This window comes from Salvelinus namaycush, chromosome 41, assembly GCF_016432855.1.
Source record: "Salvelinus namaycush isolate Seneca chromosome 41, SaNama_1.0, whole genome shotgun sequence".
Classification (NCBI taxonomy): domain Eukaryota; kingdom Metazoa; phylum Chordata; class Actinopteri; order Salmoniformes; family Salmonidae; genus Salvelinus; species Salvelinus namaycush.
The window spans coordinates 15,574,696-15,863,053 of record NC_052347.1 but is presented as its reverse complement, the minus strand read 5'-3'; the positions used below and the strand labels follow the sequence as shown (position 1 = coordinate 15,863,053).

Sequence of the window (288,358 nt, the reverse complement as noted above, 5' to 3'; positions counted from 1 at the left end):
AACTTCTTGGGCCGTGGGTTGTCTTCGGGGCATCATACAACTTCTTGGGCCGTGGGTTGTCTTCGGGGCATCATACAACTTCTTGGGCCGTGGGTTGTCTTCAGGGCATCATACAACTTCTTGGGCCGTGGGTTGTTTTCGGGGCAACATACAACTTGTGCATGTTTTATCTATCCCCACAAGATTGAAGTTCTTGTGCTTTGGAGATCCACCACTCATTTTGTCGTAGAGTACTCTGTGCCTCCTTCCGCTGCTACACACACACACACACACACACACACACACACACACACACACACACACACACACACACACACACACACACACACACACACACACACACACACACACACACACACACACACACACACACACACACACACACCAGCACACATGTACATTCTTCTACCCTCATAACTATCACTGCTGTCAAGCCCTAGATCTTCTTTCTTTCTCTTCCTTTTTCTCTCTCCAGCCTCAGTTCTTATCTTCTATCTAAATCAATCTTTATTTCTCTTTCTCTCTCCAGCTAAAGTTCTTATCTTCTATCTAAATCATTCTTTCTTTCCCTCTTCTCTAATGGTTTTGCTACAAAGGTGACTTGAAATGTGGGGTTTTGTTTCAACCAGGTTTGAATTTGAAATCATGCCCAACTGCAAATGATCTAGTGTCATTTTGGGGTCAACATTTCTTTGAGAAGGTATTGTTCAAGTGGTCGAGTGGTGTACTGTCATGCTCAAACTAAAAGATATAGAAAATAGAATACTACTATCTTGAAACAAAAACTGTCACCAGGTTGAAACAGTGCTTTTGCTCTGATATGAGTAAGTGTACTGCTGCTATGTGTGGATGTGTGACTATGTCCTGATGTCCTGTGTGTGTGTGTGTGTGTGTGTGTGTGTGTGTGTGTGTGTGTGTGTGTGTGTGTGTGTGTGTGTGTGTGTGTGTGTGTGTGTGTGTGTGTGTGTGTGTGTGTGTGTGTGTGTGTCATCCAGTCTTCTTTCGTACTCTTGTGTGTCGTAAGTTGTGCCTTTACACTGTACTTCACTGTACTGTTGTTATTGCCGTAGTAGCATGGTGTTGATGGGTGCTGTTACTATGGTGACTGTGGTGTAGATGGTAGTGTTGTTGCCATGGTGACCTTGTCTATAACACTGTCTCTGGCTCTCCAGTGTCTGTGCGCTACTGTGGTAAGTGTTGTTTCTCCCCTCACCGCTGCTTTTGTGTCTAACCGGGTTCTCTCTCTCTCTCTCCTCTCCTCCATCTCACCTCCCTTTCTTTTCGGGTTATCCTCACCCATATTTATCCCCCTCTCCATTTCTCCCTCGCTCTCTGCCCACGCCTCCCCCGTTATCCGATTTTCACCCCCTCGCCTTACCTTCTTCACCCCTCCCTTCAATATTTATTTGCGTATCCATCCCTCTCTCCTTCCCTGTCCCTCTGTCCTCTTCTGTGTGTCTGTGTGTGCTCTACCTGTGCTGTATCCGTGGCTGTGATGTGTGTGTGCGTGTGTGTGTCTTCTCTGTGCTCACACAGCAGCGAAGGAAAGGGAGGCAGCGTGGAAATAACCTCAGTGTATGTACCCTGTCTCCCCCATCTCTCCCCCTTTCTTTCTCTCTCTCACTCACTGATTCACTCACTCACGAAAACCATTTCTCTCTTTCTCTGTCTGTCTCCATCTCTGCCTCTCTCTCCTCATGTCATCTCCTAACATGGTTGTGAATTTCTAAGTCAGTTAAACACATAGTTCTTAGCTGATTCAACTGGATTTCATAAGTTCAGACAATTTGATTAATTATAGTCATCTGGACTTTTTTTGTCAACACAACTGTTATGTTGCTTCAGTTGATATGACTTCATGGATGTGAATTTCTAAGTTGAGGACACACATAGTGCTTAGCTGATTCAACTTGATTTCATACGTTTAAAAAAATTGCAACTCAACAAAGGTTGTTGACTTGACTATATACAGAGGGGCAAAAAAGTATTTAGTCAGCCACCAATTGTGCAAGTTCTCCCACTTAAAAAGATGAGAGAGGCCTGTAATTTTCATCATAGGTACACTTCAACTATGACAGACAAAATTAGAAAAAAAATCCAGAAAATCACATTGTAGGATTTTTAATGAATTTATTTGCAAATTATGGTGGAAAATAAGTATTTGGTCAATAACAAAAGTTTATCTCAATACTTTGTTATATACCCTTTGTTGGCAATGACAGAGGTCAAACGTTTTCTGTAAGTCTTCACAAGGTTTTCACACACTGTTGCTGGTATTTTGGCCCATTCCTCCATGCAGATCTCCTCTAGAGCAGTGATGTTTTGGGGCTGTTGCTGGGCAACACGGACTTTCAACTCCCTCCAAAGATTTTCTATGGGGTTGAGATCTGGAGACTGGCTAGGCCACTCCAGGACCTTGAAACGCTTATTACGAAGCCACTCCTTCGTTGCCCGGGCGGTGTGTTTGGGATCATTGTCATGCTGAAAGACCCAGCCACGTTTCATCTTCAATGCCCTTGCTGATGGAAGGAGGTTTTCACTCAAAATCTTACGATACATGGCCCCATTCATTCTTTCCTTTACACGGATCAGTCGTCCTGGTCCCTTTGCAGAAAAACAGCCCCAAAGCATGATGTTTCCACCCCCATGCTTCACAGTAGGTTTGGTGTTCTTTGGATACAACTCAGCATTCTTTGTCCTCCAAACACGACGAGTTGAGTTTTTACCAAAAAGTTATATTTTGGTTTCATCTGACCATATGACATTCTCCCAATCTTCTTCTGGATCATCCAAATGCTCTCTAGCAAACTTCAGACGGGCCTGGACATGTACTGGCTTAAGCAGGGGGACACGTCTGGCACTGCAGGATTTGAGTCCCTGGCGGCGTAGTGTGTTACTGATGGTAGGCTTTGTTACTTTGGTCCCAGCTCTCTGCAGGTCATTCACTAGGTCCCCCCGTGTGGTTCTAGGATTTTTGCTCACCGTTCTTGTGATCATTTTGACCCCACGGGGTGAGATCTTGCGTGGAGCCCCAGATCGAGGGAGATTATCAGTGGTCTTGTATGTCTTCCATTTCCTAATAATTGCTCCCACAGTTGATTTCTTCAAACCAAGCTGCTTACCTATTGCAGATTCAGTCTTCCCAGCCTGGTGCAGGTCTACAATTTTGTTTCTGGTGTCCTTTGACAGCTCTTTGGTCTTGGCCATAGTGGAGTTTGGAGTGTGACTGTTTGAGGTTGTGGACAGGTGTCTTTTATACTGATAACAAGTTCAAACAGGTGCCATTAATACAGGTAACGAGTGGAGGACAGAGGAGCCTCTTAAAGAAGAAGTTACAGGTCTGTGAGAGCCAGAAAACTTGCTTGTTTGTAGGTGACCAAATACTTATTTTCCACCATAATTTGCAAATAAATTCATAGAGAATCCTACAATGTGATTTTCTGGATTTCTTTTTCTCATGTTGTCTGTCATAGTTGAAGTGTACCTATGATGAAAATTACAGGCCTCTCTCATCTTTTTAAGTGGGAGAACTTGCACAATTGGTGGCTGACTAAATACTTTTTTGCCCCACTGTATATGTATACAGATAGGGCTCAAAACAGGTGGGGCTCTGAGTTGCACCCCCCTTTTTGTACCCCCCAGTTCTTGACCCAAACTGGTGCGCCTGGCACCTACTACCATACCCCATTCAAAGGCATTTAAATATTTTCTTACCCACCCTCTGAATGGCACACATACACAATCCATGTCTCAATTGTCTCAAGGCATAAAAATCTTTTAACCTGTTTCCTCCCCTTCATCTACACTGATTGATGTGGATTTAATAAGTGACATCAATAAGGGATCCTAGCTTTCACCTGGTTAGTCTATGTCATGGAAAGAACAGGTGTTCTTAATGTTTTGGATACTCGGCGTCTACGCAAAATATAAGCAATATTGCAATAGCTCCACCCTGCCCTCTGATAAGCCAGATGGATTTTTGCCATATTACTTACATCTTGCCTGGTGAATGTGATTATGCGAGGTCAGGATGTTGGAACAAGGCTAATTTACTTACCTCTCTAGTCCTTGTGCCAAGTGCCAAGCGGGTGGGGTCAAGGTGTTGATTTGGGATTGGCAAACTCTGCACCCTCTCTCTGTCTCTCTCTCTTCCTGCTGCTGCTGCTCTGTGTTGGGAGTACCATGTGTGTTGCGTGTATCATGCCTGTGTGCTTGTCTGTGCTGATGTCATCAATGTGCTGCTGTATTGGTGTTGGTGTTGCATGCATGCCAGGAATATGTGTGCCCTTGTTGGAGTGATTTTGTGTGTGCGTGCATGCATGTGTGTGTTTGCGTGTGTGTGTATGCTTGGTGAGTGTGTTTGTTGTGTGTGCTTGGTGTGTGTGTGTCCATGTGTGTTTGTGTGTGTAAGGGTATCCTAGCTACACACTGTCTGCTGGTTTCAGTCCATTATAATCTATTCTGGTTTCAACCTGGAATACCAGGGGAGTTAACCTCTCTAGGGTACGTGAGACGTTAGCGTCCCACTTCTTCAACAGCCAGTGAAAGTGCAGGGTGCCAAATTCAAAACAACAGAAGTCCCATAATTAAAATTCCTCGAACATACATGTATTTCACACCATTTTAAAGATACACTTGTTGTAAATCCAGCCACAGTGTCCGATTTCAAAAAGGCTTTACGACGAAAGCAAACCAAACGATTATGTTAGGTGAGTGCCTATTCACAGAATAACACAGCCATTTTTCCAGCCAAAGAGAGGATTCACAAAAAGCAGAAATATAGATAAAATGAATCACTAACCTTTGATGATCTTCATCAGATGACACTCATAGGACTTCATGTTACACAATACATGTATGTTTTGTTCGGTAAAGTTCATATTTATATCCAAAAATCTGAGTTTACATTGGCGCCTTACGTTCAGAAGTCACAAAACATCCTTTGATTTTGCAGAGAGCCACATCAATTTACAGGAATACTCATAATAAACATTAAAGATACAACTGTTATGCATAGAATTGTAGATGCAGTTCTCCTTAATGCAACCACTGTGTCAGATTTTTTTTAAACTTTACGAAAAAAACAAACCATGCAATAATCTGAGTCGGCGCTCAGAGCCCAATCAAGCCACAAATATAGCCGCCATATTATGCAGTCAACAGGAGTCAGAAGTAACAATATAAACATTCACTTACCTTTGATGATCTTCATCAGAATACACTCCCAGGAATCCCAGTTCCACAATAAATGTTAGTTTTATTCGATAATGTCCATCATTTATGTCCAAATTCCTCCTTGTTGTTCTAGCATTCAGTACACTTTCCAAACTCACAACGCGTGGGCAGGTCCAGCGGAAAGTACGGACAAACCTCAGATTTCTCACTTCCTGGTTGGATTTTTTCTCAGGTTTTTGCCTGCCTGATGAGTTCTGTGATACTCACAGACATCATTCAAACAGTTTTAGAAATGTCAGAGTGTTTTCTATCCAAATCTACTAATAATATGCATATTCTAGCTTTTATGGCTTTGTAGCAGGCCGTTTACTCTGGACTTGCTTTTCATCCGGATGTGAAAATACTGCCCCCTACCCCAAAGAAGTTAACTCAACAGCCAAATGATCCCTTCGTTCAATAAAGAATCGGAAACCAGCAGACACTGGCGGACTAGTACTGAGCAGGCCTGGTATATACAGTATGCACTATGCAGGTGTGTACCAGTAGCATTATAGGCACTGTCCTGGTGTCCAGCAGCCCTAGGAGGTCAGAGCGGCTCCCCGTGCCCCAGAAAGAGAGCTCCTGAGTGGGGCTGAGGACTCGGGACAGCTCCTATGTGCACGCTGGCAGAGGGGGCTGGCAGAGCCTTGTGCGCAGCCTGGATTGTGTTATGATTTTGGGGGAGGGATTGGGTGGGGACGGGTGGGTTAGTCTTTTAGGGGGATTAGGAGACACTGACCTATCTTTCCAGATGAAGTCCTGGATGCATGTCAGGCATGGCCTATTGCCTCCCTCTCATCTCCCTTTCTTCTTACTTTTACTGTTATTTGTCTTCTTCCTCTTCTCTCTTTTTCTTCTCTCGATCTCTCTCTGTCTCTTTCTCTCTCTGTGTCTCTTTTCTCTCTCTCTCTCGATCTCTCTCTGTCTCTTTCTCTCTCTGTGTCTCTTTTCTCTCTCTCTCTCTCTCTCTCTCTCTCTCGGTCTCTCTCTCTGCCTGAGGCAGCATGATGTATATATGAAACTAATACAGGCATGTGTGTGGAACAGTATGGGGGGGGGGGGGTTGTCATGGGTTACCTGGTGCCCACCTCTACAAGGTTATACTGTATATGGTAGGAATGTAGAAGCACACACATGTAAAAGTCAGGTAAACAACTATACAGTACACACACACACACACACACACACACACACACACACACACACACACACACACACACACACACACACACACACACACACACACACACACACACACACACACACACACACACACACACACACACACAAGTCGACAAGAAAGTCTATATAAAATATAGAAAGGAGACACGAGGAAAGAAGCCTGCTGTGTGACTACTCTTTTCCTCTCTGTCTCACTCTCCCATCATCCCTCTCTCTCTCTCTCTTTCTCCATCCCACTCTCTCAGACTATAACAGATAATAGTCCTATGAAGCGCTCGGCCTCCTCCCTTGGTCACAGTCGATCTGGGAGGGGCCAGAGGGAAAGGGGAGGGGCCGATGATTATGCAATGGAGTATGTGATCCCTGAGGAGGGCGGAGCTCCGAGGCACAGCCACCGACGCCGCGACCGAAGCCACCGGGCCTCCGAGCGGTCACTGTGTCGATATACAGACGCAGATGCAGGTTAGAGACAGAATGAGTGTGCATGCTTTGGTCAGGAACGGTTCAGAATGTGTGTGTGAGTCAGAGAGTGTGTGAGGAGAACGTGCTTAGTTCCCTGAGTTGCTACTGTGTCAAAGTGTGTTTGATGTTGTCATGTTGTCATGGTTACAAAGACATTAGAGATACCATGATGACAACAATAACTGGCCTCCATTCTGGCAGGACTGGGCACAGACTTGAGCACCACCACTCAGTCAGGTGACCTGCCACCCAAGGAGAAGGAACGTGACCGCGACAGAGACCGCGGTCGGCAGAAAGACCGCAAACACCACCACCATCACCACCACCATCACAGCGGCTCTGTGGACAAGGAGCGCTACACACCAGACCGTGCCGACCGGGGGGGAGAGCACGGTGGTCACAGACAGCCCCGAGGAGACAGAGACCACGACCGGGATAGGGAGCACGATCGTCGCTGGTCACGGTCACCCAGCGAGGGCAGAGAGTGCATGACACACAGACAGGTGGGCTTCTATGATGTGTGTCAACAGTGAACCACCTTCCTAACTGTTTTAGCCTCAGGTTCTCCTTTTAGTTTCTGCCTTGAGTGTCTCCCCCATCTCCTTGGCCTAAATATCTTTAGGCGGCTGACTGTCTCTTGTGTTTCCCTTTTTGACACTTCCATACATTGTCTTTTCATTAACTATTGTTGTTTATAGGACTCAGCAGTTTAGACACACACTTACACACAGAGGTGATTGGTTAACAACCTAGATTCAGATAAGAGACAGACTGAACAAGGCAACAACACTGAAAGAGTGCATTGTGGGTACCTTCACAATCACCATTTTGAGGCCTACTGTGTCAGATCTGATCTCTTCTTTTCTTTTCTCCTGTTGTTTTTGTGTCCTCTCTTTATTCTTCATGACTCATCGCTTTTCTCTGTTTTCTACGGTGTATGCTGACTCCCATCATTTTCTATATATCTCTTCTCTTTCTTTCTTTCTTTTTTATGTCTTTCTTTTCCCGGCATCCTTCCTTCCCCTCACACTCTCCTGATTGCTCTCTTCTTCTTCTTCTTCTTCTTCTTCTTCTTCTTCTTCTTCTTCTCGTTGCTGTTGTTGTTCTTGTTGTTATTGTCTGTTGTTCTCTCTCTCCCTCTCTTTATTTATCTCTCCTTGTCTTTATCTCTTTCTCTCTTTTTCTCTTTTTCTCTCTCCCTTTCTTTTCCCTCCCTCCCTCTCTTCCTTCTTACCTCTCTCTCTCTCGCCCTCCCTCTCTCCCTCTTCCTCCCTTTCTCTCTTCCTCCCTTTCTCTCTTCCTCCTTCTCTCTGTTCGTGTCGTCGTTAATTTTATGGTTCTTTTTTTATTTGCCTTCAATGTTCGTGTAGGGCAGTAGTTCGGTGAGCGAAAGTCCCGCTCCTTCTACCTCGGGGACCAGTACCCCGAGACGAGGCCGTCGGCAACTCCCTCAGACCCCGGCAACGCCCCGCCCACACGTCACCTACTCTCCTGTCGTCCGTAAAGCCATGGCCACACCTCCCGGAGCCCAGCCCCTGGGGCGCAATCCCGCCCCCGCCCCTCACCGCTTTTCCCCTGAGCCCCCCCAGGGACCTCCCCCGCCCCACCATGGCTCACCCAACCAAGCCTGCCACCCTCCTCCCCGCTGGGGGGACGGGGGAGGAGGAGGAGGAGAGAGTGGGTCGCTGGAGGGCGACGGCTGCTTCTACAACCAGGACTACCAGGATTACGACCGTGAGCACCACAAACCGCCTCCCTACGAGCAGAGCCCCACACAGGGCAACCCTCACAAGCCTCACCCCCTCAACCACCCTACTCTCCCCGTGCTAAACCATCCCCCAACCCCACAGCAGCAGCACCCTATCAACCCACACCCAAACAACCCCCACCCCAACAGCCCCAACTCCCGCACCTCGCCCAGGACTTCCCGCCACGCGCCCCCACCCAACACCACCCCCACCCCCCAAGGGCAGCAGCCTCCCCCCACTCGACGCCTCCCCAACGGGTACCGCGCCTCTTCCCCCTCCTCGCAACACCACCACGGCCCCACCCACCCCGGGCCCCATAAGGTCCCCCCTCCCCAGCCTAGAGGGCCCCGCACGAAAGGCCTGCACGAACCCTACAACAACACGGATGACAACAGGTGCTAGCCTCTGGGGACTATGGAGGGATGGATGGAGGGAGGGAGGGCTCAACCACACTGTCTGAGTTATCAGTCCCTCCCAGCCCAGGAAAACACACAACCAGAGCACTGACCGCCATGAGACAGGGGAAACCAAGGCATGATTCTTTCTTTCCTTATTTCCGTTTGTTTTTCTTTTCGTTTCTTCTGCTGCTCAGTGTTTCCCGGGGATGGAGGGAGTGAGGAAGGCGTAGTTAGAATAGAGGGATGAGGAGGAGGACCACTGAAGGATGAGTGGAAATTAGTGAACAGTGTATGGAGTACAAACCAATTCCTCCTCCAAAAACTATGGAACCCAGCTCATCGGATGCAAGGAGACAAAAACTCAAAATGTAAAAAAAATTCTAAATGGATGATATGGGGGACGGATGCTTTTCTCAACGTATCATGATGCTACGCCTCTGGAAACAATATTAAAAACCGCCACAACGACCAAGACGTCATCACGTAATCAACGCAAAAAACTATGACATTGCGGAGAACTAAGTGGAGTTGCGTTAGTTGCAAAAACCAACCACCAACCCCGATGATGGGGAGATATTGATGAGTTTTATCATCTGTGTTTACTGTTAATAATGACATCAGTGATGATGAGCCTTCCACCTGAGTGTGGTGGGGGGAGTGGGGGTAACAGGTGGTGGGGGGGACACCGGGACACACACCCTAACTCTGAAGGAGGGAGGGGGTTATGTAGGCGGAATCTATCCATTCCAATCCCCCAACCCCCAAAAAAGATTCCGCCCCAACCGAGTAGAGAAGAGACATAAAAAAGTGGATGGTGAACAAAAAAAAAGAAACTTAAAAAGAAACATTTTCTTCAGTATTTCTTCTTCTACTCCTGCGGCTGCTACTTTTTCCTCTTCCTCTTTTTCTTCTTCTTCGAAACATTGAAGCTTGATTCTTCTGTTGCACCCGCTCAGCTTCGTTGGAACTTGCAGAGTTTCAAAACCTGTGGAATCCTGCATGATTGATACAAAAAAAATGATAACAAAGAGAAACTACTGTAATGTGGGGAAACTATTCCTTGGTCCTTTCTATATTAGTCTGTGGGGTTCTCTCTTTTTCCTGTAATCCCTTTGTTTCTCTCTCTTCTCCCTGAGGCGTCCCTCTCTCACTCTTCCTGTGCTGGAGGTATAATCAGGATAGTTAGGATGGATGGAGAGATGGGGCGATGAGGAAGAGAAGAACAAGGTCCAAGCCTTTTTTATGCTGAGGGACAGGATGATCTATTTCCCACTTTGTTCTTATTGAAATGCTCTGTGCCAAATTATAACTGTTGATGTGGCTGAGATTGCACAATCATTTTCAAGGAAGTAGATATTTTGTTACAAGGCCAACTTTTATTTCATGGAAGGAAAGAAGGCAGGAAAGTATGAAAAACAGACCCCACATATTATAGGTTCATATTAAAAGGGAGTTGAAACTGGGGAGGAAGTTACAAGCTCCATGGTCCTTATTGGCTCTTCATCTGCTGACGCACAGCCTCGTTCAAACCAGAGATATGTCTCTCGTCTTCCAGGGTTTGTGTTTGAAAGAGCGATGAAAAGAGAGAGAGAGAAAGAAAGGCCGATGAAAGGAGGGAACCTCTTCATCTTTTGTTTATTTGTTAATAATAGTGATAATGGTTCTATAGATACTGATAACAATACTATTGATGATTATGATAATGACGATGATGATAATAATAACGATGATGATAATGGTGATGATGATGATGACGATGTTCATGCTTGTGAGAGAGAATTATTTTAGTCTTGTATTTGTGTTTGTTACTTTCGAGTCGGTTGTGCTCAGCGCGTCACCATCTTTGTTTAGTGAGACTGGTTGGTGGTCCACTGGTCCGGCTGGTGGGCGGAGCTTTGTCAGAGAGGTGCATTGTGGGAACAGTAGTAATCATAGTAATGACTCTGATACAGTGTATTACGGTGGGGAAGGGAAAAGGAACTTAAAAATGAACTTTAAAAAAAAGAACAATGTCAAAAGTCATACAGGAAATCATGTATCTGACATGTATACTTGTTGATCAAACAGTTGTTTACATATATGAATCATTTGGGTAAATATAGGGCAGCTAAATGGTCACTTTTGCTTAGGTAACGGGGTCTACAGACTAAAGTAGACCAGATAAAGCAGTAATGAGACAGAGCTCCTCTACCAGTTTGGCCCTCTAGGTGGCACTGTATGCAATACATTGCACCCCTGTCCTATTGTATCATTGTATCACCCCTTCTATTTTGACTGTCTGATTCCAATGTTTTCGTATCTGTCTTTAAACTGGGAGCATAAGGTTTAAGTGTTGTCTGTCACTGGTGGATCACCTCCTTTGTGTTCAGGACATGTAACACAGCCAATCACAAATGCACAGGACATGTATCACAGCCAATGAAAATGCATGGGAGAAACAATGACTGGGTCTTTTCTGGCAAACCTCTGTGTCCTGTGTCACCCTATTCTCTTTTTGTGTGTCTTTGTGCGCCTCAAACTAACATCCATCCTAATACCTACCACTGTCCCGTACAGTGTCTCTCTCACAGTTGCCGGACTTTGAGGATATCCATAGTGAACCATTCATTTATTAGAATGATGTCATTATTATTCTTATTATTACACCCCATGTCAAAACCATTAGCGTCAGGTAACAGTGTTTGTTCACGGCTGCCATAGATATAGCGCAGTTAGATCTGCACATATCTGGATTCTGATGTACTGTAATGACATATCCCATGATTCTATGTACCACACTTTGACCAGAAAGTGCACAGGCACATTGCCTTTACAGTATTCATCTAACGTAGGAATGTCATAGACGTGTATAAGTCACATCACAACACTGATAAGATAGGAATACACAGATACACTCTCAGTATGTAGCTCCTGGCTGTAGCAAGTATGCGTGTACGTGCGTATGGCGTGTGTGCGTTTGCGTGTGTGTCTGTGTATGAATGCGTTCTTTTATAGCAAAAATGTGTGTGTACATTCAATGTGTGTGTGTACATCAATAGCTAGCTGTTTTCATTGGATATTTCATTTCATTTGTTTATTTGCTTTGAATATTTTGTGAAAGCACACTGATGACATTTGAGTTGGTGAGTGTTTGTGTGTGTGTGTGTGTGAGTTAGCCTGTGTTTGTGAGCGAGTGACAGAATGTTTGTGTGACTGTGTGCAAGATTAAATAAGATGTCAATCACCCTCCAATTCAAACTATGAGAGGCCCTAACATTCACTGTCAATCATTGTGTCCTGTACTGACCAACCATCCACTAACAACACATATTCTAAATAACCCCACCGTTACTTCAAAAAGCAATGTATGAGCTGCTATGGAAAACATAGAAATAAAAGCATTTTAAGTACCAAAAAAATACAAAAAAAAGGGAAAAATATCTACTTCCAGAACTGCATGTGCTATGTGCATGCCACACCGTGGGTGAACAGTCATCTTCAGGAATCCAAAAAATAAGAATATGAATTCAGATTAAAAAATATATGAATATAGATAGATGTTTTTACTAAGCAACATGTTTTCTTTTTTCCTTCTATTTTTGAGAACAAAAAAGGTTGAAAAAATCTATTTAAAAAAAAAAAACATCAAAAGAGCGACATGATGACTTTGGTAAGAATCAAAGTTGGTTTGTTTATTTATGTTGCCAGCTGTTAACTGTAAACATGGAGGTGAGACACTACACAACCATGTTCAGGACACTACAAAAAAAGAGAACTCCTGTTTTAAAGAAGAGAATCATATAAAAAGAGATGGGGATATCCCTGCCTACTTTGGGTAGGGCCAGGAGCCAGCCAAATCTGATGATGTAACCCTTAAAACTCTGGCTGTGGGATCTTTTATCTCTCACTCACTCCCTCTCTATTTCTCTCTCACTCTTGTCTCTCTCACTCTTATCTCTCACACTCTCAACCTATCTCACCGCTATTTCTACCAGTGCATTTTGTAATTCCAGACAGAATTCTTCCTAATGAATAAAAACCAGAGAGAATGCACACTGTTGGTCTGGAGAGACTTCCGTTTCTTTTTTGTGTGTGTGTGTTTTCAAGTGTATGCTTGAATGCGTATGTTTGAGTGAAATAGTGTATTATAGTGAGAATGATAGTGTGTTTGCGTTGGGGTTATCGATTTGGAGAAGTAGAGACGTTTGATGTGTGTAACGGAGTGTGTTGTTATGTGTAAGGTAGTGTGTATACGCGCATTTAGGAGTGTAAATATTGTGTCTCTGCTATCTCCCGTCTGTTTCTAGTGTTCCCCCTGCCTGCCCTGTCCCACTGGGTACAGACATCAATTCAACCTCTATTCCAACTTAATTTCATTGAAATGACATGGAAACAAAGTTGATTCAACCAATGTGTGCCCAGTGGGTGTGTTCTGGTCTGTTTCTAGTGTTCCCCCTGCCTACCCTGTGTGTTCTGGTCTGTTTCGAGTGTCCCCCCTGCCTACCCTGTGTGTTCTGGTCTGTTTCTAGTGTTCCCCCTGCCTACCCTGTGTGTTCTAGTCTGTTTCTAGTGTTCCCCTGCCTACCCTGTGTGTTCTGGTCTGTTTCTAGTGTCCCCCCTGCTTGCCCTGTGTGTTCTGGTCTGTTTCTAGTGTTCCCCTGCCTACCCTGTGTGTTCTAGTCTGTTTCTAGTGTTCCCCCTGCCTACCCTGTGTGTTCTGTGTACTTTGGAGAGGACAGCTTCAGATCAGATTGCTGCCGGAAACATTAGCAGTACAATCAATGGGCCGGATGTCACATTCCACACCTATACTCCCCTCCTATTTTCCACTCCTTCCCCCTTTCCCCATCTGGCCAACAGGCAGCACCAGGAAAAGGGAGGGATGGAGAAAAGGGAGAGAGCGAGGGGTTGTGTACCTCTGTCAGTTACATGACATTTCAGTAGCACAGCTAATTGGATTAATAAAGGAAGCAAAATAAAACTTTAGTTAGTTATCCTGATAATACAGATTTGTCCTATCAATTATTGGAGGGTTTTTTATGAGCCAGTTTCAGGGTTTCCATCTCACCTGCACAGTAGTTATTCCTGTGTTCTTCCAATTTATGTATAGACAATGTCTCAATAAAATAGATAGGTAACAACTGAAAGTCTGCATACTGCTTTATAACTTGTTATACACATGCATACGTTTTTATGATGTCTTACTATAAGGTTTTTAATACAGTTGTCACCTACATATTCACTTTTGGATGAGTGCATCATACAACAGCAGAATGAACTGAAATGTGTGAGGTGAGGAGAGAAAAGGTGAGCAGAGAAGAAAGATGTTTTTAGACAGGAGGGAGGAAGTACAGCAGAGAAAAAAAGGAGGAATGCGGTGGAGGAATGTGTGAGGAGAGAAGATATGGACATAAGGTAGGAGAAGAGAGAGGTAGGTTGAGGGAAGGATACGTGGCATTGGGGGAGCAGAGAGAGGCCGGTTGAGGGAAAGAATGTGGTGGGCTTAGGGAAAGTGAGCCAGGCGGATGTGTGAGGTGTTCTGTTCTAATGTCTGTTCTATATATAACCCCCCTAATACTTCCCCACCCCCCTGCCACACACACACACATCCTCCATCCTCCCCCGCATTCTGCTGCCAGCTCCACTTCCTGCATCCTGCCCCCCTCTATTTCCCCCGCTCTCTCCCTCCCCCTCCCTCTCTCCTTCATTTCTCTCCCCTACTCCTTCCATACCCGGGCCAGACCAAACACACAGCTAGGGTGAAAGGCAGATTAAACAACATTGTTCACACTCCATGGGCTAGTATAGCCTACTCTCCAAGGGGCCGATTCCGATATAGGAAATGTATGCCTTTCCTACGCACACCTTTCAAATCAAATCAAATGTTGTTGGTCACATACACATATTAGCAGATGTTATTGCGGGTGTAGCGAAATGCTTGTGTTCCTAGCTCCAACAGTGCAGCAATATCTAAAAATTCACACAAATCTAAAAGTAAAAGAATGGAATTAAGAAATATATAAATATCAGGACGAGCAATGTCGGAGTGGCATTGACTAAAATACAGTAGAATAGAATACAGTAAACACATATGAGATGAGTAAAGCAGTATGTGAACATTATTAAAGTGACTAGTGTTCCATTATTAAAATGACCAGTGATTCCATTTCTATCTATATAGGGCAGCAGCCTCTAAAATAAAATATAATAAATGTTAATTGTATTTGTCACATGCGCCGAATACAACAGGTGTAGACATGACAGTGAAATGGTTATTCACAAGCCATTAACCAACAATATAGTTTCAAGAATATATATATATATTTTAAATAATAATAATAATTAAGGAGCAACAATAAAATAACAGTAGAGAGGCTATATACAGCAGGTTCCGGTACAGAATCAATATGGAGGCTATATACAGCATGTTCCGGTACAGAGTCAATATGGAGGCTATATACAGCAGGTTCTGGTACAGAGTCAATATGGAGGCTATATACAGCAGGTTCTGGTACAGAGACAATATGGAGGCTATATACAGCAGGTTCTGGTACAGAGTCAATATGGAGGCTATATACAGCAGGTTCCAGTACAGAGTCAATATGGAGGCTATATACAGCAGGTTCTGGTACAGAGTCAATATGGAGGCTATATACAGCAGGTTCTGGTACAGAGTCAATATGGAGGCTATATACAGCAGGTTCCAGTACAGAGTCAATATGGAGGCTATATACAGCAGGTTCTGGTACAGAGTCAATATGGAGGCTATATACAGCAGGTTCTGGTACAGAGTCAATATGGAGGCTATATACAGCAGGTTCCGGTACAGAGTCAATATGGAGGCTATATACAGAAGGTTCCGGTACAGAGTCAATATGGAGGCTATATACAGCATGTTCTGGTACAGAGTCAATATGGAGGCTATATACAGCAGGTTCTGGTACAGAGTCAATATGGAGGCTATATACAGCATGTTCTGGTACAGAGTCAATATGGAGGCTATATACAGCATGTTCCGGTACAGAGTCAATATGGAGGCTATATACAGCAGGTTCCGGTACAGAGTCAATATGGAGGCTATATACAGCATGTTCCGGTACAGAGTCAATATGGAGGCTATATACAGCAGGTTCTGGTACAGAGTCAATATGGAGGCTATATACAGCAGGTTCTGGTACAGAGTCAATATGGAGGCTATATACAGCAGGTTCTGGTACAGAGTCAATATGGAGGCTATATACAGCATGTTCCGGTACAGAGTCAATATGGAGGCTATATACAGCAGGTTCTGGTACAGAGTCAATATGGAGGCTATATACAGCATGTTCCGGTACAGAGTCAATATGGAGGCTATATACAGCAGGTTCCGGTACAGAGTCAATATGGAGGCTATATACAGCAGGTTCTGGTACAGAGTCAATATGGAGGCTATATACAGCAGGTTCCGGTACAGAGTCAATATGGAGGCTATATACAGCATGTTCCGGTACAGAGTCAATATGGAGGCTATATACAGCAGGTTCTGGTACAGAGTCAATATGGAGGCTATATACAGCATGTTCCAGTACAGAGTCAATATGGAGGCTATATACAGCAGGTTCTGGTACAGAGTCAATATGGAGGCTATATACAGCAGGTTCTGGTACAGAGACAATATGGAGGCTATATACAGCAGGTTCTGGTACAGAGTCAATATGGAGGCTATATACAGCAGGTTCTGGTACAGAGTCAATATGGAGGCTATATACAGCAGGTTCTGGTACAGAGTCAATATGGAGGCTATATACAGCAGGTTCTGGTACAGAGACAATATGGAGGCTATATACAGCAGGTTCCGGTACAGAGTCAATATGGAGGCTATATACAGCAGGTTCCGGTACAGAGTCAATATGGAGGCTATATACAGCATGTTCCGGTACAGAGTCAATATGGAGGCTATATACAGCAGGTTCTGGTACAGAGTCAATATGGAGGCTATATACAGCATGTTCTGGTACAGAGTCAATATGGAGGCTATATACAGCAGGTTCTGGTACAGAGTCAGTATGGAGGCTATATACAGCAGGTTCTGGTACAGAGTCAATATGGAGGCTATATACAGCAGGTTCTGGTACAGAGTCAATATGGAGGCTATATACAGCAGGTTCTGGTACAGAGTCAATATGGAGGCTATATACAGCATGTTCCGGTACAGAGTCAATATGGAGGCTATATACAGCAGGTTCTGGTACAGAGTCAATATGGAGGCTATATACAGCATGTTCCGGTACAGAGTCAATATGGAGGCTATATACAGCAGGTTCTGGTACAGAGTCAATATGGAGGCTATATACAGCAGGTTCTGGTACAGAGTCAATATGGAGGCTATATACAGCAGGTTCCGGTACAGAGTCAATATGGAGGCTATATACAGCAGGTTCTTGTACAGAGTCAATATGGAGGCTATATACAGCAGGTTCTGGTACAGAGTCAATATGGAGGCTATATACAGCAGGTTCTGGTACAGAGTCAATATGGAGGCTATATACAGCAGGTTCCGGTACAGAGTCAATATGGAGGCTATATACAGCAGGTTCCGGTACAGAGTCAATATGGAGGCTATATACAGCAGGTTCCGGTACAGAGTCAATATGGAGGCTATATACAGCAGGTTCCGGTACAGAGTCAATATGGAGGCTATATACAGCAGGTTCCGGTACAGAGTCAATATGGAGGCTATATACAGCAGGTTCCGGTACAGAGTCAATATGGAGGCTATATACAGCAGGTTCTGGTACAGAGTCAATATGGAGGCTATATACAGCAGGTTCCGGTACAGAGTCAATATGGAGGCTATATACAGCAGGTTCTGGTACAGAGTCAATATGGAGGCTATATACAGCATGTTCCGGTACAGAGTCAATATGGAGGCTATATACAGCAGGTTCTGGTACAGAGTCAATATGGAGGCTATATACAGCATGTTCCGGTACAGAGTCAATATGGAGGCTATATACAGCAGGTTCTGGTACAGAGTCAATATGGAGGCTATATACAGCAGGTTCCGGTATAGAGTCAATATGGAGGCTATATACAGCATGTTCCGGTACAGAGTCAATATGGAGGCTATATACAGCAGGTTCCGGTACAGAGTCAATATGGAGGCTATATACAGCAGGTTCCGGTATAGAGTCAATATGGAGGCTATATACAGCATGTTCCGGTACAGAGTCAATATGGAGGCTATATACAGCATGTTCCGGTACAGAGTCAATATGGAGGCTATATACAGCATGTTCTGGTACAGAGTCAATATGGAGGCTATATACAGCAGGTTCTGGTACAGAGTCAATATGGAGGCTATATACAGCAGGTTCTGGTACAGAGTCAATATGGAGGCTATATACAGCAGGTTCTGGTACAGAGTCAATATGGAGGCTATATACAGCAGGTTCCGGTACAGAGTCAATATGGAGGCTATATACAGCATGTTCCGGTACAGAGTCAATATGGAGGCTATATACAGCAGGTTCCGGTACAGAGTCAATATGGAGGCTATATACAGCAGGTTCTGGTACAGAGTCAATATGGAGGCTATATACAGCAGGTTCCGGTACAGAGTCAATATGGAGGCTATATACAGCAGGTTCTGGTACAGAGTCAATATGGAGGCTATATACAGCAGGTTCCGGTACAGAGTCAATATGGAGGCTATATACAGCAGGTTCTGGTACAGAGTCAGTATGGAGGCTATATACAGCATGTTCCGGTACAGAGTCAATATGGAGGCTATATACAGCATGTTCCGGTACAGAGTCAATATGGAGGCTATATACAGCATGTTCTGGTACAGAGTCAATATGGAGGCTATATACAGCAGGTTCTGGTACAGAGTCAATATGGAGGCTATATACAGCAGGTTCCGGTACAGAGTCAATATGGAGGCTATATACAGCAGGTTCTGGTACAGAGTCAGTATGGAGGCTATATACAGCATGTTCCGGTACAGAGTCAATATGGAGGCTATATACAGCATGTTCCGGTACAGAGTCAATATGGAGGCTATATACAGCAGGTTCTGGTACAGAGTCAATATGGAGGCTATATACAGAAGGTTCCGGTACAGAGTCAATATGGAGGCTATATACAGCATGTTCCGGTACAGAGTCAATATGGAGGCTATATACAGCAGGTTCTGGTACAGAGTCAGTATGGAGGCTATATACAGCAGGTTCCGGTACAGAGTCAATATGGAGGCTATATACAGCATGTTCCGGTACAGAGTCAATATGGAGGCTATATACAGCAGGTTCCGGTACAGAGTCAATATGGAGGCTATATACAGCAGGTTCTGGTACAGAGTCAATATGGAGGCTATATACAGCAGGTTCTGGTACAGAGTCAATATGGAGGCTATATACAGCAGGTTCCGGTACAGAGTCAATATGGAGGCTATATACAGCATGTTCCGGTACAGAGTCAATATGGAGGCTATATACAGCAGGTTCCGGTACAGAGTCAATATGGAGGCTATATACAGCAGGTTCTGGTACAGAGTCAATATGGAGGCTATATACAGCATGTTCCGGTACAGAGTCAATATGGAGGCTATATACAGCAGGTTCCGGTACAGAGTCAATATGGAGGCTATATACAGCAGGTTCTGGTACAGAGTCAATATGGAGGCTATATACAGCATGTTCCGGTACAGAGTCAATATGGAGGCTATATACAGCAGGTTCCGGTACAGAGTCAATATGGAGGCTATATACAGCAGGTTCTGGTACAGAGTCAATATGGAGGCTATATACAGCAGGTTCTGGTACAGAGTCAATATGGAGGCTATATACAGCAGGTTCCGGTACAGAGTCAATATGGAGGCTATATACAGCATGTTCCGGTACAGAGTCAATATGGAGGCTATATACAGCAGGTTCTGGTACAGAGTCAATATGGAGGCTATATACAGCATGTTCCGGTACAGAGTCAATATGGAGGCTATATACAGCATGTTCCGGTACAGAGTCAATATGGAGGCTATATACAGCAGGTTCCGGTACAGAGTCAATATGGAGGCTATATACAGCAGGTTCCAGTACAGAGTCAATATGGAGGCTATATACAGCAGGTTCTGGTACAGAGTCAATATGGAGGCTATATACAGCAGGTTCCGGTACAGAGTCAATATGGAGGCTATATACAGCAGGTTCCGGTACAGAGTCAATATGGAGGCTATATACAGCAGGTTCTGGTACAGAGTCAATATGGAGGCTATATACAGCAGGTTCTGGTACAGAGTCAATATGGAGGCTATATACAGCAGGTTCTGGTACAGAGTCAATATGGAGGCTATATACAGCAGGTTCCGGTACAGAGTCAATATGCGGGGACACCGGTTAGTCGAGGTAATTGAGATAATATGTACATGTAGGTAGAGGTAAAGTGACTATGCATGGATAATAAACAGAGAGTAGCAGCAGCGTAAAAATGGGCCGTGGGGTGGGGACAATGCAAATAGTCCGGGTAGCCATTTGGTTAACTGTTCAAGAGTCTTATGTTAACTGTTCAAGAGTCTTATGGCTTGGTGGTAGAAGCTGTTAAGAAGCCTTTTTGACCTAGAATTGGCGCTTTGGTTCTGCTTGCCGTGCAGTAGCAGAGAGAACAGTTTATGACTAGGGTGGCTGGAGTCTTTGGCAATTTTTGGGCCTTCCTCTGACACCGCCTGGTATAGAGGTCCTGGATGGCAGGAAGCTTGGCCCCAGTGATGTACTGGGCCGTACATATTACGCTCTGTAGTGCCTTGTAGACGGAAGCCAAGCAGTTGCCATACCAGGAGGTGATGCAACCAGTCAGGATGCTCTCGATGGTGCAGCTGTAGAACGTCTTGAGGATCTGAGGACCCAGAGGGGGAATAGGCATTGTCCTGCCCTCTTCACGACTGTCTTGGTGTGTTTGGACCATGATAGTTTGTTGATGTGGACACCAAGGAACTTGAAGCTCTCAACCTGCTCCACTAGAGCCCCGTCGATGAGAATGGGGGCGTGCTGGTCCTCCTTTTTCTGTAGTCCACAATCATCTACTTTGTCTTGATTACGTTGAGGGAGAGGTTGATATCCTGGCAGCATACTGCCAGGTCTCTGATATCCCTATTAGCTGTCTCGTTGTTGTCATTGATCAGGCCTACCCCTGTTGTGTCATCGGCAAACTTACTGATCGTGTTGGAGACATGCTTGGCCATGCAGTCATGGGTGAACAGGAAGAAACAGGATGGGACTGAGCACGCACCCGGAGGGGCCCCTGTGTTGAGGATCAGCATGGCAGATGTGTTGGTACCTACCCTTACCACCTAGGGACGGCCCGTCAAGAAGTCCAGGATGCAGTTACAGAGGGAGGTGTTTAGTCCAAGGGTCCTTAGCTTAGTGATGAGCTTTGAGGGTACTATGGTGTTGAACGCTGAGTTGTAGTCAATGAATCGCATCCTCACGTAGGTCTTCCTTTTATCCAGGTGGGAAAGGGGAGTGTAGAGTTCAATAGAGATTGCATCATCTGTGGATCTGGTGGGGCAGTATCCAAATTGGAGTGGGTCTAGGGTTTCTGGGATAATGGTGTTGATGTGAGCCATAACCAGCCTTTCAAAGCACTTCATGGCTACAGGCGTGAGTGCTACGGGTCGGTAGTTATTTAGGCAGGTTACCTTGATGTTCTTGGGCACAGGGACTATGGTGGTCTGCTTGAAACATGTTGGTATTACAGACTCGGTTAGGGACAGGTTGAAAATGTTGATGAAGTCACTTGCCAGATGGTCAGCACATGCTCAGAGTACACATCCTGGAAATCCATCTGGCCATGCGGTCTTGTGAATGTTGACCTGTTTATAGGTCTTACTCACATCGGCTACGGAGAGCGTGATCACACAATCGTCCGGAACAGCTGATGCTCTCATGCATGTTTCAGTGTTGCTTGCCTCGAGTGAGCACAGAAGTTATTTAGCTCGCTGGTAGGCTCGTGTCACTGGGCAGCTTGCGGCTGTGCTTCCCTTTGTAGTCCCTAATAGTTTGCAAGCACTGCCACATCCGATGAGCATCGGAGCCGGTGTAGTACGATTCAATCTTAGTCCTGTATTGACGCTTTGCCTGTTTGATGTTTCGTCAGACGGCATAGAGGGATTTCTTATTAGCGTCCGTGTTAGAGTCCCGCTCCTTGAAAGTGGCAGCTCTATCCTTTAGCTCATCGCGAATGTTGCCTGTAATCCATGGTATGTACGTATGGTCACTGTGGGGACGACATCATCGATGTACTTATTGATGAAGCCAGTAACTGATGTGGTGTACTCCTCATTGCCATTGGAAGAATCCCGGAACATATTACAGTCTGTACTAGCAAAACAGTCCTGTAGCTTAGCATCTGCGTCCTCTGACCACTTCCTTATTAAGCGAGTCACTGGTATTTCCTGCTTTACTTTTTGCTTGTAAGCAGGAATCAGGAGGATAGAGTTATGGTCAGATTTGCTAAATGGAGGGCGTGTGTGGAGTAAAGGTGGTACAGAGTTTTTTCCCCCCTGGTTGCACATTTAACATGCTGGTAGAAATGAGGTAAAACGGATTTAAGCTTGCCTGCATTAAAGTCCCCGGCCACTAGGAACTCCGCCTCTGGATGAGAATTTTTCTGTTATCTTATGGCCCAATACAGCTCGTTGAGTGCCGTCTTAGTGCCAGCATTGGTTTGGGGTGGTAAATAGACAGCTACGAAAAATATAGATGAAAACTCTCTTGGTAAATAGTGTGGTCTACAGCTTATCATGAGATACTCTATCTCAGGTGAGCAAAACCTTGAGACTTCCTTAATATTAGATTTCGTGCACCAGCTGTTATTTACAAATAGACACAGATCACCACCCCTTGTCTTACCGGAGACAGCTTTTCTATCGTGCTGATGGACCAAAAACCCCGCCAAGCTGTATGTTATCCATGTCGTCGTTCAGCCACGACTCGGTGAAAAACATAGGATATTACAGTTTTTAATGTCCCGTTGGTCGGATATCCTTGATCGGAGCTCATCCATTTAGCTATCCAATGATTGCATGTTGGCTAATAGGACTGATGGTAGAGAGGGTTAACTCACTCGCCTACGAATTTTCAGAAGGCATGGCCTTAAGATAGAAGCTGTTTTTCAGTCTCTCAGCCCCAGCTTTGATGCACCTGTACTGACCTCACCTTCTGGATGATAGTGGGGCGAACAGGCCCACTATCCAATTCATAGTTACAGTCTAGTCCCATCGCTGCAACTCCCATACGGACTCGGGAGAGGCGAAGGTTGAGAGCCATGCGTCCCCGGGAACACGACCCCGCCAACCCGCACTGCTTCTTGACACACTGCTCGCTTAACCCGGAAGCCATCTGCACCAATGCGTAGAAGGAAACACCTTACAGCTGACGACCGAAGTTAACGTGCATGCACCCGGCCACCACAAGGAGTCGCTAGAGCGTGATGGGACAAGGACATCCCAGCCGGCCAAATCCTCCCCTAACCCGGATGACGCTGGGCCAATTGTGCACCGCCTCATGGGTCTCCTGGTCCCGGCCGTCTGCGACACAGCCCGGCCGTCTGCGAGTGATGCATCTAGCACTACGATGCAGTGCCTGAGACCGCTGTGCTACTCGGGAGGTGGGGTGGTTGATATCCTTGATGATATTTTTGGCCTTCCTGTGATGCTGCGGCTATTGGATGCTGCAGGTAGTGTGCACCCGGTGATGTGTTGTGCAGACAGCACCACCCTCTGGAGAGCACTGCGGTTGCAGGCGGTGCAGTTGTCGTACCAAGCGGTGATACAGCCCGACAGGATGCTCTCAATTGTGCATCTGTAAAAGTTTGTGAGGGTCTCAGGGGCCAAAGCAAATTTCTTCAGCCTCCTGAGGTTGAAGAGGCGTCACTGTCTATGTGGGTGGACCATTTCAGATTGTCAGTGATGTGTACACCGTGGAACTTGAAGCTTTCCACCGTCTCCACTGCTGTCCCGTCGATGTGGATAGGGGCGTGCTCCCTCTGCTGTTTCCTGAAGACCATGATCAGCTCCTTCATTTTCTTGCCGTTGAGTGTGAGGTTATTTCCCTGGCACCACACTCCCAGGGCCCTCACCTCCCTGTAGGTTGTCTCGTCATTGATGGTAATCAGGCCTAATACTGTTGTGTCGTCTGCAAACTTGATGATTGAGTTGGAGGCGTGCATGGCCACGCAGAAATGGGTTAACAGGGAGTACAGGAGGGGGCTGAGCACGCACCCTTATGGGGCCCCTGTGTTGAGGATCAGCGAAGTGGAGGTGTTGTTTCCTATCTTCAACACCTGGGGGCGGCCCGTCAGGAAGTCCAGGACCCAGTTGCACAGGGCGGCATTCAGACCCAGGGGCCTGAGCTTAATGATGAGCTTGGAGGATACTATGGTGTTGAAGGCTGAACTATAGTCAATGAACAGTATTCTTACATAGGTATTCCTCTTGTCCAGATGGGATAGGGCAGTGTTAAGAGCGATGGCAATTGCATCGTCTGTGGATCTATTGGGGCGGTAAGAAAATTGAAGTGGGTCTAGGGTGTCAGGTAAGGTTGAGGTGATATGATCCTTGATTAGCCTCTAAAAGCACTTCATGATGGCAGAAGTGAGTGATGCGGGGCGATAGTCATTTAGTTCAGTTACCTTTCCTATTCAATTCTCAGTAGTTAGTATTCAGACTTACCTTATGCAGGTGTGTAACGGGCTTTGCAGGCGTGGTTCCCTTGAATACATTTAATTCAAGTTTTCATTCAATAGTGTTATTAGTACATTTATCTTAAGCCATCCCTTTAAATACGGTGTACCTTTAATTAGAATTTTGTCAACTGACTCACTAGAATACATTGAGAATAGAATACAATGGGTTCAGATTATAGGGATCAATATATTTGACTCTGTTTCAGCAACTGGTAGATTTCAAAATACTCTGATTTTGTAGATTATTTAGGCAATTTTTGGGGTTAGGAGAGCCTTTACACATGAAATATATTGATTAATCAAAATACATTGGTTTGATTCATCCTGAAAGTTGTCATATCCAAGTTCAAACCATGAGATATTGGAAGGTGGAAACAAGTGTACAATAAGGGTTGAACAATAGTCCTATAATCCTCACGAATCATGGAACTGTTTATGGAATGATGTGAAATGTAAACTACAAATTGAAGAAAACAAACACTAAAATGACAGTTATAAATTTATGTGGGTATTACTGAAGGTGCCTCCCGACCGTGGCTAATATCTAACATGATAAAAATTGTAAAATAAAACAGAGAAAAGCCCAGGCATAAAATGAAAACATTCTATAGCACATCAACTCGGTTGGTCCAGCCCTACAGAAGCCTATAGTTTGTGTCTCCAAATTTCATCAATGCAAATTATGAGGGCACAAAATTAAAACATATATTTTTTAGAATGTCACAGGGGCAACCATGCATGTCATGTTGACATGATTTTCAGTTTGCTTCCATATGACTGGTTTCACATTTGCCTCCAGGGATCATAAGGAAAAATAATCCAAAACAATTGCTTTTTTAAATTGCAATCCCTTCTCCAAACGGATTACTCATTTAACTAGCTCTTATCAACAGCTATGACACTGCATTTGTAATGTATTCAGACCCATCCCTTTTTCCACATTTTTTTCCCTCATCAATTTACACACAATACCCCATAATGACAAAGCAAAAACAGGTTTTTAGAAAAGTGTGCAAATTTATTACAAATAAGAAACAGAAATAACTGTTAACAGTACCATTCAAACGTTTGGACACACCTATTCATTCAAATGTTTTTCTTTATTTTTTACTAATTTCTACATTGTAGAATAATAGTGAAGACAATCAACACTATGAAATAACACATATGGAATCATGTAGTAAGCAAAAAAGTGTTAAATCAAAATACACTGCTCAAAAAAATAAAGGGAACACTTAAACAACACAATGTAACTCCAAGTCAATCACATTTCTGTGAAATCAAACTGTCCACTTAGGAAGCAACACTGATTGACAATAAATTTCACATGCTGTTGTGCAAATGGAATAGACAAAAGGTGGAAATTATAGGCAATTAGCAAGACACCCCCAAAAAAGGAGTGATTCTGCAGGTGGTGACCACAGACCACTTCTCTTCCTATGCTTCCTGGCTGATGTTTTGGTCACTTTTGAATGCTGGCGGTGCTCTCACTCTAGTGGTAGCATGAGACGGAGTCTACAACCCACACAAGTGGCTCAGGTAGTGCAGTTCATCCAGGATGGCACATCAATGCGAGCTGTGGCAAAAAGGTTTGCTGTGTCTGTCAGCGTAGTGTCCAGAGCATGGAGGCGCTACCAGGAGACAGGCCAGTACATCAGGAGACGTGGAGGAGGCCGTAGGAGGGCAACAACCCAGCAGCAGGACCGCTACCTCCGCCTTTGTGCAAGGAGGTGCACTGCCAGCGCCCTGCAAAATGACCTCCAGCAGGCCACAAATGTGCATGTGTCTGCTCAAACGGTCAGAAACAGACTCCATGAGGGTGGTATGAGGGCCCGACGTCCACAGGTGGGGGTTGTGCTTACAGCCCAACACCGTACAGGACGTTTGGCATTTGCCAGAGAACACCAAGATTGGCAAATTCGCCACTGGCGCCCTGTGCTCTTCACAGATGAAAGCAGGTTCACACTGAGCACATGAGCACATGTGACAGACGTGACAGAGTCTGGAGACGCCGTGGAGAACGTTCTGCTGCCTGCAACATCCTCCAGCATGACCGGTTTGGCGATGGGTCAGTCATGGTGTGGGATGGCATTTCTTTGTGGGGCCGCACAGCCCTCCATGTGCTCGCCAGAGGTAGCCTGACTGCCATTAGGTACCGAGATGAGATCCTCAGACCCCTTGTGAGACCATATGCTGACACATCCACATTTGTTATTATTTCAAATTTTTGATTCTTCAAAGTAGCCACCCTTTTCCTTGATGACAGCTTTGTACACTCTAGGCATTCTCTCAACCAGTTTCATGAGGAATGTTTTTCCGACAGTCTTGAAGGAGTTCCCACATACAGTTGAAGTCGGAAGTTTACATACACCTTAGCCAAATACATTTAAACTCAGTTTATCACAATTCCTGACATTTAATCCAAGTAAAAATTCCCTGTTTTAGGTCAGTTAGGATCACCACTTTATTTTAAGAATGTGAAATGTCAGAATAATAGTAGAGAGAATGATTTATTTCAGCTTTTATTTTATTCATCACATTCCCAGTGGTCAGAAGTTTACATACACTCAATTAGTATTTGGTAACATTGCCTTTAAATTGTTTAACTTGGGTCAAACGTTTCGGGTATCCTTCCACAAGCTTCACACAAGTTGGGTGAATAAGTTGGGTGAATTTTGGCCCATTCCTCCTGACAGAGCTGGTGTAACTGAGTCAGGTTTGTAGGCCTCCTTGCTCGCACACGCTTTTTCAGTTCTGCCCACACATTTTTTTATAGGATTGAGGTCAGGGCTTTGTGATGGCCACTCCAATACCTTGACTTTGTTGTCCTTAAGCCATTTTGCCACAACTTTGAAAGTATGTTTGGGGTCATTGTCCATTTGGAAGACCCATTTGCGACCAAGCTTTAACTTCCCAACTGATGTCTTGAGATGTTGCTTCAATATATCCACATAATTTTCCTCCCTCATGATAGCATCTATTTTGTGAAGTGCACTAGTCCCTCCTGCAGCAAAGCACCTTCACAACATGATGCTGCCACCCCCGTGCTTCACGGTTGGGATGGTGTTCTTCGGCTTGCAAGCCTCCCCTTTTTCCTCCAAACATTACGATGGTCATTATGGCCAAACAGTTCTATTTTTGTTTCATCAGACCAGAGGACATTTCTCCAAAAAGTACGATCTTTGTCCCCATGTGCAGTTGCAAACCGTAGTCTGGCTTTTTAATGGCGGTTTTGGAGCAGTGTCTTCTTTCTTGCTGAGCGGCCTTTCAGGTTATGTTGATATAGGACTCATTTACTGTGGATATAGATACTTTTGTACGTGTTTCCTCCAGTATCTTCACAAGGTCCTTTGCTGTTGTTCTGGGATTGATTTGCACAAAGTACGTTCATCTCTAGGAGACAGAACGCGTCTCCTTCCTGAGCGGCTTCATTAGTTCACATCACCTTCATTTCTTATATCTCCACCACACCTTCATTTCTTACACCTCCACCACACCTTAATTTCTTACATCTCCACCCTGAACAAATTGCAGGTGCTAATCTCATTCAATTCAAGGTCAGAATAAGCATAGCGAAAAAAGTGCATACAAAGGGAATTACTTTCCATTTACATGCGCTTAACTTGGTTCGGAATCGGCCCCCAACAGCGCAAAAACAAACACCAATTTGTAAACCCTAATGAAAGCAGCTCCAGGCAGCCCCTTATTGCCATTTCACACTGTCTTTTTGTCTGATTATCCGAACAGAATCTTGGTCCAGATGCATGGGCCAGTCGTGCAGTCATGCACAGATTGTGATTGGGGTGGTCAGGCCGATGCCCCTGCATGCCACTGGGAGAACAGTGTCCCATGTCTGACCGTACTCCACAGCTGCCAGGGTGGCACAATAGACCCTCTCTCTCAGTTTTCCCGAGGTCAACAACAAAACTGATACATTGTACCCATTCCGTATGTAATTTGATGACCGGGAAATAGTGTTTGTCCTGCGTCTCTTTCTTTACAACAGCGCAACTTCCTGGAAATATAACCATTGTGTGTGTGTGCGCGCGCGCGAGAGCGAGAGGATAGCGATGACACAGCGTGCTTCCGACTCATCACACCCATTGCCGTTTCCTCCCTACACGCTCCATAGGGCAATATTCCTACTACCCTTGTTTCTTTAGTCACGCGGACTCCATACCACACCCACATCCGCCCAACCACTGGGTACAGATGTCAGTTCAACGTTAAGTTTTTATTTACGTTTGGATGAGTTGTCCACTAACGTGAATTCAACAAAAATGTGACTATGTCATCAGGATTTTAGTTAAACGTTGTGTGAAAAAAAATCCAATCTGTCTTCCACGTTAAAACAGATTTTTAGGGGTTGAAATGAAGTGGAAACAACGTTGGCTCAACCAGTGTGTGCCCAGTGGGCACCCATGTCATGATGAATAGTTTCCACAAGGCTACAACAAGTTAAAAGGAAACGAGTCAAGGTTCAAGTTCATTATAAAACGTTTTAATAAATAAAACGGAGGTAGTGTCATTGGAATGGTTTGTTTCACAGTTTTGGTTATCAGTGTCGATACAATTCATTTTGGTTCGTATGGAAGAAAAGTTCCACAGTTTAACCAACTAACGTACAATTCCAAATTAACAAAATATACATGTGAATGTATCACACGGGTAGAACATTCAGAACATTTAATGGAACAATGTATGTAATAGGTCAAATGTTTGGATTACTGGGACCCACAACAGTGATTAATAGCAAATATTTGGTCTAGTATTTTCAGCACCATGGCGCACGTGTAGGCTATAAAAGTCCGTATAACCAGCACTATTCAGTCGGTTTAGGCGTGTGCCGTGTATTGTATTCAGTCCTTTTCGACCAGGCCCAGCCCTAGAAAGTATTAGACCAAACAATGTTTTTCCGTCTCCCTCTTTTGGCGCACAGCCAGCGGGGAAAGTCACAGTGGGAGAACAGGAACTCTTTTACGGTAACGATCAGTCACCTCTCACAAAACAAGCTCCAAGTTTCGGAGAAATCTCCACTGAGCCCGGGACAGCCCCGTTTCCAACATCAGAGACCACAGCATTTTATAGTGTCTGAACGCATATGCGGCCTCCTCTCTCTCTACCCGGCTCATAACCGGATAGTGTTGCCCATGGCGCATTCCTCCTGCTCGGTCACAAAATTGTATTTATGAACCCAAATCAAAGCAAACTCTTCATTGTCCCTTCAAAACGCTGCAATGACTCTTAAAATGGGCACCGATGAGGCCAAGGAGTCCCCACTGACACGGTAGCAGTTCACAGAGCTCCGTATGACGTTATTTCTCCCTTGCTCCATTTTCGCTTTCTTGCAGGGGAGGAAGTCGGGCTCCGCGGCCACCTTGCCCCGTCTCTTCCTGGCGTTACCGTCAGGCCTCGACGGGCCCCGGTTCTCCTTGTCTTCCCTACTTGCTGTTACACTGCAGTGTAGCGGGTGTGAGCTCGTTTCGTCCTCGGAGGATGAGGCACTCTCCTGGGGCTGGGGGGTCACGGGTAGTCCAGACAGAGTCGAGGAAACCTCCCTCTCCAAAGGGTCTCCAGTTGTTTCCTCCATCGGCGACTCTTGCTGGACCGGCTCTGCTGCTGTCGTGGTTTCACAACTGGCCTGCGATGCGTGGTAGATATCCCGGGCGGACTGCATTACGAGCGTGAGCAGCAGGCTCCGGTGGAGACGGTGTCCCCCGCGCTGGGCGCGCGAGCTGTATAGTTTGCCTAGAGCGTGGACCATAATCCTCTTGGCCTCAGCGCTGACCTCCATGTTGTTGCTTATTATTGATCTTAAGACGTTTAAAGACTCGTTAATTTGATTGCCACAACTTTGGACCTTCCTTTACCGTTAGGGCCTAGATTCTCCAAACTTCACACACACACAGACATGAACGTGCCTGTACAACCCGCTTTATTATAACTTCGCTGACGTCAGTGGCTCGCTGTCATCTGAGAGGTGTAAGTTCTTCCATGAGCTCCTCCTATGCCAAAAGCCCCACAAGAGCTGCGGATAAAGTGTAGTAGCCTCCTACACTATATTTAGACTACTATTTATGACTCGACACATGTGTAGGTTGTGTTAGGCTGTGTTTATTTGTTCCACATTTGTTTGCATATTTGTGTAATTTGAACAACCGAATATGAATGCAAATCTGACTACTGTTAACAGGTCATACACTGTATACTAGGCTAATGAAAAAACAGAAACTGAGAAACCAATTAAATTCATAAAATATCGGTGACATTTAGTTGTTGCATTGTCTTACTATCACTAGGCTAATTGTGTGTGTGTGTGTGTGTTTGGCATCTATTATTAAGTTGAAGGGAATTGCATTTAGTTTTCTTGTGTAAGTGGACTGCTGCTTTCTTGAACATGTCTCTCTTGCAAAATAGATTAGCCTATAGGCTAATTAAAGGTTAAATAAAACATTTTCATTTGAGACTGTTCCAATTTTTTTAATGAATCCTTTGAACAAAAATGATATGGCTAAAAGGCTAACAGCCATGCCTCAATAGCCTTATATTTAGCTACTGGTATCAGGTCAAGACGACCAAAACCATTATATAATGATTTTCTTCTGGGAAAAGCTGTGTTGATAAATGACTCTTGACTCTTCATGTTGTTCTTGCTTCACATTACTATAACATTAGTCCCACGGGGGCTGTTTTTCAGAGGGGTTATCAACAGATGCCCATATAAAGTACATCCGACGGGTAACCGAGGCGCGTGCGCTGCAGTGGAAAACCCGTGACGCGCCTAGGAGACCCTTGCTTCCATTGGCCATATAAAGTGCGAACCATTAGGGATTGCGTCAGAACACATCTCCTTATTTGGTGTTGTCAAGACTGTGCGCTCTCCTTCCCTGAGCCCAAATATGGGCATCGGGAGCGTGCTTAATCCAGTGGCGGCGCGTTTGGGGTCAATTCACTCATCTATTTTGGGATGCACATCTGGCAGCAAAGATGCCGCTGGAAATCTGACATTGATGAAAGGCGCAAGCAAGCCATGGTGCTCAGTGCTAATCAAACTATCAGTCAACTGTCTCTGGATTGGCAAAGAAAACTTTCTCCCTTAGCAAGCTTTCATTAATTTCACAACTTGTTCTCAACTGGCCTACCTGGTTAAATAAAGGTACATTTTGTATTTTTTTTGCATTACTTTTACATGGTTTCTTCAAGACCTAATACTTTATATTCCATGAAAGGTAAACCAAACACTATGTGAAATATAATGGTGCAGTTTCATATATGTTCATCCATGACAATGACAGACCTATGCCTTGTTCTATTAATACAGAAAGACAGGTTCAGATTGTGTTATTGTAATTTAGAGACTTTCTTTTGTATTCCATCAATCCAAAAATCACACCTCTAGTATTTCCTGTCCTATCCTCCATCTGGACTCTTTGGTTCAATATGTCCCTGTCCAATATAAGTTGTGTGCATCATTTCTAAGTCAAGGTCCAAATGGAACCAAGAAGCATTCATTTGATGAGCTGTGATTTCATTCACTTACTATGCATTCCCTTGCCCACATTCCATTTGGTGCTCTCTAAAGTTAATTGCCCATCTTCATTATTGCCAAAATCCCCACAAAAGTGAACAGACCTTTGATAATGTCTAATTACAGCAGGTAGCAAACCTATAATTTACAAGTCAATCTTGTCAGTGGTACAAATATTCAGAAAAAAAGGAGCAAGGCCACAAATCATTTGTTACAAACCTTTTATTAAGATAGTTTTTTTTAATCCATGTTGACATTTATCTTAATGATTTTTCTTTACAGTAGTTAATGTGCAATTACCTTGAATAATATTGGGTCACAGTTAAGGGGTTTCACAAAGTTATTGGCACTTGGAAAACAATGAGAACAGAATGAGCACTGGCGCTACAGGGTCACAGAGGGCAAGGAGCAGGGGCAGAGACATTGGGGACGCTACTGCACTGGTTTCAATAAGCGGTTTGTGGGTATATACCTCATGCTGAGAGTGCACGACTAACAATCCAACTTCTTTAGTGCCTCTATGTATAATATACAGTATATCTATACATATATTCATATTTATATATGTATATGTGAAAAAAGGTCCTTCTCCAAGCCTATATACGCCTTTGTTTGTCCATCCTCTTGAGATGTGTGTGTTGGGGGAGGAGGGACATCTACCTGTAGGGATGTAGGATGAATCAGCTTGAACTGTCCTGTCTCACACAAACAAACATTCCTTTCTGTTCCTTTAGTCTTGTGCTTCAGAGCTGAGAGAAGTAACCCTCTCCAAAACACAAAACTGAACTTTGATCACTTAGTAACCAACTCAGTCATTGACTATGGTCTGTGGGGGAAATACTGTCATCTGGTGGTGGCTCTAGGCAGTGCACTGGTCTGCAGTACCACATGTGAACAGCAGGTGGTGAACAAAGAGTGGATCTGACAGTGTCCATAATATCCTGGGATCTGTTCAGCAGGGTGAAATCAGAGCCTGGTGTACAGGTTCAATAACAGGTGCAAAGTTTGTAATTCAGACCTCTATAGCTCCACACACACACCCACTACTACCCACCCACCTCCCCAAAAATCATTCCCCCCAATAGACAAGAGACAGTACAGTGCCCTAGTCTTCCCATCACCCCCCCCTGGAAGAACCTCTCATGGAACCCTCATCACAAACAATGAAAAAAATATACAGTTCTCTGTCTAGCTCTCGGTGCTCTGTCTAGCTCTCGGTGCTCTGTCTAGCTCTCGGTGCTCTGTCTAGCTCTCGGTGCTCTGTCTAGCTCTCGGTGCTCTGTCTAGCTCTCGTACAGTTATCTTTCTTTCCTTTTCAATTTTTTCTTCAGCAAGAAGTTGGTAAATCATTCACCACCTTCAATTAGTAGCATTTCTTTAAGGTCTTTACAGTACACGTTTCTTTAAAGAAAAAATAAAACAAGCAATACAAGAAAAAAAAAGAAAAAACATTTTAAAAATTAATATTTTTTTCTGTACAACATTCTGATGGACAGACAGTCTGCAGCCACGACACCTCTTCCCTAAACATGACCCCACCTCCCTCCCTTCAGTCACACCAACTCAGTAGCACATTAGGCCAGTACTTTAAGACCAAAGCAAACATCATCCTCCTCTGACCTGTAGGCCAAATGCATGCTGGGAGCTCACACACACACCAGTCTCCATGACGTCTCGACAACACGCGAGACCAAGTAAAAAAAATAACAAAACATATATAAAAAACGGTCCTCTTTCATCGCTTCCACACTTTTACACAATCACCCTACATAGGAAAACGCTAGACGAGCGTAGAAAGAAAATCAGCTCAACGGTCCCAATATTTACAACAGGAGTCATCCCACATCCACAGATCTGAGACGCAGGCTATGTTCCAATACTCTCTAAATGCACCCTTCCTTTAGTCCCTTCCCTGAAGTACTTACATCAAGGAAAGGGGGGAAGGATGCAGCTTAAAAATATTTGAACAAGGCCATGCCTTTGCATGACCCTTGGGTTGATTCTCCACACAACCCATCAAAACCCCTTAAAGGTGCAGGAAACATGGGTTCACCCCATATAAAAAGGTGCTTCACCTCCCCTTTAACATGTCCATTTTGGATTTACCGAGCGTGAGAGTTAAACAACAGTAATCGGGACAGAAATACTATGCATAGAGTGGACCTGCTTCTCAGCCGTATGGATAAAAGTGAATTGTGTCCGCTCTATACCTCACTTTTCTATCTGAAGGTGTCTCACATCTTTTGGATTGCAAAGGTGTATGGAAGATGGTGTAGGTCATTGTTCACAAAGACAAGTGTCCCAGCAGAGAGTCTTAAACCAATCCAAAACACTACCAGGTGGAGGACATACACATACGTAAAAGCACACTCACTCACACACGCACATCCACCTAAAGCGCACTCACACACATCAATCGCACAGGAACAAATATACTTTTCAGTCACATTCGAGGAATGAACACAAATGCTTGCTCTTGCACATATATGAGACTGTTTAAAACATACCAACATACTCCACCGGAATGCCAATCCCCCTGTCCTCACCCCATCTCTCTTTGGGACACGTGTGTGTGTGTGTTACAACTCTGTCTCAAGCTGAACGACCTGCCACCTTTTAAAGCCCATTCTACTCCCTCCTCCCAACATCAACATAAGCAGGACCCACCCCTGCATATCCATGTCGATTAAAAAAAGGCACATTCCATTATTCCAAATGTTTTCCGGTCCTTGAATCACCACCTCATGATGTGTAATGATGTCAGTAGTCTGCTTCGGAGCACGTCACTAACCAACAGAGGGGTTAGCTAGCTAGCACAATAGTTGCAGCAGTCAACCAGTTGATTCAAGCTGTGCATTTTTTTACATTTTTAGCCGTGATTTTCGAGTAAGCAGTATAGCTAGCATAGTAACGTTGCTAGCTCGCTAGCAAGCATAACATAGTCAGTCATCGTTGTCAACAGCCACATAGGTAGGCTTCCTTGACAGTTTCCATAGAGAAAAAGGACAAGAATAAGATACGCTATATTGGATTGCCGCAGGTAGAAGGTGCCCAGTTCTGTCTTAAAAACAGATATTTTTCAGTTCAATAGTTTGTCAAAACAGAAAACTCAAAAGGCCCTACGTTAAGACTTTTCTGACCACTTGATCAATACCATATTTTTATGCAAAAATAGCACTTTAATTTATTTGCTTTTAAATCTTATTTTTCGGAGCAGGACTTTCTTTGCAAAAACAGCTGTTCAAAATACAATAAAACAACAGAGATTTAAAACCAATCCCTCTCTTTCTCTCTGTACACACCCACGGTTGTATAAATACATATTCAAAAAAATATGACCGTCTTTTTCTGTTCCCCTTGGATTTCTTTACAATTATGGTACAACCTGTAGTCCTCATCTCTGGATCCATGTTACAAACAGAGAAAGGAGCTGTGATCATAACAGCTACAAGAGAGACAGTACATTAAAACCGAGGGCATAATCCTTTTGTTCTGGTCACAGAGGGGTGTGGGGTTGGAGGACTGGTGGGGTAGGGGTCTTTCTATCGCTCCCTCTCTCCCCTTTTCTCTCATTCTAGAGAGAAACTACAGTCTCTCTCATATCCATAGAGTAGTTATCTTTCTGTCGGTTTGTTTTTCCTCAAGAGGTTGGGATACAATCGTTCAGACTGAAATTGTGCAATGCTGCTGACATCTACATTCAAAACCAGGGGAATGTGTTTTGATATGGAGAGGCAGGAATTTGGTTAAAAAAACTAAAAATGTAAATAAATAAAAATACTGCAACCCCACAAACCCATCACCCTTTCTCTTCCCCCATACTAATATACAGCAGAAACCATATTAGAAGTTACGATTGCTTGGACTTTCGCTTTCAAAATTAAAGCATAACTTCCTGGTTAACATCCTGGTAACAACCCCTGTTTCCCCTAGCAACGTTTCAGAGTCACATATCGGAGGATCAAAAGGCCAAAGGGTCAGGGGGATGGGCCACACCACCAGAGGAGAAGAAAGAGGGGAGTACAGGGAAATATAGGTATTCATCATCATCGTCTTCTAAACACTTCTGTACTCCACCTCCCCATCTAAAACAAAGTGCCTCCGTCGCTGCCCACCCCCTGCAGCGACTCGCCGGACGAGCCGCCTGTCTCGGCGCCCTCCAGGGAGTTGGGTTCAAAGCCTGGCTCCGCCCCTAGGGCGTCAGCCTCCATCTTGGCGTCAGGGAGGAAAGCGGAGTACGCGTCGCCCTCGGCCATGAGCAGCTTCAGCTTGGGGATCCAGCTCTTGCGGACGACGCGGCGGGCGTTGGTGCACATGTCCGCCGCGATGGCGTTCATCTCGCTCTCCTTGAAGCTCGTGGCAAAGTTCTGGCTGTAGACTGATGGAGGAGAGAGAGAGAGAGAGAGGGGAGGAAGGAATGAGGGAGAGAGGGAAGGAGGGGAATAGAGAGAATAAGAGAGAAAAGAGGAAAAGACCAGAGAGTTAGGATTGATGAGTCCAATCATAAATCAGCCGTCCATTTGTACTAACAAAAAGGCACTTGTGTTTAAGTGAAACACTCACATTTGACTGCGTGCAAGACTCTGTTGTCCAGGGGCTTGCGGCTGGGGTCGTTAGTGGAGGAGCGGATTCCTGTTCCACAGCTGTTAGCCAGAGTATTCCTGACAGGGAGAGAGTATAATGATACCTTTATAAACATACAGACATCCATCAACTGTTAACACACACACACACACTGGCAGGCAGGCACACACGACAGGTCAGACGTATAAACACACACACACACACACGTATAAACATACACATCAGACGTATAAACACACACACTTGTCAGACGTATAAACACACACACACGTCAGACGAATAAACACACACAGACACGTCAGATGTGTGAGAGAGAGAGAGACACACTAACCTGTCGAAGAAGGCAGCCAGCAGCCTCCTGAGCAACACCTTGTGTCTGGTCCCTGCACTCACATGACAGTTCATCAGCTGGGCTCGAGATATGAACACACATGTACCTGCAGACACACACACGCACAGACATTAGTGAGAATCAACAAAAACAAACACACAGAACAGTGTTAGGATGGACTACTCCAGACACCACCCCTATTGAATTTATACACACACACTGAACAGTGTTAGGATGGACTACTCCAGACACCACCCCTATTGAATTTATACACACACACAGAACAGTGTTAGGATGGACTACTCCAGACACCACCCCTATTGAATTTATACACACACACTGAACAGTGTTAGGATGGACTACTCCAGACACCACCCCTATTGAATTTATACACACACACAGAACAGTGTTAGGATGGACTACTCCAGACACCACCCCTATTGAATTTATACACACACACAGAACAGTGTTAGGATGGACTACTCCAGACACCACCCCTATTGAATTTATACACACACACAGAACAGTGTTAGGATGGACTACTCCAGACACCACCCCTATTGAATTTATACACACACACAGAACAGTGTTAGGATGGACTACTCCAGACACCACCCCTATTGAATTTATACACACACACTGAACAGTGTTAGGATGGACTACTCCAGACACCACCCCTATTGAATTTATACACACACACAGAACAGTGTTAGGATGGACTACTCCAGACACCACCCCTATTGAATTTATACACACACACTGAACAGTGTTAGGATGGACTACTCCAGACACCACCCCTATTGAATTTATACACACACACAGAACAGTGTTAGGATGGACTACTCCAGACACTACCCCTATTGAATTTATACACACACAAGCCTGGATATACCCCCATACACACCATCCGTAAAACACACACACAATATGAAAGAAAAACACACACACTGAAACATAGACACAAACACACACATCCTGGGTCTGACTCGGCATAATAAACAAACAAGCAGCAGGCCAAACAAATGGGAATACTTGACTGTAGTCCACATGTAGACTGACAGTACACTCTAGGACAAGGTGGCAGTGGAACGTAACATAGACATGCTCCCAGAGAGGCCTTGACGTGGCTAATATTAACCACACTGACACATGCCTCATCTCTTATATACAGTTATCTCACAGTGTACTGCAGAACCAGGCCACGTCCCATTTCACTAGTCATGTAAGGACCACTCTCAGTGTACTGCAGAACCAGGCCACGTCCCATTTCACTAGTCATGTAAGGACAACTACTACAGTAGACTATACAGTGTGTGTATAGTATACACTAAGAGTACCAAACATTATGAACACCTTCTGAATATGGAGTTGCAACCCCCCTTTTGCCCTCAGAACAGCCTCAATTAGTCGGGGTATGGACTCTACAAGAGGTCAAAAGTGTTCCACAGGTATGGTGGCCCATGTTGACTCCAATGCTTCTCACAGTTGACTCACGTTGGATGGTGGACCATTCTCGATAGAGACAGGAAACTGTTGAGCATGAAAAACCCAGCAGCGTTGCAGTTCTTGACACAAACCAGTGCGCCTGGCACCTACTACCATACCCTGTTCAAAGGCACTTAAATATTTTGTCTTGCCCATTCACGCTCTGAATGGCACACAATCTATGTCTCAAGGCTTAAAAATACTTGTTTAACCCGTATCCACCCCTTCATCTACACTGATTGAAGTGGATTTAACAAGTGACATCAATAAGAGATCATAGCTTTCACCTGGATTCACCTGGTCAGCCTGTCATGGAAAGAGCAGGTGTTCTTAATGTTTTGTACACTCAGGGTATAAGTTGTGTACTATCTTCAGTTGAACACTCTGTTGTTGCAGAGAAAATGCAAACTAGTGTATTCAAGGTTAAAAAAGGCTTCCATTTTAACATTTCAGACTTGATTCGCCTTAACGAAAAATCTATCAACCCCTACAACATGTCCATTCATTATAATCCTCATAATAATTCACATTTCCTGTTGCTGCAGGATTAGTTTCCTGCTGTTCAAATTAAGATAGCACATCTTTAACAAGGCCACATTTCACTTCGGTCCCTAGACCCTTCTCTGACCGTTCTCCTACTCCAGTTCTGAAATGACAGAATGGATCCACACACACTGACCTGAGACAAGCTCAAGTTTCTCTGCGGGGTCCCCCTCCTCGTATAGTTTGGGGTGGCAGCGGTTGCCTATCTGTGTGATGAGCTCAGCGGGGAGAGACGACAGGTCCTGGCGACCCCGCATACGACCCCGGGTCTCTGAGTGGTCTGGCAGGGCCTCCACACGCTCACCAGCTACCAGAAGGAGAAAGACATGTGTTAGATCTGACCTTTATATATACACACACACACACACACACACACACACACACACACACACACGTCGGTACCTGCGGCGCCCACGTTGAGCATGCTGTACATGGTATACATGTTACAGATCTGCCTGTACTGCTCCTCCGTCTGCTCCTCCGTCACCTCCTCCTCTTCCTCCTCGTCATGGTAACTGATAGGCGAGTCACTGGTGTAGGCGCTCATCGTGCCCGGGCTGGCGCCCTCCGATGCCACGTTGCCCATGGAGACCACACTCCCGTTGGACCCGCTGCCGTGACCCCCGACCCCTGATCCTATCCCCGCCCCGCTCTGGATGGCACTCCCTCGCACGGACTCCTGGGAAAAGCGGGCGGCCTTCCTGGACCCACCTCCACCTGAGCCCCCTCCACCCCCGTCTCGGCTGCTGCTGCCCTCCCACAAGCGCTTGGCCACAGGGGTGCACACCACTGAATAGGGCGAGGCTTCTGATTGGTTGCCCTGCTGCTCTGTCTTCACCCGCGACACGAGGGGGAGGGGGGTAAGGCAGGAGGCGGGGCGACTGCCAGTCCCCGCGGCAACGGTTTGAGTGACGGGGCTCTGGGGTTCGGAGGTCGGAGCCTCCTCGGCCTGCAGGCCCTGGGAGTCACAGCTGGGCGAGGAAACCTGGAGGAGGAATATGGAGAGAATACATTTATCAATAGTTTATTATGGAAATATAAATATACTGTATATGCAAATACTTGCAATGATTGTGATAAGTGGTTGTTTACACATCTCAGTTGAGTGTACTGTCGCTCTGGAAACGCCTGGTAGAATTCTGCAAAATGTATCAGAGTTTCTGAACATGTGGTGCCGGACACTTGATCAGCAACATTTTAATTTACCGGACATTTGAGAAATTTACCGGACACATTTGCATTTGGTGCATAGCGTGATTAGGGTGTCCATCCACGGTGCTCAGAATGACAGCAATCCCATTTAGAATATGGTCATTCATATTAACAGAACATGCAAGTCGAGGATGCAACGATGTGCGGTCCTTCTGATGTGCACTTCAAACACATTTACTTTTCCTCAGCCAACAAGATGAGTAACCCACAGCAAAATCACTAGCCTATGTCAATCTACTATAGTTTAGGCTGCCTATTCTATTGGTCAGCTTGTTGAGAATAAATAGACTATTCCAAACAGACTCTGGGACAGTTGTGGGCCGATAGAGTGAATGCAGTAGAAGCCAAGGTAAGTTGCTAGCTAGCATTAAACTTATCTTATAAAAAACAATCAATCAATCATAATCACTAGTTAACTACACATGGTTGATGATATTACTAGTTTATCTAGCGTGTCCTGCGTTGCATATAATCGATGCGGTGCGTATCGTTGCTCCAATGTGTACCTAACCATAAACATCAATGCCCTTCTTAAAATCAATACACAGAAGTATACATTTTTAAACCTGCATATTTAGCTAAAAGAAATCCAGGTTAGCAGGCAATATTAACCAGGTGAAATTGTGTCACCTCTCTTGTGTTCATTGCACGCAGAGTCAGTGTATTTGCAACAGTTTGGGCCGCCTAATTTGCCAGAATTTTACGTAATTATGGCATAACATTGAAGGTTGTGCAATGTAACAGCAATATTTAGACTTAGGGATGCCACCCGTTAGATAAATACGGAACGGTTCCGTATTTCACTGAAAGAATAAATGTTTTGTTTTTGAGATGATAGTTTCCGGATTCGACCATATTAATGACCTAAGGCTCGTATTTCTGTGTGTTATTATGTTATAACTAAGTCTATGATTTGATAGAGCAGTCTGACTGAGCGGTGGTAGGCAGCAGCAGGCTCGTAAGCATTCATTCAAACAGCACTTTCCTGCGTTTTGCCAGAAGCTCTTCGCTGTGCTTCAAGCCTATCAACTCCCGAGATTAGGCTGGTGTAACCAATGTGAAATAGCTAGCTAGTTAGCGGGGTGCGCGCTAATAGCGTTTCAAACGTCACTCGCTCTGAGCCTTCTAGTAGTTGTTCCCCCTTGCTCTGCATGGGTAACGCTGCTTCGAGGGTGGCTGTTGTCGTTGTGTTCCTGGTTCGAGCCCAGGTAGGAGCGAGGAGAGGGATGGAAGCTATACTGTTACACTGGCAATACTAAAGTGCCTATAAGAACATCCAATAGTCAAAGGTTAATGAAATACAAATGGTATAGAGAGAAATAGTCCTATAATTCCTATAATAACTACAACCTAAAACTTCTTACCTGGGAATATTGAAGACTCATGTTAAAAGGAACCACCAGCTTTCATTTGTTCTCATGTTCTGAGCAAGGAACTTAAACGTTAGCTTTCTTACATGGCACATATTGCACTTTTACTTTCTTCTCCAACACTTTGTTTTTGCAATATTTAAACCAAATTGAACATGTTTCATTATTTATTTGAGGCTAAATTGGCTTTATTGATGTATTATATTAAGTTAAAATAAGTGTTCATTCAGTATTGTTGTAATTGTCATTATTACAAATAAATAAAAATAAAAATCGTCCGATTAATCGGTAACGGCTTTTTTTGGTCCTCCAATAATCGGTATCGTCGTTGAAAAATCATAATCGGTTGACCTCTAATCAAAAGGGCACTACACATGCGAGCGGTTTCATGTAACAGATGAAAATATCAGTTATAAATTTAGAACGAGAGGAGATCTAATAGGCTACTTTGAAGCAACGTAAGACATGCCTCAATGTGTATTAAAACGTTAAGGTTTCAAACAATTAAGAATATGTTTTCAAAATGCATACTGCCTCCAGCTCATTGCAAAGTGGTGTGTGACGCACTGATGAAGCCTGTCTTCTGTTGCCGTTTGATGCAGATGCAGCGTTCAAAGCAACTGGGAACTGGGGAAAAAACAAGCTCTGACTGGGGAAAAAGTTTTGAACAGTCATCCAACTCGGAAATCCAACTCTTTCCAGAGCTCCGACATAATAATTTGACCTCGTATTTTAAGGTACTGTACATACAAATATACTGTACACACGTACCAATTTACTTCTACTAAATTATGCAGATTACCCAATAGACCAATAAGCATGACCAGTCAAATGTATTTCCATTGACCGGTATTTCCATCAATAAATAGGCTAAAAAGCATTACTTCACAATGGGATTTTCTCTTCTCCCTAGCAGTTGGCTGACACAAATGTTATTTATCTGCATTTTTTTTTTTTTTTTTACGGACAAAAGCAAGCTGTTACAGGCTAACAGAAACCTTGGAATGTATGTGTGTATTATTCTAAGACCTCTGAATAAAGAGCACCGCATAACGACACAACCTGTGGTCACTGTGTGTGATTGTGTTGCAGGACAAGCCTCCCCTTTGAAGGAGGCCTTCTATCCACCTCAACCTTAAAGGAAAACTCCACCCAAAAACAATACTTTGGTCAAATGTTTTGCAGCCGGTATCGGCAGGGTAGCCTAGTGGTTAGAGCGTTGGGCTAGTAACCGAGAGGTTGCAAGTTCGAATCCTCGAGCTGACAAGGTAAAAATCTGTCGTTCTACCCCTGAACAAGGCAGTTAACCCACTGTTCCTAGGCCGTCATTGTAAATAAGAATGTGCTCTTAACTGACTTGCCTAGTTAAATAAAGGTAAATAAAAATAACATGATGCAAAATGCATCATAAAGTCTGTATTTTGAAAGTTATATATCTTGAAAACTTGATTGCTGACATGCAAAACATTTTTGGACTATATCAACAATGGACTAATGAAACAAATACCAAAATATTGTTTTTGGGTGGAGTTTTCCTTTAAACATGCTTGGGTTGTTAAAAAGGCTATATAAAACCCATGTATTATTACCTTGAGGAAGAACTCTGTGCCCTTCTCCATGATCTGCTGGATCTGCAGGAAGCCTGCGGTGTACATGAGGAGGAACTGGTCTCCCACTGTCATGCTGAGGCGGCCTGTGTAGCAGAAGGCCAGGATCTGCTGGAAGCTTTGGGGCTGGACGGCCGGGGGGAGCTCCACCACTGTGGGGGTCTTGGAGCCGCTGCCTCCCCCAGTGCTGAACAGGTCCCGGAAGTAAGAGCTGCTAGCCGCAAGCACGGCACGGTGAGCCTGGAGGAGGAGGGAGGAGTAAGAAGATTCTATAGAGTTATGAGTAATATAAGGAATGTTTCCTTTGTTTGAATGATACATTTATTTTAAAACTGTGTGGTTGATCTTTTGGGAGGTGCAAAATGTCATGATTCTGATCACTCAGATTCTGATTCAGTGATTAGATTTTCTGTTATTTTTCTAACATAAAAAAATGTTGACCAATAATGGCAAGTTATGAAGGGCAACGGGATAATAAACTCATAAAAATCAAGCTGTTACCGCCGGGATAGACTGATAGATAAATAATTGGTCTTGCACATCAGAACACTAAATGTACATTATAGTACACAATCTACGCAATTCACACAGTAATATCCCACCTTGAAGGCGTGTCCCTTGACGACCACGGAGACATCACAGTAGAGCCCCTGGAGACGCTGCTCGTTCAGACACTCCAGGACGTTGTTGCCAAAGTTAGGAATCGCCATCTGAAGGGTCTGGGCCATGGTGCGCTACGCACACCACCACAGGGTCTGGAGGGAGAGATATCAGCAACATATTTTAAAAGAGCCAATTCAATCAGTTACCAATCTTCTGCATGAGGCTGACCCGTTTGTCCCCAACCTAATGAAGCAACAAACAGTAATGCCCTGTACTTAACCTATATCATGGATTCCAACACCATTGGTAACTACATTGAACAAAAATATGTAAAGTGTTGGTCCCATATTTCATGAGCTGAAACAAAAAAATCCCAGGAATGTTCCATACTTACAAAAAGCTTATTTCTCTCAAATGTTGTGCATACTTTTTGTATGTCTCTTTTAGTGAGCATTTCTCCTTTGCCAAGATAATCCATTCACCTGACAGGTGTGGCATATCAAGAAGCTGATTTAACAGCATGACCATTACACAGTTGCACCTTATACTGGGGACAATAAAAGGCCATTTAAAATGTGCTGTTTTGTCACATAACACAATGCCACAGATGTCTCAAGTTTGGATGGAGTGGGCAATTGGCATGTTGAATGCAGGAATGTCCACCAGAGATGTTGCCAGATAATTGTTAATTTCTCTACCATAAGCGGTATGGTAGAGAAATGAGAATTCAGAGAATTTAGCAGTACGTCCAACCAGCCTTACAACCACAGACCACGTGTAACCACGCCAGCCCAAGACCTCCACATCTGGTTTCTTTACCTGCGGGATTGTCCGAGACCAGCCACCCGGACAGCTGATGAAACTGAGGTGTCTAATAAAGCCATTTTGTGGGGAAAAACTGATTGGCTGGGCCTGGCTCCCCAGTGGGTGGGCCAATGCCCTCCAAGGCCCACCCATGGTTGCACCCCTGCCCAGTCATGTGAAATCACTAGAATAGGGCCTAATTTATTTATTTCAATTGACTGATTTCCTTATATAAACTGTAACTCAGTAAAATCTTTGAAATCCTATCAGCTCAACTCTGACCTGAACACTAGCGGACAGCACCCTCCAATGGACTAAACATGTTTAGTGATGATACCCATTTGGAAGCAACTGAAGTGAACCTAACGCTTTCATTTGTCATACAGACAAAGTAAACCATTTTACAGTGTGTTTTGAGCAGAAAGGAGACCCTTAAAATACTATTTGAAAAAGCCTACTTATCCATATGTAGCAAATGTCAATGCCCCCCCCACACACACACACACACCTTATTCTGAAAAGTGAAAGCATATCACTTCTATCTGCTATTTATATAGGCCTAAAACTGTCTCAAACCAACTCAGATGTTATTTGATTGTAAAATGTGTGTTTCCATCTGTGTAAATATCCTACTCCTATAGTACTACAGTGTGGGTTTGAATTGCCCATAACCTATTCTCTCAAACATACAACCTAAACGTGCAGTCCTCTAATATTTGATAGGCCGATGCTCAAAAGTCAACAGAAATGAAAGGTCTGTCATTCCTCTCGACAACATCATATAGAATAGCGTTTGTGGATGAAGAGGAAGAGACAAAGACAATGAGCCACTCTGGACTATTAAGATGCACCCTTAAAAGGTTCAGTGTAAGCGCCTCCTCTCCCCTCCCACTATCTCTGAAGCTCAGCACAGACATCCACCTCAGCTAACCCCATAACAACCATAAACAGCACAGACATCCACCTCAGCTAACCCCATAACAACCATAAACAGCACAGACATCCACCTCAGCTAACCCCATTACAACCATAAACAGCACAGACATCAACCTCAGCTAACCCCATAACAACCATAAACAGCACAGACATCCACCTCAGCTAACCCCATAACAACCATAAAACAGCACAGATATCAACCTCAGCTAACCCCATAACAACCATAAACAGCACAGACATCCACCTCAGCTAACCCCATAACAACCATAAACAGCACAGACATCCACCTCAGCTAACCCTATAACAACCATAAACAGCACAGACATCCACCTCAGCTAACCCCATAACAACCATAAAACAGCACAGACATCCACCTCAGCTAACCCTATAACAACCATAAACAGCACAGACATCCACCTCAGCTAACCCCATAACAACCATAAACAGCACAGACATCCACCTCAGCTAACCCCATAACAACCATAAACAGCACAGACATCCACCTCAGCTAGCCCCATAACAACCATAAACAGCACAGACATCCACCTCAGCTAACCCCATAACAACCATAAACAGCACAGACATCCACCTCAGCTAACCCTATAACAACCATAAACAGCACAGACATCCACCTCAGCTAACCCCATAACAACCATAAAACAGCACAGACATCCACCTCAGCTAACCCTATAACAACCATAAACAGCACAGACATCCACCTCAGCTAACCCCATAACAACCATAAACAGCACAGACATCCACCTCAGCTAACCCCATAACAACCATAAACAGCACAGACATCCACCTCAGCTAGCCCCATAACAACCATAAACAGCACAGACATCCACCTCAGCTAATCCCATAACAACCATAAACAGCACAGACATCCACCTCAGCTAACCCCATTACAACCATAAACAGCACAGACATCCACCTCAGCTAACCCCATAACAACCATAAACAGCACAGACATCCACCTCAGCTAACCCCATAACAACCATAAACAGCACAGACATCCACCTCAGCTAACCCCATAACAACCATAAAACAGCACAGATATCAACCTCAGCTAACCCCATAACAACCATAAACAGCACAGACATCCACCTCAGCTAACCCCATAACAACCATAAACAGCACAGACATCCACCTCATCTAACCCCATAACAACCATAAACAGCACAGACATCCACCTCAGCAAACGCCATAACAACCATAAACAGCACAGACATCCACCTCAGCTAACCCCATAACAACCATAAACAGCACAGACATCCACCTCATCTAACCCCATAACAACCATAAAACAGCACAGACATCCACCTCAGCTAACCCCATAACAACCATAAACAGCACAGACATCCACCTCAGCTAACCCCATAACAACCATAAACAGCACAGACATCCACCTCAGCTAACCCCATAACAACCATAAACAGCACAGACATCCACCTCAGCTAACCCCATAACAACCATAAACAGCACAGACATCCACCTCAGCTAACCCTATAACAACCATAAACAGCACAGACATCCACCTCAGCTAACCCCATAACAACCATAAACAGCACAGACATCCACCTCAGCTAACCCCATAACAACCATAAACAGCACAGACATCCACCTCAGCTAACCCCATAACAACCATAAAACAGCACAGATATCAACCTCAGCTAACCCCATAACAACCATAAACAGCACAGACATCCACCTCAGCTAACCCCATAACAACCATAAACAGCACAGACATCCACCTCAGCTAACCCCATAACAACCATAAACAGCACAGACATCCACCTCAGCTAACCCCATAACAACCATAAAACAGCACAGATATCAACCTCAGCTAACCCCATAACAACCATAAACAGCACAGACATCCACCTCAGCTAAGCCCCATAACAACCATAAACAGCACAGACATCCACCTCAGCTAACCCCATAACAACCATAAACAGCACAGACATCCACCTCAGCTAATTAGCCCCATAACAACCATAAACAGCACAGACATCCACCTCAGCTAACCCCATAACAACCATAAAACAGCACAGACATCCACCTCAGCTAACCCCATAACAACCATAAACAGCACAGACATCCACCTCAGCTAACCCCATTACAACCATAAACAGCACAGACATCCACCTCAGCTAACCCCATAACAACCATAAACAGCACAGACATCCACCTCAGCTAACCCCATAACAACCATAAAACCGCACAGACATCCACCTCAGCTAACCCCATAACAACCATAAAACCGCACAGACATCCACCTCAGCTAACCCCATAACAACCATAAACAGCACAGACATCCACCTCAGCTAACCCCATAACAACCATAAACAGCACAGACATCCACCTCAGCTAACCCCATAACAACCATAAAACCGCACAGACATCCACCTCAGCTAACCCCATAACAACCATAAACAGCACAGACATCCACCTCAGCTAACCCCATAACAACCATAAACAGCACAGACATCCACCTCAGCTAACCCCATAACAACCATAAACAGCACAGACATCCACCTCAGCTAACCCCATAACAACCATAAACAGCACAGACATCCACCTCAGCTAACCCCATAACAACCATAAACAGCACAGACATCCACCTCAGCTAACCCCATAACAACCATAAACAGCACAGACATCCACCTCAGCTAACCCCATAACAACCATAAACAGCACAGACATCCACCTCAGCTAACCCCATAACAACCATAAACAGCACAGACAACAGAGAAGCAGTACTATCACATCAACGTGTTATTATCTATGAATCAGTACCCAAAACAGAATTCCAGCTATCAGCTTGTAAGCACTGTCACATATAGCGGTTCCACTGCATGGTGCTGGCTTCACCAGCGTTGTTGGGGGGTTGATTCCTGCACGGGCAGCGGGCCACCCATACTGAATGTGGCACTGTCAACTAGTCACTTTTCATAAAAGCATCTGATTCGCTAACTGATGCTATAGGTCGACCGATTAATCGGAATGGCTGATTAATTAGGGCCGATTTCAAGTTTTCATAACAATCAGAAATCTGTAAAAAAAAAAAAAAAAATTACACCTTTATTTAACTAGGCAAGTCAGTTAAGAACACATTCTTACTTTCAATGACGCCTAGGAACAGTGGGTTAACTGCCTTGTTCAGTTGCAGAACGACAGATTTTTACCTTGTCAGCTCAGGGATTCAATCTTGCAACCTTACGGTTAACTAGTCCAATGCTCTAACCACCTGCCTCATAATCACTGTTACGCGAATGCAGTAAGAAGCCAAGGTAAGTTGCTAGCTAGCATTAAACTTATCTTATAAAAAACAATCATAATCACTAGTTATAACTACACATGGTTGATGATATTACTAGTTTATCTAGCATGTCCTGCGTTGCATATAATCGTTGGACTGTCGTTGCTCCAACGTGTACCTAACCATAAACATCAATGCCTTTCTTAAAATCAATACAGAAGTAAATATTTTTACACCTGCAAATTTAGCTAAAAGAAATCCAGGTTAGCAGGCAATATTAACCAGGTGAAATTGTGTCACTTCTCTTGTGTTCATTGCGCGCAGAGTCAGGGTATATGCAAAAGTTTGGGCCGCCTGGCTCGTTGCGAACTAATTTGCCAGAATTTTACGTAATTATGACATAACATTGAAGGTTGTGCAATGTAACAGGAATATTTAGACTTAGGGATGCCACCCGTTAGATAAAATACAGAACGGTTCCGTATTTCACTGAAAGAATAAATGTTTTGTTTTTGAGATGATAGTTTCCGGATTCTACCATATTAATGACCTAAGGCTCGTATTTCTGTGTGTTATTATGTTATAATTAAGTCTATGATTTGATAGAGCAGTCTGACTGAGCGATGGTGGGCACCAGCATGCCCGTAAGCATTCATTCAAACAGCACTTTCCTGCGTTTTGCCAGAAGCTCTGCTGTTTATGAATTCAAGCCTATCAACTCCCGAGATTAGGCTGGTGTAACCAATGTGAAATGGCTAGCTAGTTACCGGGGTGCGCGCTAATAGCGTTTCAAACGTCACTCGCTCTGAGACTTGGAGTAGTTGTTCCCCTTGCTCTGCATGGGTAACGCTGCTTCGAGGGTGGCTGTTGTCGTTGTGTTCCTGGTTCGAGCCCAGGTAGCGGCGAGGAGAGGGATGGAAGCTATACTGTTACACTGGCAATACTAAAGTGCCTATAAGAACATCCAACAGTCAAAGGTATATGAAATACAAATCGTATAGAGAGAAATAGTCCTATAATTCCTATAATAACTACAACCTAAAACTTCTTACCTGGGAATATTGAAGACTCATGTTAAAAGGAACCACCAGCTTTCATATGTTCTCATGTTCTGAGCAAGGAACTTAAACGTTAGCTTTCTTACATGGCACATATTGCACTTTTACTTTCTTCTCCAACACTTTGTTTTTGCATTATTTAAACCAAATTGAACATGTTTCATTATTTATTTGAGGCTAAATTGGTTTTATTCATGTATTATATTAAGTTAAAATAAGTGTTCATTCAGTATTGTTGTAATTGTCATTATTACAAATAAAATAAAAATAAGAAAAAAATAATAATAATAAAATCGGCCGAGTAATCGGTATCGGCTTTTTTTGGTCCTCCAATAATCGGTATCGGCGTTGGAAACTCATAATCGGTCGACCTCTAGTATAGGCTATTATTGCATCCATTACACATGCATGTTCTAGCATGCATCTATGCACCTACACACGCAGTCACACGCAGCCAACCGCTTATAGACTACACACACACAAAAGCTGCCATTGACGGGGTGGATACTATGTGGCAGCATTAACAGACAGACAGTTAGAATCTTCTCACCTAGTGAAACACTAGATTCACAAGAAGTCTGACTAACATATTAAAGGTGAAGTAAGCAGCCCAACATATAAGCCTTGTTTTGGGATCCAGCCAGCCACACTGGTAAAATAAACACTGTCTTTGTCTCCATCCCTCTCTCTCATGCACTCTCGCAAAAACACAGATGCGCACACACACACACCAACGCAAACAAACACACACACATTCACACACACACACTAAACAATACTGCCTGTTTACAGTTTGGCAGGACACACACACAGAATAGAATAAAGCCTGGGTGTGTTTGCGGAGTTTGCATTGAGAGAGCGACCAAGGAGGGTAGGAGAGGGGCCTGAACAAGGGCTGTCCCCAGCAAAGGGGTCATGTCAGGCACAGCAGCCAGGTTAGAGGGCAGAGGAGAAGTTCAGTTCACCCACTGCCTCACATCTCATACCGGGTAGTGGAGTCAGTCACAAAACTAGGTCACACAGTGTCAACATAAGAGCCAGTCTTTTCACAGGAGCCTCAAGAATGTTTTGCCAGCATTTAAAATGCAGACACAGCTTATGTGATGTTGTGATGGACCAAGGACCAACATATTTGTGATCTTATAGAAAGTAAAAATATTTTCCAGTTTATCCACACTCCTAGACTATAGTCTGAAAACACCAACTGCTAAATTAATTTAGATTGCCTTATAGATTATTAGAGAGGGTTACATGGGTGGTGGCCAGCAGCATACCACCCTGCATCCCACTGTTGGCTTGCCTCTGAGGCAAAGCAAGGTCCTGGTCTGTCCCTGGATGGGAGTAGGGGGCACTACTGCCTCTGGTCGAAGGAGATCCCAATGCCCCAGGGCAGTGAATGGGGACATTGCCCTGTGTAGGGTGACATTTTTCAGATAGGACGTTAAGCAGGTGTCCTGACTCTCTGTGGTCACTAAAGATCCCATGGTACTTATTGTAAGAGTATGGGTGTAATGTTAACCCCGGTGTCCTGGATACATTTCCAAACTGGTCCTAATCATCACCAGCTTTCAATTGGCACATTCATCCCCCCTCCTCTCCCCTTCAACAATATCCAGGTCGTTGCTTTAAATTAGAACGTGTTCAGTAAATTTACCTGGTAAAATAAGGGTAAACAAAATAAGGTGCTGGCACAACTATTTTATAGGCATTTCCTGGTTTCAAAACCCATGTCTACTGTAAGGACATAGCTTGCCTGCTATAAATGTTGCCTACACACAATGCAACTATCAATTCAATGTTTACTTTTCTTCTTGGGCTACTGACCATCATTGAAATACATTGTTCATCGTTTCAATGAATTCGAGTAGCATGCAAATTGATATAGGCATGCTCAAATTGATAACATCGAAAACTGTTCCCGAACCACATTCATTAAATACCAATTAAATTAAACAGTTCAAAACAAACCTCTTAAGTGATAGCTAGCTGATACTAGCTACAAATTGTATCTCCCGTGAGTTGCGTTTTGACCAGGATGCAAGATCAAACCGCGGCGATAGCTGTCTCTGTGCGGAGGTGACCGCCGCGCCGTGTGCCAGTCTGCCCGCTCGGAGTGCTCCACTGGCACGGGCCGGGGGGCGACAGAGAATGGCAGTGAATGCAGCAACACGCGATCCAGGAGCGCCACGGCGTTTGCCAGCTGTCAAAAAAGTATACGGATATAATAACGAACTTTAATCAGTTTGAAAAGGTCCACATCTTTCGCTTTTAGTCCCGTCTTTCATTGCAATATACGCATCCCATCCGCAGGCCTGTGAATCTGGTGCCTGTCAGGACTAGCTAAGCTAGCTAAACTAGCAAGCTAACATAGCACTGCTAAAATATTTTGGGTTCGCCCCAGCGCACCATCCACCTCATGCACTCAGACAACCGCACAGTATCCGCTGCTTCCGCGATTACCCACGAAATAAAAACAACCGATTGTCACAAACTGTATCGATGAGGTTGACAGTTGTCCCACGGTGTCAGCTATCGATTCCAAATCGTATTTATTTAAATATTTTTGGGATGGGGAAATGACTCCCACTGCTATACTCCATTTTACCGACATCAACAGGTCATCTCAGGACACGCAGCAGCTGAGGGCGAGCCAGACGGAACCAGTGCGGCACAGAACAGGGGGGTTCCAAGTCGGTAGACAAGACCTCTATTTAAACTTCTCACCAATGTGATAGATGGCCAAAATATTTGTCTGAAACTTACAATTATTTTAATCGTTTAGCTCACGTAAATTCTTACAATTGACGGTACATAAAAATATTTGATCGTGCACTGTAAAAAGTTTTCGTTCATATGCCGAGGACAAAGTAGCCACAAAGGCATGTGGGGCTCGGAAGTCGCAAGCCGATGAGGTGTTTAAAGTTTGTGATGGTGCCATCCTCTTACCAACCCATCCCCCATCGCACACCTTTCCCAAAACAATAGTTTACCCCCACGAAACATTCCGAACCCATCTGATATCTGTCCCAAACCGCGGTGCCAACTAGGGACACCGGTCTAGCACCGGCGTCATCGCCCACCGCCCCTGCATCCTCGTACGACCCCAACAGACATCCTCATTCTCTAGCAGATACTCACCCCCTAGCTGGGAAACTGATGCAAAGCGTTTCAATGGAGGATTCGATAGCCCTCTCCCCGCACGCTCTTGCTACAGGCAGCCATTCGTTGTGAGCAATGGCGAGACGCCGATCGCAGAGCTATCGAGGGCGGAACAGTGTCCCAGGGGATTGCGGAGCTCGGAGTCACCGATCGCGCAGAACAGAAAGACAAGCATGACGCGCTCATCATTCAATCGCATGATCGTCTCAAGCACAGCCTCAATTTGGGGAGACCTATCCCACGGCGTGATGTGTTTGCGCATTGGCACAGCAGCGTGCAGAATCCGCCTCTCTCCCTTCTTCTCCCTGTGCTGTGTGTGAGATAGAAATGGGAAAGTAAGCTGTGTGTGTGCGTGCGCGTGTGTCTAGACTACATTCATTTAGGTGAACCCAGTGCGTGCAAAGAATAAATAATCATGCCTGCAAATAACGGGGAATCAAATAAAAACATATTTTGCTTAGAGAGAGATGGAGCCCTGTGTTCTACCATTGCATGGCTGAGTTGGACCTGCTTTATAGCCTATGTAGGCTATTTCATGGGGAATATATAAAAAATGTTGGTGGGAGGGTGTTCTTTGTATCGTTCGTCCCCAATATTTGTATTGGCAGTCAATCATATTCAGGCTACCTACACAATAAAAAGGTCACTGGCTAACTCATTAATGAAAATGAGTAGTGGCTACTCAAACATCTCCAACCGTCAGTAAAACTCAAATCATAAAAGTGGTGCTAAATCAGATGTCAATAAGATTTCATATCATTTCATGTTTTTGAGTACTGTTAACAAATATTAACTTACTGAGTAAATAACTTTATTTATTTGTGTTCGGCTAATGTAAAGTTAATGATTATTTAATATCTTAAAGTCAATCGAACATTTATGAAATAAGTTAATCTTACTTGATTCTATTATGTTTTGCATCTTTACTTAAATGATAAGAGTCCGTCTGCCCTCTTTTAAGGTCCTAACTACTGAATAGTGTCTATTCCAGATGCCTAGGAGTCAAAATAAGAATACTGTTGAAAAAAGAAATACATGTCTTTACTTACAATAACAAAGTAGTTGTCAGACACGTTGATATTTTAGTAAAAACACTTGATTTATCTGTGTTTTGCTGATATAGAATTATGACGTTTTTGCAAGTTATGTTCTTTGTTGAATTTAGGATACTTTTACACAATGTTGTATGCATGTTTGAAGAAAGGAAAGTATAGTAATGAAGGTAAATAATTAAGTAGAAGGGACCCTACATGTTTATGTTCAGTACAACAAATAATGTTCAAGTAACTTCAATCGTTATATTTCAGAATACATAATACAATTTAGTGTTAAAAAGTTAATAGAACACAAAGTATTAAGTATTTAGAACTTAAAAAGATAACAATATGGTTGGTGATGTCACTTTATTACTTTAAGTCTTGAACACTGTAATACTTTGGGTTACTAGAATGGTTCTAGGCAATAGGTTTCCTCAAAAAAATGTAGTTAGCTGAACTAATTACTTTTTACAGTGTGGGACATATGCTTCAGCCTATACCAGCATTTCCCAAACGTGGTCCTTGGGACCCCAAGGGGTGCACGTTTTGGTTTTTGCTCAAACACTACACAGCTGATGCAAATGATCAAAGCTCGATGATTTGTTGATTATTGGAATCAGTTTTGTAGTGCTAGGGCAAAAACCAAAACATGCACCCCTTTGGGTCCCGAGGACCACGTTTGGGAAACCCTGGCCTATACTGTTACCTGTCATCTCCCCCAACATGATCAATAGAGCACTACAGACCTTATACAATGTAAATGCTTTTACTAATATGGAAGAAATCCGTATGAAGGGTATAATGTAAAAAATGATTCACAGCACCAGATATATCTCAGAGTGAGTTTGCCTCCATTTTCGCATACAGGCCTATGTATTGTCAGGCCTGTACTAACATACAGCTCCAAAACGCATTTATATATGCATTCATACATGTTTGTATGTCTGCACACACATATACAGTATATATATATATATATTCATCATTATGTTCATGCATACATATTTTCATACACATATATGAGCATGGAAGCACACCCTGCAGATAGGCCTACAGTCATCATACATAAACTCAGCAAAAAAAGAAACGTCCTCTCACTGTCAACTGTGTTTATTTTCAGCAAACTTAACATGTGTAAATACTTGTATGAACATAACAAGATTCAACAACTGAGACATAAACTGAACAAGTTCCACAGACATGTGACTAACAGAAATGGAATAATGTGTCCCTGAACAAAGGGGGGGTCAAAATCAAAAGTAAAAGTCAGTATCTGGTGTGGCCACCAGCTGCATTAAGTACTGCAGTGCATCTCTTCCTCGTGGACTGCACCAGATTTGCCAGTTCTTGCTGTGAGATGTTACTCCACTTTTCCACCAAGGCACCTGCAAGTTCCTGAACATTTCTGGGGGGAATGGTCCTAGCCCTCACCCTCCGATCCAACAGGTCCCAGACGTGCTCAATGGGATTGAGATCCGGGCTCTTCGCTGGCCATGGCAGAACACTGACATTCCTGTCTTGTAGGAAATCACGCATAGAACGAGCAGTATGGCTGGTGGCATTGTCATGCTGAAGGGTCATGTCAGGATGAGCCTGCAGGAAGGGTACCACATGAGAAAGGAGGATGTTTTCCTTGTAATGCACAGCGTTGAGATTGCCTGCAATGACAACAAGCTCAGTCCGATGATGCTGTGACACACCGCCCCAGACCATGATGGACCCTCCACCTCCAAATCGATCCCGCTCCAGAGTACAGGCCTCGGTGTAACGCTCATTCCTTCGGCGATAAATGCAAATCTGCCCAACACCCCATGTGAGACAAAACCGCGATTCAACAGTGAAGAGCACTTTCTGCCAGTCCTGTCTGGTCCAGCGACGGTGGGTTTGTGCCCGTAGACGACGTTGTTGCCGGTGATGTCTGGTGAGGACCTGCCTTACAACAGGCCTACAAGCCCTCAGTCCAGCCTCTCTCAGCCTATTGCGGACAGTCTGAGCACTGATGGAGGGATTGTGTGTTCCTGGTGTAACTTGGGCAGTTGTTGTTGCCATCCTGTACCTGTCCCACAGGTGTGATGTTCGGATGTACCGATCCTGTGCAGGTGTTGTTACACGCGGACTGCTACTCCGAGGACGATCAGCTGTCCGTCCTGTCTCCCTGTAGCGCTGTCTTAGTACTGACATTGCAATTTATTGCCCTGGCCACATCTGCAGTCCTCACGCCTCCTTGCAGCATGCCTAAGGCACGTTCACGCAGATGAGCAGGGACCCTGGGCATCTTTCTTTTGCTGTTTTTCAGAGTCAGTAGAAAGGCCTCTTTAGTGTCCTAAGTTTTCATAACTGTGACCTTAATTGCCTACCGTCTGTAAGCTGTTAGTGTCTTAACGACTGTTCCACAAGTGCATGTTCATACATTTTTTATGGTTCATTGAACCAGCATGGGAAAGTGTTTAACTTTTTAGGGATAGGGGGCAGCATTTTCACTTTGGATGAATTGCGTGCCCATAGTGAACTGCCTCCTACTCTGTCCCAGATGCTAATATATGCATATTATTATTACTATTGGATAGAAAACACGCTGAAGTTTCTAAAACTGTATAACAGAACTCATATGGCAGGGAAACTTCCAAACAGGAATTGGAAATTCTGAGGCTGGTGTTTTTTCTACTCATCGCCTATTCAAATCCCAGGAAGATATGGATTTGTTTGCACTTCCTACGCCTTCCACTAGATGTCAACAGTCAGTAGAACGTTGAATGAAGTGTATACTGTGATGTGGGACCGGATGGGAGGTGTTTAAGTCAGTGGTCTGGCAGATTGCCAGTTCCTGGTCATGCGCATTCCTCATGATATCGCCTTGCGTTCCATAACTTTTACAGACACAAAGGAATGCTCCGGTTGGAACGTTATTGGATATATATGATTTAAAAACATCCTGAAGATTGATTATCTACTTAGTTTGACAAGTTTATTCGACCTGTGATAACGTTTTGAAGTTTTCGTCCGACGTTATGCGTCACTTGCACGAGCGTTCGGATATGTGTACTAAACGCGCTAGCAAAAGCAGCTATTTGGACATAAATAATTGACATTATCGAACAAAACAACAATTTATTGTCGAACTAGGATTCCTGGGAATGCATTCTGATGAAGATATTCAAAGGGAATATTTCGTATTTCTGTTGACTCCAACATGGCGGAGAAATGTTAATTATATTTGAGCGCCGTCTCAGATTATTGCATGGTGTGCTTTTTCCGTAAAGTTTTTTTGAAATCTGACGCAGCGGTTGCATTAAGAACAAGTGTATATTTAATTATATGTAAAACATGTATTTACATTTAAGTCATTTAGCAGACGCTCTTATCCAGAGCGACTTACAAATTGGTGCATTCACCTTATGATATCCAGTGGAACAACCACTTTACAATAGTGCATCTAAATCTTTTAAAGGGGGGGGGGGGGGGGGGGTTAGAAGGATTACTTTATCCTATCCTAGGTATTCCTTAAAGAGGTGGGGTTTCAGGTGTCTCTGGAAGGTGGTGATTGACTCCGCTGACCTGGCGTCGTGAGGGAGTTTGTTCCACCATTGGGGTGCCAGAGCAACGAACAGTTTTGACTGGGCTGAGCGGGAACTGTACTTCCTCAGAGGTAAGGAGGCGAGCAGGCCAGAGGTGGATGAACGCAGTGCCCTTGTTTGGGTGTAGGGCCTGATCAGAGCCTGAAGGTACGGAGGTGACGTTCCCCTCACAGCTCCGTAGGCAAGCACCATGGTCTTGTAGCGGATGCGAGCTTCAACTGGAAGCCAGTGGAGAGAGCGGAGGAGCGGGGTGACGTGAGAGAACTTGGGAAGGTTGAACACCAGACGGGCTGCGGCGTTCTGGATGAGTTGTAGGGGTTTAATGGCACAGGCAGGGAGCCCAGCCAACAGCGAGTTGCAGTAATCCAGACGGGAGATGACAAGTGCCTGGATTAGGACCTGCGCCGCTTCCTGTGTGAGGCAGGGTCGTACTCTGCGAATGTTGTAGAGCATGAACCTACAGGAACGGGTCACCGCCTTGATGTTAGTTGAGAACGACAGGGTGTTGTCCAGGATCACGCCAAGGTTCTTAGCGCTCTGGGAGGAGGACACAATGGAGTTGTCAACCGTGATGGCGAGATCATGGAACGGGCAGTCCTTCCCCGGGAGAAAGAGCAGCTCCGTCTTGCCGAGGTTCAGCTTGAGGTGGTGATCCGTCATCCACACTGATATGTCTGCCAGACATGCAGAGGTGCGATTCGCCACCTGGTTATCAGAAGGGGGAAAGGAGAAGATTAATTGTGTGTCATCTGCATAGCAATGATAGGAGAGACCATGTGAGGATATGACAGAGCCAAGTGACTTGGTGTATAGCGAGAATAGGAGAGGTGTAACGGTTCTCCTCTTCCTCTTCATCCGAAGAGGAGGAGCATGGATTGAACCAAGACGCAGCGTGATACTTCGACATGATATTTATTTGACACGACAAAACAACGAAGACAAAAAACAAACTATACTTGACTAACTAACAAAACAATAAACGATGTAGACAAACCTGGACGTAAGAACTTACATGTAACACGAAGAACGCACGAACAGGGAAATGACTACATAAAAACCGAACGAACAAAATGAACAAACAAACCGAAACAGTCCCGTATGGTGCAACATAGACAGACACTAACACAGGAGACAACCACCCACAAACAAACAGTGTGAAAACACCTACCTTAATATGACTCTCAATCAGAGGAAATGAAAACCACCTGCCTCTAATTGAGAGCCATATTAGGTCACCCTTTAAACCAACATAGAAACAGAAAACATAGACTGCCCACCCAAACTCACGTCCTGACCAACTAACACATACAAAACTAACAGAAAACAGGTCAGGAACGTGACATAACCCCCCCCTTAAGGTGCGAACTCCGGGCGCACCAGCACAAAGTCTAGGGGAGGGTCAGGGTGGGCATCTGACCACGGTGGTGGCTCAGGCTCTGGGCGAGGTCCCCACCCCACCATAGTCAATCCCAGCTTACGTCTCTCCCTCAGAATGACCACCCTCTTACTCCACCCACCTAATATACCGGGTAACATCAAAATAAGGGACAGCTCCGGGACAAGTTAGCTCAGGACAGATAGGTAGTTCAGGATAGAGAGGTAGCTCAGGATAGAGAGGTAGCTCAGGATAGAGAGGTAGCTCAGGATAGAGGGGCAACTCCGGACTGAAGGGCAGCTCCGGACAGAGAGACAGCTCTAGACTGAGGGGCAGTTCTGGATACATGGCAGCTCTGGACTGAGGGACAGCTCATGGTTGGCTGACGGCTCTGGACGCTCATGGCTAGCTGACGGCTCTGGACGCTCATGGCTAGCTGACGGCTCTGGACGCTCATGGCTGGCTGACGGCTCTGGACGCTCATGGCTGGCTGACGGCTCTGGACGCTCATGGCTGGCTGACGGCTCTGGACGCTCATGGCTGGCTGACGGCTCTGGACGCTCATGGCTGGCTGACGGCTCTGGACGCTCATGGCTAGCTGACGGCTCTGGCTGATCCGGTCTGGCGGAAGGCTCTGGCTGATCCGGTCTGGCGGAAGGCTCTGGCTGATCCGGTCTGGCGGAAGGCTCTGGCTGATCCGGTCTGGCGGAAGGCTCTGGCTGATCCGGTCTGGCGGAAGGCTCTGGCTGATCCGGTCTGGCGGAAGGCTCTGGCTGATCCGGTCTGGCGGAAGGCTCTGGCTGATCCGGTCTGGCGGACGGCTCTAGCGGCTCCTGTCTGGCGGACGGCTCTGTAGGCTCATGGCAGACGGGCGGCTTTGCAGGCTCATGGCAGACGGGCGGCTTTGAAGGCTCAATACAGACGGGCAGTTCAGGCGCCGCTTGACAGACGGGCAGTTCAGGCGCCGCTTGGCAGACGGGCAGTTCAGGCGCCGCTTGGCAGACGGGCAGTTCAGGCGCTGCTTGGCAGACGGGCAGTTCAGGCGCCGCTTGGCAGACGGGCAGTTCATGCGCCGCTTGGCAGACGGGCAGTTCATGCGCCGCTTGGCAGACGGGCAGTTCAGGCGCTGCTTGGCAGACGGCAGACTCTGACCGGCTGAGACGCACTGTAGGCCTGGTGCGTGGTACCGGAACTGGTGGTACCGGACTGGAGACACGCACCTCAAGGCTAGTGCGGGGAGCGGTAACATGACACACTGAGTTCTCAAAGCGCACTATAGGACTGGTGCGTGGTACCGGGACTGGTGGTACCGGGCTGAGAGCTGCACCTCAGAATGAGTGCGGGGAGAAGGAACAGTGCGTACAGGACTCTGGAGACGCACAGGTGGCTTAGTGTGTGGTGCCGGAACTGGAGGCACTGGGCTGGAGACACGCACCATAGGAAGAGTGCGTGGAGGAGGAACAGGGCTCTGAAAACGCACTGGAAGCCTGGTGCGTGGTGTAGGCACTGGTGGTACTGGGCTGGGGCGGGGAGGTAGCGCCGGAAATACCGGACCGTGCAAGCGTACTGGCTCCCTTGAGCATTGAGCCTGCCCAACCTTACCTGGTTGAATGCTCCCCGTCGCCCGACCAGTGCGGGGAGGTGGAATAACCCGCACCGGGCTATGTAGGCGAACCGGGGACACCATGCGTAAGGCTGGTGCCATGTATGCCGGCCCAAGGAGACGTACTGGTGGCCAGATATGTAGGGCCGGCTTCATGACATCCGGCTCAACGCTCAATCTAGCCCTACCAGTGTGGGGAGGTGGAATAACCCGCACCGGGCTATGCACACATACAGGAGACACCGTGCGCTCTACTGCGTAACACGGTGTCTGCCCGTACTCCCGCTCTCCACGGTTAGCCTGGGAAGTGGGCGCAGGTCTCCTACCTGCCCTTGGCCCACTACCTCTTAGCCCCCCCCCCCAAGAAATTTTTGGGGTTTCTTCACGGGCTTCCGTGCTAGCCGCGTACCTTCATCAAACCGGTCTCGAGCTTGATTCTCCGGCTTCCATCCACGTCTCCTTGCTGCCTCCTCATACCACCGCTGTTGGGCTCTCGCTGCCTCCATCTCCTCACGAGCGCGGCGATATTCCCCAATGTGCGCCCAGTGTCCTTTTCCCTCTAATACTTCCTCCCAAGTCCATGAGTCCTGATCTCTTGGCCGCTGCTCGAACTCACGCTGCTTGGTTCTGGATCGGTGGGTGGTTCTGTAACGCTTCTCCTCTTCCTCTTCATCCGAAGAGGAGGAGCATGGATTGAACCAAGACGCAGCGTGATACTTCGACATGATATTTATTTGACACGACAAAACAACAAAGACAAAAAACGAACTATACTTGACTAACTAACAAAACAATAAACGATGTAGACAAACCTGGACGTAAGAACTTACATGTAACACGAAGAACGCACGAACAGGGAAATGACTACATAAAAACCGAACGAACAAAATGAACAAACAAACCGAAACAGTCCCGTATGGTGCAACATAGACAGACACTAACACAGGAGACAACCACCCACAAACAAACAGTGTGAAAACACCTACCTTAATATGACTCTCAATCAGAGGAAATGAAAACCACCTGCCTCTAATTGAGAGCCATATTAGGTCACCCTTTAAACCAACATAGAAACAGAAAACATAGACTGCCCACCCAAACTCACGTCCTGACCAACTAACACATACAAAACTAACAGAAAACAGGTCAGGAACGTGACAAGAGGGCCTAGAACAGAGCCCTGGGGGACACCAGTGGTGAGAGCACGTGGTGCGGAGACAGATTCGCCACGTCACCTGGTAGGAGTGACCTGTCAGGTAGGACGCAATCCAAGCGTGGGCCGCGCCGGAGATGCCCAACTCGGAGAGGGTGGAGAGGAGGATCTGATGGTTCACAGTATCAAAGGCAGCCGATAGGTCTAGAAGGATGAGAGCAGAGGAGAGAGAGTTAGCTTTAGCAGTGCGGAGCGCCTCCGTGACACAGAGAAGAGCAGTCTCAGTTGAATGACTAGTCTTGAAACCTGACTGATTTGGATCAAGAAGGTCATTCTGAGAGAGATAGCAGGAGAGCTGGCCAAGGACGGCACGTTCAAGAGTTTGAGAGAAAAGAAAGAAGGGATACTGGTCTGTAGTTGTTGACATCGGAGGGATCGAGTGTAGTGTATCTTTCATCAAAGTGTATGATGAGTATTTCTGTTATTTGACGTGGCTCTGCAATTACTCCGGATATTTTAGAGTCATTTCTGAACATGGCGCCAATGTAAACTAAGATTTTTGGATATAAATATGCACATTATCGAACAAAAAATACATGTATTGTGTAACATGATGTCCTATGAGTGTCATCTGATGAAGATCATCAAAGGTTAGTGATTCATTTTATCTCTATTTCTGTTTTTGTGACTCCTATCTTTGGCTGGGAAAATGGCTGTGTGTTTTTTGAACTTGGTGGTGATCTAACATAATCATATGTTGTGTTTTCGCTGTAAAGCATTTTTTTTTTTTTTTTAAATCGGACACGATGGGTAGATTAATAACCTGTTGAGGACAGAGGGAGCTGTTTTCACTTTGGGGGAAAATCGTGCCCAATTTAAATGGCCTCGTACTCAATTCTTGCTCTTACAATATGCATATTATTATTGGATAGAAAACACTCTCTAGTTTCTAAAACCGTTTGAATTATATCTGTGAGTAAAACAGAACTCATTTTGCAGCAAACTTCCTGACAGGAAGTGGAAAATCTGAAATCGATGCTCTGTTCTAGGGCCTGCCTATAAATGTCCTTGATATTTATTAGTATACATGGACTTCATACGTCTTCCACTAGATGTCGACAGGCAGTGAGAGAAGAAATGGAGCGTATAACTTGATCTGGGGTCGAATAAAAGCTCTTGGCATGACGTGTCACCAGTTTCCTGTTTTCTGGAGCGTGCGAGAAGGGACCTGGTATTGCCTTCTGAAAAGCTGTCGTTATAGACGACTAATATCTCCGGCTTTGATTTTATTTGATAAATGTGACAATATCATCGTAAAGTATGTTTTTTCAATATAGTTATTAGATTATTGAAATTTATTCGGGACGTTAGGCGTGTTGCGTTGTGTGCCTTTGTTCAGGAAGGAGAGCTTCGCGCTACTTTGCTAGCTTTCCGTGCTAATTGACTGGAGAAGAGGACATTCTAAAACCAAACAACGATTGTTCTGGACAAAGGACCCCTTGTACAACATTCTGATGGAAGATCATCAAAAGTAGGACCCATTTTATGATGCTATTTCATATATCTGTCGAACATGTGAAATAGTAGTTTGCGCCCAGATTTTGGGCACTCTCTCGCTATAACTAAGCTGGATGTCGTAATGAAGTTATTTTTAGAATTCTAACACGGCGATTGCATTAAGAACTAGTGTATCTATCATTTCCTATACAACATGTATTTTCTAGTAACGTTTATGAATAGTTATTTGGTCAGAATAGTTGAGTGTCATAAAAATATCCGGACATTCTGGGAAAAAGATGCTACGTTAGCACAATGTATAATCACTGATTTCAGCTCTAAATATACACATTTTCGAACAAAAACATAAGTGTATGTATAACCTGATGTTATAGGACTGTCATCTGATGAAGGTTTATGAAGGTTAGTGAAAATTAATATCTTTTGCTGGTTTATTCGCTATCGCTAACGTGCCTATTGCTATCGCTAACGTGCCTTGATGAATGAATGCGGTCGTGTGGTAGGCTATTGTAGTAAGCTAATATAATGCTATATTGTGTTTTCGCTGTAAAACACTTTTTTTTTTAAATCGGAAATATTGGCTGGATTCACAAGATGTTTGTCTTTAATTTGCTGTACACCATCGATTTTTCAGAAATGTTTTATGATGAGTATTTAGGTATTTGACGTTGGTGTCTGTAATTACTCTGGCTGCTTCGGTTCTATTTCTGACAGTAGCTGTGATGGTAGCTGCAATGTAAAACTGATTTATACCTCAAATATGCACATTTTTCGAACAAAACATAGATTTATTGTATAACATGTTATAAGACTGTCATCTGATGAAGTTGTTTCTTGGTTAGTTTGGTTGGTTCTTGGTTAGTTAGGTTGGCTTTGTGCATGCTACCTGTGCTGTGAAAGAAATGTCTGTCCTTTTTTGTATTTGGTGGTGAGCTAACATAAATATATGTGGTGTTTTCGCTGTAAAACATTTTAAAAATCGGACATGTTGACTGGATTCACAAGATGTGTATCTTTCATTTGCTGTATTGGACTTGTTAATGTGTGAAAGTTAAATATTTCTCAAAAATATTTTTTGAATTTCTTTTCAGTGGAATGTGGGAGGAGTTCCGCTAGCGGAACCCCGGTGCCAGACAGGTTAACAAGATGTTTATGTTTCTCTTGCTGTATTGGACTTGTTAAAGTGTGTTAAAGTGTGAAAGCTACATATTTCATAAAAATATTTTTGAATTTCCCACGCTGCCTTTTCAGCGGAATGTTGTGGGGGGGTTCCGCTAGCGGAACGTGTGTCCTAGAAACGTTAAACCCTTTACAATGACGATCTGTGGAGATATTTTCATATTTACGAATTATCTTTGAAAGACAGGGTCCTGAAAAAGGGACATTTCTTATTTTGCTGAGTTTATTTCATGTTTGAATACACAAACAATACACAACACATGAATAACATGGAAGTCTGCATTTAATGCATTTATTAATAAATTACTGAAATGAGTGACTCCATGTGGGAATTTAAGAACGAGACAATATGAGTAGAATGCATGACAGTGAATGGACATGGCACAAAAACTATATGCCATCAATCTGGATATAGCCTACTGTAAACACTGTCGTGGAAATTCTACACAGGGACACTGGAAGTCAATCTTAAATGAATCATTCTTTATTATCAGCGTGCTGGAGAGGTTCCATTCAACTCAATGCACCAAGTACACATGTCAATCAGGTGCTCTACTGGGGCAGTCCCGTTAGTTTCCTTATATACAGACAAGTTATATTTGAATAATTTAGCTTATTCATCATTCATAATTAATTCATCATTAACGTTTGCTTCATTTATTGCGACCGATATACTGGGTCATGCACGTGACAGACCAATACCTCACGAGGCTTCTTCTCTCTAAGCTGAGATCTTGAAACTGAGATATATTTTGTTCTCAAAACAAGGGTCTGGGCGTACTGACAAATTGCAGATACTGAGTGTGAGGATTCGTTCAATCAATCACTTGCATGAACACAGAACTTGATTATTAGAAAAGAGATTCTGATGGGAGTTCAGCTAATAGTAAGTACTATTTATGCTGATAAAACGTTGTTCTGTTGAAAAAGAAAAATGTATTAGACGCCATTATTTTCCGTGTAGCGTTGCGCTATCGCACCCTGTATTGTACCCAGTATTGCGCAGTAAGGTTAATTTTAAAAATGTAATTCAGCGATTGCATTAAGAACTAATTTGTCTTTCAATTGCTGTCCAACCTGTATTTTTTTAGTCAAGTTTATGAATAGTTTTCGATAAGATTAGGTGCCTTTCCAAAATGGCGCCGGACAGATTGCTTGATTTTTTGCCCACTAAACATGTTGTGTAACCACGAATTGTGCGGCTAAATATGCACATTTTCGAACAAACTATATGCATTGTGTAATATGATGTTACAGGACTGTCATCTGAAGAATTCTGAGAAGGTTAGTGAAAAAATTAATAGCGTTTGGTGGTTTATAACGTTATTGCTATTTTTGGCTTGAATCAATGCTACTGTGTGACTGACTATTGTAGTAAGCTAAGATAACGCTATATTGTGTTTTCGCTGTAAAACACTTAGAAAATCTGAAATATTGTCTTGATTCACAAGATCTGTGTCTTTCAATTGCTGTACGCTGTGTATTTTTAAGAAATGTTTTATGATGAGTAATTAGCTAATACACGATGGTCTCTGTAGTTATTCTAGTCATTTTAGTGATAGTTGTGATGGGGGCTGCAATTGTAAACTATGATTTATACCTGAAATATGCACATTTTTCTAACAAAACATATGCTATACAATAAATATGTTATCAGACTGTCATCTGATGAGGTTTGTTTCTTGGTTAGTGGCTATTTATATCTTTATTTGGTCGAATTTGTGATAGCTACTGATGCAGTAAGAAAATGGTGGAGTAAGAAAATTGTTGTCTTTTGCTAACGTGGTTAGCTAATAGATTTACATAGTGTCTTCCCTGTAAAACATTTTAAAAATCAGAGATGATGGCTTGAATCACAAGATCTGTATCTTTCATTTGGTGTCTTGGACTTGTGATTTCATGAACATTTTATTTTATGATATCCCTGTAACTTTAGGCTAGGCTATGCTAGTCAGCTTTTGTGATGGGGGGGATCCCGGATCCGGGTTTGGGAGGTGTTAGAGGTTAAGACCTTCGCTTCATACAGTTACACAAATGCTTCATTACACAATTTCATTTAGGGATTCTGACAATAGCATTTCAGCTGGAGCTTTTGTTGGGAGTGGCTGTTAACCTATACGGGACCAGTGTCCCCCCGTGGGACGGTTGAGCTAACATAGGCTAATGTGATTAGCATGAAGTTGTAAGTAATAAAAATAAATCCCTGGACATAGACATCTGATATTGGCAGAAAGCCTAAAGTCTTGTTAATCTAACTGCACTGTCCAATGTACAGTAAAATAATATCATGCTATTGTTTGAGGAGAGTGCACAATTTTGAACATGAAAAGATATTTAGGCACATTTGGGCAGTCTTGATACAACATTTTGAACAGAAATGCAGTGGTTCATTTGATCAGTCTCAAACTTTGCACATACACTGATGCCATCTATAATTTATAATTTACATAATTTAAATTGCACCTGGCTGGAAAAATAAATCATGGCCTTTCTTTTGCATTTCAAAGATGATGGTACAAAAAAAATACAAAAGAACGGTTGGTTTTTCTTTGTATTATCTTTTACCAGATCTATTGTGTTATATTCTACTGCATTCCTTTCACATTTCCATAAACTTCATAGTGTTTCCTTTCAAATGGTACCAAGAATATACATATCCTTGCTTCAGGGCCTGAGCTACAGGCAGTTAGATTTGGGTATGTCATTTTAGGCAAAAATTGAGGTTAACCAATCAGTATTTCAATGCATTTCTATTCTAAAGTGATATACATTTCGCAGTGTGCAGACCTCCACAATCAACCTGATACCTCTGGGGACTCATTCTTCTGGTGTTATCAGGTTGATTGTGGAGGTCTGCACACTGCGAAATGTATATCACTTTAGACTAGAAATGCATTGAAATACTGATCTGTCATTAATAACCTGAACAGATCTGAGCACACAAGATATGTGGAAGCAATAGGTATTTCACATCTGTGCAGATGAAAGGATGTTCAAAGTGGATGAAAAAAACAAAGCTGCCTGTTAAATCAAAATAACAAATACAATTACAATTACAACCCTTGATGACTCCATCTTAACTTCATTGTATCCCATAAGGTAATTCAATAAATAGTCAAATAGACTAGAGACAGGTGTCCCTCAGTCAGGGCCAGCACTCTCTCTCTGTCCTTCTCGTGGTTCAAATCACACATAGGACTATTGCTAAATTATAAACTTCTTCTAATTATTAGTGTTTACATAGCCCATTTAAATCTCAACCAATGTCTCTAGTCTTTTTAGTGAGGGTGATCAGGCCTCACTAGAAAGTCAAAAATGATTTAAAGATATTTCAATAATGTCAAACATTTTGTGAATCAGGTTTACATTGGGTTTTAAATGACATTTCTTATCAAGAGAATTTACATGTGTGCAACCAAAACTCGGACAATAGATACTTCATAACAGGTAAAAACAAACAAATGGCCAAGCCTTACTTTATTTGGGCCTCCTTCAACAGCCAACTTCGGGAACCTTTATACTAACTCCCAAGGGACCTGTGTCACGATCGTCGTATGGAATGGACCAAGGTGCAGCGTGGTGAGCGTACATTTCTCTATATTTTTTGCAAAATGTCGCCAACAAAATAATAATACAACAAAACGAACGCGAAGCTCCGTAAGGCTATACATGCACAAACGAAGACAACTACCCACAACCACCAAAAGGACAAAAGGCTGCCTAAGTATGATTCCCAATCAGAGACAACGATAGACATCTGTCCCTGATTGAGAACCATACCCGGCCAAAACATAGAAACAAACAACATAGAATGCCCACCCCAAATCACACCCTGACCTAACCAAATAGAGAAATAAAACGGCTCTCTAAGGTCAGGGCTTGACAGTACCGCCCCCCCAAAGGTGGGATAATAACCTGAACAGATCTGAAGCAATAGGTATTTCACATCTGTGCAGATGAAAGGAAGGAGAAAAGGAGAGGAAGCCACTTTAGTCTATTGGGATGCATTATGGCAGGGATTACATCTCCCTCTACTGATCCATACAGAGATAAAGACATCCAATACACAAACCACTAACCAGAGCACTGAAATAAACAATACACTGTGGAGATAGGCAGAGCAGCGCAGCATCTGGGTAGAGGATAGTTATGATGACAATGGTGGAGCTGACAACAAAGTTTTGATAATGATTTAGTTACTGTACACTTTGAAAAAATAGTTTCAAAAGGGTTCTTTGCGGGGGGATAGGGTTCTACCAAGAACCGTTTTGATCAGAATAACTGTTTTTGGAAGACATTTGTTTGTAAAGCAAAGAGTTCTACCTAGAATATTTAACATCCTAAGAACTGTTTTTGGAACAAAGGGTTCTTTGATGATTCTTTGGAAGGCAAGAAGGATTATTTGGAAGACAAGAAGGGTTCTACATAGAAACATATCATATTTCCCAGCATGCTCTATTGCAGGGAGATGTCAGAATTAGTTGTTTTAATGTGATATCTGTGTTTTTTGCATGTACACTGAACAAAAATATAAAGCAACATGCAACAATTTCAAAGATTTTACTGAGTTACAGTACATATAAGGACATCACTCAATTAAAATAAATGCATTATGCCTTAATCTATGGATTTCACATGACTGGGAATACAGATATGCATCTGTTGGTCACAAAAACCTTGGATTGGGATTGGATCAGAAAACCAGTCAGTATCTGGTGCAACCACCATTTAACTCATGCAGCACAACATCGCATAAAGCTGATCAGGCTGTTGATTGTGGCCTGTGGAATGTTGTCCCACTCCTCTTCAGTGGCTGTGCGAAGTTTCTGGATATTGGCGGGAACTGGAACATACTGTAGTACACGTTGATCTAGAGTGGGCCTCAGGATCTCATCACAGTATCTCTGTGCATTCAAATTTCCATTGGTAAAATGCAATTGTGTTCGTCGTCTGTAGCTTATGCCTGCCCATACCATAACCTCACCGCCTCCATGAGGCACTCCGTTCACAACGTTGACATCAGCAAACCACTCGCCCACACGACACCATACACTGTCTGCCATCTGCCTGGTATAGTTGAAACGGGATTCATCCGTGAAGAGCATACTTCTCCAGCATGCCAATGACCATCGAAGGTGGGCATTTGCCCATTGAAGTCAGTTACGATGCTGAACTGCAGTCAGGTCAAGACCCTGGTGAGGACGACGAGCACGCAAATGAGCTTGCCTGAGACGGTTTGAGCCGAAATTGATTCTATTGTGCAAAACCACAGTTTCATCAGCTGTCCAAATGGCTGTTCACAGACAATCCCGCAGGTGAAGAAGCCGGATGTGTACTGTAGTGTCTAACCAGCCTTCGCTTTGGCTCCCCCTCCTGTCCAGCTCAGACTTTCGACGTCGCCGGCCTTCTAGCTGCTGCCAAACCTACTGCTGGCAAACGGCCTTCACTCATCAACCCCGGGCATGTCTCATCATCATTACACAAACCTGGTTTCAATCCCCACTCAATCACTGTATATATACTCCCTCTGCCATTTGTCTTTGTCTGTCATTGTAAATGTTACTTGTTTTCCTGAGAGGAATTGCTCCTACTATTTCCTGAGTACTTTATATTTGCACTTTGGGTTCGCCCTGTGCCTTTTTGTTTATGAGATATTTTGAGCACAGCAGTGTTTGGGTTTCGTCTCACTTTGATCTATGGTGCTTAAATAAATTCAGTAGTTCTAAACCTGTGACTGCTTCCTGCCTACTCCTCTCTACACCAGTGACATGTACTTCCTGGGATGACTTGATTACACGTGAGGCCAGTTGGCTGTACTGCCAAATTCTCTAAAATGACATTGGAGGCTGTTTATGGTAGATAAAGGAACATTCAATTTTCTGGCAACAGCTCTGGTGGACATTCCTGTAGTCAGCAGGCCAATTGCACGCTCCCTCAACTTGACATCTGTGGCCTTGTATTGTGTGACAAAACTGCACATTTTAGAGTGACCTTTTGTTGTCCGCAACACAAGCTGCACCTGTGTAATGATCATGCTGTTTAATCAGCTTATTGGTATGCCACACCTGTCAGGTGGATGGAATATCTTGGCAAAGGAGAAATGCTAACAGGGATGTCAACATATTTGAGAGAAATATGCTTTTTTTTGTGAGTATGGAATGTTTCGGGGATCTTATATTTCAGTTCATGAAACATGGGACCAACACTTTAAATGTTGCGTTTATTTTTTCAGTATACATTGATTGGTTGATATATTTTATGTTACACAAAGATAAATAACCCTTCCCTACCCTAGCAGTCATTCTAAATGCAGGTTGCAGGTGATTAACAATTTCACTTGTTGGATATCCTAACTCTGGCTGGATTCCAATAGGAATTACACATCACTTTGCAAGCCAGAATAATGTGACTTGCAGGCCTGATGTGGCATGTAAACTAGGAGATTCCTAACACCACTGTGTTTGGGTATAGTGCTTAAACAAAGGCCTTCTGATGTATGTATTGTCATAAATAATTATAATTTAAAGGCTATTAAGGCTGTTGGAACTGTTCATAGAGGGTTCGAGGAAGAACCCTCCAAAGATAAGTGCTCTCGGTAGAACCCTTCATAGACAGTTCTAGAAAGAACCTTTAGATGATAAAATTGTTCTTATTAGAACCCTTCAGAGTTCTAGGCAGATCCATTCATAGAGGGTTCTAGGTAGAACCATATTCAGGGGGTTCTTTGAAGAAACCTACATAAAGGGTTCTATGTAGAACCCTCTACAAAGGGTTCTATCCATCACCGAAAAATGGTTCCTCTGTGGCAGGGGTGTCAAACTCTGTATGGTTAAACTTAGCACCTTTTTCCCAAGAGTGTAGGTGGCAATTATTACGGTCATCACTGTGCTTACCAATGAGATTCTGATGTGGTTGACTATAATGAGCCTTATTATACAGCTAAATGGCTGTCATTTGTCTGTGCCCTATTGAGTGAGGATGTTCACTGGTTATTTCTCCATGGTTGGTGATGGAGATGCGGGAGAGGGTCAGATGGAGAGAGAAGTGGTAGCTGGAAGCGCAGCCTGCTGGGCATTGTGCCCTCCTCTCCCCTGTCGTCAGCCCCTTGGCATGTCGGTTGGCAACATGATATGACTTCGTCCCGGCAACAGTGTCACAGCGTTGGTCCTCAGCCACGGCGGTCAGAGCCAATCAGAGCACTTACGATGCCAGATTACACGAGAGCCAGCCAATTGGGAGGCTGGGTGAACTCAGTCTCTTCCCTCCCAAATGTGAATTCCTTCAAACCCTCCAGACATACACACACACACTCAGATGTCATAGACACAGCAGCACACACACTCTCATAGATATTCTTGCTGACATATGCAGACATTTTGACAATAATTGTCTCTTCCTCTGTATTCATGGGGACCTTCCCTGAATGCAGCCAGCTAATATTTCCAGTTGATTTCCTACTGGTGAGCATCTGCATACAGACCGGTGACCATTGCCACACTTGATTGGCCTTTCACATGGGAAATGTACCAGCCCACAGTCAGATGCACCCTCTAGTGGGCACCAATGGTGTTACAGTGAAGAAACAAGGTGCATGACAGCAAAGGGGGGAAATAAGATATTGTATTTAATTGACACAAGCTGTCTCCAATCTGGATGTGCATGTGTGTGTTTGGGGGGGGGGTCACCTAAGCCAGGAGAGGCTGATCTACAAATAGTATTCCCTGCCAAATAATAGGCTTTGTGTGATTAAGATTCACAGAGATACACCTCCCCTGGCTAAGGTGAATCCCCCCACCAAATACATATGCACAACAAGACTGTGATTGATTGATTGGAGAAAGCTTGTATCAATTAAATAACTTTTCCTAGGATTTTCTACCAGCAGCAAACCTAGTGTATCATGCTGGAAATACAAGTAAAAAGTGCCAGAAAAACAACCAAAAAGCATGGTCCTACTTCTGTGGTCTTTTAATGTTCTCTATATGTATTTATGTCAAATCACATTTGAAACATGATTTATATTCTTACTAATGGTATAGATGTTTTAACATAATTTAAAAACGATAAACTACAAATATCACACAAGAGGGAGGAGGACAAAGTAGGTTGATTGAAATAATGTTTTATTATAAGCAGATCATTCAGCAATATCTGGTGTCTAAATACTTCATCATAGAGAGTAATTGTATGCTTTATTTAATAGTGGTTAAACATCCATTTTTATCTCTGCTCAAAAATTCTATGATGCATTAACAAGAGATGAGAGCAAGTAAGTGCGCCACCACGTTGTCTGTCTTTGTGGGGAATGAAAACAAGAACACTTCCCTGTCATCAAACCTGCAACAGTAAGTAATTAAATCTATGCAATTTTCTAAAGAAACATGTTGTGATTGTATAAGAAAAGGTTGAAATAAATAGTTTCATTTCCAGTTGAACTCCTAGGGATCCATCATATGGAAGTGTCCTGAAGTCATCATTTTGTCTGAAAAAAAGAAAATACAAATGTAAGTAAGTATAAGTTGTTGTGAAAACCTTGTAATGCTTGTTTTATATTAAAAATGTAACTGTGGCTTAACCAGCAATAAAATGCGAATAAGTGTGATAATGAGGTTGAAGTGACATACAAAAAACCAAGAACATATAGCCTCTGGGGAGACCAATTTGATTTATATTGAACATGAAGATAATGTGAATACCCTCTGTGTGGGATGACATTCCATGTCGGAAACTCAACAGGTGCTTCAATAGGTCATCAAAGCAGTAAAGACACACTGGGATATAAGAATGCATTCTTATATTTATTGTTTTACGCTAATCGCACAAACATATATTTGCACTTCAAAGCCAGGCAGTGAAAACCTGTGAGGTGGTTATATTCTCCCTCTCACCTTGACCAGAGTGACTGTGAAGCTGTAGAGGAGGGAGATGAGGAAGAGGACCAGGAAGATGCAGGCCATGTTCCAGTTCTCCTCTGCAGTGTCCGCCAGAATGGGATCAGACCTGTTCTCGTCAAAGAAGACACCCTCCACCCCAAGGAGCTCTACTCAAAAGGAAAAAAAGATTTTCATTGAGAAAGTGTTGCAGAAACAGGCTAGCCTGGAATCCAAACTGTAATGCTCTACTACAATGGTGAAAGAGACAAGGAAGAGGCTAGCACCAGGAAAATGTTATTGTATCAGAATTGAGTGAACAGACAGACAGACACCTGGTTTGGATATGTTCAGGGCCAGAGTCTGGGTGGTGTGGGTCACCCTGCAGGTGTAAACAGCCCCCGGTGTCCAGTCCTGGTGTGCCAGGCTCAGGTGGCTCCTGATGCCGAACTTTCCTCCTGGTGCCCTGTAGGGGGTGCTAGTGTTGTTGTTCCACAGCTCTGTGACGTTGTCCAGCAGCCAGGTGATGTTGATGTCTGAAGGGCTGAAGCCAAGCACCAGGCAGACGAGCTCACTGGGACCCTGGAGCAGGGTTGCTGTTGGTGTGGAGGGGGTCACTGAGCCTGGAGAGAGAGAGATAGTGAGAGTCATGGAAGGAGAGACTGGAGTGGATGAGACTGGGGAGAGAGGGGGCTGTATGACTGATAGTTTGGAAGAGAAACTGGGTGGATAGAGGGGGGGCTGCATGACTGATAGTCTGGGAGAGAAACTGGGAGGGGAGAGAGGGGGCTGCATGACATAGTCTGAGAGAGAAACTGAGTAGAGCATGGATGCTGAGACAGGAACTGGGGTAATGGTATTTGATCATGGGAAAACTTGATAGATTGGAGATTTGAATATGTTTCATTTCTTAACTTTTTGATTCTGTGTGTATTATTATTGTATTGCTAGATATTCCTGCATTGTTGGAGCTAGAAACATAAACATTTCGCTGCACCTGCAATAACATCAACCAAACTGTGTAGGTGACCAATACACTTTTATTCGATTTTTATGAGCGATGATGACTGAATGAAGGATGTATAGTTGAAGTCGGAAGTTTAAATACACTTAGGTTGGAGTCATTCAAACTCGTTTTTCAACCACTCCACAAATTTCTGGTTAACAAACTATAGTTTTGGCAAGTCGGTTCGGACATCTACTTCGTGCATGACACAAGTAATTTTTCCAACAATTGTTTACAGACAGATTATTTCACTTATAATTCACTGTATCACAATTCCGGTGGGTCAGAAGTTTACATACACTAAGTTGACTGTGCTGTTAAACAGCTTTAAAATTCCAGAAAATGATGTCATGGCTTTAGAAGCTTCTGATAGACTAATTGACATCCTTTGAGTCAATTGGAGGTGTGCCTGTGGATGTATTTCAAGGCCTACCTTCAAACTCAGTGCCTCTTTGCTTGACATCATGGGGAAATCAAAAGAAATCAGCCAATACCTCAGAAAAACAATTGTAGACCGCCACAAGTCTGGTTCATCCTTGGGAACAATTTCCAAACGCCTGAAGGTACCATATTCATCTGTACAAACAATAGTATGCAAGTATAAACACCATGGGACCACGTAGCCATCATACCGCTCAGGACGCGTTCTGTCTCCTAGAGATGAACGTACTTTGGTGCGAAAAGCGCAAATCAATCCCAGAACAACAGCAAAGGACCTTGTGAAGATGCTGGAGGAAACAGGTACAAAAGTATCTATATCCACAGTAAAACGAGTCCTATATCAACATAACCTGAAAGGCCGCTCAGCAAGGAAGAAGCCACTGCTCCAAAACCGCCATAAAAAACCCAGACTACGATTTGCAACTCTGCATGGGGAGAAAGATCGTACTTTTTTGGTCGTCCTCTGCTCTGGTGAAACAAAAATAGAACAGTTTGGCCATAATGACCGTCGTTACGTTTGGAGAAAAGCGAGTGGGAAAGCTGCCGTTACCGTCAACCTTGCAATCATTGGACGATAAATTATATGAGGTATGATCATGAATATCCTAACAACGGGACATCAAAAACTGTATTTTCTTATGTTTCACGGAATCGTGGCTGAATGATGACATGGATATTCAGCTAGTGGGATATACGCTGCACCGGCAAAATAGAACAGCACACAAGATGAGGGGGCGGGGCGGGGGGGGTCTGTGCATATTTTTAAAACAACAGCTGGTGCACGAAATCTAAGGAAGTCTCTAGATTTTGCTTGCCTGAAGTAGAGTATCTTGTGATAAATTGCAGACCACACTATCTGCCTAGAAAGTTTTCAGCATTACTTTTCGTGGCTGTTTACTTACCACCACAGATGGATGCTGGCACTAAGATCGCACTCAGTCAGCTGTATAAGGAAATAAGCAAACAAGAAACCGCTCACCCAGAGGCGGCACTCCTAGTGGCCGGAGACTTTAATGCAGGGAAACTTAAATCAGTTCTGCATAATTTCTATCAACATGTTAAATGTGCAACCAGAGGGAAAAACATTCTAGATCATCTGTACTCCACACACAGAGACGCGTACAAAGCTCTCCCTCCATTTGGTAAATCTGACCACAATTCTATCCTCCTGATTCCTGCTTACAAGCAAAAATTATAGGAAGCACCAGTGAATCGGTCTTTAAAAAAGTGGTCAGATGAAGCAGATACTAAACTACAGGTTTTGCTATCACAGACTGAAACATGTTTCGGGATTCTTCCGATAGCATTGAGGAGTACAACACATCAGTCACTGGCTTTATCAATAAGTGCATCGAGGATGTTGTCCCCACAGTGACTGTACGTACGTACCCTAACCAGAAGCCATGGCTTCTGGCCAGTGACACTGCCCAGTGACACGAGCCTACCAGACGAGCTAAATCACTTCTATGCTCGCTTCAAGGCAAGCAACACTGAGGCATGCATGAGAGCATCAGCTGTTCCGGACGACTGTGTGATCACACTCTCCGTAGCCGACGTGAGTAAGACCTTTAAACAGGTCAACATTCACAAGGCTGCGGGGCAAGAAGGATTACCAGGACGTCTGCTCCGGGCATGTGCTGACCAACTGGCAGGTGTCTTCACTGACATTTTCAACATGTCCCTGATTGAGTCTGCAATACCAACATGTTTCAAGCAGACCACCATAGTCCCTGTTCCCAAGAACATGAAGGCAACCTGCCTAAATGACTACAGAACCGTAGCACTCACGTCCGTAGCCATGAAGTGCTTTGAAAGGCTGGTCATGGCTCACATCAACACCATTATCCCAAAAACCCTAGACCCACTCCAATTTGCATACTGCCCAAACAGATCTACGGATGATGCAATCTCTATTGCACTCCACACTGTCCTTTCCCACCTGGACAAAAGGAACACCTATGTGAGAATGCTATTCATTGACTACAGCTCAGCATTCAACACCATAGTACACTCAAAGCTCATCACTAAGCTAAGGATCCTGGGACTAAACACCTCCTTATACAACTGGATCCTGGACTTCCTGACGGGCTGCCCCCAGGTGGTGAGGGTAGGTAGCAACACATATTCCACGCTGATCCTCAACACTGGAGCCACCCAGGGGTGCGTACTCAGTCCCCTCCTGTACTCCCTGTTCACCCACGACTCCATAGCCAGGCACAACTCCAACACCATCATTAAGTTTGCCGACAAGACAGCCTATAGGGAGGAGGTTAGAGATCTGGCTGGGTGGTGCCAGAATAACAACCTATCCCTCAACGTAACCAAGACTAAGGAGATGATTGTGGACTACAGGAAAAGGAGGACCGAGCACAACCCCATTCTCATCGATGGGGCTCAAGTGGAGCAGGTTGAGAGCTTCAAGTTCCTTGGTGTCCACATCACCAACAAACTAGAATGGTCCAAACACATCAAGACAGTTGTGTAGAGGGCACGACAAAGCCTATTCCCCCTCAGGAAACTAAAAAGACTTGGCATGGGTCATCAGATCCTCAAAAGGTTCTACAGCTGCAACATCGAGAGCATCCTGACTGGTTGCATCACTGCCTGGTACGGAAATTGCTCGGCCTCCGACCGCAAGGCACTACAGAGGTTAGTGCGTTGGCTCAGTACATCACTGGGGCTAAGCTGCCTGCCATCCAGGAACTCTACACCAGGCGGTGTCAGAGGAAGGCCCTAAAAATTATCAAAGACCCCAGTCACCCCAGTCATAGACTGTTCTCTCTACTATCGCATGGCAAGCGGTACCGGAGTGCCAAGTCTAGGACAAAAAGGCTTCTCAACAGTTTTTACCCCCAAGCCAATAGACTCCTGAACAGGTAATCAAATGGCTACCCGGACTATTTGCATTGTTTTCCCCCCTACCCCTCTTTTACGCTGCTGCTACTTTCTGTTTATCATATATGCATAGTCACTTTAACTATACATTCATGTACATACTACCTCAAATGGCCCAACCATCAGTGCCCCCGCACATTGGCTAACTGGGCTATCTGCATTGTGTCCTGCCACCCACCACCCGCCACCCCATCTGTTACGCTACTGCTACTCTCTGTTTATCATATATGCATAGTCACTTTAACCATATCTACATGTACATACTACCTCAATCAGCCCGACTAACCGGTGTCAGTATGTAGCCTCGCTACTGTTATAGCCTCGCTACTGTACATAGCCTCGCTACTGCTATTTTTCACTGTCTTTTTACTGTTGTTTTTATTTCTTTACTTACCTATTGTTCACTGAATACCTTTTTTTGCACTGTTGGCTAGAGCCTGTAAGTAAGCATTTCACTGTAAGGTCTACACCTGTTGTATTTGGCGCACGTGACAAAAAACGTTGATTTGATTTGCTGTGTTGTCATGTGTTGCTGCCTTGCTATGTTGTTGTCTTATGTAGTGTTGTGTTACCTCTCTTGTCGTGATGTGTGTTCTGTCCTATATTTATATTTGATTTATTTATTCATTTTTAATCCCAGACCCCATCCCCGCAGGTGGCCTTTTGCCTTTTGGTAGGCCGTCATTGTAAATAACAATTTGTTCTTAACTGACTTGCCTAGTTAAATAAGGGTTCAATAAAAATACAAATATATGATCACAAAGTTCCATTCTAACCTTTAACATTACTGGTCTTCTCTGTGGAGTTGAAGCAGCGATGTTCAGCTCTGCATGTTATTGTGTTCAGGGTTTTCCATTGGCTTGAGGGAAGAGTCAGGTTACTGCTGATGCTCTGAGTTGTGCTGCTGGCCTGGTTCACTGCGGCCCCGTTGGTTGGGTCTTTTCCATCCAGAAGCCAGGACACTTTGGCGTCATACGCAGAGTGGACCACACATGTAGATGTTACCTCAGTCTGTGTCATCACTGTCCTGAATCTGGGGGTCTCCAGGTGGAGGGATGGAGTAGACGAGGGAAAAACTGAGAGCAAAACAGATGAGTGTGGAAATAAAATCGTATAATAGTTTTTTATACTCCAAGGTAATTAGGTTATGATTTATGACTTTTGAAGCAACACTTTAAACAGGTAAGGCGCTTCTGTAAGTTTACAACCTACCTGTGCATAAACTAGTGCTCTTCCTGACAGTTTTCTGAAGATCTTTGTCATCTACCTCACAGATGAAGTCCTTCCCCTCATTCCACTCCTGCTGTGTTACTGTGATATGACTGGTTACTGCCACATGTCCGTCTTCCCCCATCCTTATCTCATTGTCTGCTGCAGACCTCTGTTCAGACCCAGAGAGCCACTTGATCTTAGGGTTGAAGCCCCACCCAGAACACATGAGTTTCTGGGTCCCTGAGCCAGATGACTCCTCACTGGGGACTAGAAGGAGTTCCATGGACAGTTCACCTGGAAAGAACACCATTTCCTTTTTCAATTTTAGCCCTGGCGTGCTGAATGAAGATCATGCAACAAACAATGGAAACATAATTTCATGTTGGTAGGCCTTTCTACATTTTCAAGCATATGAGAAGGTATAATTGGGTCAGATGAGAGAAGTTCACTCACCAAAAATCTTTCCTGTTGAGTTAGACACCCAGCTGTTGGAGAAACCTTGGTTCACTTTACAGGTGAAAGTGTTGTCTGTCTTCCAGTGTGATGCAGGGACAGAGAAGCGTCTGGTGAGTGAATGGGGGCCATTGGAGGCAGGCAGATCCACATACTGTTTCTCAGGGAAATCAACCCCATTGGCCTGAAAGGTGACGTAGAGGTCACTGGAGGAGAGTTGTGTGATGGCACACTCCAGCACAACACTGTCTCCCTTCAGTAACTCTGGGAGAGACCTCCTGATCAGCACTGTGGTAGTGCTGCTCACTGCAGGTCCTGGAGAACACACACACAGAGGAGAGGGGTAAACAGGAAAAAGGAACATTTATCTGGCTTCAATGTTAATAATGTCTACTTTTTATGGGGGAGGACAGAAGAATAGTGAATGTTTTGCTGTACTCTCTGTATATATCTTCATTCAAAGACTCAGTCATGGACACTCTTACTGGCAGTTGTGGCTGCTTTGTGTGATGTATTGTTGTCTCTACCTTTTTGCCCTTTGTGCTGTTGTCTGTGCCCAATAATGTTTGTACCATGTTTTGTGCTGCTATCATGTTGTGTTGCCACCATGTTGTTGTTATGTTGTGTTGCTACCAATGGCGCCGGATGAAATGGCAGCAGTTTTACAGGCGCCCAACCAATTGTGCTATTATGTTTTTTTGTTTGGTGTTATTTGTAACATATTTTGTACTTAATGTTACTGCAACCGTATCTTGCGGCAAAAAAGAGCTTCTGGATGTCAGGACAACGATCACTCACCTCGGATTAGACAAAGATTTTTTCTTCAACAAGCAGGACGCACAGGACATTCTCAGAACACCCGACAAGAACAACATCCCAGTTATTTGCAAGAGGAAGAGACGCAGGTGTCACGCCCTGACCATAGAGAGCCCTCGGGTTTCTCTATGGTGTTTTTGGTCAAGGCGTGACTAGGGGGTTTTCTAATTTTTATTTTCTATGTTGGTGTGAGTATGGTTCCCAATTGGAGGCAGCTGATGATCGTTGCCTCTAATTGGGGATCATACTTAGTGTGGTCATTTTCCCACCTGCATTGTGGGATATTGTTTTGTCTAGTGCCAATGTTCGCTACGAACTGCACGTTCGTTTATTCTTTGTATTCTTTGAAGTTTCACCTTAATAAATATGTGGAACTCTACGGACGCTGCGCCTTGGTCCACTCATTATAACGAACGTGACAGAATATCCCACCACTACAGGACCAAGCAGCGTGCCATGGAGGAAAAGGAGAGCTGGACATGGGAGGAAATAATGGGTGGATGCGAGACCCTTCTTTGGCGGGAGTCGCCAAGGAGTATAGGAGGACAGCGGCGACGCCGGGGTCCACGGCCACAGAAACCCCAAGATTTTTTGGGGGGGGTTGGGCACAAGGGATGGTCGGTCGAGCCGAGGAGAGAGCCAGAGACCGTCGGGGAGTCGATGGAGCAGTGTGAGGAGGGAGATCGGAGAGAGATGTTGGTTTGGTGTATTCTGCAGCGCATTCGCCCTGAAGAGCGTGTCATCAGTCCGGTGAAACCTGTGCCGGCTCTACGCAACAGGCCTCCAGTGCGCCTCCCCAGCCCGGTACTTCCTGTGCCGGCTCCCCGCACTCGCCCTGAAGAGCGTGTCATCAGTCCGGTGAAACCTGTGCCGGCTCCACGCACCAGGCCTCCAGTGCGCCTCCCCAGCCAGGTACGTCCTGTGCCGGCTCCCCGGACTCGCCCTGAAGAGTGTGTCACCAGCCCTGAGTCTCCAGCGACGGTCTACAGACCGGAACCTCCAGCGACGGTTCACAGTCCAGAGCTTACAGCGACGGTTCACAGTCCAGAGCTTCCTGCGTCGGTGCCCAGTCCAGGCACGGCGTCCAGTCCCGCTCCATGGCCGGAGCCTTCATCTGCGCCGGTGCCCAGTCCAGGCACGGCGTACAGTCCCGCTCCATGGACGGAGCCTTCCTCTGTTACAGCGCCCAGTCCGGGCACGGCGTTCAGCCCAGCTTCATGGCCGGATCCGCGGTCTGAGAGGGTGCTACGTCCCGCACCGGAGCCGCCACTGACGCTAGTTGCCCACCCTAACCCTCCCCATCTAGCTTCAGGTTTTGCGGTCGGAGTCTTCACCTTTAGGGGGGGGGTACTGTCACGCCCTGACCATAGAGAGCCCTCGGGATTCTCTATGGTGTTTTTGGTCAGGGCGTGACTAGGGGGTTTTCTAGTTTTTATTTTCTATGTTGGTATGAGTATGGTTCCCAATTGGAGGCAGCTGATGATCGTTGCATCTAATTGGGGATCATACGTAGTGTGGTCCTTTTCCCACCTGCGTTGTGGGATATTGTTTTGTCTAGTGCCAATGTCCGCTACGAACTGCACGTTTGTTTATTCTTTGTATTCTTTGAAGTTTCACCTTAACTTCACTAGGGTAGGGGGCAGCATTCGGAATTTTGGATGAAAAGCGTGCCCAAATTATACTGCCTGCTACTCAGGCCCAGATGCTAAGATATGCATATAATTTGTAGATTTGGATAGAAAACACTCTAAAGTTTCGAAAACTGTTAAAATAATGTCTGTGAGTATAACAGAACTGATATGGCAGGCATAAACCTGAGGAAAATCCAACCAGGAAGTACTATTCTTTTGAAAGGCTGTTTTTCCATTGAAAGTAAATCCACCATACAAAGACTTAGGACCCAGTTCACAATCTCTATGGCTTCCTCTACATGTAGCCAGTCTTTAGGCATTGTTTCAGGCTTTTACTCTGAAAAATGAGGGAGATACAGCACTTTCAATGAGTGGACAGTGGACATTTCCAGACACGAGTGATGCACGTGATCGGGAACGCGCCTTTCTATTGACGAAGCTTTTGTCCGGTTTAAATATTATTGATTATTTATGACAAAAACAACCTGAGGATTGGTTGTAAACATCGTTTGACATGTTTCTACTAACTTTTATTGTACTTTTTTGACTTTTCGTCTTGATGTTGAGAGCGTGCATTGTGCCTTTGGATTTCTGAACTAAACGCACCAACAAAACTGACGTTTTTGGACATAAAGAGGGACATTATCAAACAAAACAAACATTTATTGTCTAACATGGAGACCTGGGAGTGCCACCAGATGAATATCATCAAAGGTAAGTGATTAATTTTAACGCTATTTCTGACTTTTGTGACACCTCTCCTTAGTTGGAAAATGGCTGTATGGTTTTGTGGCTAGGCGCTGACCTAACATAATCGCGTGGTGTGCTTTCGCCGAAAAGCCTTTTTGAAATCTGACACAGCGGTTGCATTAAGGAGAAGTTTTTCGTTAATCGTATATTAAAAACTTGTATCTTTCATCAATGTTTATGATGAGCATTTCTGTAATTTGATGTGACTCTCTGCATTTTCACTGGATGTTTGTTTGAGGCAATGATTACTGTACATAACGCGTCAATTTCAAGTGAGGTTTTTGGACATAAAGATTAACTTTATCGAACACAACACACATTTATTGTATAATATGAAGTCCTGTGAGTGCCATCTGATGAAGATCATCAAAGGTTAGTGATTAATTTAATTGCTATTTCTGACTTTTGTGAGCCCTCTCCTTGGCTGGAAAATGGCTGTGTGGTTTTCTGTGACTAGGCGCTGACCTAACACAATCGCATGGTGTGCTGTCTCCGTAAAGCCTTTTTGAAATCGGATACTGTGGATGGATTTACAAGAAGTTTATCTTTAAAATGGTGTATAATACTTGTATGTTTGATGAATTTTAATTATGGGATATCTGTTGTTTTGAATTTGGCGCCCTGCAATTTCACTAGCTGTTGTCGAGGTGGGACGCTACCGTCCCACTTATACCAGAGAGGTTAATAAATATGTGGAACTCTATGCACGCTGCGCCTTGGTCCACTCATTATAACGAACGTGACAGCAGGTACAGAGGACACAGAGCAGGGTGCCTCGTAAGGATCCACAGAAAGCGAGTGGGAAAGCTGCCGTTACCGCCAACGTGCAATCATTGGACAATAAATTAGACGAGGTACGATCACGAATATCCTACCAACTGGACATCAAAAACTGTGATATCTTATGGTTCACGGAATCGTGGCTGAATGATGACATGGATATGAGAGCTGCCGCTTTCAAGGTGCGGGACTCTAACCCGGAAGCTTATAAGAAATCCTGCTATGCCCTCTGATGAACCACCAAACAGGCAAAGCGCCAATACAGAGCTAAGATTGAATCGTGCTACACTGTCTCCGACGCTCGTCTTATGTGGCAGGGCTTGCAAACTATTACAGACTACAAAGGGAAGCACAGCAGTGAGCTGCCCAGTGACACAAGCCTACCAGATGAGCTAAATCACTTCTATGCTCGCTTCGAGGCAAGCAACACTGAGGCATGCATGAGAGCATCAGCTGTTCCGGACGACTGTGTGATCACACTCTCCATAGCCGACGTGAGTAAGACCTTTAAACAGGTCAACATACACAAGGCTGCGGGGCCAGAAGGATTACCAGGACGTGTGCTCCGGGCATGTGCTGACCAACTGGCAGATGTTTTCAATGACATTTTCAACATGTTCCTGATTGAGTCTGCAATACCAACATGTTTCAAGCAGACCACCATAGTCCCCGTGCCCAAGAACACGAATCCAACCTGCCTAAATGACTACAGAACCGCAGCACTCACGTCCGTAGCCATGAAGTGCTTTGAAAGGCTGGTCATGGCTCACATCAACACCATTATCCCAGAAACCCTAGACCCACTCCAATTTGCATACCGCCCAAACAGATCTACGGATGATGCAATCTCTATTGCAATCCACACTGCCTTTTCCCACCTGGACAAAAGGAACACCTATGTGAGAATGCTGTTCATTGACTACAGCTCAGCATTCAACACCATAGTACCCTCAAAGCTCATCACTAAGCTAAGGATCCTGGGACTAAACACCTCCTTATACAACTGGATCCTGGACTTCCTGACGGGCTGCCCCCAGATGGTGAGGGTAGGTAGCAACACATCTGCCATGCTGATCCTCAACACTGGAGCCCCCCAGGGGTGCATGCTCAGTCCCCTCCTGTACTCCCTGTTCACCCACGACTCCATGGCCAGGCACAACTCCAACACCATCATTAAGTTTGCAGACGACACAACAGTGGAAGGCCTGATCACCGACAATGACGAGACAGCCTATAGGGAGGAGTCACTTTAACCATATCTACATGTACATACTACCTCAATCAGTCCGACTAACCGGTGTCAGTATGTAGCCTCGCTACTGTTATAGCCTCGCTACTGTACATAGCCTCCCTACTACTTTTTTTCATTGTCTTTTTACTGTTGTTTTTATTTCTTTACTTACCTATTGTTCACTGAATACCTTTTTTGCACTGTTGGTTAGAGCCTGTAAGTAAGCATTTCACTGTAAGGTCTACACCTGTTGCATTTGGAGCACGTGACAAAAAAACTCTGATTTGATTTGATTTGCTGTGTTATCATGTGTTGCTGCCTTGCTATGTTGTTGTCTTAGGTCTCTCTTTATGTAGTGTTGTGTTACCTCTCTTGTCGTGATGTGTGTTTTGTCCTATATTTATATTTGATTTATTTATTCATTTTTAATCCCAGACCCCATCCCCGCAGGAGGCCTTTTGCCTTTTGGTAGGCCGTCATTGTAAATAACAATTTGTTCTCAACTGACTTTCCTAGTTAAATAAGGGTTCAATAAAAAAAAAAAAAAATACAAATATATGATCACAAAGTTCCATTCTAACCTTTAACATTACTGGTCTTCTCTGTGGAGTTGAAGCAGCGATGTTCAGCTCTGCATGTTATTGTGTTCAGGGTTTTCCATTGGCTTGAGGGAAAAGTCAGGTTACTGCTGGTGCTCTGAGTTGTGCTGCTGGCCTGGTTCACTGGGGTCCTACTGGTTTGGTCTAATCCATCCAGAAGCCAGGTTACTGTAGCATCATACGCGTAGTGGACCACACATATAGCTGTTACCTCAGTCTGTGTCATCACTGTCCTGAATCTGGGGGTCTCCAGGTGGATGGATGGAGTAGACAAGGGAAATGCTGAGAGGAAAACAGATGGAGAAGTCACAAGACTTGCATATTTTGATTGTTACTATGTTTTTCAATTGTACAGTATTCTATACCCATCCTCTGGCCCAATACACAGTTCTGTCACTGAAACCCACCTGAGCAAATGCTGGTGGTCCTGGAGACGGGTGCTCCTGGAGGTGGTCCTTGTGCTGCATTGTGGGTGGCCTTGCATGTGACCTCTGTCCCTTGAGTCCATTGGCTCCGGTCCAGCTCCAGCTGGCTGTTCAGGCTGAATGTTTTCTCCTCACCTTCTACACTCTGCAGCTTTCGCTGGACTGGAGAGGTGGTCACAGTCTTGTCATCCAGCAGCCACTCCACATTCAGCTTGTCAGGGTAGAACCCACTCAGGATGCAGAGGAGTCCCACCTTCGTTCCTCCCTCCAGTTCCTCCCAGAGAGGATACAGGGTGATATTTGGAGGAATGACCCGCTGCACTAATACAAAGTGGAAGGAGGAGGAAATTTCAGGGCCACTTTTTTGACTTTTACAATTTTTTCTGATTTGGTGATTAACAAGATGTAAACCAAAGTCAGATTGTAAACTTTTAATCAAATTCTTCATACCTTTTTTTAATGCAGTTTAAAGTAACCCAGTCTATGAAAATCAGGCCTGGGTTGAGTGTAATGACTTTTAACATAACCTAGATGGCGCTATGGACCTATTAGGTAGCTGGCTGGCTGGGCACTGAGAACTGGTAATGGTAGTGGTCAGATGTGGAGTTGGAGGGTTGTGAAATGCAGGTGTTAGAGCAGGACAGGCCTCAGCGAACAGGGAATGCAGCAGGCAGAAGCGTGGGGTAACACCCTGGTCCCAAAAAAGCTTCCCAAAAAACAGAAGTGAAACATGTTGCTGAGCAACCGTGTGTATCAGAAGCCAGGTGTGAGGTCTACTTCTGCTTAAGGAAATCAGTTGCCATTTGCATGTTTCTGAGCTATCTGCATGAAGAGTTCTCTTCTTTACTTCTGTTATGTAACTTCTTACCACTTGGTGTTACACTTCGTTGTTTTGACAACCCATCCAGCTATTTCTGAATAGTTTGCATACCAAGTGTAGCAAGGTCCACTGATTCCAGATGTGTTCATGCAGAACCCAGTATGTAGCATCCAGCAAAAATAAGATGTAGATTACTTACTGTAGATTCATCCACACATCACAACAGCCACACAGTTCTAAAATAACTTTTAAAACACATATACTGATGTAACCGTAAATAAGAAATGTGTTTCCTCAATGTTTATAATACATTATAATGCATCATTCTAGCTGCATTTTCTTTCTAATGAATGGAGAAATGTTAAGGGAAGAACAATACACTGTTGCTCACTTCAGTTACACTTTTATTATCTTAATAGTTTAAAAAGACACAATGAAATATTTACAAATTTAACCTCTACAGTTGAACTATTCAAACAAAATCAACAATAAAGACAAGTAGGAGAACAGTTACATTTATTGTATCCATTCATATATTGTAAGTATGAAAAGTTATATCTTCTTCAAACTCAGTTTCTTCATTTCACCTGAAATAAGAAGCAAACATTTGTTCACTTAAATTACTTACAATAAATGTGACATCTATTTAGATGCAATTATTATTTGTATTAGCTGACACGTCAAAGAAATGACTTGTGTAAATTGAATATACTTATATATAATATAACTATTAGGCCTATATAATAATATAGTTATATTGTAAGTTATATATAATATATTTAGCTTATTCCCTCTCACTAATATGCCTCTTGCAGAGAATTGCAACACACAAAATAGACCTATGTGTACATTCTTATCTTGCTAGAATCTGTTCATGTTGCTACTGAAAGTTCTAACACATATACATGGATTGTTTGTTTGAATATGGATCCATACAGACTATGGAACTTTCAAAACCAAAATGTCTTCCTTTCACACTAGAAGGGATACAGCTTTTGTTTATTTTTTGCATTTTAGCTAACCCTAACCTCTTTCCTAACCGTAACCTAATTCTCCTAACCTGCTACGTTAATTCTCCTAACCTGCTGCGGCTGGTAGCTTAGTGGTTAGAGCATTGGGTCAGTAACCGAAAGGTTGCTGGTTCGAGTCCCTGAGCTGACAAGGTAAAAATCTGTTGTTCTGTCCCTGAGCAAGGCAGTTAACCCTCAGCTCTGAAGATGCGGATGTTGATTATGGCAGCCCCCTGCACCTCTCTGATTCAGAGGGGTTGGGTTAAATGTGCAAGACAACTGACTAGGTATCCCCCTTTCCCCTAACCTGCTACAAAAAGTAAAATCTGACAAAAGCTTATCCCATTTAGTAAAAACTCCAGATTCCCAAAAAGGCATTACCTTGATGGCAGTTGCTCCAACGCCATACAGCAGAGTTATGAGGAAGAGTATGATGAAGGTGAAGGCTGTTTTTCCCATGCTGTCCCTGTCGGTTTCCATGGTGTTGCTGCATGGACAGTCAGTCAACACGAGACACTCTGCATGTGGATATGAGAAAAGTGTCAGTAGGCAGTCAAAACGGTTACTCATCACTCTGGTGTCCAGTCTGAAACCCAATCACGAACCCCAACTTCTGGACACTTCTTGACGGCTCCTAAGAAATCTGAAAGTATTTGTTATAGATCTTAGTTCCGCCATAGCTCCAGCCATCTTGTTAACAAGGGGGAGTTTTCACCGTATTGCATGTAGCCTACCCTTACTGTTCCATGCAGATCTAAAGGGGCTATCAATAAGTGTCAAACGGTTGGAATGGGCATACTTTGAACTGTTTTATGGGAAACCATGCATAGTACAGCTGTCTCCGGTATCAGTCATAGATAATACTGTCTCCGGTATCAATCAGAGATAATACTCTCTCCGGTATCAATCATAGATAATACTGTCTCCAGTATCAGTCATAGATAATACTGTCTCTGGTATCAGTCATAGATAATACTGTCTCCGGTATCAGTCATAGATAATACTGTCTCTGGTATCAGTCATAGATAATACTGTCTCTGGTATCAGTCATAGATAATACTGTCTCTGGTATCAGTCATAGATAATACTGTGATATTTGGTAGGACATGAGACAATAATCTAAAGCTTTGTCTATTGGACTTGAGCATGTTTTTTCTGCCTCATCCCCTGTGACCTTTCATCCATTACTGAGTTATTACTTAACGAATACAACACATTGAAGATCTAAAACATGAGGATATCAAACCAGCAGTGAAGGTGACCCTGACTTGCTTTGGCCAAACGGCACACTTGCCGATCAATGGGGACTTCCAACTTCTACTTGGCTTGGCTTGCTTCTTGTGAAAGAAACCCTAGTCACATCTCATCCATTTCCAAACCCAAGGTGGTAGACTTTGAATCAATAGAACAGACATATATCATTTCTACAGGTGAGACCCAGTAGAGGGAACAGAAGCACACAAAGCCAAACAACCAGACAGGAACACCTGATTAAGTTCAATGCACTACATCTAATTACACCAAAGACATGAGGAGAATATCTGAAACAGCAGACAACTGGGTTGCTAATGCTAGAGCTACACTTCCATAGTTCATTCCTATCATCAGGGGAACATTTTATCAATGTGAGTGTATATCACTTCTCTATTGTGTACAAGACTATAGCTCAGTGTGCAAAATACGCTTTATACTAATACATTATTCAGTGTCCACCATTACTGTATTACAGATATATTTTATGATAATTGTGACCTGATTGCAAATGTAAAGCATCGATACTTTGCTTGACTTGTATTGTCACTTTACCATTAGTTCTAGTAGTGTGAGAGTTGACATTTCCCCCAAACAGAGATACTGAAGCTTTGCACAAAAGTGGGGAGACGGGACAGACATGAGTAGGACCTGCATGACACAGTACATCAACAGGATTAATGATTTAAAGTTTTTATTTGGATTTTGATTCTGCATTTAAAAGACACACAACATGTTATGTCACTGACACAAACAGCAGAGGTAACACGCAGCAACACACATCAACAAAACACAACACATCCTCTACTGGGCCTTGCAGCTCTGAGGCACATTCAAGCTGAGGTTAACTAGGTTGGGTTGGTTTGAGGTTCTGTCAATGGTTCTCATAATCATTTTTGTGGACTTGATCATGCTTTCGTGGTAAACTACACAGCTATACACCACTTCTTCGTTCTTCCACAAGTCATTGCTAAATGTGAGCTGACTGTAGACAGAGTAGGTCCTTCCTGATTGAATCTGGCTAGTGGTGTTGAATTGGTACAATGCTGAACTGATCGTTCTCTCCACCGGCTCATCGTCAACAAGCCAAGCCACTAAAACGTCCTTGGGGTAGAAGTCTTTGACGTAGCAAGTCAGGGTCACCGTATTATCACTAGTTTGTTCTGCTGGAGCCAGCAGAAAGACAGATGGACGCTGTGGATCTCCTCCTGGAAGCACGAGAGAACAGTCAGGGCTTCTCTCCATGCAAGTACTTGGCAAACAATTTACATTTTGCTAAATGCTGCCTATATTAAGCCAACCAAACAATGTCTTCCCTCACAGGAGTTTCGTCTTGAGAGACCAAAGGGACCCATCATAGACAAGCATTTTGTCATTTTGCAGTGTCATCATCTGATTTAATCAGATCAAATTGCTATCAGCTCCATTGGGTTCCTTGCAATTAAACAATTAAAGTCATTTTTCACTGGTCTACACAATCTCCTATCATCATTTTTAATTCCCAGAAGATGACCAATTGGATATCTGTTTGATAGGTTTTGAAACATCGTAAAAATGAAATCCCAGTTTAGTCAAAAGAAAAGTGAGAGGGAAACCAAAGCAGTTTGTCTTACCGGTCTCCCTCTTGTAGGCTTTCTTTACCAAGGCGCCCAGGTTTTCCAAGTGATCTACAGCGCAGTAGAATACTGTCCCGTTGCTCCAGTCCTCATAAGTGATGTCAAGTATGGCAATTTTGTCAGTGTCACCCTTCCGGCTGGTTAAGGTATTTCCATTGTCATTTTCCCATTTGACGCTGATGAAGCCAGGAACTACTTCATCGACATCGCACACAAGCTCAGCTTTTTTGTTCATAAGCATATCCTCAAGAGACGGCGGGGTGATCTTAATGACTACTGAATGTTCATGGAGTGGACCTGCTGAGAAAGGATGTAAGGAATGTTCACCAAGCTGTTTGTGACAACAGCAATTAAAATGTAAACAGTTTGTATGTTTTGGATCAATGTAGGCTATTCTGTTTTCCCTCCAGCTGGCTGATCACAATCAAACCTTTTTCATGCATGGGCTATCTTGATGCAATTTAAGATAAACCTTTAAGTGCTAATTAGAAAAATGTGCTAACTTTTCAATCTGGCCTGGAGCTCTGTCACAAAATCCCTGCCTCTTGAAGCTCCTGTAATAAGATACCAAGAGAAGATAATCTGACGTGTTCTACTCACCATCTGATGAAGTGTAGCCCACAGTTCTCCTCACATTTCCAGCTTTGTTCTTAAACACGCAAGTGAATGTTACTTCTTCACTCTTCCACTCACTCTCATTGACCCTGAGATAGCTGGTTGAGCTGTACAGAGTTTTCTCACTCTTCTTCTCACTCTCACAAGAACTCTTGAAGTCAGATACAACTTCTTTTTCTGTTCCCTTTTCCGTCCTCGTCCATGTGATTGTGTGTGTACGGGGTGAAAAGTCATGGGCAAAGCAGGCGAAGGAAGCCGTCTTATTTTCTGCCATCTCCTCTTTAGAGGGGGTCATTACGTAAAGAGACGGGTGCTGCAGATATTCCACTAAAAAACAAACATACACACACATATATATATATATATATATATATATATATATGCAGAAGCAGAGAGAAAACAACATACATTTGCAGAAGCTGGCATAGGCTACAAATGCGCAGTAAAGATGAATAGAACAGCTAAACAGCTTATGGGAAATTTCACTGTAACAGAGTGACAGTGAGACTCCGATTTGTCACTTCTAAAATGTTTTTCAACCAAAAACCAGAGATTGCAAAGTTAAACAAACCATGCAACTCTATCCACAAGGACTCATTTTACAATTTTCACAGAACATTTTACAAAAACACATTTACTTGAAGAACAGTGTAGACACAAAGTTTGGTAACAGATGTACAGCACAAACAGCACAACCCGTCATTCTGTTACCAAACTTTGTGTCTACACTTCTTCAAGTAAATGTGTTTTTGTAAAATTTTCTGTGGAAATTGTAAAATGAGTCCTTGTGGATAGAGTTGCATGGTTTGTTTAACTTTGCAATCTCTGGTTTTTGGTTGAAAAACATTTTAGAAGTGAAAAATCGGTACTTTGAATCGGTATTATTCAAGTAAATATTCTTTCATTTTTAAAAAGTGTATATCAAAGTATATAAAGTCTTAGACTGTGGACATAGAATAATTATGCTGGCAGACGAAAGCAAAATGAGCTCAACACTGTTTGTAGCATGCCTTCTTAGGGAGATGGCTTAAATAGTCACAACTAAAGGGGCAAACTACAGCCACTCCAACCAACCCTCATCCTAGTGCCATAGCACATTCCCCACAACTAGACTGACACCTATCAATGTTTATACAATTGGCCTAAATGGTTTATTCCACAGTGGGTGACAGTGACACAAATGTTGATTGTTACAGTGAATTAGCAATTGACTACGTTTTAATGCATTGATTGTTTAATTTGCCCTAAGGTGTCAGGTAATTTAGGTGTGTGCGCGTTGACAACAATTGTAATATGTAGGCATCAAAATTATTGTAACCTAGGCTGTATAGTCCATATTTGCAGCAGTGGAATTTTCCAGCAAAAATATGTGCAATTTTTATGTCTTATTCAGATTTCATAAGCTTATTGTCTTCAATATTTCGATTTCTAAAAATGTGTCTTTCAACCAAACTAAACATAAAATAACCCTCAAATTATGATTATCACAGAGGCTATGTTTTTTACGAAATTCGTAGATTAATAGGCTACATGGATATAAATACATTAAACTCAATAATATATGATTATTATTATTAGTGACATATGTTATTAAATGGATAAACAAATACATCTTACTTTGTTTCTTCATTAGTACTTCCTTTGAACCAGCTGAATGTTCCACGGCGCATTCAAATGTTTTACTGTCCCAGTCTGCTCTCTTTACACGGAGTTGACTGACTCCCATGTAGCTTCCACCGGTTTGGACCACAGGGTACTGAACGAAATCAGTCAGGGAATTCCCGCCTTCTTCATTCCATTTGAAGGTGAGGAAGGCAGGCGTGAAGCCAGTGGCAATGCAACCCAGAGTCATCATATCTCCGGTCCCGGAGCCACATTGCACAAGAGGGAACAAAGTCGGAGCTGTTGGTGTTGAAGCTGTAAGATAAATAATGTGTTACAAATTGTCCATAAAGCCAAACAGTTTTATAGAATACACCATGAAAAAATAAATACATAAATCAACCAACACTGACCAAATAAAATAGTTAACAGTTCTAAGGACCTATTCTATTTGACATCGTCAGGTTATTTAACATTTATTTAGTAGGCTAGGTTTAATACATGATGATTTATTACCAGGGTAGGATATTGTTCACTCCAAATACATGCACATAGGGTACACATGAGTTGAATGTGTTATCAAAAACGTAAAATACAATATCCACTGATAAAAGATAGGTAGTTAGGACTGTAGGCTATATACGTTTTTGAATGATTAAACATAAATATTTTTATTGATTAAATATTTGTCCTTATATTTAAGCGATCATTTTCCACTATGAACTATACCTTGCCTCAACCAAAATTAGATTCTTACCTAATGAAACGGTTACTATTGTACCCTGACCCCAGTAGTCAAAAGCAGCGTAGCACTGTGTTCAATTACCTTAACAAGCGGTATAAAAAAGCATTCTCCCCAGGTTCTATACCCTCTTATTCCCATTCTTAATGAAAGAGCGCAAAAGGAACGCTATTATTTTGTACACTTTCTGATATTTACGTTGACTGTAATGTTAGGTTATGATGTTTTACTTTAAGTTTGTTTGGCACACTTTACTTCAAATAGGCTTCATTATAGACATGTATCTTAATTCCATTGCAGATTAAAAGTAACAAACTTTACATTTCAAAAACTAAAGCAGAAACATATAAACGGCTTCTAAATGTATTTGTAAGATTAGACATTTTCATTTGAAAGTCTCACCTGATGAAACTGTAACCATTGTCCCTTTCCCCCAGTAGTCAAAACCGTAGTCACAGTGCAAAGAACCAATACAGGCTATGCACAAAAACCTATTTCGATATTTAATATTGTCCATATCATACTTTTTAAAGGTTTGTTTTGAAATCACATCAATGAATTTCAGTTGTTTTTGTCCAGATTATGAATATGCCTTTGTTATAGGGTAGGCCTACCGTTACTGTTTTTGATCCTCAATTCAATTTAGCAAATTGACAAAATGAAGCCTAGAATCGAGTTGTAAAAAACGACATGTATTTGACTTTTCGAATGATCACTGACACATTTGATGAAATCATAATACTTTTTCTTACCTGATGAAACGGTAACCATTGTGCCTTTCCCCCAGTAGTCAAAAGCATAGTCACAGTGCAATCTTTCAATACGTGCAACGCACAAAAACTACCGCAAGTGAAGACCAAAAATACATATTTCAAGCCTTTAGGAGAGAGGGACTTTTAACTCAAAGTCCAACCTCAATAGTAATGCAAAAATAAACAGAATCTGTTTTTGTTTTACCTGTGGACACGGTCACCATGGTCCCTTTCCCCCAGTAGTCAAAGTAGTTGTCACAGTGAATGGTCTGACCAACACTTCGTACAAAATCAGTCAAAATAACCTGAATAGTCACTAGTTATGTGTCAATAATGAAATAACTTTTTTAGGTCTGAATGTTAAGGCTACTTACCAGAAGTTATCGTGACTTGGGTTCCTTTCCCCCAGTAGTCGAAATAGTAATCACAGTGATAATTGTTTATCTGCCCCTAAACTAAAAAACCAATTCATTTCAAACGTATTGCTTCATTAACTTTATTTTGTGGCATCTTGATGGTTGTCTCCTTCCCTGGGGAGATGCACTTCCCATCAAAACGGAAGTGTTGCATGAAGTTAACTTTGGCTGAAAGTGTGAGCACATTTTTATTCCTGTCCTTTTTGAGAGTGAGCCCCTGCTTCCTCTATCCGCTGTGAATGTTGATGTATGGGAAGCATCTTGAGCATCATCCTGATAGGGCTATTTCATTCCAGATACTGTGGGTGTGAATCATTGGTGACACACAGGATTGACAATCATTGGTCAAAATCTCTGTTCCTTGTTTCCACACTGTTGCTGGTAGTTGGACGTGAGTGGTGGCCATCATTCCCGAATTAGATATGTATAATCTAGGTCACCGCTTAACACAGACATTTGGCCAAAAAACATTCATGGCCGACCATCACTTAATTGGTCTTCGCTATAGAAACAATTAGAAGACCACAATTATTCCAGTGCCCAAGAAAACCAAGCTGCATGCCTAAATGACTCACCCCGTTGCACTCACCCCTGTCATCATAAAGTCCTTTGAAAGGCTGCACACATCAAGGCCAGCATGCCAGACACACTGGACCCACTCCAATTTGCTTACCACTCCAACAGATCCACTCAAGATGCCATCTCCATTGCAATCCATATAGCTCTATCACACCTGGACAAGAGGAACACCTATGTGAGAATGCTGTTCATTAACTATAGTTCAGCATTCAATACCATTGTTCCCTCCAAGCCCGGGCCCTGGGTCTAGACTCTGTCCTTTGCAACTGGATACTGGACTTCCTGACAGGCAGACCACAGGCTACAACAACTGAGGATTGGCAACAACTCCTCCACTACACTGACTCTCAAAAATACCTCCACTACACTGACTCTTAACACGGGGCCAGGCACAACACCAACTCCATCACCAAGTTTTCAGATGACACCACGGTTGTAGGCCTGATCAACAACAGTGATGAGACAAGGGAAGAGGTAAGAGACCTAGCAGTGCGGTTCCAGGACAACAACCTATCCTTCAATATCACCAAAAAGAAAGAGGTGATTGTCAACTTCAGGAAGCAGGGAGAAGGATATGCCTAATCCACATCGATGGGACTGCTGTGGAGAGAGTCAGTGACTTCAAGTTCCTCTGCGTCCAAATCTCAGAGAACCTGACATGGACACACAACACCATCACTCTGGTCAAGGAGGAGCAACAGCGCCTCTACTTCCAAAGGCAGATGCAGAAACTTGGCATGTCCCCCCGGATACTCTCCTACTTCTACTGCTGCACCATTGAGAGAGTCTTGACCGGCTGCATCACAACCTGGTATGGAAACTGCTCCACTCTCGACCACAAGGACCTTCAACAGGTGGTGAAGACGTCCCTGTCCATCACTGGTGCCGTGCTCCCACCCGTAAAGTACATTAACTTCAAGCGGGGCCTGAGGAATGCACGTAACATCATCAAGGACCCCACATACCCAGCCACAGACTGTTCACGCCTTTACTGTTTGGCAGACGGTATCGGAGCATCGAGTCTCGGGGCTCAGAGACAACTTTTACCCACACGCTAGCAGACTGCTGAACACCTGAGCCAGGACGACCACCTCTACACCAACAGTTTCACACCTTAGCAGACATGCACTTGCTCACACATCAACTCACATGCCCACACAGTCTGTTTTTTCTGCTACGGCATGGCAAGCGTACCAGAGTGTCAAGTCTGGGATCGAAAAGGCTCCTGAACAGCTCTACCACAAAGCTATGAGACTGCTGAACAGTTCATTAAACAGCTACCCAGACTTTCTGCTTTTCACCACCTACCTACATGTAGATAATACTTCAATCAATCACCTAACCAAACCTACATGTACATATTACCCTTAATCAATCACCCCAACTATCTTGTACCCCAGTACACTGACTCGGTACCAGTACTCGTTGTATATAGCCTGTTATTGTTATTTTATTGTGATATTATATTGTGTTACTATTTTCTTTTGATCTATTTGTTAATTTTCATACTTTTTAACTGCATTGTTGGGAAAGGGCTTGTAAGTAAGCATTTCACGGTAAAGTCTACACTTGTTGTATTCAGCACGTGACAAATATAATTTGATTTGATTTGATATGCACAAACACACAAACCATGACTAATGCTTTTGGACTTATATAATTATTGCACAAACTTACTGCATAATTCAACACTTTCTCTCCGTACTCACCCTCGCCAGCACATGTAAATGTCCTACTGTAAATTGTTTGTGCCTTCCTTGAATTTATATTTCTGCTAAATATATTATATTTATATTTCATTGAGCTTTTATTTTTTACATACTTACTCCTATTCTTATTACTGTCGTATTGTTGATAGGTGAACCAGCATTTCATTATACTGTGTACCATTTGTATCCTGTGCATATGACAAATAAACTAGGGTCTATTTTTCTGAATTTCTGCCTGACTGACGTGCCCAAAGTAAACTGCCTGTTACTCAGGCCCAGAAGCCAGGATACGCATATAATTGGTAGCATTGGATAGAAAACACTTTGAAGTTTGTAGAAATGTTTAACTAATGTATGAGACTATAACACAAATGATATGGTAGGAGAAAATCCAAAGAAAAACCAACCAGAATGTTCTTTTTGTCACGTCCTGACCATAGTTCTTATGTGTTTTGCTTGTTTAGTGTTGGTCAGGACGTGAGCTGGGTGGGAATTCTATGTTGTGTGTCTAGTTTGTCTGTTTCTGTGTCCAGCCTAATATGGTTCTCAATCAGAGGCAGCTGTCTATCGTTGTCCCTGATTGAGAATCATATATAGGTGGCTTGTTTTGTGTTGGGGATTGTGGGTGGTTGTTTCCTGTCTCTGTGTTTTGTCTGCACCAGATAGGACTGTTTCGGTTTGCCACATTTTGTTGTTTTGTATTGTTGTAAGTGTTCACTGTTTTCGTTTAATTAAACATGTTGAGCACTGGCTACGCTGCGTGTTGGTCCGATCCCTGCTACACTCTCTCTTCTAGTGAAGAGAGGGAAGGCTGCCGTTACAGAACCACCCACCAAACTCGGACCAAGCAGCGTAGCAACGGGCAGCAGCGGCAGCAGCAGCAGCAGCGGGACCAGGAGAAATGGACATGGGAGGACGAGCTGGACGGAAAAGGACCCTGGGCAGAGCCAGAGGAGTATCGCCGCCCCAAAGCAGAGCTGGAGGCAGCAAAAGCAGAGAGGCGGCGTTTCGAGGAGCTAGCTCGGCAGCAGGAGCCGGATCTGGGTTACACCACTTGGGAGGAAATAGACAGGTGGTCGGTTGACCCAGGGAGAGTGCCGGAGCCCGCCTGGGATTCGATGGAGCAATGTGCGGAGGGATACCGGCGAATGAGGTTAGCACGACGGCGCGGTAAGAAGCCCGTGAAGAAACCCCAAACATTTTTTTGGGGGGGGGGATAAAGGATAGTGTGGCGAAGTCAGGTAGGAGACCTGCGCCCACTTCCCATGCTTACCGTGGAGAGCGGGAGTACGGGCAGACACCGTGTTATGCGGAAGAGCGCACAGTGTCTCCTGTACGTGTGCATAGCCCGGTGCGGGTTATTCCACCTCCCCGCACTGGCCGGGCTAGATTGAGCATTGAGCCAAGTGCCATGAAGCCGGCTCTACATATCTGGCCTCCAGTACGTCTCCTCGGGCCGGTGTACATGGCACCAACCTTACGCATGGTGACCCCGGTTCGCCAACACAGCCCAGTGCGGGTTATTCCACCTCCCCGCACTGGACGGGCTACGGGGAGCATTCAACCAGGTAAGGTTGGGCAGGCTCGGTGCTCAAGGGAGCCAGTACGCCTGCACGGTCCGGTATATCCGGCGCCACCTTCCCGCCCCAGCCCAGTACCACCAGTGCCTACACCACGCACCAGGCTTCCTGTGCGTCTCCAGAGCCCTGTTCCTCCTCCACGCACTCTCCCTGTGGTGCGTGTCTCCAGCCCAGTACCTCCAGCTCCGGCACCACGCACCAAGCCTCCTGTGCGTCTCCAGAGCCCTGTACGCACTGTTCCTTCTCCCCGCACTCGCCCTGAGGTGCGTGCCCTCAGCCCGGTACCACCAGTGCCGGTACCACGCACCAGGCCTATAGTGCACTTTGAGAATTCAGTGTGCCCTGTTCCTGCTCCCCGCACTAGCCTTGAGGTGCGTGTCTCCAGTCCGGTACCACCAGTTCCGGCACCACGCACCAGGCCTACTGTGCGCCTCAGCAGGTCAGAGTCGGCCGTCTGCCCAATGCCGCCTGCACTGCTCGTCTGCTCAACGCCGCCTGCACTGCTTGCCTGCCCAGCGCCGTCTGAGCCATCCGTCTGCCCAGCGCCATCTGAGCCATCCATCTGCCCAGCGCCATCTGAGCCATCCATCTGCCCAGCGCCATCTGAGCCATCCGTCTGCCCAGCGCCATCTGAGCCATCCGCCTGCCCAGCGCCGTCTGAGCTGCCTGCCTGCCCAGCGCCGTCTGAGCCATCCGTCTGCCCAGCGCCATCCGTCTGCCCAGCGCCATCTGAGCCATCCGTCTGCCCAGCGCCATCTGAGCCATCCGTCTGCCCAGCGCCATCTGAGCCATCCGTCTGCCCAGCGCCATCTGAGCCGCCCGTCTGCCCAGCACCATCTGAGCCGCCCATCTGCCCAGCGCCATCTGAGCCATCCGTCTGCCCAGCGCCATCTGAGCCGCCCGTCTGCCCCGAGCCATCAGGGTTTGGCAACTCTGGTCCTGGAGAGTGCAGTGTGTACATACGTTTGTTCCAACAAAGCTCTTCCACCCTGTTTCACCTAACCAGGGCCTTAATTGTATTTATTTAGCCTTTATTTAACTAGTTAAGAACAAATTCTTATTTACAATGACAGTGAGGTAGTAGGTGAACCAATGGTACCTTGTTGTCCGAATGTCTCTCCCCTTTGCTTAATTCAACATAGTTACAATAGCTACTGAAATACTGTAGCAAGCTATCCCGACTAATGTGCAATACTCTAAGATGGTTAGCGTTTTGCTTTATGTAATGTAGGTTCAAAGATTGTTGGAATGCAGCTTTTAGCACTACCAAAAGACTCATGATTCAAGCTTTAACTCGAGGACTCTGACTCGATCACTAGGGACTTGACTTGGACTCAAGGTTTAGTGACTAGACTACATCGCTGCAGGGAGGAGAGCTGTTTTGCTTATACCTAGCACTTCTAAATGTCGGTCAAACATGACATTCATGGAAAATATTGTGTATTGTGTTGACTAATTATCTGGGCTGGGGAGGACATGTTGCCACTTTGTGACAGATGTTTACACAACATTGTGGTGCCATGTAACTTTTCTAGTTCCAGAGCTGTATGGCATGTAGTAAAAGGGTATCCAAGTCCTCAGGCTGCAGTATCTGCCAGTTGTCATCCTTACCTTCAGGGACTGAGTTCATTGGTGGGCCAATAATTTACTTTCTCTACCTAAATAATGAGTCAATTGCTCAATTAGCTCAGAAGCAAGACTTTGGTTGGTATTTGTTGAAGGACTAATGTTGAAAAAAATATTTTAGATTCACTTTATCTGTACAATTGAAAAACAGGCTAAAGACTGAATGCTTGTTGATTTAGAAAGTGACATTTGCACACATTGTTTCATAACATAGTGGTGGTTTCTGATGGCTCTATGTACCCTCAGTCCAGAGGAGGTTTCAGTAAGTATGCCTATGTCATGAGGAAGCACCTGTTCCCTCAGTGTGGTGAATGACATGGCTGGTTTCCTGTCTGTTACCTCTCATTACATAAATAATATCCAGTGTGGATACACTCTACCACAAGACCAAAATGTTCCCACTATGTCTGTTATTTTAGTTTAATCATCATTCATTTGTATGTTTATCTACAGTATGTTTCTATCCATCCATACATCAACTCATATCAACATCAGTTTTATGACGAGCGATATGACACTGTAAACGATAATGGCAATTTTAGGTTCAACACATGTTTAAAGACCTAGACCTTTCATTGCTACCTCTTATCATCAAGACAACTTAGCACATTTTAGGCAAATATTTTCAGACTAGATTATGTCTAGCTCAGCTAAGAAAAGTGCCAACCTTTGTTATTTTGATATTATCTTTGTAGGTGTCTTGTCACATGATTTAACTAAAGAAAACAAAACATGTTTTTTATGTATGACTATTGCATTAGGTCTGTGTAGTGCAAAGTTGGATATCAGTATTAGATATAAGGTATCACTGCACTAAATCTGCACTAAATCTATTTAGATTGGGTTAGGTATTGTCGTATAAGCAGTCACTTGGCACGGAGTCTGCTGAGGTTTCAGTAAATATGTGCTGCCATGACCAGCATGTAGGCTGAGGTTTTTGTATTGGTGTGTATCACTGTGGCTGCCCCCATACACAATGACACACACCATTACAAAAACCTGCGTCAAATGCTCCCACAGTAATGTATTTATGTGAAAATGTTTTAATTTGCAGCAAAATTTGACGTTTGTCGAAATTTCTATATAATGACAAATAATGCAGCTTAAAAAATGTCAATGTGACTTTTTAAGTCCAGACAATTGAATGTTTGTTCGAAGGATTAAAAAAATTATGAAAAAATAAAAATCAGGGGACCAGCTAGTTTAAGATTATGAACATAATATTTAAAAAAGAAGATATGAAAAACGTATGTGATGGTTTCAGTGCTTGTCAAAGCCTTTTAAGCGCAAATAGAGTTTCTAAAACATAAAAAATATTATCTCAAAAAACTGTGATATTCAACATAGCCCATAGTCATTATATCCAGAATTCATATAAGGCGTATTCAGAACATTCCAGTATGATCCGTCACTTAATACAGAGTCAGGAGAGGTAACCACTTGTGCTGAGGTTTTTGTACTGGTGTATATCATTGTGGCTCCCAGTGTACACAGTGATACATGCCAGTACAAAAACTCATGCCACATAGTGACACCCTCAATAAAACCATTTGTTATTTTATCTCCAACATTGACACCATAGTTTTCCCCCAATAAACTTACATTTTACAATCAACTTAGGCATAAACTGGTTTTCCACTTCATACCAACTTTATGTCCAATTCTCATCAATACATGTTTCTCCTTAATTAACAGATGATAAATATGTTGATAAAACAGTATAATTAAAGACAACTACCTTTGAATATATCAAGCATGGTGAACCAAACGTATGAGAAACACACACTACACTCTTCACCTAGTTTCTCCCCTAATACACACTCTAAGCCCAGCATCAGTGTTGGAGATGGGGAAGGGTTTTTGTCATGGGCTGTATCACTGTGGCCATTATACTTATATTATTTTTTATATTTATATTATTTAAAAAAAATGCCTTCCTCACCATCTTAAATAAGCATGCCCCATTCAAGAAATTTAGAACCAGGAACAGATATAGCCCTTAGTTCTCTGCAGACCTGACTGCCCTTAACCAACACAAAAACATCCTATGGCGTTCTGCATTAGCATCGAACAGCCCCCGTGATATGCAACTTTTCAGGGAAGTTAGAAACCAATATACACAGGCAGTTAGAAAAGCCAAGGATAGATTTTTCAAGCAGAAATTTGCTTCCTGCAACACAAACTCAAAAAAGTTCTGGGACACTGTATGGAGAATAAGAACACCTCCTCCCAGCTGCCCACTGCACTGAGGATAGGAAACTCTGTCACCACCGATAAATCCACTATAATTGAGAATTTCAATAAGCATTTTTCTACGGCTGGCCATGCTTTCCACCTGGCTACCCCTACCCCGGTCAACAGCACTGCACCCCCCACAGCAACTCGCCCAAGCCTTCCCCATTTCTCCTTCTCCCAAATCCAGTCAGCTGATATTCTGAAAGAGCTGCAAAATCTGGACCCCTACAAATCATCCGGGCTAGACAATCTGGACCCTTTCTTTCTAAAACCATCTGCCGAAATTGTTGCAACCCCTATCTAGCCTGTTCAACCTCTCTTTCGTGTCGTCTGAGATTCCCGAAGATTGGAAAGCAGCTGCGGTCATCCCCCTCTTCAAAGGGGGGGGGACACTCTTGACCCAAACCTCTACAGACCTATATCTATCCTACCCTGCTTTTCTAAGGTCTTCGAAAGCCAAGTCAACAAACAGATTACCGACCATTTCGAATCCCACCTGTCACGCCCTGACCTTAGAGTTCCTTATTATTTTCTATGTTTGGTTAGGTCAGGGTGTGACTCGGGTGGGAAAGTCTATGTTTTCTATTACTTTGTTTTTGGCCGAGTGTGGTTCCCAATCAGAGGCAGCTGTCTATCGTTGTCTCTGATTGGGGATCATATTTAAGTTGTCATTTTCCATTTGGGTTTTGTGGGATCTTGTTTTCTGTATAGTTTCTTTGCCTTACAGAACTGTGCGCTTTCGTTTTCATGTTTGTTATTTTGTTTGAGTGTTTTTTGAATATTAAAATCATGAACACTTTCCACACTGCGTCTTGGTTCACTCTTCCTACCACAAACGAGAGCCGTAACAGAAGATCCCACCACCAACGGACCAAGCAGCGTGCCCCGGAGCGGAGGACATCATGGACATGGGAGGAGGTAATGGCAGGGCATGAGGGCCTGCCATTGAAACAGGCGGAAGCAGCGAGGGAGGAACGGCAACGATACCAGGAGTCACGGCAAGGACGGAAGCAAGAGAGGCAGCCTCAAAACATTTTGGGGGGGAGGCACACGGGTTGGCGAGCGGAGCGAGCGGAACGAGCGGAACTAAGGTGTGAACGAGAACCAAATCCCTGTAAATACAATGAGGAGTTGGTCACGGTTCAAGTGCCACGTTTTCCGGTTCCTGCTCTGTGCAAGCTCCCCGCACTTGCTGTGCTACAGGGGGTATTCAGCCAGGACCCGTTGTGCCAGCTCTACGCTCCAGACCTCCAGTGAGCCTCCACGGCCCAGTATTTCCTGCGCCGGCTCTACGCAATATGCCTCCAGTGCGCCTTCTTAGCCCAGTGCGTCTTGTGCCAGCTCTCCACACTCACCGAGCTAAAGTTGGTATCCAGCCAGGATGCGTTGTGGCAGCTCCACGTACCAGGCTTCCAGTACGTCTCCTCAGTCTGGTGAGACCTGTTCGGGCTCCACGTACGAAGCCTCCAGTGATGATCCATGGCACGAAGCCTCCAGTGATGATTCATGGCACGAAGCCTCCAGTGGTGATCCATGGCCCAGTGCCTGCAGTGAAGATCCATGGCACGGAGCCTCCAGCGACGGTCCCCTGTCCAGAGCCTCCAGCAACGGTCCCCAGTCCGGAGCCCCCAGCGACGGTCCACAGGCCGGAGCCTGCAGCGACGATCTACGGTCCGGAGGCCCCGGCAACGATCCCTGCACCAGAGGCGCCACCGAAGTGGGGGGAGCCTAAGCCTAAAGCGGAGCGGGGCCTGTTTCCCGCACCGGAGCCTCCCCCGAGAGTAGATGCCCACCCGGAGCCTCCCCTATAGGTTCAGGTTTGGGGCCGGAGTCCGCACCTTTGGGGGGGGGGGGGGGGTACTGTCACGCCCTGACCTTAGAGTTCCTTATTATTTTCTATGTTTGGTTAGGTCAGGGTGGGACTCTGGTGGGAAAGTCTATGTTTTCTATTTCTTTGTTTTTGGCCGAGTGTGGTTCCCAATCAGAGGCAGCTGTCTATCGTTGTCTCTGATTGGGGATCATATTTAAGTTGTTATTTTCCTTTTGGGTTTTGTGGGATCTTGTTTTCTGTGTAGTTTCTTAGCCTTACAGAACTGTGCGCTTTCGTTTTCACGTTTGTTATTTTGTTTGAGTGTTTTTTGAATATTAAAATCATGAACACTTTCCACGCTGCGTATTGGTCCACGCTTCCTACCACAAACGAGAGCCGTAAGACCACCGCACCTTCTCCGCTATGCAATCTGGTTTCAGAGCTGGTCATGGGTGCACCTCAGCCACGCTCAAGGTCCTAAACGATATCGTAACCGCCATCGATAAGAAACAATACTGTGCAGCCGTATTCATTGACCTGGCCAAGGCTTTCGACTCTGTCAATCAACACATCCTCATCGGCAGACTCGATAGCCTTGGTTTCTCAAATGATTGCCTCGCCTGGTTCACCAACTACTTCGCTGATAGAGTTCAGTGTGTCAAATCGGAGGGCTTGTTATCCGGGCCTCTGGCAGTCTCTATGGGGGTGCCACAGGGTTAAATTTTTGGGCAGACTCTCTTCTCTGTATACATCAATGATGTCGCTTTTGATGCTGGTGGGTCTCTGATCCACCTCTACGCAGACGACACCATTCTGTATACTTCTGGCCCTTCTTTGGACACTGTGTTAACAACCCTCCAGACGAGCTTCAATGTCATACAACTCTACTTCCGTGGCCTCCAACTGCTCTTAAATACAAGTAAAACTTAAATGCATGCTATTTAACCGATCGCTGCCTGCACCTGCCCGCCCGTCCAGCATCACTACTCTGGACGGTTCTGACTTAGAATATGTGGACAACTACAAATACCTAGGTGTCTGGTTAGACTGTAAACTCTCCTTCCAGACTCACATCAAACATGTCCAATCCAAAGTTAAATCTAGAATTGGCTTCCTATTTCGCAACAAAGCATCCTTCACTCATGCTGCCAAACATACCCTCGTAAAACTGACCATCCTACCGATCTGCGACTTCGGCGATGTCATTTACAAAATAGCCTCCAATACCCTACTCAATACATTGGAAGCAGTATATCACAGTGCCATCCGTTTTGTCACCAAAGCCCCATATACTACCCACCACTGCGACCTGTACGCTCTCGTTGGCTGACCCTCGCTTCATACTCGTCGCCAAACCCACTGGCTCCAGGTCATCTACAAGACCATGCTAGGTAAAGTCCCCCCGTATCTCAGCTCGCTGGTCACCATAGCAGCACCCACCTGTAGCACGCGCTCCAGCAGGTATATCTCTCTGGTCACCCCTAAAACCAATTCCTCCTTTGGCCGCCTCTCCTTCCAGTTCTCTGCTGCCAATGACTGGAACGAACTACAAAAATCTCTGAAACTGGAAACACTTATCTCCCTCACTAGCTTCAAGCACCAGCTGCCAGAGCAGCTCACATATTACTGCACCTGTACATAGCACATCTATAATTTAGCCCAAACAACTACCGCTTCCCCTACTGTATTTATTTATTTATTTTGCTCCTTTGCACCCCATTATTTCTATTTCTACTTTGCACCCCATTATTTCTATTTCTACTTTGCACATTCTTCCACTGCAAATCTTCCATTCCAGTGTTTTACTTGCTATATTGTATTTACTTCGCCACCATGGCCTTTTTTTGCCTTTACCTTCCTTATCTCACCTCATTTGCTCACATTGTATATAGACTTATTTTTCTACTGTATTATTGACTGTATGTTTGTTTTACTCAATGTGTAACTCTGTGTTGTTGCATGTGTCGAACTGCTTTGCTTTATCTTGGCCAGGTCGCAATTGTAAATGAGAACTTGTTCTCAACTTGCCTACCTGGTTAAATAAAGGTGGAATAAAAAAAAAAAAATACTGCACTGTTATACATCACTGTACAAAAAAACCTTTCCTGTCTAGACGGGGGAATTTACAATGTAGTGAGGGCAGCTGTGTGAAACATTAGACATTGATGCATTTTATCTCAATATCAAAAGGAAGCATCTGTTGTGTTCTGTACAACATTGTTTCCCAATTTATTATGAACAGTATGATGTCAACATCTTTATGGATCATTCATATAGCCTATCAAATAACCTCAGATGGAGCACTTGACATTGCTTTATATTCCTAACCTACTACTAGCTAGCTATGTAGCTGCTAGCTACAGAACAAACAAGCAACAAATGGCATTTAAGTGCTGATCAATATATAATCAATCATGAAGCAAAAGTATATGCAGATCATGTTGTGTGCACTGAAGTGTTCGCAAGCTAGGTAGCTTTAATTGGTTGAACATTAGCTACTTAACCACAGTAGCATGTCAACTTGCTAGCTGTTTATTGGATTGCTGTGATTTAATGTTAAATAGCTAGCTAAACTGATTGTTTAATCAAAGCCTTCCTTGAATATCTATATTTTGCCACCTATTTAACTGTTAGCTAGCTAACTTGCTATGCAAAACAGAATGTTAGCTACGGTATCTAACTATCTAGCTACTTGTAACATAGCCAAACTAGTTGATGATTAAAGAAAGTGATGTAAGTTTGAACACTGTACCTTGTTGTCAGTTGAGGTATTTATGAATAACTATTGTTTAAACATCCTGTCTATTGTCAACTTGTTTTCTGCAAGAGTCTGGCATGCGAGTTCACTCAATGTAGCCCGGCATTTGATTGCTTGGTCTGGACTCTGACGTGGCGTTCTAGAAAGCCCCACAAAATGAACTGGTTAGGTGGCAAGGAATCAATGCATTCTCATTCAAAAGTAGTCGACACTATTACATTTATGTCTCAAATTAGCTGAACACATCCTATATTCTTAACACTCACACATGTTTCTCTCATTGACCTTGCTTGCATTGGATGCATTGACATGGTGCCCCTTTGAGGCATTAGGATCTGCAAGTTTATAGCATCTTCCCATTCAGTTTATGGATGGGACAGCATGAGATGGAGACTCAGTTTTTTTTGTTAACCTATTATATTACAGAAGCAAGTGCATGTTGGTCTGATCCTGATAGCTCCACCTTTCCTGAAGTGAATGCATTATCCCATGCATAAAATGCTTAATGTCTTGTGAGGAGTGTGTCTTTTTCTAATACCAGTCACTGTAATATATGGACTAAATAAGATTTATTGTGCACAATTACAATTAGGCCTACATGGAGATGCATTAGTTGCAGAGTGAACACCCTGGTCTTGAGATGCTGCTGCATTTCTTGATGTAGTTTCAGCAAACAGATACCGTTTATTTACCCTCTAGTCAGACAAAAGGGTTTGGCTCACTCATATTTCCAACTGCTGTTGATAAGATACTATCACACTTGCAGCTCTGACTGGGCAGGGGCTTGCAAAGGAAGACTATTTCAGAAGTTGTGAAGGACTTGCCTTTCTTCCAGAACTTGTTCTTGAAGTGATGCAAAACTAGAAGAAGAATTTCTTATTTCATTCCCAGGTATTATCTGTCCTACTGTTGTAAAACTGGTTGTCCCTTCCAGGTATCTCCGGGAAGAGCCAGATCCTGTTTGCTTTGGTCTTCACTACTCGCTACCTGGACCTCCTCACCTCCTTCATTTCCCTCTACAACACCACCATGAAGGTAAGAGGATGGCTGGGCCTTAATTAACCTATTCCATATGGTCAGTTGTGAGAGAGCTGGCGGATGAGATTAATGGCTAATATACAGTGTTGTGTGTTTGTCTTTCTATCAGATCCTGTGGACATTCTCCATCTACCTGGAGTCGGTGGCCATCCTGCGCCAGCTCTTCATGATCAGTAAGACGGGCGAGGCGGAGACAATCACCACCCACTACCTATTCTTCCTGGGTCTCTACCGGGCCCTGTACCTCTTCAACTGGATCTGGCGCTTTTACTTCGAGGGTTTCTTTGACATGATCGCCATCGTGGCCGGCATGGTGCAGACCATCCTCTACTGCGACTTCTTCTACCTTTATGTCACCAAAGGTGAGTGTCCACCTAAATGCCCACCTCTGATTTATGTTCTGCCATCTGTGTATTCGCTGTTTGACCTTCTGGTATTTTATGTGTGCGTAAGTAAGCATTGTTGGAGTAATTGATGGTTGAGTTTGTAGGACTACATCATATCCTAAATTAGTTATAATCTATCTAGATACAGTTTGAATGTTGTAGTGCACAGGAGTCAGCACATTGCAAGGGAAATACATAAAAAAAATATTGCGCCCTTTGACATGTATCTCTATAATCCTCAGTGCTGAAAGGAAAGAAGCTGAGCCTGCCAGCATGAGAGGTTCAGACGGAGACCCCGTGTCTCCCAGCAGACTCAGGGTGCGTGGAGATGACACCGCTGAGCAAGCACAAGATGCCTGAGAGACAGAGCGACTCAAGGAGAAAAACACTAGTCTTCTTCATGCGTTACTTTGAACTGGTAAACAACAAACAGCTTCAGAACTGAATGAGAGGTCATCCCAGGTCTTCACACAGTCATCAGATATCTATTTTTAGTATCTTGCCTTACCTTTTCTCATTGCTGTTCAAAATAGAAAGAAAACATGTTTTTTTCGACATGTGAGGTGTGCTCTTAATGATGGTTCAACATGCCTTGTATCGATTAGGGTTGTCTCAATGCAAAGTACCATTCCAAACTTCTAAATGAAATGTAGTCTTTATGATTAAAATGGAAACAATGTGTCTAGGAGTGTTATGTAATGATGATTTTATGTATTTTTTTCATACATTGTTTTTTACATGACTATTCACAACTACATTTACATATGTTTTGTACGTGGTCTTTCTTTTGGATATCCCAGTTTGCACTCTTCTCTTGAAAAATGTATCCTTCAAAGCCCACTTCCTGGTTCTTGTGTTCATATATCTGTTTGACCAATTATTTTTCTCCATTTGCCCTTTTATCATTTTTGCTCAAATTTGCTTCTCAATGCAGTTGTCAAATTTGACATAAAATTGCCAAAATGCTTTATTTTCTGAAAAGCATCAATTCTTCATCTTGGTGTCCTCCATTATGTACATACTTGCCATTCTAAGATGAAGTTCCCATCTTAACATGATACATATCACCTTTCACATCACCAACCCAAATAAGTTTATTGCATTACTTAGGTCCATCCTCAGTTTGTTCAACATTGGATGACTGTAAGTAATTTAGGGGTCCGTATCAGTAAATGTGCTTCCTGATATGACTATTTGGTTTATGTTTTCAATGTAGTCATAGACTAAGTGTCACTGATGTAGAGCGGAGGAGGCAGTCGCAGGTTTAGAACTACTGAGTTTATTTCAGCACCATATATCAAAGTGGGATGAAACCCAAACACTGTTGTGCTCAAAATATATCTTCATGAACAAAAAGTCACAGAGCAAACCCAAAGTACAAAATATATCTTCATGAACAAAAAGTCACAGAGCAAACCCAAAGTACAAAATATATCTTCATGAACAAAAAGTCACAGAGCAAACCCAAAGTACAAAATATATCTTCATGAACAAAAAGTCACAGAGCAAACCCAAAGTACAAAATATATCTTCATGAACAAAAAGTCACAGGGTGAACCCAAAGTACAAAATATATCTTCATGAACAAAAAGTCACAGGGTGAACCCAAAGTACAAAATATAACTTCATTAACAAAAAGTCACAGGGCAAACCCAAAGTACAAAATATATCTTCATGAACAAAAAGTCACAGGGTGAACCCAAAGTACAAAATATATCTTCATGAACAAAAAGTCACAGGGTGAACCCAAAGTACAAAATATAACTTCATTAACAAAAAGTCACAGGGCAAACCCAAAGTACAAAATATATCTTCATGAACAAAAAGTCACAGGGTGAACCCAAAGTACAAAATACAACTTCATTAACAAAAAGTCACAGGGTGAACCCAAAGTACAAAATATAACTTCATTAACAAAAAGTCACAGGGCAAACCCAAAGTACAAAATATAACTTCATTAACAAAAAGTCACAGGGCGAACCCAAAGTACAAAATATAACGTCATGAACAAAAAGTCACAGGGCAAACCCAAAGTACAAAATATATCTTCATGAACAAAAATTCACAGGGCAAACCCAAAGTACAAAATATATCTTCATGAACAAAAAGTCACAGGGCAAACCCAAAGTACAAAATATATCTTCATGAACAAAAAGTCACAGAGCAAACCCAAAGTACAAAATATATCTTCATGAACAAAAAGTCACAGGGCAAAACCAAAGTACAAAATATAACTTCATTAACAAAAAGTCACAGGGCAAACCCAAAGTACAAAATATAACTTCATTAACAAAAAGTCAAAGGGCAAACCCAAAGTACAAAATATAACTTCATTAACAAAAAGTCACAGGGCAAACCCAAAGTACAAAATATAACTTCATGAACAAAAAGTCACAGGGCAAACCCAAAGTACAAAATATATCTTCATGAACAAAAATTCACAGGGCAAACCCAAAGTACAAAATATATCTTCATGAACAAAAAGTCACAGGGCGAACCCAAAGTACAAAATATATCTTCATGAACAAAAAGTCACAGGGTGAACCCAAAGTACAAAATATATCTTCATGAACAAAAAGTCACAGGGCAAACCCAAAGTACAAAATATATCTTCATGAACAAAAAGTCACAGGGCGAACCCACAGTGCAAAATATATCTTCATGAACAAAAAGTCACAGGGCGAACCCACAGTGCAAAATATATCTTCATGAACAAAAAGTCACAGAGCAAACCCAAAGTACAAAATATATCTTCATGAACAAAAAGTCACAGGGCGTACCCACAGTGCAAAATATATCTTCATGAACAAAAAGTCACAGGGCGTACCCAAAGTGCAAAATATATCTTCATGAACAAAAAGCCACAGGGCGATCCCAAAGTGCAAAATATATCTTCATTAACAAAAAGTCACAGGGCGATCCCAAAGTGCAAAATATATATTAATTAACAAAAAGTCACAGGGCGATCCCAAAGTGCAAAATATATATTCATTAACAAAAAGTCACAGGGTGATCCCAAAGTGCAAAATATATCTTCATTAACAAAAAGTAACAGGGCGATCCCAAAGTGCAAAATATGTATTCATTAACAAAAAGTCACAGGGCGAACCCAAAGTACAAAATATATATTCATTAACAAAAAGTCACAGGGCGATCCCAAAATGCAAAATATAAAGTACTCAGGAAATGGTAGGAGAGATTCCTCCCAGGAACACAAGTAACATTTACAATGACAGACAAAGACAAATGACAGAGGGAGTATATATACAGTGATAGAGCGGGGATTAATGATGACGAGACAAGTCCGGGGTTGATGAGTGAAGGGCGTTTGCCAGCAGTAGGTTCAGCAGCAGCTAGAAGGCCGGCGACGCCGAGCGCCTGAGCTGGACAGGAGAAGGCTACTCTGGACGGTTCTGACCTAGAACATATGGACAACTACAAATACCTAGGTGTCTGGCTAGACTGTAAACTCTCCTTCCAGACTCACATTAAGCCTCTCCTATCCAAAATTAAATCTAGAATCGGTTTCCTATTTCGCAACAAAGCCTCCTTCACTCATGCCGCCAAACATACACTTGTAAAATTGACTATCCTACCGATCCTTGACTTCGGCGATGTCATTTACAAAATAACCCCCAACACTCTACTCAGCAAACTGGATGTAGTCTATCACAGTGCCATCCGTTTTGTCACCAAAGCCCCATATACTACCCACCACTGCGACCTGTGTGCTCTCGTTGGCTGGCCCTCACTACATACTCGTCGCCAAACCAACTGGCTCCGGGTCATCTATAAGTCTTTGCTAGGCAAAGCCCCGCCTTATCTCAGCTCACTGGTCACCATAGCAACACCCACACGTAGCACGCGCTCCAGCAGGTATATTTAACTGGTCACCCCCAAAGTCAACACTTCCTTTGGCCGCCTTTCCTTCCAGTTCTCTGCTGCCAATGACTGGAAGAAATTGCAAAAATCACTGAAGCTGGATTCTTAGATCTCCCTCTCTCACTTTAAGCATCAGCTGTCAGAGCAGCTTACCGATCACTGTACCTGTACACAGCCAATCTGTAAATAGCACACCCAATTACCTCATCCCCATATTATTACTTACCCTCTTGCTCTTTTGCACCCCAGTATCTCGACTTGCACATCATCATCTGCACATATATCACTCCAGTATTAATGCTAAATTGTAATTATTTTGCCTCTATGGCCTATTTATTGCCTACCTCCCTACTCTTCTACATTTGCACACACTGTACATAGATTTTTCTATTTTTTTTCTATTGTGTTATTTACTGTACGTTTGTCTATGTGTAACTCTGTGTTGTTGTTTTTGTCGCACTGCTTTGCTTTATCTTGGCCAGGTCGCAGTTGTTAATGAGAACTTGTTCTCAACTGGCCTATCTGGTTAAATAAAGGTGAATTTTTTTTAAGAAAGGCTGTTGTGACACTAAGGTTAATTTGGTATTGATTGAATACTGTATTCACCTTACATGGTCAGTTTTCTGCTGTTTAGCTGTTTAAATAAAGATGCAGTCATTTGTCACAGAGGTAAAAGACCCATTGAAATATACATGATATTCTAGAACAGGGTTGAGGAGGAATGCGTGTGTGATATGGTGTTTGGTATAGATGCATTTCAGTTAAATGTTGAGATTTGACCCATTTTCCCAGCTATGTATACCCCCATAGTCTTTTAATTTGAGTCATTCCTATAGCTTCCTTTTGTTTTACGTTGCATGACACCTGTGATACCACCTCACTTCCAATAAACTTTTTATGATAAAACACAATTTTACCTTGTTACTGTGAAAAAACACCACCTATGTACAGACAGCTAGAAAAAGATTAGCCAAAACACCGTAAGTACTTAAAATTACTTGTAATCTATTGGTATATTATTAGAATCCCCATTAGCTGTTGTGAAAGCAGCAGCTACTCTTTCTGGGGTCCACATTAAACATGACATAATACAAAACATTTAACAAGAACAGCCCAAGGCCTGAACTACAACTCTGGTGAAGTGTCAATCATTACAATCATTACTTTTGTAAATGTATTATAAAATGTCTTACAATACTGAGACACTGGCTTTCAAGAACAAATCAATTTAGTCGTGCAGTTGAAGTGATTTACTTCTAACATTCCATCAAAGTAACATCTCACCACTAATCTTCAGAGAAAAGGTACATTCAATTGAATACAAACATAAAAACACAGAATTTGAATTTTAGATTGACAAAAATCATCAGTCACTATCATCTCTGTTAGTGCATACTTTACATTCTGTGTTTCTGGTTCACACAAACGGACATGACCTTAGTCACAGAAACTAGCTCCCACTGTTCAAATGGACCACAGATTTTAAACGTAAAAGACTGACCTGTTATTAATCCTATGTGGATCAAAACTAGATTAACACATTTAATAAAATCTTTGGCAAATGTACAATATGGATTATAGCATACTGTACACATTGTTTACGGAATACACAGATTATTGTCAAATACAATGTAGTAGTAACATGTATATTATTTGCACTGCTACCTGGTCATCTGTCATGTTCTAAATGGGCTTTGTTTAACAAATCATTTCTACCATTACAGGTTCTTAGTCCCCTCTCCATTGCAAATGATGAGGACAATTAAAACCAAGGTACATTCATTGCATATAACATCTGACATGCAGACTAGCAACTGATAGCAGCTTGAATTTCAACTGTGTTTATCATGTATAAAATATACATCTTTGTTCTCTTAAGTCCTGCTTTAAAAGTTCCAACAGTCTGAACAACCCTGAAATGATCTGGAAGGGAGTTCCATAGGTATGGTGTGAGAGAGGAAAAGGCACGGTCCCCCATTGTGAGGAGCCTGGTCCTGGGGGCATGAAGGAGTATAAGCATGGCTTGAATGTAAGGTGTGTGGAGGTTCATAGGGGGAGAGCAGGTCTGACAGGTAGGCGGGTCCCCGATGCCATTTTGGGGTTTGTAGAGGAGCAGGAGAAACAGGTAGCCAATGGAGATCAACAAGGATGAGAGTGATGTGAGCAGATTTTTTAGTTTGTGTCAGTATCCTTGTGGCACTGTTTTGGATGAGCTGCATGAATTGAATTTGCAGGCAGGCCCCCCAGTAAATGCATGTATTAGTTTTTCTGCGTCAGATGTGGTGAGAGAGGGTCTTAGTCGGGAGATGTTCTTCAGGTGAAAGAATGACGTTTTACAGAAGTGACTTATGTGGGAATTGAAGGAGAGAGCAGCGTAGAATTTCACACCCAAATTAGTGATGACTGATGTGAGTGGGATGATGTGGCCATCTATGGCAGGGCGGATGCTGCAGGAGTTGGTGATCTGCTGGGGTATGCTTATCAGCATTGCTTCTGTCTTGCTGCTGTTGAGTTGGAGGAAGTTGTTCTGTATCCAAGATTTGACCTCTTCCAGACAGTTGGACAATATTGACAATGCAGATGATGTGTCAGGATTTGTTTTTATGTTCACCTGTGTGACGTCTGCATATCAGTGGAAATGGACACTGTTGTCTGTAGATCTGGTCAAGTGGGAGCATGTAGAGCAGGAAGAGGATAGGTCCTAACACCGATCCAAGTGGGACACCGCCGGTTATGTTGGACTCCTCTGAACTTGCCTCACAAAGTATGACGTACTAATTGCGGTTAGTGAGGTAGGAGGTGAACAAATGGTATGTTTGTTGTCAGAAATTCTCTCTCCTTTGCTTAATTCAACATAGTTGCAGTACAGTAGCTACTGAATTATCTCGCCATCCTGACTAATTTGCTATACCGATTTCCGTATCGTAGGTTCAAAGATTGTTGGAATGTAGCTTTTAGCACTACCAAGGGAGTTGTTACTCGACTTTGGACTCAAGGTTTAGTGACTAGACTACATCACTGCAGGGAAGAGAACTGTTTTTCTTATACCTAGCCCTTCTAAATGTCGGTCAAACACAAAATGGCAAATATTGTGTTGTGTGTTGGCTAATAATGTGGGTTGAGGGAGGGGAGGACATGTTAGCACTTTGTGACAGTTGTTTTGACAACACTGCAGTGCCACATAACGGTTCTAGTTCCAGAGCTGTATGGCATTCAGTAAAATGGTATCCAACTCCTTAGGCTGCAGTATCTGCCGGTTGTCATCCTTGCCTTCAGGGACTGAGTTCAGTGGTGTGCAAGGCGTGTGGACTCACCAGCTACATAATGGCATCAATTTTCTGAAAAACAAGAATTTGGTTGTTATTTGAATGGCAGATAGCCTAGCAGTTAAGATAATTGGATCAGTAACCAAAAGGTCACTGGTTCAAATCCCCAAGAAGACTAAGTGAAAAGTCTGTCAATGTGCCCATGAGCAAGGCACTTAACCCTAATTGCTCTGGATAACGGTGCCTACTAAAAACATTTCATAGAAATATATTTAAGATTAAATTTGACAGTACAATTGAAGAACAACCCTGTGAGGCTAAAGTCTGAATGCTTGCTGACTTAGATAGTGACATTTGGACACGTTGTTTCATAACATAGTGGTTGTTTCAGAGGGCTCTATCTACCCTCAGTCCAGAAGAGGTTTCAGTCAGTATGCCTATGTTATGAGGAAGCACCTGTTCCCTCAGTGTGGTGAATGACATGGCTGGTTTCCTGTCTGTAACTGCTCATTACATAAATAATATCCAGTGTGGATAAGTTCTACCACAAGGCCAACATGTTCCCACTTTGTATGTTATTTTAGTTTAATCATCATTCATTTGTATGTTAATCTATGTTTCTGTCCATCCATACATCAACATCAGTTTATGACAAATGATATGACAATGTAAATGATTATTGCAAATTGAGTTACTTGTTCAACAAATTATTAAAGACCTGCCACTGCTACCTCTTATTGTGAACATGACTGAGCAAATTTTAGGCAAATATTTTCAGATCGGCGTAGCTCAGCTAAGAAAAGTGTCGACCCATTGTTATTTCGATATTACCTTTGTAGGTGCCTTGTGACATACAGGTGAAGTCGGAAGTTTACATACACCTTAGCCAAATACATTTAAACTCAGTTTTTCACAATTCCTGACGTTTAATCCGAGTACAAATTCCCTGTTTTAGGTCAGTTAGGATCACCACTTTATTTTAAGAATGTGAAATGTCAGAATAATAGAGAGAATGATTTATTTCAGTTTTAATTGCTTTCATCACATTCCCAGTGGGTCAGAAGTTTACATACACTCAATTAGTATTTGTTAGCATTGCCTTTAAATTGTTTAACTTGGGTCAAATGTTTTGGGTAGCCTTTCACAACCTTCCCGCAATAAGTTGGGTGAATTTTGGCCCATTCCTCCTGACAGAGCTGATGTAACTGAGTCAGGTTTCTAGGTGTCCTTGCTCGCACACGCTTTTTCAGTTCTGCCCACACATTTTCTATAGGATTGAGGTCAGGGCTTTGTGATGGCCACTCCAATACCTTGACTTTGTTGTCCTTAAGCCATTTTGCAACAACTTTGGAAGTATGCTTGGGGTCATTGTCCATTTGGAAGAACCAGTTGCAACCAAGCTTTAACTTCCTGACTGATGTCTTGAGATGTTGCTTCAATATATCCACATTATTTTCCTACCTCATGATGCCATCTATTTTGTGAAGTGCACCAGTCCCTCCTGCAGCAAAGCACCCCCACAACATGATGCTGCCACCCCCGTGCTTCACGGTTGGGATGGTGTTCTTCGGCTTGCAAGCCTCCCCCTTTTTCCTCCAAACATAACAATGATCATTGTGGCCAAACAGTTCTATTTTTGTTTCATCAGACCAGAGGACATTTCGCCAAAAAGTATGATCTTTGTCCCCATGTGCAGTTGCAAACCGTAGTCAGCTTTTTTATGGCGGTTTTGGAGCAGTGGCTTCTTCCTTGCTGAGCGACCTTTCAGGTTATGTCGATATAGGGACTCGTTTTACTGTGGATATAGATACTTTTGTACCTATTTCCTCCAGCATCTTCACAAGGTCCTTTGCTGTTGTTCTGGGATTGATTTGCACTTTTCACACCAAAGTACGTTCATCTCTAGGAGACAGAACGCGTCTCCTTCCTGAGCGGTATGACGGTTGATTGGTCTCATGGTGTTTATACTTGCGTACTATTTTTTGTACATATGAACATTTGGAAATTGTTCCCAAGGATGAACCAGACTTGTGGAGGTCTACAATTTTTTTTTAAAGTCTTGGCTGATTTCTTTTGATTTTCCCATGATGTCAAGCAAAGAGGCACTGAGTTTGAAGGTAGGCCTTGAAATACATCAACAGGTACACCTCCAGTTGACTCAAATGATGTCAATTAGCCTATCAGAAGCTTCTAAAGCCATGACATAATTTTCTGGAATTTTCCAAGCTGTTTAAAGGCACAGTCAACTTAGTGTATGTAAACTTCTGACCCACTGGAATTGTGATACAGTGAATTCTAAGTGAAATAATCTGTCTGTAAACAATTGTTGGAAAAATTACTTGTGTCATGCACAAAGTAGATGTCCTAACCAACTTGCCAAAACTATAGTTTGTTAACAAGAAATTTGTGGAGTGGTTGAAAAACGAGTTTGAATGACTCCAACCTAAGTGTATGTAAACTTCCTACTTCAACTGTAAACTAAAGAAAACAACAAGTATTTTTTATGTATAACTATGGTATAAGGTCTGTGTAATGCACAGTTGGATATCAGTATTTGATATTTGTAATCAGTGCACTAAATCTGCACTAAATAATTTTGTATTGGGCCAGGTTTGGTCTTATAAGTAGTCACTTGGCACAGAGTCTGCTGAGGTTTCAGTAGGTATGTGCTGCCATGACCAGCACTTGAGCTGAGGTTTTTGTATTGGTGTATATCACTGTGGCTGCCCCCATACACAGTGACACACACCATTACAAAAACCCATGTCAAATGCTCCCACAGTATAGGTAATGTATTTATATATATTTGTTTTTAATTTGCAGTCAAAATTTGACGTTTGTCGAAACATCTATATGTGTCACGCCCTGGCCTTAGTTATCTTTATTTTCTTTATTATTTTAGTTAGGTCAGGGTGTGACATAGGGGGATGTTTGTGTGTTTTTGTCTAGTTTAGGGTGTGTGTATTGTTTAGGGGGTTTTGTAGAGTTTATGGGGTTGTGTTTAGTGTAGGTGTTTAGGTAAGTCTATGGTTGCCTGAATTGGTTCTCAATTAGAGACAGCTGTCTATAGTTGTCTCTGATTGAGAGCCATATTTAGGCAGCCATAGGCATTAGGTAGGTTGTGGGTAATTGTCTATGTGTAGTGTTTAGTGTCAGCACTATTTGTTTGTATAGCTTCACGGTCGTTTGTTGTTTTGGTCGTTTGTAAAAGTGTTTGTTTCGTCTTCATTAAAGAAGATGTATTTATATCACGCTGCGCCTTGGTCCTCCTCTCTTTCACCTATAGACGATCGTGACAATATGTGACAAATAATTCTACTTTAAAATGTCAATATGTTACTTTTTTAAGTCCAGCCAATTCCATGTTTTTTCAAATATGATAAAAAAAATCTAGTTTAAAGTAATGAACATAATATTTAAAAAAAATGCGATGTGAGAATGTTTAAGTGCAGACAGAATTCAATGGTTGTTCCAAATATGACATAAAAAGGAAAAGCATGAGACCAGCAAGTTTAAGACTATGGATTGTTTAATCTTAAGATTAAACAGTTGTATTCAACATGGTCATTATATCCAGAATTCATATAAGGCGTATTCAGAACATTCCAGTATGATCCGTCACTTAATACAGAGTCAGGAGAGGTAACCACTTGTGCTGAGGTTTTTGTACTGGTGTATATCATTGTGGCCCCCAGTGTACACAGTGGTACATGCCAGTACAAAAACTCATGCAACATAGTGACACCCTCAATAAAACCATTTGTTATTTTATCTCCAACATTGACACCAAATTTTTACCCCAATAAACTTTCATTAACAATCAACTTTAAAAAATCTATCATAATAGAATTGGAAATCATGTTTATGCATAAACTGGTTTTCCACTTCATACCAACTTTATGTCCAATTCTCATCAATAAATGTTTCTCCTTAATTAACAGATGATAAATATGTTGATAAAACAGTATAATTAAAGATAACTACCTATGAATATATCAAGCATGGTGAACCAAACGTATGAGAAACACACACTACGCTCTTCACCTAGTTTCTGCCCTAATACACACTCTAAGCCCAGCATCAGTGTTAGAGATGGGGAAGGGTTTTTGTCATGGGCTGTATCACTGTGGCCGTTATTCTGCACTGTGATACATCCCTGTACAAAAACCCCTCTCCTGTCTAGACTGGGAATTTACACTGTACTGAGGGCAGCTGTGTGAAACATTAGACATTGATGCCTTTTCTCTCAATATCAAAAGGAAGCATCTGTTGTGTTCTGTACAACATTGTTTCTCAACAATTGATTATGAACAGTATGGTTTCAACGTATTTATGGAGGAAACATAAAAGCGTCTCATCAATCATTGATGTAGCCTACCAACTAACCTCAGATGGATCACTTGACATTGCTATACCTGTATATCAGTAGTTGGCGATATAGAATGTTTGTAAATGATGTTACAGTAGAAGGAATACTCTTTGGACTAAGGCAGTACTTGATATGACTATAATAGGAGACTTGGTATTTGATACCTCCTGTAAATAAATCTATATGTCTGGACAACGTGATAACCATGATTGTTACATCTTAAATGTCAGGATAGACCACCTTTAAAGAGTGCTACTGTATATTTATATGGACAGGCATGTCAGAAAAGTATGAAATCAGAAACATAGGATACAATAGTAGAATAGCAACCAATAGTGGAATGGAGAAAATGAAGATGAGAATTTGACCATTCAAATTCATAGCAGTGAAATGCTCTCCCATATGGGTCCAGAGTGTAGTCAGTGTGCAGACAGTACAACCTGTCAACCCTCATGTCCATGGAGAGGTTTTTGTATTGATGTTTATCACTGTGGCCATTCCCGTACACAGTGACTCACACCATTACAAAAACCCATGTCACATACAGCCACAGAATTTTCTCAGTTAAACTCACTGAAACCTCCAATGTCTCCATGTGGACAATGTATTTTCCAATCCTGTCATTTACAACAACCATTGAAGCTCAATTCAAGCAAATGTTTTGATCACATGATTTACAGCGTACAGAAAATAGTTGTTCCTCAGTGTATGTCAGTATTAAAGTTTTTAATGATGAGATTTCCTTCTCTGAAGAAAGCCTGAAGAGTATGGACATTTGTTTGAGTTGATAATGTCTATAAATGTACAAGCACGTTTAGGTTAGCTGCCTATAGACAATCACCATGTATATGTCTGTGTTCCTTAGGTGTCAGCACTCTCACACTCTGTGCTTAGTAGAGGTGGTAGGTTTTTGTCATGGACTGTATCATTGTGACCCGCTATATGGCACAGTGGTTTAACCCTGTACAAAAACCTCCCCACAACTCTGTGCAGGGCCAAAGATGGAATAAACATGTGCAACTTTTCACAAAAACCATAACATGATCTGTTGATTTTAATGTGATGAACAGTATGTCAAATTATGTTTTACTACTTATTAATAACTATTTTATTAGTTTGGGTTTTCAGCTTTTGCTCTGTCAAGCATTTTCACCATAACAAGGATTAAAGATCCTTGCTGGGCCAGCTTTATAGACAGTGATTAAGTACATTTTTAGTTCTTATTTAAATTTAAAAATACTTTATTTAAAACAAATACATTCTGTTGTCGGAATCCAATAGTTGGAGAAGCTGTTTAAATGTTTTATCTTGTAATTGCATATGAGATGAAGTAGGTAGCCATTTCCACCACAGTGGTTTTTGTTATGGCGTGTAACACTGTGCCCCCGTAGTTATCACGATGACACACACCCATACAAAAACCTCTCCACACACCAGAAACCAGTACATTTATCAGGTACCTTTTATATTTCCCTGGAGTCATCACACATCTCTCTGATTCAATAAATGATCTTATTTTTACCTTGGAAATTTGTCTTTAGCCAGTAGAGTTGATCTTGTCAGATTTTATAATCCAAATGTATATGAAGAAATGCCAATCCGTTCTCACCGGCCGTTGTGTCTGACGGACAGTGTGCACAGATGAGCATGATGAATAATACAAATAAAATACAACTTAGAGTGAGTTATGCAGCATCTCTTTAGGTTGTAAAATAAATGTTCTTTGCACTTCAGGAATATGAATGAGAATTTGTAAGAATGTGGAGTGTTACATATTATGGTACAGTATTGGGACGTCATACTGTAGAACAGTGGTACTCTAAGAAGGGCCAGTGACCCCTAGGTGGGCCACAGAGGTATTGCGTGTGCATATGTGGCGTAGTTTTGACTGGGTGGTTTTGGTGCAACTGCCCCAGCAATTTCAGTCACAGTGCCTCTCGAGCACAATAATAAACAGCAGAGTCCTCTGATCTCAGACTCTTGGCCTCTAAGAACGGGGTGCTTGTAGAGACGTCCTCAGTCAGGATGAACTGGCCTTTCAGGGATTCTGAGTAGACTGGAGCATCTGTTGAACCAGAGTTAATTCTCCCAATCCACTCCAGAGCTTTGCCTGGTTTCTGCCTAATCCAGTGCATGTAGTAGTCTGTCATATCAAACCCAGAGATTTTACTGGACAATTTAACAGTTTCACCTGAGAAGGTGACTGATCCATCTCATCACAGCAAACTCCTGCAAACATTACGGCAGTCAATCAATAAATTATTAATTCAACAAATGTAACTTTCCTGGTGAAAATGTACTGACTTCATACTCACCCAATATTCATGTTAGTGTAAAAAATAACTGTCACGATCGTCGTATGGTGGAAGAGAGGAGGACCAAAGCGCAGCGTGGTTAGAATACATTCTTCTATTTATTTAAGCGAAAACGAAGAACACTATACAAACTAATCAAAACAAATAAACGACGACCGTGACGCTATAGAAACAATGTGCTAACATGCAACATAGACATAGACATAGACATAGACATAGACATAGACAATAACCCACGAACTACCCAATGAATATTTCTGCCTAAATATGGTTCCCAATCAGAGACAACGATAGACAGCTGTCTCTAATTGAGAACCAATCTAGGCAACCATAGGCATACATACACCTAGACTAGACACTGCCCCATAAACATACAAAACCCCTAGACAATACAAAACACATATAGTGGGGCAAAAAAGTATTTAGTCAGCCACCAATTGTGCAAGTTCTCCCACTTAAAAATATGAGAGAGGCCTGTAATTTTCATCATAGGTAAACTTCAACTATGACAGACAAAATGAGGAAAAAAAATCCCGAAAATCACATTGTAGGATTTTTAATGAATTTATTTGCAAATTATGGTGGAAAATAAGTATTTGGTCACCTACAAACAAGCAAGATTTTCTGGCTCTCACAGACCTGTAACTTCTCGTCTGCCCAGCGCCGTCTGAGTTGTCCGTCTGCCCAGCGCCGCCTGCGCTGCCCGTCTGCCGCCCAGACTTTTTTTTCTCATTTTGTCTGTCATAGTTGAAGTGTGCCTATGATGAAAATTACAGGCCTCTCTCATCTTTTTAAGTGGGAGAACTTGCACAATTGGTGGCTGACTAAATACTTTTTTGCCCCACTGTACATCCCCCATGTCACACCCTGACCTAACTAAAATAATAAAGAAAACAAAGATAACTAAGGCCAGGGCGTGACAGTACCTCCGCCCCCCCCAAAGGTGCGGACTCCGTCCGCAAAACCTGACACAGAAGGGGAGGGTCCGGGTGGGCCTTCTTACGGCGGCGGCTCGGGTGCGGGACGTGGACCCCACTCCACCATAGTTAATACCCGCTTTGGTGGCGCCTCTGGAGCGAGGACCCTTACAGCGAGTCCCGGACTAAAGACCATCCTAGAGGGCGCCACTGGACGGAGGGGCAGCTCCGGACGGAGGGGCAGCTCCGGACAGAGGGGCAGCTCCGGACTGAGGGGCAGCTCCGGACTGAGGGGCAGCTCCGGGCTGGCGGGCGGCTCCGGTGGCTCCTGACTGGCGGGCGGCTGTGGCGGCTCTTGACTGGCGGGCGGCTCTGGCGGCTCCTGACTGACGGGCGGATCTGGCGGCTCCTGACTGGCGGGCGGCTCTGGCGGCTCCTGACTGGCGGGCGGCTCTGGCGGCTCCTGACTGACGGGCGGCTCTGGCGGCTCCTGACTGGCGGGCGGCTCTGGCGGCTCCTGACTGACGGGCGGCTCTGGCGGCTCCTGACTGGCGGGCGGCTCTGGCGGCTCCTGACTGGCGGGCGGCTCTGGCAGCTCCTGACTGGCGGGCGGCTCTGGCAGTTCCTGACTGGCGGGCGGCTCTGGCTGCTCCTGACTGGCGGGCGGCTCTGGCTGCTCCTGACTGGCGGGCGGTTCTGGCGGCTCCTGACTGGCGGGCGGCTCTGGCGGCTCCTGACTGACGGGCGGCTCTAGCGGCTCCTGACTGACGGACGGCTCTAGCGGCTCCTGACTGACGGACGGCTCTAGCGGCTCAGGACAGACGGGCGGCTTTGACGACTCAGGACAGACGGGTGGCTCTGACGGCTCCTGACTGGCGGGCGGCTCTGGCGGCTCCTGACTGGCAGGCGGCTCTGGCGGCTCCTGACTGGCGGGCGGCTCTGGCGGCTCCTGACTGGCGGGCGGCTCTGGCGGCTCCTGACTGGCGGGCGGCTCTGGCGGCTCCTGACTGACGGGCGGATCTGGCGGCTCCTGACTGGCGGGCGGCTCTGGCGGCTCCTGACTGGCGGGCGGCTCTGGCGGCTCCTGACTGACGGGCGGCTCTGGCGGCTCCTGACTGGCGGGCGGCTCTGGCGGCTCCTGACTGACGGGCGGCTCTGGCGGCTCCTGACTGGCGGGCGGCTCTGGAGGCTCCTGACTGGCGGGCGGCTCTGGCAGCTCCTGACTGGCGGGCGGCTCTGGCAGTTCCTGACTGGCGGGCGGCTCTGGCTGCTCCTGACTGGCGGGCGGTTCTGGCGGCTCCTGACTGGCGGGCGGCTCTGGCGGTTCCTGACTGGCGGGCGGCTCTGGCTGCTCCTGACTGGCGGGCGGTTCTGGCGGCTCCTGACTGGCGGGCGGCTCTGGCGGCTCCTGACTGACGGGCGGCTCTAGCGGTTCCTGACTGACGGACGGCTCTAGCGGCTCCTGACTGACGGACGGCTCTAGCGGCTCAGGACAGACGGGCGGCTTTGACGACTCAGGACAGACGGGTGGCTCTGACGGCTCCGGACAGACGGGCGGCTCAGACGGCGCTGGGCAGACGGGCAGCGCAGGCGGCGCTGGGCAGACGGACAACTCAGACGGCGCTGGGCAGACGGCAGACTCTGGCCTGCTGAGGCGCACAGTAGGCCTGGTGCGTGGTGCCGGAACTGGTGGTACCGGGCTGGGAACACGCACCTCAGGGCGAGTGCGGGGAGGAGGAACAGGGCATACTGGACTCTGGAGATGCACAGGAAGCCTGGTGCGTGGTGTTGGCACTGGTGGTACTGGGCTGGGGAGACACACCTCAGGGCGAGTGCTGGGAGCAGGCACAGGACGTACTGGGCTGTGGAGGCATACTGGAGGTCTGGAGTGTAGAGCTGACACAACCCGTCCTGGCTGGATGTTTCTACTTACCCTGCAAATGCAGGGCGCTGGCACAGGATGCACAGGGCTGTGCAGACTCACAGTACGCAGAGCCGGCACAGCATATCCTGGTCCAAGGAGGTACACTGGAGACCAGGAGCGCTGAGCCGGCACTCTCCTACCTGGCTGGATGCCCATTCTAGCCCGGCCAATGCGAGGAGCTGGAATAGAGCGCACCGGGCTAGAATAGCGCACTGGAGACACCGTGCGCATCTCTGCATAACACGGTGCCTGACCAGTTACACGCTCCCCACGGTAAGCACGAGGAGTTGGCTTAGGTCTCCTACCTGACTCAGCCAATCGCCTCGTGTGCCCCCCCCCCCCCCCAAAAAAAATCTTGGGGCTGCCTCTCGGGCTTCCGTGCTTTATATCATCTCTGTTCCTCCATTCTCCTGTATCCCTCCTCGCACTGTTCCATTGAATCCCAGGCGGGCTCCGGCACTCTCCCTGGATCGATCGACCAACTCTCTATTTCCTCCCAGGTTGTTTTCCACTCATCCTTCTCCCGGGTCCATTTTTCCACCAAATGCTGTTCCTCCCTTTCACGCTGCTTGGTCCTTGTTTGGTGGGTTATTCTGTCACGATCGTTGTATGGTGGAAGAGAGGAGGACCAAAGCGCAGCGTGGTTAGAATACATTCTTCTATTTATTTAAGCGAAAACGAAGAACACTATACAAACTAATCAAAACAAATAAAACGACGACCGTGACGCTATAGAAACAATGTGCTAACATGCAACATAGACATAGACATAGACAATAACCCACGAACTACCCAATGAATATGGCTGCCTAAATATGGTTCCCAATCAGAGACAACGATAGACAGCTGTCTCTAATTGAGAACCAATCTAGGCAACCATAGACATACAAACACCTAGACTAGACACTGCCCCATAAACATACAAAACCCCTAGACAATACAAAACACATACATCCCCCATGTCACACCCTGACCTAACTAAAATAATAAAGAAAACAAAAATAACTAAGGCCAGGGCGTGACAATAACAAACCCACAGGTATTCATAATCTGGTTTCTGAAATATCATATAACTAGTAACTATTGTATGAGTTGAATGATGAGTTGGCAACATGCTGCTTTATTTACAGAGGGGGAAGGGAAATACGTTTGCCAAGCTCGCCCTCTGGAGGTTGGCCACAGCTGGTACTGGTCTATTAACCTTATCTCCTGTAGGTTCTACACCTATCACTGAAATTGTCTTACCATTTATTACACAATGCTGCATAGGATATTTTTCCATCTTATCCATTATTTCATTCCATATTCAAAAAAAGTGATATTGAATAGCACTAGAGATCAAATCAAATTTGCCATAACACCTGTAATGTCACACCCTGATCTGTTTCACCTGTCTTTGTGATTGTCTCCACCCCCCTCCAGGTGTCGCCCATCTTCCCCATTATCTCCTGTGTATTTATACCTGTGTTTTCTCACTGTCTGTGCCAGTTAGTCTTGTTTGTTCAAGCCTCCCCAAACTACCCTCGGCCAAGGAGAAGTCCCAGCTTATGGTGCAGCACGTCTTCCGGATCCAACCCTTCGCTGCCTAGGATTGAACAAACAAGATGAAATGTCACAGACAGACAGAAAACACAGGTATAAATACACAGGGGATAATGGGGAAGATGGGCGACACCTGGAGGGGGGGTGGAGACAATCACAAAGACAGGTGAAACAGATCAGGGTGTGACATGAAAATCGTATATGCGACCAATAAACTTTGATTTGATCTCCAGCACTATTCAACATCATTTTCTCAGAATAATACTTACTGTATTATATGTAGCAGAGATGAGGGCCAGTCTCTTATTACGGTAAAAAATACTTCCTTCATGGTGTGACTTCAGATTTCCACTAGATGATAATGTTTAGCTGGTGTACAAGAGCTGCTATTCTCAAGCTCCCTGTAGTTAGCAGAAGTAGCCTCATGTGCTGAATACAAGTGTTGCTGTGGACAGCAGCTCTGATGCCTGGCAGCCTGCTAGTCTCCAGTAGCAATTACACACCTAGAAAGTGACCTGTATTGAAGTCAGTGGTTCCCAACATTTTTTTAACGTGGTACACCTTGATGGGATATAAAATTCTGCGGCACACCTAAAACTTCCTTATTGATTTATTTAGTGGTAATAACCTCTCATCTGATCCATAATGCAAATAGTTTATTTTCTGTGACAAATGTTTTCTATCGATGAAATAGGGTTTGTTTGAAATATTTTTCAGGTTCTTACTCATGATGGTGAATTTGTGTGTACCCTTTTAATAAGGGATGACAGTCACTTCAAATGGATTGTGATATGTGTATTGCTGATTTCATTTTGTGTTTTTGTTTTCGTACAAATTTCCCCAGCTTGGGATACTGGAGTGTTGAATTCTGCGAGGGATTTGGGTGCTAACTTCAAAATCTGGTAACTCTTCCGATAGGTCGCCAGTAGAATAAGGTTAAACTACTGCAAAGCTCTACTTTCCGGCTCCCCGGATAAAGCACTAAATAAACTTCAGTTAGTGCTAAATACGGCTGCTAGAATCCTGACTAGATCCCCAAAATTTGATAATATTACTCCAGTACTAGTCTCCCTACACTGGCTTCCTGTTAAGGCAAGGGCTGATTTCAAGGTTTTCTGCTAACCTACAAAGCATTACATGGGCTTGCTCCTACCTATCTTTCCGTTTTGGTCCTGCCGTACATGCCTACACGTACGCTACGGTCACAAGACGCAGGCCTCCTATTGTCCCTAGAGTTTCTAAGCAAACAGCTGGAGACAGGGCTTTCTCCTGTAGAGCTCCATTTTTATGGAATGGTCTGCCTACCCATGTGAGAGACGCAGACTTGGTCTCAACCTTTAAGTCTTTACTGAAGACTCATCTCTTCAGTAGGTCCTATGATTGAGTGTAGTCTGGCCCAGGAGTGTGAAGGTGAACGGAAAGGCACTGGAGCAACGAACTGCCCTTGCTGTCTCTGCCTGACCGGCTCCCCTCTCTCCACTGGGATTCACTGCCTCTAACCCTATTACAGGGGCTGAGTCACTGGCTTACTGGTGCTCTTCCATGCCGCCCCTAGGAGGGGTGCGTCACTTGAGTGGGTTGAGTCACTGATGTGGTCCTCCTGTCTGGGTTGGCGCCCCCCCCCCCCCCCCCCCCCCCCCTTGGGTTGTGCCGTGTGCCGTGCCGTGGCGGCCTTGTCCCAGGATGGTAAGATGGTGGTTGAAGATATCCCTCTAGTGGTGTGGGGGCTGTGCTTTGGCAAAGTGGGTGGGGTTATATCCTGCCTGTTTGGCCCTGTTTGGGGGTATCATCGGATGGGGCCACAGTGTCTCCTGACCCCTCCTGTTTCAGCCTCCAGTATTTATGCTGCAGTAGTGTATGTGTCGGGGGGCTAGGGTCAGTCTGTTATATCTGGAGTATTTCTCCTGTCTTTTCCGGTGTCCTGTGTGAATTTAAGTATGCTCTCTCTAATTCTTTCTTTCTCTCTTTCTCTCTCTCTCTCTCTCTCGGAGGACCGGAGCCCTAGGACCATGCCTCAGGACAACCTGGCATGATGACTCCTTGCTGTTCCCAGTCCACCTGGCCGTGCTGCTGCTCCAGTTTCAACTGTTCTGCCTGCGGCTATGGAACCCTGACCTGTTCACCGGACGTGCTACCTGTCCAAGACCTGCTGTTTTCAACTCTCTAGAGACAGCAGGAGCGGTAGAGATACTCTCAATGATCAGCTATGAAAAGCCAACTGACTCTTACTCCTGAAGTGCTGACCTGTTGCACCCTCGACAACTACTGTGATTATTATTATTTGACCATGCTGGTCATTTATGAACATTTGAACATCTTGGCCATGTTCTGTTATAATCTCCACCCGGCACAGCCAGAAGAGGACTGGCCACCCCTCATAGTCTGGTTCCTCTCTAGGTTTCTTCCTAGGTTTTGGCCTTTCTAGGGAGTTTTTCCTAGCCCCCGTGCTTCTACACCTGCATTGCTTGCTGTTTGGGGTTTTAGGGTGGGTTTCTGTACAGCACTTTGATATATCAGCTGATGTAAGAAGGGCTATATAAATACATTTGATTTGATAAGGGAGTATGGACTAATTTAGAAAATGTTTTTTAACAATATAACAATGTAACAATATGTTATTGTGCTTTTTGACATTAGTCGTAGAGATAATGTTATTTAGAAATGGTTAATGTAATTATGCGTCATATAGTCAATGCTTGTCTGGATTTCCGAAACAGAAATGAAATGAACTAAACTGTTGTTTTGATCTGTACTTTTTTGAGGTTATCATGGAAGGTGACGTCAGATCGTGTCTTAACGCATGGTAGGAATAATTTGACCACAAATAGACCTCAAAACCCTCCCTAACCGGCTGAAGAAAGAGCGACAAAGGCGTGCAATGAGAGACAGTGACTTTTATCACTTCTATCTGAGTCTGAGCAATAAACTGGGGCCGTAGTGCTGAGAGCGTGTGTGGAGTAAAGAGAACGGCACAGGTGAGAGACTTGTGTACGAGGGAGATACGGAAGTATCTACTTGGATATAAAAAATCGGGACATTATCTAGGGCCATGAAATGTGACGGACAAATGTTACATGTGCAGTTTGGAAAATGAACTGTAAACAATATCTGAAGATGACATGCTAGAATGATAAGTGCCGGGTGAAGGAAAGGGGGGTGGTGGTATACAACCTGCTAATTATTTAGACTAAGAATGCATTTAGATACTGATCTTTTGTTACCAGGCCACTCGTGACAGGAAAAAAGGGTCAAAGGGAAGCTGTAATGAGAAGAGTTATTACCATCAATAAAAGGTTGTTTATAAATGTATGTTCTAACAGGGATGATGTGTGCTAACTTGAGAAGCTGGAATTCAAGTCCTAAACTCAAAGAAAGCACTAAGGATTGTCATTCTAAATTTGGGTTGTATAATTTGTAAAATGTTTTATTTGTGATTGGGATACTGCGAGAGTGAATTGCTACAGAACGATGAGGGGTGGGGGCGCTGCTAAAATTGATTTGGCCGAGAGAGTCTCCAGAAACCTTACCTCTAAGTGTCAACCTGAGGGGAGGTGGTTTGTTGGGGGAATCACTGAATGATAGCTTGGGACAACCATGAAAGTTTTTTGTTCTCTTTTGTTTTACCCTGTATTCAGAATTTTTATGTTACATCGCATCAATGGGTGGTGCTAAGTTATTAAACGTATACTTTTTTTCTCTTTCCTTTTCAAGTCAATATGTTTTTAGGTTTCGTGGAACATAATGGTGTTCATTGTTCGAGAGGGAATGATGTATATTGACTAACTGATGTGAGAATGTGTTAGTATGTTTCTAACTGCAGAAAATGCATTAGGAATAGTATCGTGTGTTATGGGTTAGATGTAATGATAGAGGAGTATCATTCCCAGAGACTGTCACACCCTGGCCTTAGTTATCTTTGTTTTCATTATTATTTTAGTTAGGTCAGGGTGTGACATGGTGAAGTATGTGTTTTGGTTTGTCTAGGGGTTTGTAGGTTTAATGGGGCAATGTCTTGTCTAGGTGTTTGTATGTCGATGGCTGCCTAGATTGGTTCTCAATTAGAGACAGCTGTGGTTTATTGTCTCTAATTGGGAGCCATATTTAAGGCAGCCATGGGCATCATGTGTTTGTGGGTAATTGTCTATGTCTAGTCTATGTTGTATGTTTGCACTTAGTCATTTATAGCTTCACGTTTGTCATTTTGTTGTTTTGTTTCGTTTGTTCTTCTTCTAAATAAAGAGAAGATGTATTTTGCACACGCTGCGCCTTGGTCCACTCTCTCACAAGAAGACGATCGTGACAGAGACAGTATACTGTTACAGGAGATAGCTCATAGGCGAGGGCGGACAGCTAACTGTACACAATATGGGGACTTAGTTGAATATTACACATACCTAGATCATGGTGAGAGTAGAAGAGATATTGGTGGCATTTCAGACACTATGGTAAACTCAGAGTTTTACTCAGAGTTTTGTTAGGTTGGATATTATTCCCAACTCATTAATTTTCCTCCAATTTCTAACAGCCGGCGAGCATTTGACAGATTACATGCAGGAGTTATTCTCACGGCAGTCCCTGTAGGGACAGTAACTGAAGGAGCAGTACTAGTACTACTCAATATAGCAGCGAAGGATGCTATATTGATAGCATGGAATTGGACTACTGCGCAAATTAGGGGTATTGTGAGACTATTGTCATGGGCCATGTTGGTAGTAGCAGGGGTTACTTTAGTAGCATTGTTGGGATATCAGTTTGAGGACTCATGCCACATGAATTGGTAACAGATAACTGGGGGACCAATGGGAGGACAGGGGATGTGATTATTCAAATGTCACAAATTTGTGATCTTGACATAGGTGGAGAATTTATGTTGTCAGGAAATGACCCATGTGTTGCAGTGTGTATATCCTCAGGTGAAAGCAGAGATAACCAAAGGCACGGGCTGAATTCTGGAGATTGAGTGTACATCAAGAGACACCAGACAGGGGTGTTGGGAAAGCGTTGGTTCGGGCCACACACACTACTCCTTACAGTACCTGCAGCGGTAAAAATCATCATGTCTCTCCTTGGGGGGTGCATAGTTCTCATGTGAAGTGAGGTCCAACTGCATAATGGGTGAGTGAAGACACCATGACAGAGGAAGCAGAGAGAGAGAGAGAGAGACTAGATTCCACTATAAGACATGCAGATGGGTTGGGTCTGGGAGCAACTTTAAACATCATAGTTGGGTTGGGGTTAGCTGCTTTATTGATTAATGCATCATATGATAGAGGATAGAGGGGTCATTGTACTCTGAACAAAATGTTGAAGGCATTGATGTGAAAGCATATACAGAGCTGAGTTACCTCAAGAGGATGTAATGTTGATTAGGGATATGCACTTGCATATCAGGTGACATGCCTATCAGGTGAAACGGAGGAGATGGGGAACAAAGTGAAAATGACATGACTTGGGAACACCTCCCGGGACCTGGGGCTGAAAGAGGAAGACTGGGCGAAAGCATGAGGAAGCATTTTTAGAGCTTTCATTTTAGTGGAACCCAACAGGAAAGCATCCTGGAGGCATAGAGTCAGGTGAAGAGAGAGTGGGAATTGTCATGGTCTCAGACTTTGGTTTTCATGCGTATTTAATAACTTATCACATTGTTAATACTGGTATGTTTTGTGTGTCTTTTTGTTGCTTTCCAAGTCTTATTATATTACTCTCTGAGGAACCAGAAGGAGAAAGTGGAGAAACAAAAAGCGTTCCAGCTGACATGGAACAAGACAGCAGATTCAGCTGGAATGGCATTTTGTTGCGTGATGAGAGATGTAAATAAAATTGTGTATGATGTGATTATAGAACAGAGGCCTCTGAGTTTGTAAACCTCACGGTGAATGTTTGTTTTCATTGTTTGTTCCATTTGTTCATTTTTTAATTCATGTTTTGTTATCATTGTTTGTTCATTCATAATAATTTGTTAGTTTTTTAAATTCATGTTTGATTGTCCTTTATTAGTAATTTCCAAGTTTATATAAATTGAACATTAGGACGCTATTGTTCAAAAGGAGGGACTGTTGGATTCTAAACTTTGAACATTGAGATATTAACCTCTCTAGGGTACGTGAGACGGTAGCGTCCCACCTCTTCAACAGCCAGTGAAACTGCAGGGCGCCAAATTCAAAACAACAGAAATCCCATAATTAAAATTCCTCAAACATACATGTATTTTACACCATTTTAAAGATACACTTGTTGTAAATCCAGCCACAGTGTCCGATTTCAAAAAGGCTTTACGACGAAAGCAAACCAAACGATTATGTTAGTTGAGTGCCTATTCACAGAATAACACAGGCATTTTTCCAGCCAAAGAGAGGATTCACAAAAATCTGAAATAATGATAAAATGATTCACTAACATTTGATGATCTTCATCAGATGACACTCATAGTGTCACGCCCTGACCATAGAGAGCTTTTTATGTCTCTATTTTGGTTTGGTCAGGGTGTGAATTGGGTGGGCATTCTATGTTCTTTTTCTATGTTTTCTATTTCTTTGTGTTTGGCCAGGTGTGGTTCTCAATCAGAGGCAGCTTTCTATCGTTGTCTCTGATTGAGAACCATATTTAGGTAGCTTTTCCCCACCTATGCTTTGTGGGTAATTATTTTCTGTTTAGTGTTTTGCACCTTACAGGACTGTTTCAGTTTCATTTATTCTCTTGATATTTTGTTATAGTGTTCAGTTCAATAAATAAACATGAACACTTACGCTGCGCTTTGGTCCGACTGCTCTTCTTCAGACGACAAAAACCGTTACACATAGGACTTCATGTTACACAATACATGTATGTTTTGTTCGGTAAAGTTCATATATATATCCAAAAATCTGAGTTTACATTGGCGCGTTACGTTCAGAAGTTCCAAAACATCCGGTAAATTTTGCAGAGACACATCCATTTACAGAAATACTCATTATAAATGTTGATGAAAATACAGGTATTAAACATGGAATTTTAGATGCACTTCTCCTTAACTTCTCTAGGGTAGGGGGCAGCATTCAGAATTTTGGATGAAATGCATGCCTAAATTAAACTGCCTGCTTCTCCGGCCCAGAAGATATGATATGCATATAACTGGTAGATTTGGATAGAAAACACTCTAAAGTTTCCAAAACTGTTAAAATAGTGTCTGTGAGTATAACAGAACTGATTTGGCAAGCAAAAACCTGAGAAAAATCCATTCAGGAAGTAGTTTTTTGTTGTTGGTTTTGTAGTTTTCTATTGAATGCCATTACAGTATCCATTGATTTAGGACTCAAATTGCAGTTTCTATGCCTTCCACTAGATATCAACAGTCTTTAGAAATTGTTTCAGGCTTGTATTCTGAAAAATGAGGAAGTAAGAGCAGTCTGAATGAGTGGACCCTAAAGTGTCATAGAGCTTTTTCATGTGCGAGACCGAGAGAGTGCCTTTCTTGTTTACCTTTTAAATTGACGACGTTATTGTCCGGTTGAAATATTATCGATTATTTAGGCTAAAAACAACCTGAGGATTGAATATAAACATCGTTTGAGATTACGGATACAATTTGGATTTTGTCTGCCTGTTTTGACTGCGTTTGAGCCTGTGGATTACTGAAGAAAACGCGCAAACAAAACTGAGGTTTTTGGATATAAAGAGACTTTATCGAACAAAAGGAACATTTATTGAGTAAATTAATGTCTGCTGAGTGCAACCATATGAAGATCATCAAAGGTAAGGGATGAATTTTATCTCTATTTCTGACTTGTGTAACTGTTATACTTGGCTGGTTACTGTTTGTAATGATTTGTCTGCTGGGCTATGTTCTCAAATAATCGTAAGGTATGCTTTCGCCGTAAAGCATTTTAAAATCTGACACCGTGGTTGGATTCACAAGAAGTTCATCTTTAAACCTATGTAAAAATATGTTTTGTTTTCTGAATTTTTATAATGAGTATTTCTGTATTTGAATTTGGCACCCAGCAGTTTCACTGGCTGTTGAAGAGGTGGGACGCTAATGTCTCACGTACCCAAGAGAGGTTAATGCAACCGCTGTGGCAGATTTCAAAAAAGCTTTACGGAAAAAGCAAACCATGCAATAATCTGAGTCGGCGCTCAGAGCCCAATCAAGACACAAATATATCCTCCATTTTTTGCAGTCAACAGAAGTCAGAAGTAACATTATAAACATTTACTTACCTTTGATGATCTTCATCAGAATCCACTCCCAGGAATCCCAGTTCCATAATAAATGTTTGTTTTGTTCGATAATGTCCATCATTTATGTCCAAATTCCTCCTTGTTGTTCTACTGTTCAGTACACTTTCCAAACTCACGACGCGCGGGCAAGTCCAGCGGAAAGTACGGACGAAAAGTTAAAAAAGTTATATTACAGTCCGTAAAAACATGACAAACGAAGTATTGAATACATTTTTAGGATGTTTTTGACATAATTCTTCAATAATGTTCCACCTGGAGAATTCCTTTGTCTTCAGAAGTGCGATGGAACAGAGCTCACTCTCACATGAACGCGCATGGTCAGCACATGCTCAGGTCATGGTAGACCTTACTCAATCCCCTCTCATTCGGCCCCACTTCACAGTAGAAGCATCAGACAAGGTTCTAAAGACTGTTGACATCTAGTGGAAGCCTTAGGAAGTGCAACATTACCAATATCCCACTGTATCTTCAATAGGAGCTGAGTTGAAAATCGACCAACCTCAGATTTCCCACTTCCTGGTTGGATTTTTTCTCAGGTTTTTGCCTGCCATATGAGTTCTGTTATACTCACAGACATCATTCAAACAGTTTTAGAAACTTCAGAGTGTTTTCTATCCAAATATACTAATAATATGCATATTCTAGCTTTTATGGCTTTGTAGCAGGCCGTTTACTCTGGGCATGCTTTTCATCCGGAAGTGAAAATACTGCCCTCTACCCCAAATAAGTTAAAGACATGATAGATCAGACGCATAGTATATAAAGGAATGAGATCTGTAGAAAGACAGAGTGGCTGTGGAATGTGCTGGATGGACGGGAAGGAGATCACAGGATTGCTATAGGGGAGCGGATGGACATCTGTGGATTAGGCGAAGGAGGGGTTGAGGTCAGGAGGTCAGGTCAGATCCCCTGAAGGGAGTAATAAGGGTTTATTACCCTATTACCCTCTTCCTGTGGAACTATAAGATGTAAGGATTGGAGAGAAGGAGTGTCTAAAGTGGGATATATATACAGTTGAAGTCGGAAGTTTACATACACTTTAGACAAATACATTTAAACTCAGTTTTTCACAATTCCTGACATTTACTCCTCGTAAAAATTCTCTGTTTTAGGTCAGTTAGGATCACCACTTCATTTTAAGAATGTGAAATGTCAGAATAATAGTATAGATAATGACTTATTTCAGCTTTTTTTTCTTTCATCACAATCCCAGTGGGTCAGAGGTTTACATGCACTCAATTAGTATTTGGTAGCATTGCCTTTAAATTGTTTAACTTGTTTCGGGTATCCTTCCACAAGGTTCCCACAATAGGTTGGGTGAATTTTGGCCCATTCCTCCTGACAGAGCTGGTGTAACTGAGTAAGGTTTGTAGGCCTCCTTGCTCTCACACGCTTTTTTAGTTCTACCAACAAATGTTCTATGGGATTGAGGTCAGGGATTTGTGATGGCCACTTCAATACCTTGATTTTGTTGTCCTTATTAAGCCAATTTGCCACAACTTTGAAAGTATGCTTGGGGTCATTGTCCATTTGGAAGACCCATTTGCGACCAAGCTTTAACAAGACGTTAATCTTTAAGCCGATGTATAACACTTGTATTTTTTATGAATGTTTATTATGACTATTTCTGTATTTTGAATTTGGCGCTCTGCAATTTCACCGGATGTTGTCGAGGTGGGTCGCTAGCGGAACGCCAGCGCCAGAAAGGTTAACTTCTGACTGATAACTCATTCTTCTTAATTTTTCAGAAAACAAGCCTGAAACAATGTCTAAAGACTGTTGACATCTAGTGGAAGCCATAGGAACTGCAATCGGGGTCCTAACCCATTAGATACTCTATAGGCATTCAATTGAAAACTACCCACATCAAAAAATACGCAACCTAAAATCCCCGGTCAGTCCACCATCACGGATGTTACCATTGCATATTTTGTCATTGCTGATATAGAACTCCACGCATCAGCAAGGAAGTCCATTCTTTCTTTGTATTTTCACCCTATGAAATATTCTTCCTGAGGAGCACCTTCCCAATGGGCCTCGTAGCCTGTGAACAAGCTATACCCCTTTGAGCTAACTCTCAGTTCAGGACACACCACCTTGCGAAACACATGCCAGTCTTCAATCCTGTAGTCCACTCCTAAGGTCTGGTCTGTGTATTCTTCTCCTTTGGCTAGGGTATAGAGTTTCACTCTACAGGCAGGGTAATCAAACATATACCCCCATAGATGTCCATTATACAACAACACTTGATCTTTCAGCACCGTTACGGGAGGTATTTGGGTTCTATACAAATTTATAAAATGCTTTTTTAGCGCATCGTATATTGCTGATTTATACTCATCCCTTTCTCTATGTTTTAACCGTGGTCCTGGTTCCGATGTTAAGGTCGTCACGAGCGTATCAGTACTTAACAAATCCATGTTTTATTTCTATCTTCAGAGTCTTCTGTGGTTTATCTCTCTTGCGGTTTCTTTTCTCTCGTAGTGTTCACAGCTCTTACTTATACTGAGGCATACCGACCCCCAGAAATGACTGTTTCATATACACGATCCCCAAACAGCAGATCCATAAGTTCACTAGAACATTTCACAACTCTTTCAAATATTGAAACAAATTCCACAGTTCAACAAGGTCACTACACACCAATCACCGGGACAGCTTTATTGCAAACACAGGCTTTACCCAAAACAGCTGCACTATCAGGTTACATAAGCACGATAGCGATAGCGTGAGAACTTCCGGTAGCATGAGAAGATCCGGACAGGATGTACATAAATGGGCATAACCACGTGACACGTAAAATAGGTCCTCAATCACTTTCGGACACAAGCCGTCTATTATAATTCTTCTTAAGTCAATCATTTTATTTTGTTACATTGTTTGCAAACTGATATGTGACAAGTATTAATTCTAACATAACATGCTAGCTGGTGCTCAAAATGGATGGGGCTCAGGATCTTGTCTCGGCATCTCTTTGCATTCAAATTGCCATCGATAAAATGCAATTGTGTTTGTTGTCCATAGCTTATGTCTCCCTATACCATAACCCCACCGCCACCATGGGGCACTTTGTTCACAACATTGACATCAGCAAACCTCTCGGCCACAGCGCGCCATACATGTGGTCTGTGGTCTGTGGTTGTGAGGCTGGTGGGCTTACTACCAAATTCTCGAAAACAACGTTGGAGGCCGGCTTATGGTATAGAACTGAATTCTCTGGCAACGGCTCTGGTGGCTCTCATTCCTGGCTCTCAACGGCTCTTATTCCTGCAGTCAGCACGCCAATTGCACGCTCCCTCATACTTGAGACATCTGTGTCATTGTGTTGTGTGAAAAAACAGCACATTTTAGAGTGGTCTTTTACTGTCCCCAGCACAATGTGCATCTGTGTAATGATCATGGTGTTTAATCAGCTTCTTGATATGCCACACCTGGATTATCTTGGCAAAGTAGAAATGCTCACTAAAAGGAATGTAAACTAATTTCTGCACACAATTTGAGAGAAATAAGCTTTTTGTGCTTATGGAACCTTTCGGGGATCTTTTATTTCAGCTCATGCAACATGGGACCAACACTTTACATTTTGCGTTTATATTTTTGTTCAGTATACAGGATATATCCACACAAAAGCTATATAGTAAAATATTTTTTTTCTGAATACACATCTCTGCTGTTTTAGTGTCTCGCTGTCAGGTCTCCCTAAATACCCCTCTCCCCTCCATCTCTCTACGTCAATGCAAACCCTCCCTCTTACCCTTTCAGTACTTAAACAGGGTCTGTCTTTAGAGGCACTCAGAGTCCTGGGGAGTAGAGAAGAGCAACTCCCACCAGTTCAGCCTCAACATAAACCATGTTCCCTGCATCTTTACTGCTGCTGCTGGCAGCTGCCTCTTGTGAGTCTCTCTGGATTTGGGGGATAAACATGCCAATTAACATTGGCTTTAGTCATGTTAAAACTTGTGTTTAATGCTATTTGGAATGACTAACATTAATGTTTTTCTGTTTTATTTTCTCAGGTGTTCACTGTGAAGAACTCACTCAGCCAGCCTCTATGACTGTCCAGCCAGGTCAATCACTGACCATCTCCTGCAAGGTATCATATTCTGTAGGTAGCTATTATACAGCTTGGATCCGACAACCTGCAGGGAAAACACTGGAGTGGATTGGAATGAAATATACTGGAGGAACACACCACAAAGACTCCCTGAAAAATAAGTTCAGCCTCACGGTAGACTCCTCCAGCAATACTGTGACTTTAACAGGACTGAGTCTGCAGACTGAAGACACAGCTGTGTATTATTGTGCTCGCTACCCACAGTGATACAAACCAGCACCAGACCTGTACTAAAACTCACTCACCCTTTAAACAGTAGGAGTTATATGTATCTACCAGCAGTGGGCAATATTAACCTTAATAAAATTAAAGCCAAATCCCCTCATGGAATGATGAATTTAGTTTATATAGTTTATACTAGTTTGATATGATAGTAAATTATGAGCGTAGACAAATATGTATGCACAATATAGTCTAAAGCTCCAAGCTTGTAACGGCTTTCATAATCCTCCTCCTCCTCGGTCGAGGAGAAGGAGTAGGGATCGGACCAAAACGCAGCGTTGTATGCAGACATAATGAATTTATTAAAGACAAGACGAAAACACGAAGAACACTAGAATAGATTACAAAACAACAAAACGACGTAGACAGACCTGAACATGAGAACTTACAATAAAACACGAAGAACGCACGAACAGGAACAGACTAACCAAACGAACGAAAACGACACAGTCCCGTGTGGTGCGACAGACACAGACACAGGAACAATCACCCACAAACAAACAGTGAGAACAGCCTACCTTAATATGGTTCTCAATCAGAGGAAACGTAAAACACCTGTCCCTGATTGAGAACCATATCAGGCCAATAGACAAATAACCTAAACATAGAAACACATAACATAGAATGCCCACCCCAACTCACGCCCTGACCAACTAAACACATAAAAAAACAAGGAAAACAGGTCAGGAACGTGACAAAGCTGTTATTTCTACATAATATAACATGTAAAAACAAGTTCCAAACTCTGAAAGAGTACATGTTAGTCATTTAGCAGACGCTCTAATCCAGAGCGATTTACAGTAGCAAATAGAGTTAAGTGCCTTGCTCAAGGGCATATCGACAAACTTTTCACCCAGTCGGCTCAAGGATTCAAAGCAGCAAACTTTCGGTTACTGGCCCAACGCTCTTAACCGCTAGGCTACCTGCTGTTCACTGTGATAGTAAACATGGAGCTCATTGTCTCAAAGGTATGAAAAATGGTTTTCCATAAAAAATACACATCCTTCATTGTTGACCCTCTTAGTCAAAACATAAGTGCTTCACTATGCCCACTGCTACAGTATACCCCCCCCATATTTTTATATCAATGAAAACCCACCCTTTGGACATTTCCCTACTTAAACAATGTCTAAAAAGACAAGAGCATCTCCCACCAGTTCAGCTTCAACACAAACCATGTTCCTTCCATGTCTGCTGCTGCAAATTTTATTGGTCACGTACACTTGTTTAGAAGATGTTTTTGCGAATATAGAGAAATGCTTGGGTTTCTTGCTCCAACTGTCAGTAAGAGTATTACTGTGGAAGGAAACATGGTGATCTGTGTAATTCTCTAAAGGTAGTTGATACAGTCCTCAGCAGAAACAACCTTCAACAGAGACATTAATAAAGATGGAGGACTAGAATGTTTTGCATGAGCTCCTCCTCACTGGGAGGACCAATCATAGGAGGCTTTAGGCCATCTTGAGATGTTCTGTTATGATAAGATTTTTTAAATTTCTATTTAACCTTTATTTAACTAAGCAAGTCAGTTAAGAACAAAGTATTATTTATAATGAATCACCGACAGCATTATTTACTGATGTCTTATTTGTTTGTTTTCCTATTATGGTAGATTGGTTGAGGAATCATCTTCCATTTGCAACACTAACTCTGATAAAGAGTTGCCAGGACAGTTTTAAAATGTTTTTAATTTAACCTTTATTTTATCAGGGAGTCATACTGAGACCAAGGTGTCTTTTGCAGATGAATTACATAAATTACAGAAAATACACAATTCAAAATATACATACAAAATGCAAGCATAAAGAAAAACAAATGTATTCATCATTAAAAAGGTCCTCAATCAGCTTTCTGAATTGCCCTGGAGGAAACAGAACATCAAATTTAAGAACATTTTGAAGATGGTTCCACAAATAAGGTGCAAGAAACTAAAAGCTGATTTACCTAACTCAGTAGAGACCAAAGGGATTTCCAGAGTTAGCCATCTCTGAGATCGGTTGTGAAAACATAGCAAAGTATTAACCTTAGTATGATGAAGAGAATACTTCTGAAACATCCACTGAATCAATCCCAATTAAAATTCTAATACATTTTTTATAATGAGGGTATTGCATTATACCTACAGTATATCTGTTCTTATCCTACAGTAGACCTATGTTATGTCTATTGACTGACACTACAGTACATCTAAACTCAACATAAAAAGATACGTCCTCTCAATGTCAACTGTGTTTATTGCCAACAAACTTAACATGAGTAAATATTTGTATGAACATAACAAGATTCCACAACTGAGACATAAACTGAACAAGTTCCACAGACATGGGACTAACAGAAATGGAATAATGTGTCCCTGAACAAAGGGGGGGGCGGTCAAAATCAAAAGTAACAGTAAGTCTCTGGTGTGTCCATCAGCTGCATTAATTGCCTACCGTCTGTAAACTGTTAGGGTCTTAATAACCTCTGTGGGATTAGTGGGACGCTAGCGTCCCACCTCGACTACAGCCAGTGAAATTGCAGGGCGCCAAATTCAAACAACAGAAATCTCATAGTTAAAATTCCTCAAACATACCAGTATTATACACCATTTTAAAGATAAACTTCTTCTTAATCCAACCACAGTGTCCGATTTCAAAAAGGCTTTACGGCGAAAGCACACCATGCGATTATGTTAGGACAGCGCCTAGCCACGAAAACATACAGACATTTTCCAGCCAAGGAGAAGACTCACAAAAGTCAGAAATAGCGATGAAAGTAATCACTTACCTTTGATGATCTTCATCTGGTGGCACTCCCAGGACTCCATGTTACACAATAAATGTTCATTTTGTTCAATAAATTCCCTCTTTAAGTCCAAAAACCTCCGTTTTGTTCGCGCGTTTAGTTCAGTAATCCAAAGGCACAAAGCACGCTCACAACATCCAGACGAAAAGTCAAAAAAGTTCCATCAAAGTTCGTAGAAACATGTCAAACAATGTTTCTAATCAGTCCTTAGGATCTTTTTATCATAAATATTCAATAATATTTCAACCGGACAATACTGTTTTCATTAGAAAGGAAAGAGAGCAAACGTCGCGCTCACGGCCACGCGCGATAAACAACTCATGGCTTTCAGCGGTGCCACTTACTCTGGGTGGTCTTATTCTCTCCCCTTTCACAATAGAAGCCTGAAACAACTTCTAAAGACTGTTGACATCTACTGGAAGCCTTAGGAAGTGCAATCCGACCCCACAGACACTGGATACTGGCTAGGCATTCACTTAAAAAACTACAAACCTCAAATTCCCACTTCCTGGTTGGATTTGTCTCAGGTATTTACCTGCCATATGAGTTATGTTATACTCACAGACATTATCTTAACAGTTCTGGAAACCTTAGAGTGGTTTCTATCCAAATCTACTAATTATATGCATATCCTAGCTTCTGGGCCTGAGTAACAGGCAATTTAGTCTGGGCACGCTTTTCATCCAAACTTCCCAATGCTGCCCCCTATCCCAATGAAGTTCCACAGGTGCATGTTCATTAATTGTTTATGGTTCATTGAACAAGCATGGGAAACAGTGTTTAAACCCTTTACAATGAAGATCTGTGAAGTTATTTGGATTTTTACTAATTATCTTTGAAAGACAGGGTCCTGAAAAAGGGAAGTTTATTTTTTTACTGAGTTTATACATGAACTCTGAGTGATCAGGTTTTTACATCATGGTGTCATGGGGGAGGGGTTGATGACACTGAAGTAAGGGGTCAATCAATAATTCATCATAAAATTGGCAGGAGATTTACCTATCACATGACACTTAGTCTGAAACAATTCTTAATCCGTCTCAAAAGACATAGAAATTGACCAAAGAACTGGAAGAACTTTGGGAAACCTTGGATAATTTATGTTTAACATATCAAGGATAATCATCAATCAAAGACAGTCACTGTCCTCGATAGATGAATGTCTAATATGCCATTTACAGTATGTGATTCCCCTATACTTGCTGACACTCCTTGGGGAAATATGCACCTGTACATGTAATTCTGTTTATAAAATGCTTATTTTTGCTCTCAGGGGAATATAATACTTCAGTAGATGTTACTCTGTTGTATTGATGCTCTACTGCCCTCTGTTGACTCTGCTGTCAGTTAGACTTTCTGAGGGGTTTTTGTACAGATCCTCCACTCACACCACTGTGTCTCTTGTGCACAGTAATACACAGCAGAGTCCTCTGTTCTCAGACCAGACAGCTTCAGATACACCATGCTGTTAGAATTCTCTCTGGTGACTTCTATCTGTCCTTCAATATCTTTTGAATAGATTGTTTTGCTGGCATCATAATAGATCAATCTCTTCTAGTCCAGTGCTTTTTCTGCAGGTTGTCTTATCCAGTGCATCTCATGTCTACTAAATGTAAAGCTAGATCCCTTACTGGAGAGGCTTTTTCAGGACTGGAGAGGCTTTTTCAGGACTGGAGAGGCTTTTTCAGGGCTGGAGAGGCTTTTTCAGGGCTGGAGAGGCTTTTTCAGGACTGTAGAGGCTTTTTCAGGACTGTAGAGGCTTTTTCAGGGCTGGAGAGGCTTTTTCAGGGCTGGAGAGGCTTTTTCAGGACTGGAGAGGCTTTTTCAGGGCTGGAGAGGCTTTTTCAGGGCTGGAGAGGCTTTTTCAGGACTGGAGAGGCTTTTTCAGGGCTGGACCGGATGGAATGACTCCAGACTCTGGACATTTAAACCTGATGGAAGGAAAGAGATATTCAAGTAATGGAGGTTATAACAAAATATTGTCAATTTTCAGTCATTCCTCATAGTAAAAGTAGTTGATAACGTAGTAGGTGGCTGCAGAACTCACATGGCAGACAGAGAGAGAGCAGCAGAAGGTAGAGTTTTCCCTTCATACTGAGGTTGGAGACATGAACTCAGCTGCTCCACACAAGACAACAAGTCAGCAGCAGAACATAAGTATATATGAACTCTGAGGGATCTGGATTTACATCATGATGTCATGGAGGAGGGACTGATGACTCTGAAGTCAGAAGTCAATTTATGGCTCATCAGTAGGGCCAGGAGTTGTCCTTCATCACTTGACCTGACCTGGTGAAAACATTTTGTATTTTTTTTACTTAGTCAGAAAAACCTCCAGGGCCTATTCATCACACACATAACTGACTCAAGGACAGGAGGAACTGTGGGGAACATGATGATTATTTAAATATTGATCATCTTCATTAACTCATTTAATTGTGGATAATTTTAAATGGCACGTACTGTGTAGACATCCATTCGTCAAGGAGAGAATTGAAAATGTATTGAAAAGTACATACATAAAAGGCATAGGTGACAAAAACTGTACAGTAATATTCATAGGACCTGTTTCCAATGGGGCAGTTAAGCAAAATCAGTTAAAAAAAGAGTCTGTTTTACATTTATACTTTCTATCATGAATGAACACAGCTTAATGAGATTCAACACCTCACATAGCCTGTACTTTGTTTTGTTTCTGCATACATGTGTATAGATGATGTAATTAATCAATAATGCACAAGAGGCCGTGTTATGTGCTGAATACAGTCACAGGTAACTTACTTTGTTCGGCCTGAAGCGATAGCCCAAGCGTTGGTGAAGCCTGTCGAATCTTACAGCGTCTGGATTGTTATTTTACCTATCAGCTAACCACATTGTATGTTATAGCAATTGACATTGAATTAGGAATGAGTAATTTAATAGGATCTCTATTGAAATCTGTCAGTGCCCAGCGCCGTCTGAGCCATCCGTCTGCCACGAGCCTTCAGAGCCGCCCGTCTGTCCCGAGCCATTAGAGCCGTCCGTCAGTCAGGAGCCGCTAGAGCCGTCCGTCAGTCAGGAGCCGCTAGAGCCGTCCGTCAGTCAGGAGCCGCCAGAGCCGCCAGCCAGTCAGGAGCCGCCAGAGACGCCAGCCAGTCAGGAGCCGCCAGAGACGCCAGCCAGTCAGGAGCCGCCAGAGCCGCCAGCCAGTCAGGAGCCGCCAGAGCCGCCAGCCAGTCAGGAGCCGCCAGAGTCGCCAGCCAGTCAGGAGCCGCCAGAGCCGCCAGCCAGTCAGGAGCCGCCAGAGCCGCCAGCCAGTCAGGAGCCGCCAGAGCCGCCAGCCAGTCAGGAGCCGCCAGAGCCGCCAGCCAGTCAGGAGCCGCCAGAGCCGCCAGCCAGTCAGGAGCCGCCAGAGCCGCCAGCCAGTCAGGAGCCGCCAGAGCCGCCAGCCAGTCAGGAGCCGCCAGAGCCGCCAGCCAGTCAGGAGCTGCCAGAGCCGCCAGCCAGTCAGGAGCTGCCCTCCAGTCATGAGCTGCCCTCCAGTCATGAGCTGCCCTCCAGTCATGAGCTGCCCTCCAGTCATGAGCTGCCCTCCAGTCATGAGCTGCCCTCCAGTCATGAGCTGCCCTCCAGTCATGAGCTGCCACCCAGTCCGGAGCTGCCACCCAGTCCGGAGCTGCCACTCAGTCCGGAGCTGCCACTCAGTCCGGAGCTGCCACTCAGTCCGGAGCTGCCACTCAGTCCGGAGCTGCCATTAGTCCAGAGTTGTCCCTCTGTCCTAAGCTACCTCTCTGTCCGGAGCGATTTCTCTGTCCTGAGCTACCTCTCTGTCCTGAGCTACCTCTCTGTCCTGAGCTACCTCTCGGTCCTGAGTTGTCTCCTCTATTTAGGAGGGGCCTTGGTGAAGGTTCCTGGACCATGGTCGGGGGTGAGGGTCGCCACTCAAAGGACGCTAAGGAGGGGGACAAAGACAGTGGTGGAGTGGTGTCCTCGTCCACCGCCGGAGCCGCCACCGCGGACAGATGCCCACCCAGACCCTCCCCTTGAGTTTTAGGGGTGCGTTCGGAGTCCGCACCTCAGGGGGGGGGGGGTACTGTAACGTCCTGACCAGAGTTCTTATGTGTTTTGCTTGTTTAGTGTTGGTCAGGACGTGAGCTGGGTGGGAATTCTATGTTGTGTGTCTAGTTCGTCTGTTTCTGTGTTCAGCCTAATATGGTTCTCAATCAGAGACAGCTGTCAATCGTTGTCCCTGATTGAGAATCATATAAAGGTGGCTTGTTTTGTGTTGGGGATTGTGGGTGGTTGTTTCCTGTCTCTGTGTTTGTGTTCTGCACCAGATAGGACTGTCTCGGCTTTCACGTTTGTTATTTTGTTATTTGTTAATGTTCATCGTTTATTGTTTAATTAAACATGTTGAACACTAACTGCGCTGCATTTTGGTCCTCTCCTTCATCCCAGGAAGAAAGCCGTTACACTATGTGGTTTCTCAAAGCTGTTCTGGGTACCTACCCCGAAATACTTTACTATGTCTTCATTATAATTGTTTATAGGGGAGAGAGTTTAAGAATGTGTTTTAAAAGGCATGTTTATCAAAATGAGTGTTGGGTATATTAGTTCAAAGTTTCCAAAGCATGACTTCTACCCAGGATACACCTGCACTCCGATAAAGCCATTTTTCTGATATAATAATCTTGATTAACCCTAAGAAATGACCAGTGTACAGTATCATTGTAAAAGTGCGGTGACATATATATATATTTTTAAACACACAACAGTGATGTACTGCTGATGTTGGATACGTTTTCCAAAAACTTATGAGACAACATACTTACATTTCTTACAGGGGCCACTTATATTAACGTGTTTGTGATATTGTTGTGGGAAATATAAAAATGTAATATGATTTAATATAAATTATGTATAATATACCATTATTTCATGACTCTTCTCAATACACGAAACATAATGTTCATATGAGGGACGGCAGGTAGCCTAGTGTTTAGAGCGTTGGGCCAGTAACCAAAAGGTTGCTAGATTGAATCCCTGAGCTGACAAGATAAATATCTATCATTATACCTCTAAACAAGGTAGTTAACCCACTGTTCCTTGGCTGTCATTGTAAATAAGAATTTGTTCTTAACTTCTAGTTCCTCCCAAACCCGGATCCGGGAGCACCCCCACCAGTAAAAAAGCTGACTAGCATAGCCTAGCATAGCGTCACAAGTAAATACTAGCATCTAAATATCATTAAATCACAAGTCCAAGACACCAGATGAAAGATACACATCTTGTGAATCCAGACATCATTTCTGATTTTTAAAATGTTTTACAGGGAAGACACAATATGTAAATCTATTAGCTAACCACGTTAGCAAAAGACACCAATTTATTTTACTCCACCAGTTTTTTACTCCATCAGTAGCTATCACAAATTCGACCAAATAAAGATATAAATAGCCACTAACCAAGAAACAAATTCATCAGATGACAGTCTGATAACATATTTATTGTATAGCATATGTTTTGTTAGAAAAATGTGCATATTTCAGGTATAAATCATAGTTTACCATTGCAGCCACCATCACAACTCGACTAGAATAACTACAGAGAGCAACGTGTATTACCTAATTACTCATCATAAAACATTTCTTAAAAATACACAGCGTACAGCAATTGAAAGACACAGATCTTGTGAATCCAGACAATATTTCAGATTTTCTAAGTGTTTTACAGCGAAAACACAATATAGCGTTATATTAGCTTAGCACATGTGCAAACATCACCCCAGCATTGATTCAAGGCAAAAAGAGCGATAACGTATAAACCACCAAAGGATATTAATTTTTTCACTAACCTTCTCAGAATTCTTCAGATGACAGTCCTATAACATCATATTACACAATGCATATAGAGTTTGTTCGAAAATGTGCATATTTAGCGGCACAAATCGTGGTTATACAATGAGAAAAGTAGCAAAGCTGCCCAGAAAATGGCAGGAGAAATCTTTGAAGAGGCACCTAATCTAATCAGTAACTATTCCAAAACTTGACTAAAAAATACAGGTTGGACAGCAATTGAAAGACAAATTAGTTCTTAATGCAATCGCTGAATTACATTTTTAAAATTAACGTTACTTCAAGCATACAGCGTGCGCTAAAGCGAGACCGCACCATAATTCATGGCGGAATTATTATCTGACATTTGTCAACATAAATACGAATTAACAGCATAAAGACTGCTTACTATTAGCTGAGCTTCCATCAGAATCTTGGGCAAGGTGTCCTTTCTCCAGAACAATCGTCTTTGGGTTGAAAGATGTCCTCTTGTCCGGTCGAAATAGCCGCTAATGTTAGCCGCCAACTGGAGTGGTGTCCAACTCGTGAAAGCGCATGGCAAAGAAATCCCAGAAAATCGCAATAAACTGCTATAAGTCGGTTTAAATTAACTACCTTATGATGTCTTTAACACCTATAACGAATAAAAACATGACCGGAGATATAGAACTACTAAAACGAAAGCGTTTGCAGGACGCCATTGTGATGTCTTCATGCGTCAAGCGCACTGTTGAAAAGGACGGTCCTTCCGTTCCACGGTCCTATATAAGGTCCCAGATTGCGCAATCGACTCCATTCAAATTCTCACCGCTTACTGACATCTAGAGGAAGGCGTATGCAGTGCATGTAGCCCCATAGCTTGCATGGGGACTTATAAACTGACCCTAGAACAGGGACCACGATTTCTGAAATCTCACTCCCTGACAGGAAAAGTGCTGCAGAATGAGTTCTGTTTCACTCAGAGAAATAATTCAAACGGTTTTAGAAACTAGAGAGTGTTTTCTATCCAATAGTAATAATAATATGCATATTGTACGAGCAAGAATTGAGTACGAGGCAGTTTAATTTGGGAACTCATTTTTCCAAGATCGAAATAGCACCCCCCATAGGCTCAAGAGGTTTTAACTGACTTGCCTAGTTAAATAAAGGTTAAATAAATACTTTACTGTTTAAACAACACAGACAATGTTTGTTGATTGACAATGATTGATGATGTCTGACTTGATTGCCTTGAAACCCCTATACATCTGACATCCTGAAAAGATGACAGGGAAACTACACCTCCTGGCTCTTGATGGGCCTCTGGAGTTTGTACTCAACAATCTAGAATTGTATTGGAACAAAGTATTTTACGTTTAGAGATAATTATAATATCCATTGAGTTAGCATATTTGTGATCTATTGTCTTATATGGGATGATCAAATCAAATCAAAGTTTATTTGTCACGCGCGCCGAATACCACCGGTGTAGACCTTACAGTGAAATGCTTACTTAACCAACAGTGCAATTTTTAAGTAAAAAATAGGTATTAGGTGAACAATAGATAAGTAAAGAAATAAAAACAACATTAAAAAGACAGTGAAAAATAACAGTGCAAATAGTCCGGGTAGCCATTTGATAACCTGGGTGAACAGGGAGTACAGGAAGGGACTGAGCACGCACCCCTGAGAGGTTCCAGTGTTGGGGATTAGCGTGGCGGATGTGTTGCTACCTACCCTCACCACCTAGGGGCGGCCCGTCAGGAAGTCCAGGATCCAGTTGCAGAGGGAGGTGTTTAGTCCCAGGAATAGCATTCTCAAGTAGGTGTTCCTTTTGTCCAGGTGAGAAAAGGCAGTGTGGAGTGCAATAGAGATTGCATCATCTGTGGATCTGATTGGGCGGTATGCAAATTGGAGTGGGTCTAAGGTTTCTGGGATAATGGTGTTAATGTGAGCCATGACCAGCCTTTCAAAGCACTTAATGGCTACGGGCGTGAGTGCTACGGTTCTGTAGTCATTTAGGCAGGTTGCCTTAGTGTTCTTGGGCACAAGGACTATGGTGGTCTGCTTGATACATGTTGGTATTACAGACTCAGACAGGGACATGTTGAAAATGTCAGTGAAGACACCTGCCAGGTGGTCAGCACATGCCCGGAGCTCACGTCCTGGTAATCCATCTGGCCCCGCGGCCTTGTGAATGTTGACTTGTTTAAAGGTCTTACTCACGTCGGCTATGGAGAGAGTGATCACACTGTCGTCGGGAACAGCTGATGCTCTCATTCATACCTCATTGTTGCTTGCCTCGAAGCGAGCATAGAAGTGATTTAGCTCGTCTGGTAGGCTCGTGTCACTGGGCAGCTCGTGGCTGTGCTTCCCTTTGTAGTCTGTAACGGAATACAAGCCCTGCCACATAAGATGAGCGTCGGAGCCGGTGTAGTACGATTCAATCTTAGCCCTGTATTGGTTCTTTGCCTGTTTGATGGTTCGTCGCAGGGCATAGCAGGATTTCTTATAAGCTTCCGGATTAGAGTCCCGCACCTTGAAAGCGGCAGCTCTACCCTTTAGCTCAGTGCGAATGTTGCCTGTAATCCATGGCTTCTGGTTGGGGTATGTACATACAGTAACTGTAGGGATGACGTCCTCAATGCACTTATTGATAAAGCCAGTGACTGATGTGGTGTACTCCTCAATGTCATCGGAACATGTTCCAGTCTGTGATGGCAAAACAGTCCTGTAGTTTACCATCTGCTTCGAATGAACACTTTTTTAGAGGCCGAGTCACTGGTGCTTCCTGCTTTAATTTTTGCTCGTAAGCAGGAATCAGGAGGATAGAATTGTGGTCAGATTTACCAAATGGAGGGCGAGGGAGAGCTTTGTACACGTCTCTGTGTGTGGAGTACAGGTGATCTAGATTTTTTTTCCCTCTGGCTGCCCATTTAACATGTTGATAGAGATTTGGTAAAACTGATTTAAGTTTCCCAGCATTAAAGTCTTTGGCCACTAAGAGCGCCACCTCTGGGTGAGCGGTTTCCTGTTTGCTTATTTCCTTATGCAGTTGACTGAGTGGGGTCTTAGTGCCAGCATCCGTCTGTGGTGGTAAATAAACAGCCATGAAACATATAGATGCAAATTGTGTGGTTTACAGCTTATCATAAGATACTCTACTTCAGGCGAGCAAAATCTTGAGACTTCCTTCGATTTTTTGCACCAGCTGTTGTTTACAAATATGCACAGACCACCCCCCTTCATCTTACCGGAGTGTGCTGTTCTACCTAGCCGGTGCAGCTTATATCCCACAAGCTGAATATCCATGTCATCATTCAGCCATGATTCTGTGAAACATAAGATGTTACAGTTTTTGATGTCCCGTTGGTAGGATATTCATGATCGTACCTCGTCTAATTTATTGTCCAATGATTGTACGTTGGCAAGTAATACTGACGGTAATGGCAGCTTTCCCACTCGCCGTCTGCGGATCCTTACGAGGCACCCAGCTCTGTGTCCTCTGTACCTGCTTCTCTTTCTCTTGCCAATGACGGGGATGTTGGCCTTGTCGGGTGTTCGAAGTACCTCCTGTGCATCTGTGCATCCTGCTTGTTGAAGAAAAAATCTTTGTCTAATCTGAGGTGAGTGATCGCTGTCCTGATGCTAGTGGAACTGCATATGTAAAAAGTGTTGAAGGACTGATAGAAGTCACCAGAGATAATTCTAACAGCATGGTGTATCTGAAGCTGTCTGTTCTGAGAGCAGAGGACTCTGCTGTGTATTACTGTGCAAGAGAGACACAGTGGTGTGAGGGAGTGGAGGATCTGTACAAAAACCCCTCAGAGAATCTAACTGGCAAAACAGTCAACAGAGGGCAGTAGAGCATCAGTACAGCACAGTCAACAGAGGGCAGTAGAGCATCAGTTCAGCACAGTCAACAGAGGGCAGTAGAGCATCAGTACAGCAGAGTCAACAGAGGGCAGTAGAGCACAGTCAACAGAGGGCAGAAGAGCATCAGTACAGTACAGTCAACAGAGGGCAGTAGAGCATCAGTACAGCAGAGTCAACAGAGGGCAGTAGAGCATCAGTACAGCAGACTACAAACTGCCCACATTCCCCTGAGAACCAAAGTAACCAGTAAACCATCAACTGAACTACTATTAACATGAGCATTGTCCTATAGGCAAGAGTAGAAAGTTAGATGTTAGAAAAATGTATGAAAGTTTCACTCCACAATATATACATTGACAATACAAAATGCAGAACCACTCAGAGTTTTGAGATAATGTAGGCAATCATATGCAAACATGGCACAGTATGCCATTTGGTATCAGCTATACTACACTATAAAACAGGTTGTTTGGATCCTGAATGCTGATTGGACGAGCAGCGTTTCAAGACGTGCTGTATTGGTCGTCACATACCAATGCCTGCTGACAGTTACACCTAAAAATGATCACTGCACCTCCATAAGAATATCATGTTCATGTTGCTGTCTAATCATCTCTTGTATTTATCTCAACTCGCACAATATTTCCCCTTGCTTCCAACCCAGCATTTAGTTTGTTATAGCGGGGGTTAATATAAGCCTAGCTTTCTGCCTATCAGACCTCGGAAGATTTGTTTCACTTTTGTAATGAAAACATCCCTGTAGAGAGAATGGTCACGTCCCCTGCTCAGACGTTGCATGCATCAACCAATGGTTTCGTGCCACGTCATTGACTGTGTCATCAACTGACAGATTTCAATAGAGATCCTATTAAATTACTCATTCCTAATTCAATGTCAATTGCTATAACATACAATGTGGTTAGCTGATAGGTAAAATAACAATCCAGACGCTGTAAGATTCGACAGGCTTCACCAACGCTTGGGCTATCGCTTCAGGCCGAACAAAGTAAGTTACCTGTGACTGTATTCAGCACATAACACGGCCTCTTGTGCATTATTGATTAATTACATCATCTATACACATGTATGCAGAAACAAAACAAAGTACAGGCTATGTGAGGTGTTGAATCTCATTAAGCTGTGTTCATTCATGATAGAAAGTATAAATGTGGGCAGTTTGTAGTCTGCTGTACTGATGCTCTACTGCCCTCTGTTGACTCTGCTGTACTGATGCTCTACTGCCCTCTGTTGACTGTACTGTACTGATGCTCTACTGCCCTCTGTTGACTGTACTGTACTGATGCTCTACTGCCCTCTGTTGACTGTACTGTACTGATGCTCTACTGCCCTCTGTTGACTGTACTGTACTGATGCTCTACTGCCCTCTGTTGACTGTACTGTACTGATGCTCTACTGCCCTCTGTTGACTGTACTGTACTGATGCTCTACTGCCCTCTGTTGACTGTACTGTACTGATGCTCTACTGCCCTCTGTTGACTGTACTGTACTGATGCTCTACTGCCCTCTGTTGACTGTACTGTACTGATGCTCTTCTGCCCTCTGTTGACTGTGCTCTACTGCCCTCTGTTGACTCTGCTGTACTGATGCTCTACTGCCCTCTGTTGACTGTGCTGAACTGATGCTCTACTGCCCTCTGTTGACTGTGCTGTACTGATGCTCTACTGCCCTCTGTTGACTGTTTTGCCAGTTAGATTCTCTGAGGGGTTTTTGTACAGATCCTCCACTCCCTCACACCACTGTGTCTCTCTTGCACAGTAATACACAGCAGAGTCCTCTGCTCTCAGAACAGACAGCTTCAGATACACCATGCTGTTAGAATTATCTCTGGTGACTTCTATCAGTCCTTCAACACTTTTTACATATGCAGTTCCACTAGCATCAGGACAGCGATCACTCACCTCAGATTAGACAAAGATTTTTTCTTCAACAAGCAGGATGCACAGATGCACAGGAGGTACTTCGAACACCCGACAAGGCCAACATCCCCGTCATTGGCAAGAGAAAGAGAAGCAGGTACAGAGGACACAGAGCTGGGTGCCTCGTAAGGATCCGCAGACGGCGAGTGGGAAAGCTGCCATTACCGTCAGTATTACTTGCCAACGTACAATCATTGGACAATAAATTAGACGAGGTACGATCATGAATATCCTACCAACGGGACATCAAAAACTGTAACATCTTATGTTTCACAGAATCATGGCTGAATGATGACATGGATATTCAGCTTGTGGGATATAAGCTGCACCGGCTAGGTAGAACAGCACACTCCGGTAAGATGAAGGGGGGTGGTCTGTGCATATTTGTAAACAACAGCTGGTGCAAAAAATCGAAGGAAGTCTCAAGATTTTGCTCGCCTGAAGTAGAGTATCTTATGATAAGCTGTAAACCACACAATTTGCATCTATATGTTTCATGGCTGTTTATTTACCACCACAGACGGATGCTGGCACTAAGACCCCACTCAGTCAACTGCATAAGGAAATAAGCAAACAGGAAACCGCTCACCCAGAGGTGGCGCTCTTAGTGGCCAAAGACTTTAATGCTGGGAAACTTAAATCAGTTTTACCAAATCTCTATCAACATGTTAAATGGGCAGCCAGAGGGAAAAAAAATCTAGATCACCTGTACTCCACACACAGAGACGTGTACAAAGCTCTCCCTCGCCCTCCATTTGGTAAATCTGACCACAATTCTATCCTCCTGATTCCTGCTTACGAGCAAAAATTAAAGCAGGAAGCACCAGTGACTCGGCCTCTAAAAAAGTGTTCATTCGAAGCAGATGGTAAACTACAGGACTGTTTTGCCATCACAGACTGGAACATGTTCCGATGACATTGAGGAGTACACCACATCAGTCACTGGCTTTATCAATAAGTGCATTGAGGACGTCATCCCTACAGTTACTGTATGTACATACCCCAACCAGAAGCCATGGATTACAGGCAACATTCGCACTGAGCTAAAGGGTAGAGCTGCCGCTTTCAAGGTGCGGGACTCTAATCCGGAAGCTTATAAGAAATCCTGCTATGCCCTGCGACGAACCATCAAACAGGCAAAGAACCAATACAGGGCTAAGATTGAATCGTACTACACCGGCTCCGACGCTCATCTTATGTGGCAGGGCTTGTATTCCGTTACAGACTACAAAGGGAAGCACAGCCACGAGCTGCCCAGTGACACGAGCCTACCAGACGAGCTAAATCACTTCTATGCTCGCTTCGAGGCAAGCAACAATGAGGTATGAATGAGAGCATCAGCTGTTCCCGACGACAGTGTGATCACTCTCTCCATAGCCGACGTGAGTAAGACCTTTAAACAAGTCAACATTCACAAGGCCGCGGGGCCAGATGGATTACCAGGACGTGAGCTCCGGGCATGTGCTGACCACCTGGCAGGTGTCTTCACTGACATTTTCAACATGTCCCTGTCTGAGTCTGTAATACCAACATGTATCAAGCAGACCACCATAGTCCTTGTGCCCAAGAACACTAAGGCAACCTGCCTAAATGACTACAGAACCGTAGCACTCACGCCCGTAGCCATTAAGTGCTTTGAAAGGCTGGTCATGGCTCACATTAACACCATTATCCCAGAAACCTTAGACCCACTCCAATTTGCATACCGCCCAATCAGATCCACAGATGATGCAATCTCTATTGCACTCCACACTGCCTTTTCTCACCTGGACAAAAGGAACACCTACTTGAGAATGCTATTCCTGGGACTAAACACCTCCCTCTGCAACTGGATCCTGGACTTCCTGACGGGCCGCCCCTAGGTGGTGAGGGTAGGTAGCAACACATCCGCCACGCTAATCCCCAACACTGGAACCTCTCAGGGGTGCGTGCTCAGTCCCTTCCTGTACTCCCTGTTCACCCAGGTTATCAAATGGCTACCCGGACTATTTGCACTGTTATTTTTCACTGTCTTTTTAATGTTGTTTTTATTTCTTTACTTATCTATTGTTCACCTAATACCTATTTTTTACTTAAAAATTGCACTGTTGGTTAAGTAAGCATTTCACTGTAAGGTCTACACCGGTGGTATTCGGCGCGCGTGACAAATAAACTTTGATTTGATTTGATCATCCCATATAAGACAATAGATCACAAATATGCTAACTCAATGGATATTATAATTATCTCTAAATGTAAAATACTTTGTTCCAATACAATTCTAGATTGTTGAGTACAAACTCCAGAGGCCCATCAAGAGCCAGGAGGTGTAGTTTCCCTGTCATCTTTTCAGGATGTCAGATGTATAGGGGTTTCAAGGCAATCAAGTCAGACATCATCAATCATTGTCAATCAACAAACATTGTCTGTGTTGTTTAAACAGTAAAGTATTTATTTAACCTTTATTTAACTAGGCAAGTCAGTTAAAACCTCTTGAGCCTATGGGGGGTGCTATTTCGATCTTGGAAAAATGAGTTCCCAAATTAAACTGCCTCGTACTCAATTCTTGCTCGTACAATATGCATATTATTATTACTATTGGATAGAAAACACTCTCTAGTTTCTAAAACCGTTTGAATTATTTCTCTGAGTGAAACAGAACTCATTCTGCAGCACTTTTCCTGTCAGGGAGTGAGATTTCAGAAATCGTGGTCCCTGTTCTAGGGTCAGTTTATAAGTCCCCATGCAAGCTATGGGGCTACATGCACTGCATACGCCTTCCTCTAGATGTCAGTAAGCGGTGAGAATTTGAATGGAGTCGATTGCGCAATCTGGGACCTTATATAGGACCGTGGAACGGAAGGACCGTCCTTTTCAACAGTGCGCTTGACGCATGAAGACATCACAATGGCGTCCTGCAAACGCTTTCGTTTTAGTAGTTCTATATCTCCGGTCATGTTTTTATTCGTTATAGGTGTTAAAGACATCATAAGGTAGTTAATTTAAACCGACTTATAGCAGTTTATTGCGATTTTCTGGGATTTCTTTGCCATGCGCTTTCACGAGTTGGACACCACTCCAGTTGGCGGCTAACATTAGCGGCTATTTCGACCGGACAAGAGGACATCTTTCAACCCAAAGACGATTGTTCTGGAGAAAGGACACCTTGCCCAAGATTCTGATGGAAGCTCAGCTAATAGTAAGCAGTCTTTATGCTGTTAATTCGTATTTATGTTGACAAATGTCAGATAATAATTCCGCCATGAATTATGGTGCGGTCTCGCTTTAGCGCACGCTGTATGCTTGAAGTAACGTTAATTTTAAAAATGTAATTCAGCGATTGCATTAAGAACTAATTTGTCTTTCAATTGCTGTCCAACCTGTATTTTTTAGTCAAGTTTTGGAATAGTTACTGATTAGATTAGGTGCCTCTTCAAAGATTTCTCCTGCCATTTTCTGGGCAGCTTTGCTACTTTTCTCATTGTATAACCACGATTTGTGCCGCTAAATATGCACATTTTCGAACAAACTCTATATGCATTGTGTAATATGATGTTATAGGACTGTCATCTGAAGAATTCTGAGAAGGTTAGTGAAAAAATTAATATCCTTTGGTGGTTTATACGTTATCGCTCTTTTTGCCTTGAATCAATGCTGGGGTGATGTTTGCACATGTGCTAAGCTAATATAACGCTATATTGTGTTTTCGCTGTAAAACACTTAGAAAATCTGAAATATTGTCTGGATTCACAAGATCTGTGTCTTTCAATTGCTGTACGCTGTGTATTTTTAAGAAATGTTTTATGATGAGTAATTAGGTAATACACGTTGCTCTCTGTAGTTATTCTAGTCGAGTTGTGATGGTGGCTGCAATGGTAAACTATGATTTATACCTGAAATATGCACATTTTTCTAACAAAACATATGCTATACAATAAATATGTTATCAGACTGTCATCTGATGAATTTGTTTCTTGGTTAGTGGCTATTTATATCTTTATTTGGTCGAATTTGTGATAGCTACTGATGGAGTAAAAAACTGGTGGAGTAAAATAAATTGGTGTCTTTTGCTAACGTGGTTAGCTAATAGATTTACATATTGTGTCTTCCCTGTAAAACATTTTAAAAATCAGAAATGATGTCTGGATTCACAAGATGTGTATCTTTCATCTGGTGTCTTGGACTTGTGATTTAATGATATTTAGATGCTAGTATTTACTTGTGACGCTATGCTAGGCTATGCTAGTCAGCTTTTTTACTGGTGGGGGTGCTCCCGGATCCGGGTTTGGGAGGAACTAGAAGTTAAGAACAAATTCTTATTTACAATGACAGCCAAGGAACAGTGGGTTAACTACCTTGTTTAGAGGTATAATGATAGATATTTATCTTGTCAGCTCAGGGATTCAATCTAGCAACCTTTTGGTTACTGGCCCAACGCTCTAAACACTAGGCTACCTGCCGTCCCTCATATGAACATTATGTTTCGTGTATTGAGAAGAGTCATGAAATAATGGTATATTATACATAATTTATATTAAATCATATTACATTTTTATATTTCCCACAACAATATCACAAACACGTTAATATAAGTGGCCCCTGTAAGAAATGTAAGTATGTTGTCTCATAAGTTTTTGGAAAACGTATCCAACATCAGCAGTACATCACTGTTGTGTGTTTAAAAATATATATATATGTCACCGCACTTTTACAATGATACTGTACACTGGTCATTTCTTAGGGTTAATCAAGATTATTATATCAGAAAAATGGCTTTATCGGAGTGCAGGTGTATCCTGGGTAGAAGTCATGCTTTGGAAACTTTGAACTAATATACCCAACACTCATTTTGATAAACATGCCTTTTAAAACACATTCTTAAACTCTCTCCCCTATAAACAATTATAATGAAGACATAGTAAAGTATTTCGGGGTAGGTACCCAGAACAGCTTTGAGAAACCACATAGTGTAACGGCTTTCTTCCTGGGATGAAGGAGAGGACCAAAATGCAGCGCAGTTAGTGTTCAACATGTTTAATTAAACAATAAACGATGAACATTAACAAATAACAAAATAACAAACGTGAAAGCCGAGACAGTCCTATCTGGTGCAGAACACAAACACAGAGACAGGAAACAACCACCCACAATCCCCAACACAAAACAAGCCACCTTTATATGATTCTCAATCAGGGACAACGATTGACAGCTGTCTCTGATTGAGAACCATATTAGGCTGAACACAGAAACAGACGAACTAGACACACAACATAGAATTCCCACCCAGCTCACGTCCTGACCAACACTAAACAAGCAAAACACATAAGAACTCTGGTCAGGACGTTACAGTACCCCCCCCCCCTGAGGTGCGGACTCCGAACGCACCCCTAAAACTCAAGGGGAGGGTCTGGGTGGGCATCTGTCCGCGGTGGCGGCTCCGGCGGTGGACGAGGACACCACTCCACCACTGTCTTTGTCCCCCTCCTTAGCGTCCTTTGAGTGGCGACCCTCACCCCCGACCATGGTCCAGGAACCTTCACCAAGGCCCCTCCTAAATAGAGGAGACAACTCAGGACCGAGAGGTAGCTCAGGACAGAGAGGTAGCTCAGGACAGAGAGGTAGCTCAGGACAGAGAAATCGCTCCGGACAGAGAGGTAGCTTAGGACAGAGGGACAACTCTGGACTAATGGCAGCTCCGGACTGAGTGGCAGCTCCGGACTGAGTGGCAGCTCCGGACTGAGTGGCAGCTCCGGACTGAGTGGCAGCTCCGGACTGAATGGCAGCTCCGGACTGGGTGGCAGCTCCGGACTGGGTGGCAGCTCATGACTGGAGGGCAGCTCATGACTGGAGGGCAGCTCATGACTGGAGGGCAGCTCATGACTGGAGGGCAGCTCATGACTGGAGGGCAGCTCATGACTGAAGGGCAGCTCCTGACTGGCTGGCGGCTCTGGCAGCTCCTGACTGGCTGGCGGCTCTGGCGGCTCCTGACTGGCTGGCGGCTCTGGCGGCTCCTGACTGGCTGGCGGCTCTGGCGGCTCCTGACTGGCTGGCGGCTCTGGCGGCTCCTGACTGGCTGGCGGCTCTGGCGGCTCCTGACTGGCTGGCGGCTCTGGCGGCTCCTGACTGGCTGGCGTCTCTGGCGGCTCCTGACTGGCTGGCGTCTCTGGCGGCTCCTGACTGGCTGGCGGCTCTGGCGGCTCCTGACTGACGGACGGCTCTAGCGGCTCCTGACTGACGGACGGCTCTAGCGGCTCCTGACTGACGGACGGCTCTAGCGGCTCCTGACTGACGGACGGCTCTAATGGCTCGGGACAGACGGGCGGCTCTGAAGGCTCGTGGCAGACGGATGGCTCAGACGGCGCTGGGCAGACGGATGGCTCAGACGGCGCTGGGCAGACGGATGGCTCAGACGGCGCTGGGCAGACGGATGGCTCAGACGGCGCTGGGCAGACGGATGGCTCAGACGGCGCTGGGCAGACGGATGGCTCAGACGGCGCTGGGCAGACGGATGGCTCAGACGGCGCTGGGCAGACAGGCAGCTCAGATGGTGCTGGGCAGACGAGCAGTGCAGGCAGCTCAGACGGCGCTGGGCAGACGAGCAGTGCAGGCAGCTCAGACGGCGCTGGGCAGACGAGCAGTACAGGCGGCGTTGGGCAGACGGCCGACTCTGACCTGCTGAGGCGCACAGTAGGCCTGGTGCGTGGTGCCGGAACTGGTGGTACCGGACTGGAGACACGCACCTCAACGCTAGTGCAGGGAGCAGGAACAGGGCACACTGGACTCTCGATGCGCACTATAGGCCTGGTGCGTGGTACCGGAACTGGAGGTACCGGGCTGAGGGCACGCACCTCAGGGCGAGTGCGGGGAGAAGGAACAGTGCGTACAGGGCTCTGGAGACGCACAGGAGGCTTGGTGCGTGGTGCCGGAACTGGTGGTACTGGGCTGGAGACACGCACCACAGGGAGAGTGCGTGGAGGAGGAACAGGGCTCTGGAGACGCACTGGAAGCCTGGTGCGTGGTGTAGGCACTGGTGGTACTGGGCTGGGGCGGGAAGGTGGCGCCGGATATACCGGACCGTGCAGGCGTACTGGCTCCCTTGAGCACTGAGCCTGCCCAACCTTACCTGGTTGCATGCTCCCCGTAGCCCGTCCAGTGCGGGGAGGTGGAATAACCCGCACTGGGCTGTGTTGGCGAACCGGGGACACCATGCGTAAGGCTGGTGCCATGTACACCGGCCCGAGGAGACGTACTGGAGGCCAGATATGTAGAGCCGGCTTCATGGCACTTGGCTCAATGCTCAATCTAGCCCGCCCAGTGCGGGGAGGTGGAATAACCCGCACCGGGCTATGCACCCGTACAGGAGACACCGTGCGCTCTTCCGCATAACACGGTGTCTGCCCGTACTCCCGCTCTCCACGGTAAGCATGGGAAGTGGGCGCAGGTTTCCTACCTTCCTGAAAGTGAACCCAGAGGCTGTGCAGGTCAGTTTGTGGGATTCTCCAGGTGTTTTAACCACTGGTCCAGACTCAGTCAGTGTCTGACCCTGAACACCTGTTGAAATACATAGAATTTTGAAGAGGTTTTTGAAGCCTAAAGCTAATGTGTCGATTTATTTCCGTGATAAGCTTATAATTAGGCTGCATATCCTCACCTGTTAGATAGACTGTCAGTAAGAGTATTACTGTGGAAGGAAACATGGTGATCTGTGTAGTTCTCTAAAGGTAGTTGATACAGTCCTCAGCAGAAACAACCTTCAACAGAGACATTAATAAAGATGGAGGACTAGAGTATTTGCATGAGCTCCTTACTGGGAGGACCAATCACAAGAGGCTTGATATACACCCACAGTTCACCTTTGATATCTTTTATGTATATTTATCTTTATTTTACTGGGTAAGTTGAAAAACACTCTCTCTTACAACAACGATATGTGGAAGGGATGCGAAGTCAAATTGTTGATTAGTTAATTATGAAAGTGGATCAATGTTTCTGTACCATCTGTTGCTGAAATGTACCAGAGAGAAACCATGTTCTCTGAATCAACCCTTGAAAAATATATTTATTGAATAACATTGTGGAAAGCTTTTCAATATAGGGGAAATCCTTAACTTAGCCTTCCTCCTAGAGTGTGAAATTGGAACTAAAGGTCACATCTCTGCTCTTCATGTTCCATGTGTCCCCAGATAATGGCTTTGTACAGCTCTGGCCATGGTTTGTATCATTGTTGGAATTGCAAGCACAGTGATACACAGCTGTGTCTTCAGTCTGAAAGTTCTTCCCTTGTAGAAACACTGCTACTGGAAGTGTCAGTTGTGTAGCCGATTTTGCTCTTAAGTGGGTCTATGATGCTGGTGCTCCCACTGCCAGTTCCGCAAACCCCATAACCAATCCACTCCATGGTTTTGCCCTCATAATGTCAAATCCAATTAGTACAATAGCTAGCAAGAGTATAACTAGAGGTCTTACAGGAGATGGTAAAGGTGTAATGAATACTCAGGGAGAAAAAGGTGCAGATTAACGCACAGAGCGCAGCAGGTGTTAATTTCACCTTCGCAGAAGGCAGGAATCGGTCATACACAGGAAGGCAAAAAGGCAGGTGAATCAAAACTAGGACTGAAGGCTATAACTGGTTTTCACAAACGAGCTAGGAAAAGGCTTAGTAGAGTGAAAACTAACAATACCTCACAAAGGCACAAACAGAATGAACTGAATTAAATAAGGTGCTGATGAGACCATGTGAGTAACTAACACAGGTGAAATCAATGAACAAAAATGATAGACAGGGCTACGTTCAAGAAGACAAAGAAACAGGGCTACGTTCAAGAAGACAAAGAAACAAGGCTACGTTCAAGAAAACAAAGAAACAGGGCTACGTTCAAGAACACAAAGAAACAGAGCTATGTTCAAGAACACAAAGAAACAGGGCTATGTTCAAGAACACAAAGAAACAGGGCTATGTTCAAGAACATAAGGTTGACTAAGAAAATAAATACAGAACCTTACGAAAGGATTCTCCTGGCCTTACAACAATTGAACCAGGCTGGGTTAGCGTGATATCACAGTAAATACCTGTATGGATAAAATACACAAATATATTAACATTGTTCACAAACAACCGTAAAGATACATTAGAATTGTTTGTATTTCTGCCAATCCAAATATGTGTCGAGTCCCCCCCCCCCCCCCCCCCCCCTCCCCCAAAATTTATATAAGGGAGAGGTGGGGAGAAAGAGAGGAAGAGAGGAGTGTGGTACAATCTGCATAGGGAGAAGAGGCAGGTGTGGGAGGAATGGGAATAGCAGTAAACCTTTCTTTCATAACTATATCAAAACTTTTCTTTGATAACTATGCCAGATTTTTATATTCAATATCTATGGTACTAAGCTAGATTGTTACTAGTGAGTAATAGTTAACCCACTGGGCACAGACATCAGTTTAATGTCTCGTTTTGATTTACATTTGATTTAGTTGTCATCTAACGTGAATTCAAACACACACAAAAAATAACTACGATTTTGGTTAAAAGTTGGAAGAAAATACAAAAATTCCAGAAATTCCTTTACATTGATGGCTTCTTGCAAATCCAATCAGTTTTCCACCTTGTTTTAATGTCAACAGATGGAAAATAAATAGTTTTAAACAAAGTGACATGGAAACAACGTTGATTCAGACAGTTTGTGTCCAGTGGGATGACTCTTGATACTAGCAAAACCTATTGCCAATATTTTGGCATCACAAGACAGAGGTGATAGTGGTCTCCAGTTATTTAATTACATTAGATGTCAGATATTCATTTCCATCGTGGTCCTTAATAGATGATCTTGTATGTCACCAGTGATAAGTATGGATTTCATACAGTGGGCGCTTGTGAACGTTTTGCTCATAATGGAGGGAATCAGATGATATATCTGTTTACATATTTCCTATGTATACATTCAGGAACATTAAACTGCAACTGAGAAGTAAACTAAATCTCTGTGTTTATGAGTCCCTTCACATCATCTACCCAGAAGGTGGGTTTTTGTACAGGTCTGGTGCTGATTTGTATCACTGTGGAGGGGAGCACAATAATACACAGCTGTGTCTTCAGTCTGCAGACTCCTTTTGAAAACAATGTGATGCCGTTTTTCAGTGAATCTTTATAAGCTGTGTCTTTAGCATTATTGATATATCCAATCCACTACAATGTTTTCCCTGCAGTTGAATCCAGAATGTTGTAACACTAGTATCAGAATAAGAGACCTTACAAGAGATGTTCAGTAGTTGACCTGGCTGGACAGTCATAGAGGCTGGCTGAGTGAGTTAATAACTCTGTACACCTGGGGAAAGAAAATAATGATCAACGTCAAATACACAAAATAGCAACATGTTACACTTACACTATATCAATGCTAGTAGTTGTGTTGAAGCCAGGTTTATACTACAGGAAATTTTCTTTGTTTTGTCTTTCCTCCAAAATCCCGAGAGACTCACAAGAGAGGACATAGTGGGATGTACTAGGACAGACAGATACGGTTTAAGTAGGGAGAGAACCAGGTTTGCATTGACGTAAAGGGGGAGGGGATGTATAAGAGGGTTAGAAACACTGCAGGACCATCACCACTATTACTGGACACAACCTTTACACTCTGAAAACTCAGAGACCCTTGGTTATCTTTTTGAATGGGGGGGTAAATATGAAACACTAAATTTACAGCATTAGTTAATACTTGTGGTGGATGAAACATATTTAAAACACTACTTTCGTTTTGACAAACTAAAGCATTTTGAATCAAAATCCAAATTAAACACAGAGTTCAATATCCCAGTAGACACCTGGAAGGAGAAACACACATCAATACACACCATTGTCAGTTTTCATCTGAAATTTGAAATTATCAATCCATAGTTGTAATACATCTCCATTTGTATTAGCAGAGAGACTCACAGGATACAGCTACCAGCAGCAGTAAAGATGCAGGGATCATGGTTTGTGTTGAAGCTGAACAGGTAGGCACTGCTCTTCTCTACTCTCCAGGACTCAGAGGGCCTCTAAGGACAGACAGACAGACACTGTTCAAGTTGGGAAAGAACAAGAGAGACATAGAGAGATGGATGGAGGGAGGAGTTATACTGTAGAGGTGGGCAAAATGAAGCTCTTAATAAGAAGGTTCACAGTTTGGAACGTGTGATTATATATTATATTATGGAGAAGGTTGGAGCTATATATTGAGCAAACTGTCTAAGTAAAAAAAAATAGTCAAATATACCAATGTAGTATAAACTAAATGAACCATTCCATGGGGCGATTTGACTTTATATTATTACAGTAACAAGGTTAATATCACCATTGCTCCAACTGTTTAAGGGATGAGTGAGTTGTGTACAGTACATGTCTGGCCCTGGTTTGTATCACTGAGTCTCTGGCACAATAATACACAGCTGTGTCTTCATCCTCCAGGTTCTGCCCTGTTATAGTCCCTATTTTGTTAAGTCAACAGCCAGTGAAACTGCAGGGCGCCAAATTCAAAACAACAGAAATCCCATAATTAAAATTCCTCAAACACACAAGTATTTTACACCATTTTAAAGCTACACTTGTTGTAAATCCAGCCACAGTGTCCGATTTCAAAAAGGTTTTACGACGAAAGCACACCAAACGATTATGTTTGGAGCCAAGTCACAGAAAAACACAGCCATTTTTCCAGCCAAAGAGAGGAGTGAAATAAAAGCAGAAATAGAGATAAAATTAATCACTAACCTTTGATGATCTTCATCAGATGACACTCATAGGACTTCATGTTACACAATACATGTATGTTTTGTTCGGTAAAGTTCATATTTATATTAAAAAATCTGAGTTTAGGCAGGGCGCTACTGTCTCACTTGGCAAAAAGCCAGAGAAAATGCAGAGCGCCAAATTCAAATTAATTACTATAAAAATCAAACTTTCATTAAATCACACATGAAAGATTCCAAATTAAAGCTACACTGGTTGTGAATCCAGCCAACATGTCAGAATTCAAATAGGCTTTTCGGCGAAAGCAAACGATGCTATTATCTGAGGATAGCACCATAGTAACAAAGAGAGAGAAGCATATTTCAACCCGCGCGACACAAAACGCAGAAATAAAAATATAATTCATGCCTTACCTTTGACGAGCTTCTGTTGTTGGCACTCCAATATGTCCCATAAACATCACAAATGGTCCTTTTGTTCGATTAATTCCGTCGATATCCAAAATGTCCATTTATTTGGCACGTCCAGAAAAACACCGGTTCCAACTTGTGAAACGTGACTACAAAATATCTCAAAGGTTACCTGTAAACTTCGCCAAAACATTTCAAACTACTTTTGTAATACAACTTTAGGTATTTTTAACGTAAAAAATCGATAAAATTGAAGACGGAATGATTTGTGTTCAATACAGGATTAAAACAAACTGTAACTAGCTTTCTGGTCACGCGCCTCTATCTAACAGGACACTTCAAGTGACCCTCGTTCAAGATGGCCGTACTTCTTCATTACACAAAGGAAGAAACCTCAACCAATTTCTAAAGACTGTTGACATCCAGTGGAAGCAGTAGGAACTGCAAGAAGGTCCCTTAGAAATCTGGATTCCCAATGAAAATCCATTGAAAAGAGAGTGACCTCAAAAAATAATTCTGGTGGTTGGTTTGTTCTCGGGGGTTCGCCTGCTAAATAAGTTATGTGATACTCACAGACATGATTCAAACAGTTTTAGAAACATCAGAGTGTTTTCTATCCAAATCTACTAATAATACGCATATCTTATCTTCTGGGGATGAGTAGCTGGCAGTTTAATTTGGGCATGCTTTTCATCCAAAATTCCGAATGCTGCCCCCTACCCTAGAGAAGTTAACCTTTCTCGCCCCGGGGTTCCGCTAGCGGCACACCCACAACATTCCGCTGCCTTCGCAGAGCGCGAAATTCAAAAATATTTTTTTGAAATATTTAACTTCCACACATTAACAAGTCCAATACAGAAAATGAAAGATAAACATCTTGTGAATCCAGCCAACATGTCCGATTTTTAAAATGTTTTACAGCGAAAAAACAATATATATTTATGTTAGCTCACCACAATAGCCAAACACACAACGCCATGTTTTCACCGCCAACATAGCTTTCACAAAAGCCACAAATAGAGATACAATGAATCACTAACCTTTGAAAACTTCATCAGATGACAGTCTTATAACATCATGTTATACAATACATTTATGTTTTGTTCGAAAATGTGCATATTTAGAGGTATAAATCGTAGTTTTACATTGCTGCCACCGTCACAAATAGCACCAAAACAGCCAGAATAATTACAGAGAGCAACGTGAAATACATAAATACTCATCATAAAACATTTATGAAAAATACATGTTGTACAGCAAATGAAAGATAAACATCTTGTGAATCCAGCCAATATTTCCGATTTTTTAAGTGTTTTACAGCGAAAACACAATATAGAATTATATTAGCTCATCACAATAGCCAAACACACAAAGCTATTTATCCACCGCCAGAATAGATTTCACAAAAACAGCAATATAGATAAAATTAATCACTAACCTTTGGACAACTTCATCAGATGACAGTCTTATAACATCATGTTATACAATAAATTTATGTTTTGTTCGAAAATGTGCATATTTAGAGCTGCAAATCGTGGTTATACATTGTGAATACGTAGCAACATTTCCCCAGAATGTCCGGAGATATTTTGGACACTCACCTAATCTGACCAAAGAACTCATCATAAACTTTACATAAAAATACTTGTTGTATGGCAAATGAAAGATACACTGGTTCTTAACTTTTTATGGCTGCAGGGGCAGTATTGAGTAGCTCTGATTAAAGGTGACCATTTCAAACGGCCTCGTACTCAATTCTTGCTCGTACAATATGCATATTATTATTACTATTGGATAGAAAACACTCTCTAGTTTCTAAAACCGTTTGAATTATATCTGTGAGTCAAACAGAACTCATTTGGCACAAACTTCCTGACCAGGAAGTGGAAAGTCTGAAATCGAGGCTCTGTTCTTCTTCCTGCCTATAAATGGGCATGATACGTAAGAGTCTACGTGCACTTCATAGACCTTCCCCTGGATGTCAAGAGGCTGTGAGAGAAGACATTTCGTGTTTATCTTGGTCTGAAGTGGAATACAGGCTCTTTGTATGACGTGTCCCTCATTTCCGGTACTCTGGGGAGCACGAGGTGGACAGTGGGATTGCCTTCTGTTTAGCTGCCGTTATGGACGACTACTATCTCCGACTTTGATTTTATTTGATACATGTGACCATATCATCGTAAAGTATGTTTTTTCAAAATAGTTTAATCAGATTATTGAAATTTTTTCGGGAGTTTTGCCGTGTTCCGTTCTCTGACTTTGTTGACGATGGAGAGATCCGTGCCACTTGGCTAGTGCGCGTGCTAAATCAAGAGGGAAAGTTGCCGTTCTAAATCCAAACAACGATTGTTCTGGACAAAGGACACCTTGTCCAACATTCTGATGAAAGATCAGCAAAAGTAAGAAACATTTTATGATGCTATTTCATATATCTGTCGTACATGTGAACTAGTCGTGGGCGGCCAACGTTTGGGTACTCTAGCTATACCGAAGCTGCATATCGTAATGAAGTTATTTTTAGAATTCTAACACTGCGATTTCATTAAGAACTAATGGATCTATCATTTCCTATACAACATGTATTTTTTAGTTATGTTTATGAATAGCTATTTGGTCAGAATATGTGTGTCAGAAAAAGTGTCAGGAAAAATCCGGACGTAGTGGGAAAAAGTAGCTAAGTTAGCATAATGTGTAACCATTGATTTCAGCTCTAAATATGCACATTTTCGAACAAAACATAAGTGTATGTATAACCTGATGTTATAGGACTGTCATCTGAGGAAGAAAATCAAGGTTAGTATAAAATTATATATCTTTTGCTTGTTTGTTACAATCGCTTACTTTTGCTACTGGGAAATTGCTTGTGTTTTTGGCTATTGTGGTAAGCTAATATAACGCTATATTGTGTTTTCGCTGTAAAACACTTGATAAATCGGAAATATTGTCTGGAATCACAAGATGCCTGTCTTTCAATTGCTGTACACTATGTATTTTTCAGAAATGTTTTATGATGAGTATTTAGGTATTTGGCGTTGGTGTCTGTAATTATTCTGTCTGCTTTCGGTGCAATTTCTGATTGTAGCTGCAATGTAAACTATGATTTATACCTGAAATATGCACATTTTTCGAACAAAACATAGATTTATTGAATAACATGTTATAAGACTGTCATCTGATGAAGTTGTTTTTGGTTAGTTTGGTTGGTTCTTGGTTAGTTAGGTTGGCTTTGTGCATGCTACCTGTGCTGTGAAAAATGTCTGTCCTTTTTTGTATTTGGTGGTGAGCTAACATAAATATACGTGGTGTTTTCGCTGTAAAACATTTTAAAAATCGGACATGTTGGCTGGATTCACAAGATGTGGACCTTTCATATGCTGTATTGGACTTGTTAATGTGTGAAAGTTAAATATTTAAAAAATATATATTTTGAATTTCGCGCCCTGCACTTGAGCTGGCTGTTGTCATAAGTGTACCGACGTCGGGCTTGCAGCCATAAGAAGTTTAACTTCTACTTGCACACAATCCTGGATCCGGGAGCACCCTCATCAGTAAAAAAGCTGACTAGCATAGCCTAGCATAGCGCCACAAGTAAATACTAGCATCTAAATATCATTAAATCACAAGTCCAAGACAACAGATGAAAGATACACATCTTGTGAATCCAGCCATAATTTCTGATTTTTAAAATGTTTTACAGGGAAGACACAATATCTATTTCCATTAGCTAACCACGATAGCAAAAGACACAACTTTTTTTTTCCACCATTTTTTTCCTGCATAGGTAGCTATCACAATTTCGACCAAATAAAGATATAAATAGTCACTAACCAAGAAACAACTACATCAGATGACAGTCTGATAACATATTTATTGTATAGCATATGTTTTGTTAGAAAAATGTGCATATTTCAGGTATAAATCATAGTTTTACATTGCAGCCACCATCACAACTCTCACCAAAGCAACTAGAATAACTACAGAGACCAACGTGAATTACCTAAATACTCATCATAAAACATTTATGAAAAATACACAGCGTACAGCAAATGAAAGACAAAGATCTTGTGAATCCAGCCAATATTTCAGATTTTTTAAGTGTTTACAGCGAAAACACAATATAGCATTATATTAGCTTACTACAATAGCCAACCACACAACAGCATTGATTCAAGCCAACAATAGCGATAACGAATAAACCAGCAAAAGATATAAATTTTTTCACTAACCTTCTCAAAGTTCTTCAGATGACAGTCCTATAACATCATATTACACAATACATATAGAGTTTGTTCGAAAATGTGCATATTTAGCGGCACAAATCGTGGTTATACAATGAGAATAGTAGCCAAGCTGCCAACAAAATGTCGGGAGAAATCTTGGGAGAGGCACCTAATCTAATCAGTAACTAATCATAAACTTGACAAAAAAATACAGGTTGGACAGCAAATGAAAGATACATTAGTTCTTAATGCAACCGCTGTGTTAGATTTTTAAAATTAACGTTACTACGACATACAGCGTGCGTTAAAGCGAGACCGCACCGAAATTAATGGCGGAATAGTAGTTTCACATTTTTCAACAGAACAACGAATTAACATCATAAATACTTCTTACTTTTTGATGAGCTTCCATCAGAATCTTGGGCAAGTTGTCCTTTGTCCAGAAGAATCGTTGCCTGGTTGTAGATTGTCGCCTTCAACTTTGGAATTAGCAGTAAACATTAGCCATGTGGCGAAGACGTGCCCAACTCACTATAACGCAGCACAAAGAAATATCCGAAAATCGCAATATACTGATATAAACTGATATAACTCGGTTTAAAATAACTACATTATGATGTCTTTAACACCTATATCGAATAAAATCAGAGCCGGATATATCTAAGGCCTATAACGGGAGCTTTCCAGAACGCCATCCTGAGGTCTGTCTTGCGTCATGGCGAATGATGAAAAGACTGGACCCCACGTTCCCAGACCCTTTATATGGCCTCAGATCTGCCTAGCAACTCCATTCCAATTCTCACTATTTGCTGACATCTAGGGGAAAGCGTGCATGTCGACCAATAGAAGACATGCAAATTAATAAACTGACCCTAGAACAGCCTGCCTGATTTCAGATTTCTCACTTCCTCACAGGAAGTTTGCTCCAACTTGAGTTCTGTTTTACTCACAGATATAATTCAAACGGTTTTAGAAACTAGATAGTGTTTTCTATCCAATAGTAATAATAATATGCATATTGTACGAGCAAGAATTGAGTACGAGGCAGTTTAATTTGGGAACGAAATTTTTACAAAGTGAAAACAGCACCCCCTATTGAGAAAATTAATGCAACCGCTGTGTTAGATTTAAAAAAATAACTTTACCACAACATACAGCTTGGGTTATTGTGAGACAGCGCTCACCAACACGGCGGAGAATAGGCATCAACATATTACACAGAAATACGAAATAACATCATAAATGTTTTCTTACTTTTGCTGAGCTTCCATCAGAATGTTGTACAAGGAGTCCTTGGTCCAGAATAAATCGTTGTTTGGTTTTAGAATGTCCATTTCTTCTGTCGAAATTCGCGCCACAATGCTAGCCAAGGTTTCTAACATTCCCATCCTCTCTTGGCGCAAAGAACGGAAAACTCCAAAAGTCCCAATAAACGTTGAATTAACTGATAAAAATCGGTTTAAAAAACCTACTTTATGATGTTATTATCATATGTATCAAATAAAATCAGAGCCGGAGATATTCGCCGTGTATACCGAATGCTTTTCAGAAGACAATGTCGAGCTCCACCGCGCGCCGTCGAAGACAAAGAAAATACCGGACCTGTCACTCCAAAAGCTCTTGTTCGGCCTCAGATCAAGCTAGACACCCCATTCAACCTTACACTGCCTGTTGACATCTAGTGGAAGGCGTATGAAGTGCATTCAGATCCATAAATAAAAGCCAGTTGAATAGACAGGCCCTGACACAGAGCCTCGTTTTCAGATTTTTCACTTCCTGTATGGAAGTTTGCTGCCAAATGAGTTCTGTTTTACTCACAGATATAATTCAAACAGTTTTAGAAACTTCAGAGTGTTTTCTATCCAATAGTAATAATAATATGCATATTGTATGATCTAGAACAGAGTACGAGGCCGTTTAATTTGGGCACGATTTTTTCCCAAAGTGAAAATAGCGCCCCCTACTCACTAACAGGTTAACCTGATGAGGATAGAGGGCGCTATTTACACTTTGGGGAAAAAACATCAGCAAAAGTAAGAAACATTTTATGATGCTATTTCATATATCTGTCGAACTGTTTACTAGTAGTTTTGCGCCCCGGTTTTGGCCACTCTCTTGCTATAACATAAGCCTTATGTCGTAATGAAGATATTTTTAGAACTCTAACACTGCGATTGCATTAAGAACTAGTGTTACTATCATTTCCTATACAACATGTATTTTGTATAGGATTGTAATGTTTATGAATTGCTATTTGGTCAGAATAGGTGAGAGTCTAATAGAAATATCCGCACATTCTGGGAAATAGAAGCTACGTTAGCATAATGGATAACCACTGATTTCAGCTCTAAATATGCACATTTTCGACCAAAACATAAGTGTATGTATAACCTGATGTTATAGTACTGTCATCTGAGGAAGGTTTATGAAGGTTAGTGAAAATTGATATCTTTTGCTGGTTTATTCGCTAACGCTAACGTGCCTTGATGAATGAATGTGGTTGTGTGTAGGCTATTGTAGTAAGCTAATATAATGCTATATTGTGTTTTCGCTGTAAAACACTTAAAAAATCTGAAATATTGGCTGGATTCACAAGATGCTTGTCTTTCATTTCTGTACACGATACATTTTTCAGAAATGTTTTATGATGAGTATTTAGGTATTCCACGTTGGTCTCTATATTTACTCTGGCTGCTTCGGTGCTATTTTTGACGGTAGCTGTGATGGTAGCTGCAATGTAAAACTGATTTATACCTCAAATATGCACATTTTTCGAACAAAACATAGATTTATTGTGTAACATGTTATAAGACTGTCATCTGATGAAGTTGTTTGTTGGTTAGTTTGGTTGGTTCTTGGTTAGTTAGGTTGGCTTTGTGCATGCTACCTGTGCTGTGAAAAATGTCTGTCCTTCTTTGTATTTGGTGGTGAGCTAACATAAATATACGTGCTGTTTTCGCTGTAAAACATTAAAAAAATCGGACATGTTGACTGGATTCACAAGATGTGTATCTTTCATTTGCTGTATTGGACTTGTTAATGTGTGAAAGTTAAATATTTCTAAAAAATATTTTTTGAATTTCGCGCTCTGCCTTTTCAGTGGAATGTGGGAGGAGTTCCGCTAGCGGAACGCCTGGGCGAGACAGGTTAACTTCTTGGCGCACAGATCCATTTAGCGGGATCATTTTCGTCAACATCCGCTGAATTGCAGAGCGCCAAATTCAAATTAAATTACAAAAAAATAAAAATATCATGAAATCACAAGTGTAATATACCAAAACACAGCTTAGCTTGTTGTTAATCCACCTGGTGTGTCAGATTTTGAAAATAAGCTTTACAGCGAAAGCAAACCAAGCGTTTGTATGAGGACATCGATCAGTAGACAAAACATTACGAACAGCTATCAGCAAAGTAGCTTGGTCACGAAAGTCAGAAAAAAAAAATGAATCGCTTACCTTTGATGATCTTCGGGTGTTTGCACTCACGAGACTCCCAGTTACACAATAAATGTTTGATAAATCTCGCAAATTTTTCAGAATAAAAGCTTAAAACTATGTCTAAAGACTGTTCACACCCTGTGGAAGCCATAGGAAAAGGAATCTGGTTGATATCCCTTTAAATGGAGGAAAGGCAGGCAATGGAACAGGGATTTTTCAAAATAAGAGGCACTTCCTGGTTGGATCTCCTCAGGTTTTCGCCTGCAAAATCAGTTCTGTTATACTCACAGACAATATTTAGACAGTTTTGGAAATGTTAAAGTGTTTTCTATCATAATCTGCCAATTATATGCATATTCTAACATCTGGGCCTGAGAAATAGGCCGTTTACTTTGGGGACGTTATTTTTCTAAACATAAAAATACTGCCCCCTAGCTTCAATAGGTTTTAACCGATATATGATACTTGTATGTACCTAAATATTGAATATCCATAATTTTTATGATTATTTATTTGAATAGCGCGCCCTCCATTTTCACCGGAAGTTGCCGACAGGTGTCCCGCTGGAGGGACGCCTAGCAGTAAGATGTTTTAACTTTCCACCTTCTCCACTACTGTTTGTCAATGTGGAGGGGGGGGGGGGGGGGGGGGGGGGGGGTGCTCCCTCTGCTGTTTCCTGTAGTCCACGATCGTCTTCTTTGTTTTGTTGACGTTGAGTGAGAGGTTATTTTCCTGACACCACACTCCAAAGGCCCTCACCTCCTCCCTGTAGGCTGTCTCGTCGTTGTTGGTAATCAGGCCTACCACTGTAGTGTCGTCTGCAAACTTGGTGATTGAGTTGGAAGCGTGGACGGCCACGCAGTCATGGGTGAACAGGGAGTACAGGAGAGGGCTGAGAACGCACCCTTCTGGGACCCCAGTGTTGAGGATCAGCGGGGTGGAGATGTTGTTTCCTACCTTCACCACCTGGGGGCAGCCCGTCAGAAAGTCCAGAGAAGTAATACATGCATAGGAAAGAGGCAGGTATAAATGAACTGCTAAATTAATGGAACATGGTCCTCCCGAGTGGTGCAGCGGTCTAAGGCACTGCATCGCAGTGCTTGAGGCATCACTACAGACGCGGGTTCGATCCCGAGAGTCCCATAGTGCTGTGCACAATTGGTCCGGGTTAGGGGAGGGTTTGGCCAGGGGGGCTTTACTTGGCTCATCGCACTCTAGAGACTCCTTGTGGCGTGCCGCGTGCCTGCAGGCTGACTTCGATTGTCCTCAGACACATTGGGGCTTCCGGGTTAAGTGGGCGGGTGTTAATAAGGAGTGAGGTTTGCATGGTCATGCTTCGGAGGATGCATGACTTGACCTTCGCCTCTCCCGATTCCGTTGGAGAGTTGCAGCTATGAGACAAGACTGAAATATGGGGGGTAAAATACAACAACTAAATTATAATAATGGAACACATTTTTCTGAAGTTTTAGCAAATTATGTGATAATTTGACAGTTTTGACATTACACTTCTAGGAGATGGTTAAAAAAGGCCTCAGTTATGGGACACAAATGACATGGATATTTTCTTGCGTTGTTGGTAATCCTAATATGTTGAAAAAATAAATAACAATGATGATCATTGTAAAATGTATTTCCATGGTTGTGCTTGTGAACATTGACCTTCTAAAACATTAATCGGAGGGTCTGAATGGGGAAGTGGTTTTAGCATAGCTCTCTCACCACCCTCTCTCACTTTGTGTTTCGGGCACAGTAATACAGTGCTGTGTCATCACTCTTCAGGCTGGGTGTTCTCATGTTCTCATGCATTTTAACTACTTTGCAGATATGAAACAGACAGTCATAATATCAGTCAAAAATATAAAATTCACAGTTTATGGTTCAAAACAACTTTATAAGAGGTTTTAAAAAATAGGTTATATTTGACAAAAAATGTATAAGACATTGTTGGCAGAATAGATGGATGCAGTTCAATGCATGATTAATGTAATTAACCTATCATGTTGTAAATTATAGCTGGCCTGGTGCATTGTTTGCTGCCTCCACCCATTCGGGATCTACTGTTTCAGTTTCAATTATTCAAAATTTGGGGAAAAAACGGATGACTGTAAGTAAGGAATGTCAATACAATCAACCTAGCAAGGCAGGGATCGCAAGTCAGTCATAACATGGCTAATAGGCTAGCGCATGTGTCACACAAGGCCTGCGGGCCAAATAGGATACACAAGCGAGTATGAATGAGATAATAGTTGAGTCATCTACTACAGCCTGATGCGCTTGCATCAGTGAATTCTACTTCAATTGCGCTGCTTTCGAGTATCCGGGTAACTCAGAGGGAAAGTATACAGACACATGCCAAAGTATTAGCTAGGCTACTAAAATGTTGCAGTCAGTTTTTAAAGCTTGACAATGAATAACGAAAAAACAAAACCTGCAAAAAAACACCATGCAAAGGAGAAACATGTAGACCTATTACAGCAACATTTGAGCAATACGCTGACTACTCAACTACAATACATTTTGAGTGCACCATACAGCAACGCTGCATTAAACCGCACCGGTGAACCATGCAGTGCACATTTTTTTAAACATGTTTTATGTTTAAGTGTTAAACAATCTATAGCTACGTTTTTGTTATTTTGGAGTTATTAAATGCTTTTTGATTTGGGTCACAGAATGTTATGTACATCTGCAAGCATAGCAGCAATGACTGGACAAATATCATTTATCTATTTGGTTTTAATGTTAAAACTTCTTGACACTAGGGGGGCGCCATTTCGACTTTGTAAAAATGAGTTCCCAAATTAAACTGCCTCGTACTCAATTCTTGCTCGTACAATATGCATATTATTATTACTATTGGATAGAAAACACTCTCTAGTTTTAAAACCGTTTGAATTATTTCTCTGAGTGAAACAGAACTCATTCTGCAGCACATTTCCTGTCAGGGAGTGAGATTTCAGAAATCGAGGTCCCTGTTCTGAGGTCAGTTTATAAGTCCCCATGTAAGCCATCTGGCTACATGCACTGCATACGCCTTCCTCTAGATGTCAGTAAGCAGTGAGAATTTGAATGGAGTCGATTGCGCAATCTGGGGCCCTATATAAGACCGTGGAACGGAAGTACCGTCCTTTTTAACGGTGCGCCTGGCGCATCAGGGACATCACTATGGCCTCCTGCAAAGCTTTCGTTTTAGCAGTTCTGTATCTCCGGTCATGTTTTTATTCGTTATAGTTGTTAAAGACATCATAAGGTAGTTAATTTAAACCGACTTATAGCAGTTTATAGTAGTTTATTGCGATTTTCCTGGATTTCTTTGTGATGCGCTTTCACGAGTTGGACACCTCTCCAGTGGGTGGCTAACGTTAGTGGCTATTTCGACAGGACAAGAGGACATCTTTCAACCCAAAGACGATTGTTCTGGAGAAAGGACACCTTGCCCAAGATTCTGATGGAAGCTCAGCTAATAGTAAGCAGTCTTTATGCTGTTAATTCGTACTTATGTTGACAAATGTCAAATAATAATTCCGCCATGAATTATGGTGCGGTCTCGCTTTAGCGCACGCTGTATGCTTGAAGTAACGTTCATTTTAAAAATGTAACCCAGCGATTGCATTAAAAACTAATTTGTCTTTCAATTGCTGTCCAACCTGTATTTTTTTAGTCAAGTTTATGAATAGTTTTCGATTAGAATAGGTGCCTCTCCAAGATGGCGCCGGACAGATTGCTTGAGGTTTTGGACACTATTCTCATTGTATAAGCACGATTTGTGCCGCTAAATATGCACATTTTCGAACAAACTCTATATGCATTGTGTAATATGATGTTATAGGACTGTCATCTGAAGAATTCTGAGAAGGTTAGTGAAAAAATTTATATATTTTGGTGGTTTATACGTTATCGCTATTTTTGCCTTGAATCAATGCTGTTGTGATGTTTGCTATTGTGGTAAGCTAATATAACGCTATATTGTGTTTTCACTGTAAAACACTTAGAAAATCTGAAATATTGGCTGAATTCACAAGATCTGTGTCTTTCATCTGCTGTACGCTGTGTATTTTTAAGAAATGTTTTATGATGAGTAATTAGCTAATACACGATGGTCTCTGTAGTTATTCTAGTCGCTTTGGTGAGAGTTGTGATGGTGGCTGCAATGGTAAACTCTGATTTATACCTGAAATATGCACATTTTTCTAACAAAACTTATGCTATACAATAAATATGTTATCAGACTGTCATCTGATGAGGTTGTTTCTTGGTTAGTGGCTATTTATATCTTTATTTGGTCGAATTTGTGATAGCTACTGATGGAGTAAAAAAATGGTGGAGTAAAGAAGTGGTGTCTTTTGCTAACGTGGTTAGCTAATAGATTTACATATTGTGTCTTCCCTGTAAAACATTTAAAAAATCAGAAATGATGGCTTGATTCACAAGATGTGTATCTTTCATTTGGTGTCTTGGACTTGTGATTTCATGAACATTTTATTATATGATATCCCTGTGGCTTTAGGCTAGGCTATGCTAGTCAGCTTTTTTGATGGGGGTGCTCCCGGATCCGGGTTTGTGAGGCGTTAGAGGTTAAAATGCTATATACATCACCATATGTCCATAAGTGGACAGTATAAAAAGCCATATGTTTTCAGTTAAAACAATGGCCAGTTTGGGTCGCAGTTGCACGTGTTTTTGTAAAAACAAATAGGCTATATCTGGCCTGCAAATTATTCATTTTTTCAATATGTCCCGTGCGCTGATTGAGTTTGACACCTCTATGCTAGCGTATCTAGCTATTTATTTAGCAAGCTAAAAACATGGAGCCTAACATTATCTAGTTAGCTTCTGGAGGATGTCATGTCATTGGAGGAGTGGATGAGTGAACAACTATTTCTTTCTTCGTTTTTCGGTGGCTACAACTTGAGCTGCAGGTGTCATTTGGTTAGCTAGAAAGAAATGTTAATCACTTTGCTAGCTAGCTAGCTATGCTGAACTCTAACTACTGGTATCCACAGTTAACATATCTCTTAGTTGTCAGTTAAATGTGAATGATGGCAGGCCCATGTGGCAAATTGCTCATTTGCATATAGGCCTACTCTAGCTTTGATTGGCTATGGAGCACTCCGGTCCTGGACAGGACAGAGGTTTTTATACGGTTTTATTTACTGCAGTGTCTATTAATTGTCCTAATGTAAGGCTGCATTCCCACTCTATATTGATATAGAATTTTCACAAATGCCTTACTATACGTAATTCCCAAACATTCTATGAATTTATGAAAACCTGAAAATGACCATATCTAAGTGCTTGCTTGTCAGAAAAAAAGGTGTCATAATCTTCCTGGTGTTGTATATGAACATATTTTAATAAGATTTAATGTTTCTAAAGCACTGTCAGTTCCACTTTTAAAACATCATTACAATTGTTGCTCATGTATCCCCTTGTCACGCTCTATTGATCATACCATAAGTGTGTCTGTGTGTTTGGACTCTCAGGTCCTTCCTCCACCAGATGGTTTTTGTACGGCTTCTTCCATTACTTTTACCATTGTGAGTCTCTAGCACAGTAATACACTGCAGAGTCCTCTGGCTTCAGCTGAGTCATGTGCAGATAGATATTAGTGCTGTCCTTCGATGCTGTAAATCGGCCTTGCAGAACCGGGGCATAACCGTTGTCACTGCTAGTATAATAGTGAAGAATCCATTGTAACCCCTGTCCAGGTGCTTGCCGGATCCAGTGCATTCTGTAGCTGCTTAGAGTAAATCCACTACAGGCACATGTGAGTTTGAGGGATCCTGCAGGGGTCCCCTGGACTGACTGTTCAGCCTGCGTGAGTACGATCTGACAGTGAACACCTGAGGAGGGAGAGGAATGACAGGTCAGATCAATCAAGGAGTCACATCAGTGTCACAGCAACACAGGTTATACTGATCAGACTACAGGCAGGAACTCACAGGAGGCAGCTGCCAGTAGCAGCAGCAGAGTTTCAGGGAACATGGTTTGTGTTGAAGCTGAACTGGTGGGAGCTGCTCTTCTCTACTCTCCAGGACTCTCAGATACAGAGAGTTTATATAAGGAGGAAAAAGAGAGAGGGAAAGGAAGAGGAGATAGGTGAAATTTGCATATGTAGGGGCAGATACAGTAGATTAAAATACTGGGAATATTGCAACTGTGCAAGCTATAAATACTCTGTTGTCCATGTCAAAATACATACTTATACCGGAAGACAATGTTAGACATGACTGTGATAGAATTAGCTTTACATTGACAGTATTGTTTGTATCATAACTCCAGGAGTGTCAATATGTTAAGGTGGTATACAACTAAGAACGGAAGTGACTTTTTCTTTACAGGTTTGGATAATTTACACAGCATGTTAGAAGAATTGGGTTAGGAAAAGGTTCAGGTTTAGCTAAAGTGCTCTCCTAACCTGCTACGAAAAGTAACTTCCAGTCATAGCTATGCTATCTAGTCACAACCATGTTAATGGTCTCCAGTTTTTTTGTTGTACATACAGTGCCTTTGGAAAGTATTCAGACCCCCTTGACTGTTTCCACATTTTGTTACGTTACAGCCTTTTTCTAAAATGGATTAAGTAGAAACATTTCCTCAGCAATCTACACACAATACCCCATAATGACAAAGCGAAAACAGTTGTTTGACATTTTTACAGATGTTTTAAAAATAAAAAACAGAAATACCTTATTTACATAAGTATTCAGACCCTTTGGTACGAGATTCGAAATGGAGCTCCGGTGTATCCTGTTTAAATGGATCATCCTTAAGATGTTTCTACAACTTTATTGGAGTCCACCTGTGGGAAATTAAATTGATTGATTATGATTTGGAAAGTCAAACATCTGTCTATATAAGGTCCCACAGTAAACAGTACATGTCAGAGCAAAAACCATGACGCCATGACGTCAAAGGAATTGTCCGTAGTGCACCAAGACAGGATTCCTTCGAGGCACAGATCTGGAGAAGGGTACCAAAACATTTCTGCAGCATTGAAGGTCCCCAAGAACACAGTGGCCTCCATCATTCTTAAATGGAAGAAGTTTTGAACCACCAAGACTCTTCCTAGAGCTGGCCGCCCGGCCAAACTGAGCAATTGGGGGAGAAAGGCCTTGGTCAGGAGGTTACCAAGAACTCGATGGTCACTCTGACAGAGCTCTAGAGTTAATCTGTGGAGATGGAAGAAACTTCCAGAAACACAAACATCTCCACAGCACTCCACCAATCAGGCATTTATGGTGGCCAGACGGAAGCCACTTCTCAGTAAAAGGCACATGACAGCCTGCTTGGAGTTTGCCAAAAGGCACCTAAAGACTCTCAGACCATGAGAAACAAGATTGAACTCTTTGGCCTGAATCACTGCCAAAGGTGTTTCAACAAAGTACTGAGTAAAGGGTCTGAATACTTATGTAAATGTGATATTGCCGTTTTTTAATTGTAATACATTTGCAAAAATGTCTATAAACCTGTTTTTGCTCTGTCATTGTGGGGTATTTATTGTGTGTTTGAGAAAAAAAAACAATTTAATCAATTTTAGAGTAAGGCTGTAACGTAACAAAATGTGAAAAAGTCAAGGGGTCTGAATACTTTCCAAAGGCACTGTATTTATATATATTTATTTAAGATAGAAGTGGCAGGTAATGAAATTGAGTTAATACCAAACTAACATCAATGTTTAGCCATTCCTCATAAACAACAGTTGATAAAGGGGGCAAACCAAGAAAAAGATAAGTATATATGAACTCTGAGGGATCTGGATTTACATCATGATGTCATGGGGGAGGGGCTGATGAATGAGGTCAGAGGTCAATTTATGAGTCATCAGTATGGCCAAGAGTTTATTTAACCTTTAGTTTTGATAGGGAGTCATGTTGAGATCAAGGTCTCTTTTTCAAATGAGCCCTATAAATAGAAAATATACTAATTTGAATATGAAAAAAAACCTGGGTCCTGAGTCTGTCATGGGCTGAACAGACTCTATTCATCAGACATATGGACTGACTTGACAATTGTAGGAACTGTGGGGAGCCTTGGTGGATGATAAAAAGCCTTCATCATGATTTAAATGGCAGATTAGACATCTTAAACACAGCTTAATGCAATTCTCCCTCTCTTTTCTACACCTCTCCTCAGGGAAATGTGTACTTTGTATTAATGTACAAGTAGCTCTCAGGGGAATATTAAATTTCAGTAGACATTACTCTGCTGTACTGATCCTCTACTGCCCTCTGTTGACTCTGCTGCCAGTTAGATTCTCTGAGGGGTTTTTGTACAGATCCTCTACTCACTCACACCACTGTGTCTCTCGTGCACAGTAATACACAGCAGAGTCCTCTGCTCTCAGACCAGACAGCTTCAGAGTCATCATGCTGTTGGAATTGTCTTTAGTTGTTTCCATACGTCCTTCAAAGCTTTTAGCATGGTTACCTAGGCCTAATCCGGAGTTACCCATCCATTCCAATGCTTTCCCAGCAGGTTGTCTAAACCAACGTGTGTTGTAGCTAATAAAGGTTTACCCAGATCCCTTACAGGAGAGACTGAGAGTTTCTCCAGGATTTTTCCGGACTGAACTGGAGGGAAGGGATTCCAGACTCTGGCCATTGAAACCTGAAGGAAAGCAGGATAAGATATTAAAAAATCTAATTGTCCATGTTCACTAATTTCACCAAGAACAGCTGATTTAAGTACTGCAGAACTCGTAGAGGAGAGGAGCATTTCGCTTCGCTCCACAGGTAGTATTACATTTAATTTCATTTCATTACAGTACAACGGTTTGATTTGTTTGATCTTAGCACTTTTTTTTTTCTTAGCTAGCTACATAGCCGTCTTTGTATCAAAGATAATTGTGTAGTTTAGATTATTATCGAATTATCGAATCTTCTAACGTTGTCAACACTGCTAGCTAGCCAGCTAGCCAACTTCTACCGAAACATTACAACGGAACGATTTGATTAGTGTAGTGTTAGCTAGCTACATAGTTGTCTTTGCTGTCTTTGTATCTAAGATAATTGTGTAGTTTAGAGTAATTATCTAGCCAGTTATCGAGGTTACCTAGCCAGCTCCACTTTCAAACAAAGTCAGCTAGCCAGCTATTTTCGCCGTCCTAACGTTGTCAACACTGCTAGCTAGCCAGCTAGCCAACTTCTACCGAAACATTACAACGGAACGATTTGATTAGTGTAGTGTTAGCTAGCTACATAGTTGTCTTTGCTGTCTTTGTATCTAAGATAATTGTGTAGTTTAGAGTAATTATCTAGCCAGTTATCGAGGTTACCTAGCCAGTTATCGAGGCTACCTAGCCAGCAACACTTTCAAACAAAGTCAACAACGCAGCCACTGCTAGCTAGCCTACTTCAGCAGTACTGTATCATTTTAATCATTTTAGTCAATAAGATTTTTGCAACGTAAGCTTAACTTTCTGAACATTCGAGACGTGTAGTCCACTTGTCATTCCAATCTCCTTTGCATTAGCGTAGCCTCTTCTGTAGCCTGTCAACTATGTGTCTGTCTATCCCTGTTCTCTCCTCTCTGCACAGACCAGACAAACACTTCACACCGCGTGGCCGCTGCCACTCTAACCTGGTGGTCCCAGCGCGCACGACCCACGTGGAGTTCCAGGTCTCCGGCAGCCTCTGGAACTGCCGATCTGCGGCCAACAAGGCAGAGTTCATCCCAGCCTATGCTTCCCTTCAGTCCCTCGACTTCCTGGCACTGACGGAAACATGGATTACCACAGATAACACTGCTACTCCTACTGCTCTCTCCTCGTCTGCCCACGTGTTCTCGCACACCCCGAGAGCTTCTGGTCAGCGGGGTGGTGGCACTGGGATCCTCATCTCTCCCAAGTGGACATTCTCTCTTTCTCCCCTGACCCATCTGTCTATCGCCTCCTTTGAATTCCATGCTGTCACAGTTACCAGCCCTTTCAAGCTTAACATCCTTATCATTTATCGCCCTCCAGGTTCCCTTGGAGAGTTCATCAATGAGCTTGACGCCTTGATAAGTTCCTTTCCTGAGGATGGCTCACCTCTCACAGTTCTGGGTGACTTTAACCTCCCCACGTCTACCTTTGACTCATTCCTCTCTGCCTCCCTCTTTCCACTCCTCTCCTCTTTTGACCTCACCCTCTCACCTTCCCCCCCTACTCACAAGGCAGGCAATACGCTTGACCTCATCTTTACTAGATGCTGTTCTTCCACTAATCTCATTGCAACTCCCCTCCAAGTCTCCGACCACTACCTTGTATCCTTTTCCCTCTCGCTCTCATCCAACACTTCCCACTCTGCCCCTACTCGGATGGTATCGCGCCGTCCCAACCTTCGCTCTCTCTCCCCCGCTACTCTCTCCTCTTCCATCCTATCATCTCTTCCCTCTGCTCAAACCTTCTCCAACCTATCTCCTGATTCTGCCTCCTCAACCCTCCTCTCCTCCCTTTCTGCATCCTTTGACTCTCTATGTCCCCTATCCTCCAGGCCGGCTCGGTCCTCCCCTCCTGCTCCGTGGCTCGACGACTCATTGCGAGCTCACAGAACAGGGCTCCGGGCAGCCGAGCGGAAATGGAGGAGAACTCGCCTCCCTGCGGACCTGGCATCCTTTCACTCCCTCCTCTCTACATTTTCCTCTTCTGTCTCTGCTGCTAAAGCCACTTTCTACCACTCTAAATTCCAAGCATCTGCCTCTAACCCTAGGAAGCTCTTTGCCACCTTCTCCTCCCTCCTGAATCCTCCTCCCCCTCCCCCCCCCCCCCCCCTCCCCCCTCTCTGCGGATGACTTCGTCAACCATTTTGAAAAGAAGGTCGACGACATCCGATCCTCGTTTGCTAAGTCAAACGACACCGCTGGTTCTGCTCACACTGCCCTACCCTGTGCTTTGACCTCTTTCTCCCCTCTCTCCCCAGATGAAATCTCGCGTCTTGTGACGGCCGGCCGCCCAACAACCTGCCCGCTTGACCCTATCCCCTCCTCTCTTCTCCAGACCATTTCCGGAGACCTTCTCCCTTACCTCACCTCGCTCATCAACTCATCCTTGACCGCTGGCTACATCCCTTCCGTCTTCAAGAGAGCGAGAGTTGCACCCCTTCTGAAAAAACCTACACTCGATCCCTCCGATGTCAACAACTACAGACCAGTATCCCTTCTTTCTTTTCTCTCCAAAACTCTTGAACGTGCCGTCCTTGGCCAGCTCTCCTGCTATCTCTCTCAGAATGACCTTCTTGATCCAAATCAGTCAGGTTTCAAGACTAGTCATTCAACTGAGACTGCTCTTCTCTGTGTCACGGAGGCGCTCCGCACTAGTAAAGCTAACTCTCTCTCCTCTGCTCTCATCCTTCTAGACCTATCGGCTGCCTTTGATACTGTGAACCATCAGATCCTCCTCTCCACCCTCTCCGAGTTGGGCATCTCCGGCGCGGCCCACGCTTGGATTGCGTCCTACCTGACAGGTCGCTCCTACCAGGTGGCGTGGCGAGAATCTGTCTCCGCACTACGTGCTCTCACCACTGGTGTCCCCCAGGGCTCTGTTCTAGGCCCTCTCCTATTCTCGCTATACACCAAGTTACTTGGCTCTGTCATATCCTCACATGGTCTCTCCTATCATTGCTATGCAGACAACACACAATTAATCTTCTCCTTTCCCCCTTCTGATAACCAGGTGGCGAATCGCATTTCTGCATGTCTGGCAGACATATCAGTGTGGATGACGGATCACCACCTCAAGCTGAACCTCGGCAAGACGGAGCTGCTCTTCCTCCCGGGGAAGGACTGCCCGTTCCATGATCTCGCCATCACGGTTGACAACATTGTGTCCTCCTCCCAGAGCGCTAAGAACCTTGGCATGATCCTGGACAACACCCTGTCGTTCTCAACTAACATCAAGGCGGTGGCCCGTTCCTGTAGGTTCATGCTCTACAACATTCGCAGAGTACGACCCTGCCTCACACAGGAAGCGGCGCAGGTCCTAATCCAGGCACTTGTCATCTCCCGTCTGGATTACTGCAACTCGCTGTTGGCTGGGCTCCCTGCCTGTGCCATTAAACCCCTACAACTCATCCAGAACGCCGCAGCCCGTCTGGTGTTCAACCTTCCCAAGTTCTCTCACGTCACCCCGCTCCTCCGCTCTCTCCACTGGCTTCCAGTTGAAGCTCGCATCCGCTACAAGACCATGGTGCTTGCCTACGGAGCTGTGAGGGGAACGGCACCTCCGTACCTTCAGGCTCTGATCAGGCCCTACACCCAAACAAGGGCACTGCGTTCATCCACCTCTGGCCTGCTCGCCTCCCTACCTCTGAGGAAGTACAGTTCCCGCTCAGCCCAGTCAAAACTGTTCGCTGCTCTGGCACCCCAATGGTGGAACAAACTCCCTCACGACGCCAGGTCAGCGGAGTCAATCACCACCTTCCGGAGACACCTGAAACCCCACCTCTTTAAGGAATACCTAGGATAGGATAAAGTAATCCTTCTAAACCCACCCCCTTAAAAGATTTAGATGCACTATTGTAAAGTGGTTGTTCCACTGGATATCATAAGGTGAATGCACCAATTTGTAAGTCGCTCTGGATAAGAGCGTCTGCTAAATGACTTAAATGTAAATGTAAATGTAAACTCACAGGGCAGACAGAGAGAGAGCAGCAGAAGGTCGTTTTCCCGTCATACTGAGGGTGGAGAGACAACAAGTCAGCAGCAGAACATAAGTATATATGAACTCTGAGGGATCTGGATTTCCATCATGATGTCATGGAGGAGGGGCTGATAAATGAGATCAGATGTCAATTTATGGCTCATCAGTAGTGCCAGGAGTTGTCCTTTATCACATGACAAGACCAGCAAAAAACATTGTTTTTCCTAATCAGGTCACTTAATCAGAAAAACCTACAGGCCCTACTCACCACACACATAACTGACTCAAGGACTGGAGGAACTGTGGGGAACATGATGATTTTCTAAATATTGATCATCTTCATAATAATTATTTTAATTGTGTATTCATTGAAATGGTATATACTGTATAGACATCCATTTGTCAAGGAAATAATTAACATGTATTGAATAGTACATACATAAAGGCCACGATTGACAAGAATAGTAGACTAGTATTCACAGGACATGTTTTCAATGGGGCAGTAATTGATCATTGCAAAAAAAAAGTATGTTTTACATTTATACAGCAGAGCCCTCTGCTCTCAGAACATAGCTTCAGATACACCAGGCCAGGCCGGCCTGATTCAATATGGCCCGCAGAATCATGCTCAGACCACATAAAGAATTTGCGATAGTAAAGTTTTGAAAAACGGATTTGTTATTCAAATTAAAAGCCCAATGAATACTCGCCTTTGTGTAATGATTTAACTCCCACCGCTTGTGGGACATTTATTTTGAAGGCACGTATACATAACAACTACACGAGGACAGACAGTGACTGACAGGCTGACACACACGTCACAGTTACAAATAGTAGCTAGATAGAAATTGTGAAAAAATATGTTTTTCAAAGATATCTAAGAAAATGAAAGTCGACAATGAATGTAGGGTGTTCCATCAAGAGTGGACGTCTAAATATGTCTTTATTAAGGTATCAGGGAAAGCTATGTGCTTAGTGTGCAAAGAGAGCATCGCTGTCTTGAAAGACTACAACTTGTCCTGATACTTCCAGACGAAGCATGTAGAGAAATATAGGAATATGTTTTCTGAGCAGAGGGCAAGTGCATCGAAAGAGTTGCATTCTCAGTTGCAAAAGCAGCAAGGACTTTTCACAAAACCGCATTCAGCAAACGGAATTGCAAGAGCTAGCTATGTACTGTCTGACAAAATTGCTAAACAAGGCAAGCCATTCTGGGGTGGCAGGTAGCCTAGTGGTTACAACGTTGGGCCAGTAACCGAAAGGTTGGCTGACAAGGTAAAGCTGACAAGGTAAAAATCTGTTATGCCCCTGAACAATGACGGCCTAGGAACCCACTGTTCCTAGGCCCTCATTGTAAATAAGAATTTGTTCTTAACTGACTTGCCTGGTAAAATAAAATAAATTCACTGAGGGTGAATTCTTTAAAGAATGTTTAATTGACTCTGCAGCAATACTTTGCCACGACAATAAAGAGCTGTTTGAAAATGTTTCCCTGTCAAGACGAATAGTGACACGGTGTGTTGAGAATATCGCAGAGAATATGGCACAACAGTTGAAAGACAAGGTAAAGGATTTCACCTTTTTCTCCTTGCCCTGGATGAGAGCAGTGATGCACGTGACACAGTGCAGTTGTTGATATTCTTACTAGGCATAACCCCAGACTTTGAAATTACAGCAGTCAATGAAGAGCACGACCACAGGGAAAGATTTATTGGAGGAGGTTAAACCTGTTGAGGACAGAGGGCGCTGTTTTCACTTTGGGGGAAAATCGTGCCCAATTTAAACGGCCTCGTACTCAATTATTGCCCGTACAATATGCATATTATTATTGCTATTGGATAGAAAACACTCTCTAGTTTCTAGAACCGTTTGAATTATATCTGTGAGTAAAACAGAACTCCTTTTGCAGCAAACTTCCTGACAGGAAGTGGAAAATCTGAAATCTATGCACTGTTCTAGGGCCTGCCTATTAAAGTCCTTGATATTTATTAGTTTAGATGCACTTCATACGTCTTCCACTAGATGTCGACAAGCAGTGAGAGAAGAAATTGAGTGTATAACTTGATCTGGGGTCGAATAATAGCTCTTGGCATGACATGTCACCAGTTTCCTGTTTTCTGGAGAGCGCGAGAAGGGACCTGGATTTGCCTTCTGATAAGCTGTCGTTATGGACGACTAATATCTCCGGCTTTGATTTTATTTGATACATGTGACAATATCATCGTAAAGTATGTTTTTTCAATATAGTTTAATCAGATTATTGAAATTTTTTCGGGAGTTTTGCCGTGTTCCGTTCTCTGAGTTTGTTGACGATGGAGAGATTCGCGCCACTTGGCAAGTGTGCTTGCTAAATCGAGAGGGAAAAAGCCGTTCTAAAACCAAACAACGATTGTTCTGGACAAAGGACCCCTTGTACAACATTCTGATGGAAGATCAGCAAAAGTAGGACCCATTTTATGATGTTATTTCATATATCTGTCGTACATGTGAACTAGTAGTTTGCGGCCAGGTTTTGGGCACGCTCTCGCCATAACGTAAACTGCATATCGTAATGAAGTTATTTTTAGAATTCTAACACGGCGATTGCATTAACCTCTAACGAGCCTCAACCCCGGATCCGGGATCACCCCCCACCCCCCCCACACTGATTAGCATCGCTAGCATAGCGTCACAATTAAATAGTAGCATCTAAATATCATTAAATCACAAGTCCAAGCCACCTAATGAAAGATACAGATCTTGTGAATAAAGCCACCATTTCAGATTTTTAAAATGTTTTACAGGGAAGACACAATATGTAAATCTATTAGCTAACCACGTTAGCAAAGGACACGATTTTTTTACTCCCAACAGCTTTTTCCTGCGTCAGTAGCTATCACTAATTCGACTAGATAAAAATATATATAGCCACTAACCAAGAAACAACTTCATAATATGACAGTCTGATAACATATTTATGGTATAGCATAGTTTTTTTGGGGAAAAATGTGCATTTTTCAGGTATAAATCACAGTTCTACATTGCAGCTGCAATCTGAAATAGTGCTGACCCAGCCAGAACAATTACAGAGACCAACGTCATATAACGAATTACTCATCTTAAAACATTTCAGAAAAATACACAGCGTACAGATATTGAAAGCCCAACATCTGGTGAATCCAAACAATATTTCAGATTTATTAAATGTTTTATAACGAAAACAAAATGTAGCGCTAAATTAGCATAGCTATACAAGGCAGATTCGGCTAGGCGCCCACGGTCAGTTCACATGCACAACAGATATGATATAACATCGTAAATTGGGTCTTACTATGGCTGATCTTTCATCAGAATGTTGATCAAAGTGTCCTTTGTCAAGATGAGTCGTTGGTTCCGTTCAGAAATCTTCCTTTCCCACTCCATTTAGCACAGGTACCGGTCGAGTGGCACAGATCTCTCAAATGTAAATAAATTGTGACAACGGAACACCGCAAAACTCCCAAAAAAATTCAAATAATCTGATTAAACTATATTGAAAAAACATACATTACGATGATATGGTCACATGTATCAAACAAAATTCGACACGGAGATAGTTTTCATCCATAACGCCAGCAAAACAGTACACAATCGCAGCTCCAACTCGTGCGAATCAGCAAACCGGAAGTTGTCGGTCACGCCAAAGAAATAGGTCTTATTTCACGTCAGTACCAGATAAACAAAGAATTTCTCCTCTGACGTCTTCTTGACACCCAGAGGAAGGCGAATGAGGTGTGTTTCGGGTCATAGGGGGCACGACCATATATAGGCAGAGCTTTGAAGCCAGCATAACACATCTTGATTTTATGTTCTTGGTCATGGAAAGTGCTGTGAAATGACTTCTGTATCACTCAGAGACAAAATTGAAACGGTTTTAGAAACTAGAGATTGTTTTCTTTCCAATGGTATTATTTATATGCATGTAGTAAGAGCAATAATTGAATAAGAGGCAGTTTAATCTGTTGAGCAAATTATGCTAATGGGAAAATAGCACCCCCTGTATTCTCAAGAAGTTAAGAACTAGTGTATCTATCATTTCCTATACAACATGTATTTTTTAGTTATGTTTATGAATAGTTATTTGGTCAGAATATGTGTGTCAGAAAAAGTGTCAGAAAAATATCCGGACGTTGTGGGAAAAAGATGCTACGTTAGCACAATGTATAACCACTGATTTCAGCTCTAAATATGCACATTTTCGAACAAAACATAAGTGTATGTATAACCTGATGTTATAGGACTGTCATCTGATGAAGCTTATCAAGGTTAGTCAAAAATTATATATCTTTTGCTGGTTTATTCGCTATCGCTAACGTGCCTATTGCTATCGCTAACGTGCCTTGATGAATGAATGCGGTAGTGTGGTAGGCTATTGTAGTAAGCTAATATAATGCTATATTGTGTTTTTGCTGTAAAACACTTAAAAAATCGGAAATATTGGCTGGATTCACAAGATGTTTGTCTTTAATTTGCTGTACACCATCGATTTTTCAGAAATGTTTTATGATGAGTATTTAGGTATTTGACGTTGGTGTCTGTAATTACTCTGGCTGCTTCGGTCCTAATTGTGACGGTAGCTGTGATGGTAGCTGCAATGTAAAACTGATTTATACCTCAAATATGCACATGTTTCGAACAAAACATAGATTTATTGTATAACATGTTATAAGACTGTCATCTGATGAAGTTGTTTCTTGGTTAGTTTGGTTGGTTCTTGGTTAGTTAGGTTGGCTTTGTGCATGCTACCTGTGCTGTGAAAAATGTCTGTCCTTTTTTGTATTTGGTGGTGAGCTAACATAAATATATGTGGTGTTTTCGCTGTAAAACATTTTAAAAATCGGACATGTTGACTGGATTCACAAGATGTGTATCTTTCATTTGCTGTATTGGACTTGTTAATGTGTGAAAGTTAAATATTTCTAAAAAATATCTTTTGAATTTCGCGCTCTGCCTTTTCAGTGGAATGTGGGAGGAGTTCCGCTAGCGGAACGCCAGAGCCAGACAGGTTAACAAGTTTGTGGCAAAATTGGGACTGAGTTTTGAAAAGTTATCCAGTGTGAACACTGATGGATGCCCAAACTTGACAGGAAAAAACGTTGGCCTTTTGAAAAGGATACAAGATCAAGTAGCTGAGCTGAACCCAGATCAGAAAGTTATTTTCCTGATTTGCATTAATCATCAGGAGGTGCTCTGTAAATTTGTTCTGAAAATTAGCCATGTTGTGGATACAGTCACTAAAGTGGTAAACTTCATAAGAGTGAAATCTTTAAACCACAGGCAGTTTGTCTCACTGTTGGAAGAGACAGAGTCGGGTCATGCAGATCTCCCCTACCACAGAAACGTGAGATGGCTGAGTTTGGGGAAGGTGCTAAAAAAAGGGTGTCGGACCTGAAGTCGGAGATTGCAGAGTTTTTGCAAATGAAAAGAAAATGTGTGGATTTCCCTCAAATGCAATGTAAAGAATGTTTGGCTGATTTTGCCTTCAGCGTGGACATCATGGCCCTAATGAATTAAATGAATTCCCTTCTACAAGGGAAGGGCCTTTTTGCACATCAGATGTCCAGCCTTGTCAAAGCCTTCAAGCGAAAATTACTCCTCCTGACCCGCCAAGTAGAAGCCAATAATCTCACCCACCTTCCGACACTACTAGTCTGTTCCCTATCAGATGACCAGCGGGAGAAGTATACATCGCTGCTGCGTGCTTGGAACGGTGAGTTTTCTGGTCGTTTTGAGGATTTTAAAGTGTTGGAAAATGACATGCTGTTGGTTTCCTCTCCTTTCACCTTCAATGTGGATAACGCTCCCACTGACCTGCAACTTGAGCTTATCGATCTTCAGTCTGATGCAGTGATTGGAGAACTATTCAAAACAATGTCACTGACGAGGTTCTATTCATCTCTCGATGAACAAAACTTTCCAAAGATTAGGAGTCATGCTCAGAAGATGTTTGTACTGTGTGGGTCAACCTATGTATGTGAATAGACATTTTCAGTGATGAAATATAACAATTCAAGGCACAGATCATCTCATACTGACTCTCACCTCTCAGCAATCCTGCACATAGCGAGGTCAGAAACTATACCTGACTTCACTGCTCTAGTCAATGCCCATCAGATACTTCTCCTCACACTGATTGAGTAGTTTAAATGTAATGTTGAGCTCTCTCTCTTTCTTGTGTTTTTGTGCATACCGGTTAACAAGAGTTCTGTCTGTGGTGCTGAATTCACAGTGTACTTTTCCCTCCGTGTAGTTCATTGCATGTTTAATAATGAAAATACCTACCAAAAGTAGAACATGGATGTGGTTTATTTCTGTGCATGTTAAAAAAGTAAAATAAGTAGCATATTTGGATGTGATTTAAAGTAGATATATCTGTCAACACAATCATACACTTGATGTATAATCCAGTAATATGATTCTGGCCCGCGATGGCAAAAATATATTCTAATGTGGCCCTCCATGGAAAATAATTTGCCAGGCCTGAGTTACACCATGCTGTTAGAATTATCTCAGGTGACTTCTATCCGTCCTTCAACACTTTTTGCATATGCAGTTCCACTACTAGTCCTTATAATTAATATCCATTCAAGTGATCTTCCTGCAGGTTGTTGTATCCAGGCCATTTGGTAGCTACTAAATGTAAAGCCAGATCCCTTACAGGAGAGGCTGAGAGGTTCTGCAGGCTTTTTCAGGACTGGACTGGAGGGAATGTCCTCCAGACTATGACCATATACCCCTAATAGAGAAGAGAGAATGAAGACAATAGATCAAAATATGCTAACTCAATGGATATTATAATTATCTCTATACGTAAAATACTTTGTTCCAATAAATTGCTGGATTATTGAGTACATACTACAGAGGCCCAGCAAGACCAGGAGGAGGTGTGGTTTGCCTGTCATCTTTTCAGGATGGAAGACAATTCACCCATGGTAGGAAACATCATATAAGTACACAGACTTGAGGGACAGAATTTGCATGACATCCATAGTTGGGTGGTAGCATGTCACATGCATATAAAATATGTTTCAAGGCAATCAATTCTAAGACAAAGCCAGACATCAGTGATCACTGTCAATCAGCAAACATTTTCTGTGTTGTTTACACAGTAAAGTAAATGTTTTTTTTTGTCACGTCTCTCATTCGAACAGTGTTTCATGTATTAAGAAGAGTCATGAAATAGTTGACATTAAATCATATTACATTTTGATATTTCTCACAACAATATCACAAACACATTTACAAATGGCCCTTGTAAGAAATTGTGGTATGTTGTGTCATACGTTTAAGGCATAGTTTTGAATCTGGCCTACTGCCCTTTGACACAACCTCTATCTTTCATTACATTACCTCTCTCCCTATCTGTTCAATAAAGTCAGAAAATACCTTACGAATATAGATTTTTAAAACAACACATAAAACAAGATAACTAAAAAAGAAGAAGGAACAATTCCCATCCTGAATTACCCTGAAATGTATTCCCATTGCTTCAATGTCATATGGTCAGCAAATATCACCAAACTACTTCACTTAGATGGCGAAACTTCACTCGATAACTTTTTCAATTCACAATTTGTATTTTTAACCCACATCTGCAATACATCATTGTTGTGTGTTGTTTTTAAACATGTTACTGCACTTTCACAATGATATATTGATCCTTTTTAGGGTTAATGAAGATAATATATCAGGGAAATGGCTTCATCAGAGTGCAGGTGAGTCCTGGGGTAGAAGTTATGCTTGGGTAGCTTTGAACTACTGTGCCCAACACTCATTTTGATAGACACACCTGATAAAAACACATTCTTAAACTCTCTCCCCTATAAACAATTATAATGAAGACATACTAAAGTATTTAGGGGGAGTATCCCAGGACAGATATGAGAAACCACATAGAGCAATTTATTATTTTAGTTAAGGACTCATTGTTCAATGCAATTCTTGATAAGTGTGTTATATTTATTACCAACACAAACCATGAATATGGTCTGTCAATAACATTGTGTGTGATGAGTAGCAGTGAATGACTGAAAATATAAAATAATACAATTAATACAACTGTTGACAAACCAATAATTAAAATTAAATGATTTGATCCATCTCACCATTTAATCAAATTCAAATTGTGTTCATGTGGTTGATGCAAAACAGCTTTTTATCCTCAGCTGAAACAAGGTAGTGAGAATTAGATCATGAAAGTGTATAGAAACAGTCCCTGCAGTCCCTGGGCTATTTAACTACTTTAACTGTCTATCTGAATCATCAGAGATGCTAAACTGGGACCCTGAAACACCCAGGTGACAGACTGGAGTTCACCAAGCGTGGTGCCACACAGCTGTGAGGGTCACAGAGGGGAAGAGAGAGGGGTGGGGTGTGTGAGAGAAACAGACACAACTGAGAAAAGCAGAGCAGGGCCGGTGTGGAACAGAATGGATTTTCAAGCATAAACCTTATGGAATGGATGCATTAATAGTTACTTCTCAAACAGTTTGACCAAAAATTATGGAAAATATGGTGGTTCTGTGTGACTTAAAACATAATAATTATGACAAAAGTAACTGTAAATTTGTTTATTCCATACTCTAAGTATGTGTGTATTATTAAATAGTCCGTTTATATTGATATATTCAGTCAATTTGGTCAGAATCTGTGACTATTTGGCTTCGTGTACAAAATGACATTAGAGTTTCTATATCTCAGGCCCATAAGTTCTCCTGGTTCAGTTTTCTCAGAGGGTCTACGTCATCAGAGAATGGTCCTTGGTGGTGCTTTGGACCACAACTGTATTTTCATCCTTTCTGTATTTTTCAACGGTTTTAGAAACTAGAGAGTGTTTTCTATCCAATAGTAATAATAATATGCATATTGTACGAGCAAGAATTGAGTACGAGGTCGTTTAAATTGGGCACGATTTTCCCCCAAAGTGAAAACAGCGCCCTCTGTCCTCAACAGGTTAAAGCATAACAACTGTTTGAAAAGTAACAGTAACAGATGGACTGCTCTGTCCATACTAGGTCCTGAGACAGGATAGACTGGGCATTAAGTTTAGCATGTTCAACATTCATTGGTTCTACTTACAGTGGTTCCTCCTTTAAAAGTTGTGTCATACTTGCGGCACACCTTGTGTGCTGCCGCAGCATTCTATGGCACATAATTTAATTAATTTAAAGTTATTGCTAATTTTACCACCAGAGGGCACCTTTGAGATTCTAAATTGTTTGCCTTCATTAGACAACTTTGTTACAATATTTCTGTAAATCAGGGCATATTATAGTGTTTCTATTCAGAGAAAAATGAAAAACAAAACCCTCAGGGTTTCTATGGCGCTGTACAACGTGACGGTTGGGAATAGGCTACAGGATCGGAGGATTCTAAATTGTTTGCCTTCATTAGAAAACTTTGTTACAATATTTCTGTAAATCAGGGCATGAGTTTTGGGTCAAAATGTCAATACCTCCTGTAAATAAAGCCATATGTCTGGACAACGTGATAACCATGATTGTTATATCTTAAATGTCAGGATAGGGTGCTACACTGTATATTTATATGGACAGGCATGTCCGAAATCAAACATGAATTTCATTCAACAATTTGGCTAAAAAACAGCACAGTAGGAATCAGTATGAAATCAGAAACATAGTACACAATAGTAGAATAGCAACCAATAGTGGAATGGAGAAAATTAAGATGAAAATATGAACATTTAATTTCATAGCAGTGAAATTATCTCTCGTATGGCTCCAGAGTGAAGTCAATGTTTACACAGTACAATCCTGTCAACCCTCATGTCCATGGAGGTGTTTTAGTATTGATGTTCATCACTGTGGCCACTCCCGTACACAGTGACTCACTCCATTACAAAAACCCATGTCACAAACAGCCACAGAATCCTCTCAGTAAAACTCACTGAAACCTCCTATGTCTCCATGTGGACCATCTCTTTTTCAATCCTGTGTCATTTACAACAACAATTGAAGTTCAATTCAAGCTAATTTTTAGATCACAGTGTACAGAAAAAAGTTGTTCCCCAGTGTATGTCTGTTTTAAAGTTTTTAATGATGATATTTCTTTCTCTGAAGTAGGCCTAAAGAGTAAAGAGTATGGACATTTGTTTGAGTTGATAATGTGTATAAATGTACCAGCACGTTTAGGTTAGCTGCCTATAGACAATCAGAATGTATATGTCTGTGTTCCTTAGGTGTCAGCACTCTTACACACTGTGCTTGGTAGAGGTGGTAGCTTTTTGTCATGGACTGTATCATTGTGACCCTCTATATGGCACAGTGGTTTAACCCTGTACAAAAACCTCCCCACCACTCTGTACAGGGCCAAAGATGGAATAAACACAGCAACCATAACATGATCTATTGATTTTGTTCTCATGAACAGTATGTCAAATTATGTTTTACTACGTATTATTTACTCTTGATTAGTTTGGGCTTTCAGCTTTTGCTCTGTCAGGCATTTTGACCATAACAATGATCAAAGCACCTTGCTAAGGTCATTTCTTTACACAGTATATTTTTTTGTCATTATTGAAAGTTACAAATATTTTTTTTCAACTTAAAATAAACACATTCTGTTGTCAGAATCCAATAATTTGGATAATTGGAGTAGCTGTTTTAGCCAGTAGAGTTAATCTGGTCAGATATTATAATCTAAATGTATATGAAGAAATGCCAATCCATTCTCACCGGCCATCATGGCTAAAGGACAGACTGCACAGATGAGAATGGATAATCATACAACTTAAAGAGTGAGTAACGCAGCATCTCTTTAGGTTGTAAAATACATGTTATTTGCACAACAGGAATATAAATGTGTTCTTGAACGTTGCCCTAGATGACAGTGTTTAGCTGGTTTACAAGAGCTGCTGTCCTCAAGCTCCCTGTAGTTGTTAGCAGAAGTAGCCTCATGCGCTGAATACAGGTGTTGCTGTTGATAGCAGCTCTGATGCCCTGGCAGCCTGCTAGTCTCCAGTAGTTGTAAGGTTCTGCTTTCTTTTCTTAGTCAACCTTGTGTTATTTTTCTTTGTGTTCTGGAACGTAGCCCTGTCTTTCATTTTTGTTCATTGATTTCACCTGTTCATTGATTTGACTGCATACCTGTGTTTGACCATTGCCTGCCTGTGACCATGATACCTGCCTGTGACCATGATACCTGTCTGTGACCATGATACCTGCCTGTGACCATGATACCTGCCTGTGACCATGATACCTGTCTGTGACCATGATACCTGCCTGTGACCATGATACCTGCCTGTGACCATGATACCTGCCTGTGACCATGATACCTGCCTTCTGCTAAGGCATAATAAACATCTGCCATGCTCTGCGCGTGAATCTACAACTTTTTCTCCCTGAGTATTCATTACAGTAGTATTTACACACATAGAAAGTGACTTGTATCTAAGTCAGTGGTTCACAACTGTGATGGGATATAAAATTCTGTGGCACACGTAAAATGTCCCTATTAATTAATTAATTTAGTTGTAATGATCACATCTGATCCATTCTGAAAATCATCTATTTTATTTTACTTGAAATATGTTAATAGTTTTCATAGTTTCTTACTCTTGAGCGTTAATTTGTCTTTAAGAGTCGATTGGTCCGGGGTTGACATTACAAAAACAAAACAAAAATCAGTCAATTTAATCTGTCAGTTTAATTTTTAATGAATTAATTAAAATGTTTATGGGCTGCCTTTGGCATCTGCGGTGGAAAGGTGCAGAGCTACAGTGCTGTTTGCCAGACCAGGAGACATCTCAAAAATCTGTCTTCTCATGAAAATCTGCAGTGTCTGAATGGATTGGCCAACAAGATGAGACTCTCACAAACACAATGGTGTTCTCAGTTTTGTCCTACAACCCCCACGAGTGTCATAAAGGTAACACGGTACCGGGTGAAAAAATATGAAAATCCTGAGCTTTCTCATATCTCCTAGATATTGGACAGACACTTCAAAACCAAATTTCTTTTGATAGATGTGTATGTTTTGCATTTTATAAATGTGTTATTCAATGCATTTCTGTGGACTTGCAATAAAAGCCAAATTCAATATTTGATCAAATACTGTAATTTGTTTATATATTTTTGTTGATACCTAAAGGAGTCCTAAAATTCAAAATCAAATAGATAAATGATCCATGTTATGACCATCTTTAAACATTTACATATGTTAACTTAATGGAACCCCCCTTTGTTACGTGCCCCTCAACAGCCTGAGGGCACTGGACTTGAAACAACGTTACAGATGTAACCATGTTCCATTGAATGAATTATCTGACCTCCACTAGTGCTCCCAAGTCACAACTCCATGTGCATACATTTTGTGAGTGTTCCATTATTAAAATCATGATCAGGAAATGTTTCAAAACATACCTGAGAGTTCCTCAACTCACACCAGTGTGCGGCGGCACATCGGTTGGGAACCATTGATCTAAGTTACCAAATAATCAACAACTATAATAATAATCATCAAAGCACTGACATATACAGTATATGTGTGTGTGCTGGTGTTGATGTGTGGGTGCGTTGCTTTGGTACATGCAGTGTTTCTCTTCTTTCAAGGAAGTGTATTTGTGGCCCTGGCAGTTGCTGGACAGTTTCAGTGACACAGGTGTGGTATCAAGGGGATAGAGAGAGAGGAAGCTGCTTTTGCATGACACTATTATTAGACAAGTTAGAGAACCAAGAAACCACCTCAGATCAACTGATAACAGAATGTTGAAGTCTTAGTTGTGTATTGCGGATATAGCCTAACGTTGTTTTAATCTGTCCTGGGAGGAAGTACAGCTGTAAATGGTCTACATAAAAAACTGCCAAGCAGAAACACTTCAATAGGCAATGTATTTTTATTTTACCTTTATTTAACCAGGCAAGTCAGTTAAGAACAAATTCTTATTTACAATGATGGCCTAGGAACAGTGGGTTAACTGCCTTGTTCAGGGGCAGAACAAACGTTACTGGCCCAACGCTCTAACCACTAGGCTACCTGCCGCCCCAAACACAATATAGGACTTGTCCTTCTCCCAGCATTAGCATCCAGTGGATGTGTCAGTAAAATGTCTAGCTAAAAGTTTGATTTTATTTAATGAAAAAGGACACAGACTTCACAGGATACACTTTATAATTAAAGATACTGTACAATAGAAATCAATGAATGAAAAATAACATATCACTACAATGAATGTATAATAGTGAGAAAAACAATACTAATCAATCATAATCAATAATGTATTGGATATATACATAACATTATTACTAAAGAACACTACTGTACGCCAAAACAATCTCAGACCACTATCTTTCTAATCTAGACACATCTATCTCTACAGTCCATCATGTGTTCTTCACTGCTTCATCTGAAAGGAGGCAGAGACAGATACAGGTTATTACAATAAACAGACAATAAACAAACAAACACTTGATACGTTATTTTTTTATTTCAAATCGTGACGTTTCAGCTGCCAATGGTCTTCATCAGAAGTCTACAATCACAATAAATAAGCGGTGTCAGTACCTTGACGAGGCTGAGTACTGTGCTGTAGGTGAGGGAGAGAAGGAAGAGGATGATAAAGGAGGAGGTGGTGGACCACAGGCTGCCGAACTCATCCTCAACGTTGTCCGTGCAGCTCAGAGCGAAGCCCGCCTCAGGCTCAGTCAGTAGGATGTTCTCTGAGAACAGGGAGAGAGACAGGTGGTGAGGAACGGACATACACTTGTGTCTGCGTGTGTGTGTGTGTGTGTGTTCATGTGTGTCTGCTTGTTCGTGTGTGTGTCTGTATATTCATGTGTTCATTGATATTGTACACCTGTATTAGTCTTTATCGTACATGAGCTACATGAGCTCAAATTATATGGACACACACAGACACACACATCAACACACAAAGAGCACATGCAACTGAGCTGTGCAGACTTGGCCTAATATTAACATGCACACCCACTCACATTATATCAAGCTACACCTAAACATTAAATAGTACATCCATGACCACCTTACTGTGAGTATAGTACTACTATGTAGGCTATTCAGTGATGTTGTCTTTTCATGACAAAACAATTGTCTGCATTCAGTTTTTATATGTACAATAGACCAGTATATTTTGTAAGACTTGAAGTAATTGATATACGAACACCAAACCATGTGATCTCATATGCTGTATTGTTTATTAGCCAGCCTCCACATTAGGAAGACACATTGAACAATGACAAAGGACAACAATGGCAACACAAGACTGTGCAATAGGACTGACATTTTACAAAACAGTAGACTGGACAATATCACATTAGACAATATGTTTACAGTCAACAAAACAATGACAACACTAACATGTTAACTTTAACTCAAGGACAACAACAATGACATCAAACAACAGGGGACACGCCTAGTAATTGGCTATTCTGACCCACAGAGGAGTCAATAAGGAGACACAACGACACAACACACACAGATTAATATCACTTGTCTTCACATGAGTTACCCAAGGACTTTGACACACTCCTCCCCTGAGGTGTGGTATTGTTGTCCGAGCTGAGGTCTTTGACGGCGCATGTGAAAACCGAGTTTCCCTCCCACTCCTTCTTAGTGGTGGTGAAGACGCTGGTGACGAAGTAGTCGCCTTTCTGGGTTTTCTGAGGAGGGCTGGTGACCCCCTCCTGGTACTGGCTGCTGTTCACCTGCCACATGATGTAGACGTCATAGAGAGACGGGATGACCACCAGGCACACCAGAGTCACAGTCTTCTCCTTCCTGGTGTCTTCCTCCGGGAGAAGGTGGACGGACACTGAAGGGGCTTCACCTGCAAGAGGATTGATTTTAAGGAGAAACGTTACACTCATGGATGTGTAGGTACGTATGAAAACCAGTATGTGAATATCAGTTTAAAATCAACTTAGTGGTCCTTAACCCTGGTTCTGGAGCGCCACAGGGGCGTGCAGGTTTCTGTTCTAGTCCAGCACTAACACACCTGATTCAACTAAGCAAAGGTGATGATTAGTTAATGATTAGTTGATTTGCTGACTCAGGTGTGTTAGCGCTGGGCTGGAGCAAAAGTCTGCACATCCTGTGTCTCCCTCTCCAGATACTGGAGTATGTGACCACTTATCACAACCACATTGAGATGTCTCAGTGACCTACTTCCTTTGGTGAAGCTGATGTCCTGAATGACCGGTTTGTCTTCACCACTCTTCATGGCAGAACACTGGACTTTGTTCACATTGGTCCAGTCCTTCTGGTCTATGGTCAGAGTACTGACCCTGCTGTTCAGGTTGCCCTTTGATTCAATATCTTTCAGATCGATGCCATCCATCTTGTCCTGTCCATTGAACTGCCAGGTGATAGTGGTACCAGACACTGTGTCCTGGTCTGTACCACTGATGACACAGTCCAGCACTGCTTGGTTGTCCAAGAACACCTTTTTCACACTTGGTGGGTTCAGAGTCACCGTCAGTGGTTCTGAAAGGGAGATCAAGGACAACAACAATGACATCAAACAACAGGGGACACGCCTAGTAATTGGCTATTCTGACCCACAGAGGAGTCAATAAGGAGACACAACGACACAACACACACAGATTAATATCACTTGTCTTCACATGAGTTACCCAAGGACTTTGACACACTCCTCCCCTGAGGTGTGGTATTGTTGTCCGAGCTGAGGTCTTTGACGGCGCATGTGAAAACCGAGTTTCCCTCCCACTCCTTCTTAGTGGTGGTGAAGACGCTGGTGACGAAGTAGTCGCCTTTCTGGGTTTTCTGAGGAGGGCTGGTGACCCCCTCCTGGTACTGGCTGCTGTTCACCTGCCACATGATGTAGACGTCATAGAGAGACGGGATGACCACCAGGCACACCAGAGTCACAGTCTTCTCCTTCCTGGTGTCTTCCTCCGGGAGAAGGTGGACGGACACTGAAGGGGCTTCACCTGCAAGAGGATTGATTTTAAGGAGAAACGTTACACTCATGGATGTGTAGGTACGTATGAAAACCAGTATGTGAATATCAGTTTAAAATCAACTTAGTGGTCCTTAACCCTGGTTCTGGAGCGCCACAGGGGCGTGCAGGTTTCTGTTCTAGTCCAGCACTAACACACCTGATTCAACTAAGCAAAGGTGATGATTAGTTAATGATTAGTTGATTTGCTGACTCAGGTGTGTTAGCGCTGGGCTGGAGCAAAAGTCTGCACATCCTGTGTCTCCCTCTCCAGATACTGGAGTATGTGACCACTTATCACAACCACATTGAGATGTCTCAGTGACCTACTTCCTTTGGTGAAGCTGATGTCCTGAATGACCGGTTTGTCTTCACCACTCTTCATGGCAGAACACTGGACTTTGTTCACATTGGTCCAGTCCTTCTGGTCTATGGTCAGAGTACTGACCCTGCTGTTCAGGTTGCCCTTTGATTCAATATCTTTCAGATCGATGCCATCCATCTTGTCCTGTCCATTGAACTGCCAGGTGATAGTGGTACCAGACACTGTGTCCTGGTCTGTACCACTGATGACACAGTCCAGCACTGCTTGGTTGTCCAAGAACACCTTTTTCACACTTGGTGGGTTCAGAGTCACCGTCAGTGGTTCTGAAAGGGAGAGCAGCAATGTGAAAGCAGGACATGTTAATGTTCCTGATGAGGAACTACACTAAATAATAGACATACTGTATGTGAGCATGACATCAATTGTAGTACAGTCTTCTCCTATATACAGACCTGTTTTGGAGATTGTCTTGATGGTGGGTGGTCCCTGGTGCTGCACCACACAGCTGTACTTGACCTTGTTGTTCCAGTCAGTGTTGTTGACCTTCAGCAGACTGCTGCCTGAGTAGAGGCCTGACAGCTGTTTGCCTACAGTAGTGATTTGGCCCTCCACCTCCATGTCATTCTTCTTCCAGGTGACAGTGACTTTATTGGGGGTGAAATCTTCAATCATACACATCAGGTACTGGGTGGTGCCAATGGGCCCCGACAGCAAAGACACTGTTGGAGACTTTAGGACTGTGTAGCGGGAGGTAAAAAAAAATGTCTGCATGTTAGTTTAACCCCTTATTGAAATAAGACATCCAGGGTAAACACCAAGTATCATTTTATAATCAGGTTTTCTAAACAGAAATAGTTTACATCACAAACATTAAAATGCAATCTTTAGAAAAATAGAACCAACAAAAAATGCAATATAATGACCAGATCTTACCTGGTCTATTGATGACTGCTGTCGTTTCCTTTCCAAGATGTTCCACAGAACAAATGAAAGACTTTGAGTTTCCCCAGACGTTCTCAGCCACACGGAGCTGACTGAGTCCTGTGTAGGCTCCCCCACTCTGGACTGCCGGGTACTGGACGAAGTCCGTCAGCGGACTCCCGCTGGCATCTTTCCACTTGAATGTGAGTGAGGAAGGTGAAAAGCCGGTAGCGAGACAACCGATGCTGTAGACATTGTTAGAAGCGGTTCCACAGTTCATAAGAGGGAATAGAGTAGGGGTGGCTGTGGCTGCTGCAAGAAAGAAAGAAAGAAAGGTAACACTTGATTTGAATGTACAAAATGACCAGGTAACTACTAGGAATTACCATGGTAAAATGGTCATTACACAGTTATAACCTGAGAACTACTTGTTCATTTAATCGTGCACTATAAGGCACCATTTAGTTCCATGTAGTTGGTTGTCTTGTATTCTTTGATGTGTAACTACCACTACGTTTCTAGTATATTAGTTGTATGTACAGGATAGGATACAAATACACCATCTACAAAAACCTTACTTTCAGGTTCCTTCTCAACAATGCTACAACAAGAAGAAATACTAAAAGATAAGAATACGAACATAAAGTAACTGGCTCAGTAGAATAGAATAAACATTTTAGAAAAGGCATAATACAGAAAGGCACAATTAAAAACACATTAACACATTCAATTGTAGACACATTTACCAGTGAAAACAGAACTGTAAAATAAAACATACTGTTTCTCTAATAAAACCTTTTTATTCAATTATGTATATGGATTAAGGTGATGCAAATTAACACTCAATTCAATATAGGCTAAGATGAACTCTTATTATTATACCTATAATCAGTTTATGTGTTTGACTCCCATATGAATAGCCTACATTTTCATTTTCACATGGTCATTTTTGACCTAAAGCAAAGCCTACATAATCCACTAAATAAACATCAATCGCAAAAAGTGAAAGACGTATGTGGACAGATGAACAAACAATATACTGCTTTACCTAGGTGTGCTACACAAACAACGTTATCCAAGTAGTAATGTCTACTTTTCTCCATAAAACAATGATTTATCTTCAAACTACAACAATTTGATTGCATGAAAAAAACACACAAAAACAATGGCTTACCTGATGATACTGTGACCATTGTTCATTTCCCCCAATAGTCAAAGTATCCATACACAGTGTGACAAGGGCATATGCCAAGCAGTACAAAAACTACCCTCTTTTACACCAATCGGTTTCAACTAATCTTGATAACTTCAAAGTACATTGGTTTGTAAAAACAAATCTAAATAGATACTACATTGTCACAGAGTCACACTTGGTCAACAATGTATTTCCACAATATATAACATTTTCTCGTAGACTGTAAAAAAAATTCTGAGGAAGGAATGGTTTTCTATTTATAAGACTTTAGGAAACACATTTCTGCATCATTCTACAACAGCAGAACCTAGAATTTGAGGAACTATTTGACTTTCAAGGAAATAAGCAAATTGATGTAAACCATTTCTTTAGTGGACTATGAACTGGTCTATTCAAGGACATTTTGCATCTGAAAAATGCAAAAGACAAAAATATGTTCTTTCTACACTCAAAATAGAATGGGAAAATTAAACATTCGATGGATATCATACATTTAAGTTTGCTTACCTGTTGAGACGGTGACTTGTGTCCCTTTTCCCCAGTAGTCAAAAGCATCACAGTGCTATGTCTCCATTCACTGCCTGTACAAAAACCCTGCACTTCAATAGGCAGCTTTAAAGTCACGATTCTGAATCCAACGGAATAAAATATAATGCAATATCGTAATACTATCATACACCTGATTCCTTAAGGACAGATGTTGTGAATTCCGTTTTGCATACATTTAAAAAAAAATATGCTCAGGTCCATGTCATGACATCACTCCATCAAAATATACTTTTTAAAAATGTAAAACAATTTACAATGGCGTTATATCAATATCAGACGATCATTGGAAGAATATTGTATGGTTTCTCCCCATTGTCCCAATCCTCACGCAGATATAATGCAGGTTTTGTCTCTGAGGTTTTTGTTCAGCCTCATTTCACTGTGCCCCCCAGCCCAGCCCATATCACAGTGATATACCCCAGCACAAAAACACCTCCTTCTCATCTCCATAGGGATTCCATATGACTCTGCTCTCAGTGAGGTATAAGAAACATAAAACCATCCATAATACAATATAATATAACAATACTAAAGACTCTTACAGTATCATATTCATCTTTGATTTGGTGGATTATTGTTTCTGACAAAAGGTGTATCCATTGTCAGTTTTGTAACAGTTGTTTGCAAATGTATGGATTTAAGTGTTGCAGTATAAAACCAAATATCATGGCTATGGCCAAAATCATGTTTATGGTGAGGTTTCATCAGGGTTACATTGGTACCATTGTCCTGGGAGGTGTTTATTTGACTTGTTCAGTGTTGATGTGTCCATACAGGAGCAAAGGGGTTTTTGTACGGCGTAATATCATTGTGGCCCCCGTATAGTCACAGTGATACACACCATAACAAAAACCTCCCACCAGCACAACACACCTGCTCTTTGAGGACAGCAACACATTCAGATGGTTGTGGATAGGTGATAATACACATATCTATTATTTCTTAGAATAGTTTACGATATTGTTTACCTTCAGGAAACTGTTATGTAATATATATTATAGAAAATGTATTTATTATTTTGAATTAGAACATTTTACCTAAATCTTGCTATTACAATTCTTTATAACTGCTATATACCTTTCTTACATTAAGCCTTTCTTATAATAATGTTTTAATTTTCACCTAACTCAACATAATTGTTATTTATTCAGCATTAGTATGAATGGTTTAACCTTCATTAATAGTTGTTATGTGGTCAGCATCATTATGAATGGTTTAACCTTCATTAATAGTTGTTATGTGGCCATTATGAATGGTTTAACATTTAATAGTTGTTATTTAGTCAGCATCCTTATGAATGGTTTAACCTTTAATAGTTGTTATTTAGTCAGCATCATTATGAATGGTTTAACCTTTAATAGTTGTTATTTAATCAGCATCATTATGAATGGTTTAACATTTAATAGTTGTTATTTAGTCAGCATCATTATGAATGGTTTAACATTTAATAGTTGTTATTTAGTCAGCTTCATTATTAATGGTTTAACCTTTAATAGTTGTTATTTAGTCAGCATCATTATTAATGGTTTAACCTTTAATAGTTGTTATTTAGTCAGCATCATTATGAATGGTTTAACATTTAATAGTTGTTATTTAGTCAGCATCATTATTAATGGTTTAACCTTTAATAGCTGTTATTTAGTCAGCGTTATAATGAATGGTTTAACCTTTAATAGTTGTTACTTAGTCAGCATCCTTATGAATGGTTTAACCTTTAATAGTTGTTATTTAGTCAGCATCATTATGAATGGTTTAAACTTTAATAGTTGTTATTTAGTCAGCATCATTATGAATGGTTTAACATTTAATAGTTGTTATTTAGTCAGCTTCATTATTAATGGTTTAACCTTTAATAGTTGTTATTTAGTCAGCGTTATTATGAATGGTTTAACTTCTTATGGCTGCAGCCCGACACCGGTACACTTATGACAACAGCCAGCTCAAAGTGCAGGGCGCGAAATTCAAAAGATATTTTTTTTAAATATTTAACTTTCACACATTAACAAGTCCAATACAGCATATGAAAGGTACACATCTTGTGAATCCAGCCAACATGTCCGATTTTTAAAATGTTTTACAGGGAAGACACAATATGTAAATCTATTAGCTAACCACGTTAGCAAAAGACACCACTTTTTTTACTCCATCAGTTTTTTACTCCATCAGTAGCTATAACAAATTCGACCAAATAAAGATATAAATAGCCACTAACCAAGAAACAACTTCATCAGATGACAGTCTGATAACATATTTATTGTATAGCATATGTTTTGTTAGAAAAATGTGCATATTTCAGGTATAAATCATAGTTTACATTGCAGCTACAGTCAGAAATTGCACCGAAAGCAGCCATAATAATTACAGGTACCAACGTCAAATACCTAATTACTCATCATAAAACATTTCTGAAAAATACATAGTGTACAGCAATTGAAAGACAGGCATCTTGTGATTCCAGACAATATTTCCGATTTATCAAGTGTTTTACAGCGAAAACACAATAGAGCGTTATATTAGCTTACCACAATAGCCAAAAACACAAGCAATTTCCCAGTAGCAAAAGTTAGCGATCGTAACAAACAAGCAAAAGATATATAATTTTTGACTAACCTTGATTTTCTTCATCAGATGACAGTCCTATAACATCAGGTTATACATACACTTATGTTTTGTTCGAAAATGTGCATATTTAGAGCTAAAATCAGTGGTTACACATTGTGCTAACGTAGCATCTTTTTCCCACAACGTCTAAACAGCAACGATATTTTTCTGACACGTTTTCTGACACACATATTCTGACCAAATAGCTATTCATAAACATAAGTAAAAAATACATGTTGTATAGGAAATGATAGATCCATTAGTTCTTAATGAAATCGCAGTGTTAGAATTCTAAAAAATAACTTCATTACGACATCCAGCTTCGGTAAAGCTGAGTACCCCAAAGTTGGGCGCCCACGACTAATTCACATGCACGACAGATATATGAATTAGCATCATAAAATGTTTCTTACTTTTGGTGATCTTCCATCAGAATGTTGTAGAAGGTGTCCTTTGTCAAGAACAGTCGTTGTTTGGATTTAAAACGTTCATTTTCCCTCTCGATTTAGCACGCGCACTTGCCAAGTGGCACAAAGCTCTCCAAGTCAACAAACGGAAGAGAACGGAACACGGCAAAACTCCCGAAAAAATTTCAATAATCTGATGAAACTATATTGAAAAAACATACTTTACGATGATATGGTCACATGTATCAAATAAAATCATAGCCGGAGATATTAGTCGTCCATAACGACAGCTAAACAGAAGGCAAATCCATGTCCCCTTTCGCGCGCTCCAGAAAACAGAAAATGGACGGTCACGTCAAACAAAGAGCTTTTATTCCACCTCAGACCAAGATAAACACGAAATTTCTTCTCTCACCGCCTCTTGACATCCAGGGGAAGGTGTATGAAGTGCACGTAGACTCTTACGTATCATGCCCATGTATAGGCAGGGAGTAGAACAGAGCATCAATTTCAGATTTTCCACTTCCTGGTCAGGAAGTTTGTGCCAAATGAGTTCTGTTTGACTCACAGATATAATTCAAACGGTTTTAGAAACTAGAGAGTGTTTTCTATCCAATAGTAATAATAATATGCATATTGTACGAGCAAGAATTGAGTACGAGGCCGTTTGAAATGGGCACCCTTTTATCTGGCTACTCAATACTCCCCCTGCAGCCCAAACAGGTTAACCTTTAATAGTTGTTATTTAGTCAGCATCATTATGAATGGTTTAACATTTAATAGTTGTTATTTAGTCAGCATCATTATTAATGGTTTAACCTTTAATAGTTGTTATTTAGTCAGCATCATTATGAATGGTTTAACCTTTAATAGTTGTTATTTAGTCAGTATCATTATGAATGGTTTAACCTTTAATAGTTGTTATTTAGTCAGCATCATTATGAATGGTTTAACCTTTAATAGTTGTTATTTAGTCAGCATCATTATGAATGGTTTAACCTTTAATAGTTGTTATGTGGTCAGTATCATTATTAATGGTTTAACCTTTAATAGTTGTTATTTAGTTAGCATCATTATGAATGGTTTAACCTTTAATAGTTGTTATGTGGTCAGTATCATTATTAATGGTTTAACCTTTAATAGTTGTTATTTAGTCAGCATCATTATTAATGGTTTAACCTTTAATAGTTGTTATTTAGTCAGCATCATTATTAATGGTTTAACCTTTAATAGTTGTTATTTAGTCAGCATCATTATGAATGGTTTAACATTTAATAGTTGTTATTTAGTCAGCATCATTATTAATGGTTTAACCTTTAATAGCTGTTATTTAGTCAGCGTTATAATGAATGGTTTAACCTTTAATAGTTGTTACTTAGTCAGCATCCTTATGAATGGTTTAACCTTTAATAGTTGTTATTTAGTCAGCATCATTATGAATGGTTTAACCTTTAATAGTTGTTATTTAGTCAGCATCATTATGAATGGTTTAACATTTAATAGTTGTTATTTAGTCAGCATCATTATGAATGGTTTAACATTTAATAGTTGTTATTTAGTCAGCTTCATTATTAATGGTTTAACCTTTAATAGTTGTTATTTAGTCAGCATCATTATGAATGGTTTAACCTTTAATAGTTGTTATTTAGTCAGTATCATTATGAATGGTTTAACCTTTAATAGTTGTTATTTAGTCAGCATCATTATGAATGGTTTAACCTTTAATAGTTGTTATTTAGTCAGCATCATTATGAATGGTTTAACCTTTAATAGTTGTTATGTGGTCAGTATCATTATTAATGGTTTAACCTTTAATAGTTGTTATTTAGTTAGCATCATTATGAATGGTTTAACCTTTAATAGTTGTTATGTGGTCAGTATCATTATTAATGGTTTAACCTTTAATAGTTGTTATTTAGTCAGCATCATTATTAATGGTTTAACCTTTAATAGTTGTTATTTAGTCAGCATCATTATTAATGGTTTAACCTTTAATAGTTGTTATTTAGTCAGCATCATTATGAATGGTTTAACATTTAATAGTTGTTATTTAGTCAGCATCATTATTAATGGTTTAACCTTTAATAGCTGTTATTTAGTCAGCGTTATAATGAATGGTTTAACCTTTAATAGTTGTTACTTAGTCAGCATCCTTATGAATGGTTTAACCTTTAATAGTTGTTATTTAGTCAGCATCATTATGAATGGTTTAACCTTTAATAGTTGTTATTTAGTCAGCATCATTATGAATGGTTTAACATTTAATAGTTGTTATTTAGTCAGCATCATTATGAATGGTTTAACATTTAATAGTTGTTATTTAGTCAGCTTCATTATTAATGGTTTAACCTTTAATAGTTGTTATTTAGTCAGCATCATTATTAATGGTTTAACCTTTAATAGTTGTTATTTAGTCAGCATCATTATGAATGGTTTAACATTTAATAGTTGTTATTTAGTCAGCATCATTATTAATGGTTTAACCTTTAATAGCTGTTATTTAGTCAGCGTTATAATGAATGGTTTAACCTTTAATAGTTGTTACTTAGTCAGCATCCTTATGAATGGTTTAACCTTTAATAGTTGTTATTTAGTCAGCATCCTTATGAATGGTTTAACCTTTAATAGTTGTTATTTAGTCAGCATCATTATGAATGGTTTAAACTTTAATAGTTGTTATTTAGTCAGCATCATTATGAATGGTTTAACATTTAATAGTTGTTATTTAGTCAGCTTCATTATTAATGGTTTAACCTTTAATAGTTGTTATTTAGTCAGCGTTATTATGAATGGTTTAACTTCTTATGGCTGCAGCCCGACACCGGTACACTTATGACAACAGCCAGCTCAAAGTGCAGGGCGCGAAATTCAAAAGATATTTTTTTTAAATATTTAACTTTCACACATTAACAAGTCCAATACAGCATATGAAAGGTACACATCTTGTGAATCCAGCCAACATGTCCGATTTTTAAAATGTTTTACAGGGAAGACACAATATGTAAATCTATTAGCTAACCACGTTAGCAAAAGACACCACTTTTTTTACTCCATCAGTTTTTTACTCCATCAGTAGCTATAACAAATTCGACCAAATAAAGATATAAATAGCCACTAACCAAGAAACAACTTCATCAGATGACAGTCTGATAACATATTTATTGTATAGCATATGTTTTGTTAGAAAAATGTGCATATTTCAGGTATAAATCATAGTTTACATTGCAGCTACAGTCAGAAATTGCACCGAAAGCAGCCATAATAATTACAGGCACCAACGTCAAATACCTAATTACTCATCATAAAACATTTCTGAAAAATACATAGTGTACAGCAATTGAAAGACAGGCATCTTGTGATTCCAGACAATATTTCCGATTTATCAAGTGTTTTACAGCGAAAACACAATAGAGCGTTATATTAGCTTACCACAATAGCCAAAAACACAAGCAATTTCCCAGTAGCAAAAGTTAGCGATCGTAACAAACAAGCAAAAGATATATAATTTTTGACTAACCTTGATTTTCTTCATCAGATGACAGTCCTATAACATCAGGTTATACATACACTTATGTTTTGTTCGAAAATGTGCATATTTAGAGCTAAAATCAGTGGTTACACATTGTGCTAACGTAGCATCTTTTTCCCACAACGTCTAAACAGCAACGATATTTTTCTGACACGTTTTCTGACACACATATTCTGACCAAATAGCTATTCATAAACATAAGTAAAAAATACATGTTGTATAGGAAATGATAGATCCATTAGTTCTTAATGAAATCGCAGTGTTAGAATTCTAAAAAATAACTTCATTACGACATCCAGCTTCGGTAAAGCTGAGTACCCCAAAGTTGGGCGCCCACGACTAATTCACATGCACGACAGATATATGAATTAGCATCATAAAATGTTTCTTACTTTTGGTGATCTTCCATCAGAATGTTGTAGAAGGTGTCCTTTGTCAAGAACAGTCGTTGTTTGGATTTAAAACGTTCATTTTCCCTCTCGATTTAGCACGCGCACTTGCCAAGTGGCACAAAGCTCTCCAAGTCAACAAACGGAAGAGAACGGAACACGGCAAAACTCCCGAAAAAATTTCAATAATCTGATGAAACTATATTGAAAAAACATACTTTACGATGATATGGTCACATGTATCAAATAAAATCATAGCCGGAGATATTAGTCGTCCATAACGACAGCTAAACAGAAGGCAAATCCATGTCCCCTTTCGCGCGCTCCAGAAAACAGAAAATGGACGGTCACGTCAAACAAAGAGCTTTTATTCCACCTCAGACCAAGATAAACACGAAATTTCTTCTCTCACCGCCTCTTGACATCCAGGGGAAGGTGTATGAAGTGCACGTAGACTCTTACGTATCATGCCCATGTATAGGCAGGGAGTAGAACAGAGCATCAATTTCAGATTTTCCACTTCCTGGTCAGGAAGTTTGTGCCAAATGAGTTCTGTTTGACTCACAGATATAATTCAAACGGTTTTAGAAACTAGAGAGTGTTTTCTATCCAATAGTAATAATAATATGCATATTGTACGAGCAAGAATTGAGTACGAGGCCGTTTAAAATGGGCACCCTTTTATCTGGCTACTCAATACTCCCCCTGCAGCCCAAACAGGTTAACCTTTAATAGTTGTTATTTAGTCAGCATCATTATGAATGGTTTAACATTTAATAGTTGTTATTTAGTCAGCATCATTATGAATAGTTTAACATTTAATAGTTGTTATTTAGTCAGCATCATTATGAATAGTTTAACATTTAATAGTTGTTATTTAGTCAGCACCATTATGAATGGTGTAACCTTTAATAGTTGTTATTTAGTCAGCATCATTATGAATGGTTTAACCTTTAATAGCTGTTATTTATTCAGCATCATTATGAATGGTTTAACCTTTAATAGTTGTTAATTAGTCAGTATCATTATGAATAGTTTAACATTTAATAGTTGTTATTTTGTCAGCATCATTATGAATAGTTTAACATTTAATAGTTGTTATTTAGTCAGCATCATTATGAATGGTGTAACCTTTAATAGTTGTTATTTAGTCAGCATCATTATGAATGGTTTAACCTTTAATAGCTGTTATTTATTCAGCATCATTATGAATGGTTTAACCTTTAATAGTTGTTATTTAGTCAGCATCATTATGAATGGTTTAACCTTTAACCTCTAATTCCTCCCAAACCCGGATCCGGGAGCACCCCCATCAGTAAAAAAGCTGACTAGCATAGCCTAGCATAGCGTCACAAGTAAATACTAGCATCTAAATATCATTAAATCACAATTCCAAGACACCAGATGAAAGATACACATCTTGTGAATCCAGCCATCATTTCTGATTTTTAAAATGTTTTACAGGGAAGACACAATATGTAAATCTATTAGCTAACCACGTTAGCAAAAGACACCACTTTTTTTACTCCACCATTTTTTTCCTGCATAGGTAGCTATCACAAATTCGACCAAATAAAGATATAAATAGCCACTAACCAAGAAACAACTTCATCAGATGACAGTCTGATAACATATTTATTGTATAGCATATGTTTTGTTAGAAAAATGTGCATATTTCAGGTATAAATCATAGTTTACCATTGCAGCCACCATCACAACTCTCACCAAAGCGACTAGAATAACTACAGAGAGCAACGTGAATTATCTAAATACTCATCATAAAACATTTCTGAAAAAAACACAGCGTACAGCAAATGAAAGACAAACATCTTGTGAATCCAGCCAATATTTCAAATTTTTTAAGTGTTTTACAGCGAAAACACAATATAGCATTATATTAGCTTACCACAATAGCCAGAAACACAAGCCATTTACCAGCAGCAAAGGTTAGCGATCGTAAGAAACAAGCAAAAGATATATAATTTTTGACTAACCTTCATAAACTTCTTCAGATGACAGTCCTGTAACATCATATTACACAATGCATATAGGGTTTGTTAGAAAATGTGCATATGTAGCGGCACAAATCGTGGTTATACAATGTGATTAGTGGCCAAACTTCAAGCAATCTGTCCGGCGCCATCTTGGAGAGGCACCTAATCTAATCGATAACTAATCATAAACTTGACTAAAAAATACAGGTTGGACAGCAAATGAAAGATACATTAGTTCTTAATGCAACCGCTGTGTTAGATTTTTAAAATTAGCGTTACTACGCATACAGCGTGCGCTAAAGCGAGACCGCACCGAAATTCATGGCGGAATTATTGTTTAACATTTGTCAACATAAATACGAATTAACAGCATAAAGACTTCTTACTATTTGCTGAGCTTCCATCAGAATCTTGGGCAAGGTGTCCTTTCTCCAGAACAATCGTCTTTTGGTTGAAAGATGTCCTCTTCTCCTGTAGAATTAGCAGCTAACGCTAGCTATGTGCCGGAGAGGTGTCCAACTCGCGATAGCGCGTGACAAAGAAATTCCAGAAAATCGCAATAAACTGATATAAACTGCTATAAGTCGGTTTAAATTAACTACCTTATGAAGTTTTTAAGACAAAAATCAAATTAAATCAGAGCCGGAGATATTGAACTGCTAAAACGAAAGCTTTTCAGGACGCCATGGTGATGTCCCTCCTGCGTCAGGCCCCCCGTTGAAAAGGTCGGACCTTCCGTTCCAAGAGCTTTTATAGTGCCCCAGATGGTGCAATCCACTCCATTCAAATTCTCACCGCTTACTGACATCTAGAGGAAGGCGTATGCAGTGCTTGTAGCCCCATAGCTTACATGGGAATTTATAAACTGACCCTAGAACAGAGACCTCGATTTCAGAAATCTCACTTCCTGACAGGAAGTGTGCTGCAGAATGAGTTCTGTTTCACTCAGAGAAATAATTCAAACGGTTTTAGAAACTAGAGAGTGTTTTCTATCCAATAGTAATAATAATATGCATATTGTACGAGCAAGAATTGAGTACGAGGCAGTTTAATTTGGGAACGAAATTTTTACAAAGTGCAAACAGCACCTCCTATTGAGTAGAGGTTAATAGTTGTTATGTGGTCAGTATCATTATTAATGGTTTAACCTTTAATAGTTGTTATTTAGTCAGCATCATTATAAATGGTTTAACCTTTAATAGTTGTTATTTAGTCAGTATCATTATGAATGGTTTAACCTTTACTAGTTGTTATTTAGTCAGCATCATTATAAATGGTTTAACCTTTAATAGTTGTTACTTAGTCAGCATCATTATGAATGGTTTAACCTTTAATAGTTGTTACTTAGTCAGCATCATTATGAATGGTTTAACCTTTAATAGTTGTTATTTAGTCAGCATCATTATGAATAGTTTAACATTTAATAGTTGTTATTTAGTCAGCATCATTATGAATGGTTTAACCTTTAATAGTTGTTATTTAGTCAGCATCCTTATGAATGGTTTAACCTTTAATAGTTGTTATTTAGTCAGCATCATTATGAATGGTTTAACCATTATAAGTTGTTATTTAGTCAGTATCATTATGAATGGTTTAACCTTTAATAGTTGATATTTAGTCAGCATCATTATGAATGGTTTAAACTTTAATAGTTGTTATTTAGTCAGCATCATTGTGAATGGTTTAACCTTTAATAGTTGTTATTTAGTCTGCATCATAATGAATGGTTTAACCTTTAATAGTTGTTATTTAGTCAGCATCATTATGAATGTTTTAACCTTTAATAGTTGTTATTTAGTCAGTATCATTATGAATGGTTTAACCTTTAATTGTTGTTATTTAGTCAGCATCATTATGAATGGTTTAACATTTAATAGTTGTTATTTAGTCAGCATCATTATGAATGGCTTAACCTTTAATAGTTGTTATCTAGTCAGCATCATAATGAATGGTTTGACATTTAATAGTTGTTATTTAGTCAGCATCATTATTAATGGTTTAACCTTTAATAGTTGTTATTTAGTCAGCATCATTATTAATTGTTTAACCTTTAATAGTTGTTATTTAGTCAGCATCATTATGAATGGTTTAACATCTAATAGTTGTTATTTAGTCAGCATCATTATTAATGGTTTAACCTTTAATAGTTGTTATTTAGTCAGCGTTATTATGAATGGTTTAACCTTTAATAGTTGTTATTTAGTCAGCATCATTATGAATGGTTTAACCTTTAATAGTTGTTATTTAGTCAGCATCATTATGAATGGTTTAACCTTTAATAGTTGTTATTTAGTCAGTATCATTATGAATAGTTTAACTTTTAATAGTTGTTATTTAGTCAGCATCATTATGAAAGGTTTAACCTTTAATAGTTGTTATTTAGTCAGTATCATTATGAATGGTTTAACCTTTAATAGTTGATATTTAGTCAGCATCATTATGAATGGTTTAACCTTTAATAGTTGTTATTTAGTCAGCATCATTATTAATGGTTTAACATTTAATAGTTGTTATTTACTCAGCATCATTATGAATGGTTTAACATTTAATAGTTGTTATTTAGTCAGCATCATTATTAATGGTTTAACCTTTAATAGTTGTTATTTAGTCAGCGTTATTATGAATGGTTTAACCTTTAATATTTGTTATTTAGTCAGCATCATTATGAATGGTTTAACCTTTAATAGTTGTTATTTAGTCAGCATCATTATGAATGGTTTAACATTTAATAGTTGTTATTTAGTCAGCGTCATTATGAATAGTTTAACATTTAATAGTTGTTATTTACTCAGCATCATTATGAATGGTTTAACATTTAATAGTTGTTATTTAGTCAGCATCATTATTAATGGTTTAACCTTTAATAGTTGTTCTTTAGTCAGCGTTATTATGAATGGTTTAACCTTTAATAGTTGTTATTTAGTCAGCATCATTATGAATGGTTTAACCTTTAATAGTTGTTATTTAGTCAGCATCATTATGAATGGTTTAACCTTTAATAGTTGTTATTTAGTCAGTATCATTATGAATAGTTTAACATTTAATAGTTGTTATTTAGTCAGCATCATTATGAATAGTTTAACATTTAATAGTTGTTATTTACTCAGCATCATTATGAATGGTTTAACATTTAATAGTTGTTATTTAGTCAGCATCATTATTAATGGTTTAACCTTTAATAGTTGTTATTTAGTCAGCGTTATTATGAATGGTTTAACCTTTAATAGTTGTTATTTAGTCAGCATCATTATGAATGGTTTAACCTTTGATAGTTGTTATTTAGTCAGCATCATTATGAATGGTTTAACCTTTAATAGTTGTTATTTAGTCAGTATCATTATGAATAGTTTAACATTTAATAGTTGTTATTTAGTCAGCATCATTATGAATAGTTTAACATTTAATAGTTGTTATTTACTCAGCATCATTATGAATGGTTTAACATTTAATAGTTGTTATTTAGTCAGCATCATTATTAATGGTTTAACCTTTAATAGTTGTTATTTAGTCAGCGTTATTATGAATGGTTTAACCTTTAATAGTTGTTATTTAGTCAGCATCATTATGAATGGTTTAACCTTTAATAGTTGTTATTTAGTCAGCATCATTATGAATGGTTTAACCTTTAATAGTTGTTATTTAGTCAGCATCATTATGAATGGTTTAACCTTTAATAGTTGTTATTTAGTCAGCATCATTATGAATGGTTTAACCATTAATAGTTGTTATTTAGTCAGCATCATTATTAATGGTTTAACCTTTAATAGTTGTTATTTAGTCAGCATCATTATGAATGGTTTAACATTTATTAGTTGTTATTTAGTCAGCATCATTATTAATAGTTTAACCTTTAATAGTTGTTATTTAGTCAGCGTTAATATGAATGGTTTAACCTTTAATAGTTATTATTTAGTCAGCATCATTATGAATGGTTTAACCTTTAATAGTTGTTATTTAGTCACCATCATTATGAATGGTTTAACCTTTAATAGTTGTTATTTAGTCAGTATCATTATGAATAGTTTAACATTTAATAGTTGTTATTTAGTCAGCATCATTATGAATAGTTTAACATTTAATAGTTGTTATTTAGTCAGCATCATTATGAATGATTTAACCTTTAATAGTTGTTATTTAGTCAGTATCATTATGAATGGTTTAACCTTCATATGGTTGTTATTTAGTCAGTATCATTATGAATGGTTTAACCTTTAATAGTTGTTATTTAGTCAGTATCATTATGAATGGTTTAACCTTTAATAGTTGTTATTTAGTCAGTATCATTATGAATGGTTTAACCTTCATATGGTTGTTATTTAGTCAGTATCATTATGAATGGTTTAACCTTTAATAGTTGTTATTTAGTCAGCATCATTATGAATGGTTTAACCTTTAATAGTTGTTATTTAGTCAGCATCATTATGAATGGTTTAACCTTTAATAGTTGTTATTTAGTCAGCATCATTATGAATGGTTTAACCATTATAAGTTGTTATTTAGTCAGTATCATTATGAATGGTTTAACCTTTAATAGTTGATATTTAGTCAGCATCATTATGAATGGTTTAAACTTTAATAGTTGTTATTTAGTCAGCATCATTATTAATGGTTTAACATTTAATAGTTGTTATTTAGTCAGTGTCATTATGAATAGTTTAACATTTAATAGTTGTTATTTAGTCAGCATCATTATGAATGGTTTAACCTTTAATCGTTGTTATTTAGTCAGTATCATTATGAATGATTTAACCTTTAATAGTTGTTATTTAGTCAGCATCAGTATGAATGGTTTAACCTTTAATAGTTGTTATTTAGTCAGATTCATTATGAATGGTTTAACCTTTAATAGTTGTTATTTAGTCAGTATCATTATGAATGGTTTAACTTTTAATAGTTGTTATTTAGTCAGCATCATTATGAATGGTTTAACCTTTAATAGTTGTTATTTAGTCAACATCATTATGAATGTTTCTGTTTAATACTAGGTGCTCCAGCCCCTTTGGTGCATTTGGGTGTTCATCATTTCTATCAAAAAAATAACAAAGAAAAACTTTCACCTAGTTTAGAAATCTGCTTTTAAACTTATTATAAACATTAAACAACTGTGAATCTACATGTACATGTCTGATATCCATGCTTAAAATATGATTGCAGAAACATTACTTATGTACATTATGTACAGTATAAAGCTTTTCAGACAGTTTATCTCAAATTCCCAGGATGTGTCCATTTTGACTATGACAATATGACCTGGGTCATCCTTAGGGAACCATGGTATCATGAGACAGACATCTTTGTTGTTTTTGTACACGTCATGCTATGCTCATTATATCTGACACAGTAATACACAGTTGTGTCTTCAGTTTGAATTCTCTGCCCTTCTAAAGTCACTGTTGTTGGAACCATTTTTGGAGATGCTGAACCTGCTTTTCAAGGAATCCTTGCAGTTTCCATCTGAGCCATTATATAGCTTTATCTACATGATGTCCAATCCAGTCTGTGGTACAGCTATCATCACTGATAGAATAACCAGTGAATTTACAGGTGATGCTCGAAGACTCTCCAGGTTTTACAACCATTGAGCTTGGCTGGGTGAGTTCCGGGTCAACAATGCCGCACACACCTGGGGAGGCAAATGAAAATATACAGTTTGATTATGATGTAATTGTAATATTTATTCAAAACATAGAATATTATGTTTGGTTTTCAAACTCCTAATCCCTTGAAGGAACTCACAGGAGGCAGCTGCCATCAGCAGCAGCAGAGATGCAGGGAACATGGTTTGTGAGGAAGCTGAACTGATGGGAACAATACTTATTTACTCCAACTGAGTGAAAGAGAGACAGACTCTTTTATATACAGAGAGGGAAATGTATTTGCATAGAAGTCAAAGATTCAGGATTAAATGAGAAGTACAGTGAATAAATCACTAGTTGCACAGTGACATGTTGAGTAGAACAATAATTTATCATAATAATACAATTATCTGTTATGGGATGCTATGACCTGCATTTTGAATGGTTCTGTTCTGCTCGTTGTTTACAGTATATTACAGTATATACTTGGCCCATTACTCTTTTTAGTTAACAGCGTAAGTCTGCTATCAGTCTCATCTACTGAACAAAAATATTAACACAACATGCAACAATTTCAAAGATTTTCCTGAGACACATTTCATATAATTAAATCAGTCAAATTAATTAAATGAATTAGAGGAGGCTGGAACTGGAACACGCTGTCGTACACGTCGATCCGGAGCATCCAAAACATGCTCACTGGGTGACATGTCTGATGAGTATGCAGGCCATGGAAGAAATGGGACATTTTCTGCTTCCAGGACTTGTGTACAGATCCTTGAAACATGGGGCTGAGCATTATCATGCTGAAACTTGAGGCGGATGAATGGCACGATAATGGGCCTTAGAATCTCGTCACGGTATCTCTGTGCATTAACATTTTCATCGATAAAATGCAATTGTGTTTGTTGTCCGTAGCTTATGCCTGCCCATATCATAACCCCACGCCACCATGGGGCACTCTGTTCACAACGTTGACATCAACAAACCACTCACCCACACAACGCCATACACGTGGTCTGCGGTTGTGAGGCCGGTTGGACGTGCTGCCAAGTTTTCCAAATTGACATGGGATGCGGGTTTATGGTAGCGAAATTAACATTAAATTATCTGGCAACAGCTCTGATGTGCATTCCTGCAGTCAGCATGCCAATTGCACACTCCCTCAAAACTTGAGACATCTGTGTCATTGTGTTGTGTGACAAAACTGCACCTTTTAGAGTGGCCTTTCATTGTCTCCAGCACAAGGTGCACCTGTGTAATGATTATACTGTTTAATCAGCTTCTTGGTATGCCGAACCTGTCAGGTAGATGGATTATCTTGGCAAAGGAGAAATGCTCACTAACAGGGATGTAAACAAATTTGTGCACAAAATTTGAGATAAATAAGCCGTTTGCGCATGTGGAAAAATTCTGGGATCTTTTATTTCAGCTCATTAAACATTGGACTAATACTTTACATGTTGCGTTTTTTTATTTTCTTCATTATAAATTTCAGTATACTCAATGAGGACATTCATTTACACCTACCAGTAATTAAAACTCTGAATTGGATTAGGCTCATATACAGGCGAATGTAAATAAGCTGTCTTGAAAAATATATAAAGCGGAGCCATTTCAGAAGGGAAACCAGAGTGTGGTGGCATCAGCTGTTTGCTACAGCAGATATTGCACCAATTGGATTCACACTCTAATTACATGAGGTCTATTTAAGTTGACCAGCTCTACATATGCTTCCTCAATGTCGGATGTCAAGCATTCCCATGCACTGGTGTCTCTTGCTGCCGTCCTGCTGTAACTAGCTGTTACTCGCTATGCTTGCTGTTTCTGATATCCCACCACCACCCCAGCACAGGATGACAGAATCTATTGGGATTAATACAATAAACTTGTTCCATACTTGTTCCATTACTCTTTAACATGAATGATCATCACAGTTCTATATGAGAGCATCTTGACTGGCTGCCTCACTTCTTGGTATGGCAACTGCACCGCCCTTGATCGCATGGTGCTACAGGGGGTGGTGCGGACAGCCCAGTACATCACTGGGGCCGAGCCCCCTGCCATCCAGAACCTCTGGGAAAATATGGCCCGGAAAATAAATTGTTTAACGCTCCAGCCACCGAAGCCACATATTGTTATCTCTGCTTCCGCTTGGCTAGCAGTAACAATGCATCAAGTCTGACACTAACAGGCTCCTGAACAGCTTCTATCCCCAAGCCATAAGATTGCTAAATTGCTAACAGAATTGCTAGAGTATCCCTGCACATTGTAAATATGGTATTGGAACTGACTCTATATACAGTAGCTTCTCTTCTTTCCCGTGATCTTCATATTTCTTATTTTTAGTTATTGTGTGTTTAATTTTTTGTGCTACATTGATATTGATTACTGCATTGTTAGGTTTGGAGCTTGCAAGAAAGGCATTCCACTGTACAGTTGTGGGCAAAAGTTTTGAGAATGACACAAATATAAATTTTCACAAAGTCTGCTGCCTCAGTTTGTATGATGGCAATTTGCATATACTCCAGAATGTTATGAAGAGTGATCAGATGAATTGCAATTAATTGCAAAGTCCCTCTGCCATGCAAGTGAACTGAATCCCCAAAAAACATTTCCACTGCATTTCAGCCCTGCCACAAAAGGACCAGCTGACATCATGTCAGTGATTCTCTCGTTAACACAGGTGTGAGTGTTGACGAGGACAAGGCTGGAGATCACTCTGTCATGCTGAAGGAGGGGGGTGGGGTTTGGAATCATTGTTCTTCCTCAGTCAAACATGGTTACCTACAATACACATGTGCCGCATAATTGCTTTGCACAAAATGGCAAGGACATTGCTGCCAGTAAGATTGCACCTAAATCAACCATTTATCGGATCATCAAGAACTTCAAGGAGAGCGGTTCAATTGTTGTGGAGAAGGCTGCCAAGTAGTCAGGTTAGTGCAGGACTTGTTGTAATGTCAGTCCAAGCCGCCTATAATGAAAATTCCAGAGCTGAGTGTCTGATTATAAAGGGATGAAGGTAGGGAGACTTTGCATAGACCGCCCTCTAGAGGTTTTAACAGATACTGATATAGAGATATTGTCTGCTCTATTCCTTGGTTCCCTCCCTCCCCTGTCTTTCATTCTTCTATCTGTTTTTCAGATTTTCCATAAGCTTTTATACAGTGCTGAAGAGCTAAGAAACAAGAATATTTGCCTATGTGGGACAATACAATTATTATTGAATTATATGTATCTCTTACTGCTCATCCCCTCTTGGGAATCTTTGGGTATATTTCTGTTTGATGATCACATTAATATAATTCTGTCCAATACAAAATACTCAAAATGTAATTGCTAATATGAACTAAATTTTGTAAAGTTGACTTTGAGTTCATGTAAATTATGTGCTTTCACTGTTGTAATGTGTGTGGATTATTTTATGGGGATAATACTGATATCAGTGTTTTTTCCACTCCTGTTGAGTCCTTCTGCTCTCTCATAGAGAGTGTGTCTGAACGACAGATGCGCATCATTGCCTCTCATACTGTGATCAGTGCTTGATCAGTTTATGTACAGCACTGCAGCCTCCTGTGTCACTGTGTCTCTGGCACAATAATAAACAGCAGAGTCTTCAGTGTTCAGGCTGTTCATCTGGAGATACACCTGCTGCTTGCTGTCATCCCTAGAGATGGTGAACCGACCCTGAACAGACTGGGAGTAGGCAATATTTCTGCTGTTATAATGTGCTGCCATAAAATCTAGTCCCTTCCCAGGAGCCTGTCTGATCCAAGCTATCCAGTAGCTACTGAATGTGAACCCAGAGGCTGTACAGGTCAGTTTGTGGGATTCTCCAGGATTTTTAACCACTGGTGCAGATTCAGTCAGTGTCTGACCATGAACACCTGTGGAAATGAAATACTCAAAACTTTAGAATGCAAACATTCATACACATGAACAGTGATGTCTTAAAAGATGTCTATATACCTATTTGTAGCAAATTACTTCTGAAAAATTACTGAAAATGATGGAACATTCATTCTAGTGAACACAGAATATTGTAACTTACTTTTTACAAACACCACCATGAGTACTAAACTCCAGACAGTCCTCATTGTTAAGTGTTAGTCAGGTTATATGCAGTGCTTGCTACCGAATCAATCCACACTGCCTATAATGAGAAGGCCAGGGCTGAGTGTCTGATTATAAAGGGATAAACGGGAGGGAGACTTTGCATAGACCGCCCTCTAGAGGTTTAAATATCCTGACAGGGAGAGATCTTCTGCTCTATTCCTTTATTCTCTCTCCTCTCTGTCCTTTGTTCTTCTCTCTGTAGTTCAGATTTTACTTATGAGATGTGTTGAATATAACGGCTTTAGTATGATGTGTTGACTATATATAATGGCTTTAGTATAATGTGTTGAAGATCAGCAACACGGGGACAAAAGTTCACCATTTTTACTTGGAATTTAAATGTCTGAAAAGCTTTTAATGATGTAAGCTTTTGGTAAGGTTAGCTTATTAAATTATAATTTTACCATTTTTGAGACTGAGCATTAGTCTTAATATGTTGATATCTTGGTGTGGAGATACATTTATATTATGTTGTGCTTGCGTCATTCTCACATGGGTCTCTGGGTAATTGTTCAGGTCTGGTACTGGTTTGTATCACTGTGGAGGGTAGCGAACACAGTAATACACAGCTGTGTCTTCAGGTTGCAGGCTCTGCCCTTTAAATGACACAGAGTTACTGGAGGCATCTCTTGAAATACTGAACTTGTTTTTTTAGTGCATCATTTTGTAGATATCTCCATCAGCCCATATATGGGAAATCCACTCCATTGCTTTCCTTGCAGGCTTTCGAACCCAACCTGTGACAAAGTTTATGCTGCTATCACTAACAGAATACCCAGAGACCTTACAGGTGATGCTCCGAGATTCTCCAGGCTTTACAACCATTACACTTGGCTGGCTGAGTTCAAGACCACCACAGTACACATCTAAGGGAAAAAAACGTAAATAGTCATATGCTACATAGTATAGCTCAGTATGACTGTCAAGGATATTGTTAAAATAATATTTTCTCAATATATTTTATTGAGCATAAACCCTTTCCTTCTTCCAAATCTCGAGAGACTTACAGGAGGCAGCTGCCAGCTCTTCTCTACTTCAACTGACTCTGAGACAGACAATCCACTTTTTATACAGAGAGGGTGGTGTGTTAGGCTCCTTTGCAAGTAGAGTTGGTAAAAAAAGGATAACACTGTTATAATCTGGGTTGAACGGGTCAAAATGAAATACAACATTTTGTCAATTTTGTTAACTCTTACTGCAGAGTGGATGAAAGACACACTGACTAGACGGAGGAACAGAGGCACATCATGCTACGAGTTCATCATGACATTTACTACTGTTTCTACTAATGATAATAGGTGTGACGTGAAAACTTTCAGATTGTTTGAAGAAAACATTTCTTTACAGTATATTACTATTATTATTATTATTATTATTATTATTATTATTATCACTTCCATTGTTATAGTCATCACTTAACATCTCTAAATCAGAACATCATAATTTAATTTTGGGGGTTCTCAAGGAACTATCCTTGTTCCATTACTGATTTTAGTTTACATTAATCACTTTCATCTGGTATCTAAAAGCATAGTTGAAGAGTTTAATTCCTAATCGCTATATATCCATTTTCAGAAATGTTGGTAAATTAGTTTTAATTGTTAAAAAAAAAACTTTTGAATGAGAATAGTGTGTTTCTTTACTATTTAATTGTGGCATGGGTTGTTCAATGACACACTTTTATTTGTTTAAAATCAGTTGATGGTTTCATTTCAGAGAGACAAATAATCATGTTTTTTTGCAAAATTCTATATATCCGCCTCACTCTTAGCAAAATAAGTAGTACATAACTACATAAAAAAATAACTGTACAAATTCAAAAGAACATTCAATACATTGATATGAGATCTGTATGTAAAACCTTACATTTGGCATTATAGTAATTTAGCAGATGCTAATCTTAATATAGCTAAGTGAGACAACCACGTATCAGAGTCAAATACAGTACCAGTCAAAAGTTTGGACAGACCTACTCATTCAAGGGTTTTTCTTTTACTATTTTCTACATTGTAGAATAATAGTGAAGATATCAAAACTATTAAATAACACATATGGAATCATGTAGTAGCCGAAATAGTGTTAAAATAAAAATATGTTTTATATTTGAGATTCTTCAAAAGTAGCCACCCGTTGCCTTGATGACAGCTTTGCACACTCTTGGAATTCTATCAACCAGTTTCATGAGGTAGTCACCTGGAATGCATTTCAATTAACAGGTGCACCTTGTTAAAAGTATTATTTGTGGAATTTCTTTCCTTCTTAATACGTTTGAGGCAATCAGTTGTGTTGTGACCAAGTAAGGGTTGTATTCAGAAGATAGCTGCAGAGAACAAGTTCATTAGAGTTACCAGCCTCAGAAATTGCAGCCCAATAAAGTAACAGACACATCTCAACATCAACTGTTCAGAGGAGACTGCCTGAATCAGGCCTTCATAGTCAAATTGCTTCAAACAAACAACTACTAAAGGACACCAATAAGAAGAAGAGACTTGCTTGGGCCAAGAAACACAAGCAATGGACATTAGACCGGTAGAAATCTGTCCTTTGATCTGATGAGTCCAAATTGGAGATTTTTGGTTCCAACCACCTTGTCTTTGAAGACGCAGTGTAGGTGAACGGATGATCTCTGCATGTGTGGTTCTCACCATGAAGCATGGAGGAAGAGGTGTGATGGTGTGGTGGTGCTTTGTTGGTAACAGTGTCTGTGATTTATTTATAATTCAATGCACACTTAACCAGCATGGCTACCACAGCATTCTGTAGCGATAGCCATCCCATCTGGGTTGCGCTTAGTGGGACTTGTTTTTCAACAGGAAAATGACCCAAAACACACCTTCAGGCTGTGAAAGGTCTATTTTACCTCATGATACTGGTTATGATAATGCAAAGCTGTCATCAAGGCAAAGTGTGGATACTTTGAAGGATCTCAAATTTAAAATACATTTTGATTGGTTTAAAACTTTTTTGGTAACTATTCTACAATGTAGAAAATAGTCAAAATGAAGAAAAAAACCTTGAATGAGTAGGAGTGTCCAAACTGTTGACTGGTACTGTATATAGGAAACAAACATTTCATTCCAGCTAAACAATGGGTGTATAGCATTTTGCTCAAATAAATTCATACACATCTAAAGCCGATCAATTAAACATTTGAGAACAGTAATATTTTACACACACATGAAGGAACCCATAAGTAATAATTTCTGATGAAAAAACACAAATGGGAAAAACTGTGATAATTCCCAGCACAACAACAGCTCCGTCACATCTCTTTAGATATGTCACGCCCTGGCCTTAGTTATTCTTTGTTTTCTTTATTATTTTAGTTAGGTCAGGGTGTGACATGGGGGATGTATGTGTTTTTGTATTGTCTAGGGGTTTTTCTATGTCTATGGGGGCAGTGTCTAGTATAGGTGTTTGTATGTCTATGGCTGCCTAGATTGGTTCTCAATTAGAGGCAGCTGTTGTTCATTGTCTCTGATTGAGAGCTATATTAAGGCAGCCATATTCATTGGGTATTTTGTGGGTAATTGTCTATGTCTAAACGTTAGTAGCTTGTGTCTGCACTTTCGTTTTGTAGCTTCACGGTCGTTTGTTGTTTTTGTTAGTTTGTAAAAGTGTTTCGTTCGTGTTCATCTTTGTAAATAAAAAGGAAGATGTATTCGTATCACGCTGCGCCTTGGTCTCCTCACTACGACGATCGTGACAAGATATGCCATGTTACTCTATCTCTGCTCTCAGTGAGGTATAAGAAACATAAAACCATGCATAATAAAATATAATATAACAATACTAAAGACTCTTACAGTATCATATTAATCAATGAGTTGGTGGATTAACCTGTTTGGGGTGCAGCCCGACGTCGGTACACTTCGCGCCAGCTCAAAGTGCAGGGCGCGAAATTCAAAAGATATTTTTTTGAAATATTTAACTTTCACACATTAACAAGTCCAAGACACCAGATGAAAGGTACACATCTTGTGAATCAAGCCAACATGTCCGATTTTTAAAATGTTTTACAGGGAAGACACAATATGTAAATCTATTAGCTAACCACGTTAGCAAAAGACACCACTATTCTTACTCCATCAGTTTTTTACTCCATCAGTAGCTATCACAAATTCGACCAAATAAAGATATAAATAGCCACTAACCAAGAAACAACTTCATCAGATGACAGTCTGATAACATATTTATTGTATAGCATATGTTTTGTTCGAAAAATTTGCATATTTCAGGTATAAATCATAGTTTACATTTCAGCTACAATCAGAAATTGCACCGAAAGCAGCCATAATATTTACAGACACCAACGTCAAATACCTAATTACTCATCATAAAACATTTCTGAAAAATACATAGTGTACAGCAATTGAAAGACAGGCATCTTGTGATTCCAGACAATATTTCCGATTTATTAAATGTTTTACAGCGAAAACAAAATGTAGCGTTATATTAGCATAGCCACAATAGCCAGAAACACTTGGGCGCCGACGACCAGTTCACATGCACGACAGATATTAGAAATAGCATCATAAAATGTTTCTTACTTTTGGTGATCTTCCGTCAGAATGTTGGACAAGGTGTCCTTTGTCCAGAACAGTCGTTGTTTGGATCTGGAACGGCAAATTTCCCTCTTCATTTAGCATGGGCACTTGCCAAGTGCTACAGATCTCTCCAACGTCAACAAAGTCAGAGAACGGAACACGGCAAAACTCCCGAAAAAATTTCAATAATCTGATTAAACTATATTGAAAAAACATACTTTACGATGATATGGTCACATGTATCAAATAAAATCTAAGACGGAGATGTTAGTCGTCCATAACGAGAGCAAAACAGAAGGCAAATCCATGTCCTCTTTCGCGCGCTCCAGAAACAGGAAATGGACGGTCACGTCATACAAAGACCTTTAATTCCACCTCAGACCAAGATAAACACGAAATTTTTTCTCTCACCGCCTCTTGACAACCAGGGGAAGGTGTATGAAGTGTACGTAGACTCTTACGTTCATTGCCCATGTATAGGCATGAAGTTGAACAGAGCATCGATTTCTGACATTCCACTTCCTGGTCAGGAAATGTGCTGCAGAATGAGTTCTGTTTCACTCAGAGAAATAATTCAAACGGTTTTAGAAACTAGAGAGTGTTTTCTATCCAATAGTAATAATAATATGCATATTGTACGAGCAAGAATTGAGTACGAGGCCGTTTGAAATGGGCACGATATTAACTTAATCATAATGACACACCCCTCACTACTGTCATTGGTTACACTAATTGCACTGTGTGTCTATATAACCTGGTTCAAGTATGTATGACATTACCCTGAGGAAGGCACAGTGATGTCAAAACGTTGGGGAATTAAATTTAATTGCTGGGAGATTGTTACATGGAGTGTGCGACCTTCTTTATTTTGATAGTTTATTCGCTGTTGGTCAGCAACTCCACACAAACTTTATTCTGGGTGTGCGCCAGCTCATGTTTTTTTAACCTCTGAGTATATCAAAAAAGTTTGGTATAAGTTTGGTATATCTTTTTCCTATTATTAATAGAAAAAAGATCCATACAATTAGCTTCGGTTAGTGGAGATGGAGGAGACTGAAACAAAATCATATTCTTAAAGTGCTTTACTTCCTGTTTCAAAATATAATTTGGTGAATCATGCATGACTCCATCATTTGTAACACGTTTCAATACATTTCATGTAAATTATGTGCTTTCACTGTTGTAATGTGTGTGGATTATTTTATGGGGGTAATACTGATATCAGTGTTTTTTCCACTCCTGTTGAGTACTTCTGCTCTCTCATAGAAGGTGTGTCTGAACAACAGATGCGCATCATTGCCTCTCATACTGTGATCAGTGTTGAACAGTTTTTGTACGGTGCTACAGCCTCCTGTGTCACTGTGTCTCTGGCACAATAATAAACAGCAGAGTCTTCAGTCTTCAGGCTGTTTGCCTTCAAGTACAGCTGGTTTTTAGAGTTGTCTTTGGTGATGGTGAACTGGCCCTGGAGAGACTGGGCATAATAAGCTGCTGTTCCAGTGTCAATGTATCCAATCCACTCCAGTCCTTTCCCTGGTTTCTGACGGATCCAGGTCATGTAGTAGCTACCCATGGAGAATCCAGACACAGTACAGGACAGTGTTACTGACTCTCCAGGTCTGTTCACCACTGACTCAGAGGAGGTGAGTGACTGTCCCTGAACAGCTGAAACACAGACAGAGAGTTTAGATTATTGTGACCCTCCAGCCAAGTAGCATAGCTCCTCTCCTGTCTCCTACACTGGAAAGACATAACTCACCTGAGATGAGAGCCAGGAGGAACATACATTCTAGAACTCTCATTGTGGGACGGATCTAAAATTCTGTAAAAGTAGAAGCACAGACTGGGAGTGGTCGTCGTGACTGAGGGAGATGGTCTGTGGAGGGCAGTTATATCAGACTATTGAAATGGGAGGAGACCTTGGGTCTGTGAACAGAAACACATTTGCATCTCTATGGTGTTACATGTTTCTCCCCGTAGATCTCGTGGTCTAAAATACTACGTATACTGGTACTGTTGAGAAAAGTTTTGGTGAAGACTCAGGGTGTACATGTAATAGTGACATAGCCACTTATTGTGCCAGTGTATCAATAAAACGTTTTATTTTATGGAGCGCTTTGATTGATATTATTATATTATATTATATTGAATCAATGAGGGCCATATGTGGTACTTGTGTTTGATTCACATGGGTATTCAGTTTTTGTACAGGTCCAGTCCTGGTTTGTATCACTGTGGTCTTCGAGCACTGTGCTGCTGACAGTGTCTCTGGTGATACTGAACTGCTTTTCCTGCAGGCTGTCGTATCCTACCTGTACAGTAGCTGGTACTGGTTCATTTTTTAGAGTCTAAGATGTTGGGGGAGGGTGGGGATGCTAAGCTGACACATGGAATTGTTTTAAGACCTTCATTCTATGGATAATTTAGCTATTTGATTTGGAATTTTAGGACCCCTTTAGGTATTAAAATCTACAACTTGATTGGAGTCCACCTGTGGTAAATTCAATTGATTGGACATGATTTGGAAAGAGTGTGTTATTTCATAGCTTTGATGTCTTCACTATTATGTAGAAAACAGTAAAAATAAAGAAAAATCCTTGAATGACTAGGTGTTCTAAAAACCTTTGACCAGTAGTGTATGTTGCACAGGAGGTTGGTGGCACCTTAATTGGGGAGGATAGGCTCATGGTAACGGCTGGAGCGGAATGAGTGGATGAGCCAATTATTATGAGCCATACTCCCCTCAGCAGACTCCACTGGTATGTTGTAATCATTAGATCATAGGATGTTTAATATTTAGATCTAGAATCAGACTCAGATCGCCCCCTCCTGGTATATGCTTCTAACTTCAACTGTACAAGGATGGAGTGGGTTTTAGTACAGGCCCAGTGCTGGTTTGTATTACTGTGGAGGCGACCACAATAATACACAGCTGTGTCTTCAATAATAAACTAAAGTTAAAAAAGATATTAACTTTACGAGGGTGGCGGCAGCATTGGGAATTTTGGATTAAAAGCGTGCCAAAATTAAAATGCCTGCTACTCAGCCATGAAAGCTAGAATATGCATATAATTAGTAGATTTGGATAGAAAACACTCTGAAGTTTCTAAAACGGTTTGAATGATGTCTGTGAACTTCCTAAGGCTTCCACTAGATGTCAACAGTCTTTAGAACCTTGTGTGATGCTTCTACTGTGAAGTGGGGGCGAATGAGAGGGGAATGAGTCAGAGGTCTGCCAGAGAGCCACAAGCTCAATCTCGCACATTCACGTGAGAGAGAGCTCTGTTCCATTGCAATTCTACAGACAAAGGAATTCTCCGGTGGAACATTACTGAAGATTTATGTTAACTTCACTAGGGTAGGGGGCAGCATTCGGAATGTTGGATGAAATGCATGCCCAAATTAAACTGCCTGCTTCTCAGGCCCAGCAGATATGATATGCATATAACTGATAGAGTTGGATAGAAAACACTCTAAAGTTTCCAAAACTGTTGAAATAGTGTCTGTGAGTATAACAGAACTGTTTTGACAGGCGAAAACCTGAGAAAAATCCATTCAGGAGGTTTTTTTGTTTTGTTTTTGTAGTTTTCTATTCAATGCCATTACAGTATCCATTGACTTAGGACTCAAATTGAAATTCAAAATACAGTTCCTATGCCTTCCACTAGATGTCAACAGTCTTTAGAAATAGTTTTAGGCTTGTATTCTGAAAAATGAGGGAATAAGAGCATTCGGAATGAGTGGACCCTAAAGGGTCGCAGAGCTTTTTAATGTGCGCGACAGAGAGATAGCAGTTCTTGTTTACCTTTTAAATTGACGACGTTATTGTCCGGTTGAAATATTATCGATTATTTAGGCTAAAAACAACCTGAGGATTGAATATAAACATCGTTTGACATCTATGAACTTTACGGATACAATTTGGATTTTTTTGTCTTCCTGTTTTGACTGCGTTTGAGCCTGTGGATTACTGAAGAAAACGTGCGAAGAAAACGGAGGTTTTTGTATATAAAGAGACTTTATTGAACAAAATAAACATTTATTGAGTAAATGAATGTCTGCTGAGTGCAACCATATGCAGATCATCAAAGGTAAGGGATTAATTTTATCTCTATTTCTGACTGTTCTACTTGGCTGGTTACTGTTTGTAATGAATTGTCTAGTGGGCTATGTTCTCAAATTATTGTAAGGTATGCTTTCGCCGTAAAGCATTTTTTAAATCTGACACTGTGGTTGGATTCACAAGAAGTTAATCTTTAAACCTATGTAAAATATGTTTTGTTTTCTGTATTTTTATAATGAGTATTTCTGTATTTGAATTTGGCGCCAGCAGTTTCACTGGCTGTTGAAGAGGTGGGACGCTAACGCCCCACATACCCTAGTGAAGTAAAAACATCCTAAAGAACACTTCGTTTGACATGTTTCTACGGACTGTAATATAACTTTTTGGACTTTCCGTCCGCTGGACTTGCACGTGCGTAGTGAGTTTAGATTGTGTACCGAACGCGCGGACAACAAGGAGGAATTTGGACATAAATGATGGACATTATCGAACAAAACAAACATTTATTGTGAAACTGGGATTAGTGGGAGTGCATTCTGATGAAGAACATCAAAGGTAAGTGAATATTTATAATGCTATTTCTGACTTCTGTTGACTCCAACATGACGGATATCTCTTTGGGTTGATTTGTCGTCTGAGCGCCGTACTCAGATTATTGCATGGTTTGCTTTTTCCGTAAAGTTTTTTTGAAATCTGACACAGTGGTTGCAATAAGGAGAAGTGGATCTACAATTCCATGCATAACAGTTGTATCTTTTATCAATGTTTATTATGAGTATTTCTGTAAATTGATGTGGCTCTGCAAAATCACTGGATGTTTTGGAACTACTGAACATAACGCGCCAATGTAAACTCAGATTTTTGGATATAAATATGAACTTTACCGAACAAAACATACATGTATTGTGTAACATGAAGTCCTATGAGTGTCATCTGATGAAGATCATCAAAGGTTAGTGATTAATTTTATCTATATTTCTGCTTTTTGTGACTCCTCTCTTTGGCTGGAAAAATGGCAGTTTTTCTGTGACTTGGCTCTGACCGAACATAATTGTTTGGTTTGCTTTCGCCGTAAATCGGACACTGTGGCTGGATTTACAACAAGTGTATCTTTAAAATGGTGTAAAAAACATGTATGCTTGAGGAATTTTAATAATGGGATTTCTGTTGTTTTGAATTTGGCGCCCTGCAGTTTCACTGGCTGTTGACGAGGTGGGATGCTACCGTCCCGCATACAGTGGGGCAAAAAAGTATTTAGTCAGCCACCAATTGTGCAAGTTCTCCCACTTAAAAAGATGAGAGGCCTGTAATTTTCATCATAGGTACACTTCAACTATGACAGACAAAATGAGAAAAGAAAATCCAGAAAATCACATTGTAGGATTTTTAATGTATTTATTTGCAAATTATGGTGGAAAATAAGTGCCTTGGTTTGAGCTGCAGGGGCAGTATTGAGTAGCCGGATAAAAGGTGCCCATTTCAAACGGCCTCGTACTCAATTCTTGCTCGTACAATATGCATATTATTATTACTATTGGATAGAAAACACTCTCTAGTTTCTAAAACCGTTTGAATTATATCTGTGAGTAAAACAGAACTCATTTTGCAGCAAACTTCCTGACAGGAAGTGGAAAATCTGAAATCAATGCTCTGTTCTAGGGCCTGCCTATAAATGTCCTTGATATATATCAGTATACATGCACTTCATACGTCTTCCACTAGATGTCGACAGGCAGTGAGAGAAGAAATGGAGTGTATAACTTGATCTGGGGTCGAATAAATGCTCTTTGTATGACGTGTCACCAGTTTCCTGTTTTCTGGAGAGCGCGTGAAGGGACCTGGTTTTGCCTTCTGTACAGCTGTCGTTATAGACGACTAATATCTCCGGCTTTGATTTTATTTGATACATGTGACAATATCATCGTAAAGTATGTTTTTTCAATATAGTTTTATTAGATTATTGACATTTTTTCGGGACGTTAGGCGTGTTGCGTTGTGTGCCTTTGTTCAGGAAGGAGAGCTTCGCGCCACTTTGCTAGCTTTCCGTGCTAATTGACTGGAGAAGAGGACATTCTAAATCCAAACATCGATTGTTCCCGACAAAGGACCCCTTGTACAACATTCTGATGGAAGATCGTCAAAAGTAGGACCCATTTTATGATGTTATTTCATATATCTGTCGAACATGTTGTACTAGTAGTTTGCGGCCAGGTTTTGGGCACGCTCTCGCCATAACGTAAACTGCATATCGTAATGAAGTTATTTTTAGAATTCTAACACGGCAATTGCATTAAGAACTAGTGTATCTATCATTTCCTATACAACATGTATTTTTTAGTTATGTTTATGAATAGTTATTTGGTCAGAATATGTGAGTGTCAGAAAAATATCCGGACGTTGTGGGAAAAAGATGCTACGTTAGCACAATGTATAACCACTGATTTCAGCTCTAAATATGCACATTTTCGAACAAAACATAAGTGTATGTATAACCTGATGTTATAGGACTGTCATCTGATGAAGCTTATCAAGGTTAGTCAAAAATTATATATCTTTTGCTGGTTTGTTACGATCGCTAACTTTTGCTGCTGGGGAATGGCTTGTGTTTCTGGCTATTGTGGTAAGCTAATATAATGCTATATTGTGTTTTCACTGTAAAACACTTAAGAAATCGGAAATATTGGCTGGAATCACAAGATGCCTGTCTTTCATTTGCTGTACACCATGTATTTTTCAGAAATGTTTTATGATGAGTATTTAGGTATTTGACGTTGGTGTCTGTAATTACTCTGGCTGCTTCGTTGCCATTTCTGACGGTAGCTGTGATGGTAGCTGCAATGTAAAACTATGAGTTATAGCTCAAATATGCACATTTTTTGAACAAAACATAGATGTATTGAATAACATGTTATAAAACTGTCATCTGATGAAGTTGTTTCTTGGTTAGTTTGGTTGGTTCTTGGTTAGTTAGGTTGGTTTTGTGCATGCTACCTGTGCTGTGAAAAATGTCTGTCCTTTTTTGTATTTGGTGGTGAGCTAACATAAATATACGTGGTGTTTTCGCTGTAAAACATTTAAAATGTTGGCTGGATTCACAAGATGTTTATCTTTCAAATGCTGTATTGGACTTGTTAATGTGTGAAAGTTAAATATTTCTAAAAAATATATTTTGAATTTCACGCCCTGCACTTGAAGTGGCTGTTGTCATATTGTGCCCGTCTTCGGGCTTGCAGCCAGAAGAAGTTAATGATTAGTTATTGATTAGATTAGGTGCCTCTCCCAAGATTTCTCCCGACATTTTCTTTGCAGCTTGGCTACTATTCTCATTGTATAACCACGATTTGTGCCGCTAAATATGCACATTTTCGAACAAACCATATATGTATTGTGTAATATGATTTTATAGGACTGTCATCTGATGAAGTTTTGAGAAGGTTAGTGAAAAATGTAATATCTTTTGCTGGTTTATTCGCTATCGCTAACGTGCATGAATCAATGCTGCTGTGTGGTTGGCTATTGTAGTAAGCTGATATAATGCTAAATTGTGTTTTCGCTGTAAAACACTTAAAGAATCTGAAATATTGGCTGGATTCACAAGATCTTTGTCTTTCATTTGCTGTATGCTGTGTATTTTTCATAAATGTTTTATGATGAGTATTTAGGTAATTCACGTTGCTCTCTGTAGTTATTCTAGTTGCTTTGGTGAGAGTTGTGATGGTGGCTGCAATGTAAAACTATGATTTATACCTGAAATATGCAAATTTTTCGAACAAAACATATGCTATACAATAAATATGTTATCAGACTATCATCTGATGAAGTTGTTTCTTGGTTAGTGACTATTTATATCTTTATTTGGTCGAATTTGTGATAGCTACCTATGCAGGAAAAAAATGGTGGAAAAAAAAGTTGTGTCTTTTGCTATGGTGGTTAGCTAATAGAAATACATATTGTGTCTTCCCTGTAAAACATTTTAAAAATCAGAAATGATGGCTGGATTCACAAGATGTGTATCTTTCATTTGGTGTCTTGGACTTGTGATTTCATGAACATTTTATTATATGATATCCCTGTGGCTTTAGGCTAGGCTATGCTAGTCAGCTTTTTTGATGGGGGAGATCCCGGATCCGGGTTTGTGACTCGTGTTAATAAAGGAAAAATCTTCAGGCAAAAAATATAAATCTACAACGTCAAAAGTAATGCCAAGAGAAAAAATGAATATCCTCCAAGATACAATGAAAATCCACAAAGTGGTAAGAACAGCAGGGAAAATCAAACCTCAAAAGAATAATCAAAAATAAACAAGAACAAAAACCAGAGTACCTCAGGAAAATCCAACTAGAGAAATAAATGTTCACAGCATGGCTGGGGCTGGGTGCTAACATACAAACACAGAGCAAAGAACTGAGGAACACTAAGGGTTTAAATACCTACAAGGAAATGAGGCACAGGTGCAAATAATAACTAGAACAAGGGAAAAACAAAAGGTTCAAAAAGGCGCAATGGGGGCATCTAGTGACCAACCTGAACAATCCTGGCCAAATCCTGACACAAAGTAAGTGTCTATTTACGTTATAATAGTTTCTGCATGTCGTTTTATGTCGTTTCTACTGTAGCATAATATTTTTGTTTATATTCCTTATAACCGAGGACACACGAGGTAACGTTACTCATTTCATAACCTTTATGGTGTTATACTCAATGCTTAGGTAGCTAGCTACATTCTTCTATTAGCTCTAGAAAACAATGTTAATTGCATCTGAGAAGTATTAGCATGTTGTATTTTGAAGCTACCCTGGCCTTATGACTCCCAAGTGGCACAGCTGTCTAAGGCACAGCATCTTAGTGCTAGAGGCATCACTACAGACACCCAGGTTCAAATCAAGACTGCGTTTCTGTTAAGGTAAGTGCCTTATTAAGTTAACTTGCTTGATCATGCTTTTGGTCATGTAACTATTTGTTACATGCAATATGCTTTGTGGACTCCACAGGACAGATGTTGCTCTCCGATTTTGTGATGAAACAAAGGTGTGGTTGAATTTATTCTGCCACAGTGTCTTCTATTGTCTCTGCCTTTAGGCCTATATATCATGGTCGCAAGGCATATGGACTAACAGGTTATAGAGCAAACAGCGCAATTATCACAACACATAGGTTGTAATATGGCGTTTTTTCCTTCTGGCTTCTCCAGTGATTTTACCAACGCACCACTACTGTTCATATGGCCTGAATAGTTTGTTAAAAGTTGAATGCAGCCATTTTTATCTCAACATTAAATAATTTCTGAGTAACAATTAAGTACCATGCTGTGATTGTTTTCAATTATCCAGTCTAATCCTGAATGCTGATTGGTTAAAACCGAATTCCAGCCGGTGTCTATTCCACAAGTTATCACCTGCTAAATCTATGAAGTTAAAATGCCTATTTACTCTGTTCCATCTTACTGCGCAATCCACTGTCTCATCAGCACAGCCAAGCTATTTATAAACTTGATCTCCACTATAAAAGCATCCAGTTTTTAGAAATGTTTGCAAATATCACATTTACCTAAGTATACAGACCCTTCACTCACTACTTTGTTGAAGCACCTTTGGCAACAATTACAGCCTTGAGACTTCTTGGGTATGATGCTACAAGCTTGGCACACCTGGATTTGGGGAGTTTCTCCCATTCTTCTCTGCAGATCCTCAAGCTCTACCAGGTTGGTCGGGGAGCGTTACTGCACATCTATTTTCAGCTCTATCCAGAGATGTTAGATTGGGTTCAAGTCCAGGCTCTGGCTGGGCCACTCAAGGACATTCAGAGACTTGTCCCGAAGCCACTCTTGAGTAGTCTTGGCTGTGTGCTCAGGGTCATTGTCCTTTTGGAAGTTGAACCTTCACCCCAGTCTGAGGTGCTGAGCACTCTGGAGCAGGTTTTCATCAAGGATCTCTCTGTACTTTGCTCTGTTCATCATCCCCTCGATCCTGACTAGTCTCCCAGTCCCTGCCTCTGAAAAACATCCCCACAGCATGATGCTGCCACCACGTCAGGTTTCCTCCAGACGTGACGCTTGGCATTTAGGCCAAAGAGTTCAATCTTGGTTTCATCAGACCAGAAAATCTTGTTTCTCATTGTCTGAGAGACTTTAGGTGCCTTTTGGAAAACTCCAAGCGGGCTGTCATGTGCCTTTTATTGAGGAGTGGCTTCCGTCTGGCCACTCTACCATAAAGGCGTGATTGGTGGAGTGCTGCAGAGATGGTTGTCCTTCTGGAAGGTTCTCCTATCTCTACAGAGGAACTCTAGAGCTCTGTCAGAGTGACCATCGGGTTCTTGGTCACCTCCCTGACCAAGGCCCTTCTCCCCTGATTGATCAGTTTGGACGGGCGACCAGCTCAAGGCAGAGTCAAGGTGGTTCCAAACTTCTTCCATTTAAGAATGATGGAGGCCACTGTGTTCTTGGGGACCTTCAATGCTGCAGAATGTTTTTGGTACCCTTCCCCAGATCTGTGCCTCGACAAAATTCTGTCTCGGAGCTCTACGGACAATTCCTTTGACTTCACCGCTTGGTTTTTGCTCTGATATGAACTGTCAACTGTGGGACCTTTATATAGACAGGTGTGTGCCTTTCCAAATCATGTCAAATCAATTGAATTTACCACAGGTGGACTCCAATCAAGTCTTAGAAACATCTCAAGGACGATCAATGGAAACAGGATGCACCTGAGCTCAATTTCGAGTCGCAAAGAGTCTGAATGCTTATGTAAGTTATTTATGATTTTTATTTTTAATAAATTAGCAAAAATTCTAAAAACCTTTTTTTGCTTCGTCATTACGGGGTATTGTGTGTAGATTGCTGAAGATTTCAGTTCATTTAATACATTTTAGATTAAGGCTGTAACGTAACAAAATGTGTGAAAAAGTCAAGGGATCTGAATACTTTCCGAAGGAGCTGTACATACATACTGTACATACAGTGTATACATACCTTTTGTATGTGTAAATAATTAATTCCAGTTGTGACAGTGATGAATTGTGGAGTCATGGCACCATATTTTGGCCAAGGAAGATGAATGGCTGTGTCCTATAGCTTGTCATAATGTTGTATAATTTCAGTAATTGTGGTATGTTACCCCATGTATTGTTACAGAACCTAGTGGTAAGGCTAGTCAATATTTTGTATCACAATTTAGCATAAGTTGTCCACCGTTATTTTAGGGGCATTTGGTATATTGACCAGTTCACCTCTAATTTATTATTAACAAAGGACGGCAGGTAGCCTCGTGGCTAGAGCGTTGGACTAGTAACCGAAAGGTTGCACGATCGAATCCCCGAGCTGACAAGGTAAATATCTGTCCTTCTGCCCCTGAACAAGGCAGTTAACCCACTGTTCCTAGGCCGTCATTGAAAATAAGAATGTGTTCTTAACTGACTTGCCTAGTTAAATAAAGGTAAAATATAAAGGAGATTGACTAAACTTTCTCATTGAGTATTTTATGGATAAAACATATATTTTTCCATGATTTGAGTGGAACTGAGGAGAATTACGTACTCCAGCTTCCATTTTCTGTACAGCATATCCCAAGAGGTTGGTTTTTGTACAGCTCTTGTGCTGGTTTGTATCACTGTGAGGGTAGGCACAATAATACACAGCTGTGTCTTCAGTCTGAAGGTTCTGCCCTTTTAAAAACACAGTATTACTGCTAGAGTCTACTGAGAGGCTGAACTTGTTCTTCAGTGAATCCTTGTATTGTGTCTCTCCAGAATATACATTTCCAATCCACTCCAGTGCTTTCCCTGCAGGCTGTCGGATCCAAGATGTCCAAGTGTTAGTAACTGAATATGAGACCTTACAGGAGATGGTCAGTGGTTGACCTGGCAGGACAGTCATAGATGCTGGCTGAGAGAGTTCATAACTCTGTACACCTGGGAAATAAAATAATGAACAATATTAAATACACAAAATAGCAACATGTTACACTATATAAATTATAGTAGTTGTGTTGAAGCCAGTTTTATACTACAGGCAATTTTATTTGCTTTGTTTTTCCTCCAAACCCAAAGAGACTCACAGGAGGCAGCTGCCAGCATCAGCAGTAGAGATGCAGGGAACATGGTTTGTGTTGAAGCTGAACTGGTGGGAGCTGCTCTTCTCTACTCTCCAGGACACAGAGGGACGTACGAGGACAGACACAGGCATCCATATTCGGTTTAAGTAGGGAGAGAACCAGGTTTGCATTGACGTAAAGGGGGAGGGGATATATAAAAGGGTATGAGACACCACAGGAAATCTCCCACTATTACCGGACACAATCTTTACACTCTGAAAACTCAGAGACCCTTTTTAGGTTATCTTTTTGCTTTTTGAATAGGAGGGTGGGGTAAAACTGAAACGCTACATTTACAGCATTAGTTAATACTTGTGGTGGATGAAACATATTTAAGACACTACTTTTGTTTTGACAAACTAAAGCATTATGAATCAACATCCATATTATCATTTTTTCTTGTAATAAAACTAATTATCAGACCCTTCATCAGTACTGGTCTTTATTTTATTCATATGGAGAGAGTGTCCCCTGTTGGTGCATCAACAACACTAGCACCATGTATTTAACAGGTGTATCATTGTGTTATTATTTGATACATCATTAGAATTGTTCCTCATGTATCCCCTTGACATAGTCTACTGGTCATACTATACGTGTGTCTGTGTGTTTTTGCACATCCTTCCTTTCTCTACCAGATGGTTTTTGTACAGCTATTCTCATTAGTTTAACCATAGTGAATCTCTAGCACAGTAATACAATGCAGAATCCTCTGGCTTCAACTGACTCATGAACAGATAGAATTAGTGCTGTCCTTCGATGCTGTGAATCGATCCTGTACTACCTGGGCAATGCTCTTACTTCGGTCTGAATGATAGTAAATTATCCATTCATGTCCTTTTCCATGTGCCTGGCGGATCCAGTGCATTCAAGTACTGCTTATAGTAAATCCACTACAGGCACATGTGAGTTTGAGGGATCCTGCAGGGGTCCCCTGGACTGACTGTTCAGCCTGTGTGAGTACGACCTGACAGTGAACACCTGAGGAGGGAGAGGAATGACAGGTCAGATCAATCAAGGAGTCACATCAGTGTCACAGCAACACAGGTTATACTGATCAGACTACAGTCAGGAACTCACAGGATACAGCTGCCAGCATCAGCAGTAGAGATGCAGGGAACATGGTTTGTGTTGAAGCTGAACTGGTGGGAGCTGCTCTTCTCTACTCTCCAGGACTCAGAGAGACATACCACATGCTTAGAAAAAAAGGAGCTATCTAGAACCTAAAATGGTTGGTTGGCTGTCTCCATAGGATAATCCTTGGAAGAACCCTTTTTGGTTCCATGTAGGACTATTTTCACAGAGGGTTCTAAATGGAACCCAAAAGGGTTCTAATATGGGGACAGCTGAAGAATCCTTTTGGAACCTTTCTTTCTAATGTAGGACAGACAGACAAATAGCATTATATAACGAAGAGTGAGAGGAAGCGAGGGGTGAGATTATATTTGCATAATGTAGATATTCAGTATAAAAGCACTGGGAATATCAGTGCAAATGGTGGTAAAATATTTATAATGTGTCAGTTTCTAACACTACACTCTAGAATGGTTAAACATTGTTTTCTCATTATTGGTAATCCTATACTATATGTATCAAGTTATTATTGTAAAAACGTATGTATTGCGGTGCTTGTAAACATATTGCTATTAACGTTCATCAGAAATAAATAAGATTGTCTGTGCTGAATGGGAAGTGGTTTTTGTACGGCTGCTCCCATTAGTTTTACCACTGTGACTCTCTAGCACAGTAATACAGTGCTGTGTCCTGACTCTTCAGGCTGTTCATCTGTAGGTACAGCTTACTGCTGGTGTCATCTCTGGAGATGATGAATCTACCCTGGACTGACTGGGAATAATATGTAGTAGTACTATAACTATAAGCAATCCACTCCAGTCCTTTCCCAGGAGCCTGTCTGATCCAGTTCATCTCATAGCTACTGAATGTGAACCCAGAAGCTGTACAGGTCAGTTTGTGGGATTCTCCAGGCTTTTTAACTACTGGTCCAGACTCAGTCAGTGTCTGACCATGAACACCTGTGGAAATAAAAAGCAGAGATGTTGTTGAAGTTGAAACTAAAACTTGATGTCAACTTGTTTATTTAATAAACAGTCAAATTAAACATACTGTTTCCTCACCTGTTAGACTGTCAGTAAGAATATTCCTGTGGTAGGAAACATGGTGATCTGTGTAGTTCTCTAAAGGTAGTTGAGACAGTCCTCAGCAGATAAAACCTTCAACAGAGACATTAATAAAGATGGAGGACTGGAGAGTTTTGCATGAGACCCTCCTCACCTGGAGGACCAATCACAAGAGAATATGATAAATTCCTACAGTTCAACTGGTATGAGGTCACCTTGAGATGCTCTGTTATGGAATATAACAACATTGACCAGGGAATGACTTATTACAGTAGAGTATTTGTACCTGGTCCTGCGTCATCAAAGTATGTCAGAATGAAACCATCTGAATCCCTCAATATTAATTTTGGTGAATAATTGTTTTATTAAGCTTTATAATAGAAACGGTATTCCATTATATCTGTATGTGTTTTTATCCAGTGATATGTAATGATAGATAGGTAGGGCCTGTTACAGGTTGTGGTTTCTCCATTTATGTTTTGAGGTTGGACTTTTAGCACGTTTGCGCTTAGGGTGCACCGATTGGTGTCACCTCGTTAGTCAGTATGTGTTATACCGGTGCTGGTTTCTATCTCATTAGTGGGAAGGTGTTTCACCTGTGCTGGCCCAGGTGCTATTTATGAGTGGCTGGCCCAGTGCTCCAGTTGTCTTGAAAGATGTGGAGGATCAACACCTTTAGTTGACTCTCCCTATTTGATTTCTAGAAAAACATTCCTTTGTCTGATTAGTGTTTTTTTGGTTTGCTTCCTGTCTAAGTTTGGTGTGGGTTTTTCTTTTGTGTGCCTCTTCTTGGGCAAATTTAGTGGGCGCTCATGGTGCGTGTATTTTAGGTTCCAGTTGTTGTTGCTTGTCAACTTTCAGTGGACACCCCCATGAGTGTCTTTCAGAACCCCTCCTAAACCCCACCTGTTTCGTTTTGGTTGTTGGTCATTGACTCTTTGTTAGTTCCCCCTTCTGTTTGAGTGACATTTTTTGTTTTCTTGCTGGGGAACATAACATGGCCTACTCCATCTAGGTCAGGCCTGGGTAAAGGCCGGCTCGGGGGCTCTATGCGTCCCGCGACCTGATTAAATACGGCCCACGGAATCATGCTCAGATCACAAAGAATTTGCAAATTAAAGTTTTGAAAAAACGTGTTTTTCAAAGATTTCAAAGAAAAGGAAAGTAGACAATGAATGTAGGGTGTTCCATTAAGAGTGGACATTGACATTTTTATTTAACCTCTAACGAGTCTCCCTCCCGGATCCGGGATCCTCCTCATCAAAAAAGCTGACTAGCATAGCCTAGCCTAACGCGACAGGGATATAATATAATTTCATGAAATCACAAGTCCAATACAGCAAATCAAAGATAAACATCTTGTGAATCCAGCCATCATTTCTGATTTTTAAAATGTTTTACAGCGAAAACACAATATATATTTATATTAACTCACCACAATATCCAAACACACAATGCCATGTTTTCACCATGTTTCCACCGCATAGGTAGCTTTCACAAAACCCTCAAATAGAGATAAAATTATTCACTAACCTTGAACAACTTCATCAGATGACAGTCTTATAACATCATGTTATACAATACATTTATGTTTTGTTCGAAAATGTGCATATTTGAGGTATAAATCGTAGTTTTACATTGCAGCCACCATCACAAATAGCACCAAAACAGCCAGAATAATTACAGAGAGCAATGTGAAATACATAAATACTCATCATAAAACATTTATGAAAAATACATGGTGTACAGCAAATGAAAGAAAACCATCTTGTGAATCCAGCCAATATTTCCGATTTTTTAAGTGTTTTACAGCAAAAACACAATATATATTTATATTAGCTCACCACAATAGCCAAACACACAACGCCATTTATTCACCGCCAACATAGCTTTCACAAAACCCAGAAATAGAGATAAAATTAATCACTAACCTTTGGACAACTTCATCAGATGACAGTCTTATAACATCATGTTATACAATACATTTATGTTTTGTTCGAAAATGTGCATATGTAGAGCTACAAATCGTGGTTTTACATTGTGAATACGTAGCCATAATGCACAAAATTGCCCGGAGATATTTTGGACAGTCACGTTATCTAACCAAAGAACTCATCATAAACTTTACTAAAAAATACATGTTGTACAGCAAATGAAAGATACACTGGTTCTTAATGCAACCGCTGTGTTAGATTTTTAAAAATAACTTTAGTACAACATACAGCATGCAATATTGTGAGACATTGCCCTACAATTCTCCGCCTTGTTGGAGCCAACATAAAACACAAAAATACGAAATAACATCATAAATATTCTCTTACTTTTGATGATCTTCCATCAGAATGTTGTGCAAGGAGTCCTAGTTCCAGAATAAATCGTTGTTTGGTTTTAGAATGTCCATTTCTTCTGTCGAATTAGCAACTTTGGCTAGCCATGTGGTGGGCACTTGTCCAAGAAATCGTTGCTCCTGGAACAAAAAATTCCAAAAGTCCCAATAAACGTTCAATAAACTGGTCAAACTTGGTTGAAAAATCCTACTTTATGATGTTTTTCTCATATGTATCCAATAAAATCAGAGACGGAGCATTTCGTCGTGTATAGGTAACGCATTTCAGAAGACAATGTGGAGTTCCCCTGTGCGCAGTTGAAAACTGACAAAAGGACCTGTCACTCCAAAAGCTCTCATTCAGCCTCACATCAAGCTAGACACCCCATTCAACCTTCTAATACCTGTTGACATCTAGTGGAAGGCGTATGAAGTGCATACAGTTCCATAAATATATTCAGTTGAATAGGCAGGCCCTGACACAGAGCCCCATTTTCAGAATTTTCACTTCCTGTCTGGAAGTTTGCTGCCAAATGAGTTCTGTTTTACTCACAGATATAATTCAAACAGTTTTAGAAACTTCAGAGTGTTTTCTATCCAATAGTAATAATGATATGCATATTGTATGATCTAGAACAGAGTACGAGGCCGTTTAATTTGGGCACAATTTTTTCCCAAAGTGAAAACAGCGCCCCCTATTAAGAAGAAGTTAATGAGGTATCAGGGAAAGTGTGTGCTTAGTGTGCAAAGAGAGCATCGCTGTCTTGAAAGACTACAACTTGTCCTGATACTTCCAGACGAAGCATGCAGAGAAATATAGGAATATTGTTACGTTCCTGACCTTATTTCCTTTGTTTAGTCTTTGTTTAGTTGGTCAGGACGTGAGCTGGGTGGGCATTCTATGTTTTGTGTTTCTATGTTGGGTTTGTTGTTTGCTTGGCTGTGCTGATGAGACAGTGGATTGCGCAGTAAGATGGAACAGAGTAAATAGGCATTTTAACTTCATAGATTTAGCAGGTGATAACTTGTGGAATAGACACCGGCTGGAATTCGGTTTTAACCAATCAGCATTCAGGATTAGACTGGATAATTGAAAACAATCACAGCATGGTACTTAATTGTTACTCAGAAATTATTTAATGTTGAGATAAAAATGGCTGCATTCAACTTTTAACAAACTATTCAGGCCATATGAACAGTAGTGGTGCGTTGGTAAAATCACTGGAGAAGCCAGAAGGAAAAAACGCCATATTACAACCTATGTGTTGTGATAATTGCGCTGTTTGCTCTATAACCTGTTAGTCCATATGCCTTGCGACCATGATATATAGGCCTAAAGGCAGAGACAATAGAAGACACTGTGGCAGAATAAATTCAACCACACCTTTGTTTCATCACAAAATCGGAGAGCAACATCTGTCCTGTGGAGTCCACAAAGCATATTGCATGTAACAAATAGTTACATGACCAAAAGCATGATCAAGCAAGTTAACTTAATAAGGCACTTACCTTAACAGAAACGCAGTCTTGATTTGAACCTGGGTGTCTGTAGTGATGCCTCTAGCACTAAGATGCTGTGCCTTAGACAGCTGTGCCACTTGGGAGTCATAAGGCCAGGGTAGCTTCAAAATACAACATGCTAATACTTCTCAGATGCAATTAACATTGTTTTCTAGAGCTAATAGAAGAATGTAGCTAGCTACCTAAGCATTGAGTATAACACCATAAAGGTTATGAAATGAGTAACGTTACCTCGTGTGTCCTCGGTTATAAGGAATATAAACAAAAATATTATGCTACAGTAGAAACGACATAAAACGACATGCAGAAACTATTATAACGTAAATAGACACTTACTTTGTGTCAGGATTTGGCCAGGATTGTTCAGGTTGGTCACTAGATGCCCCCATTGCGCCTTTTTGAACCTTTTGTTTTTCCCTTGTTCTAGTTATTATTTGCACCTGTGCCTCATTTCCTTGTAGGTATTTAAACCCTTAGTGTTCCTCAGTTCTTTGCTCTGTGTTTGTATGTTAGCACCCAGCCCCAGCCATGCTGTGAACATTTATTTCTCTAGTTGGATTTTCCTGAGGTACTCTGGTTTTTGTTCTTGTTTATTTTTGATTATTCTTTTGAGGTTTGATTTTCCCTGCTGTTCTTACCACTTTGTGGATTTTCATTGTATCTTGGAGGATATTCATTTTTTCTCTTGGCATTACTTTTGACGTTGTAGATTTATATTTTTATATGGTTCTCAATCAGAGGCAGGTGTTAGTCATTGTCTCTGATTGGGAACCATATTTAGGTAGCCTGTTTTCTGTTGTGTTTTGTGGGTGGTTGTCTTCCGTGTGTCACGTTCTGACCTTTATTTCCTTTGTTTTGTCTTTATTTAGTATGGTCATTGCGTGAGTTGGGGTGGGCAGTCTATGTTTGTATTTCTATGTTTTCCTATTTCTGTGTTTGGCCTGATATGGTTCTCAATCAGAGGCAGGTGTTTTGTGTTGTCTCTGATTGGGAACCATATTTAGGTAGCCTGTTTTGTGTTCGGTTTTGTGGGTGGTTGTCTTCAGTCTTCGTGTGTCTGCACCAGACAGAACTTTTTTCGGTTTTTCACATTTGTTGTTTTTTTGTATTTTGAGTGTTCACTTTTATTAAACAAAGATGAACAATTACCACGCTGCACATTGGTCCTCCGATCCTTCTAACTTCTCCTCAGACGAGGAGGAAGACGAAAGCCGTTACACCGTGTCTGTATGTTCCACACAGAACTGTTTCGGTTTTTGTTTGTTACTTTATTGTTTTGTATTTCAGTGTTCATTTTTGTTCTATTAAAATTCATCATGAACACTAACCACGCTGCGCATTGGTTCTCCGATCCTTGTTACTCTTCATCCTCAGAGGAGGAAGAGGAAAGCCGTTACATAACGTTTTTTTCTAATCCCGTACATGTAACAGATTACATGTAATCCATTACTTCACAATCTTGGTAATGGTTTATTATTTTATTACTCTAAATTGTAGCCTCAGATCGCCCCCTCTTGATAGATGCATAGAACTCCAACTGTTTACAGGGTGTGTTGGTTTTTGCACAGGTCTGATGCTGTTTTGTATCACTGTGAAAATCAGACACAGTAATAAACCGCTTTGTCTTCAGTCTGGAAGTTCTTCTTTTGTAGAAACACTGTATTGCTGCAGGTGTCCAGTGTGAAGCTGATTTAGCTCTTTAGTAAGTCTATGGTTTCAGTGCCCCCACCACTGCATATGTATCCCATCTATTCCAATGTTTTTCCTTCAGGCTGTTGAATCCAGTGAATACAATAGCTTGTTATGGAGATCCTACAGGAGGGTGAGTGACACTCCTGGCTTAACATCCATAGAACCTGGCTGAGTTAGAACATCAGAATGAACACCTGTTTGGAGAAGAGAACATGAAAACCATTCATTAGTATCACTGTGTACATGGAAATGACTGAGTGTATTTTGAAGCTGTTAACTTCTTCTGGCTGCAAGCCCGAAGCCGGGCACAATATGACAACAGCCACTTCAAGTGCAGGGCGCGGAATTCAAAATATATTTTTTTGAAATATTTAACTTTCACACATTAACAAGTCCAATACAGCATTTGAAAGATAAACATCTTGTGAATCCAGCCAACATGTCCGATTTTTAAAATGTTTTACAGCGAAAACACCACGTATATTTATGTTAGCTCACCACCAAATACAAAAAAGGACAGACATTTTTCACAGCACAGGTAGCATGCACAAAACCAACCTAACTAACCAAGAACCAACCAAACTAACCAAGAAACAACTTCCTCAGATGACAGTCTTATAACATGTTATTCAATAAATCTATGTTTTGTTCGAAAAATTGGCATATTTGAGCTATAAATCAGTTTTACATTGCAGCTACCATCACAGCTACCGTCAGAAATGGCAACGAAGCAGCCAGAGTAATTACAGACACCAACGTCAAATACCTAAATACTCATCATAAAACATTTCTGAAAAATACATGGTGTACAGCAAATGAAAGACAGGCATCTTGTGATTCCAGCCAATATTTCCGATTTCTTAAGTGTTTTACAGTGAAAACACAATATAGCATTATATTAGCTTACCACAATAGCCAGAAACACAAGCCATTCCCCAGCAGCAAAAGTTAGCGATCGTAACAAACCAGCAAAAGATATATAATTTTTGACTAACCTTGATAAGCTTCATCAGATGACAGTCCTATAACATCAGGTTATACATACACTTATGTTTTGTTCGAAAATGTGCATATTTAGAGCTGAAATCAGTGGTTATACATTGTGCTAACGTAGCATCTTTTTCCCACAACGTCCGGATATTTTTCTGACACTCACATATTCTGACCAAATAACTATTCATAAACATAACTAAAAAATACATGTTGTATAGGAAATGATAGATACACTAGTTCTTAATGCAATTGCCGTGTTAGAATTCTAAAAATAACTTCATTACGATATGCAGTTTACGTTATGGCGAGAGCGTGCCCAAAACCTGGCCGCAAACTACTAGTACAACATGTTCGACAGATATATGAAATAACATCATAAAATGGGTCCTACTTTTGACGATCTTCCATCAGAATGTTGTACAAGGGGTCCTTTGTCGGGAACAATCGATGTTTGGATTTAGAATGTCCTCTTCTCCAGTCAATTAGCACGGAAAGCTAGCAAAGTGGCGCGAAGCTCTCCTTTCTGAACATATGCAGACAAAGCAACACGCCTAACGTCCCGAAAAAATTTCAATAATCTAATAAAACTATATTGAAAAAACATACTTTACGATGATATTGTCACATGTATCAAATAAAATCAAAGCCGGAGATATTAGTCGTCTATAACGACAGCTGTACAGAAGGCAAAACTAGGTCCCTTCATGCGCTCTCCAGAAAACAGGAAACTGGTGACACATCATACAAAGAACATTTATTCGACCCCAGATCAAGTTATACACTCCATTTCTTCTCTCACTGCCTGTCGACATCTAGTGGAAGACGTATGAAGTGCATGTATACTGATATATATCAAGGACATTTATAGGCAGGCCCTAGAACAGAGCATCGATTTCAGATTTTCCACTTCCTGTCAGGAAGTTTGCTGCAAAATGAGTTCTGTTTTACTCACAGATATAATTCAAACGGTTTTAGAAACTAGAGAGTGTTTTCTATCCAATAGTAATAATAATATGCATATTGTACGAGCAAGAATTGAGTACGAGGCCGTTTGAAATGGGCACCTTTTATCCGGCTACTCAATACTGCCCCTGCAGCCCAAACAGGTTAATGTTCCTTTTAGTTTATACTGTTGATGGAGAGACTCATAGGAGGCAGCAGCAGCAGCAGAGATGCAGGGAACATGGTTTGTGTTGAAATGGTGTGAGTTGCTCTTCTCTACTCTCCAGGACTCAGAGGGATGTACTAGGACTCTCAGATACAGAGAGGTTTTTATATAAGGAGAGGGTAGAGGGAGTGAAAAGAACGGGGGCTAGGTGAGATTTGCATAGGGAGAGGACATACAGTGCATTCGGAAAGTATTCAGACCCCTTGACTTTTTCCATGTTTTTTAAATGGATTAAATTGTTTATTTTCCTCATCAATCTACACACAATACCCCATAATGCTAAAGCCAAAACAGGTTTTTAGAAATGTTTGCTAATTTATTAAAAATAAATAACAGATATAACATTTACGTAAGTATTCAAACCCCTTGCTCAGTACTTTGTTGAAGCATCTTTGGCAGAAATTACAGCCTTGAGTCTTCTTGGGTATGACGCTACAAGCTTGGCACACCTGTATTTGGGGAGTTTCTCCCATTCTTCTCTGCAGATCCTCTCAAGCTCTGTCAGGTTGGATCAGAAGCGTTGATGCACAGCTATTTTCAGGTCTCTCCAGAGATGTTTGATTGGGTTCAAGTCCGGGCTCTGGCTGGGCACTCTAGGACATTCAGAGACTTGTCCCGAAGCCACTCCTGCGTTGTCTTGGCTGTGTGCTTAGGGTCGTTGTCCTTTTAGAAGTTGAACCTTTAACCAAGTCTGAGGTCCTGAGCTCTCATGAGCAGGTTTTCATCAAGGATTTCTCTATACTTTGTTCCATTCATCTTTGCCTCGATCCTGACTAGTCTCACAGTCCCTGCCACTGACAAACACCCCCACAGCATGATGCTGCCAACACCATGCTTCACCGTAGGGATGGTGCCAGGTTTCCTCCAGATGTGACGCTTGGCATTCAGGCCAAAGAGTTCAATCTTGGTATCATCAGACCAGAGAATCTTGTTTCTCATGGTCTGAGAGTCTTTAGGTGGCTTTTGGCAAACTCTAGGCTGACTGTTGTGCATTTTACTGAGGAGTGGCTTTCGTCTGGCTACTCTACCATAATGACCTGATTGGTGGAGTGCTGCAGAGATGGTTGTCCTTCTGGAAGGTTCTCCTATCTCCACAGAGGAACTCTAGAGCTCTGTCAGAGTGACAATCGGGTTCCCTAACCAATGCCCTTCAACCCCCTGATTGCTCAGTTTGGCCGGGAGGCCAGCTCTAAGAAGAGTCTGGTGGTTCCAAACTTCTTCCATTTAAGAATTATGGATGTCACTGTGTTCTTGGGGACCTTCAATGCTGATACATGTTTTGGTACCCTTCCCCAGATCTGTGCCTCAACACAATCCTGTCTCGGCGCTCTAAGGACAATTTCTTCAACCTCATGACTTGGTTTTTGCTCTGACATGCTCTGTCAACTGTGGGACCTTTATATAGACGGGCGTGTGCCTTTCCAAATCATGTCCAATAAATCTAATTTAACACAGGTGGACTCCAATCAAGTCTTAGAAACAAACCAAGGATGATCCATGGAAACAGGATGCACCAGAGCTCAATTTCAAGTCTCATAGCAAAGGGTCTGAATACTTATGTAAATGAATGTATTTATGTATTTCTTTCACATAAATTAGCCACAATTTCTAAAAACCTGTTTTCACTTTGTCATTACGGGGTGTTGATTGATGAGGGAAAAATTCAATCAATTTTAGAATAAGGCTGTAACATAAATTGTGGAAAAAGTCAAGGGGTCTGAATACTTTCCGAAGGCACTGTAAATACATACTGTACATACAGTATATACATACCTTTTGTATGTGTAAATAATTACAGTTGAAGTCGGAAGTTTACATACACCTTAGCCAAATACATTTAAACTCAGTTGTTCGCAATTCCTGACATATAATCCTAGTCAAAATGTCCTGTTTTAGGTCTGTTTGGATTACCACTTTATTTTAAGAATGTGAAATGTCAGAATAATAGTAGAGAGAATGATTTATTGGAGTGTTGGAGTGGCCATCACAAAGCCCTGACCTCAATCCCATAGAAAATTTGTGGGCAGAACTGAAAAACGTGTGCGAGCAAGGAGGCCTACAAACGTGACTCTGTTACAGCAGCTCTGTCAGGAGGAACGGGCCAAAATTCACCCAACCTATTGTGGGAAGCTTGTGGAAGGCTAGCCTAAACGTTTGACCCAATTTAAACTATTTAAAGGCAATGCTACCAAGTAATAATTGAGTGTATGTAAACTTCTGACCCACTGGGAATGTGATGAAATAAATAAAAGCTGAAATAAATCATTCTCTCTACTATTATTCTGACATTTCACATTCTTAAAAAAAAGTGGTGATCCTAACAGAATTTTTACTAGGATTAAATGTCAGGAATTGTGAAAAACTGAGTTTAAATGTATTTGGCTAAGGTGTATGTAAACTTTCGACTTCAACTGTACATTCTGTCTCTGTAAATAATGACTTCCAGTTGTGGCTGTGATTACCTGTGTTGTCATGGTACCATCTTTTGTTCAGGGAAGATGAACGACTGTGTTCTTTAGCTTGTCATAATGTTGTATCATTTCAGTAATTGTAGTATGTTACCCCATGTATTGTTCCAAAACCTAGTGGCAAGGCTAGTCAATATTTTGCAACACAATTTAACATAAGTTGACCCCTGTTGTTTTAGGTGTATTTGATATATTTACCATTTCTCCTGATTTATTAGTAAAGGAGATAGGCAAGACATTCTTATTGATACTTTTTTGGAAAAAATCTTTATTTTTCCATAAATTGAGTGGAACTGAGGAGCTTTACATCTGCTCTTCAGCTTCCATATTCTACACAGTATCTCCCAAGAGGATTTGTTTTTGTACAGCTCTGGTGCTGGTGTATATCACTACGAGGGTAGGCACAATAACACACAGCTGTGTCTGCAGGTTCTTCCTATTTAAAAACACTATATTACTGCTAGAGTCTACTGAGAGGCCGAACATGTTCTTCAGTGAATCCTTGTATTGTGTGTCTCCAGAATATACATTTCCAATTCACTCTAGTGCTTTCCCTGCAGGTTGTCAGATCCAAGCTGTCCAATAGCTACCAACGGAATAAGAGACCGTACAGGAGATGGTCAGTGGTTGACCTGGCTGGACTATCATAGAGGCTGGCTGGGTGAACACCTGTTGAAAGTAAATATTGAACAACTTTAAATTCACAAAATAGCAAGATGTTAGTTACAGTATATAAATTCCAGTAACTAGTTATGTTGTAGTCAGTTTTATAATACAGGCAGATTTCTTTAAGTTTATCCCCCAAATCCAATGAGACTCACAAGAGACCGCTGCCAGCAGCAGCAGCAGCAGAGATGCAGGGAACATGGTTTGTGTTAAAGCTCAACTGGTGGGAGCTGCTCTTCTCTATCAGAGAGGTTTTTATATAGGGGGGGGGGGGGTAGAGGGAGAGGGGCTAAGTGAGATATTTAATAGGAGAGGATATATACAATTTATGGGAATAATATAGTCAGAACAACAATTGAAACAATGAACAATTCACATCCTGAAGTACTGTACCCTGAAATGTGTTTCAGTGTCACATGGTCAGCAACTATCGCCAAACCAATACATGGCTAAACTGCACTCGATTACTTTTTGTATTCATAATGTGTCATTTTCTCCAACATCTGCAATACATCACTGTTATGTGTTGTTTTTAAATGTGCTACTGCACTTTCACAATGATACATTGATCCTTTTTAGGGTTAATGAAGATAATATATCAGGGAAATGCCTTTACCAGAGTGCAGTTGCATCCTGGGGCAGAAGTTATTTTATTTTTATTTCACTAGGTAGGCTAGTTGAGAATAAGTTCTCATTTGCAACTGCGACCTGCCCAAGATAAAGCATAGCAATTCGACACATACAACAACACAGAGTTAAACATGGAATAAACAAAACATACAGTCAATAATACAGTAGAAAAAAAGAAAACAAAAAGTCTATATACAGTGAGTGCAAATGAGGTAAGATAAGGGAGTTAAGGCAATAAAGTAGGCCATGGTGGCGAAGTAATTACAATATAGCAATTAAACACTGGAATGGTAGATGTGCAGAAGATGAATGTGCAAGTAGAGATACTGGGGTGCAAAGGAGCAAGATAAATAAATAAATACAGTATGGGGACGAGGTAAATAACTCCCCAGCTGTTTACAGATGGGCTATGTACAGGTGTAGTGATCTGTGAGCTGCTGTGACAGCTGGTGCTTAACGCTAGTGAGGGAGGTAAGAGTCTCCAGCTTCAGAGATTTTTGCAGTTTGTTCCAGTCATTGGCAGCAGAGAACTGGAAGGAAAGGTGACCAAAGGAGGAATTGGCTTTGGGGGTGACCAGTGAGATATACCTGCTGGAGTGCTGCTATGGTGACCAGTGAGCTGAGATAAGGCGGGGCTTTACCTAGCAGAGACTTGTAGATAACCTGTAGCCAGTGGGTTTTTGCGACAAGTATGAAGTGAGGGCCAACCAACGAGAGCGTACAGGTCGCAGTGGTGGGTAGTGTATGGGGCTTTGGTGACAAAACGGATGACACTGATAGACTGCATCCAATTTGTTGAGTAGAGTGTTGGAGGCAATTTTATAGATGACATCGCCAAAGTCGAGGATCGGTAGGATAGTCAGTTTTGCGAGGGTATGTTTGGCAGCGTGAGTGAAGGAGGCTTTGTTGCGATATAGGAAGCCGATTCTAGATTTAATTTTGGATTGGAGATGCTTAATGTGAGTCTGGAAGGAGAGTTTACAGTCTAACCAGACACCTAGGTATTTGTAGTGGTCCATGTATTTTAGTCAGAGCCGGACGGGCGGGCAGGTGCGGGCAGTGATTGATTGAATAGCATGCATTTAGTTTACTTGCATTTAAGAGCAGTTGGAGGAGAGTTGTATGACATTGAAGCTCGTCTGGAGGTTAGTTAACAGTGTCCAAAGAGGGGCCAGAAGTATACAGAACGGTGTTGTCTGCGTAGAGGTGGATCAGAGAATCACCAGCAGCAAGAGCGACATAATTGATGTACACAGAGAAGAGAGTCGGCCCGAGATTTGAACCCTGTGGCACCCCCATAGAGACTGCCAGAGGTCCGGACAACAGGCCCTCCGATTTGACACACTGAACTCTGTCAGAGAAGTAGTTGGTAAACCAGGCGAGGCAATCATTTGAGAAACCAAGGCTGTCGAGTCTGCCAATAAGAATGTGGTGATTGACAGAGTCGAAAGCCTTGGCCAGGTCGATGAATACGGCTGCACAGTAATGTCTCTTATCAATGGCGGTAATGATATCGTTTAGGACCTTGAGCGTGGCTGAGGTGCACCCATGACCAGTACGGTGGGATTCGAGATGGTCGGTAATCTGTTTGTTAACTTGGCTTTCGAAGACCTTAGAAAGACAGGGTAGGATTGATATAGGTCTATAGCAGTTTGGGTCTAGAGTGTCTCCCCCTTTGAAGAGGGGGATGACCGCGGCAGCTTTCCAATCTTTGGGAATCTCAGACGATACCAAAGAGAGGTTGAACAGGCTAGTAATAGGGGTTGCAACAATTTCGGCAGAGAATTTTAGAAAGTGAGGGTCCAGATTGTCTAGCCCGGCTGATTTGTAGGGTTCCAGATTTTGCAGCTCTTTCAGAACATCAGCTATCTGGATTTGGGTGAAGGAGAAATGGTGGGGGCTTGGGCGGGTTGCTGTGGAGGGTGCCGGGCAGTTGACCGGGTTAGGGGTAGCCAGGAGGAAAGCATGGCCAGCCGTAGCGAAATGCTTATTGAAATTCTCAATTATAGTCGATTTATCGGTGGTAACAGTGTTTCCTAGCCTCAGAGCAGCGGACAGCTGGGAGGAGGTGCTCTTATTCTCCATGGACTTTACAGTGTCCCAGAACTTTTTTGAGTTTGAACTACAGGATGCAAATTTCTGTTAGAAAAAGCTAGCCTTAGCTTTCCTAACTGCCTGTCTATATTTGCTCCTAACTTCCCTGAAAAGTTGAATATCACGGGGGCTATTCGATGCTAATGCAGAACGCCACAGGATGTGTTTGTGCTGGTCAAGGGCAGACAGATCTGGAGTGAACCAAGGACTATATCTATTCCTAGGTCTAAATTTCATGCTTGGGTAGTTTTGAACTAGTGTGCCCAGTGCTCATTTTGATAGATACGCCTGATAAAAACACATTCTTAAACTCTCTCCCCTATAAATAATTATAATGAAGACATACTAAAGTATTTAGGGGGAGTTTCCCAGGACAGATATGAGAAACCACATAGAGCAATTTATTACTTTAGTTAAGGACTCATTGTTCAATGCAATTCTTAAAAAGTGTGTTATTTATTACCAACACAAATGGTGTATCAATAACATTGTGTGTGATGAGTAGCAGTGAATGACTGAAAATATTAAATAATGTAATTAATACAACCGTTAACAAGGTCGATAATATAAACAAACAGTGATTTAATTGTCATATTCTTTGATCCATTTCACAATTTATTCAAACCAAATGCAAATCATCTTCATGTGGTTGAAACAATATGTTTACCAGCCACCAGCTGGCTGATGCAAAAAAGCAGTTTCTCCTCAGCTGAAACAAGGTAGTGAGAATTAGATCATGAAAGTGTTTAGGAACAGTCCCTGCAGTCCCTGGGCTATTTAACTGCTTTAACTGTCTATCTGAATCATCCGAGATGCTAAACTGGGACCCTGAAAGACCCAGGTGACAGACTGGAGTTCACCAAGCGTGGTGCCACACAGCTGTGAGGGTCACAGAGGGGAAGAGAGAGGGGTGGGGTGTGTGAGAGAAACAGACACAACTGATAAAAGCAGAGCAGGGCCGGTGTGGAACGGAATGGATTATCAAACATAAACCCTTAGATTATGGAACGGATGCATTAATAGTTACTTCTCATAGTTTGACCAACATGATGGAATTATGTTGTTTCTGTGTGACTTAAAGCATAATAATTATGATAAAAGGAGCAATAAATATGTTTAATTCCGTAGTCTAAGTATGAAAGTATTATAAGATAGTCAGTTTATATTGATATGTTCTGTTATTTGGTCAGACTCTGTGACTATCCTATTTGGATGCTTGTACATTTGACATCTTTATAAAATGTCTAAAATGAGGCTACACTTGTTTTTCAGTGAATCCTTGTAGGATGTGTCTCCAGTGTATATGCTTCATATCCACTCCAGTGCTTCCCCTTCAGGTTGTCGGATCCAAGCTGTGTAATAGATTCCTACAGAGTATGAGACCTTACAGGAGATGGTGAGTGGTTGACCTAGCTGGACAGTCATAGAGGCTGGCTGAGTGAGTTATTCACAGTGAACACTTTTGAGCAAAGCATTTAAAATGTAACTTACTACAAATAAAACCATATTAAAGTTTTAACAAAACTAAAGCCATTGCTAATTGTTCGGTCTTTCCCCCCCCAAATCCAGAGAGACTCACAGGATGGTAGCAGCAGAGACGCAGTTACATGTTATTTGTCGAAGCTAAACTACTCTGCAGTACTCAGAGGGATCTATCAATCAATCAAGTTTATTTTATATAGCCCTTCGTACATCAGCTAATATCTCGAAGTGCTGTACAGAAACCCAGCCTAAAACCCCAAACAGCAAGCAATGCAGGTGTAGAAGCACGGTGGCTAGGAAAAACTCCCTAGAAAGGCCAAAACCTAGGAAGAAACCTAGAGAGGAACCAGGCTATGAGGGGTGGCCAGTCCTCTTCTGGCTGTGCCGGGTGGAGATTATAACAGAACATGGCCAAGATGTTCAAAATGTTCATAAGTGACAAGCATGGTCAAATAATAATCAGGAATAAATGTCAGTTGGCTTTTCATAGCCGATCATTAAGAGTTGAAAACAGCAGGTCTGGGACAGGTAGGGGTTCCATAACTGCAGGCAAAACAGTTGAAACTCGAACAGCAGCAAGGCCAGGTGGACTGGGGACAGCAAGGAGTCATCATGCCCAGTAGTCCTGACGTATGGTCCTAGGGCTCAGGTCCTCCGAGAGAGAGAAAGAAAGAGAGAAGTAGAGAATTAGAGAGAGCATACTTAAATTCACACAGGACACTAGATAAGACAGGAGAAGTACTCCAGATATAACCAACTGGCCCTAGCCCCCCGACACAAACTACTGCAGCATAAACACTGGAGGCTGAGACAGGAGGGGTCAGGAGACACTGTGGCCCCATCCAATGATACCCCCGGACAGGGCCAAACAGGAAGGATATAACCCCACCCACTTTGCCTAAGCACAGCCCCCGCACCACTAGAGGGATATCTTCAACCACCAACTTACAATCCTGAGACAAGGCCGAGTATAGCCCACAAAGATCTCCACCACAGCACAAACCAAGGGGGGGCGCCAACCCAGACAGGAAGATCACGTCAGTAACTCAACCCACTCAAGTGACGCACCCCTCCTAGGGACGGCATGAAAGAGCACCAGTAAGCCAGTGACTCAGCCCCTGTAATAGGGTTAGAGGTAGAGAATCCCAGTGGAGGGGAACCGGCCAGGCAGAGACAGCAAGGGCGGTTCGTTGCTCCAGAGCCTTTCCGTTCACCTTCACACTCCTGGGCCAGACTACACTCAATCATATGACCTACTGAAGAGATAAGTCTTCAGTAAAGACTTAAAGGTTGAGACCGAGTCTGCGTCTCTCACATGGGTAGGCAGACCATTCCATAAAAATGGAGATCTATAGGAGAAAGCCCTGCCTCCAGCTGTTTGCTTAGAAATTCTAGGGACAATTAGGAGGCCTGCGTCTTGTGACCGTAGCGTACGTGTAGGTATGTACGGCAGGACCAACTCGGAAAGATAGGTAGGAGCAAGCCCATGTAACGCTTTATAGGTTAACAGTAAAACCTTGAAATCAGCCCTTGCCTTAACAGGAAGCCAGTGTAGGGAAGCTAGCACTGGAGTAATATGATCAAATTTCTTGGTTCTAGTCAGGATTCTAGCAGCCGTATTTAGCACTAACTGAAGTTTATTTAGTGCTTTATCCGGGTAGCCGGAAAGTAGAGTGGGCAGTAGTCTAACCTAGAAGTAACAAATGCATGGATTAATTTTTCTGCATCATTTTTGGACAGAAAATGTCTGATTTTTGCAATGTTACGTAGATGGAAAAAAGCTGTCCTTGAAACAGTCTTGATATGTTCGTCAAAAGAGAGATCAGGGTCAAGAGTAACGCCGAGGTCCTTCACAGTTTTATTTGAGACGACTTTACAACCATCAAGATTAATTGTCAGATTTAACAGAAGATCTCTTTGTTTCTTGGGACCTAGAACAAGCATCTCTGTTTTGTCCGAGTTTAAAAGTAGAAAGTTTTCAGCCATCCACTTCCTTATGTCTGAAACACAGGCTTCTAGCGAGGGCAATTTTGGGGCTTCACCATGTTTCATTGAAATGTACAGCTGTGTGTCATCCGCATAGCAGTGAAAGTTAACATTATGTTTTCGAATAACATCCCCAAGAGGTGAAAACAATAGTGGTCCTAAAACGGAACCTTGAGGAACACCGAAATGTACAGTTGATTTGTCAGAGGACAAACCATTCACAGAGACAAACTGATATCTTTCCGACAGGTAAGATCTAAACCAGGCCAGAACTTGTCCGTGTAGACCAATTTGGGTTTCCAGTCTCTCCAAAAGAATGTGGTGATCGATGGTGTCAAAGGCAGCACTAAGGTCTAGTAGCACGAGGACAGATGCAGAGCCTCGGTCTGACGCCATTAAAAGGTCTATTAGGGCACACATATAGAGCCTGTTTATATAAGGGATTGGTGGAGGGAGAGGGAGAGAGAGGGGTCAGATTACGTTTGCATAAATAAAACAATCATGCATAAAAGGATTGGGAATATCAGTGCACTATGGGGGGATTATGTGGTATTGTGTCAGTTTGTGAAACTCGAGAATGGTTAAACATTGTTTTCTTGTTATTGGTAATCCTATACTGTATGTATCAAGTTAACCATTGAGCACAGACCAGTGGCGGTCGGTGCCGTTCAAGATGAGGGTGGATGTTAATTTACATTTTTTATGAGCATGGCCTTATTTCTATTAAGACATATTGGATGACTGTCATTGATATTCCATATACCCAGCTCAATATAACATTGATAGGTTTAGGCTACTACATGATACTCATATTTTCTCTGTACCCATCATGAGGTTGCTACAACCTAGCCTATAAATGAAACGTTTCAATATGAACATTAATTCTGACAATTTTGAGTAATCAAGATGACAGACAGTGACACATTCAATACCGCCTTGCACGCTCTTGCCTGCATCTAGCTGATCTAGGATGTAATCATTAGTCCAACAGTTACAAATGAGAGTTTCTATTGGACAAATTCAGGTATGTTTATCCCCGTTTCGTTCCGTTTGCTTCCATTTAAGAAAAGTTTTTCAATAGAATCGGCGGAATGAATACACCTCGATCACATGCAAACATAGTTCACTTTCATAGCAGTCTTATAAAAACAGCATGATCACTTTGCTCGTTGTATATATAATTCCTTCCCGCAACTTTCTAAGCACTTCTCTCCTCACCTTTTCCCGTCGCTTGTGGACTTCAGGTCACAACACATCAGCTGTCTGTGACCAGATGAAAAAACCTTTCCAAGCCAAACCTTTATATCGTGACTGCTAACTGCCACACACAGCCTACATCGTTGTCACCTCATAGTCAACATAGCTAATAGAAATAACACGTTAGTGAACCCACTACAATCATAGAAAGCAGTTTAGCAGTTACACTGGTGGGCTCCGTTGGCAATAAATTAATAAAACCAAAAGCTTACCTTGACTTTGAAGAGTTCCAGTGTAGGATAGCCATAGCCAACTAGCTAACATAGTATCACTCTCTGTTTGAGTAGGCTAAACTAGTCCAAAAAAATAAATATATATATATACAGTATATAAACTCAGCAAAAAAAGTAACGTCCTCTCACTGTCAACTGCGTTTATTTTAAGCAAATGTAACATGTGTAAATATTTGTATGAACATAACAAGATTCAACAAATGAGACATAAACTGAACAAGTTCCACAGACATGTTGTCACGACTTCTACCGAAGGTGGCTCCTCTTCCTGTTCGGGCGGCGCTCGGCGGTCGTCGTCACCGGTCTACTAGCTGCCACCGATTCCCTTTTCTTTTTTGGTTTCACCTGTTTCTTGTTTGGGGGTTATTGCAGGGATATTTAAGCCTTTTATGCCTGCCTGCTTTTGTGCAGGCTTGTTTTCTGTTTTGTCGTGGAAGGTTATGTTTGCATTTTTCCGGACTGTTAGGTGTCCTGTTTTGGGTCGGTCTTTATTTTGCGCCTATTGTTTTGGCGTGACCATTTATACCGAATAAATACGGATTTCCCCGAAACCTCTGCTCTCTGCGCCTGATTCAATACCCACCACTCCTAGCAACGTGACACATGTGACTAACAGAAATGGAATAATGTGTCCCTGAACAAAAGGGGGGTCAAAAAAAGTAACAGTCAGTATCTGGTGTGGCCACCAGCTGCATTAAGTACTGCAGTGCATCTCCTCCTCATGGACTGCACCAGATTTGCCATTTCTTGCTGTGAGATGTTACCCCACTCTTCCACCAAGGCACCTGCAAGTTCCCTGACATTTCTGGGGGGAATGGCCCTAGCCCTCACCCTCCGATCCAACAGGTCCCAGACGTGCTCAATGGGATTGAGATCCAGGCTCTTCGCTGGCCATGGCCGAACACTGACATTGCTGTCTTGCAGGAAATCTCGCACAGAACGAGCAGTATGGCTGGTGGCATTGTCATGCTGGAGGGTCATGTCAGGATGAGCCTGCAGGAAGGGTAACACGTGAGGGAGGAGGATGTCTTCCCTGTAACGCACAGCGTTGAGATTGCCTGCAATGACAACAAGCCCAGTCTGATGATGCTGTGACACACCACCCCAGTCCATGACGGACCCTCCACCTCCAAATCGATCCCGCTCCAAAGTACAGGCCTCAGTGTAACGCTCATTCCTTCGACCATAAACGTGAATCCGACCATCAACCCTGGTGAGACAAAACCACGACTCGTCAGTGAAGAGCACTTTTTGCCAGTCCTGTCAGGTCCAGCGACGGTGGGTTTGTGCCCATTGGCGAAGTTGTTGCCGGTGATGTCTGGTGAGGAAATGCCTTACAACAGGCCTACAAGCCCTCAGTCCAGCCTCTCTCAGCCTATTGTGGACAGTCTGAGCACTGATGGAGGGATTGTGCGTTCCTGATGTAACTCGGGCAGTTGTTGTTGCCAACATGTACCTGTCCCACAGGTGTGATGTTCGGATGTACCGATCCTGTGCAGGTGTTGTTACACGTGGTCTGCCACTGCGAGGACGATCAGCTGTCCGTCCTGTCTCCCTGTAGTGATGTCTTAGGCATCTCACAGTACGGACATTGCAATTTATTACCCTGGCCACATCTGCAGTCCTCATGTCTCCTTGCAGCATGCCTAAGGCACGTTCACACAGATGAGCAGGGACCCTGGGCATCTTTATTTTGGTGTTTTTCAGAGTCAGTAGAAATGCCTCTTTAGTGTCCTAAGTCTTCATAACTGTGACCTTAATTGACTAACGTCTGTAAGCTGTTAGTGTCTTAACTTCTTGAGCCTATGGGGGGTGCTATTTCGATCTTGGAAAAATTGGTCCCCAAATTAAACTGCCTCGTACTCAATTCTTGCTCGTACAATATGCATATTATTATTACTATTGGATAGAAAACACTCTCTAGTTTCTAAAACCGTTTGAATTATGTCTCTGAGTGAAACAGAACTCATTCTGCAGCACTTTTCCTGCCAGGGAGTGAGATTTCTGAAATCGTGGTTCCTGTTCCCAGGTCAGTTTATAAGTCCCTGTGAACGCTGTGGGGCTACAAACCCAGCAGCAGGACCGCTACCTCCGCTACCTCCGCACAAAGGCGGAGGTAGCGGTCCTGCTGCTGGGTTGTTGCCCTCCTACGGCCTCCTCCACGTCTCCTGATGTACTGGCCTGTCTCCTGGTAGCGCCTCCATGCTCTGGACACTACACTGACAGACACAGCAAACCTTTTTGCCACAGCTCGCATTGATGTGCCATCCTGGATGAACTGAACTACCTGAGCCACTTGTGTGGGTTGTAGACTCCGTCTCATGCTACCACTAGAGTGAAAGCACCGCCAGCATTCAAAAGTGACCAAAACATCAGCCAGGAAGCATAGGAACTGAGAAGTGGTCTGTGGTCACCACCTGCAGAACCATTCCTTTATTGGGGGTGTCTTGCTAATTGCCTATAATTTCCACCTTTTGTCTATTCCATTTGCACAACAGCATGTGAAATTTATTGTCAATCAGTGTTGCTTCCTAAGTGGACTGTTTGATTTCACAGAAGTGTGATTGACTTGGAGTTACATTGTGTTGTTTAAGTGTTCCCTTTATTTTTTTGAGCAGTGTATATATACATACTGTTGAAGTCGGAAGTTTACATACACTTAGGTTGGAGTCATTAAAACAAATTTTTTTACCATTCCACAAATTTCTTGTTAATAACAAACTATAGTTTTGGCAAGTCGGTTAGGACATCTACTTCGTGCATGACAGAATACATTTTCCAATTGTTTACAGACAGATTATTTCACTTATAATTCACTTTATCACAATTCCAGTGGGTCAGAAATGTACATACACTAAATTGGCTGTGCCTTTAATTAATAAACAGCTTGGAAAATTCCAGAAAATTATGTCATGGCTTTAGAAGCTTCTGATAGGCTAATTGACATAATTTGAGTCAATTGGAGGTGTACCTGTGGATGTATTTCAAGGCCTACCTTCAAACTCAGTGCCTCTTTGCTTGACATCATGATAAATCTAAAGAAATCAGCCAAGACCTCAGAAAAATAATTGTAGACCTCCACAAGTCTGGTTCATCCTTGGGAGCTATTTCCAAATGTCTGAAGGTACCACGTTCATCTGTACAAACAATAGTACACAAGTATAAACACCATGGGACCACGCAGCCGTCATACCGCTCAGGAAGGAGACGTGTTCTGTCTCCGAGAGATGAACGTACTTTGGTGCGAAAAGTGCAAATCAATCCCATAACAACAGCAAATGACCTTGTGAAGATGTTGGAGGAAACAGGTACAAAAGTATCTATATCCACAGTAAAAACGAGTCCTATATCGACATAACCTGAAAGGCTGCTCAGCAAGGAAGAAGCCACTGCTCCAGAACCTCCATAAAAAAGCCAGACTACGGTTTGCAACTGCTCATGGGGACAAAGATCGTACTTTTTGGAGAAATGTCCTCTGGTCTGATGAAACTGTTTGGCCATAATGACCATCGTTATGTTTGGAGGAAAAAGAGGGAGGCTTGCAATCCAAAGAACACCATCCCAACCGTGAAGCACGGGGGTGGCAGCATCATGTTGTGGGGGTGCTTTGCTGCAGGAGGGACTAGTGCACTTCACAAACTAGATGGCATCATGGGGCAGGAAAATGATGTGGATATATTGAAGCAACATCTCAAGACATCAGTCAGGAAGTTAAAGCTTCGTTGCAAATGGATCTTCCAAATGGACAATGACCCCAAGCATACTTCCAAAGTTGTGGCAAAATGGCTTAAGGACAACAAAGTCAAGGTATTGGAGTGGCCATCACAAAGCCCTGATCACAATCCCATAGAAAATTTGTGGGCAGAACTGAAAAAGTGTGTTCGAGTAAGAAGGCCTACAAACCTGACTCAGTTACATCAGCTCTTTCAGGAGGAATGGGCCAAAATACACCCAACTTATTGTGGGAAGCTTGTGGAAGGCTACCCAAGAAGTTTGACCCAAGTTAAACAATTTAAAGGCAATGCTACCAAATACTGATTGAGTGTATGTAAACTTCTGACCTGCTGGGAATGTGATGAACGAAATGAAAGTTTAAATAAATCATTCTCTCTACTATTATTCTGACATTTCACATTCTCAAAATAAAGTGGTGATTCTAACTGACCTAAGAAAGGGAATTTTTAGTAGGATTAAATGTCAGGAATTGTGAAAAACTGAGTTTAAATGTATTTGGCTAAGGTGTATGTAAACTTCCGACTTCAACTGTATATAGCTTTCTCTCTCGCTCGCTCTCTCGCTTCTCCTTAATTTTGGAAGAAATCAGGTTGTTCAAAAGTGTTAAAATATTGTTTTTCTCTTTCTTTGAGTCAACTACTCACCACATGTTATGCTCTGCAGTGCTAGCTAACTGTAGTTTATGCTTTCAGTGCCAGATTCATTCTCTGATCCTTTGATTGGGTGGACAACATGTCAGTTCATGCTGCATGATCTGTGATAGGTTGGAGGACATCCCTGGAAGTTGTCATAATTATTGTGTAAGTCTATGGATGGGGGTGAGAACCATGAGCCTCCTAGGCTGCGTTTCAAACTCATAAAAGACACACCCTCCTCCACTTACATTTGCCTTACGCCCTTGGGGGAATCCTCGCGACCATCTTTGTAGTCGGTCCAAATGATTTGACAAGCGAGGGAAGTTGGCAACGTAAGCCCCTCACCCCTTGTTTTTGATCGAGTTTGTGAGTGTACAATTATGTTCACTACGGGGCCTGAAACACCCCATTATTCAATTTGCGATGATTGTACATCCGTTAAGAAAAGTCTGCCAAAACTTAAAACCAACATTAATATGGAGAAGTCAACACACAAGTGTAAGTAAAAACTAATGTAAATAAGTTTGAATTTGTGCTACTAATGCACATGACGGCTCAAACATGAAAGTAATTATGTTTTTGTTGGTTTAGCTTTTGGAAACGTTAGCTTCCACATACAACTTTCCCTGACATCACACTCATACGTTGTAATTTTCGATTGACCTGATATAGTCGGATGGCTAACATTTGCATTGTCTTCTAGCCAAGATATGAAATGCAATCATAATTGACTGTAGCGCATATAATGCACACACTACCAGTGGTTCCATGATGACTGAAAACACAACCGTGGGACGAACAAGTGACAAATATCCGTGCAAGAGCGGCAATTTAAAATTAATTCATTCTTCCCTCGCCCCCTGCCCTGCAAGTGTGAACTCGTCAGGCGTCATGATACGTCATCAGACGTGTCCACTTAATTTGAGGGCTGAGGGGAGAGGGTGTGTCTTTTAAGTGTTTGGAATGCAGCGCTAGTCTTTATATTGAAGTCAATGTACCAAGGGGAGGACAGAGGCTTGCTGTCCTCCGGCTACACCATGGTGCTACCCTACAGAGTTCTGCTGACGCTAGTGTAGACCATTGCAAAACAGTGTGTTTAATCAATTATTTGGTGACTTGACTATATTTAGTACAGTTTTATCTGAAAAGGATAACTTTTTTTTGTTTCACTTTTTTAATTTTGATTAAATTCACCTCCCCTTTCTCCTCTGGGGAGCCTCCAATGGCACAGACGTCAATTCAACGTCTATTCCACGTTGGTTCAACGTAATTTCAATGTTGTTTCAACCAGTCTGTGCCCAGTGGGTATTCTTTTAAAAACAAATGTATGGCGGTGCTTGTAAACATTTTGCTATTAAAGCATTTTTTTAAATGAGGTGGACTGTGCTGAATGGGAAAATGTTTTTTTTTATTGCTTCTTCTGTGTCCTCACTCTTCAGGCTGTTCATCTGTAGGTACAGCTTACTGCTGGAGTTGTCTCTGGAGATGGTGAATCTACCCTGGACTGACTGGGAGTAATATGGACTGGTACCATAGATGCTAGCAACAAAGTCCAGTCCTTTCCCAGGAGCCTGTCTGATCCAGTTCATCTCATAGCTACTGAATCTGAACCCAGAGGCTATACAGGTCAGTTTGTGGGATTCTCCAGGCTTTTTAACCACTGGTCCAGACTCAGTCAGTGTCTGACCATGAACACCTGTTGAAATAGAGAGTATAGATAGAAAACATGATGTCAATGTGTTTAAATGATAAATAGCATAATTAAACATACTGTATCCTCACCTGTTAGACTGTCAGTAAGAATACTGCTGTGGTAGGAAACATGGTGATCTGTGTAGTTCTCTAAAGGTAGTTGAGACAGTCCTCAGCAGATGCAACCTTCAACACAGATGTTAATAAAGATGGAGGACTAGAGTATTTGCATGAGCTCCTAACTAGGAGGACCAATCACAACAGGCTTTGGGGTTTATTTGCATACTGTCTGTCCTACAAAGAGAGGTGTCTGATACATCACTGGAAGCATTATGTATGAATAATGTACTGATAATATACAGTGCATTCGGAAAATATTCAGACTCCTTGACTTTTTCCACACTTTGTTAGGTTACAGCCTTAATCTAAAATTGATTAATAGTTTTTTCATCATTAAACTCCACACAATACCCCATAATGACAAAGCAAAAAACGTTTTTAGAAATGTTTGCAAAACTATTAAAAATAAAAAACTGAAATATCACATTTACATAAGTGTTCAGACTCTTTACTCAGTACTTTGATGAAGCACCTTAGGCAGCTATTACTGCTTCGAGTCTTCTTGGGTATGACGCTACAAGCTTGGCACACCTGTATTTGGGTAGTTTCTCCCATTCTTCTCTGTAGATCCTCTCAAGCTCTGTCAGGTTGGATAGGGAGCGTTGCTGCACAGCTATCTTCAGGTCTCTGTTCAATCGGGTTCAAGTCCGGGCTCTGGCGGGGACACTCAAGGACATTCAGAGACTTGTCCCGAAGCCACTCCTGCGTTGCCTTGGCTGTGTGCTTAGGGCCATTGTCCTGTTGGAAGGTGAACCTTTGCCCCAGTCTGAAGTCCTGAGCGCTCTGGAGTAGGTTTTCATCAAGGATATCACTGTACTTTTCTCCGTTCATCTTTGTCTCGATCCTGACTTGTCTCAACATCCCCACAGCATGATGCTGCCCCCACCATGCTTCACCGTGGGGATGGTGCCAGGTTTCCTCCAGACGTGGCGCTTGTTTCTCATGGCCTGAGTCTTTAGGTGCCTTTGGCAACTCCAAGCGGGCTGTAATGTGCCTTTTACTGAGGAGTGGTTTCCGTCTTGCCACTCTACGATAAGGCCTGATTGGTGGAGTGCTGCAAAGATGATTGTCCTTCTGGAAGGTTCTCCCATCTCCACAGAGGAACTCTAGAGCTCTGTCAGAGTGACTATCAGGTTCTTTGTCACCTCCCTGACCAAGGCCCTTCTCCCCCGATTGCTCTGTTTGACCGGGCGACCAGCTCTAGGAAGACTGTTGGTGGTTCCAAACATCTTCCATTTAAGAATGATTGAGGCCACTGTGTTCTTGGTGACCTTCAATGCTGCAGAAATTCTTCCCCAGATCTGTGCCTCTCTGAGCTCTACAGACAATTCCTTCAACCTCATGGCTTGGTTTTTCCTATGACATGCACTGTCAACTGTGGGACCTTATATAGACAGATGTGTGCCTTTCCAAATCATGTCCAATCATTTGAAGGGTCTGAATACTTCTGTAAATAAGGTAATTCTGTTTTTTATATTTTTTTCTAAAAACCTGTCATTATGGGGTATTGTGTGTAGATTGATGAGGCAAAACATTTATTTAATCCATTTTAGAATAAAGCTGTAATGTCACAAAATGTGGAATAAGTCAAGCGGTCTGAATCCTTCCCTAATGCACTGTATATGAACTCTGAGGGATCTGCGACATCATTTACATCATGATGTCATGGGAGAAGAGGTTGATTACTCTGAGGTCAGCGGTCATCAAATCGACACACTGTATGGTTAAAAAGAGTAAACCGGGGATGGTGTTACATCATGATTGATTCTAAACCATGAAGTTGTGACATTTTCATTGGCAAAAAAAACATGTGATGTTTTTTGTTGGAGGATTGCTGATTTTACTTTTCCACACATCTTTAATTAGGAGAAGATTGAGTTATGTTCATTGTATGTTCAATGTTTTGGTTCTCAGGGCAATAGTTGTGGTTTGAAGCTGTGTGGTTTGTTTTTAAAGCCTGGTTATGTATTTTTTGCTGTCAGGGGAATATTATACTTCAGTAGACATTACTATGTTGTACTGATGCTTTACTGCCCTCTGTTTACTCTGCTGCCAGTTAGATTCTCTCAGGGGTTTTTGTACAGATCCTTCACTCACTCACACCACTGTGTTTGTCTTGCACAGTAATACATAGCAGAGTCCTCTGCTCTCACACCAGACAGCCTCAGATACACCATGCTGTTAGAATTGTCTCTGGTGACTTCTATACGTCCTTCAACACTTTTTGTATATGCAGTTTGTGGTGGTTCATTTCTTTACTATCAAATGAGGAGAGACAAACTTATCACACAAGTCAGAGTTATACTTAAACTAAATCTTTAATAATGAGAGCTTTGCCATAACAATGACAATCACAATTTCTAATGATCCGTTGAGAGTGGCGAGACAAAAGTACAAAGGTCTTTTAAGCCAAGATACACCCCTTTCAACCTACATGACGAACACCAGACACATAGAATGGGTCACAAGGTGAGACTTTTGAAATGAGAAAGGAGTATCCCGTAGCCAGATAGCATTCGCTATAAATTATCATTCAGTTTGGTCCCTAAGGAGAGGTTCCGATCTCGTTCCTGGCACTCATAGCACAAAAACACCAACTCGACCAATGGCATAAATCAATTGTCAACTCCAGACACTACCACACACATCCCCCAAGGCCAAAGGAGGGAGTGACTGGCACACAAACAATGTGGAAACCAGTAATTGGTTCCCCATTAATCACACCATCCCTTCACATGGTTTAAGAATAGGTAAAGACACATTCACATATGAAGACGATGTTCCCTCCTGTCCTCTTCCCTTTCTGATATTCTGCATAGCACCAGGGACATGTGAAAGACAAGCCTGACTGAGCCCCAGCTGAGGGAAGAGGTGCAACTGCCAACACCAGAGTCCGAAGGGATACATTCTAATAACAAGTATATCACATAAGCATATTATGCAGATAAGACATCTTAATTATCTATGTTACCCAACTAATTCTGATTCATCCGCCACAAGTTCAACTAGCATCATCCCATATAATGCTTATCCATTCACATGCTTTTCCTGCAGGTTGATGTCTCCAGGCCATGTTGTAGCTACTAAAGGTTAAGCCGGATCCCTTACAGGAGAGGCTGAGAGACATCATCGATGACTATCAATCAGCAAACATTTTCTGTATTGTTTAATCTGTTTTTTTTCTTGATGTCTCTCAAACAAACATTATGTTCATGTATTAAGAAGAGTCATGAAGTAATTGATATTGAATCATATTCCATTTTGATATTTCTCACAACAATATCACAAGCACATTCAAACAAGTGGCTCCTATAAGAAATTGCAGTATGTTGTCTCATACGTTTTTGTAAAAGTTTTGTTTCCGGCCTATTGCCCTTTGACACAATCTTTTATCACAGTCATCCTCTCTCTCTATATGTTCAATAAAGTCTGAAAATACATTTCAAATGTATATTTTTTAAATTACACACAAAACAAAATGACAAAATAATAATAATAATGAACAATTCACATCCTGAAGTACTATACCCTAAAATGCAACTATCAACAAATGGATGGATAAACTTCACTCAATTACTTTTTTCAAATCATATTTAGTCATTTTCTCCCACATCTGCAGTACATCACCGTTGTGTGTATTTTTTTTAATATGTTACTGCACTTTTACAATGATACTGTTCATTTGTCCATTTTTTAGGGATAATCAAGATATTATATCAGGGAAATGGGTTTATCAGAGTGCAGGTGCATCCTGGGTGGAAGCCATGCTTGGGTAGCTTTGAACTATTGCACCCAACACTCATATTGATAGACATGCCTTATAAAACACATTCTTAAAATCTCTCCCCTATACACAATTATAATCAGGTGCCATGACATGGCCCTTTCTGGGTATAGATCGTGGCATCCCCCTCTCTCTCTCGCTCTCCTACACCCAGGTTCTGTTATCTCAGGTCGTAAATTCCTGGAGGAGACTCTCTCCCACTGGCCATGCAGAAAGAGACACATAGAGAGAACAAAGGATTTCACATGGCAAACTCCTAAATCCCCAAAATGGGGATTTGATACAAAAGGTCGACTTGTGAGAACTTGGGAATGGTCCGTGGACACTTAAGGGACGGGTATGACGAGTGTGTTTCATTTGGTGACCTCAGAGAGGACAGGAAACACACATAACTAGATCTCTGAATATGTACATTTTTCAATTATGGGGGTTGCATCGAATTCTTGTTTAAAATGAATGAGTAAAGATTAAACTATTTGTGAAATGATGTAAGGTGATGTTAAACCTTTAATGAAAGAGAATTGTATTCCCTTTAAAGTTTAACCAAGTAATTGGCCCGTCCCCATGAGCACAGACATGATCTGGCGTCATGGAACAGACCTTTTCTACTGTTACGAATAAAAAAAAAAATCCTGAGGAAATCCTCTTCAGACCACACGTACCTCGATGGACACCGAGGGGGCACAGGTTGAGTTCAGACCACAAAAACCTCAGTATAAGGTAAGGTTGTAATGGTTGTTGAATTCCTAACCATACCACGTGGAGGATTGGCTACACGGCGGGAAATGGTTAAACTCTGAGACTATCGATCCCTACAGAATAAGAGCAAATCTTAGATACTAATTACTAGTCTGCAGCTGGAAATTATGTCAACCTGGGATGAGAAGACCGACAACCACCGAAACATCTATTCTATGAGACCATTTCTGAATGGTACTCTGAAGTAACCATTCTAACCACGAAAGACTTCAGGGAAGCAGAGAGAGACGCTCTGATGAACTCTCCAACAGAAGGACTGACGATTCCAACAGAGATCACGACGACACACTGGGCGTAAATATATATTGATTGCAATTATTCCCAAATGAGTGAGCGTTCATGTGCAAAGGATTAGCATTTCAATTAATATAATTATCAACTGTGTAGTGACTCCTGTTCTTTCCCGCCTTTTCAGTCCACACCCACTTCCCTTTGTCCACCAAGCTGTCATATCGGCTTAGCCCACTAGGGAACCCCCCCTATCATTTCCTTGTAACTATAGCTACTGTTTGTGTGTTTATGCATTTCTGTGATTATTTAGTTACTAAATAAATGATTAAGAGAGTTGGTGTATGGATGACTCATAGTAAAGGCTGGGTTCGTGCAGATAACCAACAATTTAGGACATATCAAATCAAATTTTATTGGTTCACATACACATGGTTAGCAGATGTTAATGCGAGTGTAGTGAAATGCTTGTGCTTCTAGTTTCGACTGTGCAGTAATATCTAATAAGTAATCTAACAATTTCACAACAACTACCTTATACACACAAGTGTAAAGGAATGATTAAGAATATGTATATATAAAAATATGGATGAGCGATGGCCGAACGGCATAGGCAAGATGCAGTAGATGGTATAGAGTAATGTAGGGTAAGTAAACATTATATAAAGTGGCATTGTTTAAGTGACTAGTGATACATTTATAACATCCAATTATTAATTATTAAAGTGGCTAGAGATTGAGTCTGTATGCTGGCAGCAGCCACTCAATGTTAGTGATGGCTGTTTAACCTTGAGATAGAAGCTGTTTTTCAGTCTCTCGGTCCCAGCTTTGTTGCACCTGTACTGACCTCACCTTCTGGATGATAGCAGGGTGAACAGGCAGTGGCTCGGGTGGTTGATGTCCTTGATGATCTTTTTGTCCTTCCTGTGACATCGGGTGCTGTAGGTGTTCAGGAGGGCGGGACGTTTGCCCCCGATGATGCGTTATGCAGACCTACTACCCTCTGGAGAGCCTTACGGTTGTGGGTGGAGCAGTTGCCATACCAGGCGGTGATACAGCCCGACAGGATGCTCTCGATTGTGCATCTGTAGAAGTTTGTGAGTGTTTTTGGTGACAAGCCAAATTTCTTCAGCCTCCTGAGGTTGAAGAGGCGCTGTTGCGTCTTCTTCACCACGCTGTCTGTGTGGGTGGACCATTTCAGTTCGACCGTGATGTATACGCCGAGGAACTTAAAGCTTTCCACCTTCTCCACTACTGTCCCGTCGATGTGGTTAGGGAGGTGCTCCCTCTGCTGTTTCCTGAAGTCCACGATCATCTCCTTTGTTTTGTTGACACTGAGTGAGAGGTTATTTTCCTGACACCACACTCCGAGGGCCCTAACCTCCTCCCTGTAGGCCGTCTCATCCTTGTTGGTAATCAAGCCTACCACTGTAGTGTTGTCTGCAAAGTTGATGATTGAGTTGGAGGCGTGCATGGCCACGCAGTCGTGGGTGAACAGGGAGTACAGGAGAGGGCTGAGAACGCACCCTTGTGGGGCCCCAGTGTTGAGCTCAGCGGGGTGGAGATGTTGTTTCCTACCCTCACCACCTGGGGGCGGCCCGTCAGAAAGTCCAGGACCCAGTTGCACAGGGCGGGGTCGAGACCCAGGGTCTCGAGCTTAATGAGGAGTTTGGAGGGTACTATGGTGTTAAATGCTGAGCTGTAATCGATGAACAGCATTCTTACATAGGTATTCCTCTTGTCCAGATGGGTTAGGGCAGTGTGCAGTGTGATTGCGTCGTCTGTGGACCTATTGGGGCGGTAAGCAAATTGGAGTGGGTCTCGGGTGTCAGGTAGGGTGGAGGTGATATGATCCTTGACTAGTCTCTCAAAGCACTTCATGATGACGGGAGTGCTACGGGGCGATAGTTGTTTAGCTCAGTTACCTTAGCTTTCTTTGGAATGAGACTAACGTGAGGTAAAGAATAATACATTAATTAGAAGACTAATTGATCAGATATTAAAATATCTGAAGAGTTTTATATTAGGAAAATTATAACTTTGTAATCTGAAGATTTTCCTTGGTGCCCCGACTTCCTAGTTAATTACATTTACATGATTAGTTTAATCACGTAATAATAATTACAGAGAATTGATTTGATAAAATAAGTCTTCACTTTAATGATGCCAAAGACATGACACAAGACATTTAGTATTTAGGTGGAGGTGTACAGAACAACTACGAGAAACCACATAGAGCAATGTGTTATCTAGTTAAGGACTTGTTGTTCAATGCAATATTTAAAAAGTGTGTTATATTTATTACCAACACAAACCATGAACTGTCAATAACATTGTGTGTGATGAGTAGCAGTGAATGACTGAAAATATTAAAGAATTAATACAACCGTTAACAAGGTCTATCATATAAATGAAATAGTGATTCAATTGTCTGATTCTTTGATCCATTTCATAATTTATTCAAACCAAATCCAAATTGTGTTCATATGGTTGAGACATTGTATGGTTACCAGCCACCACCTGACTTATGCAAAAAAAGCTCTTTCTCCTCAGCTGAAACAAGGTAGTGAGAATTAGATCATGAAAGTGTATAGGAACAGTCCCTGCAGTCCCTGAGATACTTAACTACTTTAACTGTCTATCTGAATCATCAGAGATGCTAAACTGGGACCCTGAAACACCCAGGTGACAGACTGGAGTTCACCAAGCGTGGTGCCACACAGCTGTGAGGGTCACAGAGGGGAAGAGAGAGGGGTGGGGTGTGTGAGAGAAACAGACACAACTGATAAAAGGAGAGCAGGGCCTGTGTGGAACAGAATGGATTATCAAACATAAATCCTTAGATTATGGAATGGATGCATTAATACTTACTTCTCATACAGCTTGACCAACATGATGGAAAAGAGGGTGTTTCTGTTTCATACTCTAAGTATGTACAATTAAATAGTCCGTTTATATATGTTCAGTCAATTTGGTCAGAATCTGTTACTATTTGGCTACTTCTACATTTTACCTCTTAAAAATTACATTAAAGTTTCAATATCTCAGGCCTAGAAAGTCAGATTCTAATGAGGTAAGTTCTCAGAGGGTCTACGTCATCGGAGAATGGTCCTTGGTCTGCATTTTCATTCTTTCTGTGTCACACCCTGATCTGTTTCACCGGTCTTTGTGCTTGTTTCCACCCCCCTCCAGGTGTCGTCAATCTTCCCCATTATATATACACCTGTGTTCTCTGTTTGGCTGTTGCCAGTTCGTTTTGTTACATCAAGCCCCGGTTTATCGGCCCTTTATCGGCCCATCTCCAAGATTATTACCCCCTCTGCTGTTCGTCTTCTGTTGCCCCATACCCTCTGTATACATCCCACTTTTCATGTGTCTAGGATCAAACCTATGTCTCAGCTCTTTGTCTCCTGTTTTTATACCGGTGTTCTGTTTGGCTGTTGCCAGTTCATTTTGTTTCATCAAGCCTACCAACGTTTTTCCCCATGCTCCTGTCTTCCTCTAGTTCCTGTTTTCTAGTTCTCCCAGTTTTGACCATTCTGCCTGCCCTTGCCTGCCGTTCTGTACTTTGTGGACTCTGATCTCGATTACTGAGTTCTGCCTGCCCTTGACCTATCCCGTTTCATTAATAAACTTTTGTTACTTCAAAAGTGTCTGCATCTGGGTCTTATCCTGAAACATGACATTCTGTATATTTGCATGTCTTAAAGCATAATAACTGTTCGAAAAGTAACAGTCCACAAAATGTCCCTATTGATTTATTTTGTGGTAATAACCTCTACGACCTCTGATGAAGGACCACAGGCTGCTGAACTCATCAACGTTGTCCATGCAGCTCAGGCTCAGTTAGTAGGATGTTCTCTGAGAACAGGGAGACAGGTGGTGAGGAACAGACATACAGGTGTACAATACACACAGACACAAGTGTATTGGTCTTTATCATATTCTAACAAATACAGCAAGACTTGTAATTGATATACAAACTCAAAACCATGCGATCTCATACGGTATCGTTTATTAGCCAAGACAGATTGAACAATGACAATGGACAACCCAAGACTGCAGTAGGACTGACATCTTACAACACATTAGACTGGACAATATCACAGACAATATACATGTCTACAGTCAACAAAACAATGACAACACTAACATGTTAACTTTAACTCAAGGACAACAACAATGACATCAAAGAGGACAACAGGGGACACGCCTAGTAATTGGCTATTCTGACCCACAGAGGAGTCAATAAGGAGACACAACGACACAACACACACAGATTAATATCACTTGTCTTCACATGAGTTACCCAAGGACTTTGACACACTCCTCTCTTTAGGTGCGGTGTTGTTGTCCGAGCCGAGGTCCTTGACGGCGCATGTGAAAAGCACGTTTGTCTCCCACTTATCCTTGGTGGTGGTGAAGACGCTGGTGATAGAGTAGTCGCCTTTCTGGGTTTTCTGAGGGGGGCTGGTGACCCCCTCCTGGTACTGGCTGCTGTTCACCTGCCACATGATGTAGACGTCATAGAGAGACGGGATGACCACCAGGCACACCAGAGTCACAGTCTCCTCCTCCCTGGTGTCTTCCTCCGGGAGAAGGTGGACGGACACTGAAAGGGCTCGACCTGCAAGAGGATTGATTTGAAGGAGAAACATTACACTCATGTACATGGAGGTACATATGAAAACCAGTATGTGAATATCAGTTTAAAATCAACCTAGTGGTCCTTAATCCTGGTTCTGGAGCAACACGGGGGTGTGCAGGTTTCTGTTCTAGTCCAGCACTAACACACCTGATTCAACTAAGCAAAGGTGATGATTAGTTAATGATTAGTTGATTTGCTGACTCAGATGTGTTAGCGCTGGGCTGGAGCAAAAGTCTGCACATCCTGTGTCTCCCTCTCCAGAACCTGGAGTATGTGACCACTTATCACAACCACATTGAGATGTCTCAGTGACCTACTACCTTTGGTGAAGCTGATGTCCTGAATGACCGGTGTGTCTTCACCACTCTTCATGGCAGAACACTGGACTTTGTTCACATTGGTCCACTCCGTCTGGTCTATGGTCAGAGTACTGACCCTGCTGTTCAGGTTGCCCTTTGATTCAATATCTTTCAGATCGATGCCATCCATCTTGTCCCGTCCATTGACCTGCCAGGTGATAGTGGTACCAGACACCGTGTCCTGGTCTGTAGCAGTGATGACACATTCCAGCACTGCTTGGTTGTCCAAGAACACCTCTCTCACACGCGGTGGGTTCAGAGTCACCGTCAGTGGTTCTGAAAGGGAGAGAAGCAATGTGAAAGCAGGACATGTTAATGTTCCTGATGAGGAACTACACTAAATAATAGACATACTGTATGTGAGCATGACATCTATTGTAGTACAGTCTTCTTCTATATACAGACCTGTTTTGGAGATTGTCTTGATGGTGGGTGGTCCCTGGTGCTGCACCACACAGCTGTACTTGACCTTGTTGTTCCAGTCAGTGTTGTTGACCTTCAGCAGACTGCTGCCTGAGTAGAGGCCTGACAGCTGTTTGCCTACAGTAGTGATTTGGCCCTCCACCTCCATGTCATTCTTCTTCCAGGTGACAGTGACTTTATTGGGGGTGAAATCTTCAATCATACACATCAGGTACTGGGTGGTGCCAATGGGCCCCGACAGCAAAGACACTGTTGGAGACTTTAGGACTGTGTAGCGGGAGGTAAAAAAAAATGTCTGCATGTTAGTTTAACCCCTTATTGAAATAAGACATCCAGGGTAAACACCAAGTATAATTTTATAATCAGGTTTTCTAAACAGAAATAGTTTACATCACAAACATTAAAATGCAATCTTTAGAAAAATAGAACCAACAAAAAATGCAATATAATGACCAGATCTTACCTGGTCTATTGATGACTGCTGTCGTTTCCTTTCCAAGATGTTCCACAGAACAAATGAAAGACTTTGAGTTTCCCCAGACGTTCTCAGCCACACGGAGCTGACTGAGTCCTGTGTAGGCTCCCCCACTCTGGACTGCCGGGTACTGGACGAAGTCCGTCAGCGGACTCCCGCTGGCATCTTTCCACTTGAATGTGAGTGAGGAAGGTGAAAAGCCGGTAGCGAGACAACCGATGCTGTAGACATTGTTAGAAGCATATTTTGTCTTCCCTGTAAAACATTTTAAAAATCTGAAATGGTGGCTTTATTCACAAGATCTGTATCTTTCATTTGGTGTCTTGGACTTGTGATTTAATGATATTTAGATGCTACTATTTAATTGTGACGCTGATGCTAATCAGTGTGGGGGGGGTGGGGGGTGATCCCGGATACGGGGTTGAGGTTCGGTAAAGGTTAAAAAAACACACAAAAACAATGACTTACCTGATGATACTGTGATCATTGTTCCTTTCCCCCAATAGTCGAAGTATCCATACACAGCGTGACAAGGGCGTATGCCAAGCAGTACAAAAACTACCCTCTTTACAGCAATCGGTTTCAACTAATCTTGATAACTTCAAAGTACATTGGTTTGTAAAAACAAATCTAAATAGATACTACATTGTCACAGAGTCACACTTGGCCAACAATGTATTTCCACAATATATAACATTTTCTCTTAGACTGTACATTTTTTTCTGAGGAAGGAATGGTTTTCTATTTATAAGACTTTAGGAAACACATTTCTGCATTATTCTACAACAGCAGAATCTAGAAATAGAGGAACTATTTGACTTTCAAGGAAATAAGCAAATTGAGGTAAACCATTTCTTTAGTGGACTATGAACAGGTCTATTCAATGACATTTTGCATCTGAAAAATGCATTTGACAAAATATGTTATTCCTACACACAAAATAGAATGGGAAAAATGAAACATTTGATGGAAATAATACATTTAAGTTTGCTTACCTGTTGAGACGGTGACTTGTGTCCCTTTTCCCCAGTAGTCAAAAGCATCACAGTGCTATGTCTCCATTCACTGCCTGTACAAAAACCCTGCACTTCAATAGGCAGCTTTAAAGTCACGATTCTGAATCCAACGGAATAAAATATAATGCAATATCGTAATACTATCATACACCTGATTCCTTAAGGACAGATGTTGTGAATTCCGTTTTGTATACATTTAAAAAAAAATGATGCTCAGGTCCATGTCATGACATCACTCCATCAAATTATACTTTGTAAAAATGTAAAACAATTTACAATGGCGTTATATCAATATCAGACGATCATTTGAAGAATATTGTATGGTTTCTCCCCATTGTCCCAATCCTCACGCAGATATAATGCTGGTTTTGTCTCTGAGGTTTCTGTACAGCCTCATTTCACTGTGACCCCCAGCCCATATCACAGTGATATACCCCAGCACAAAAACACCTCCTTCACATCTCCATAGGGATTCCATATGACTCTGCTCTCAGTGAGGTATAAGAAACATAAAACCATCCATAATACAATATAATATAACAATACTATAGACTCTTACAGTATCATGTTCATCTATGATTTGGTGGATTATTGTTTCTGACAAAAGGTGTATCCATTGTCAGTTTTGTAACAGTTGTTTGCAAATGTATGGATTTAAGTGTTGCAGTATAAAACCAAATATCATGGCTATGGCCAAAATCATGTTTATGGTGAGTTTTCATCAGGGTTACATTGATACCATTGTCCCGGGGTGTAATTATTTGACCTGTTCAGTCCATACAGGAGCAAAGGGGTTTTTGTACGGCGTAATATCACTGTGGTCCCCGTATAGTCACAGTGATACACACCATAACAAAAACCTCCCACCAGCACCACGCACCTGCTCTTTGAGGACAGCAACACATTCAGATGGTTGTGGATAGGTGATAATACACATCTATTATTTCTTAGAATATTTTACGATATTGTTTACCTTCAGGAAACTGTTATGTAATATATATTATAGAAAATGTATTTATTATTTTGAATTAGAACATTTTACCTAAATCTTGCTATTACAATTCTTTATAACTGCTATATACCTTTCTTACAATAAGCCTTTCTTATAATAATGTTTAAATTTTTACCTAACTCAACATAATTGTTATTTATTCAGCATTAGTATGAATGGTTTAACCTTCATTAATAGTTGTTATGTGGTCAGCATCATTATGAATGGTTTAACCTTTAATAGTTGTTAATTAGTCAGCATCATTATGAATGGTTTAACCTTTAATAGTTGTTATGTGGTCAGCATCATTATGAATGGTTTAACCTTTAATAGTTGTTTTTTAGTCATCATCATTATGAATGGTTTAACCTTTAACATGGGGCCGCAGGTAGCCTAGTGGTTAGAGCGTTGGACTAGTAACCGAAAGGTTGCAAGATCGAATCTCCAAGCTGACAAGGTAAAAATCTGTCGTTCTGCCCCTGAACAAGGCAGTTTACCCACTGTTCCTAGGCCGTCATTGAAAATAAGAATTTGTTCTTAACTGACTTGCGTAGTTAAAAAAAATAGCTGTTATTTAGTCAGCGTCATTATGAATGGTTTAACATTTAATAGTTGTTATTTAGTCAGCATCATTATGAATGGTTTAACCTTTAATAGTTGTTATTTAGTCAGCATCATTATGAATGGTTTAACCTTTAATAGTTGTTATTTAGTCAGCATCAGTATGAATGGTTTAACCTTTAATAGTTGTTATTTAGTCAGCATCAGTATGAATGGTTTAACCTTTAATAGTTGTTATTTAGTCAGCATCATTATGAATGGTTTAACCTTTAATAGTTGTTATTTAGTCAGTGTCATTATGAACGGTTTAACATTTAATAGTTGTTATTTAGTCAGCATCATTATGAATGGTTTAACCTTTAATAGTTGTTATTTAGTCAGCATCATTATGAATGGTTTAACCTTTAATAGTTGTTATTTAGTCAGCATCAGTATGAATGGTTTAACCTTTAATAGTTGTTATTTAGTCAGCATCATTATGAATGGTTTAACCTTTAATAGTTGTTATTTAGTCAGCATCATTATTAATGGTTTAACCTTTAATAGTTGTTATTTAGTCAGCATCATTATGAATGGTTTAACCTTTAAAGTTGTTATTTAGTCAGCATCATTATGAATGGTTTAACCTTTAATAGTTGTTATTTAGTCAGCATCATTATGAATGGTTTAACCTTTAATAGTTGTTATGTGGTCAGCATCATTATGAATGGTTTAACCTTTAATAGTTGTTCTTTAGTCAGCATCATTATGAATGGTTTAACCTTTAATAGTTGTTATTTAGTCAGTGTCATTATGAATGGTTTAACCTTTAATAGTTGTTATTTAGTCAGCATCATTATGAATGGTTTAACCTTTAATAGTTGTTATTTAGTCAACATCATTATGAATGGTTTAACCTTTAATAGTTGTTATTTATTCAGCATCATTAGTAATGGTTTAACCTTTAATAGTTGTTATTTAGTCAGCATCATTATGAATGGTTTAACCTTTAATAGTTGTTATTTAGTCAGTGTCATTATGAATGGTTTAACCTTTAATAGTTGTTATTTAGTCAGCATCATTATGAATGGTTTAACCTTTAATAGTTGTTATTTAGTCAGTGTCATTATGAATGGTTTAACCTTTAATAGTTGTTATTTAGTCAGCATCATTATGAATGGTTTAACCTTTAATAGTTGTTATTTAGTCAACATCATTATGAATGGTTTAACCTTTAATAGTTGTTATTTATTCAGCATCATTAGTAATGGTTTAACCTTTAATAATTGTTATGTGGTCAGCATCATTATGAATGGTTTAACCTTTAATAGTTGTTATTTAGTCAGCATCATTATGAATGGTTTAACCTTTAATAGTTGTTATTTAGTCAGCATCATTATGAATGGTTTAACCTTTAATAGTTGTTATTTAGTCAGCATCAGTATGAATGGTTTGACCTTTAATAGTTGTTATTTAGTCAGATTCATTATGAATGGTTTAACCTTTAATAGTTGTTATTTAGTCAGCATCAGTATGAATGGTTTAACCTTTAATAGTTGTTATTTAGTCAGCATCATTATGAATGGTTTAACCTTTAATAGTTGTTATTTAGTCAGCATCAGTATGAATGGTTTAACCTTTAATAGTTATTATTTAGTCAGATTCATTATGAATGGTTTAACCTTTAATAGTTGTTATTTAGTCAGCATCATTATGAATAGTTTAACCTTTAATAGTTGTTATTTAGTCAGCATCATTATGAACGGTTTAACCTTTAATAGTTATTATTTAGTCAGATTCATTATGAATGGTTTAACCTTTAATAGTTATTATTTAGTCAGATTCATTATGAATGGTTTAACCTTTAATAGTTGTTATGTGGTCAGCATCATTATGAATGGTTTAACCTTTAATAGTTGTTATTTAGTCAGCATCATTATGAGTGGTTTAACCTTTAATAGTTGTTATTTAGTCAGTGTCATTATGAATGGTTTAACCTTTAATAGTTGTTATTTAGTCAGCATCATTATGAATGGTTTAACCTTTAATAGTTGTTATTTAGTCAACATCATTATGAATGGTTTAACCTTTAATAGTTGTTATTTAGTCAGCATCATTATGAATGGTTTAACCTTTAATAGTTGTTATTTAGTCAACATCATTATGAATGGTTTAACCTTTAATAGTTGTTATTTATTCAGCATCATTAGTAATGGTTTAACCTTTAATAGTTGTTCGTTAGTCAGCATCATTATGAATGGTTTGGATGTTCACAATCTTTATCACTAATTTAACAAAGAACAAACTTTGTATCGCTTAATTAAAAAATCTACTTATAACCTGCTTATAAACATGAAACAATTTTGTACTTACATGCACATGTCTGTTATTCATGGTTAAAATATGATTGCAGATACATGATTCTAATTATGTAGAAAGCTTTTCAGACAGTTTATCTCATTCCCAGGAAGTGTCTATTTTGACTGTGACAATGTGAACTGGGTAATCCTTAGGGAACGATGGTTTCATGTGACAGACATCTTTGTTGTTTTTGTACAGGTCATGCTTGCTTCACACCACTGTGTGTCATTATATCTGACACAGTAATACACAGCTGTGTCTTCAGTTTGAATTATCTTCCCTTCTACAGTCACTATGTTGTTGGAACCATCTTTGGAGATGCTGAACCTGCTTTTCAAGGAACCCTTGGAGTCTCCATCTGAACCATTATATAGCTTTACCTACAGGATGCCTAATCCAGTCTGTGGTATAGCTCTCATCACAGATAGAATACCCAGATACCTTACAGGTGATGCTCCGAGACTCTCTTGGCTTTACAACCATTGAGCTTGGCTGCTGAGTTCTGGGTCAACAATACCGTGCACACCTGTGGGGGGATTGAGATATTTGAAAATGGTCTAACATCAGGTACATGATAAGTTGATGAAGCTTGATTGTGTTATAGTAATATTTATTTAAAAAATTAACAGGAGGCAGGTGCAAGCAGCAGAATCAGAGATGCAGGGAACATGGTTTGTGTGGAAGCTGAACTGATGGGAACAATACTTATTTACTCCAACTAGGTGAAGGAGAGACAGACCCTTCTACATATACTGTACAAAGAGGGGAATTGATTTGCATCAAAGTCTGAGATTTAGGATTAATGCAGAAGTACAGTTAGTAAATTACTAGTACCAATGTGACATGTTGAGTAGAACATACTTTTTATCGTAGTAATACAATTATTTCTTATGGAATGCATTGTGCAGCATTATGAATGGTTCTGCTCGTGGTGTACAGTATGTTATTATACTCGTTATCATTGATGCACAGATGGAGATAATCTAACTATCGGTGTCCACCAAAGATACAGTATATACAGTACATGGCCTATTACTCTTTTCATATAACAGTAAAAATCTGCTATCAAAATTCCCTGTTTACATTTCATTATGCTCAATGAGGACATTAATTCCTACCAGTAATTCAAACCCCTGATTGGATTAGACTGATATACAAGTGAATGTAAATAAGCTGTCATCAAGATTATATTTACTGACTAACATGGCCAGAGTAGTTTAAGCTTCATTGAGCTTGATGAGGAATGGTATGCTGTGAATACACTTATGCTGGATCCTCAGTTTATTGTCTGTCTTACATACCATTAAGACTACTTTAGTGAGAGAAGTGCTTGATCAGTTTATGTACAGCCCTGCAGCCTCCTGTGTCTCTGGCACAATAATAAACAGCAGAGTCTTCAGTCTTCAGACTGTTCATCTGGAGATACACCTATTTCATGCTATTGTCTCTGGAGATGGTGAACCGACCCTGAACAGACTGGGGGTAGTAAGTGCTTCTGCTGTCATGGGTAATAGTTGCAACCCACTCCAGTCCTTTCCCAGGAGCCTGTCTGATCCAAGACATCCAGTAGTTATTCATGTCTAAATCAGAGGCTGTGCAGGTCAGTTTGTGTGGTTCTTCAGGCTTTTTAACTACTAGTCCAGACTGAATCAGCCTCTGACCATGAACATCTGTTGATAAAAAGAGAGTATTTCAAACTTGAAGAAGAGCTTTTAAGTACACACAACCATCTGTTGAAAGTAAAAACAAAGTGTTTACCTGACAGTCCTATAACCATTAGCAGTAGCCCTATTATGTAATCTTTGTTAAACATGTTTGACTATTGTCAGTGTCTATCACTCAGTCTAGTATTCAAAGCTTCAGCCCCTCTCTTCCACTCTGCAGTGAGATAAGTAGTGATGGAAGAGGCCAGAGTTTTGCATTGACTCCTCCTCACTGGGTGGGAAGATCACAAAGAGATTAAATAGAAAACTCAGAGATGGGGAACATGTTCTGGATACTTTGACAATTACTTGTTTGTGTGACAAGACTGGGCAAGCGATAGTTTGATAGTGTAGTTTGAATGTTAGATGCTGGAGTCTTTTATTGTGTAGTGCTTTGTGATATTTTTGTATTATTTACAGTAATGATACTCAGTATTATTCTAGTGTGACACAAAGAAAGTAATACACCACCTATCCATGTTGTTAGGGGTTTTTATACAGCTGCTCCACCAGCTTCAGTCAGTGTGTCTGTCAAACACAATAAACAGCAGAGTCCTCTGATCCCAGACTCTTGGCCTCTAAGAGCTGTGTGCTTGTGGAGAAGTCCTCATTCAGGGTGAACTATCCTTAGTATGAGTAGTCTGGAACATCTGTTTAACCAGAGTCAACGCTCCCAATCCACTTCAGAGTTTTGCCTGGTTTCTGCCTTATGCAGTGCATGAAGAACCTTGCCATTGTAAACTCAGAGATTTTACAGTATCTCCTCGTCTTTTCACATGAGAATGTGACTGATCCAGTCTGATATCACAACAACACCTGCAAAACAAGAACATTCAGTTGAAGATATGGCATTTACACTAATTTTGAGTTGAAGAATGAGGAACCTAGAGGAAAATTACAATGGGCTCAGAACAGGGTGCATGGCTGGCCCTTAAATGTACACGGAGAGCTAACATTAATGATATGCATGTCAATCTCTCATGGCTCAAAGTGGAGGAGAGATTGACTTCACCACTACTTGTTTTTGTAAGAAGTGTTGACATGCTGAATGCACAGAGGTGTCTATTTAAACTACTAGCACACAGCTCGGACACACATGTATACCCCACAAGACATGCCACCAGAGGTCTCTTCACAGTCCCCAAGTCAAGAACAGACTATGGGAGGTGCAGAGTGATACATAGAGCCATACATGCAACTCTATTCCACATCAGGCAACTGATGCAAGCAGTAGAATCCGATTTAAAAAACAGATAAAAAACATCTTATGGAACAGCAGGGACTGTGAAGAGATACACACACAGGTACAGACACAGGCATACACACACGCATGCTAGCACACACACTCTACACACACGTACACTGTAATATTGTTGTATCGGGGTATTATACTATTTGTATTGTAGATATGTAGTGGTGTAATAATGTTATATTATGTACTGTTTATCTTTAGTTGTAAGTGTAATGCAAGTGCCTTAATGTGTTTGGACCCCAGGAAGAGTAGCTGCTGCCTTGGCAGGAACTAATGGGGATCCTTAATGAATACAAATACAAATACTCAGACATTCTTCAGTCACAATGATGTACTGTATAGGGCTTTACTTACAGTGTATAGACATCACCATGACAACTAAACTCCAGACAGTCATCAGTTCCATTAATAAGTGATAGTTAGTGGAGGATGTGTTGTTAATGTCAGTCCAAGCTTCCTATAATGAGAAGGCCAGAGCTGAGTGTCTGATTATAAAGAGATGGAGGTAGGGAGACTTTGCATAGACTGACCCCTAGAGGATGAAATAGAGACTGAGAGGGAGAGATGTTCTTTAAGTTTGATATTGGCAGCATTGTTTCTCAGAACAGCACAGGATGACAGAATCTATTCGCATTAATACAATAAACTTGTTCCATCTATACTTGTTCCATTACTCTTTGACATTAATGACTTTCATGGTTCTATATTTAATATTATAAACTGGTTGGTTCGAGCCCTGAATGCTGATTGGCTGAAAGCCGTGCTACATCAGACCATATACCATGGGTATGACAAAACATGTATTTTTACTGTTCTAATTACATTGGTAACTAGTTTATAATAGCAATAAGGCACCTCAGGTGTTTGTGGTATATTGGCAGTATACCACAGGAAGGGCTGTATCCAGGACATATACCACACCCCCTCTGGCCTTATTGCTTAATTATACTAATTCAAGGTCCTCTGTGTCCAAATCACTAAGGACTTAAAATGGTCCACTCACATGAGCACAGTCGTGAAGAAGGTGCAACAGCGCCTTCTCCCCCTCAAGAAGTTGAAAAGGTTTGGCATGGGCCCTCAAATCCTCAAAAATGTTCTAGAGCTTCACCATTGAGAGCATTTTGATTGGCTGCATCACTGCTCGGTATGGCAACAGCATCACCCTCAATCGCATGGCTCTACAGAGGATGGTGCGGACAGCCCAGTATTTTACTGGGGCCAGACATCCCTGTCATCCAGGACCTCTATATCAGGCGGTGTGGAAGGAAGGCCCGAAAAATTGTTAGACTCCAACCAGCTAAGCCATAGACTGTTCTCTCTGCTTCCGGTGCATCAAGTCTGACACCAACAGCCTTGAACAGCTTCTATCCCAAGCAATAAGACTGCTAAATAGCTAACAGAATGGCTACATGGGACTATCTGAGTTGACCCTTGTATTACATTTTTATTTTTGCACTGTCTCTATGCACACTCATAGGACTCTACACACTCACACACACTAACACTTAAACACACACATAACATTCACACACATTTATACTGACTCTACACACATGCACACACACTCACATACAATCATCACTTACGCTGGCACTACTCTGTTTATCATATATCATGATGCCTTGTTCCCTTACCTCTATACATCTACATCCATTACTCCAGTATCAATGCACATTGTAAATGGGATTGGAAGTGACGCTGTATATAGCTTCTTACTTTCTTCTTTTTATTTATTGTGTGTTTTTGTTCTACCTTATGTTCTTTTTTGTGCTACATTGATATTGATTACTGCATTGTTGGGTTTGGAGCTTGCAAGAAAGGCATTTCACTGTACTTGTGCACGTGACATTAAAACTTAATTCTGTTTGCTGAAATTTGACATTTGGTTTCATGCAAATAAGTTCCCCAAATTGAAAGATTTTACCAAAAAAGGGTTTAGCTGCTAGAGATTGATTATTTATTTGACTGAATGACTGCATAAATGATTAAACCTTTTGGAGTTGTCATTTGTCAACTGACTTTGAAAGGCTGTAAAGTTTTCTGTTAAAGTTTCAAGAGGATTTTCATACTGTTATGTTGACAGGTTGTCAGGAATATGTTATGCTTTTCAAGTTATATATATATTTTTATATTTGGGTTATAATTTACAGTAGGATGTGTCTACTCAATCCTATAGTGTTGGTGTGGTCATGGGATTGATATTGACAGACACTGGAGCTCAGAATTGTCTCACCTTTTTCACAGTAAAATATCGGCTTTGTCAGTTTTTGTACGGTGCTGCAGCCTCCTGTGTCACTGTGTCTCTGGCACAATAATAAACAGCAGAGTCTTCAGTCTTCAGACTGTTCATCTGGAGATACACCTGATGCTTGATATTGTCTCTGGAGATGGTGAACTGACCCTGAACATTACATTACATTTACATTTAAGTCATTTAGCAGACGCTCTTATCCAGAGCGACTTACAAATTGGTGCATTCACCTTATGACATCCAGTGGAACAGCCACTTTACAATAGTGCATCTAAATCTTTTAAGGGGGGGGGGGGGACAGAAGGATTACTTTATCCTATCCTAGGTATTCCTTAAAGAGGTGGGGTTTCAGGTGTCTCCGGAAGGTGGTGATTGACTCCGCTGTCCTGGCGTCGTGAGGGAGTTTGTTCCACCATTGGGGTGCCAGAGCAGCGAACAGTTTTGACTGGGCTGAGCGGGAACTGTACTTCCTCAGTGGTAGGGAGGCGAGCAGGCCAGAGGTGGATGAACGCAGTGCCCTTGTTTGGGTGTAGGGCCTGATCAGAGCCTGAAGGTACTGAGGTGCCGTTCCCCTCACAGCTCCGTAGGCAAGCACCATGGTCGTGTAGCGGATGCGAGCTTCAACTGGAAGCCAGTGGAGAGAGCGGAGGAGCGG

General features: G+C 41.7%; 3 protein-coding genes, 2 pseudogenes and 2 gene segments (V, D, J or C); 2 read left to right on the top strand and 5 right to left on the bottom strand.

Moving 5' to 3' along the window:
• Positions 1-29,182: 29,182 nt before the first annotated feature.
• Positions 29,183-30,629, bottom strand: LOC120034396 (immediate early response gene 2 protein-like). The gene has a single exon (XM_038980931.1). The coding sequence runs from the start codon at positions 30,495-30,497 to the stop codon at positions 29,928-29,930; it is 570 nt and encodes a 189-aa protein (XP_038836859.1). The 5' UTR covers positions 30,498-30,629; the 3' UTR covers positions 29,183-29,927.
• A 4,758-nt stretch (positions 30,630-35,387) lies between these two features.
• Positions 35,388-53,335, bottom strand: LOC120034347 (nucleus accumbens-associated protein 1-like). 2 transcript variants are annotated; one of them, XM_038980868.1, is made up of 8 exons: positions 53,165-53,335; positions 43,966-44,118; positions 43,346-43,603; positions 39,577-40,159; positions 39,311-39,481; positions 37,147-37,252; positions 36,795-36,892; positions 35,388-36,609 (listed from the first exon to the last, which is right to left on the bottom strand). In XM_038980868.1, the coding sequence occupies exons 2-8, from the start codon at positions 44,089-44,091 to the stop codon at positions 36,317-36,319; spliced, it is 1,635 nt and encodes a 544-aa protein (XP_038836796.1). In that variant the 5' UTR covers positions 44,092-44,118; positions 53,165-53,335; the 3' UTR covers positions 35,388-36,316. The 2 variants fall into 2 exon arrangements, with proteins under 2 accessions (XP_038836796.1, XP_038836797.1); XM_038980869.1 differs by lacking the exon at positions 53,165-53,335 and adding an exon at positions 51,995-52,624.
• Positions 53,336-72,786: 19,451 nt separating this feature from the next.
• LOC120034106 lies at positions 72,787-179,189 on the bottom strand. The segment is given in 13 exon segments: positions 72,787-73,107; positions 73,514-73,665; positions 73,831-74,118; positions 78,614-78,913; positions 79,050-79,343; positions 79,503-79,817; positions 85,292-85,591; positions 85,717-86,055; positions 92,664-92,963; positions 94,348-94,421; positions 121,726-121,939; positions 160,868-160,966; positions 179,147-179,189. Coding segments are annotated over 13 exon segments (2,727 nt in total).
• LOC120034453 lies at positions 95,875-108,613 on the top strand (annotated as a pseudogene).
• On the top strand, positions 138,513-139,032 carry LOC120034107. The segment is given in 2 exon segments: positions 138,513-138,604; positions 138,728-139,032. Coding segments are annotated over 2 exon segments (348 nt in total).
• Positions 179,190-198,810: 19,621 nt separating the features above from the next.
• LOC120034108 lies at positions 198,811-241,200 on the bottom strand (annotated as a pseudogene).
• Positions 241,201-275,893: 34,693 nt separating this feature from the next.
• Positions 275,894-288,358, bottom strand: part of LOC120034204 (immunoglobulin gamma-1 heavy chain-like) — a 596,842-nt gene continuing 584,377 nt past the window's right edge. Inside the window, exons 4-9 of the mRNA XM_038980675.1 lie at positions 278,585-278,639; positions 277,963-277,995; positions 277,578-277,844; positions 277,097-277,381; positions 276,650-276,967; positions 275,894-276,311 (exon numbers count right to left, since the gene is read on the bottom strand). Coding sequence (XP_038836603.1) covers positions 275,971-276,311; positions 276,650-276,967; positions 277,097-277,381; positions 277,578-277,844; positions 277,963-277,995; positions 278,585-278,639 — 1,299 coding nt within the window. The 3' untranslated portion in view covers positions 275,894-275,970. The remainder of the gene's footprint in view (positions 276,312-276,649; positions 276,968-277,096; positions 277,382-277,577; positions 277,845-277,962; positions 277,996-278,584; positions 278,640-288,358) is intronic.

Bases quoted from the DNA above. Each gene is read 5' to 3' on its own strand.
- LOC120034396 (XM_038980931.1), bottom strand. From the start codon at position 30,497: ATGGAGGTCAGCGCTGAGGCCAAGAGGATTATGGTCCACGCTCTAGGC.
- LOC120034347 (XM_038980868.1), bottom strand. From the start codon at position 44,091: ATGGCCCAGACCCTTCAGATGGCGATTCCTAACTTTGGCAACAACGTC. The intron at 36,893-37,146 runs GTTAGTGTGTCT...TCTCCCTGTCAG, and splicing joins CTGGCTGCCTTCTTCGACAG to GAATACTCTGGCTAACAGCT. The intron at 36,610-36,794 runs GTGAGTGTTTCA...CTCCTCCATCAG, and splicing joins AGTCTTGCACGCAGTCAAAT to TCTACAGCCAGAACTTTGCC.